The 258,089-nt window shown below is 39.7% G+C and overlaps 3 protein-coding genes across 10 annotated transcripts; all 3 read right to left on the bottom strand.

The window, feature by feature from the left end:
- Positions 1–24,977: 24,977 nt before the first annotated feature.
- GAL (galanin and GMAP prepropeptide) lies at positions 24,978–32,673 on the bottom strand. The gene is made up of 6 exons (XM_054635310.2): positions 32,508–32,673; positions 32,294–32,374; positions 31,604–31,658; positions 30,493–30,579; positions 27,382–27,459; positions 24,978–25,288 (listed from the first exon to the last, which is right to left on the bottom strand). The coding sequence occupies exons 2-6, from the start codon at positions 32,372–32,374 to the stop codon at positions 25,236–25,238; spliced, it is 354 nt and encodes a 117-aa protein (XP_054491285.1). The 5' UTR covers positions 32,508–32,673; the 3' UTR covers positions 24,978–25,235.
- A 25,354-nt stretch (positions 32,674–58,027) lies between these two features.
- Positions 58,028–108,902, bottom strand: PPP6R3 (protein phosphatase 6 regulatory subunit 3). Of its 8 annotated transcripts, none has more exons than XR_013182739.1 (25): positions 108,745–108,901; positions 87,003–87,235; positions 85,822–86,008; positions 84,871–85,008; positions 84,231–84,296; positions 83,262–83,374; positions 82,681–82,794; positions 81,879–82,008; positions 80,653–80,805; positions 78,609–78,758; positions 78,056–78,120; positions 75,473–75,588; positions 74,996–75,081; positions 73,707–73,793; positions 72,018–72,115; positions 70,025–70,079; positions 69,228–69,358; positions 68,476–68,594; positions 66,994–67,147; positions 65,814–65,920; positions 64,737–64,887; positions 61,919–61,936; positions 61,472–61,594; positions 60,289–60,410; positions 58,028–59,500 (listed from the first exon to the last, which is right to left on the bottom strand). XR_013182739.1 is itself a non-coding variant. In XM_077179974.1 (25 exons), exons 3-25 carry the CDS (start codon positions 87,227–87,229, stop codon positions 59,449–59,451), a joined length of 2,640 nt encoding a protein of 879 aa, XP_077036089.1. In that variant the 5' UTR covers positions 87,230–87,235; positions 94,932–95,103; positions 108,745–108,875; the 3' UTR covers positions 58,028–59,448. The 8 variants fall into 8 exon arrangements, 6 of the variants coding, with proteins under 6 accessions (XP_077036089.1, XP_054491689.1, XP_077036091.1 ...); XM_077179974.1 differs by lacking the exon at positions 60,289–60,410 and adding an exon at positions 94,932–95,103 and having other exon boundaries at positions 108,745–108,875; XM_054635714.2 differs by lacking the exon at positions 60,289–60,410.
- A 24,438-nt stretch (positions 108,903–133,340) lies between these two features.
- Positions 133,341–257,483, bottom strand: LRP5 (LDL receptor related protein 5). Its single transcript, XM_054634771.2, has 23 exons — positions 257,327–257,483; positions 226,161–226,557; positions 212,046–212,243; positions 208,335–208,531; positions 206,467–206,598; positions 191,305–191,701; positions 190,648–190,819; positions 159,331–159,547; positions 157,586–157,875; positions 155,372–155,598; positions 154,871–155,055; positions 154,116–154,439; positions 153,109–153,311; positions 152,599–152,810; positions 150,546–150,736; positions 147,438–147,647; positions 145,239–145,364; positions 142,072–142,308; positions 141,418–141,528; positions 138,532–138,768; positions 137,140–137,279; positions 134,171–134,268; positions 133,341–133,661 (listed from the first exon to the last, which is right to left on the bottom strand). The coding sequence occupies exons 1-23, from the start codon at positions 257,415–257,417 to the stop codon at positions 133,400–133,402; spliced, it is 4,854 nt and encodes a 1,617-aa protein (XP_054490746.1). The 5' UTR covers positions 257,418–257,483; the 3' UTR covers positions 133,341–133,399.
- Between the last annotated feature and the right edge of the window lie 606 nt (positions 257,484–258,089).

The following is a 258,089-nucleotide window of genomic DNA, read 5'->3' as shown; positions in this document are numbered from 1 at the left end:
CACAAGAATGTAAAGCTGCAATGACATCAAAATCTTTTATTGATGCTGCAAGGGAGTTCTTGGTTAAAACACTCATCTTTTTATAAAAAAGACATGCATTATTTTATGTACTAGAATTCCCTCAGTGATATCTGTGGTTACCTCACACTTGTGCTTCTGTGTATGATTAAGCAGGCAAGGTTTTACGCTAATTGGAAGAATCTGTCCAACCATTGACTGTCTAAAATGGGCTTTATTCTGAGTGCCAGAGGGAAAGAGGTGCTTTCAAACACTGTCCTATCTGATCTGTTCACCAATGAGAGGCACAGAAAAATGTTGCTCTTAGATTTCCTGCTTTGTGGAGCAAGGCAAAATAGCATCTGGAATTTTTGCCTGTTTCTGGCCCTCAGGGTTCAAGTCTAACTGGCTCCTGCCTTTCCCTTGCACATTCTGATTCCAGTTCAGGACAGTTGGGAAGGGGTTTTCTCCTAAGGCCACCTGAACCCAAACTGCCAAGTGGGACTGCTCCAAATAACCCTGGGCAGCTGATTCATTGGGATTTGAGCTTTTTTCCCATTTTGCAGTCTATGTAAAGGAACAGGGCTGAGGACTCAAATCTGCCTCTATCATCAGCAATCCCTGCCTATGCTGAGATGTTCTTTACAACTAAATTATTCTCTTAAAATTTCTGATCAAATATAAAATTCTTATTCAAATATAAATTCCAAGGTATGTGCAAGACAAGTTACAGAAATTTGGGCTTTTCATGAAAGATGTTTATGGAAGGTGCTGGTATTTAGTAAACAGGATTTTTAAGGTTGTCTGTTCAGGGATCAAAGTGTGTACTGAGAGCAGCAAGGCTTAGCCTAGAAGTGTGACTTTTGGGAAGGTGACACTGTAATTGTAGAACTGTAGAACATGCAGAATTGGAAGGGACCCATCAGGACCATCAAGTTCAACTCCTGGCCCAGCACAGGACACCCCAAGAATCCCACCCTGTGCCTGAGAGCATTGTCCAGACACTTCTTGAGCTCTGTCAGGTTTGGTGCTGTGCCCACTTCCCTGGGCAGCCTGTTCCAGTGCCCAGCCACCTCCAGCTGAAAAATCTTTTTTCTAACATCCAACCTAAGCCTGCTCTAACACAACTGCAGGCCATTCCCTTGGGTCCTGTCTCTGGTCACCAGAGAGAAGAGACCTGTACCTGCCTCTCCTCTTCCCTTCAGGCGAAAATTGCAGACTGCAATGAAGTCTTCCCTCAGTCTCCTCTAGGCTGAACAGACCAAATGACCTCAGCTGCTCCTCACCCAGCATCCCCTCAAGGCCCTTCACCATCCTCATGGCCCTCCTTTGGACCCTCTCTAACAGCTTCATGTCATTTTTATATTGTGGCACCCAAAACTGCCCCCAGCACTCGAGGTGAGGCTGCCCCAGTGCAGAGCAGAGGGGACAATCCTCTCCCTTTCTGGCTGGGGATGCTGTGCCTGATGCCCCCAGGCCAGGGCTGGCCCTCCTGGCTGCTGACTCAGATTTAATTTCCATGAATGAGTTGCTGGATTGGCAAGGTAAGTGAAAGATTGGCTTCCAGTAAGTGCAAGTGGCACCACGCCTGTGATGAATGCCACAGCACACAGTTGTTCATTTTGGAATAATTATTTATGGTACAGCTGAATTTGTAGTCCAGTTTCAGATGACTGTTTCTCACACTAAATCCCACTTATCCTCAATCCATTTATATAGTTCAAGATTAAGTCTTTTTTTACATATTTGCTTGTGACTATTGCCTAACTTCTTCAGGGCCATTTAGAAATTAGAGAATGCTTCTTAGGGTTGAAAACACTGAATGCCATTGTTACTGTGAAGTATGTTACTGTTCATTGTCACTCTTTAGGAATATTTTTACTTGAAATACAAGCAAAAATCATTCTGCCATTGACAATTAAATTGACCATTCACAGTGTTACACTTGAATATAATCCATGCTTTAAAAAACATGACTTATGCAGAAAAATTATAACATTTATTGTGTTTGTTTGAGATTTAAAGTAGGTTTTAAAGCACACCTGTTAAGAATTAAAACTTTATATTCCAGGCTAAAGTAAGAGAAGCAGTCAGTATTGTTACTGAGGCAGCAATTCTTCAGATTACAAATGTTTACAAGTCTGGCTGCAAGTTATTAGCATTGCACAGTGTAGCAGAGGAATCCAGATGTTCAACAGAAATCATTCCAGCCCTGTGGTAATTATATGCTGTAACTGATAGCAAAATTATATGCTAGAGAAAATTGACTAATTTGTACCATGCTAGCATGGAGAGTCACACTTAGTAAGTGCCATATCAAGAATAATAAGGTAGTTCCTTGAACTTGCAATCTAAATTTTATCTAGCTACGCTGCTACATATATACATATAGTGCTATTTATATATATAAAACATTTTACTTTCTATTCAACAGCTGTTTAACAATCAGAAAAACTATGTAAAGATTGATTTATCCAAAGGAAAACTCTTGATTTATCAACCACAACTAAATAAATGAAATTAAGTGTTACAATGGCATGTTAAGGAGCTACAGTTTCAGATCTTAATAGGTGCTTCCAGAAATTAAGGGGAAAAAAGCAAACATGTTAATGCACAATGATCTGTTTGTTTGGCAGATTCCAGTCTGTGATTATGAAGCTTTCTTGGATGGGTGGTACTCTTAGCAAAATCTTTATGTGCTTGGAATTACATCTCATTAGTCTTAAACTAATCATCAGTTCTTCATTCCAGGTTATCCACCAGTTGGAAGTAGGTACTCAAATACAGTTCATATAAAGAGTTGTGGCACACAGAAGCTGAAATTAGTTCATCTAATTCCTGACTATCACGACCAAAGTAATTATCTTCAATCAGGTACAATAAAAACAAAAATTGTCTCTAGATAATTTGATGTTACATAGATACAGATTTCTGTGTTTGTCTAGATAATATACTGTCAGGTAGTATATCATAGATTGTTAATTTGGAACTGCCTGTGTTTGTGTTCTTAAGCAACAACAGGGCAGATGAGCCAAAAGTAATGGAGACACCACCACTTATTATTTTAATTTATTTTTTAACTGAAAAATGTCTAGGCACTCCAGGGATATAAGAGTGATGGATATGTTAAAATTATTGGAAGTTTTAATATAGGTTACTTTCCATAGAAATCACATTTAGCACAAGCCCCTGAATACTTCTGCATTTACCCTCGTTTGCCACCAAGGGACACTGTTTCTCTATAAATGAGAAGCCTTGAGCGCTATGGGATTTTCTTTAGTCTTGGGATTTGGAACGTCTCAGTCATATTTAGATAATTACGTGAACTTGAAATGCCATCAAGTTGTTAAAAAAACCCTGGGTTTTGAGGTCCTAAAGTTAGTGCTATTTAGATGGAGTAGCGCGTTTTCATTTAAGCAGCAGCAGAATTTTTGAGGTTCAGTTTTAACGTATATGTATTTCTTTACCTAAATATAGCTTCCTCAAAATATTTATACATGCTTTATTTCATTTTTTATTATTATAATTTTATGTAGTCTTTTATTTTGGTAGAAGTTGAAACGCAAAGCCTTTTCCCATTAAGCACCATACAAGCACAGATATTGCTCCAACAGCAGCAGGTGCTGAGTGTGGGCATCTCTCAGCAGATGCTCCAGGTGTGGAGCCTGTTTGCTTTTATTTATCAGAAGCCATCAGAAGGGTAAAAAAGACAAGTTAAAGGTCATGTTCCCCTTTAAAATTCAAATTGTCATTTATTTGCTGTAATGGTAGGGAAGAAGAACCTGAGGGGGAGCATGCTGGAATATGTTCTTTAGTTTTTATTTGCTTGGGCTTTTTTCTGTTCTACTCAGCCTCACAGTAAGTACAAGAATTAAGACAAGGAATTGAAAATTTCTTGGGATTATTCTCTTCAGCTTTTGGGTTGTCCTTTGGTGTCCTTTTTTTATTTTCCTCTTTCCTTAGATGGGAAGGAATTAAACACAAGTTCAAGATTCATCTTGTATTCTTACAATGTAAAGTACAGCATATGTTCCTTTTCCTCCTTTTAAAATGGGTTGTTAAGGCTTGGTTTTTAACAATTGTGTGTATTTTCTAGTCCACACAGTAGTTTAGCTGGCATTCTGTTCTTTCTGCTTAAATGGTGTCTGGTTTCAAAATGTGCTAGAAGTAACACCAGAATTAAAAATACAGTTTTCGATGAGAAAAATACATTTATTTCACTTGTGAACCTTTACATTTGATTATATAGATTATGCTGTTTCTGAGAACCCTTTTAAGACTCTTTTGAGGTGAACAAAAGCACATTGACTTTTACCAGAAAAAGGAGAATATTTTCTTCTATTAGGATTTTTTACACATTTTTCCTTTTATTCAGGTTTCTTAATATCAATGCAATTGTGCAGTTCATTTGCCTCAAAAAACATTTCATTATCTTACTTAATTGAGATGTTTCTAAATCTAATTAGCATGTGTCTAGCTCACATTTTTAACACTAATGATTTCCTTTCATATTTAATTGCAGATTCTTTTTAAGTAAGAGGCAGACTTGTTAGGTAGCAGCAATTTAAAAAAAAGATAAAACAGTACTTACATTTCGTTTCAAAACTATAGAATAATTTCCTTGTAGTTGTATATGTTTTTCCTCTTTTTTTTTTCCAACCTGTATAGCTTACCTTTTGTTTTAGGGGCTACAAAGTCCAAGAAACCACATAACTGCACAAAATCTCAGTGCCTTTAAGTGTAAGTAAAAATGTTTCAGCATTTAAGGGTTACTAATTGCAGTGTGTAGATGAAAGGACAAACAAAGGACGTGTGCTTTAAGACAAGCATTATGTTAGTGTTAAAAATTATTCATCTGATACTGAGATAGAAAGATCCACAATTGATGTAGATTTGTGCCACAGAAGCTCAGCAGTTCGTGCAGGGCTGAAGATGACTTCATGCAATCCATAGCTTGAAAAATAACAAGAGAATCTGGAAGCATGTTTGGAAAATCCTATGTAGAATGCAAATGCTGTATACAAAAATGAAATTTCTCTGCCTTGCTGATGCATGCATACATGAATAATATGCACAGAGATGTATACACAATAATTCGATTTGATTCTTTGATGGACTAGGTACATTTTACAAAATGTAAATTTGATAGAGAGAAGCTCAGTGTCTAGATTTGGATGTGATTAAATTGCACAGAAATAAACCTTTTTCTTTAGTAGAAACTGAACATTCTGCTTAAAAGTAGAGCTTAAATTTCAAAACTTAAACCAGTTAAAATATTTTTATGTTATTTTGCATGGTTAATCATAAACACTGTGATTGCTTTCCCAATGGTGATTTTTGCAACAACAGCAACTGCAGTAATTGTTACAGCAACTGAGTTCATGAAACTGAGTGAGTAAAAGCCAGTAAGATAAAAAAAAAGGAAAAAAAAATGTAGAGTACACACTGGTATCAACTTCATGTATAAAAAATACAGTTGTTTTTTTTTTTCCATCAGTTGCAGTACTTAAAAGACATTACTCTTAGCCTAAACAAAGCTGAGCATTACTTCTGTATTATAATTACATAATGAAATGTAGGGATGTCATTCACTCCCTTTACAGAATGTTGGATTAAAACTAGTCATATGTTAACTGAATGATAAATTTTATTCTTTCAAGGAAGCATTCTACCCCAAAATTAATTTTAGAAAGTTTTTTACTTGAATGAAAGTATATTGTATCCCAAAGTCAGTCAATAATTAAAGGACATGAGGCAGGATCTGACTGTTGCATGCAGATGGAGTAAGAGACTTTTTGTTTAACCTTTCCCTGACTGCACCCATTCAGGAGAATTGATATAGCTTGATTATGGAGTAAGAACATAGTCTTCCATATATGATAAATCAGGAAAAACTCAGAAGCAATCTGTTCGAAGTAGAAGCTACTCAGTATAGAACAGAAATCCACTTCCTAAAATTCCCAGTATGATTGAGTTTCAGTAGGATCATTACCACTAAACAAGAAATTAGGGTTAGGACTAGTGACATAAACATGAGTTAAATGTAGAAATGAGGAGCATAAATTAAAAATAAGATTTAAAATTACTGGGAGGAGTAGAAAGAGATAAATACGTTACAAGATGAACTTAGAATTCTTGAAAAGCTGAATTTCGTGTAACATGTTCTCATCATCAGATCCATCTTTATTTGAGACCCCACATCAGGGAACAATGCCAGAATATAAAGTGTCAAGTTACTAAGTTCAAAAGACAGATGAACTCAAATGATGATTTGACCAGTCAAGAGTTAGGAAAATAATATAGAGGAAAAAATCACTGGGAAAATTTAAAAGAGATAATACAGAAAATTAAAACACAATCCACTCCATGAGATATTTATGTAAAAATTGAAAGCTGCTATTAGCTGCCCTTCCTATTATTCATGTTTGAAGTTAGTCCCTGCTTGGTTAGACCAGGTGACATCAAATTTAGTCAACTATACTTAAGAATATTAGGTATTAAATATTTCCTTTTCAATGTAGAGATTATTAAAAAATGTAACACATTCTGACAGGAAACCCCTTTTGACACTACATGGTCCATTTGAAGAGCTGACATATATGGACTGAAGAAGAAAAGGGTAAGTGTGAAAAGGGCCCAGGTTTTAATAAAAAGCAGAATGCAGAGGAACATGAAAGGAAATGGAAATACGAGAGGCACACCTCAGGAAGAGTGTAAGCTGGAATAAAGTAGCAAGATGTAAGAAATAGCTTCTAGTTCTGTATTAGTTTTGTACTGGTTTGAGGCAAGGGGAGACAAAAAGAAATGTGTGAATTAAATGGTGAATCAAAAGGTCACTGTTGGCTACCACTATTTGGTCACATCATACAGCTATGAAAAAGCTTTATACTGTTCTAGGGAATACTGCCAAGTATATATTTTAGTAGAGGAAGGAAGATGTTTGTAGTATTTCATGAAATGCTGGGAAATCTCCATTTGGTTTACGGTGTAGAGTTCTGGTCATCTGTGCTCACGAAAAATAAACTTGATTTGGAACAGATGCAGTCCTCAAAGTCTCCTGGGACAAATGAGAGAATGGAATATGTGTCTTTAATGGAGAGAACAGAGGAGTTTGATCTAGTCTAGGCAAATTAAGTCTGAGAAGATATATGCTTCCTCTTCATAACTGAATTCAGGAAATCGATATTAGAGAAGACTAGAAGTTGTTAAAGGATACATAGCACTTAAATTTGGAAAGGAAAGGAAGTTTTCTTAACTGTTCAAAGAGTAAGGTTCTGAAATGTTCTTCCAGAGACGAGAGTGTGAGCCAGGAACCTAAACTATTTAAAAATGGAACTTCAAAAATTGTGAAACAGATTTCCTGGAGACAATAAATCCATGGTACAAAGTTTTGGCATATTCAGGGGATTCTGAAAGGAAGGACAGTAGATGATGCCATTTTTCCTTGCCTGAATCTCATACTTCAGGACTTTTACTAGTCACCATGGCATCCAAAAAAATCCTTCACCTCATTGATATGTCATTCTTAGAACCACTGAGTACTGAACAGTAACAATGCTGAGGAAAATGCAGGCAGTGTGTATTCTCCTTGATATTGAATAGTCCTGCTTCAATGCTTTAGCTTGAATTGGTCAAACACTCCTTACGATTATGAAAGAATTTTCAATGACAAAAATAGGGGGGTTTTTTTCTTAATTTTTTTTCAATGATTCTCCATGGGAGAATTGAGAACAATGTTCTGCCCATTTGAAGACTTGCTTGATGTTGATGGCCTCTGGCACAGGCAGCTGTGGCCCAGGAGGGGAAGGAGGTTTTGGGGTCTGTTGGTGCCCTGGAGTCCTGAGAGTGGCCAGAACCACGGGTCTGTTGTGCTCTCCAGGTTCTGCTGATGAGGCAGAACCCTGTAAAGCAGGTGCCCCTTTTTCTCCCTATCTAATAAATAGCTCATCCCCATTTTGGACCTTGAATATGCCCTGTTTTGTTAGGTTTTGTATTTAGTTTGGGGTTTGTTTTCCTTTTGTTGCTGTTTGAAGAGTTGGGGGCTGGAGGTTGGTCATTTTAGCCTTTTGTTAGTGACCCCAGTAAATCTTTTCATTCTTCACTCAAAGGGAGTTCAGGATACTCCCTTTCAGTATTTTTAATCTAGACATTTTCTCATTTTGCTGTCATATTAATATAGCCCAACATTGGCCAGCTTCTGTTATCTGCAGAATCTGATTCTTTCTCACAGTCTGTTGTGTTAACCCTGGCCAGGCCTCCTGTATACATACCTTTGTAGTTAATATTGCTGAAAGTGATGAATTTTGTACTGATATAAAATTATTATATTCTTCTCATTCTATTTTGCTGCACTATTAGAGGAAGCAGTCATTTCTTATTGAATGACAAAACCCTACTGTCATGATTTAATCCCCATGTTTAGGTGATTTTAGTTTGTGTTTTTCAGTTGCAGGAATAGTAAAAATAAAAAGGTGGGGGAAAAAGACTTAGCATACCTGTTGTAGTGACAGCTCTGTGTATGTTTGTTACCCTGGGTGTGTTTGTGTTTCTGTTTCTGAAGTAAAGCCATGGTAAGTCAGCTCATTCTGTGGGCTGTCACTTGTGAGCTATTGATCTTTACCCAAATGGTTTTCATTCCAGCTGTTGCAGTGTGGCAACCTGCTGTGGCATTTTTATGGTGTTTATTCACTATGGTGGTTTTTTGCAGTCATAGTCAATAACTAATTAAGCTATGTCTGGCCTTTGGAGATGTGCTAATAAGTTTTAAAATGTACTAGTTTTAGTACATTTGCACACTACAGACAGAAATGATGTGGTGTGTGGCTGGGGAGAAAGGGGGACTTTAAAGATCTGAGTTCACTTTCACACTGTGTCACATGCTTCTGGGCTGGGCTTGAGGTACTCACTGAATTTCCATGGCTTTGTCTCAGGAAAATACTGGAGTGAATGCTGAATAATAAAGGCAGTCGTGTGGTCAAGAGCCTTCTTAAGTCAGGACTCTTGGAAGTGGGATGACAGGCCCCTACCTCCACCTTGTTTTCCTGTAGTCTGTCATCTACGAGTCCATAACTCAGCCAAAGTCTCCCCATTTACCTTTACAAGCTCTGACTTGGGCTTCTAAAGGAATAAGGAATACCAGGTCCTGACCAGGCACCTCACAGCAAGGCACCCAGAGCCCAGCTGGGGTCTCAACTAGAACATAAATTGTATGTTTGGAAAGAGAAGAGGTGTACAGTTAATTTGCAAAACCCAGTAGCTCTCTTGTAACTACATGCCAAAATAATGCTTTCATAAATCTTCATTACAGAGTGGATATTTGCCATTCAGTATTACCCACTTCAGAGACCAAATGTGACTCATTATTAAATTACTTCAATCTGTGCTGATGTAGAAGCACCCCTGACACATCTCTTTGTGAGCCATTTCTTCAGAGTAATTGCATTAGTAATAGCCGATTACACAGCAATCTTATGTTCCTACAAAATTAAGGTAATTACTGGAGCTAAAAACACATCCCTCTGTATTCTGTCCTAGCAAGGAAGCTGGTAAAAGGCAGTGTAATGCTTCAATTCTTTGTAACAAGAGAAACATTAAGGTATAATTACATTATTGATGCGGCGTAGGAGAAGTTTTCATATTTGAAGGGAGCATGGAAACAAAATAAGAGTTTGAAGCTATAAAATCTTAGTCTGGAAAGGGGGGGAAAAAGAAGATCTTTTGCATGTAGATGTCTTAACAAGCATGGAGGAAATGTATTTGAAATACATGAATGAGTTTGTGTTCTGTACTTTGAAAGTGTTTGAAAGATGTCTGTCTTTGAAGTAGATTTTATTATGCAAAAGTGCAATTTTCTTGGTTCCAGATGTTCCAGAGAAAGTCATACGGTTAAATTTTTATACAAAATAAATGGGAATTAATTTTTTAATTTAATGGCAAACCACCTGAATGCTAGGGTCAGATTCTAATTAGACTGTGTGCTATAGAATTTGATTTTTATTTTAATTTTCATCTTTCTTTATGTCTTTGAGGGAAACTTGACATTTGACATTTTCTTTAATACAATATTAGAAGTTTAATATAACAGCTGAGGGAGGGCAGACAGGCCATACCTATAAATGTGGCTAAGTAATAAAAACTTAAATATTCTAGGAGGGCTATTGAAAAATTAATCTCTCCAGAGACATTGTGCAGTGTGAAAATTCACTGACAGAGGGATCCACCAGGTGATGAGAGAGTGGCAGTTGGTGTTTGGCTGGGGGCTGATGAGAGCCTGTTGCATGAGATAAGTGCCCCTTGCAGATTTTGCTTTCTGTAGGATCAATGTGCCATGGTTGAAATGCTGATAGCCCTTGAATAGAGAAGAAAAGTTCAGCTGTGGAATACATCTTGCAATATGTCATATGCAAAACTCATAGGAATAACGTGGTGCTCAAAATTGTTTTGACTACTAAGGTAAATCCTAGCAACTAAATATTGATTTTTCAATTGACACAGCAGAATATGAGAATGTGTCAGGTTCAGCTAAATTCCTTTTATGCAAGTATCTTAGCAACTGTTGTATATAGTTTACATCTGGTAGGAATATTCATGGTGAAAGAAGTGATTCTTTTAAAATGTTTACAAATTAGAAATCTTAGGAGATCAGAGTAACAACTTCAAAAACAATTTTTGCAGGATGACAAATTATGGAAACTAAGACTGTATTTTTCTGTTGCTTACCAACAGCACTGGGGACAGTGGGCAGTAACTACAGAAGGAAACTCTCCAGAGGTACATTTTTAAAGACAATGTGATCCCATGTGGGAACATTTTGTGTTGTAAAAGGCATTTTTCATCTGCTGTGCCAGGTGATCACAAAGACAGAGTTTACATGGAGACACCTCATTCCCTTTTTCAGCCAAGCATGTGAGAGTGACAGGCCCAGGAACAGAGAGAAGATAAATGTAACCATGGAGCAGAATGAATATTGTTGCATTCATGACAGGTTTTGGAAGGAAGCTCTCTGAGGATGGCAAAGACATATTTATATGGTATTTTGAATACTGGTGCTTCCCCCACACAATTTTGGAAATTATTTGGAGAGCTATAAGATTTTCATTTACCGATACTGTCTCATGCATAATGTAAGGAGAAGAAAAGATGAGCCATATTAGTAGGCCTTTAGCTTTCATCACTCTCAGATGTAACTTTAATGAGATAAAATGAAGTTTCATCCCGGAACAAATTGATTTAACACTTTCTGGTCTTTAAAGAAACTTACACTGCAACTTCAGAATAGTTACATTCAGTTGACTTTTTAAATTATTGATTTTCAGCGTGAGGAGAGGTTTGCAGCAAACATCAGGAAAGCTTTGTTTTATTAAAAGCAGCTTATCTGTGTATATTGTACTGTAAATCTTCTTTTGATGCTCAGAACTTTCCTTGGTGTTGAATTCAGGTTTTTTAGTCTAATGCCCAAATCAGAAAAAACCCAACAATGCAAGTATTTCCTGGGCATTCTGCAGAGAGCAGTGCTTGGTATCTATGAATAATTTTCCTAACCTATTACTGCTGCACTGAGAACAAGGAGTTTCCTCTGACATAAGCAGGTGTTTGGTTTGGGTCCTACATCTGCACAGCAGCTGCTGCAGACACACAGCTGTTTATCTACAGGCCTGGGGTATTGTTCTTGCTAAGCCTTGAAAGCATCTATTTATCTAGCTCCAAACCAGGAGATGAATCCCAAATCATTCTTTGATTCTGTGATATTACACTGCTTCACAGCATCCTTGTCTTGTCAGGGCTCTTTCTGTTTGCTGCTGCCACCCTGCTGCTGTTCTTTTGGATGTGGGGAATGCATTAAACTGTTGTCAGCCTTTTCTCTACTTCAGATACACGGAAAAATCACAAAACTTCTAACTTGGTGGGGGTTTTGTTTCCAACAAATAATTGAATTCTTAGAACACCACTGGTTTTGAAGAGAGAGCAGCACAGGGTGGTTAGTGAATTATGCTCTTAGAGAATTCAGATTGGCACTGGCAGCAGATACAGAATAATTCAGACACCTTTGGAAAATCCTGACCTCTCTCTCTTATCCTGTAGATTTCAGTCAGCATAACAAACCAAGGAATGGATTCTCTTTAGTGTGAATAATCCCATGTAGTTAGAACTACTTACACCATCAGAAAAGTATTTTACTTTTCATGAGATAAAAAGCAATGGATATGTAGCTTGTATACTGGTAAATTATGTAGAGATTTTCTTTTAAAATTGCTTTTGAAAAGCAGAAATCCTCCAGAATAAGCTTTTAATATCATCCAACATTATCAGAGGCATATCTTCTGCCATCTAGTAATAATGAGAGCAAGAAACAAACAATTGAGGAAAACTATTCCATCAACACAGCACCCAGTTGAAGGTAACAGGTATTAGACTACCTGCTGTTGGTTTTCTGCCAGCACAGATGATTCAAAAGTGTGGAGAAGATTATCACTTGCTGCAATTCCATAAAGTTTTTCTGACACCTGGGACAACTGTGGAAGAATCATTTACTCCTTATCCTGGCATTCAGTGTCCCAGTGAGAAAGAAGCAGCTGGAATATGGCATTATTGACATCTCAATTTAGCCAAAGGTGATCCTGCTTTGAAAACAATCCTGTGGCTGGTTAAATCCACCTCAGGATTGATGTATATACATCTTCAAAGTATTTTGATGTCAAGTTGAACTGCTCCAAGGTCATTGTAGTAATGTCTCAGTCTAGAATAAAACTTCTTAGGCAAGACTGACTAACTTTTGAAAAACCAGAGGATTTAGAGTATTACGGGGGTGGCTCCTGGATCATCACTCACTCCTTGAAATCATTCCTGAGATATTATACATAAATCTTAAAAGTCAACAGTAGGTCAGATATAATCCACAGTCTCTAGAGCAAATGCCACCTGAATGATATCTGAAGTAGGTGTAGCATTCTCTGTTCTTTAAGTGACTTATTAATTCAAATGTCTTGGTTTCAAAGATATTTGTAGAAGGGCTGCCTACTCAGTGACATTCTGTTGTCAAGCAGCAGCAAACTTCACATTCCACTCAATCATTACTCACAAGCACTTGTCTTTTTTCAGTTAATATAATAATATAAGCATCTTCTTATATGCTCTAATGTAAGAAGAAGGCTGCATACCATTTAGGTTCTTTTAAGTATCTGTAAAAAATAGGCTACCTACTTACTTGGTAGCCTTAGAAGGCCTCAGAACTGGTGTTTTAAACCCTGCAATAAAGTGTATAGTTCTGTTTCCTGGTAAAAGAACAGGTAATTAATTATGTTTGTCTGGTTTTGAAAGCTTGGCTACAAGCAGAAACACAAGAAAAAAGATAGGGTTTAGCTGTGTGCTAATGTTACCATTCTGTGCTATCTGCTGGCACTCCCTTCTGTCATTCAAATACTGCCCAAGCATTTAACCTGCAAAACAGCTGAAGATCATAAAATATCATTTTAAAATATCAGAAGATCATAAAATCTCCGTTCAGGCGGTCTTGGTCCTTCCCAGGTTTTTGTCGCACAGTGTTTGTGTGCAGATGAGTTTGTGAAAATTAGGTGTAAGATACCAAGCTCCTTTTGTGATTGTGTGCCAGGCTCCATTATATTAGAGTGGTTAATGGTAGTTGACCCCAGGAGATCTGGAAATAATCTGTACCTGAAAGAAAAAAATCACAACACAGAAGTTGACCAAATGTCAGGCATTCCCCATGTGTTTGAAGGATGTTGTGTGCTGATGTGCAAGGTGACACTGTGCACTGATAGGACACTTGCAAAGAGTGAAAATGGGATCACTTTCTATGTCTTAACTGCAGCAAATGAAACTCAGCACAGCTGACATTTTTATTTCTCAGTTAGCAGGCCTAGCAACAGAGAAAATACCAAAGGTGAGGGAAATACAGGAATACCTTCTTCCCAAATTTCCCACAGAAGTGTTGTCTAGCTGAAGTTCTGAAAATGAAGAAAAGAACTCTTTTTTTTTCTTTCATGCCTTTTTTTAAGCAAACTGTAGTGATCTGTAGCAACTTGTCCAAACAAGCTCCTATAGGTCATTTCAGTCACAGCTTTGATAATTTATTAAAAATTTAAGCTCATTTAAATCCATCCCACACACTAATGATAACCTAATTATTACACAGAACTGGCAGGTCTTTCCTCAGTATCCACTCATGAACTCCTCTTTAGGTTAATTCTCTTTTAATACCCTTAATGCTGGATTGAAAAGGGGTTGATTATGTTACTGTGATGGATACAGAAGGAACATCAGATGAGTTATGACAAAGGAAGATACAAGTTTTTTAATTGGTTTCTGTGAACTAGCTATTTCACAGCATCTCTATTGAGATGAGCATTTCAGGACAATAAGAACTCTAATAACATGATGTGGCACAATACCAATGTATTCACTGCACAGAAGAAAGATGTGGCATTTACCTATACAGAATATGCTTTTATAAGGAAAGAGCCAAGGGCCCTCTTTAATCTCTGTCAGAAATGTTGCATCCTCAATGAACTCCACAGAGTTCATTTGGTTGATTTAACCTTTTCCAGGTAGCCTAATTTGAATACGTGCAGACACAGTGAGGAATAACATTTGTGTTAAAGGAGAAGCCTCTACCTGAGCAGTTGCACACAGACCTGAGTCCTTTTGCACTTCCTCCTTTTGTGGATTTGACCCTGGGTCCCCAGGAGCAGAATCCCAGGCACTGGATTTATAAGAATAAATAATTTGACAGCATGGTACAGCAGCAGGTCAGCTCAAGTTGGATGCCTCTGCAGAGGGACCCAGAACAAAGAAATAATTAAAGCAATTATACCCTTATAACTCAGGTACCCACCCTTCCTCTGCTCTTCAAGCACTCTGCATTGTCCCTCTTGGTGGAATGGCAGTTTTTGGTCTGGGGTCTTTTAACACCTTGTTGGATTTTTTTGCTCTGTGCTCATGCAGCCAGGTCATACCCTGTTATTGTCTTGTCAAGTTGCAGCTCCTGCTGATGGTTACAGCTCCCTTATCTTCTTGTTTGTCCTTCTGGTGCACCTGCTTGCTGGTAGAGCACGGGAAACTAAAAAAGCCCTGGACTCAAGATAAACATTACTTAGCAACAACCAAAATGTAAGTGTGTTGCCAATTTCCTTCTCATACTAAAACCAAAACACAGCACTGTACCAGATAGTGGGAAAGTTAGTAAGAAAATTTACTCTGTTCCAGCTGAAAACATATCTAGATGTAATATCCTCACACCTAGAGATATCCTCACAGTTTGCAGCCTAAGGTTTGAGCAAATCACAGTGCTCCTGCTGAGCAAGTGAAGTTAAGCAAGGTAACAGTGTTATAAATCTGTGTAGCTCATTCTACTTAAAACTTATTTATACTAAACATTTCTTATTTCTCAGCATGTGGGCAGCTCTGTCTTATTGACAAGCACAGGGATTGTGTAAACTCACTGTTAGTAAAAGCAAAGGACTGAATTTGGTGGGCTGAGGAGTTTTTGGTTTGTACCATCCCTGAGAGTGAATCCGTGCTGTGCAATTCTGCATGCTCACTGCCCAGCGCTGTCTGCCTCTGCCTTGCCCTGCCTAAACGTTGTTTATTCTTGCTGCAGCTGGCACTCCTCAGAATGAGAGGTCCTTGTTCTCAGAACTAGTCATGGAGTTCAAATTCAGGTGTTGGACACCCCACAGGCAGTCTGCTTTCTCCCTGTTTACAGGCTTGAAGGCCATTGTTACCTCTTCTACAGAAAGAGGTATTGTAAACCTTAGAGTGGTTAAAGCCGAGATCTTTGAATGGGTCAGGGAAGTCACAAGAGGGAAAAAAAGGTTTAAAAAATTGTAATTAAAACTTTTTTTAAAAATATGATTGAAGAGAAACAGCTTATGCAAGGTCTTTTTAACAAGGAGGAAAAAAAGAAAACCCCGTTTGATAAAGTAGACTAAATGCTGTCCTGTTATATGCTTAAGTGAGAATCTCTTTGTACCAAGACAAAAGAAAATTTCTCTGGGTCAAGGTAGTGTGATTTACTTTTTTTTCCACTGACTTGCTACCTTTAACAGAGATGACAAGCATAAAAGTCCCATCATTGCAAAGTCTGTTTCTTCAGACGAAATGAACTCCCTCACAAATGGGCAGCAATTTGAGAGTTGAGTCCTTTTTGCTGAAGGGTGCATGAAGAGCAGTCACTGACCATGGATTAGACAGCCCGAGGATGAGTGAACTATTACTCACATGATTCAATAATCTAACATCACAGGCAATTGATGCAGTCCTTCTTCTTCATTTGGTCAAGGATAAAAGGCCTGATTCTAAAATTTTTAGTGGCGGTAGTATCTAATTGTGGGAATAGTGCCTTGACTTGACTTTACTTTATGGGATGCTTTAAAAGTCTGGGCCCAGAAGTGATGGTAAAATTTAAATTCCTAATTTTCCTTTTGTTTCAGCCTGTGTAGAACACTGTGCTGTAAAGTCTGCTATGGCTAGCAGGGTTTAAGTGGAACACAAGAAGAAATACAGATCCCTTGTGAAATTATGTGAAATAAATTTTTGATTGCATTGCAATAATGCCCTTCAAGTATCATCTTAGAGTAAGTAAAACCTTGTAATGAAATTGCTTGCCCACATAATAATTGCTGAGCTGTGTGATTAGAAACTGAAGTGTCACTTTGCATGTGTCACAGTCTTTATTCTGCATGAAAATAGCACACATCCATCATCTGGAAATTTTTTTCCATGCAACTTTAACACCAGGGAGTCCACAGACATAAGCTATGTTTTAGAACAGTGTTCTAAATCAGCAATGTTTCTATAGATTTATGTGAATGATCAGACACTTGGTTTATGCCTTGGACTGATACACTGTCTGTAAGCCCAAATATCCAAATTGATTACTCTCTAGATCAATAGGTTTGGCTTACATAAAACAGATGTATATAAATAAATACATAAATATGTATTTTTTTTGTATATATAGAATTTTTTTCTTGTGCTTTTAATCACTTTTAAGCTCAGCAATAACAAAAACAGCTCTATATTATCAACCCTTGTGTTCAGCAGAAATTCAAAGCACAGCCTCAGCCTCTGGGAAGAAAACTAACTATACCTCAGCTCAAATCAGAAGAAGCTAAAAGCTTACTTCTAATGCAAAACTTATGAGTGCTTTTTCCCTGTTATTTCTCACTAAAACTTTGGCAATTTACCCAGACAGCCACTGCACGACTCGTGTGGAATTTCTCTCCTGATTTACTCCCATGATGTTCTTAATGCTTGTCGTGCTCACACAGGAGCATTTTTAAATCACACTTTACTGGCAGTGGGTATCACTGAGCCAGGGCATTTTCCTCTTGGCCAGCACACGGTGTTCTGCTGGAAGTTTTCACTTCCTCATTTCCAAAGGCTCTTTGCAATTATCATTCTTAGCAAATCAGACATCTCTATAGAGTTAACCCTGCTTGCCTGAGCTTTTCCATGAAGAGCACTATTACCACCTTGTGGCTATTTAAGCCATCTATTGCACTCAGAAGAATAGTGCTGGGGTGCATTGCAGCCTTCTAAATTGTCAACCTTCTCTGCTGTATCTTTTCTTTCACCTGCATGCAAAAAACTAGAGAACCTAAGCATTAAGGACAAGCAACCCTAACATGTTCTACATCATATCTTAAATTGAATAAAGAAAAAAAAAAAAAAGGAGAGCTGTAAACCTTGATCCTTCAAATATCTGAAACTTCTCTTCTGGAAACCCTTACCAAAGTTAAGCAAGTTGTGTTTTTTTACCTTTAGGAAGAAAAGTCCAACAGGGTTGTGAGACAGGGCACAGTAACTCTTCTGAAACCTATTGGTTTAGTAACAGCAAAGGGAAAAATTATTCTCATGTTCATGGTCAACAAAGTCAGTGCTTGGTAGAAAAGGCACAGCTGAACAGAAGGTGAGCCCAGGAACACAGTGTAGCTGTTCCCTCTGCTTGTGATTTTGCTGGCACATGAGAGCTCAGAAGGGAAGTGCCATAACCAAAACCAGAGTTTCCTGGCTTTTTTCAGAACTTAAATGTACATTCAGTGTTCATCTTTTTATTCATACCTTTCCTCTTCTAAAGGAAGGTCCTTCCTGCTGCAGGCTGTAATTTCAGCTTTTTATGTTATTTTAGGATTATTAATCCTAACAGGAATTCAAAGTTCTGCAAAAATTTTCCCAGTCTGGGTAGCACAAGGGTAAGGTTTTCAGAAGGCGGGGCAAGTGCCTAGGACAATTTTAAGCCTTGTGGTGCCAAAGTCCTGTAATATTTCAGAGGAAATTCAGGTGTTGTGTGCCTCACCCAGCCTGCTGTCAGTGTGGGGGCCCAGGCAGAGCCACAGCACAGCCAGCCCTGACTGGCCAGCCCAGAACCTGCAATCACCTTGCTCTGGACTTGCCTTGACACTTTCCTGGCAGGTTTTTGGTGAGTTCATTTTATTTGCTGGATAACATCACATTTTTGCTGGGAAATAGGTAAACCAATAGTAACACAGACAAAACTTTGATAGCATAAGTTATTAGTGTTCTCCATGCTTTCACCTATAGAGGGCATTTAATTTGGCATCCTAAGATTAAGTTGTGTATGAAGTTTGATTTTTAACAGCACATAAGTTCTTGCTTTAATAATGGTTATATTGCATATAACTAATTAAAATTTCAAATCTTGTTGGCAATTCAATACTTGACTTCCTTGAACAGTTTAATAGATCCAATCAAATGTGTTCCTAGATCTTAAAATAACACCTCCAAAAAAAGTTCTCAACTCATTTTTGGAAATAAAGCATTAAAATCCTTTGTTGCTTTAATTCTTCTGAAGAATGTATCTCAAGTCTGTCAACATGTGACTCCACTATGAATTCACAAAAGGTAGTGTGGTAAAAAATATTAGGTTTTTTTCCCCACAAAAGAAAACCTCCTTTTTATCTGGCTGGAGTGGAGAATAATGCCTATGTTTAATAACTACTACAAATGATAGAAGGAAAAAAACCAAGTTACATCATCTTCCCTTTAGCTGGTCAGCAATATCTGGCTTATAAACATTGTCACAAATATTAATTTTTGATAATTACTATATTTTCTGCTAAAACATAGCAGAACAGGGAGAAGAATATAAAAATAATTATTAACATGCAAAATGATTATGCCTAATTAAACAAATGGTTGAGGGCTCTGGTGAACAATAAAATACCCTATATAATGTGCACTGCAAAAGGAATTCAAATAAAAATGAACTAGACAGCAAAGAAAAATGTAAATATTTTGGCGGAAAAAGTGTTATATAGTTTGAATGACATGAAATTAAGTAAAATTTCACAGATATGAAATAAATAATGCACAGATAGAGTATAATTTCTTTAATGGCTAGAATCAGTAGATGGTTCTGATAGCACAAAGTGACAGTAGGAATTAATGAACAACGTGCCTTGCAGCAGGTGGAAAGGAGGAGTATTGTTGATGGAATAAGGGTGACTATAATTTTATTTCTGAAATTTCACCTTTTATGGAAGATCTCAGATTTGTTAAAATTAATTTATTTTAATAGCATTGCTGCACTGGATGAAGTCAAACCTTAGTTAATATAAATAAATGTACTTTCAAGGTCAGCAGTACCACTGCAGTTAGTTTCATAGGTCAGGATTTAGCCCTTGTATGTTGTATTTGATGAGGTTTATTTTTAAACAGTGGCTAAGTGGGTAATCAGCAGGAAAACCAGGCAGGGATAATTTGCAAAACCGTATTTTGAAAAATGGTGCAAAAATGTAACATTTAGCTGTAAAAACATGGTTATTTTTCCTCTCTGCTTCTACTGGATCTCTAAGCCTTAGGGCCTGGGTTCATTCTTCTTGAATTGAAGAAGGAAATCCAAATGCCTCATTTAAAATGTTGCTCTGGATCCAGAGCCAGCACCCACGCTCTGCTAGCAGGGAGCAGATGCAAATTTCATTTTTCAGAACTGCCCTCTTCATTTGCAGAGCCCAGAGTGCCCATGGAGAGCCCTAGCAGCAGTTAATCTAAGTGTCCTCAAACTCTGATTTGCAGGAAAGATGCATCAAATTCTCACAGAAACCTTTGGACAATACTTTAATTAGAATACTTTATTACTTTGCTTTTAATTGCTGCAGAGAACAATAGATATGAAAACCATCAGAAGGCTAATGATTCATAAATTTACTATCTTTTAGATGAGAAGTTAAAGAAGAATCAGGTAACATAATCAAATTGCAGAAAGATCTTAGGGAAGCAGGGTGTAATTCCCCTGTGCTGTCATCTGAATAAATAGTAAGCAAAGAATACTCCTAAAGATATGACATAGGAACTTATATTGATGTAAATAATTGAAGCATCAGTTTTAGATTTAGTCAAGAAATGCTAGCTTTGATATTGATAAATGTAAATAACAGCCATAATGTGCATAAATCTGATCAATTATTTTCCAGTAGAAGGATTTTTAATGGAATAGAATAATTTAAAGGAAATGCAATATCTCGTGAACATGTTGAACAGGAGATTATAGAAGCATTACATTCTGAATTAATTATATTTGTGTTGGTGAGTGATACATAGGCAACATTTATTTCAGAAACTAAAAAAAATCCAATCTGAATGGTAACAGGTATTTTATAATTTCTCCTCAGGCAGACATTCTGTAGGAGACTCATGTCTCCTAGCACTCAGAAAGGCTGTATGATTTATATATACTTAATTAGAAAATAATCTGTGGAGATCAATTAAATTAGAAATGCATAAGGAGAATCTCAAGGGAATTTGATAAACTTTTGGGGAATAAGTTTTTTTATACTGCTTTTGCTCCTTTACAAGCCAGGAGATAAAATAATTCTCATCTTCAGTTCAGCTCTGGCTTTTCCACAGCTCAAGTCTGAGTGTGGCACATGCATTGACAAATGCCCAATGCTCAGAGGTAACAAAAACCTTAACAATTTGCTATTTGTACACCCAGCTCCTGAGTCTGGGTAGTAAAGGGATCAGTGAGGTGTAGTTTTCTATGGTTGGGTCACACTCAGTCCTCATACAATTAGGTATCAGAATTAGCATTTGCATTTATTTTAAAATAAGTAATAAACCACAAAATAGTGACAGAAGTACTGCACCATTAATGTACTCTGTGAATTGGTGAAAAATTGTTCTGCTAAAAACACTTGAGTCCCAACTTTCTTTTAACCCTTTTAAACTTAGAAAACTCCTGAGGTAATCTGCATTCTGGACAAACTGCAAAATACTTCTCTAACTTGCTTCCATTTTGTGTCACATACCCTGAAATAATTTTAAAATACTTTTGCCACTTTTTTGGGGAGTTATTAATGTGTTTCTTCACATGCTATCTCATATCATGTCTTCTCATCTCTTTGGAAATGCAAAAGAGCACTTGAGGATATGTCAGAATCCTTTGTGAATGGACTCACACCCAGCTTCTCTCTGACCTCAGGCAAAAGGAGCTGTGGTTTGAACCCTGGTAACATTAAACCTGGAAGCAGAATTCTGGCAACCCCAATATCAGGTCCCATCAAACATCCTCAGTACTCTGAGTCCTACCTAATTTTTCTATGCTAATGTTGCAGTCTGACCTTTACATGAGCAGACAGGTGGGAAAATACATGGATCTTGTCAGCTCCCTGATGGCTTCCTAATCTGAATAGACTCTTCTGTGCCAGCTGTGCCACCAGAAATTCCCCCTTTTATGATGAACTGATTTGCATTTAAATAAGTTTTAATGAGACTACCTGGCAGGTAGGTGAAACATTGTACAAAATTATAGGGTTTTTTTGTTACAGGTAGAGCTCATAATTCAGTATTTCTCCAGAATTTTTAGCCAAATGTAAGTGATTTCCATGTTTCTCTTGTAAACTGGCATCAAATGCTGTGCAGCTGAAGGAGTCATGTTTAATTAATCCCTGGATCAGGTTCTAAGGGTTGTTTTATAGCTCTGTGCTCTCATGTCCCTAATTTGGTCTGAAAAAATTAAACATTTGGACCTTGAAGGACTTTTCTTCCATGAATATAACTGTTTCAGAACCTATGGCTTCCACAAAGTCCTGTGCCACAATTTCATCAGGAGATGTATGGAAAAGCCTTCTGGGTTTTTCTGGGTGTGGAGTTCAAAAGTGTTACTTGATAATTTTATCATCATTTGCCATTTAATCATTATATCTTGGGTAACTAGAAAAGCACTTTTAGCACAACATTTAAGATTTTCATCTCCCACCTATTTGGTTTCTCTGAGTATGAAAATCATTGTAAAAATATTTGTCACTTTTCCCTGTGGTTTTTCTGGCCTGACAGTGATTTTTTTCTCTGCAGTGAAAAAGTTCTCCAGAACTGCTGTTGGTATCAAAATTGGGAATGGTGTATTTTCATTGTGATTCCTACTATTCCCATTGATTTTCTATCCACTGTTGAGGTTTAAAAGAACGTTTTTAGAGGGCTGTGTCCAATGAGTCTGAGTTATATTTCCAGACATAATTTGGAGCATCAGTATGCGTATGTAAAATTAGAGTTGGTTTTCTCTGCGTACATAATTTGCTTGCATCAGCATTTAATCTCATCTTCCATTTTATTGTCCAGTCATTCAGCATCATGCAAGCCTTCTGTTCATTGTCAGAGTTAAATTTGCATGAAGGGTAATTTCATATCACTGGCAAACATTACAAGAAATGTTTACTCTTTTGGGTTTTTTTATTTGGCTTTTGTCTCTAGTGTAAATATAAGTTTGAGCTAATCCTACACAACAATGGAATAGAAAATATGCAAAGAAGCAAGAAATGACACTATGAGATGGAAAAGGGGATTTTGTAATTCTTATTTTCTACTGAAATGTAGCATTCTTTTATTGTCCATTTGCCCCATTGAAACTTATTGCTTTCAAATTGTGTATTAAAGGACATTGGACATTTTTATCAGGTGTTCATCCAAGAGGTTCATTATGGAGATGTTTTTCCAAATATTTGCAGAAATTATGTTTGAGATGAAGTGATTTAAGACATACTTTAAATAAAATGAGTGTTAATAAAATAATAATGTTACTGAAATTGTGAAATTGATCCAGGAGAATTGACCCAGAACTCCTTACTGTGGTTTCCCCCCTCCATATTTGCAAAGATGAGAGGCATTACAAGGGTGAAAAAAACAAGGTGAAAATTTTACGTGTCTCTATTTCAGAATATTATCAATATGTGTTTGAATGCAGAAATTATTAAATGAAAGTATTTGGACTGCTTTTGGTAATTAGTTTATAATAATCTGGTTTCTATAATATATATATTATAATATATATAATATATATAATATATATAATATATATAATATATATAATATATATAATATATATAATATATATAATATATAACAGTGCAGCACAATGTCAAACCTTGTGAGCCTCCCTGTTTAGACAGTGCTGTAAATCTTCCTGATCCTATGAGTTTTCCACTGTTTCAAATAATCTCAAATGTCAGAATTTTGAATAACCATTCTAACAGTATGACTGCAACTCTAAGGAGCTGAAGGTATACTATTTGGATCAAAGAAATAATTGTTTCTAATTATATCCCATTATTTCTAATTTCTCATCCTTTTTTAAAAGGAAAGAAATTCAATGCTAAAATGAAGTTCCTTTTATTTGATCATAGATTCAGCTGCTTTGCCAGAGATGGATTCCTTCTGAGTTCTTCAAATAGATCCTTCTGAGTTCTTCAAATAGACTGATTTTAGCAATCAATGAGCCAAAGCCCATGGAAGTCAATGAAAAGAAAACCTCTTGATTTTAGTGAGGTTATTTCAAGGTTATGTGAGAAGTGTGGACATTACTAGTGGAAATGAGAGTTTGGACTTGCTGAGCTATACTAATGCACAGGGGTTAAATTTCACTCCGTTCTTTTTTCACATTTTGGGAAGCCCATAAATTTGCCAAATACTGTTGAACTAGCAGTGTGTATATTAGCAATGTATACTTCTTTCATTACTCTGAAAAAGCAAGAAGAAATCCAGTAAAAGATGGTGTGAAGGGTTTGCTCAGAAGCTGACTGGATCTGGTGTGAAGTGTATTTTGACACTTTGGAAAGTGGAAACATCAGACATGAGATCAGAGGCTGAGTGATTATCACAGGAGGAGCACAGCCTGAGTGACAGGGTGGCATGGCTGGCTGGGTACAAAGCACACACTGCTGCCTTGGCTTTTAGAATTCTGCTGTGCTAACAGTGAAAAACAGATTAGATAATAAAGGTCTGCAAAATTTCTGTCAGTCTGTGCACTCCAGTGCACGTCAGCATTTTGAAAGGATGATATTTCATTGCACTGTGCAGAGGCTGAAAGTCATCTGAGTATGAAAAACCTTTCTAAGGTTCTGTAACCTCTCAAACCTTTCCTCAGTCTTGATCTGACATTTATTGTGTGCAGGCCTAGCATCCTGGTCCAGCACATCAAAGCCGTTTTGCATGGATTAAACATGGGCCCAAGTGCTTTGCTGGACTCAGAATAAAGCATCTCATGAAGTATATTTTTAATCTTGCAGCAGCCAGGAGCTTTTCTTCATTAAGATTGCAGCCCCAGGTCTCAATAACATGGAATCCTACACATAGGATTTGTGTAAACCTGCACAGAACACTTAAATCTGCATTGCATCAAGGTATGCTCCAGCCAATGGGCCAGTGGAGTACAGGTGAAAAATACAAAATTTATTTTGAACAGGATTTTATGTCACATCTGTGAAAATAGGAGCATGGAGTAATGTTTCCTTGAAGCACAGATGTATAGACAGATCTGTGACTTAAAATGATCTGGCATGGCAGCACTCTGAAGTTGTTTTTCTGTTATTTAAAGTACCCAATATATAGTGTATATGTTTTATTCTGCTCTAATATTGCAGAGTAGAGATGCAGTGTAATCTTACAATTTACCCCAGACTTTCTGTGCATTGTGTGCTGGTATGTACATAATTTTAAAATGAAACAACTTCATTGCTCTTTATTTTTATTTTATCATTTACCTACAGAAAAATTTTACCAAAGCAAAATTATACACGATGACATTGCAGGAGAGGGATGGAAGGAAAAAAAAAGCAAAAAATAATCCAACAAACTAACCAGAGGGCAGAATGCTGTTTACCATTTATCAAATAAATGCAAACCATACTTCTTAACTTCAGGTCATTTTGGTTTTTTGTTTAGAATTCAGTCTAAATCGACACTACAACAAAATAAAAATGCATTCTTCAAGACTGGTTCATTTCCTCTGGTGTAGGTAGCTTGTCAAGTGCTCCCACCTCTGAAAAACAGGAAAAAAAAGGTAATTAACACGTATGTAAATATGCATATTTATCTTAACAATTAAGTAATGAAATCCAGTTTCAGTAATATAATTTTTTGCAATATTTTTCCCAATTTTAAAAGACAAATCTTTGAAGTAGTCGTATTTTAATTTATAAAATACTGGGGTTTTTTCCTTTTGAATGTCAATAATATCTTCCTGATACAATTTCAACATTTTAGAAACAGCAGTGACAGAACAACAATTATATTAATTTTATTATGTCAATTGATATTGCTGGATCCCAGCATCTCATGAGACTTCATATTATCTAATTACAGCTGCCATTCTACGTGTTGCTCTTTATGAGAAGTGCTTAAAGCTGGAGGGAATAATTTCCAAGAGAAAAAGATGAAGGCCCCTTTTAGTCATTAACAAGGTACTTCTTAGCAGTAAAAATACTGCCTTTTTCTTGCAGATTAAAATGTGTATCTAATCTGAATCACTATTGCCTGAATCTGAATCCCACGAGTGAGGCTTTTCCCCCTTCCCCCACCAAGGAACATCTCTAAACCAAAGTATTTAATGCAGTAAGGTTTCACTGAAGAAAATGTGTTGAAGGATTTCTATCATTAAAAAATATGGTATTCACCTGCTTGATTTACAGTTCTGGATTTGTGTAAGAGTTTGTACTAAGCCTTTCCAATAAATATTGTTAAGAGATAATATGTGACAACATTCTGTGTCTGTTCCAACCTGAGACTACAAGAACTATGTCTGCAAAACCCCGATCTGCAGATTCATTTTTTGTTTTTCATGAGGACATGGTAATAGCACCACCTTTTCTGAATAAAAACAACTGTTTGTCATTACCATCCTAAGAAGGGAGCCTTTTAAGCTCATTTGTTGCAGGGAAGAATTTGTATTTCTGTGAGTTGCTTTTTATTTTGTCTGATTTAGCAGCTTTTAGCCTATGCAGAAGGTGTGTGACTGAGGTTATTTTGCACCCTTTTTGCTGTGTCCAAATATTGATTTTACTTCCTAGGCTCACACAACAGAGTAAAGAAGAGTTTTGGGCTCTTTCTTCACAGTGGTACAACAAACAAACCACTACTTTGTCCACAGTAAATACATATGCTAATAATCTACTTTAAATATGTGCTTGAATTATTTCAGGCCCTTAGGACTAGCTATACAGAGGTTTTGTTTTCAAATGTAAATTCAATTCAATAAACACTGGGTTCACCTTTTCAGTAATGAGAATTATTTTCCTTGGGTGGATACAAGTAATTCAGAAAATAATGCATCTCAGATATGCAGAAAATGAACTGATCTGTTGAAAGTCTCTTTTAATAATGAAATTAAAATACAAATGTACATACAGTTCCACAGCATACACTTGACACAAAGTTGCTTATAATTTGTTGTATACAAAAGTAAGAACATGGAAGTTACTGATTTATTGAATTGTCTACTTTTTGAGACAGAAAAAATCCTCAAACATTTGCAGTAGAATAACCTTTTTCTACCTGTTGGTTTCTTAGCAACTATCTACAATGGTTTAATACATTTTATAGACAGTTTTAGAAGAGCTGAAGAGGTTTTTAAAAGCTGAATATTGTGTTTGTTTAGGTTTTTTTAAAGCAAAACCAATGAAAACTCAGAAGCAGATAAATTTCTTCACTGAATTCCATAGTAAAGTTACCATTCTTACAGAAGCAGCTGTAAGCTCAGCATTACAGCTCTCATCACAACCATGAGGCTGTACAGAGCTTTTCCTTCAGAGTGTTCTGAGCTGTTTGCCAACATTCAGCTTAATGTTGTTGCAATTTTGTCTTGCAACTTTATTGTAGAATACGTGCAAAAAGAGAGATGTGTTCCTTTTGGCACTAACAAGTGATGGGATGGTATCAGAACTCTGCTACAGCTGATCTCCACTGAGCTGCAATTTCTCAGGATCACCTGCACTCTGTGTGTGAGAGTGATGCCATGGGTGCTGTTGCAAGTCCTGCACACTCAAATCTGCAGCAGATGTGTACCTTAGGCATAGTCTTGCCTCCTCAGTAAATTTCCTACCAGAAACTGTGAAAGAATAAAAGGTACTCACTAACCTTTCAGATGCAAGTAGGTCAAAAATTCAATTACTGTGCGCACAATGTTTTCATCAGCCAGGGGTCTCCCAAGGCTCCCTGTGAAACAAGCTGGCTGTTACTCACACTTAACATGGTTCAAACACATCAGATGAGATACTGTGGTTAAGTTAATGAGTACTCTGGGGAGGGGGAAAAAACACCAAAACTATCTGAAATTCCTTTTTCCTTAAAATCCTTGATGGAAAACCTCCTTTCATGGAAGGGCAAAGCCCCTATAAGGCAGGTGGCTACAATTCTCAGAATGAAAATCACCCAGCTTTGTAGCAGCTGCATAGCAGCTGCTTTGACACCTTAGTGGTTGTGGTCTCTAGGCCTTATGAGATCTGTTGCAGAAGAGAATTATCCTCTGTCCCCAGCTCTCTCTCTTGTCTCCACCTGAGCCTGCAGGAATGGGTTAAATTTCAAATTTAGCAAACAAATTCATCAGCCTTACAGAACAGTTAAAAGTTCATTCATGTAGCCTGACAAATTACATAGCAGTGATTTGTGGCCCAAAACCTAGGCCTGGGTGTTTTTCTACAAGTCCAGAAAGCTGTTTTCACATAGGTACCTAATCCAATACACTTGTCTTAGAGCTTGTGAAAATAGCTTTTGGATGCTGTTTTAATGGCCTAATGGGTGCTTCTTATTGCACTTTTGAGAAGATGCACTTTCTGCATCTGTAAATGAGAGAAAAAAATATCAGCCAGGAGTTGGAGGAAGACACCTTGCTATTTTTAGGAGGATGGAGAACTGCTGTCTATTAAGAACAAATGTTAAGTAATTTCCCCAAGATGTTTAACTCTCTGCACACAGATGTGGGTACCAGAACCAACAAACAGTCCATTATTACATCACTGAAAACATTATCAGATGGGTCAGAAGGCAGACTGAGTTCTGCAGTACAAATTTAAAACATTGATGAGAGCTGAAAGGGACACAAAGGTTTCTGGTGAAAGGAGAATAAGCATTTAAGAATGCATTTAATGGACTTGCACCTAAAAATCTTGTCTTCCAGTCTTTGAACTCACACTGTTACTATTTGCATTAATAATACTCTTTTATTTGAATTTTTCCTTAGCTTTTATTCCCACCTAACCTGTTATGAATTTTTGTTATTATTATATTGGTCACATTTTTTCAAGACTTTTTTATCCATGTGAAATTTATTGGATAAATATTTTTCCTCCATGACTTGGAAATATTGTACTTACATATTGCTCTGCTATTTACCTTAACTCTGCATAGTGGATCACTTGCAGATTTCAGTAAACAAACCATTATGATCTTGTAACTTGAAGATTTGACTAATTATGCTCATAGATGGTTGTATTTTTGTTGTGGGCTTTTTTCCTGGACCTAATGTTCAGTCCCTAATACAGCTTACAAATTTTTCTAGGTTATATGGAGAGCTTATGAATTTTGCAGCATTCCTTCAAGGAGAGCACAGTCCTTTGCAGGAACTCTTTCACATTAATAAAATAATATGTGCATATATTGCCATTTAAAGGGTCTTTTACAAATAACCAGGAGAAAGCCTCCATTTTCAATTAAAATAATATACTGATTACCATATGCATTATATAGAGAGAGACATATTTAGATCTCCTTTGGGTAGGAACTCTATAATAAACTTCAGCTTCAAAGAAACATTTGGTGAGGGAAGAGAATGAAGTTCATAGCAGAGGCACCTGTGTAATTTTGAAGTCTCATCCTGACAAGTTTGGTTGGGTTTATCTGCAATTGCTGAGGTTTAACAGTACCCAGGAAGAGAGTTCCATAAACCCATAAGTTCATATTCCTGGAAGGGACCTGGGATATGCACAAATGGCAAAATGTTGCAATGTGATCTCTACTACTGGATTACAAATCCTTTACTTTTACATTGGTTTTGACTAGCCATATATTGTTTTAACCCTGGTATTTGAGGCAGCAGGATTGGATTCTTTCCCTTAAAAAACAACAACAAAAAAACCAACCTAAAGCACAGCACCAAAAAAATACTACACACAAACCCCAAAGCCCCACTGTGTAACTGTGCCAGAACTGAACAGACAGTCCTTCAGAGAGTGTTAACAATTAAGAAATGTATTAATGTTTCTCTTCTCTTTATGAAGTATGCATCTATGAGATTGTAATTAAGCACGTCCTTTATTTATGAACTTATTTAGTGTTAACTACATTTGTACTGGTCTAGGTGTTATTTAAAATAGGCTCCAAAACCTCTGTTTTGCCCCCGTTAGTGCAGTGATAAATGCACTCAGTAAGGACTGTGATCACTTTTATCAGCCTAAGGATGAGATTCATCCCAGCTCACTTGAGATGTTGGCAGCAGGTTTAGTTTCTTCTCAGGAGATAAAACAGGTTTTTCTAGAAATTTCTGCACCTTATCCTGAAATAGGCGTTCAAAATAAAGCCTAAAAATTGTCAGCTTCTCTTCATAAGGGAGTCCAGACATATATTTGCATTTTAGAGGCCCAGCTTTGGATGACAAATCCAGAACAAGGCTGCACCCTTTTCATTGCCATTTACTAAATTCTGACACATGCAACATCTGAGCATTTTGACTTCAGTTGTGACCAGGTTCTCAGTCTTTTAATGAAGATAAGCCATCTTGCTCAATCATAGGAAATACTGAGACTTAGTATTTTCTATAGCCTTCATTACTAAAAGACACCTTTATAGGCTCTCTCCTTTGCCAAAGACCAACTGAATCTGGAGTGGCTAGAGTGGCATTTGAAATACTTACTTTAACATATGAAAAGAGAAAAAAACCAAAGTTTTTTCAAAGCAATATGACCTATTACACATTTAGAGCAACAAAATTATGATACATTTTCCTAATCACTTAGATGTTGTAATCTATAACCATACAATGATTACATTGAGTGGCCAAATGTCATTTTTCTTCCTTTCATATGTTTATTAGGATTTCTGTTGAAATGCAGAAATAGTTTTGTGTCCAAGTAGTCAGTTCAATAGTAAATTATTCAATAAATTCAATAGTAATTTCAGTAGTAAATTCAATAGTAAATAAATTACTTAACATAAAAAACAAATCAAAAATGCTTGTTTCCAGACTTTCATTACCTGCTTTAATATCCTCTTCAGGCAGTGTTTCACGTTTACCAGTGAAACCATGCTTGTCATTAAAAGATCTGTGGTTATCTACTGCATCTGATAAATAAATTAAAAATCAGAGGAGTTAATTGACACAGTAAAAGCTTATCAATATGACCTGCTGCTTATCAAAGTGACCTCAGTAAAAGCTGATGAATATGACCTGCAACAAAGGATGATTCCTATTATCCAGTCTTAGATGTAAAATAGAACTCTTTGACAAGATCATTTCCCCACAGTATTTTTTCCAATTTGCTTAGATCTGCTTTGGGCAAATATACTTCCAGGCATTTACAGAACCAGTTAATATATTTAAGATGCATTAAACTTCTTTTCTTTTTTTTAATGTATCCTTATTGTTAGCTAAGAAGAATGAAAAATGTCAGAGTAAGTATGTGTAGTATTTGTGTGTTACTGAGACTGAAAATATAGAAGCACTGGTGATGAATTTTGCCACATTCACAAGAATTAAGGGTAAAAGGAGAAATATTTGAGACAGCTTAGCTCTGCATTACTTTTCTTACAACCTGAATTTGTTATCACCACCTGTAAACCAGTACTCCTGTATTTTGAACACCTTGTATATTGATTTTACACATAGTGAGCTGCTAATAGTCTTGAGTTTGCAAGTTACTGTTTTAATTTATTTTGCTTTAATTAAAAAAAAATAGTCTTATAAAGTCAAGTAGTGAAAGTTTGTAAAAAGATTTAGAGGTGAAATCTGAAATACATGGAGAGGTACACATTTTGTCATTCTACCCTTGACATCTATGATGCTGTAAGATTTTTTAACTCTTCTGGTGGTGACGTATTTGTCATATGAAAATTATAGTTCAGAAGCACCAAATGTGAGCAGATGTGTTTCTGGACATAAGGCCTTCCATCACACTTCTTTAGAAAAGAACAGCTGTCATCTAAGACAACTCAGTTCTATGGCAGGCATGTAACAAACATCTAAACAAGTGTTTTCCCAAATGAATTTGTTCAGTCTTGCAGGCTTAGACAAAACTGCTATATTCAGAGAAGTGAATAACACAATTTTTGCATTTTGAAATAATGAAAAAAGAAGTGCCTCACTTACGTGGCCCAAGTAGATAACCAGCACTATTCAAAGTCCAACCCCTTTTGTCTTTCGCCTTAAAGGAAAAACCACAAGTATGTTATTGCAGGACCTACACTCAAAAGGACATTCTCTTAGCAGAAAGAGTCTTCTGAAGGCTCAAAATCAAGAAAAAAATATTTTAAAAATAAAGCAAATCATATTGAAGTAAATATTCATGGTGAGCTCTTGCCCCTCCCTAAGTCTATAGTGTTGCTGTTGACATCCTTGTGGTTTGACTGTTTCACACCACATAAGTGATGACTGCAAATCACACTTCGGAGGCAGAAATTTCAACTTTATACTAGTAGTTTATATTGCCACCTGATAGCCACCTTAGCAAACAGCAATGCTTCTTTTTATTGCTTGGGTTTACATGACAGCCTCTTCATAAAAGAAGTCCATATGTACATCATCGTTTCAGAGGCAGGTGGGACACCCACTCCATTTTGGTGTAGCAACTAGACATTCTTAGTTATAGTATTTTTTTACAAGAGTGCTAGTATTCAAAATCTCGAAATTCTTAGCTAAGGGAAAAAAATAAGAGGCAAACTGTTAATAGCCCGAAATGGTTTTGGGTGCTGTATCCTTTACAAACCCTACATCTAAAAACAGTGTTCATCCGTGGGAGGTTCGCGGTGGTTCCTCTCTCGCTGAGACACGGATACTTACTGAGAAAACCAGCCCGAGTGTTTCCGAGAGGGTGGCACAAAGGATTAAAGACAGGAACAGGACTCCGGTGCACCTCTGCATCTGCAAGAAACCGCAGCGGGGTAAACGCGCTGCCCGTCCCGGGGCTGCGCGGGCTGGGCGGGAAGGGGGTGCGGGCGAAGCGGCTCCCAGGGCCGGGCAGCGCAGTTCCCGCTGGGAGAGGGGCCGGGGGTACCTTGAGCTGGGGGGTCTGTCCCTCGCAGAGCTGCCGTGGCGAGGCCGGAGCGGGGCTGGTCCCACGGCGGGCTCTCACTGCATGGCCGCGGCCCCGCCGCGCTCCCGCCGCGCTTTATGGGCAGCGGAGCGGCCGCGCCGGGAGCCGGGAGCCGAGAGCCGCCCACCGCCTCCCCCCGCCTCCCCCGGGCCCTTCCTCCGCCGCTCTAGGAAGGGCAGAAATTACCGCAATCCAATTAGAGACACTTGGGAGCACGACGCGGGGAGCCGGGAGCTGCAGCGAGGGCTGTCAGCCTGCCCTGTGCCCGCGGCCAAGGGGGACAGGGGAGTGCACATCGCTTATCAGAGAGCTAAGGGGGGACAGGGGAGTGCACATCGCTGCTCAGAGAGCCGAGGGGGACAGGGGAGTGCCGGAGAGCCAAGGGGGGACAGGGGAGTGCACATCGCTGCTCAGAGAGCCAAAGGGGGACAGGGGAGTGCACATCGCCTATCAGAGAGCCAAAGGGGGGACAGGGGAGTGCACATCGCCTATCAGAGAGCCGAGGGGGGACAGGGGAGTGCACATCGCTGCTCAGAGAGCCAAGGGGGGACAGGGGAGTGCACATCGCTGCTCAGAGAGCCAAAGGGGGACAGGGAGTGCACATCGCTGCTCAGAGAGCCAAAGGGGGACAGGGGAGTGCACATCGCTTATCAGAGAGCCAAAGGGGGACAGGGGAGTGCACATCGCTGCTCAGAGCCCCAAAGGGGGACAGGGGAGTGCACATCGCTGCTCAGAGAGCCGGGCACGGGAGGGTGCCTGAGAGAAGAAGGTGCCTGAGAGAGCCACTCTGCTCTGCCCTGCTCTGCTGCCGAGCGCTGCCGCTCCCGGGGCTCACCCCCGGCTCCCTGACATCCTTTGAGTGGTGCCGGTGTCCAGCACCGGGAGAGGAGCGCTGGAGTCTGTCCCTCCTGCCGCTCTGTGGCTGGGACGGCATTTCTTTCGGGGTTAAATGTAAAAGCCAGGGATTCAGCTCTCTCCAGCGACTAGACCTGCTCCAGTCCGTGCATTTACAAGCAGTGGAGGTTCACCAGTTCGCTCATCTTAGTTGTGGTTGCAGCTGGCATCGGGATGTGCAAAACTGAATTACAAAGCAGAGATTCCTGTATTGGTTCCATTTTTCCCCCCTGCCAAATTGTACTTTCTCTACAATAAATTAGTTTATTCACTGCAAGTCCCTCAAATTCATTTCTCTTTCAATGAGAAAACATCACACTCAGACGTTGCACAGAACAAATTCTACTTAAAGCTCCTTTTCCAGAAACTGCCAAAGAGCCCCTGCAAACTTTTGAACAACACACTTATCATTCACTAGTTTAAACTTTTTTTTACTTTAACGCAGCATAATGTTTACCACCCAAGCTAGAAGCAGCAGCTGTGTCTTTTATTTCCATTTCCTGCCCTCTTTTGTTGGATGCAGTATGGTTGTAATAGTCTAGCCTTGTCTTTGGGTCTCTGAGCAAAAACTGCTGGGATGAAGTTTATTTTATGCAATTCTTAAATGCTGATGTACATACATGGGAAGCTCAGCTTTGCAGATTTTATTTGGTACTTTTTATCATTTGCTGAAGGTGTTCTCTCAGCTATTGCATGATCCTCACAATTCAAATTAGATAGATATGGGGGGAAAAGCAATATAATTTCTGCAAAGTGATGCTGTCCTTTACCTTATCAAAAGTGCATTTTTGACTGAAATCCCTTAGCTTTCAGATGTTAACTTCCACTAAGTAATTTTTGGAACATGAAGCTTCTTTGTGCACAAAATGTTTTCTTTTTGTTACGTTATTTGAAAAAAACCCACAGAAGTTATATCAAGAGATGTCCAATTTTGCATTCAATAAATGTTACAAAAATATGTTAATTCTGTGAGCTTTGACTAATTTTATTTTTGATGTTCCTGTAAAAGGTATTTGAAATGTTTTTGAACCTGCAGTTTTTATTCTGATTTTTCATCCACAGTACTTGCACTTTCCTGTCAAATTTGAGTGAAATGATCTCTTCATCTCCACTAGAGTCAGATGCAAAAAAAAGCCTTCTTGTATACTGAAAAGCTTAATCCATCACTTGCCCATCTTACTTTTTTGTCTAAATCTATCTTTATGTTAGCATCAATTAAATAATTTTATCAGTCATTCCTACAATTGATGTTCTCATTCCCACAATTTTCTTTCTCAAGAATGCCATTAGTCTTTTTTTATTCCACAGAAATTTTAACTCTCACTGCTCAGAGAAAAAAAAGATGAGCATTAGTCTGAAGCCTGCCTTTCCTAGCTTAGCTTGACTGATGGCCATCTCAGTGACTGCACAGCTTGTTTCCATTGAGGAGACCCTTCAGTGAACCAATTCCTCCAGTGATTTATTTATTGGCTGCCTAATTGTAAAGGCTAAATGCAATTTGCAGTAGCTGTTGGGTTATGCCTAATCCTCACCAGAGGTCCATCATCAGATAAACTCACAATGAAGCTCATCTAAATTCACTCAAGTCAATGGAACAATAAGTATTGATAACAAAACTGTCTCTGGTGTCTCTGAAGTGATACATGACAGACAGGATTGGCTGTCTCACACAGCAAGATGTATATGTAATTTCATAGATGTGATTGTGACTGCATTTCAAAAATAATCCAAAGGAAAACAGGGAAGAATAATGTATGCAGCCAGGGCAAAAAGCTTTGTATTTTTAAGGAAATTATAATACGGATTAAATAAATGACAGCATTGAAACATTGGATTTGGGAAATAAAATTATTGCATTTTTGTCACGGGAGATTTAATTTTGAGAACAAACAGTAAATCCTAAGGATTCTACCATGTCTTTAATGATAAAAATGTCTCTTTTATACCATTGATGAGGTAGGATGGACCATTTAAATTTTAATTAGCAAAAACATAAGCCACCCAGAATTGGCTATCTTGTATAGTAGGAAAAACATTGAATAAAAGTGGATTTTGCATTATATTTTCAAAGGGTCTGGAGTCTGACTCCCTTCACAGTTGAGATTACTGAGAGATAATGAATGAAGCAGGAAAAAGCATGTCTGCTATTTCTGTGTTGAAGTTGTCTAATAGAGTTGTTTTCACCAACTCACCAGTGAATATTAAAATCAAATATTAGAAACCACTGCAGTCACAGTGATGTCCATCTGCACAAAAAATGAGTGAGTTTTTTTCCTACTTCTCAGGCAACATCAAGTGTAAATATATTGTTTAAGACCTTTCACGGGCATGTACACAAAACCTCTAATATTATATGAGCAGTTGTAATGAATTCTAAGCTTGGGAGATAAATTACCAGAAAAAAATGTCTCCCATATATGAGTAATTCAGTGAAACAATGACATTACAGAAAGTAAATGCTTTATTGGAGGAGTGACATCATCCAGCTAACTAGGAATGATTGGTTGCAGAAGTTTCAAGATGCCTAATTTGAATCCTATTCAATATTTACCAGGTGATCACTAAAATGCAGTGACACCAGTAGCTTACATTGCTGTCTTTTCTGCATTGGAAACAATTTCAAATTTTTGAGATCAGTGTTTCCACCCTGAATAGAGAGATTTATTATAACTTAGCAGAGTCTTCTGAAGGCTCAAGATCAAGAAAAAATATTTTAAAAATTAAGCCAAATCATATTAAATACTCATGGTGAGCTCTTGCCTCCTCCCTGTCTAAGGATGGGTCAGAGGCACTGCCTCTCTCAGAAGCAAGCACAGCTTTAAATATCTCAGCTCTGTAAAGGCTGAGCTTGGCACTCAGCTCCTGCTAGAATTAGGGCTCAGCTTCTCTGACTCTCCTGAGTCCAAGTGGGAACCCCTGGCTCAAAGGGCTGATTCAAGATTTATAGCTGCAGAGGCTCCTTTACCAAACTCTGAATTCTGATGCTTGCCTGAAGGAGGCTGGTTCTTGGCTTAGTTTTCCTTTTAATTCCTCTCTCACTGATGACTTCCTCCTCCTTTCATCAGCTTCAGGGGGAAGCTCACACCTACCAAACACGAGGGAATTTCTGCTCCTGCAGGACCTCAAGAGGAATTCCTGCCTACCCAATCCCTATAGGGCTGCATGCTGTTTAACATACCCCTCAATGGTCTGGATGATGGGACTGAAAATCTCAAAACCTTCACCAAATCTGGGGGTGGCACCAAACTGGCTGGTGCATTTAACATGTCAGAAGGGTTACAAGGAGACCCTGTACATTCTCTTACAGGGAGACCTGGCCAGGCTGGAAGAGTGGGATAGAAAGAACAGTATGAAGTTTAACAAAGATAAGTGCAAGGCTGTGCCTCTGGGATGGCATAACCAAAGTTCCCAGGACAGGCTAGAATCCATCTGTCTGAGGAGAAACCTTGCTGAAAGGGACCTGGAAACCCTGGTGGACAAGATAACATGAGCCCAGAGTGGGCTGCTGCTGCAAGGAAGGCAGATTGGATCCTGGGCTGCATCCATGGAGCATAACTGGCAGAGACAGAGCTGTGATCATCCCAGTCTAGTCAGCACTTGTCGGGCCACACCTGCAGCACTGTGCCCAGTCCTGGTATGCACCATTCAAAAAAGACATACAGACATTGGAGAGGGCTCAAAGGAGGACCACAAAGGTGATCAAAGAGCTGGAGAACTGTTCTGTGGACTTAGCTCTTCTCACCCTGGAGAAGAGGAGGCTCAAGAGAATCTCATCATCGTTTTCCAGCTCCCAAAAGGCAGCCACAAAAAGCATGAATGCTCTCTCTTCACAAGGACACACACACAGAGGACAACAAGCAAAGGGCACAAGCTGTACTCAGAGAGGTTTCATTTTGATATAAGAGAGGAATTTTTTACAGTGAAAACAATCAATGTCCCAGGGCCTTAGTGGAGTCCCCATCATGGAGGTTTTAAAGTCAAGTGGTCCGAGTGCTAAACAAGGGATGATGTTTTGAGGTTCATTCCAACCTGAGCTAAATGACAATAAGTGCTTTACCAAATTATGTGTACTAAAATGAGAAGCCACAGGAAAGCAGGTCAGTGCTTTCATGGCTCTTATTTTTTAGCAGAATACCATGCCAGCTGCTTCATTAGCAAGTATGTTGCAACCTTATAATACAAAAAGCCTCACAAGTAGGCATTTCAGACATGAAATGTGTTCACAGTAATTAAAAAAGGAGCTACAGAATGATATTTACATAAAATATTTTCCAAAAGTATTTTTATATTAAGTTAATTGAAGTGTAAAAAAAAAGCCTGGCAGTACGTTATAAGATATTCAGCTACAAAATACACTTTTGTATCTTGTTTGTTACTGTTTTTTATTTGGTTAAAGCACAAAATAGACTTGGCAGGATGATAGTACACAGCCTTCATTATCGTTCTGTAAGTGCACCCAGTAAGTCTTTTTCTGCTATGCTAAAAAATAACCCATTCCATCTTATAAGCTCACTGTGTAATTTGAAAACAGGTTAGAGAAAATGGGGTGGAATACCTTTCTTGTTGTCCTTGACATCCCTATTCCCAATTCCAAGTGGATCTGAGAGTTCCTCATCACATCTTTGCATACTCTGACAACGTTTTTATATTCCTTGCAAACAGTCCGTCCCTTTTTCAGCATTTTGTAAACTTTCTTCTTCCTTTTGGGTTTTACCAGAAGCTCTTTGCTCATCCACGCAGGTCTCTTGCTTTGCTTTGTGTGATTTCTTATTCACAGGGATGCTCCAGTCTTGAGGTTGGAGGAAGTGATGCTTGAGTGTTAACCAGCTCTCTTGGACATCCTTACCTTCTAAATTCCTACCCCATGGGATTCCTCCAGGTAAATCCTTGAGGAGGCCAAAGGTATCTCTCCTGAAGTCAAGGGTTGTGATCCTATTCATTGCCTGGCTTCCTCCATGCTGGATCCTGTAAGTCCATGGCACTGTGGCCAAGGCTGACCCCAACATTGACATGGTTAATGGCTGGACTTGAACCTTGAGGTCATTTCCAACCTTAGTGATTCTATGATTTCATGATTCTGTGATTCCCCAGCCAGTCCTTCCTTGTTTGTCAGTACAAGGTCTAGCAGCACACCTCTCCTCAATGGCTCCTCCACCACCTGTGTCAAAACCTTTCCATCAGTGCTCTGCAGGGCCTCCTGGGCTCCTGCCTGCCCACAAGTTGTTTCTCCAGCAGAGATCAGAGTGGCTGAAGTTCCCCATGAGCACCAGAGCCTGTGACTGTGAGGCTCCTTCCAGCTGACTGGAGAATTCCTCATTGACTTTCCCTTCCTGACAGGGTGGCCTGTAACAAACACCCACTCAAGTGTCACCCATGTTGTCCCTTTCGTGTTGCCTTCTTACCTGCCAGCTCTTGTCTGGTTCCTCACCCAGCCCGAGGCAGAGCTCGATACATCCCAGCTGCTCTCTCACATAAAGAGCAGTTCCAGCACCTCACATTGCTGGCCTGTCTTTCCTAAAAAGATGCAGCCATCCAGGACAGCATTCCAGTCATGTGAGCTATCCCACCATGTCTCTGTAACTGCAGAGAATGTGCACACAGATCTCTGATTCTGCCTGGTTTTTCCCTGTGCTGTGTGTTGGTGTACAGGCATTTCAGAGAGGTAGTTGATACTGTGGCCAAAACACTCCAATAAAAACCACTTTGGAGACTTCTCAGTACACACAAGAAAAGAAAATAAGCTAAAAAAAAGTAACAAGCCCCCACTCAAAGGCCTGGTTTGCAAGACAAACTAAGGAATTTATTTTATTCTACCTATCCTCTCAAAAGACAAAGCACAGGATATCCTAGATGTGGATGGACCTAACACAATATTTGATCAAGGAGAGGCTTCATCTGGCTGCTTGCAGAGCTACTTGGCCTGTATGCTCTGAGTTTTGCATATTTATAAAGTGGAAAGTTTCTGAGTTATTGGAGCAATGTTAGAGCTTTATCCTAGTGAATCAGCACTGCTGTGATATATAAGCATCTTGATTCTAGGCCATTTTCAAAACTATCTATTGCTGCTAGTAGCCACACATGAATTTGCAGGCTTCAAATTGAGTGTTTCCTCCCACTTCCATCCAAGGAAAAGATATGTTTACTATATACAATCTTTTCCAATATTATTTCAAAGGACTTGAACTTCCAGAAGAAGATGACTAATTTGTTTTCAGTGAAAGTTGGAGATTTCTATTAACTACTAGAAAATAGTTGCAAGCTCTTCAAGAAAAAAAAAACAAACCAAAAGCAATCCTTTGGGTTGCCATCTTTGGAAGTACCACACAAGTTTATTATGTATTACCAAGTAAATCCAGATAAAGCCTGCATTTTATTCTTTCTATTGTCCCCATCCACACCCATTTAATTCTTTAATGTCTTTTTTTTATGGATAAAAAGCAATAAATGTGAAACACTTACCAGAGGAACACGTTACCTTATTTCTGGTTCTTGTCTTCATTCTGTGTTTCCTAAGAGTTACTTGAGGATATTTTGTTTCTACATGAGGGAAAGAAATATTTATTTTATTTTTCAAGGACAGAAAATCATTACTTGGTTGAATCATTACTTTAGCAGGATTGTGAAGTTTAGAAGTACTGTTCTATGGGTGTATTGTAAATCAACTTTCACTTCTTTATTAACAGTGTAAGACAGACATCAGAAGGTTTTGGGATTGTTTTTACAGAGTTTGACCCAGCAGTTAATTTTTAATTTCTTTTACTTATACATGTAAACATGTATAAGGCAAAAATATTGAATTTACTACTTACCAAGTCACCCCCACTGGAATACTTTTGTATGTTGCAACTCAGAGCAAAATTATTACCATCTTAGTCAATGATATTATATTAATTTGCAAAAAAAACCCTAAAATAAGAATGCTTCATACCTCTTTTGGGACTACTATTTCAACCTATTTATAGGTTCATGAAGACATTATTGCAGTTCAGGTGTAGAAGTGCCTAAATTAGGGATCAGTGAGGTCTCAAGAAAGGGATTCTGAGTATTTGTTAGCAATTTCTTTCTCTGCTGAGCACATGAGCAGCTAAGAACTTGTATTGAGAGTCTTAGTTAGATTCTAAAGATTGATGATGTAAATGCCTCTTTTTTTTTAAAAAAAAAATAATCACCCTTGCCTATATTACCTAGAAGCCTTTATACAGATTAAAGGTTTGTTCTTCAGAATTTCAGCCACTAATGCCTGACTTTATAAGTTAATCTCCACTGAAAGATTATACTTCTTCCCTTTTTACAAATAGTAGAAATAGTTAATTATTCACCTCAAAATTGAATTCTCTAAATGTACAAATGCTGAGGTAAAAAAAGAGTAGTTTTTCTTTAAATTACTTCTTTGTGTTTATTTTTTCTTTATCTCTTTCCTTCTTTCAGCACAGCAGTTCAATTATTACTGAAAATTTACAGGCCTAATTTTCCCTATATAACTGAATAAAGCAAATTAAATAAAACAGAAAAAAAATCAGAAATATGCCTGTCAGGCAGGTACCTTACTAGTTTTCTTGAATAATTTAATAATATTTACCTAATAAGCTTTGTAGACACTGAAAAAACAAGAAGTATTATGAACTGTGAAAATAGTTTACCTGTTCTTCATTAGAAATCTACAGAAATTTCATAAAGGTTTCTATAATGAACATTTGTACCTATGTAGACTTTCCCAGCATGATAAAACCAGGAATAATTATGCTTATTCTTTTTGCAGTTGGTTTTTCTTTGTGTCCTGGGTATCATTAATGTATCATTGCAAAAAGAATTCATATCAGTAGCTGCAGAGTCTGGCATGACCCACATGTTAACAAATAAATGAAGATGGGTGGTCTAAAGCTTTGTCTCCACTATTGGGCAAGATATGCACACATGCATAAAAAACAGGATTTTGCTTTTCCCTCTGTCTTTGGCTAACCAAAATGACTTTTTCTAGTCTTTGGGAGTTAGTAAATACGCACTCTGGTGAAAGTTATAAAGAAATGTTTCATAATCAAAGCCCTAATATTGAACAACTACACATTTTGACAGACAACTCAGGTGCAAGATGATATTCTGTGGCAAGAGGAGTGTTTTGCCAATAGAAGGTTTTAAAATACTGAGAATTTTAAAGGTTTTATCTGGTATTTTGAATTAGGAACAACAGGTAGTTGAAGAAAGGTGGATTTGGGCTGGGTAAGAAGGGATAAAGTTGTCTTTTTACTTGCGAGTGTCTCTTTAGGCTACAGAAAAAGACATTTAAACAGGAGTAAAATTCATTTTGCCCACCTACCTTTAGTCATCTGTGCTGAGCTGGTCAGGTCCCCTAAAGAGACTGCTTCAACACTGGAACTTAGAGTGCAAATCCATCTCGAGATAACTGTGTGCTTCAGGATGAGATGTATCCTTTTCTGAACTCCACTGCCTTGTTGTCTTTCAAATATGCCACCTTGAATAGCAATTTCTTATGCAAATACCCTGCAGGGTGGACATGGAAATTATTTACTTAGCCAGTGATGAAAACAACATGCCAACTCTAGTTACTTTATGGAAAATGAGAATACCATGCTTGTTTGTAAGGGGAAGACTTTCGTGCTCCACTGACTTTACCTTTGTAGGTGCACTGGTTTGGGCTGGGATAGATTTAATTTTCTTCACAGCAGGTCATATGTTTTAAAGCACACCAGCGTTTCAGCTGTTGCTGAACAGCCTGGACAGCACCAAGGCTTTCTCTGCTTCCCTGGGAGTGTACAAGAAGCCCAGCTGGGACCAGTCCCTCCAATATATTTTCAATATATATCAATATTTTTAGTATATGATTGGTGTGGCAGCCTGTCTACTCTGGGTTCCTCACTGACTTTGTCAGAAAATTTGTTTATGTCATGTAGATGTAGTTCCTTTCAAAACTTTGTGTTGGTAACTGCTATTCTGGGCCCTTGTCAGCAGGATCAGTACAGCAGTCAGCTGTGACAGGAGGTACATTCTGCATGTTTTGTGAGCAGGCATTTATCCTCACACATGAATTCAACACTGAGCTGAAATTGGGCTTCAGCTGAATGTGGAGAAATAAGATGAAGTCATAAATTTGAAAAGAATGTTGTCACAATTTAGCTATAATATTTCAAGTTTTTGTGTTAACATTAAATCGTTATCTAGAGTCCCACAGGCAAACAGCTGGTAAAGAGTTGCTGCTTGTATTTAAGAGCTAAACTTGAAGCATCAGTGGCTGCAAGATTTCTCTGTGTGCTGTGGGGAAACAAAGCAAGTGCTTTCTCTGCCTTATTTAGCAGCAGACATTTTCTGAGTGATTGGAAAACTTCCCTTCACCTTCCCACGGGGGAAAATGAGACACCCCCTCTTCCTTTGCTCCTCTCACATAAACCAAGATGCCTCAGCTTTGAATTAGGTCATTCCAGATTTCCACTGGGAAAAATAAATGCTTTGAGAGGAAGAACAGAATGGAGGAAGGATCACTGTCCCATCTGTTAAATGGCACAGTGTCTTTGATTAGACACCAATCAAAAGGACATGTTTTCCCTATCTTAATTCTTTACCATGCAAGGGAACTGAAAATGCAAAAATAAGCTATACCTTTGCCAAGTGATTCTGAAGAATATCACTTCTGATTAATCCTTTTTCTGTTACAGACTTCAACATGAACAAAACTGGTTTGTTAATAAAATAAACCCCCTAACCATTAAGTTGAAAAATTCATTTTATTTTTTCCATTCATAAATGTGGTTCCAAATTTCAAGCTGTGCTAGTTAAAATGTGCTTTTCCTTTTTCACTTGTAACCCAGGTAAGAAAAAGTCAGTTAATGAAAAAAAATGCTGAAAGATTGTGCATAAAAGAGCACAACACATATTAGAGCTAGTTTCTTCTATTGCAAAGGTCCTATAGATACTGTGTGCATAATACTTTTTAAATGTATTTACCATCATTTTTGAAGACTAAGAAAAAACTTACCCTTTGAAATGGCAGTTCTGGTTTTTTCTCACATGAACCACAGATATTAGAAATAGCTAGATAATTGTCTCTTCTATGATTTCTGTCACCACAGAGATCTTCCTCTTGGTTTCTTTAAAGAGCGTCACATTTTTCTGTCAGTTTTCACTGTGTGGCCTACAGTTAGAAAATGACATTCATGGTTTATATAAATGAAATTTACTCATTCTGTATATATTTATGGTTAGCTTGCTTATTTTATTAGCATTTTATTCCTGCATTAACTCCTATTTGAAAAATATATGTGATATTTAGGGAAATTTTAATGCTTTGAAAGACATTTCCATATTTAGAGGGTCTAGAATATTTTTTATTAGACTTTTGTAAACTAAGACCTTTAAAATGCAATTGGTGTCAACCATGAAGCCTTGTGAGTCATTCTAGGCTATTAAGAAGCAGATTAATCTTTTCTCAAGACAGCATTTTTAAAACAAAGTACTAATTCATAGAATATTCAGAAAATACTAAATAGCAAAATAGCCCTCTCATTTGCAAAATAATCCCACTGTAAGCAATGTGAATTACATTTGTTGTTCTGCACTTCCATGCATCCTGATCACTGTTTTCTGGACACTGCCTTATTGCTCAGTCTGATTCATTGGATACTCTCCATATTGAGTTTTCCTCCTTTGCCTTTTTGTTTCCCTTCTGTTTGTTCTGAAGTTCTCCCTCACCACTCTGCAACCCCACCCTGGCAATGAAACTGCTCTCAAAGCTTCAGGCCTTGGCTGAAGACTGTATTAACACTCCTTGGGGTGCAGAACTCTTGTCCCAGTCATACATCAATCAGTTCTTTTTAAATAAGCCTTACCTTTACAGCAAATGCAGTATGGGGAGGTGTTAACCTCCAAACTTCCTTATTAAGCCATGTTTGAATAGATTAAAAAGAAAAATTCCTAAATTTAAGGTTCTAACTCTGTATTAGGATACCTTAATTTATTATTTGATTACTTGTAAATTCTAATTAGCTCCTTTGCATCCACTTGCATGAAATATGATGTTTTTGTAAATTTGTGATGCATATTCTTTGCAGCTCCACATTTAGTTGAGATGGGACTAAAAAAGTCCAAACTATATCCAACCTTATTTAGGAAGCATCTCTAAGTAGCTTTACCTTATAACACTCATCAAGAATTCATAATTCATGCAATTTAAAACTGCAACAGTCAGATTTAAGAAAAAAACATAAGATTACTGTTCCTCCCCTAAATTTTACTTTGGAATGACATCCATCATAACAATCTCCCATTCATCCTCACTTTCCCCTCCTTAGGAGATTTTTAAGACAAATAAGTCTTTAGTTATTAGCATATATAGGGTCAAGAAAATGAATATGCATTTTCCTGTTTCAGTTACTGTTGGGATCATTCCTGTGGCTTAGTTCCCATTTGCTGCATTGTTTTCAACAGAGCATGACCACAACGCCTCAGTGCCACTCCATCCCCTGTTCCACATCTCCCTTGTCATGGTACACAAAGCTCCCTCTATGTTTCTGCTCCTAAGGTGTGCAGACAGTTTGTCCCTGGTGAACCACAGCCAACATAAAAATGCCCTCTTACTGAACTTTGTTTTTTACCCACAGCTACCCAGGGAAGTAGTAGAAACACGTCTCCTGGAAACATTCAAAAAATATGCGAAGGTGGCACTTGGGGACCTGCTTTAGTGGTGCTGAGTGAACAGCTGGAGCTGATCATCATAGGGGTCTTTTCCAACCCTAAAAATACTGTTAATAAATTGCATTCACTGGTGTTGCTTTTCCAACCATGACATTCACTGTGATGCAGTGCATGAATAAAAGCACATAATTTCATGTACATCTTTGTTAGGCTACCAACAAAGATGTTGGTAGGGGTCATAGGGGTCTTTTCCAACCCTAAAAATACTGTTAATAAATTGCATTCACTGGTGTTGCTTTTCCAACCATGACATTCACTGTGATGCAGTGCATGAATAAAAGCACATAATTTCATGTACATCTTTGTTAGGCTACCAACAACCACATCTGAGTGAAAACAGGAAAATGGGGATGAGCTATAATTACCCAGACTGGCCTTTGAACACAACACAGAAATCTGTGGTGCATCCATGCAATGAGTATTATGAGATGTTGATGAGTGCAGGCACAGAGAACAGCTCATTTGGGAAGCCAGCCACAGGAGCTCCTCCTCTCCCAGTGTGTGCCCAGTGCTGAGCACAGCCCCAGCAGGCAGTCAAGCTGCAGCTTTTTGCCTTGCAGTGGGTGTCAGGTATGAAGCTCTCCAGGTACTTGACTGCAGATGTTGTGCAGCTTATATGGTCTTGACTTCCCTGCAAGCTGTATGGCAGCCTTTCCCTTAAAACTGCCCTTACCCTACACCTTTCATTTTTTTGCTGGATATATTTCCCTTTCTCTAATTTTTCATTTATTCTTTTGCTTGGGGGCTTTTCTATTACCTATATATGTTTTCAAACTTTGTCTGTCTATGTTCTGTCACAGGCATATTCCTGTCATAGAGGTTCATCTTTACTCTGTATTGAATAAGGAAGGATTTAGATTCAGATCCCCTTCAGATTCCCTTCTAAATCTTAGGAAATTAAAATGTTGGTACACATTGAGAAATGCCTTTTTAAATAATATCTTGGGATGTAAAAGTCAACAAACCTTGGCACCAGTACTGAACCCTCTTTCATTTCTACCTGATTTCCTGCACTTTGTAACCCAAAATGGGCTGACATTGATGCAAAAGGAGACAGTGGGTCCCAAGAAGCTCCTTCACACCACTGTAGAATGAGCCTGTAACTCACAGAATGGTTTGGAAAGGACCTTTAATGAGCACCTTGCTCCAACCCCCCTAGTGTGAGCATGGACACCTTCCAATAGATCAGATGGAGCTCAAAGCCCCCTCCAGCCTGACACTTGCACATCTCAGTGCAACCTCTTCCACACAGCACAAGCCCAAGATTTTTTAGTTCCTCTAGCAGTCCTGCTTCTGCAGGACCTGTGGATGAACAGAATGACAGCAGCACAAAAGCCAGCAACTGATAAGGACTCTCTTTAAGACCTCTCTACATTAATTTTTGAACAGTGAATATCTTGTCCAAATCAAGATTTGAGACAGGAGGATTAAAAGAAAGATTGCAAATAGTTATTGTAAAACATGGGGAATATGATACTTGATCCAAGTTCAAATGTTTACAGACATAAAATATAGGAGAGGTACGTTCTATCTGTTGAATCTGTTATTTTTTGAATTAAGAAATATAAATTTGCGAGATATTCTAAAGTTTTAGGAAAAACTACAAAGAAAAAAAAATCTTATTTTGAATTCTTGCTTCCACAACATCATGATTTTCATTTCTGCAATAGTTTTGTGAGCTAGTGGGGTGGTGCCAATGCAGTCAGCTCATAATGCAGCTCTGTTTTATTTGCTACAGCAATTTTGAGAACATAATTGCATAATGACTCTTTGCATTTTCCTGCTGAAATTATGCATCCTCCACCCTCTGAAGACTGTATTCTGATATGCAAATTTTTACCTATGTCACAGATAACAAATGTATCTTCATATGATATGAAAAGGAGAAAATAAGCTTCTTGTGCTGCTTGGAGTCTGGATTGGGGCTTTTCTGTCCAAGATATCTTTAGCCTTATTTTTCCTGTACACTTCTAAAAGATTTTTTTTGCATTGCTACCACCTAATGGTCATAATGTCTTGTCTTAACTCTAATGGTAGTAATTTTGTCTCACTCATGTCCAGCTTTCAGACAGAAATCACACAATAGCTTTTGTCTTTTTATAAAAAGTAGAATAGTAGTAAAATACTAAAATGACTGCCAGACTTTCATCACCTATTTTTTCTGTTTGCATGGAAAAGTCTTTTTCCTCAGTGTTCCTGAAATTCTAATGACAAAGAGGGTTATGATTAATTTGCAGATAGAATAACCCTTTTCTAAATGCATACTGCTCAATAAATGAACAAGCTGCTTACAGTAATTAAAGTAATGTCATGCTGTGCTCAAATTGCTTGTGCTAATAAAGCTAATTGGCAACAGCAAGCATTAACTGTGATTAGTCATATGCATCTAATGTCATCACCAGTGCCTATAATTTTCTACACAGAGGGAATTTCACATCTGTTTTAAATCACTTGTCTGTTGCCTGCATTGGTGTTCTTTCCAATATTAAATCAGAGATTCTTTTACTACAATAGATGACAAAAAAGTTGATTTTCTTTTTTCAAAGAAACAACTATGTAGTAGAGAATAAGATATGAAGCCTTCAGCCTAAAGTAATTTATTCTGAAATAAGTGCTTGATTTCAGTTACATTAGCAAATCTGCATTTTCTTTCTTTTGCATATAGTCTGATACTCCCTTCAACAGAACATAGATTATTTGCAACAGAACATTCATTTTCTCAATTTAGACTGCACACTGTATTTCCGATAAAATGGATGAGTCAAAAGATCCATTTTGTATTTGCTTTGGAAATTAGCAAGCAATCATCATCAAGAAGACAACCTTTTGCACCACACAGTAACTCTTAGCTGTAAATAGAACAATAATTTTTTGCCATGTCTATCCAGAAAGTAAATATTAAATTATCAAGAATCGGGGGGCTGAAAATGGACTTTTAGAGACCAAAATTATCCAAGAATTCATACAAGTGTTTTTCACGAGTTACATTTACTAGACATCTCCAACTTGCATAGCTTTCTAAGTTCTCTGTCCAAATGGGTACATTTTTCTAGAAACACACAGAAGTGTTCTCCAATTCTCTAGCTGAGGTTTTTTTCCTGTGCTGAATAAATATTTCATTTATTCAGCACAGGAATAATAGCATGAATCTGTTTGGTACAGTTCTTAGTTTGCTTTTGTCCAGCTGCTTGGATGTACTGATCTGTGTTTAGTTGATGTTCAATGTTATGGCTCACATGTAAGGATGCAGAGCTCTCCTGTCACCCCAGGATCAGCAAAGGCAAAGCAACCCACCCCAACTTACACAGACAGGCACCTCAAGGAAAGTAAAGAGAACATGTGCTCTATGAACAGCCCTAGTGATCCCTCTTTTTCTTGTTTTTGACAAAAATTTACCTGACTTTTTCCACTTCAGATTTCAGTTCTATGTCCATTATTCAGAATGTTACCTAGCTGATTGCAATTTCTGTTTTTTATCCAATTTCAGAGTATGATCAGCTCATGACTTGTTTCATAATTTTTCATTTTCTAAGACTACATTCCAGAAGTACTCATAAAAATCCTCATAAATTTGGAATTTGACATGATTACACTCATATGCATCACTGTGACCCAGCTCTGTGGTTAATGTGATGATAGGATCAACATTCTTTCATAGAAGAATCTTGTTTTGCAATATAACTTAATTGTAAAAAGGTAAATCTTTATCCATATCAAAACATCCAGTTTTGAATCAGGTTCAATTTCTTGGATTGTTTCTGCTTATGTAAACTAGAAATGGTTTCATTTTGTTGGGTTTTTGAGAGATCCCACAAGAAGCAAGAATACACATCTGAAATCACATCTAGAACTGCAGGTATTAACTTTCATTTTATCAGATGACAACATCAACTTCATTATATCTTTTTAAAATTATTTAAGCAACTTGTTTGTGAGCTCAGAGGACAGTTATCATATGGCTCACTTTTACCTCTGTGAGTGAGCAGCTGCATGGTATTTAGTTGCTAGCTGGGGTTAAGCCATGACAAGTCCAATGACTGCAGTTTTTTTTTTTATTTTTGTCAGCTTGGATAACTTTGCAAGCTCCCAGAGCCTTTGTAACGACAGCAGTACTTGTATTTTAGGAAACAGTAATCCTGTTTGCTTGGGCACACAAAATCAGTAATCTACCTCTGTGAAATATCTATAAAAAACCCCAAGGTTTTACCCATGTATACCCAAGAGTACTCAGCATTTGTTTTTTGAGTTCATCAGCACCACTAAACACCAGTTCACTCTTCCTCACCAATATGGTGAACTCAGTTACTTACAAACACTGTCCAGGGAGCACAGCCAGGACTCCTGGTCTTGTGAGGGACTGGGCACAGGTGAGAATGTTTGATGACTGAAGACTTCAGGACCCAAGTCCAGATGCTCTCTGTTACGGAAGTTTACTAGGATTGAAAAGACAAAGAGAGTGCACATGATCAAATATGATGCAACCACAAAAATAAGTGATGTTGAGACTGATTATGAAGAGGAACTACTTAGTCTGTAAGCAAAGGAGACACTGCAATGACAGGAAAAGGTTTCTCATGTTTGTTTTCAGGGGGTTTGGGTGGATACCCTTCATTGGTTAATCCAGTGATGTATTTGCTGTAATCTGCCTTCAAGAGAGTCAAAACTCCTCTGGCATCAGTACTGCCTGTCAAGGGCAGAATAAAGAGTAACCGGTTTTGGTTGACAAATACTACTTTGTACTAGAGGAGTGGAAAACCATAAAATAGGTCCTATTTTTATGGGGCATTAAGGAGACTAAGCTAATAACTAGTAAGCATAAGTTGTAATAAGGAACAAAATTAGAAAATAAGCAGATAAATGCAATCTTTTTGGCAAACATGGAAAGTTAAAGGGAAGCTGTGCTTCACAAATGTGAGATTCAGTATTAAAAATGGGGTTGTGACCTTCAAAGCTAATCCTAACAATAGAAACAAAACATAGATTTAAATTTTTTTTTTTAATTACTGATCAGAATTCATATGCGTCAGAGGCACTTGCTTTGTCTGGTGCTACTTTGAGGTGTCATGAGATAGTTACTTAATTCCTTTAAATTTTTCTAGTCACTAATTCATCTTGTTACCCTTCTCAGTTTGAAACCTTTAAGGTTCTTTCCCTTACTTTGGATTTCACACTCAACAAAGTTAGCCACCAGCCTAACAGATAAGTAGAGCAGTAAGGGGCAAGTTAACCTACCTGAGAGGGAAATGCAGCACACTGCTTCTTATGTAAGTGCTGCTCAGTGCTAAAGAATATCACTTACATTTTATTTGTACCTAATGTTCTGGTGACTAGGAAGCAGGAAAATTGAAAGTATAATTATGAAGGTCTTTCTCTTGCCTTCCCCAACATGAAATCAATCTATTTGGAGGAATGGGAGTAAAGAACATTCTAGGGAGAGAAAGCTCAAAGTGTTTGAGTTACAGAAAGGACTGTCTGTATCACCCAGTTTTAGTTAATATAATTGCATCATTATACATGACACATACTCCCCTAGGCTTTCCTGATAACCATTGCAGAAACAGGTTCCTCTGGAGGATCACTCAGGATGTACTTCTTGCAGCTCAGGAATGCTGCCTTCTCAAACATAAAAATCAGTGAAGTCACTTCTCTCAGACTAAGTAAATATAACAAGGTATTAACAGATGAATATAGGCAATCCAGGTTTTAGATGTTATCCTCACACTGACTAATAATGTTTGCTGATGCCAGCAACACACCAATCATTCACCAAAAGTTATCCTGGTCACTGTTTAAATGTTTTCTGCAGAAAATTTTTTACCAATACAGAAATGCCCAGTTCTGACCACATCTCAGTTTAATGACTTGTCAGACCTTTTAAATTTCAACATACGGGGAGCATTATAAATTCCCTGGCAGTACTTCAGTACTACAGCCAAGACTGCTGAGTTTTTGTTTTCTTTTAATTATAGAGTTAGTAAGATTATTCTGGTATACTTCATTAAGAATTTTTTTTAAATTATTGTAAGACAAAATTATTAATCTTTTTCTTCCTTATACTTTCACAGCCACAACAGTCAGATTTATATTAGTGATTGCAGTGTGATGTGCAATTGAGGAGTTTTACCATGCTGTTTACTGTGTGTGCTCAAAATTTGAAAAGGGGCCATTTTTTTCCCTGTCCTGGTTTTGGAAGGATGGCTGCATCTTTCAATATCACATTAACAGCTATTGGAGAACATACCACTACTACTGATTATCTCAAGTTGTAAATAGCTCTAAAACTTAATGAAAGTAACAAAAGCTTTGATCTCAGAAACATTTAAGCATTCATATTTTTATTTAACAGTACTAACCTATTACAAATAAGTTTGGATCTTTTAACTAAACAAATGCCTTCCTTTAAAGATACTGACAGTAGTAAAATATATTACAGAAACTGATCTAGAATCTCTTAAATCCTTATAATGTGTGTAGAAATACATCATGGGGAAAAAAATGCCAAGGGTGGGATGAGTGGTCATGTTTTCCCCTCTCATTGTATGGCAACTTGCCTGTGCAGCTCAGGTTTTGAAGAATTGGCTATTACTATCTAAGCAAACTGAACAGTACAAAACCTCACTGAACTTTATGTCATCCCACTCCATTTTATTGATTTCACTTTGCTTCAAAATTTTTTCTTCTTTTTTTAGCATTTGATTTCTTCAATTTCTTCTCCTGTTTGTTTCATATTCTTCCCTGATTTCAGTATCTCAGTAAGTATAATTTTGGTAAGTTTTATTTATTTTCAATCTCCCATAGAGGAAAAATACATCCTATTTGGATTTCTAGCATTTTGTTATTTCTCAAGAAGTTAGTGAGGCAGGAAGGAGAAATAGAGTAAGAATTTAGGCATCAATGATCTTAATTATGCTGTATGAAGTCAACTGAGCTTTCCACAGAGCACGTGACAGACCCAGAGTTCAAGCTGATCTAGAATGAAGTGAAATTTTAGTCTTTGTTACAAAGATTTGTACGAGAGATATTGTAAATTACCCCTTTCAGCTTTTACTTAGCAGCCATCACATCTATTTAACTTGTAAAATCTATGAAGAAAGAACTTTTACTTCATGAACACCTATGTCTCTAGTATGTGATTTTTGCAGTCCTCATAACTGTTCATTCTATCTTCCCACAACCCCAAATAGTTCTGTGAAATCTTCCATGAGACATCAGGCAAAAGAGAATGACAAATGTAATACTGCCAGGATTTTAATGGAAAGTAAGGAAGAGCTTCCTGTAAATAGTTCAAAACCTGCAAACATTTATCTGTCACCCTGTTTGTTATTTTCATCCTTTGACTGTTAAAAAAAAACCCCAAAAAACAAAACAAAACAAAACATTTCTAGCACTGGTTCCTTTTCTTTTATTCCTATAAGAAATTATCCTGATAAAGCATTTGGAGAAAAAGGATACAAACCTCTTCTAGTGAAAAGCATTGGGAAATACTGACATGGCTTCTGCTCCCTCCTTTGCTGCTTAGACTAAGAGCAGTTTGTTTCAAGGTTCAAATATTATTAGTGTAGGATTTCATCCATTCCACCCTCAGCCACCAGTGAAGCTGCTATGGCAGCAGCAGAGAGTGACTCTCAGACACATTCAGTAAACTGAACACCGAATAAATGCCTGTCAGCTTAGCAGCCTCATTACCTTTATTTCTCCTCAACAGAAAAGCTGTAGCTAACAGAAATGCTTATACTTATTTTTGAGTTTCTAAGACATTCTTGGAGGTTTGTGGCACACATCAAGGCCATAGACTGTTTATAAACAAGTAATTTTTGCTCTGAGGTTAAAAAAAGCTTTTTTCTCATAAAAACATAGAATGAAGATTGTCAGAGACAGCAGTATTCAAGCAGCAAAATACTGCTTTGTGTCAAAGCTGGAGCAAATCAAAAGTCCAGAGGCCATACAAAGTCCTACAGTCACCTAAGTGCCTCTGGAATACCTCGATGACACATATGGCTGGACATTACAATAGTCACAAAAATAATCTTAAAAATTAACTAGTTACTCTTTCAAACATGTTATATTATCAGTCATATCTTTTATGAGTAAATGAAGAATAAATTCACAGTTCTCTCAGCAGGTTTAGACAGAGGAATTTTCACAAGACAACCGATGTTAACACAAAACATTCTGATTTTGTCTAGCAGCAGAAATCATTCAAGTTTCCAAATCTTCATATTCCAGAGGGCCAGATGTCACTACACAACACACAGCCACACCATGAGTATCAATTCTGACTTAATTACACAACTTATTCAGAGGATTTCATTAGTGTGTATTTTCTTCTCCCACTGCAACTCACAACTTCAGTCTTTTCCCTTCATAACGTGCCACTGGCATCACTGTCATGAACTATGAAAAAGAATTCTCCCAGGAGCCAAGACCATTTGAGGATTCTTGTTTAGAGCAATCCATTATTCCACAGGCAGACAGCCAGCCAGAAAGATTTCATCTTCTTCTAGCTCACTGAAGCGCTGCAATGACCAAAAAGTGAAACGAGGCCTTGCCTGAGATTAGGGACTTCAAAGAGCCTTCTCCTGCAATCAAAGCTCTTGATACCTGAAAGCAACTACCTACCTTTCCATTTGAGTGTTGCCTACCTGTAGCCTTTTTGCACACTTGTGAACACAAAGACTTCTGGCTCCAAATATATGTTTTAGGCTGACTAGATGATCTGGTTTCTGTACAAGTATCACACTACACCACCATCTCTTTCTTGATTCCTTTTCAGACACTTGGCACAAAAATGTACCCAGAAGTATCATCTACTCCTCTCACTGAAGGAACTGGTTAGTGATTTAACACACAGTCCATACCTTCTCATATGACCAAAAAAGGATACTGGAGAACAGCTCAGATGGAAGAGTACCAAGCATGCACATGTACAAACTCATGTTAACATAACCCTTGCCCTGCACTCAGTTTTACAATCCAAGTCCTTTCCTGAGTTACTCCATTCTAGATTGTCATTGAGATTTTAAGAGACTCCCAGTTGGATATGCCTTACCACAGGCTCAAATATATCAGGTAGCTGGACTAAGAGAGCATCAGAGAAATCATCTGACAAAAGCTGAAGCTTGCCTGACACCAGAGGCACCAGTTCCTCCTCCCATCAAGATACCTTCAGGCTGGCCAGAGACCACTGACAGCGTCTACCCATGCAGACACAAGCCTGAAATGCTTTAGAATGGGCTGGAACCTGTGCACATGTACCTCTTCATTCTTCCTGGGATTCTACAGTTCTGCACGCTCTGGAAATGCACCATGGGCACTGCACCAGCCATGTTAAGAGAATGTGTCCTACATACTGATGTGCATGCACACAGGTGTGAATCTAGAGAGATTTATTTAAATAGTTCAGTTAAAAATTATCTTCAGTGCTTGTACCTAAAAATAAGTATGAATCCCAGGTGAATCGTGTAACTAAAGCTTGAAACAATTTACTTACCAGGAAATTACCCACCACTTTCCAAGTTCAGAGATTTGTCTTGAAGTAGATCAAACTAGACAAGCAAAGTACTAGCATTAAAAAGAAAAGTGGCACATTTTGTCAGCCCTTTTATCTTTTCAAGCTATTTTATTCTGAAGGGACTAAAGAGAAACAATAAGGCCCCACAGTCCCACAAATATCTCACAGTTCCTTGTTGCTACCTTGTCTGTTAATATGGACAGTCCTCCATGGCTCACTCCAAAGCAGAGCCCTTCTCATCTGAAAGCACATCTCAGAATTTTAAGTTTAGCAGTAACTAAAGAAAAACAGCCCAGCTTAAAAAGTAGAGCATTAACAAGTGTTTCATTGAAGACATAGGAGGAAAGGTGCTTTGGAGAATTCCCAGCAACAGAAACAAGGTCACTTGAGTTTTAGCAGTCTTAGCTTATATTAGCAATCTCGTCTGATATGAGAAGCAGTGAAAGACAGTCAACATTTTTTTTCTTTCATTTGAAAAAACAGCTGAGGGATTTCCCAAACATTCAATTGTTTGGAGTAAGGAAAAGCAGGTTTTATTTGCATTATCTGCAGGCCAGGCTTCAGTGCTCTTGCAAAAGAGCCAGGCTAGTACATTACCCAAGGTAAAACTGTGACAACCTTTGACAGGTAATTGGTGTAGATAAGGAGAATAGAAGAACCATTCCCAAGTAAGAAAGACGTAAGTGTGGCACACAGTGGAGTTTAAAAGCAGACCTAACTGATTCCTAACAGGTCCAGATTCCATCAGAAAAAATGATGTCTATTACATCCTTGAGAACCAAACACCCATCTACCTAAATATCATCTACAGATCAAAGTAGTGAGACAACCAGATAAACTTCCCCTGTGCAAATGGGCAAGCATTCTCTCTCATGGGACATGAGCAACAAAATCTACACAACCACAGCTAGGCAAGGTGTAGCCTTCTTACTCTGGATGGCTGTATGGCAAGATCAGTCTTCAGAATCATGATTTAAGACACAGAAAACACAAATCATGGGAAAGCACCCACACCATACACAACTCAATTCCAGAAAAGAGGCCCAAGAATCAGAATTACAGTATTTAAGCTATGGCCAGAAAGCTAAGGGAATCCCCCCTCATTTTGCACGGTACTTAGTGACTTAGAGAAGACAAAAACACAAGGTAAATTTGGGTCTCAGTGCTTTAGCTTGTGGCAACAGAGCAAGAAGTACACAGATTTCCCTTGGATATCACTAGAAGTGTGATTACATCCAAGTCATTAACCAAGACTAAACACAGGGCAAATCACAATTTGAAACAAGTAACAGAATCTGGTCTGAACAAGTCCAAAAAATGTCATGAACTGTCCTACCTAAAGGAGACAGAAAAATGCATCTATCTTTACAGTAAGAATATTTTTTATTTTCATTTTATTAACTTAATCTCCTTTCATGCTGTAACCTTACATACTCAAACAATAATGGAACAGGAAGATGTCAAATCCTTACCTTGCTAGCAAGTAAGATGCAGAAGCTAAAATACAGATGTTAAAACCTTTACCAATAAAGGACATTTTGCTGCCACAATAACAGCCATTTTCCATCCTGGTTTGGAAAACAATACAGACACTTTCATAATGAAACTCAAAGCACTTACACTACACTAGAGAAAGCACTATTTATTCTGAAACAGTCAGAGGTGATTAAGTCTATTAATAGAGCCAGTTATATACAGTAAGTACTTCCTGATATAACTGTATGAGACATATGCCAGAAAACAAAATCTCCAAGGAAATTAATGCTTTAAAATTTAAACAGAAAAGTAAGCTTATAATGAATGACAGTAAGAATCTGATTCATCTTCCTCACAAGTCTCCTCAATGGATTTCACACAAAGAATGAATGTCACTGTAAGTTTCCACAGAAGTATGCAGATGACAACAAAGAAGTCATTGTTTCCAAGAGGTAGATACAAGGTTTAATAGGTGCAAAAATGTAGACTTCACTCAAGAGCATGGTCACACGGGATTCCATGTACAACAACATAATGAGATTGTTTCTACTGTCCTGTTATCTTTTTGGTGAATTAATAGTAATGTTAGTCAAGATGATGACTTATGCTTTTACTTAAATGGAACAATCTTGCTATTAAACTAACTCAGGGCTTACACTTAAAAATAATGGTTTCACTGGTCAAGAAGGCATGATTCATCCAGTCTGCCAGATGGGAAGAGGCAATGAGCTACTACTGATATTACTGGTCTAGCCACTTTTGAAACATACTCTTGCTTGAGTAAAAATCCTTTTCCAGAGAAATCCTAAGGGGTAAATCCACTGCCCATTGACATCGACCAACATCATTATTCCTCAGTTTCAAGTGACTGAGCCTTTAGCCATTTCAAAAAGCACTGTGGAATGTGGCAGTGGACAAGCCTTTCAAAGCAAGCTTATTTCATCCTAGTTGCTGCTAAAAACACTGTAGGAATTCAAACCTGTACAAAGGTATTAGACTTCAGTCCATGCTGCAAATGCATTAAAATACCTTTTCTTCAAGAAGACTCAAATTCCATTGCATGCAAGTCCAATCTGATTAAACAGGCTGGGTAACAGCCATTCAGGATTCTTGCAGTACATTCAAACCCTTTGTAAGGCTATGTGAGCAGCAGATCAGCAGCAGTGTTGATGAAGGATGGCAGAAGAGGTGTGTTTACACCCTCCCACAGACCCTCCCTCCCCATCCCAAACATACCTACAATGCTTTCAAGTTCTGGATTCCTTGTGCAAGTAATAGAGTGAGTGGATAAAACAGACCCTACACGTCCTCAGAACAGTGGACTGATATGACAGCTTGTGAACAGCAGGACAAGTACAAGACTGCTGAAATGAAGGCAACAGGGCCCAGATGCAATTTCCTTTACTGTGTTCTCCAGTTTTCATGGCTACAGAGCTAAATAAATCAACTTTTTAGCAAGGGACAAACAGTTCCACTGGAAAGGACACAAGTTTTTCTCCTTAAAAAGCATCAAACTTATGCAAACCAACTGGCTGTTTGCCTGAATTTGGAACTTGTACTTGACTCCAATTCATGTGTCAAAATGAGCAGTTTTGTTTCCAAAGCTGCTTGTTCAGTGACAGATCAAAGTGACAAGAGGACAGCTGCCAACCTTAAAGCTAATGCACAAAATGGTTTTGGTCAAGCTGATCTGAAAGTAATTCTGAACTGATAAAGAAAACTTAGAAACTGACTGGATTCCATCATTTATAAAGTACAAATAAAAGTTTGTTATAGTTACGAATTCCACTTATGATATTGTGGTTTTACCCCTTCATTTTCACACAACTGATCACTTGGCAAAAACTTCTCAGGACAAGTGTACTGAACCTTGCCAAAAATGCAAAAGAGAAAGCAATAAGGGCAGTGACATACATGTGGGTTTTTTATTTCTGTATGCAATGTAATGTTTAGGCACGTTGTTTGGGACGCCTTCTAAAAGAAATCATTGGCCATTGTTTAGAATATCCTTTTGGCTTTAAATACTGGTCAGGAAAACAAATGATGTAAAAAATAAATGAATATGACTATTACAGAAACAAAAATGGTTTTGCGTCTGAAAGTGCAGGAGTATTTTAACCCTTTCACCAGACAATGTGGCAATATACAGTATATTGCTTCTGTTTGTTTGAGAAGGCTGTTGGAATTTTACACTGACATAGAAAATTATAAATTACACAGAATTAGTTTCCATAATCACTATATATATACACAAACCAGCTGTGAAAAAACTGGTTCAGAACATACAAATGAAAGCCTCACACAGATCAGTACAGTGAAATTACCAATTAACATGCTCTGCTGCCAAAATTTGTATTAAAAACACTATTTACTTTTAAAATGCAGGTACTGTAATTACATTAGCAGCATGAGCATTTCTTTTACTTGACTTGTCTAAAAGGATTATGGCGTTTTAAATACGCAGATTGTTCTGAAATGTTCCATTGTATAATGCTTGGTATTAAACTAAATCTTGGTGAACTGTTTAAAGGCAGGTGAACCACTTAAACACAACAAGCCATGTGCACTCCAAATATTCTAGTGTTTCACCTGGAAGGTATTGTTTCAAGCAAACTAGACTCAACAGAACATATGGCTTTACAGTAACATCAATTTGTCAACTAAGCTGTTGCAATAAATACTTAAAATCTCTACCAATAGACTTACATTTTTTGATCTGTTTAGAACAATACAGAAAACAATTACCAATTAAAAAACCTGTTGTAAAATGTTGAACACCAAAAAATTCTTATTTAAATCACTTTTGTAAGCTAAACCAACCAAAATAACATTTATAGGGCATTTCAGTTTCAGAAAAAACATGAATTTTCTTTTTCTTTTTTACAAGGTGAAAAATGTAAGAAAACTGCTAAATACTTTGGTCACACTAATCGTCAAATAGTTATGTCTCAAATACATTAGATTTTTGTATTCACTTTTTTATAAAACTATTCTTACAGCCATTTTAACTATAGTAACACTACTGTCATCATTACATGGGTAGCAGGATCTTATTTCACAGGCCCCCTGTTATTTAGAACAATACAATATAAACATACGCAAAAATTATTGGTATTTCTCAATGTGCAATATTTTTACACTTATGAATTTCTGTACAATGTCTTAAAATCTAGAATATAAATGTTGCTGGTCCTGATTCCTTGCGAAATTAGTGCAGCAGTGACTGGCTTCAACAGGGTCTAGATGATATCCTCAAGAAATACTCAAACACCTGGACATCAGTTCTTTCTCTTCAGCCAAGGCCGTAGACATCACATATCATACAGGGCCATTAACAGATGCCTCTCCTAAATGGGTGTGTTGATCAGTCCTAAGAGGCCAAAAAAAGAGATGTAAGCATACAAAAAAGGTCAAAGCAAATTCAAGTAGGTGCAATAAAAACCAAGCCAAACACTAAGAACCCTGGATCCTGTGTGGCAAAACCCATGAAGTGAAGGAAGGAAACATGTGCTAATAACATGCTCATCCCAATTATCTTCTGCAGTCCAGCATTTCTGAAGTCCTTATTTCCTAATTAGGCATAGCACTCAATTAACTGAGCACACCACTGAAGAATGTGTGGTCTTCGTTAACTGATCTAATAAGTGATCTCCGGAGATGTGGTATTCAGAATTACTAATAAGGAGCACATTTCTGATACTTATCCAAATCTTATTCTGAGGCAAAATGTGATACCAGGAGTATTTAAGGTTGCACTGGAAAGCCAGCAGCTAAGACACAACAGGAGAAAACAACAGCATCTTAAAAAATTGCTTCAGTTATTAATCTAATCTACAAAGAGCCTTTCACAAATACTTTGAACGTCAATCCATTAGGATGAAATGTTCATGAAGTATGGAGAAAAATGGAAAGCAAATCTACAAGAGTGAAAACAGTAATAGTATATACATTTCTAGATAAAAGTTTAGTGTAAACATGGGCTCAGTTGCTCTGGACTGGCACAAAGAGATCAAACCAATGCATGAGGACATCAAAAATATGCAAGCAACAGAGGCAAAAAAAATCTCAACTTCCATTCAATGCAAGTCTGTGGAATACATCTGAAGATTCTCTATAAGAATGCAAATATTGCTTGAAACTACAGATGAGGAAAGTTACCTGTAACTCCTGTTCTCTGATGGTGGACATCACAGAGAAGCCACTCTGGGGTCCGTGCTCTACATGCACATGACCAGCAGAAGCCCCCTAGCTAAGTCTTTGGCTGCTAAGCTCTAAAAACACTTTTTAAAAAACATATGTAAACATTAGAGAAAAGACAGACAGCACTAGACAAAAGCAAACACTTTTTAGAGAAACTTGGAAGGTAAGAAACAAATGCTGCATGGACAGGAAGTGTGACAGTCTGCACAACCATCACTCACTTATTAACTGTCCAGGAAAAAAGTCTATGACAGAACAGGGCTCCTAGCAGAGATTACTCCTGCTAGCCACCAGCCAGAGACCTACCTAGGGGACTCCTTCCACTAGTCATACATACATGGAGCCCCAAAAGCACCATTAGGCTTATCTTGGTATTAATCCTGTGCTTAGGAGGATCTACTGCAACAGCCACCTTTAGAGAAAGTTCTGAGCTTTGCTGAAGCCAGCAGGATTCAGTGAGAGGAGTTCCTTGAGATTTCACACAACTTAAAGGCTATCTAACAAACTGCTAGCTCTGAGAACCCTCTGCCTGTTCAGACAAGCATCTTTACTCAAAAGATAACCTAGCACCCAAGGACTTTTTCCCTACAATATAATACCTAACAACATTAAAAAAATATTGTTGTCTTGATAAAGACAGCATCTCTAGGAGATGTGAAAGAGTTTTTGGGTCTCCCACTTTAAGTATACAGGGTTGTTTTTTTCTAATTGGAATCCCCTTCTTGATCAAGTTTGAGATTTATGCAGAGCAGGAAGTTAGAAGAAAGGAGCTAGTTAAACACTGGCTCATAAATAAGTCTTAAAAAACAGAATCTAAATTTGTCAAACACATTTACATCTTTTTAATCTATCTAGAGTACAATGAGAACACACAGTAAAGTTCTGCGAATCAATTCACTATTCTAACCTGTTAATATTGTCACAGAACAGAATGGGGATATTTACAACTCCCTGCAAGAAAAATACACCTTTGATGACTCGAGTCTTAGAAACAACTGAAAATCCAACTTGTGAGAATTTAGTAAAATAAAAGCAAACACATTTTTAGACCGAGCTAAATTCAATCTCTTTAAATCAATCCTGTTAGAAAAGCACACAAACTGCTATTTAGAGAATTGAAAGCATCCTTGAATACAGTTACCTCTGTTCTGGACTGCTGTTAGTAGGCTGAAGACCTGAAGGGACCTCTTCTGCAACCTCTGTATTCTCTTCTACTACATATTTACAAGAAGGATCCTGCGAGGTAGTCAATTTTCCTTCCTCACTTAAAAAACAAAACAAAACAAAAGCAAGTTGTTATTTAATCTATTTGACGTTTATTTATAGGGAATTTCAGGCAACAGGAGAAAACTGAGACGGGTCCATATTTCACATGCAAATGGATTTTAAGTTATGATTGCAATATGAAGATCAAGCATATGGCTCTAGACTTCACAAACACCTAAGGATGCACTGGTGCTTACATCCATTAAAACTTGACTGGATAAAAGGGCAGGAAACACAGTGATTGCAAATAAGATCAGAAAGGAAAAAAGGAATGTATGTAATGCCTGAAATGATAACAATCACGAGCCTTTACTATACATACCGATAGGATTTCAACACTCTGAAGCCAGAAGAATGCAAAAATGGAAGAAAGTATAAAAGAAATTCAAGATTCCCTCAGAAACCGGCATTAATAAAGTCTGTCCATGAAACATAGCAGCAAAATCATTAACTCATCACTGTCTTACATAATAAACTCCCTAGTAACTCCACAGTGAATACCATGTATGGTTTATGGGGTAAAAACACTGCAGCCCAATCTACTTCACAAACTTCCTCTTGTAGACAAAAACAAAGTTCAGTGAAAAAGCTCTACACTCACACTATGTAAGACAGTACCATCAGGCAGCCTCAAAAGTCATTAGTGAACAAATCTTCTGGTTTGCCTCTAAACCCAAACTTTTCTGCCTCTCTATTCCACACTCTTCCACCTCAATCACACCATTATGAGCAAACTAAAATACAAATTTGAGCATATATACCTGCAAGAGATAGTTATAAAGAAGCTCTGAAGTAGACAAACATCAATCTTATACCTCTGTAGCAACAAATCTATTTATTCAAGAAGTGCCAATCTCCTCTGCTGGTTTTCTTCCTATTCTCACAGTTCTCTTTTCCATGGATCCTTTAAATTTCAATGAATCCTTCTCTTTTCTCCTTCTATCCTGCAGAGCCTGCAAAAATACTGTCTTTTGCATTGCAATCTCTCATCAAGTTTTCCCCATCTAATCTCCCCATCTCAGTTGCCTTGATACTCTTCGTATTCCTTCCAAATAAAATACTTGTCACCATCACCATTGAAAGTGATGTCCTAGGTTTTTTTATTTTTTAAAGAGGCAGTCTCTGCTGGCATTCTTCCTACTTGTTCTCCACTCTGAACTAAGTTCAGAAATCACATTTTTGTCCTTTGCAGCTTTCCACAAATTAACTATGGCACTTATAAATCCCCTCAATGTTGGCTTCAACACCATCAATTTTCTATTGACAGAAACCTAGATAAAGCTGAAATTTGGAAGCATCCACTTTGAAAGGCAAACAGGCCAGAGTAGGACTTTCCCTCACTACTCTAACTACCCCTTACTTTATATACCTTTTCCCAGCAAGCTGGTTTAAAAAAATACCACTTGAGTATTGACTCACTATGAAGCTGCACATGTCTATCAGAGTAGAACAGTCCTGACATTTAAGGCCTCATCTTTGAGCCCTCTTGTATCTTCCTTTGACATTTCCCTTCCAAATCAAGATCCAAGAAGTTTTCAATATACAATAGGCCAGAGTGCCTGGTAATCTCATCTGGGCTCCGTTTCTCATAAAAGATTGGACCAGATAAACTTTCAAGGTCTCTTCTGACTGGGGCAATTCTATGATACTGCATCCCTTTGCACCTCTAGGTCCTTTTAACTACAGTTCTAGCAGGTAATTCCATGAAGGGAGGCAGGGACTGTCACCAGATGCTGCCTCCTCATGTTAGTTTTTGCACTAGTATCACAAGTCACACAACCTGAAAGTGCATGTGAGCTAAACTAGTTTAAGGAGAAGTTTAAAGACACAATGGATAACTAAACCAAACTTGTGAACATCTAAGAGGGAAGACCATGTAAAAGCATTGTGCAAAAGACAACAAACTGGAGAGCGGACACATCATTTACTACATCAGCAATGCACTATGGATGGCTTCATGTGACATCAATCTGCACAGAGTCCCAACACCTCTCTAAAGTGCTGTGGTTCACTCCTGTATCAGTGCCATTTGATTTAGAAGCACCATGCAGTCACAAATTTCCTCTCCTCTGTGCTGAAAAATCATCAGAAGTTAAGTCACTCAGAAAGCAAAAGGATGGAATAAAGAGTGGTGGAAAGCTGCTTGGTTTTCAAGGTCTGTTCATTTTGGATAGTTCAGGAATTATCTCCTACTACTTCTAATGAAGTAAATTAATTTAAACTACAGGCAGTGCAAAGAGTAACACTGAAAAAGTTTCTTATAATGGTATTGACTTGGGTTGGCTTTTTTAAGCAATTTCCAAGACATACTGACAATTTCTTTTTAGTATTTAAAGCTAGAATAGGAACAGATACTAGAAAGTTGTTCTAGAAGAACGAGAAGAGGGTTGCATGTCAAAATGCTCTAGCAGTGTGTTCCAATTTGTCAACATCAGGGTGGAGCCAGAACGTGTCAGTTTCAATAAAAGCAAAATTTTGGCATGTCATATTGTTTGTAGCCTGTTTCCCTACATAAAGATTAAACAAAAGCACATAATACTAAACAAAAAGCATTTGATCATTAAATCTGAGCTCACAATATCTTATTAGATGGCATGGAGTAGACAACACTGAAATGTACTTTATTCTCATAAAAGGATCACAGTGTTGATATAATATTCAATTTGACCATGTTGCAAGACACTTATTCCTGAATCTTTGTATCAGAAGACAGCAAAATTAAGAAGTTGTTCTCCCAGTTATTCTAGAATTCCATGTGCCACCTGTAGTCCAGAGGAGATTTAACACCATTGTGCATACCACCAACAGTGATCTCCCCAAGTGTCTGATGAGCTACACTCAAAAGCAGCGCCTGACTGGCCTTCAACATCTGCTTCCATCCTCCTGGATGAGAAGAATGGAATTCCAATCCAAATCTAAGAATTCTGTGCAAAATTTTAAAAGCTTAGTTTTGATGTGCAATGTTAGAAGAACTGTACATGAAAAATGCACAATAATGTGCATCAGGGACAAACTGAGTCAGTCTTCTGCTAATAACCTTGCACTGAAACTACGGCTTGATAAGTAAATTATCACTTAAAGTCTCTGATGATACCGTGTTCCATCAACATGGTGGGAAGACAATAAACAGGCATTCTTACCTTTTGAAAACAGCAGTTTCAGTTTTAGCATCTACAGTTAGGCTCAGTGTCTCCTTCATGCTGCCATTCATGACTGTCTCGGTTACCTTGTCTGCATTTTCCACATCATCCTCTCCATCTGAGCTGGCCTCCATAGCAACACTTCCTGGGGCTGCAAGTAGAAATAGAAGCAATTTAGCATATGGCTGGTTATGTTTCTATCTTAAGTGCAAGCACATAAGCCAATATATCAAGAATGGTATTTTTGCAGCTTTGCATATTGAATTCTTCCTTACAGAGCATGTCAACTTTCTGCAAGTGCAGCAGACAGAGCATGAGTATTACTTACAGATGGTTTAAGGAAAAGCCCCAGTCTCTAGCTTTTTTAATTTTGACTGACAGTGGTTACTGCAACAGTTTTGCCTAAACAAGGCCTTAGTAGGATTATGGTGACCAATTATTTTTCTGTACAGTCAAATTCATGACAAGTCTATACAGCACAAATTTGACTTTAAGCTTCTGAGTACTGACAAATCTTTGGGATGTTCAGTGTGTCTGGACTTCTCACCTGCACTTCTTGCTCCCTCTGGTAATAATAGATATAAAAAAGCTCATCAAAATATTTTTGTCCTTTTACCAGTTCATACATGTAGGACAAACAATTAGGGCATGCACAGTGAAGGTGGCTTTAGGAAGGAATGAGCAGGAAGGAGAAATTTGAACACACTGGCCTATTGCCACACAGATCAAGACTGGAAGCTACCATTCTTTTTGGGCATCAGCTCAGCCAAATGCTGACACAAGTGAGAAGATTCTCTAACAGAACAAACTTACAAACTTTGTTTCTTTGTAATGCTTTTCTGTTCATGATGTGCAAACTTTTTAGCGGGATCAGTAACACCGGCTCTTGTTTTAAATTGGAAACTATTTTAAATAGTTTATAAATTCTTTGAAAAGTCACTTTTAATAACCATCAGAACAGCAGCAGAGCCAGAGAGGAGTCTAAACCTAAGATTTGGAAGTCCATGGAGATTTTTCTTATGTGCAACTCCTATGATCAAGCCATTTGCATTTGGAAATGCAGTGCAGCTTACTTACTCTCTAGCTGTGTTGTATGAGTAGTTGCATTTGCACTCAATGGATCACCTGGATCTGTGTTTGTTTCCATTTCCACAGGAGAATTGCTTCTTAAGGAGTCTTTTGAGCTTCAAATAAAATAAAAAAACTTCAGAAACATTTCTGAGTAGCAAAATGAAGTGTTCTTAAAACAGTATTAGTTCTCTATGAAAGCTAGAAGGCCTAGAACTATACTGAAACTGAATTAAGCAAGTTTGTTCTAAGAGTGCTGGAAAGACATGCTAAATAGAAGTTTAGTAATGCAAAATGCACCACAACTGAGCTGAGGGTGTTAGATGGTAATCTCATTTTCACTTGATTTTGTTACATTACAACTAGTGGACATGTCCCTGGTAACTGAGGCATACAGGTAATCACCAGCTCCTTGCAGTGTTTCCAAATATTTTTAACTGGTTTGCTAAATGCATTTTTCCAATTTGATAGTTCCCTGTTGAAACTGCCAGTGCAGTCATGAACCACTACAAAAGTGATTTCACTACTTAATTTTATATACAGTACAGCTATACAAATTTTTCATTTTTAAGGAACTCAGATGACAAGATTTGGCCACTGAAAAAACATGTCATCATTTACAGAATGTATCTTCTATCCAGTAATGTGGCAACTTCAAGTCTTCATTTTCTAGGCCCTTAATTTGATTATCAATTTATCTGCCTCAATCATGAAACAACACAATTTTATGTTGGGAAAAAAAATCATACTTTTATATCTGAGCTGTTTTGATGCCCAGACAGAAAGTCATAAGCCAAATGTATAAAAGCAAAGTCTTCCAATATGAGAAGGAATTAGTTCCTGACTGCCAATATTTGGCAACTCAAAATTTACATCTATGTAATTAGGTACATATGCAAGACTTCAGTAGAGTGTAGAGTTCAATCCAGAAAAAGAACAGCATTATCTTGTGTGTTCTCAAAATCATGCAGAACTACCTGACCTATTTATAACAGCTGCATAACAATATGAAATTTAAAAAACCCAAAACACTAGTACCCACCCAACCCGGGAAGGGAGATCACACAGACACACGCTGCTGGAACACACAACACTCTTCAAACACTTTACATACACCAGCAACACAGGCTTGTGCAGAGAGGGACACAGCAAGAAAACCAAACTCACCCTGAATAACTGACATTCTTACCTCAAAGAGGATGTGAAGTCAGAAAAGGAAGCCCAGCCAGTTTCTTTAGCTGGCACAGGTGCTTCAGTACTCCATACAGCAGAGCCAACAGAATCCAGACTGGCACCATGTGCAGTCTCCATGGGTACATCAAAGTTCGCTGACCAGTTAGGTGCTGAAAAACCATCACCAGGGTCATTAGGAACAAATTTCTTTAAAGAACATGAGTGCACATATGCCTAACACTGATTCCCTCTATGTACATTTCATAAAGAGAAGCAAGATTCATAACTATAGACTTGAAAGCACATGCAGAAAAATCCTGTACATCCTGTTAAAAAATTAATGTATTCCCTAAAAGGAAAATTCTGCTAGTAAGGCAGAATTTTAAGATCAGTAATTCAGAGTACTCTGCTAAAAAAAAAAGTTTATCTGAAAACAAAACTAATAAAACATATTCAATCACAAGTACAATCCTGCTTTATCCTTTAAATTAACCTCAATATTTGTTACCATTTTTCAAACTAATTTCTATAATAATGAAAACCATAAAAGTTTTTATCCCTTTTTCAATTTCTTCAAATAATTTCTCATGCACTAAGACCACTGCTAAATTTCAGAAAAATTTAAGGCTTTTTACAACTTAAAATATTTATTGATATTGTAAATTTGGGAGCAACTGTGAATAGCATCTAATTTAGGATAGGTCAATTCAAAAAACTTCACCTACCCAAGGGAAACATGTTTTTCATTAACACTTACATACAAAAAAACAGGCTGAAAAGGAAGCTCTGACTAGCAATTAGAAATTCCAACCCAGGCAGATATGGGAGGAGACCCACATGGATCAAAACTTGTTTGACACACAGATGCCAACGACACCAATCTGACAAAAGAAAAGAAAACCCTTAACTTTTCCTTCTAATTTAATTCCTTACAGTCTAGATAAACACAGGGCTTTTACCTACAGACATTGCCAGTTTAACAAAAGCCAGTTTAGTCTGACTTGAATGTGAAAACTTTTCAACCTATTACATCAGTTAAGATTCCACATAAGAGTCTCCTGATGTGTATCTTTCACTCACATTTGAAACCAGAACAATGCAAGTTCACTGATCTTCAGAGGGGAAGTCTTTTAAAAGAACATTGTTAGACAAAAAGCTGGTCTGAAAGGCTTCCAGTAAAAATACCATCTTTTGGGTTTGGATAGTAACGTATCAGGTTTTTGTAGGCACTCAATATTAATAACCGTGCATTTAATCCTCCCCTTTCTAACTACTCCTCCTTTTTTAACTCTTGAAGAGTAGAAATATGAATTTTAAAGAGAGTAAGTAATTTAAGACATGTAAGGAATTCAAATTTCTCAATATGTGCATGCTCTGTGGCAAGTGGGAAACACTAAGACAGTTGGAATAAAAGCAGTCAACAAGGAAACTCCTACAAAATCAGGCTGCTAGATCTAACAATTTCCTACAACCCAAAGCACCAGAAAAAACTACATACGTTCACTTAAGTCTACTTCCATTTTGTCCTCTGTATTGGTGTGGGACTCGAACAAGTCTTGTTTAGTTCCATCCTCTTCTTCAGAATCTGTACTTTCTTCACTGTCTGTACTGCCCGAGCTACAAATACAGAGAGAGAGTTTACATTCTGGTTTTAGTGTAACACCCTGGGCACAATGAAATACTGCAGAGTTGCAGGCTAGAGTAAATTACAATTATTTCTGAAAGATTATCTGAGGTATAATTTTTAGCTCTTAGTATTCCCCTCATTCCTCTCTCAAAGAAACAAGGTTTAAGATTTTTCACTTGATCACATGAAGAGGCTTTCAGTAGATATTGAGGGAGGCTTCACAGCCCTGAGTTTTGGGGCCTAGATGCTCCTTCCACTCAATGCATTTTCCTTTGTTCACAGCCATACTGGTACTGTAGTGAGGACAGCAAGGTCTAATAGAGGGGTGGTGCTGGGCTGCCTTGTCCAAAGCAAGGACAGCCAGTTTAAAAGCAGAAGGAAAGAATGAATATACAGCAGGGGAAAAAAACCAAAATCAACAAGTTATGAAAGCCAAAGTGCACCTTCTGCAAATTATGGCTGGAAAACAAATCACTAGGGCGACATGCCCACTCATTTCTCCACAGAATGGAAATATCTAGTTATGCTGGACAGTCTGCACTAACAAACAGACTGAACCAGAGGACAGGTGTATTACTGCAGGCTCACTACACTGCTGTCTGACTGAGAAACACCCTTCTCACCTGGAACGCCTCTGGGACTCCGGTGCAAATGCAATATGTTTTTCTTCCCAAATGTCTTCTTCATCAGAGCCACCATCATCAAACTGCTGTATCCGCTCCTTACAGCATGCCTCAAACAAGGCTATATTGCCCTAAATACAGCCAAAGTATAAAATCCATATTACATTAGTAAACATCTTGAAAATACATGACTATCTTGAAGAGAATCTAAAGCATTTCTCTAAAAGCAGCAGAAAACCAGAATGTCTTAATTTAAAGCTTGTCAAGAAAATATACAGTGCTGCTTGTTTTACTTGGCTAGTAACAAGCTGAGTGGACTAAAGAACACTTAGGAGCTTCCATCATGTTTAAAAATGGGATGTGGCAGTGACCCCAAAGAACTTTCCAGACAACCAGAGCACAAAGTACTCCAGCTTTATTTTCTGTAGTGGGGGGTCATTTTAGCTCAACCAACAAATAATACTGAGGTTCAGAGACTCTTTCCTATCACTACAATCTCACTGAAGATTTAAATAGCTTCTACTCATAAAACACAAGTGCACAATATGCACAAATCAGATCTAAGCCCAATCTTAAACCCAGTTATACAAATTAGAAGCAATTCTGCTTAATACTGATCAGAAAGAACAATAGTGTCTTCCACTTAGCAAATCTCATGATATGAGAATAAAGCAGGGTAATTATTTTCCAGTGATTTCCACATAAAAGGAATAAATATAATCATTGCCAAAACTTTGAGGTCATGCCAAAGCTTAAAAGACAGTAATTTTTCTGATAATACTGGAACACATACTTACACTTTCATTTGTATTGAGGGTAAAGTTGATGTCTGAAACCCGATCAAAAGAAACACTACAAGAAAAAAAGAAATGTACTCAGTAAAACAGGACTTTCTATTGTGACATGAAGACATTTAATTTCTGTTTGGTTTCTTAAATTCAAATAATCCAAAAATAGAAGATAAAAGACAGTCTCCAACACAAAATACTCAAAATTACACACCAAGGAGACCTGGCATTCCTGTGATTTTTTTTTTTTAACTGTTAAACATTTTTAACAAGAACACAGAACATTGCCATCTACAGTTAGGTGTATGCAACAAGTCTAAACAAGCATAACTGATATTATATACCCAAATCTCAAATACTGTATAGCTATGCACTGGAGAAAACCTAGACCTAAAGAATGCCTAACCTGACTATGCTCTACCATGATATACTTCAAAATCCTGCAAATATCTGCATCTGCAGTTCTTATATTTTAACTGAATTCATCCTTCTATGAAAGGATCCTTTCAACAGGAAGGAGTAAAATGAAAAATATTATCAAGTTCTGTTTCCTAACAAAAGAATTCCACAAATATTTTTTTAACCAATCAGTGAAATATTTTCCCAAACATAACACTATATATTAGGCTTGACACATCTTTACATATCAGAAGAGTTCATATGTTCTTCGTCTAGCCATGAGTGCATTCAGCAGAGCACACATGACTCCTCCTCTAATATTCATTGCATTCCCAAGTAAGGAAAAAGATAAGTGGTCTAAAGGAACCTAAGTTGTGAGTGTGACTGTATTACTGCATGATGCTATGCAGGTACCTTAGAGTGTGATTGATTCTTGCACAGAAGGCATAACTTCAAAGTAATTTCACCTCAACTTAATTCAACTCCTACATCATCAGTGTACCTGTCACAAGTCTTGAGACCTCTTTAACTAAGTAGTCATCTTCTTTCTACCAAGAGAACGGACTTCCAAAGGCATGAACTTAAAGGAATTCCAATTCCTATCCTTCCAAAAATCCTCTTACTTCTAACAAAGTTAAGGAGCTTACTTCATCTTACTGTGTTACTTCATCTATCATATCTTAGTCTCTAATCTCAGCAGGTTCTGTGGTGTAAAAAAGCAGCAATGTTTCTTGGATGGAAGACACAAGCTTCAGTCAGACATCACTTACTAAACATGTCTTATAGTAGAGCACTGAGATTATTATAAAAACACCCTTCTAAAAACCATCTTGAAGTAATGCTTTTTATTCCTACCTGCATGTTCTGGCATCCCAAATCATGAAATCTTATAAAAACAACGATAAAATTTACCACCTGCAACAACCCCTATTCTCCCCTTTAATGCATCAATTTACTAACAAAGAAAGATACCAGCTTTTCTGAGGGGTGTTTTCTGTTGTGTGCTGGCTTTTGTTTAGTTTGGGGTTTTTTTAACCTGACCAAGACTGTTCTCATTTCCTCATCTTTCACTAACACTATTTGTAGAAATGAGTCTTAACTGCCTTGACCTTATAAACAAAGGTAGATTTACAATGCCCTTCCTTACTCTCCTCTACAGAAAAAATACACTCAGAGACATGCTGTTCCTGTCATCCTTTCCAGGAAAACTCACAAGTAGAGCTATTCATCGGGTCATCAGTATGGGAAAAAACCCACTTTGAGACAGACAGAAAGTGAAAGTGACCCAAACAATGTTAGGTCAACAGACAGCCATAGCTGTCTGTTAAAAACCAGAGTTATAATTCAGTTTTTTGTTCACAAGCACAGTGTTCTCAACACTGGCACAACCAGAAGATTAGAAAAAGAAGAGAAGCTGCTGCTTCCCTCTCTCCAAGGAGGCTTCTATCAATGCACACAGATGGCACAAAATAGACAGGACTGATTGGCAACTGCTTCACATCAGTAAATGCTTGTACTTATCACCAGGAAAACCACAGCCAAAAGCACAGTCAGAAAGAAAGTCACAAGACTATAGCCAAATTCAGTGTAGTGTTATACTCACTTGCCAATGTCATCTTGATCAGCAAACTTCTCATCGTTGAAGCCAAACTGGTCAATAAAATTGGACGTCATTTGTTGCATCTGATAATCAGAAAAGGCCTGGCAACCCCAGGACCAACGACAGTGATATAATGATTCTACTAATACTCTAAAATCTATTTGCCCATTTTGCTTCAAAGAAATAAAAGTCTATCTAAACTAAACATAAAAGGACAGGAAAAAGATTTGTCTTAACCTCTGAATTTTGAAACATAGCATCAACTACAACCCTACTCACATTTACTGATTTGAAAGCCAATCTAACAGCTTTCAGTAAAGAAGTTACATCTGTTAACATTAACCAGCACCTTTCCAAATGCACCCCAAAGAAACAGAGAAACAACACTATATAAAAGAAAAAGCTGCCTTTGCTCAAAATAACATGAAGTTATTAATAGTAAGAACCAGAAAAATGAACTATATATAGATATTAAAGCATAGTTGCATAGTTATTATGCAGGTATCACTAGCAAAATCAGTCTCAGGCACACACACCAGCAGCATCTATTAAATATTAGAAGAATGAAACCACTGAACATTTTACATTTCAGTGCAGTGTCACTGACACAACTGTGCTGGTTTTTTAAATAAAGATGAGTGTCAACTGCCAGCAGATCAGTATATACACTAAGGTACATGTGGGCATCACCTGTCCCTAACAATAGCTTTTGTCTCTTATTTCCCAGGACTATCATTAAATTATAAATTACTACACATCCTCTAGGGACTTTTAATAATGTTATTTCCATGTGTAAAGTCAGCCAATGCCAAGATATTCTAGGAAATAAAGGTGTCATGTCAACTCTTGGTGTCTTGCCCAGGTAGCTGAGGGGACACAGTATGGTGGTAAAGTCGAACAGTGAATATGGAAAGAAAACAAAAGAACGATCAAAAAACCCCAAGTTTAGATAAAGGCATTATGAAAATTGAAGGAAAAAGAAAATATATATAAAAGGAGGAGGTATACAGCAAGACAAACTTGAAAGAAGCAGCACTGGACCATCTGCATTTCTCCAGATTAACTACCTGGAACTGCTGGGATTGCCTAGGCACAGCAGGTCACTAAGGGGATGCATGAAAAGCACAGAGACATTAGAAGATCTTACTTTCTCACTAAAGCTGCTAAAGATAGCACCCAACTTATCAAGTTTTTGTACAGGTGCACCTTATAGGTACAAAAGCACTTAATCAGATAAAAATGCATCAGATTCTTTAAGATTGAGCCACCACCCACAATTCAAACTTAGACAAGCAATTACTTATTATAAAAACAATAGAAAATGCATAAAACACCAAAGCCAATATTAGATTAGGTAGTTACTACACAGCTGTTAGTGTGATCTGAAAGATTTTGGTTAGTAACCCCGACAAATAATGCATCTAAAGCATCTGATTCCATCTAAGTGATCTATTGGCAATCTTATGCCACAAGGCTCCCACTCTTTCACTACCAGCAAAAGAATTCAAAGAGATGCTTTTGAGTCTGGTAAGACACAGTTGTGTGCATGCACACATGTCTAGGTTTTAATTTAAACTTTCTAGATTTATATTTGCTTGTGAGAGAAAATAAAAGTTCCACTGCTTTTTAAAAAATTACTTAATTTACTTTTACAGAAAGACCAACTTAAGCTGTTAAAAGAATTCAACTCACCTGCTGCAAAGAAGAATCCTGTGAGAACCCAGTTTCTTTAAAGTCTATTTCATCATCACTGGAAGAATGGATGTGGCAGGTAGTAACCTAGATAAATAAATTGGGTCATTGGCAGAGTAGATAATGCACCTGTTTGTTTCAGATAGAAGAAATTGTTTTAATGCTTTGTCTTTCTATCCTGTTGAAAACTGCGGAGTTTGGAGGTAAGTTTTTGATTAAGTTTTACTGTACTTCCAAGTACATCAAGTACCTCCAAGCACATGGTTATGTATCTAAAGAGCCAATTAGTGTCATTTTTCATAAGCCTAAAATTCTTCTTCTTGACATGATCCTTCTTTTGGTCTTGACCAAGACATAGTTTCTACCAAGAGGAAAAATAACATTCATCTGCAAGCCCTACACACTTCTTTGCATTCACAGGCTCAAGAAAAAATGCCTTATGTACATCTTTTAGTCCTGTTCACAAGTTGCACAGTTTCAGATGAATTTCCTATTGCTTCTACTGACACCTGTTAACACCTTGCTCCAGTTAATATTTATGCTGAAACAGCGAATTCAACAATTAATTATAGTCCAAATAACAGAAGACTAGCAGAATTAAAAATGAAGCCACATGCAAAGCACACATTCCTGGAGAAGTCACGTAAAATAAAATTCACAAATTCATCTGATGACATCAGAAACTGCCTCTGCTTATTAAAGTCTCCCAGTGATTGCTCTTAGACTATTTTTAACATGATTACACAAACCTCTGCTACGTGAGTTCAGTGTTTTTCCGAAAGTGTAATCGCTACAACTGCATGCAGAAGAAATGTGGCAGGTGCACAACAGTGAGCAAAGTTACTTAAGCAAGGTCAGTCACACAGGCAGTGGAGTGCAAGTAGCAGTGTTCTGTTAAACTTGTACTGGGTCATTTACATCCTAGAGAAAGCAATCAACACCAGCTCCTGCACTTCTAGTTCATACTCTCAAGCAGACTGGAGTTTTCAAGGACATGACCTTGAAGAGGTAAAGAAATCCTCCTCCTTGCAGATTGCCTGGCATTAGCTACACTAGCTAATGAGCCAGTTAGCTATTACAAGCTGATCGTCTGCATTATGCCTGCACAAATATTAATGATATGGCTTTAGTTGAAAAGTAAACTAAAGAATTATCAGTTCCATAACTCAGCAACTAGAGGGACTCCTTAAAAGTACACTAGATATTGGAAGACTGACAGTGCTGATGACAAAAAGAAACTGTCCAAGTAAAGCAGCAGTAATTTTCATATCTTACCCATCACTACTTACCAGATCCACTGTATTCCTCTTGTTGGTTTCTCCTAAAGAATTTGTGCAGAATGTTTCCCATCGCTCTCTCACCTCCTCTGGAAGTTCTAGCACAGGAAACAAAACACCAAACCAATTAGAAACTATCAACAATGAAGCATCACTTGATTTTCAAGTATTTTTTTCTGCACTACCAAAAACACTGGTAAGAACATATACATCCTCCTAAATCCATAAATGTAACTCCATCTAGCAAACAAGTCCAAATCAAGCAGATCAGTACCTCTCTGCATCTATTTCAGGGAGCTTTAACACTGTTTGAAATGAAAATACTTAAGCATTTGTTTAAGGATGACTGCTTTAAATGCAATACTTCAGAAGTAATCCAGTTCTTTTCTTATTTAATCCAACAGCTGCCTTCTAATTCAAGTTTGGTTAATATCCTCAACATTTGATAATGAAAGCCCTGAAGATAAAGTCAGGACCATGAATGAATACCTTTGATGAGCTGCTGGACTAGTGTGCTGTTTGGCCCCTTATCTGTGCTGTGCACAATGCAGTTTGCTATCCTTGTCAGGTGACCCATGTAGCCATGTCTTCTTCCTCCTTCAGCCCTGCAAGAGACCAAGAGTTCATGTGCTGCGCTCACAGCAACTCCGATATCGTGTGTTGTAGAACACTGCCAGATTCAAGATGGTACACAAGACAATAAACTGGGGTTCTTAAGTTAGACTTGCATCCTAAAACCACAGGTTCACAAAAATATTTAAGAATTTAAGGGATCAACTGGTTTGACTTCACTGAGCCAGTTTAGGAGAGTTAACAAGCACATGAAGTACCAAGAAGCATGTACAAGTGTTTGTACTGCTTTTGTGTGTGTGTGTGTGTGTGTGTGTGTAGAAAGCAAAATGCACACAAAATAATCTAAATGCATTAGCAAAATAATGACAGAATTAGCAGCTGATTCAGAGTTTTTGGGAAATTCCTGTTGCTGAGAGTATTTTGCAAAACCCAAAACCACCAAATATACCCTCAGAGCTTTCAGCCTATGATCAAAAGGGGAAAAGCTAATACTAAAGAATACTAAAGCGGTCTTAAGTATTTCAGGGCTTCTTGGCATACCCATTTAAGTTAGGGTCATTGCTTTCCTGAAATTTAGGAACAACATTTGCATGCCTACCAAAGCTAAAATTACAAAGCCATTTAAATATTTCACACAGAACTGCTCTGCACAAACAGGAATTACCAGATGTTAGAGTAGTGCTCTGAACACCTACTGCCAGTTGGAACCATTCTAAATCTGAACAAATAGCAATCATAAGAGATCCAGCTTGAACTGATTCTCTAGCATTTGGCAGCAAGCCAACCAAACTTTTGCTGCATCAATTTATGATTTTGTGTTTCAAACAAAAACCAAGAAAGACCCCCTCACCCAGCTAGACAAACCTCCCATGACCAAAATCTTTGTAAAGTGACAGCAGCTCATGAAATACCTTATGTTATGCAAACACAGATCACATGATTTTATTTTCCACTATCATCATCTAACATATGAGGTAACTGAAATTATGTTATGTCTATGCAAGATATCACGAATAAAATACTACAGTGTTTACAGCTTGCTTAGGTAACAAGCACATTCAAAATAAGCAGCACATGATAACAGCAAAGATTATAGTTTCTAATATAGGATATTACACAGAGCACTTTTATTTGACAAACTAGACAGACTTGATATTGCCTAGCCAGAAATTCTGGAATACAACTGTATCTTTTGTGAGCAAATGCTTATTCATCCCAGCAAACCAAACCACTTTTACACTGTCAGATTTTTACCAGCAGAAAGCAGTCACCCTTAAGCTTCTAGAGCTGCTTGAAATACCATTAAGTGACAGAATACAAATGGACTAAAAAAATACCCATTTCCTGAAACAGCTAAGCTAAAAGTACCCTCAAAGCTTTATCTTTTACAGCTGGAGCCACACCTCAGCAAAACTGGATAAAGGATGAATTAATTATAAGCTTGTTTCCAGATAAAATCACTACCTTAGGTTTGAAACACTATTTTCTTCATTAGTATTCTCAAACCTGAGACTAAATATTTAATTAAATCATTTATATGGTAAGCACTGGACCACGAACAGTCTTACCTAAGTAAAAATTAAGTTTTGGGTTGGAATTACAGAGAAAACTTTTCATATTTCTCTCCTATGAGAATCTAATTGCCAGTGAAGTTGGCAATTCTCTATAATCTCAGGAGAATTGATATAAAATGGAAGACACTTAGGAGAGCATGTCTTTTACAGTTAAATTTAGCACATTCCTTTTTCTATTATCCCCCTCTTCACCATCCTTATTTCCAGGTCAGTTACATTAGCTATATATTTACTATCTGATTCACTTCAGATATGAATGTTTTCACGAGTGGAACAGTCTCAACACTCCATCAAACCAGCAGCACTACCCCAGTTAGTCAATTCAATATTTTGACAGGTCAGAACTAACATTTACTGTTCAGTACCTCCAGAGCTAAAATTATTCGGCCTTCATGAGAACATTTTACCACCTCAGGTGACAACTGAGGATTTTTTTTTTCCTGCTACAAAACCAGTTTCTAATATACTATATTAGCTACTTGAAGCTTACATCATTTCAAACACATAATTTTAGAAGGTATTCTATTGCTGAGGAATTCACTTTTACTATTTAGGAGTCTGATGCTTCCCAGATGTGATATGCTTTGATGTGTTCACAAGTAATTCCCCACTGCTTACTGGGGGAAAGTACCTCCTGTCCCCTCAACACTTAGAGTATGTTTATTTTTTTACTCAAACATGGGTAAACTTTAGAGATCATAGTAATATCTTATACATGGCAAGAATGACAACTCTTGTGCTCCCAAATGGCCACAGGAAAAATAATTACAATGCTACCAAAACGTACAAGAGAAAGGTTTAACTCAAATATTAACATACAAATGATTTTAGACTAGCTAGATCACTTCTGAATTGGTTATATGTTCATTTCACAACTCCAGTTTTATTTAGACAATTGCAGGAAATTAGGAAACTAATTACTCACTGTTTCTTCTCATTCATCTCCCATGCTTCAAGTATTCTTTCTATTAATTGGCACTTAAGGAAGAGCTGTCAAAAAAAGCAAAATATGCTTAGTAGCAGTAAAATGTAACACTATGCATTTTACAGTTGATACTGAAGTCTGCAACACTATTAATTTCACATTCAGGATATATACTTTCATTAAAGGGTTGAAACTCCAGCAGTCAGATCACAACCAGAAACCTAAAAGATAAACCCCTATTAATTCTACTCGTCTAAGTGCTGAGTTGTTGTAATAGCATAAAGCTACTGAAATAGCGATTTTAAGCCTTAAAAATAGGAAGAACTTCAGGGAAAATGAATACTTGCAGCTCTTCACCATGGTCACTTTAGGGCAACAAAAAAAAAAATCTTCTCTATGGGCAGTTTCAGGTTTAATACCCTGAACTAACATTTTAAGTAAAATTAGAAAGACTTTTGTTCATTCTATACATTAAGTAGAAAGGGATGTATTTTATGTAAAATTAACTGCATGAAAACAGGAAAATTCAGGAGACTTGCAAAACACAACTTACATGCTTCAGTAAGAGATTGTCCCCACTGGAATCCTGATCTGTAATTGTGCCATTTTCCGTGTTTTCAAGAGGACTTGCAAGAATCAATGCAATACAGATTTCTACTTGAGTATGCAAAAAGTTATTCCATGTATACTTAAAAAACATGTCCTGAAAAACAAATTCACCAAGGTTTACACAAACCAAGACCTTTTCATTAAAGATAACCAACAGTCTCACCCACCTAATCACTTGAATGTCTACATTGGAAGAAATCTTTTAAGTTTTACACTAAGTATTATTGTACAAGAAAAGGTTTGTGACCCACAAAACCAGTAACTTTTGTGCTTGCCATTTTTTGAATGCAAAGAATACTATACTGGATCAGAACAAGAATGCAACTAACTGGATTTATGGCAGGGGTCACAAGTAATACACTTTCAGACTATGAAGACAGGGAGAAATAATGCTCCCTACTTACATTCCTTCTGCCAGCTGCAGCCCAGAAGTGTTATTTATGACCTTAGAAGTCCTTGATTTTTTTGAGTTCACTTAACTTCCTAGTACCTACAATACCCTTTTATAAATGTGCCCCTCACTTCAGTGAGATTCCTTATGAAATTGCATCTACCTGTTTCAAACCCATCATCATCCACCACCTCATCTAGAAACAGTTTAAGATTATTAGCAAAGTACAAGACACATACTAAGGTTGAAATGCAAAAACCAGCATCCATTTAGTCAAGTTCTGGCTCCTCCACATTTTTTTCTCTTAAACACAAGTAAGATTTTCGCCAAGCCTAGCTATTTTAGGCTACTCACGGCAAAATTCAAATGATTGGTGTCACTGGTAAAATGTAGTGAGTTCTGGAAATATGTGCAGTGATTGGAACAGTATTGAACAATTTTAGTCTCATTCAAAGTGCAGCTAAAGGTCTTCAATCTCTCTTCAGTCCTAATGACATTCACCCATAACTTTTCTTAAGTCAAGTCTGCCCAGTAAAACGTGCTGTTTCAGCAAACAGCATGAAGCACTGAGGTTTCCATGGCTACAATTACTTTTTTCCTTCTGTAAAACCTGCAACAGGAAAGTGTGTTCAAACCTCACTCAATACAATTCACAAAATAATCTATTTACAAGAACATGCAAGCATTCATAGTGTGTATGCTCCCTTAGACAATGGATCTAGGAAAAACTGCAGCTACAGTGAAGTCGGCTATTTGTGTAAAAGTTAGTACCTGTCCACAAACCCAATTGTGAAGAAAATTGGAGATGAAAACATTTGAATCACACTGTAATAATCAGTCACAGGAAAAAGGGGTTTTGGACTAAAATCAGGGAAGAGAAGGTATTTACACTTTAGGCTTGCAACTTCCAACTTACACGTTTACATATTGGTATTCAGTAACTAGCTTAAGTTCTGCATTATTTAAGTTATTTTTAAATCAACCAACATCTGGGTGAACTGAAACACAAAACACAAAGAATACATCTGCTATAGTGGAAGTATGAGGTAGGAAGTACTCAAAAGTACACGTTCACATCAGCAAAAAGCAATGAGTTAGGTAACTGAGTTTGGTAACTGAGTTTGGTGTACAGCACCTTGCTTTGACGTCTGAAGGAGTACAAGCTACCAAGCAGAACTGTTCCTTTACAGGACTGCTGAGATACCATTTTGTAGGCCATATATAAAGTGAGAAAAAGAGGCCTTGAGGGAACAACTTAGGGAAAAAATGAAAATAGCAATGAAGCCTTGAACATGGCTGAAAACTCAAGAACATCCAGTTGAAAATAAACTTATTAAGAAAACCACTTCATGTATTTATGAAGGTGCAGCAAGTAAGAACCATTCAAGTGGTCAGAAGGAAATACTTCCCTCAGACAGATTAACAGTAAAATCCAGTATTAAAACTTCTTAAACCAAGCAACAGACATCACAATACAAAGGTGCTGAAAAGTTAGGCTGGAAAATAAGTTAGACTGGAAAATTATCTACAGAGTCAGAAAAAGCAGACAAGATCTTAACAGCAATCCATAAAAATGAAGACAGCATAAAGTTCTTACCAGTATGACTCCTATGCTGTTAAGTTCTATAAGCTCCTGATTCACACTGCTTGTATTTGTCTGTAAAAGGCTAGATATTAATCTAATCACATTTAAACGTGTGTTTCCTACAGGTGGATCCAGTACACCCCAGGTTGTCTTCATGACGCTTTTCTGAAAAAGAAAAAAGTTTAATACATAAATCCCTTCAAATACCTTTTAGAAATTCAGCTTATCATTTCTACATACAATAGCTGAGCAGTGCTTAAAAATAGATGCATTTAGTCCTTAAGCAACTGTCTTACTTTCATCTTGCAAAAACCTCCTATTTTTAATTCCAAATACTGTAGCTTATTTTAATTCCACAGACAGGAAACACATGAAACCAGTCACAGGAAAGCTACAACTCAGTAAAAAAATGATTGCTAACTACAGACAGGTTCTCAACGTAGATGAAGTCTACTCAACCTTGACAGGAATTACAAGATAGCTCCTCAGAAATAATTCTCACTCAGTCTAGCTAAATTCTACATTACTACAATGTACACAGAACAGCTAGGTGGACAGTATAAATACATTATAATGCCTCAGCAACCCTAGCTTCATATATTTAAAAACAATTTCACGTTCATTTCCCTGTTAAAATCTGCAGCACCCAGTTCAGGGCGCAGTGCTCCAACTGAAATTCTGCTAGTGAAAATGTGAGTGGAAAATACAAATGGATCACAGGTAAACCCCCTATTTATACATTCTTTTTATCTTTGGCAAGAGCATGACAGAGTTAAATTGCTTAAATCAGTTAAAAAGCCCAAGGAATTTAACATGCCTAGGGTGCAGAGATATGACATGGACCTAATCTACTTGGGTCCTGGGTAAGTCAAGAGAATTGCATGAGCCTAATGTGGGCCATTCCAAAGTTCCAAACAACTGCAGCATCTATAGTCCATATTTCCTATCCAGACTGCATTTTCAAGTACAAAATATACAGCAAATCTCTTTTTGCTGCTTTTAGGAAGAAGTAACTGCTCCAAGGTTACTTTGCTAATTAAACCAAGTTTGTGCTGGAAAAGCACAAAGCATTGCTGTTCATTATTACTGCTGGCCTGAGCCAAAGCTCACAACAGGCTAGGAAGTAGCCTGGGTGCTTGCCTGAAAGTTGTCAGGGTTTTGTTTATTATAATCTGCCTAAAACAGACACATGGTTAAGTTTTGCTTCAATTAATTTGTTAACACAAGATTTCACTTACTTTTGGAGGCTCAAGTAGGAGCTCATGGAAGGATGAAAGTCGTGCTTTTATGGCTTCTAAAACACTTTTGTTGACAGAATATGTGGAATTGCTCATGCCTGGAGGACAGATCTCTATATGACCTTCAAATCTAAAATGCACATAAACAAAATTTGATAATTAGTACCAAAACTAGGTGTAAAACATCTCTGAGGTATGTAACAGTTCTGAAAGGATGTGAAAATAACAAAGAGGTAAAAAATGTAAAAACCTAGGGTTACACACACATAAAAATTAAGTGTGACATAATGGTTGAACAAGAGATTTTCTCAAACACTAGCCCTGGTATTTCTAGGTTTATTGTGCTTGAAATCCCCAAAATAGTTTTGAGATTAAAAATTATATTTTAATTTGTTTTATTGAAGCAGATAAAGAGTTTCATTTGTCTATCTGAAACAATGTAAGTTGAATGTACCACAGAGATCTGTTCAGCAGTTTTCTCCAAATTAAGCTGCAATAAATACTACAAGTAACTTTTGAAAACTCAATATTCAGTCACTGCACTATACCTATTTACTCGATTTCCTGTATCCAGAAACCAAGTGATGAAATGTATTTAATCTGATCTGCCTATTGGTACTCACACTAGAAAAAGCTGCAGAAAGACCAGTCATTTGGTGAAAGTGTAGTAATGCCAACCACAATCACCTGATTTGCATTTTTACTCCTTCAGCTACAACAGGTCACAGAAGTGGTTTAGTCACAAGCACAAGGAAGGCATTTGCTACTGCAGGCATAAACCAAGTGAAATAATAACACTTACGTCTGTCGTCTTGTCTCAAGTAAGGTCAATAGGATTTGGATTGCACTGACAATTGCAGATTCGTTTTTTTCTTTATGAAAAATATTAGACAGAAGCTGCTCTATGATTTCTTGTCTGAAAAGAAAAGCATTGGTAACAGATGAAAGCACTTCAGGATACAGCTCTTAGCAGAAATAACTCCCATTTGCCCACATAAAAAAAGGGAAAATTAAATACAGGAGAATCTTTTCTGGCAGAAACATACAGTTAGATTAACTTAAAGCAAGCAACAGAACAAAGCTGAAGTTCCCCATATTTAGTCTGCACAGTATCAAGCTGACCTCCACACATAAGATACCATTCAATTGGGCAGCACAGAAATAACTTAATTAGACAACTTCTCTTCTACACTCCCCACTAGAAAATCCTCCAGGTGTCCTCTGCTTACTTGCCAAGTTATTTTTCATTAGACAAACAAAAGACAGGTAGTCAAGAAAATTAACCTGAAATGAGCTTGCCATTTCTGAAGGCTTTCGAGGTCAAAAGTTAAAAACTAGTTTCTTACAAAGTGAGAATAAAATCAAAAATTCAAACCAACTTACTTCTCTAAACTTGCAAGCAGTGGATCTGGTTCTGAACTGTTCTGTACTTGTAGCATCTGGTCTCTGCTTAGACGAATAATTTCACAGAGTGACTGTGATGCATTTGAATGCCTCTGAAACAGAAAACAGCACTTTGAACTACAAGAGTAACAACATGCTGGACTCTAATTCTTCAGTTTAAAAAGGTGAAAATTTCAACATGAACAAGAGCTCTCCTACCCACAAAACATTCAGGCAGTTAGCTTTATGTCCTAATTGACCCTTAACATAACAAAAACAAAATCTTGAAGCATAAGGCAAGAATCTATTTCCAACATTAAGGTGGCAAAACATGAGAGCTCAATCTTCCAACAACTTCAAGTATGCCTAAGGCCTTGATATGGATCTCAAAAAGGAGGCAGGGAGGTGGACAAAACCACATAACCTTCCTCAAATAACCACACTTAATACAGAAATCAGCTTACTAAAAAGGAAACAGAAAACAGTAAAACTAAAAGTTCTAACAGTATGTTGTACAGCTGAACAGATAGACCCAGGGGGTGCCAGTGATGCCTTAAGTTTTAGCTTTTATATTTTTCAGATCCTGTACTGCACTAATGTATAACTGAACTTCATGTAGAGTGTTAGTAAGCTCTCTTCACAGTATGGTCAGACAAAATCCTTCCAGGCCTGAGAACCAAGGTCACCATCACAGCCTCAGGCATGAAAAGTATAAACAAAAATGAACTGGGGGGAGAAGAAAACCAGGGCAATGTGATTTCATTACCTGAAGCTGTAATTGGACAATTAACCTCTGATATGCAAATAGACCAAACTTAGATCTGTCTGAGAAAACTCCTGTCCATCTTGGGTGTACCCTCTGCAAGGCTCCTGCACTGCCCAAGCTGTATCTGTGAAAGGCCTTTAATAAACACCCACTTTATTCTCTAACTCTATCTAGCCTCTGTCCAAGGCAGCAGCAGCACTTACATCTTCATCTTGAGATGGGTGTACGATCTCCACAAGCCGCTGGATAATCCTCTCCTCATTCAGCCACTGTAAAAATGTTTGTGGATGTTAATAAGAATTTCTCCCAAGTGAATTAATTAAATGAACTCATGAAAGTGAAAGTAGCCTTTTGACAACTGCCACAAGTCATAATGTCAATACTTCTAAATAAGGACTAACAGTAATTCAGAAAAAAGAAAAAGTAAAATCAGCATTTCTTAGCCACAGTAAAAAAGAAAATCTTAGGTTAATGTCAACAAACTTTGATGCCAAAGTGTGTTTGGTAAGGTTCAAAACAATTTAAAAATTGCATCTGTCAGATGTAAGTTAGAAACCAAAGACTGGGGAACAGACCAGCCACTCAGGTTCTAAGTTGTCCCCTGCAGCAGTGGGATTTTACTGGAAAAATATTGGCAGCTCAAAAAAAAAAAAAAAACCCCAAAAACAAAAACAAAACAACAACAACAAAAAAAACCCAACCAAAACCAAGAACAAACAAACAAAACCCCACACATCATCTAATTTCAGCACATTCAAGAAATAAACTTAGCAAAGCCAGGAGAAGTTAAGCCAGCTTCGAGTTCACACATGTCAGACAAAAGTTCTGCGATATTTTACTCACATTTAGCACTTCTTGCCGGGGCTGTGGAGGTTCTATGCAAGTCAGTAGCCTGAGCAACAAGTCCATGATAGCAGAGGTCCCTATGTGCTTAATAATGAGGTCTACAAAATCATGCTTCCTCTTTAAAAAATCTACAATCTGGAAATGAAAAAGCAAGCTTATATTTGCTTCATATATTTTACATGATAAATTACACCAATCACTTTTCATTTCACTCTCCTATCAAACTGACAAAATAGATGAGAACTTCTTCAACACCTCTGCCACTTAAAGTCTGCAGTACAAGACAAGATAAAATAAAACCCAGGCACAGGGCAGATCCATACTACACGCAGCATGTCCTGGGTCTCCTCTCAAACCCAACTTGCTGACCATAACCTACTTATAATCCAAAGCAGAGTCAGGTTTTCTTTTTGATATGAATCAGTCTCACCTCTGCTTAATGGGCAAAGCTCAACAGAGCAAAACTCTTAATACAAACAGTACCTCAGGTTTGAGAGTCAAGTCATTGCAGATGTTTGCAGTATTGAACCACATACACTGAGTACAAGAGCATTTCTCAACGAGGAGTCCAAATGTTTCTCTCCTTGTTCTAAAAAATTCTTCACACCAAGTCAGAATCACTATCACAGATTCAAGTCATTTAGTTTTGCTTTTAACAGCAATAAATGCAAATATGATCATATAAAACACTGATCTAAGCCAAAAGGTAGGCACTCACACACTGATTGCATAAATAGCTCAGGCAAATCTGAATCAAATACATCCTACTCATCCAAGTGTATTTTTTAATCATGTGCATCATGAAAAAGTGTATTCAGCTAGGGTGGAACCTGAATGCCCTCTTTTGACTCTGCTGCTATCCCTCAATTGTGTATCTTAAAGCAGAATTGCTGAGTACCACAGCTTTATCAGAGCACTTGTAAAACTGGTGAGTTTGCAAATAGTTACCTGTTCTGGTTTTCTGCTGATAAGAATACTTAACACCTTGCTGAAGAAACTGGCCAGTAGAGGGTTTAGAGGAGATTCATTTAAGAGGAAGCTGTACAGTTTCAGGAGTAAGGATTCTTCTTCTCCCAACCTATCATTAATCTGTGAGACATCTGATGTAAGCAGCTCACATGATATGTTTGGGTATCTGGAGAAAAGAAAAAAATTATCCATCACTCATACTTCGGAACTCTCATACCTGCAGCTCTGCATTCAGAACCTGGTAATGCATCTGACTAAATTTTCAAGCAGGCTTGGTCTATACTAAAGTAGCAAACTAACACAAACTAATAGAACTGCACATTCAGCCTATAAGATCTGTTTTCATTTAAGAAGGGCACTACTTCAATCTTCAGTAGCAATAGAACACCAGTAGGGAAGCTGAAAAAGCAAAGAGCAAGCTTTCATTTCAAGATCTATTGTTAAATCCATCTCTTCAAGTACTGACTTCTTATTGCTTCAATTTCCAACTCTACTAGAAACATTTACAGGAGACTTGGTTTTTCAGAAATGGTGAAGTTCTGCAACTAACAGTGTAATTTATTTCACATTATTTTAACACACTATTTTAAGAAAAAAAGCACCTTTCTCTACAGACACTAAAATAGGCCAAAAGCAGTAGAAGGGTTTTTCTACAAATTGTTAGATGGATTTTGAGCTTGAACCTTCTCAGCAAGCCAGAAGTCATGGCCATACTCTGGAAAGGAAAACATCAGCATTGGGACCCTAAGGACATTGTTCCAAGGATTATCAGAAATCTTCTAAGAGGCATCTTCAAAACATCTTACAGATAAACAAAACAAAGCTAACCATACAGTTATACTACCCAAAAAGGGTTTTTCATTCAACTATTTTCTTAAACACAACTACAGGAAACTTAATGTGAGTCCTGGTTGGACCTTTTTTTAGCAACTCCTTCGGACATGAACCAGTTTTGGAAGCATTTGTGAGTAAGAGGCATCCATTTGAAAACTATGCATATATTAGAATGATTTACTTAGAAGTTCTGTGAAGCCTCTTGAAAACATACTTAATACTGTACTATACACCAGCACACAGGGATTCACACTATCAAATTAACTAGTTTTATTTAGTCCTCTTTCTACTTTCCAAATCTCCCCCAGCCCCAAAAGTTTTCCTACTTATATCGAATTTTTTCATCCATGTCTTGAGGTGGCTCTTCAATAATAAATGAAACTAAGTCTTCCAAACATTCTGACTTCAGCAGAAACTCTATAAGTTTGCGATTCTGAGCCTTGCACTCCTGTAGAACATCCTCTTCATCCATCAGTTCCTTCAGTGTTACATCTTCTCTCTCTAGAAGTGTATCTATGTGCGATGACGAATGGAGATCAAATTTCCAAAACATGCTGGTCTGTGTAAGAAGAACAGCAGAATATCAGCAGTAGCCATTATTCTAATATCCAAAGATAAGAGTTAGGCAGGGTTTTACTTACATGAAAGGAACATGCCAATTTGCATTAAAGAAAAAGGTATGAAATTTGCTTTTCCTTGTTTTTAATCTATGCATTGAGTCAGAGATTCAGAACTATTAGCTCAGCAATTAATCAAGCTGGGTGAAGATGAAAAAGACAGAGAAAAACTGCACTGAAATACCACCCCCACCACTGAAGAAGACATCTGTAAAGCTAGAGGAATTAGAAGAATTTTAGCTTTCAGGGAGCACAATTCAGAGTGCAGGAGCTAATTTCAACACTACACTAATTGTCCCTGTCTCCACAAACTTGACAGAGGAGGAATATCAAAGGTCAAGGTGTGTTACACAAACATGTCAAGGGCAGTGGCCCCAGCCACTGAAACACTCTTAAGAGGCTGTAACAGTGCTATAAGAATGAACAACTTCACTTTTTCCTATAAAATCCTTTGGCACCTCTATATTAATTCTGTTTCTCCACGACACCTTTTGAACAGTTGCCACTGAGACAACTGTGCTATCAGAGAATAGTATTTCAGTCTACAATATATCCACTAAATTCTTGCTTTCACCTCTCATTAAGCTTCATACAAACACTTCATTTCCCTTCAGCCCTGAAAACAGGGCTTTTACATGACATTTGACCTCTGACACAGTACTAACTGGGCTTATATGAATGCAGGTTTTATTTGGACTGAAAAGAGATACTAGAACACAGAAGGAAAGACTTTCCTTTCCTTACAATTGAAAGCAGCAGTTTTGAGCAGCACACTTAAAGAAAGAGACTCCTTTTGCTCCTTTAGTAAATATTTTCCAAATGTGAAAGATTAAATCAATATACTAGTTACTCCTGTGCATTAGCAATATCAGCTGTGAGGACATGTAGTTAAGGCAGGGAATTTCAGTGAACAGTATTATTTTGGCAAGGACACTTCTGTAAACTGTAGGCTGTATACAGGAGCAAGCTTAAAGGCAATAATCCAACTATCCTGTTGTCATACACTCAAAACACCACATAAATATAGAATAGAAATACCCAATTCTTTTGCAACAAAGAGACAGCAGTTAAGTACCTACTTCCAAGTTGAAATTGATTCAGCATGCACACTACAGCTACTTAGAACAGCATTGTGTCAAACTTAGTAATTGAGCAGTTTGGAAACAGAAACAACCTCAAGGATCTAGCAAAACCTTTGTGTGTACAACTTTCCACTAGCAAGACTTCCAGTATCCAGTCTAAATATTATAAAGCTTGGTATATTCACAATGGAGACATTTTAATTGCTTTGAGGGTTTTAACTGTTGCTTTAACCTCTACATACCAATTACTTTAGTCTGCTTGACCTTTTTTCAGAAGTTGCAACATTTGTAACTGGCCCTAGATAACACAGCTTTCTGTTTATAAAGACACGGGGTTGAAACAAAACCAATCAGGCAATGTACAGATTTATCTGACTGCAGTACTGGTACTAATCTAACATCCCATGCAAGTATTAAATGATTAGGAAGCAGAAAAACCCTATTTTGTACTAGAAGTATTAGTAAACTTTCAAGCAGGTTTTAACATACCTGATCTTACAAATTAGTTTAAATCAACTTATACAGTTGTGAAAAACACTAGCTTGTGGGTAATGCAAGCTACATACAAACTTACTGTAAGGAAGTGAAAACAGTGCGTTATTAAAGCCAGAGGGTACTTTTTGATTGGGATTTTTAAACCACTAGAAAGTAGATCAAATCCCTCCTATTGCCCCAATTAGTGAAAGCACCATGCTCATAAGTACCCACTATCAATGCTAATTTGAGGTGTGAATACCTCTGTGGTGATTAACACTCATTTCAGTAGCTTCAGTGTATTTCTCAGTCAGTTATTTCAAGAGAAATTCAACAATGGAAAAGAGCAATAACAAAAAAAGAGGCATACTACTGCAAACATGTTACTGCGTTATTTCACAAACTGTTTCCCAGGCAAGCTCCTTTAGGGGCTGCTCCCTCAATATGTCAGGTGCCGGCCACAGATTATTCCATCACTTCTCAACAGGAGCCCAGGTCCTTTGAAATAAGGAAAAATAAACAACATAAACTGTGCCAAAGGAAAGTCAAGGAACCCTGAAGAGAAGAGAATTTTCTCAGGCATTATTACTGACAGTAATCTAGAATCAGCCTAGCATAGTTTTGATTGGAAGTTTTAAAATCAAAACATGTGATTGCTATTTTTCTCAAAGCCTACTGTTCTACCCTCCCTCCCAAAATCTACTAATTCTGAATCATGACCACGCTTTTTCAAATTTCAGCACCATTAACAGAGTTGGCATTAGGCCTTCTGTCCAAAACTCACAACTGTGCTCCTTCCAAAACTTCACTACCTGCAAATTTATAAAAAACTCAATGGATCAAATGGCTTGTATTACTCCCAATGTTACTTCACTTTCAGCCAGAGCAGAAAAAGACATTCAGACTTAATGCAAAATACAAAAGACTTCCAAATACGAGACATGCTCAAGATTAGAAGCTGCAAGAAGCAAAATAATCCAAGATGACATTAAAAACTCACACATAGAAAGACAAAATGTGTTGGCAAAGATGCTGAATGTATTTGACTGTCTTTTGTAACATGTTAGTTTTCTATAATCTCTGAAAGCTTCCAGTAAGCAAGACTGACATCCAGTTCATTAAACAGTAGTTATAAAAGTTTACATGAACTTGATCAGCAAGTTCAATTTACAACAATTCAAGATTCTGAGTAACATCTAATATCCATAAAAATATTGCTTTGTTTTCTTAATTAATATTGTTAACAGATTCTTCTCTGAATGAATGCCAAATAGCATTCCACGTAATAAAGACTTGACTTAAATCTGAAAAGAAAAAAAGTTCAATGAAGCAAAGAAAGCCTGCTTTCAACTGCTGGCATACAGGTCACTGAAATTCTCACTTTTATTATGTGCTAAATGGAAGAAATAATGCTTAGAAATAATCCTTTCAGACCAAGAAGTAAAATTAAATCTTCTGTCTGTTACAGGGAAAGAAAACCACACAAGTATTTTTAACAGTAACTGATCAGTGGCTCATTTTGAAAGTTAAGTGCTTAAGTGGCATTTCTATCAAAAAAAGTTGGTAACAGTTGTATCACAAAGTCTCTCTGCAGCTTCAAGTGATGGCAGCTGTCACACACCTTTCCTGAGCAGACACATTGGTATTTTCAAGCTACCAGACTAAGATGTGAATTCCAGTCAGAGAAGCATACAGTTTAATTTTGGACAACGTCTCCTATACTGAACCTTTTACAAAACAGCCTAACAAGTCTTGAAGGCATCCAGAAGTCTTTTCAGTAAATAAGAAAACTGAAGTAAGCTGTTCCTTTGAGTTGAACTTTTAAGCATCATACCTAGGTTAAACATACATGAGAAGAGTGTTTTACACCGAGTTCCTTCCAACTGAGTACCTCAGATTTCCATATAAAAGTGAGTATTGGCAGCTCCAAGCAGACATGGGCATCTAGACTAGTGCAGAAGGACAACTAGAAGGATTTCAGTAGCCAGCTGAATGCTCTTTTCCTGATAACTACATAGATGTCAAAGGCAGGTACACAGAGCATCAGGTAGGAATTCCACACTGCAATGACCAGTTTCATTTTTCAAGCAAGAGAAACTTTCAGTGTCAAGCTGAAGATCCTGTAGTATGTGAAATTCTAAGAAATGCTACATGTAGAGTTGTAAAAATTACTGCATTATAAAAAACCTCAGAATCTGTCACTTCTCTTTGTGCACTACTGTATTTTCTTACTATAGAGTTCAAGTACACAGATGGAAAATTAGTTACTTTTGCACTAACAAACATTTCCACAACTGAAACACATCTTAAGTGATGCAGCCTACTTCAGCAAAACAGAATTTATAATTTCTGTGCAGCAACTAGCAAAAGCCAACCTAGTTGTTGGATGCAAGGAGAGCAACCATCAAAGGAGTCCTTGATTTTAGGATGGTCTTGCACTTCCTAATGATAAAAGCATTTCCAATGCAAAGAATCCCTTGATCCTAAAAACCAAATAGGTAGGTAAGTTTAAGGAAGGATAAAGCACTAATGAAGATAATTTATTAAGCTTTTATCATGAAAAATTTTGGTAGATTATCTTCTAAGACCTTTAAACACATTAAGAAATTTATTTCAAATGCCAAGCATGCCCCTCTGCCAGTTCCACATAACCTCACCTAGTTACTATCTGGCATTTTTAGTGAGATTCCAGTTTAGGGCAGGGGGTCCCTTTCTCCAGTCAATGGACAGTAATAAGACACTGTCCTAGCCTTTATAAAGTGCTTATTTTGACACTGAAAGTGAACCATCTGTTCAAAACAAAACTAAGCATGAATGCACCTCTGAAAAAAATTTAGAGCTGAAGAGAATTACCAGTGAACAAAAATGACAGAAGACACTCTACATCCGACTTTTTAAACTGCCTGTTGTGCTCAGCAGAGCAGCACCCATCGTAAACTTGCTGTCTACAACTGCCTGCCCTAACCTATTTGGAATAAATTTCTTTTCAATCAGAGCAGTGAGCTTTACTGAGTACTATTAGCTAGAAAGATGTAAGCTGGTGTTCAAAATCCCTCGATTTAATTACAGTACTTTACAATTACACCCAGCAATCACAAAAAAAAAAAATAAAAGCAGTAATAAACTTTCATGGTACAATTGCTACATTTCTTAAACAAAATGCAAGATCAATTTGACAGAGAATACAAGTTTCAAGTGAATACAAAATAACACACAGCTGTTTCTTCAGTGTCAGAACAGCCTATTTGTGTCACAAACCTGAGACCTAGTGGAAAAGAAATACTTCATTACTTATAAGCTAGTAAAGTTTCAAAGAAACTCTGTGGAGAAAGGATTTGAAATAAATAGGATTTGAAATAAAGGGTTTGAAATTAATAGGAATTAAACAGAAGAGAAAATAGAAACACCTCTATCTCAACAGTTTAATACATATTTCTTATACCCTGCACACTCCTTCCTAGTCCATGGGTGTAACAAAGTAGAAGAGATACTAAAAAGGAAACAAAACCAACCAACAATTCCTTCATGGAAGGCTGGGAGACTCGTGCAGGCTGGCTGCATTTCATTCCTTACAGCAAGATTTCTGGATGCTTCACCCTCTTCTCAGCCACTGCTGGGCATAGGGGATGCACTGTGGGAGGTTACCAAGGACCTCTGACCTTGCTGCTGCCCCTGTCTCATGCAGGGGAGCCCAGACACAGGACAAAGAGCAGGCTGAAGCTTGGGCACAAGAGGGGAGGCCGAGGGCAGTCCCTGTGCCCAAGGAGCAGCAGGAACAGGGGAGTGATCCCTGAAAAGGGGACCTCAGTCTACCTAAGCCTCCTCCTCCCACATGAGCACATCTCTCAGGCCACAGCCTCCCCAGCTCCCAGGACAGCCACAGCTGGCCACATACACTGCTGCCACAGTGGCCTCCTGATGTTGTGACAGGATTCCTCCCAGACAGTACACTCATTCACAGCAGGTATGCTCCTCTGCTAACCACTACTGTACCTTCCCTTCACCTTCAGGGTGACTACATCCTCTTGAGAGAAATGCAGGACATGGGATGTGGCAGTATTTCCCTGACTGTGAGAAAAACATGCCAGAAAACCAAATGAAGAGAGTTATCTCCTAACATGCTCTTGAACAATGTGCCACCTCCTACTGAGGCAAGTTATTAAGCAGGGATTTCCATTCCCCCATCAGACATGAGAAGGAGGAGCCTACTATTGCTACAGAACAGTTAAGAAGTGAAGTGAAATCACTTTTACCCTTCTTTATCAATCCCAGCTGCACACCTATCTAGATGAGAACTATAAAAACACGTGTGTGGATGAGTCAGCAGTGTACCCTTGAGGCCAGGAGGGACAATGGTATCCCGGGGTGCATCAGGAAGTGCGGCCAGCAGGTGGAGGGAGCTGATCCCGCCCCTCTAGTCAGCCCTAGGGAGGCCACAACTGGAGAGGAGTGCTATGGCCAATCCAGTCTCCACGGTTCAAGAAAAGGAGCTACTGGAGAGGGGTCCAGCAGAGGCCACAGTGATGGACTTGAGGTCTGGTGCATCACTTATGAGGAGAGACTGTGAGAGCTGGGCCTCTTCAGTCCACAGAAGACAAGACTGAGAGGGCATCTCATTCTTGCATACAAATATCTAAGCTGGGTGCCCAGATGATGGTGCTGGACTCTTTTCCATGGTGCCCAGCAACAGGATAAGGAGCAATGGCCACACACTAAATGACAAGAAATTCCACCTCAACACAAGGAAGAACTTTACACTGAGGGTGACAGAGCACTGGAACAGGCTGCCCAGGGAGGTCTGGAGACAACCAAACCCCACCTGATTATGCTCCTGTGTCACCTGCTCTAGGTGACCCTGCCTTGGCAGGAGGGTGAACTAGATGATCTCCAGAGGTTCCTTCCAACCCTAACTACTTTGTCATCCTATCATTTTTTATATAATTCATTATATATATATATATATATATATATATATACACAGAGATGTGCATATACACCCCCCCTTATGACTGAACGCCCCAATAATCTATAGCTTTGATATGAAGTGTGTAAATAAATCCAAACTACTTCAAGTTTACTCTAAGACACCAATCCCCCAAAACTGAAGAGGTCATAACTGTTCAACAGAAGTACAAAAATCAGGTGAAATCTACAGTCTGCAATGAATTTACAAGAGCAATTTCATACCAAGCAACAACTATATCCTCATCGATTCCTACACTATCTCAAACCACATGTAACTAAGTGTTAATAAATAAAGATCTTAATTACCTGCAATAATTACAAATTAAGACACTAATCTCTCCTGCCCAAGCAGAGAAGATGAATAATTTTCTAGTAATTTCACATCAACTGACAACTACAAATTTAAAATATCCATTGGTCACAGAATTCAATTAGATTTTTCCTATTCCAAATTCTTCCAATTAGCGTCAAAATGAAAATAAAGATATTACTGCACTAAGAAATGCACATGATTCCATAAAATATAAAGTGCAAGCTCAACAATGCATAGCTACCCAGAAGACATTTCTGCACCGAAACATGAAGGTTAGTACCAAAAAATTCAGCTGCAGAAGACAGTATTACTTCAGTATAATAATCTATAAGCATCACTCATATCTACTGTATGTCAGTTCATGAACACATTTGCTTTGAACCTCTTTCAAAAAGGTTGGGCAGCAGACACACTTCCTGGCACAAAAGCAAAACACGGTAAAACAAACAGAATATCCACAACTGTGTATCTGGAACACCCCTGATTGATTTCTCCCCCAAAGCAGGGTGAAAAAAGATAGTGCAAGAGCAGGGTAGGTAAAAAGACAAAGTTAGAATCAACCAGCTAGAAAGAAGTCAGAAAAAAGCTGCAAGAAATGGGAAGGCAGGGCCACAAAGTCTGAACCGAAGAAGGAACTGCAGCTTAGAAAGTGATAAATGTGAACCTATAAAATCAGGTGATTTTAGGGGACATCAAGGACAGGAAAACCTTAAATTTTAAGTGGTTTCAGAATGCTTTAGCATAAGGCTTTAGAGATGCAGAAGCTAAATCTACTGCTGTATGTGAAGTTTAATAGTTTCTTACCTGTTAAAACACAAAAGTTTTTAAAAGTTAAAAAATCAGAATGTTTTGTATTCTCTCAGGCTTCTTGCCCATTACAGGGTATCCTGGCAACAGCAAAAAAATCTTTCAATCTACAGTACTAGCAGATTAGCAGGACTGAATTAGCATTGAATTAGATGAAGCAGATTTCTTCCTACAACGACAAAAAAAAAAATTGTATAATTTAATATTGTTAATAGGTTCTATTCAAGAGCTTGACAACTGCATAAATACTAAGGACTGTTTTGCAACAAATATAATACATGAACAGAGGAAAGAAACAACTTGCTAGGAAGAAAAGTGTCAGTTCAGCAGAACATACACTGAAAATAAAATGAAAAGCAGCATGTCTTCTGAAATACCTATTTACTTTTAAACCAGTTTTAACATTTCCCTCCATTTTTGGGAGTCAAAGGAAGAAACTTCTTTCTCTCACTGAAATGAAGCTGCAATTCACTGAAATCTAACATAAATCCAAACTAAAAAAAAACTATTAGCATTTTCCCATAAAGTAACATCTTCAGATCTGGAAGATCTCAAATACCCATTAGTGGAGCTTTCTGCAGTAAATTTTTCCTATCTTCATAACTATTCCCTTATATTAATGTCATTTATCCACAAACCTGCACAGAAACAACCTAAGAAGCATTAAGAATGCCTGTTATGTTGGCACAAGTCTATAAAGAATTCAGCTAGTTTCAATTTGAAAACAGGCCAACTTCAAAAAAAACCAACACAGACCACATTCAGGCTTCCAAAGTAACAAGCTGAATTAAGACAGCATTCAGTCATCATTATGAAAATCTCTACTTTTGATAGTTTAATATTACTTTGCTTTACACTGGAAGAATTAACAAGCTCTAATAGGTATCCTTAACTGGCCTCAGACTGACACTTACCTGTCTGTGCTCTAGTCAACACCACACAGGCAAGAAAAAGCACCCTACAAATTTATTTGTCTTTCCAATTAGCTGTTTGTAGTAGTTGCAGGAAGAATTTCTAAAACAAAAATTCACCCTCCAGAACTTTGAGGGGCTTTTTGATTTTGCTTTTTAACACAGGTTTCAAGGAACGCAATACTTTGGTTTCTTTTGGGAACATGGGTAATACTGTTTATGGAAAATAAAGTACTAGCAACTAAGAAGGGTAGCAAAATTAATGGCATGTTTAACTCATGTCAGTGACTTCCCAGTATTTGGCATCTTCAGCTAAAAAACCCAAACTATTCACCTCAATAGCATTTCAAGTATTCTGCCAAAGAGAAGAAGGATTTCATTTTACACCTTCCATGTTAAAGTTAAGGAGCTGTGTCTCCAAAGCTGGCTTTTCATCTTTGCAGCTGATTTTACAGATGGTCTGTGTCAACCTAAAGATCATAGATTCAAAGAATACCTTGGGTTGGAAAGTACCTTAAAATTATTTCTCAGGTTATTTTAGCAAGCAACATACACATGAACTGAAGTTCAGTGTAATACACTGACCATAATTCTCTTATAGGTCTTTTAAATGTGTTTTTTCACCTGCAGACCTTCAGGTCTCCATGCCTGACAGACCTGCCAATACCCTGTGAGTCAAGTGATGAACTAGAGCAGAAAAAGTAAACAAATGTTCTGGACTCAGTTCACTTCACTGAAGTTTTCTAGGTTATTGTTTCTGCATTTTAAAAGTGTACCTATGTTCCAAAGCAGAGCTCCAAAACGGGAGAGAACATCACTTCTTCAGTTATGTGGAAACAAAGTAAGAAGCCTGCTTAGCTTAATGCACTTTCAGAAGAGTTTACACATTCTTAAGATCCACAGATTTCAATTGCTAGTGGAACTATCCAAATGGAAACCACTAGTATTACTCCCCTTACAAGGATACCTTTGTTATTTCTCTACTCTGCTTTCTGTTTGAAGACTTCAGTGTCTAAATACCCTTGGCTTTTGAATTCAATACAGTAGGATTACATAGTAAATTAGAGACACCAGTGTGATCAAAATTAGCAAGATACTTGGAGTGTGTGTATTATAGCATACCCTGTAAAGAGTGTGCCACCAGAACCCTGCTCTGGTCAATCAGGACTTTTTCAGTCCACCTCAGAATCTACAAGAGTGTAGAGGTTGGTCTAAAGACTGACTTACACTTACTGGTACATATGGTTTATTAACTCTGACTGTTCCTCTCTGCAAGACAGATTAGATACTGCATTATGAAAAAAGGGACAAACTCCCACCCCCAAAAACCCACAGGAGTTCTTTCATAAAACAATTTTAAAAACAATCACTTGACTGGATGAGGTTCAAGTTTATTTAAATCTGACTTTCCTACATCCAGATGGCTTACATTCAGCAATAGTTCAGCCAAGTTAATACAGCTCTGTCATGAAGAAGTATCCAATGATGGAAGGTTAAAACCTTAGACCTGAGGTAACATGCAAAGGCAGGATGGAGGTATTGGCATGTATACAGATGGATTACATTCAAATACAGAACTATGAGGACTCATCACAACCAGGACCACACCCATGTTCATGTTTTATGTGATATACCCAGAAAATAAAGCAAGGCACAACTACCCAGGGTAGGATCCATCTTCACATGAAATGCAGTAGCATGGCAAAATCTGTTTTAAGTACTGCCTAACTTTATTCACACATTTTTAGATAAGAGAAGTTAACCACTATGTGACCAGTTGCCATGAAGATGACCAAACTAATTTTATTAATGCTGCATGAACTGGGCCACGTCTGTTTGTAAAACTATTCCCATGCATCTCTATTGGCCCAAAGACTGAAATGAAACAAGTGCCTCTGCTAACAGAAACCAATGTAACATTTGTGCATCCTGGTAAAAAAGCACAAGAACTGCAAGCTCCTGAATAGTGCTGCTCTTACAGTAATTCTCTGCATGCATTAACTTATATAACTTCATATATTTGAAATGAAGTTGTTACATAACCTTGACAAAACCACTAGCAGAACACCAGCACCTCTTCCCAAATGTAAGGGCCTGGACTACAATTAATAAAGGGAAGCACAGGACATGGGATGGTTTAGTTCTATCACCTCTCTAGGCCAAAAAATGTCCAAGAACTTTTATGCAACACATGTGAAAAGCAGCTGAAGCACAAAACAGTAGAATCTTTTCCCTTCTTCCACTGGCTTACCGACCCAGAAAGATCCCTCAGTGAAATTACAGGCTAGCAACACAAAACTGTTTAATGTAACATTTCAGCAGAGCGCTGTGAAATTGTAATTGAAGACTCAGCATTGCCCCCTATCACACCTCTCCAAATGTCAGGTGAGAAAAATCAAAGTAATGTGCACTCCTCCTTAGAACACTCATGTGTTACCACACAATCTGGAACATCTCTTCCCAAAAACTTTTAAGTAACCCCTTGGACACATGGTTCTCAAAGAAACTTGACCTGAAAGTGTTGTCCACAACCATCAATTTGGTAGTGGTGAGAGCTGAAGGGCCAAGACATAGGTGCATCTGAACTAGTCTCATCTATGAACTAATTAAGTTTATAGAAAAATCTTCATGACAACTAGGGCAATTTTTAAACATTACTAAGCATCTCACTTAGGTCAGGGCTTAAAATTTGAATGCTTTGGCTATCAGTTCCTAAGAGCTTGCTTAGAGGATACATTTCTATGCTGAAATGTCACCATCCACACTCAGAATGAGGATAAGGACTGAAATTCCTCATGGTGTCTCAAAGGAGTGCTTCAGGATGCTAAAAGAGCTTATGCAAAGCAGCTTTGTTCTACCCCTTGCTGTGCAGTCACCCTCTGTTGGCTCTCCAACAGTGATGAAAACACTGCCAAGACATTTCCAAATGAAAAAACCTACTCCAAAAGTGGCCAATGCAGGAAGAAGTAGGGAGAAGAGTTTTTCTGCCATGTCCATGGGATGGAACAACTCAAAATGTCTATCAATCACCAGTGCCAGTGCAGCCAAGGAAGAGGGAACACACCACTAGGGAGAGTGCAAACAGGATCTGACTCTTCCATCTTTGCCCTATATTGTATCACCTCAAGTCTGCTCAGGGTGACAGAGTAAAAGTTCTCCTGAATCCAATAAATAAGATGGGTGATGCTGAATTTGGAGAACTCAGCATCAGTTCTACTGTTGTCTCAACCAGCTGATAATTTGCAAGCATAAATGAGTCCTGAATTCCTGTACTGCTACTCTGGAAATGCAAAAAAACCCAGTAACACTGACTCACCGCTTTAGAGTAAACTTAACTTTTTTGTTTGAACATTTTAGAAACAACTACTGTAACTTAAAGACACAGCCTTAAGTTGCAAGGCATGAATTTTACCAGAGGTTTCTTTTACAAGCATGTGTTTTATTTTATTCACTGTATTAGTTCAAAGACAGCATGAGTTTGGATTTTTTTTTTCAAGTTCATCCTCCTATTCCCCTTGTGGATTAGACCTTGAAAGTTGGACATAAATCAGATTTTGAGGCACATGAAAAATACATGGAGGTAAAAGAAAGCTACTTCAGCAACTTCTAACCAGGACGCCAGTGTACTTTCTGTATAAACAGTGCATTCACGTCTATTATTTGCTTTATTTTTTTCATGCAAAATCCCAGTCCTGTTAAAAAGAATACTTAAAGACCGTTTGCAGTCCAGAAATGGAAGTCAGCAGCTTCTAGGAGCACACCAATGTTTTATCCCCTGAAGCTCCAGTCAGCTACAGCTGCTGCCACAACTGGAGCGAACTCTCACATGAAGACAGCAACTTCAAAATTAAATCCAAAGCATTTTTTAACTTCTTGCTTAATTCTTCACTTTCATTCAAGATTTCTGGGACCTGCTGTTCAGGTAACCTGAATTTTCATTGTAAGTTACATGAACTGCACTAGTTAAAGGCTGTGGACAAGAGAACCTCCCTGGTTTTCCTCATACTAAGCATTATACACAGTCATTAAAGTAAGTTTTGACAGCTGCAAGTTCACAAGTTCTTTTAATTAGGATATCAAGAAATGCTACCATATCCTGAAAAAACTGACAGAACTATTCAACCCACCCTAAATGCACACAGAAGCTAAATATTCCCTTAATGACAGTATCATAAGCATGTTTTGCTTTTCAGAATGAAAGTCAGAATCCCTAACACTCTTCAAATCCAACACCATGAACAGAAAAGCTGAAGATATTTCTTCTTTTAATCTTTAATTTAAGCAAGTTAAAACATCTTTTATTTTGATTCGCTCATGGGCAAAGACTACTAAATTGACTTGATTTCCCAAAGAGTTTAAGCCCCATCTATACTTTTTTCTACAACAGCAGCATTTTCAAGTTTAACAATACAATCCCTGGGATTGTAGAAAAGTTCTTCCAAGTAGAACTTTTCTAGTAGAAAGTTCTTCCAATGAAGAAACTTTTCTAGTAGAAAAATTCTTCCAATGCCAAGCAAGAGAAATAAAACACAGAAGCAGCATCTAAATACAAGGGGAGTGATGCTACTTTAGCATATTCACTTCTCTAAATTTTGGTATCTGCATTCACCAAAATGCTTTAGTGCCACCTGGAATCTCCCCCAGCCTGGTGCCAATCTTACAGCTTTATTTGATCCTTTAACCAAACAAGAACACTACTTTCCTTCACAGAACATCCTCTATATATTCAGGGAAAGCAGCCTACACAAGACCTCTGCAGATATCCTGAGGATGAAGGTAAGTACTCAGAAAAGAAAAATATTCTAACACATATGAAATGTCAATTAACTACTTGATGCTGAACAGTCAGATTATCTTATCACTCAAAGACTAAGACAGCTGAATAGTGACTCAAAATCCTCCTTCTGTAATACAGAGTGCTAGAAAGACAACTGTCCAGTAACTGTTGTCACTTAAACAACAAGCTTTAAAAAAGCATGACCAGCTTGACTTTTCTGAGACTCATATTAGAAAACTAAGAAAATAATCCTTTGAATGGGAAGATTTCACCAATTCTCACCTACGTAAGTTTAATAAATGACCGTCATTTTTATTTAGGTACATGCAAAAATATGTTTCAGAAAAGAAATTAGAAACCCACCAAAGTCATGAAACTTCAGTGCAAAAAGCCTTCCCAGTGAAGCTTGAAGTGGCTATTAAGCTAATGCCATCTTTCTTTCCCATTTCCCACTCCCACAGGCAATTTATATTTTGGAGACTCCAGAAGCTGAGTTTTGCTACACTGTCCTTTTACAAATCACACACACACAGAGCAATCACACATTTTTTAGGCACAGGTATCTCTGGTGTCTCAACTGAACAGAAGCAATGCCTTCCCCATGGAACTCTTCTGTTTTGTTAGACAACAGTACAAAAATCAAGACTGCCTAACAGAATAAGACACCTTCTTGCAAGTGCAACACTCACCCTAGTTTAATGAAAAAAAAAAGCTCAACTTCCATTAAAAAAAAAATCCAAACCGACTATTTTCTCTGTGATTTTCAAAATAATATTTTTTAAATTCTATTTCAATGCTTCTTGAATTAAGACTCAAACACATGAGAGGAGCAGATTTGAGTGCCTTTCAGAACTCTATTGCAGTTGCAAGTGGCAACTATGGGGCAAGTCTGTCTCAAAGATTTAGCAGCAGTTGTTAATAATACTGTTTCCAAAGGGTGACTAGTCTAAATTTTTACACTGAAGTGATCATCAGCTGAGCAATGCCATAAGGGCACTAGTATGTACTTGCAAACAGAGTTTAAAACACCCATTCAAGCAATATGTCACAGTTAAGGGACACAGTGTCCTTCTGAAATGACCCTTCCTTCAACTGCTGCTTTCTCTTTCATTTTCTTTGTGCCCTTTCAAGAGAGGGCCAACACACAGTAACTCACCACAGTACTTGCAGCATCCATTCCTTCCTACAAGTTTTCTCTTAATCACCAATCTATCTGCCAACAGTTTTCTCCTGCTGCAAGAAGTGCCTCAACTCTCACCAAGTGTTACTTTGCTAAGAATTACTGAACACACACTGTTAAAACTAATCCCAGAGCAAGACTGAAAACAGCACTGATAGGTTATAGTTACACAAAACTACAGTGATACTTCTCTGCCCTACGCCTACTCAAGGGATTTAAAGCATAAAGTTTCAAAGAAACCAAGCTATTTAAAATGCAAGCTCAGAATTTAAAATGGTATTTATTACAGCATTACATGATAAAGCCCTTAAGAAAAATACCTTGCTGAGCCAAAGACTTAGAAATCAATTTACTTAAGACCTGAATGTAAGTCTTCTATTCTTTTCAGTAACATTTAGGGTTCCACACCGACTTTTGTCAAGACAGTCTTATTACCATTCCAAAAAGTAAAGTTACTGCTACACCAAGTGGCACAGAAATTAACTTAGTTTGAAATGCCTTGAAGTCTGTAACAAGACCTCTTAGGTGGTTTCACTCAATGTTCACTACCTACAATATTTTTTTTTTTAATTACACATTTGGATAACCTATAAAGCCTTCTTCTAATGAGGATGAGACCAGCACCACATCACAAATTTTTATTGTCTCTGTAAATAATTTCATTCCTGGCTGCATGGGGCTACAACTTCAATAAGGGAGGGAGAAAACCCCAACCCCACTGCATTCTAATCTCCAGCCTTACAGCTAGGAGTACAAGTTAAACTTCAGAATTCCCAAATCTAGAAGAGGGGAAGACTGGACCAGTGCATTTTAAAGAACAAAAATCTTGTACAAGTATCAGCATCATTGCTTTCTGTTATGCCCTAAAAGGCATCCAGTTTCCCATAGTGAAAAACATCTGCAGCTGTTTCCTATTTAAAAAAAAAAAAGATATAAATAAGTAAATACATAAATCCCATGGGTTTTTCAGACTCAATCTTTTTTCCACAGACACTTTCATACATAAAAGATTCTGAATTATTCTTGTCTATCTTCAATATCCTATCTCTCCAATTCCAATCTGGGAAACTAAATTCCCTAGTCAGTAACCAAGGCATTAGGGATTAATTTATAGTTATAACTTGCATTTCTGCAAATTATAAATTTGCATTTTTGAAGCAGAGCATCAAAGCCAAGTGTAGCTGGTACTCAGTTAAGCTATGCTAAAGTTCTTTGGTTTTTGTTCTCAAAATAAGTTATATTTAAGTACAGCAGGAGGGCATGCTGGATAAGGCAGACACAGGGGAAAAAAGTAGGTGCCAATCTATGACTGAAGTCATACTAAGACAACTGCACCTGGCACAACTACTAAGTAACTAAAGTAATCAAGCATTAATGGGTTGAGAAGTTCAGTCTTCAATCACATATTACTCGTATCAGAAAAATGTATAAACTTTCATATTGTGACTCTAAAAGAGAGCATCAGCCCCTAGAGTACAGGCAAGCAGTCTGAAAAGACACATTTAGTTTTTTATGTTGATCATTAAGACATGCAGATCTCTCATTAATGTTACCTTTACCATCTCTTTTATCAAACAGATTTCACTAAACAGAGTTCAGCGAACAATTTTCTGCTATTTGGATTTGGATTAAAGCTGTAACAAAGAGCCCACCATCAAGTACACACAGAGAAGGATCCTTTGATGGATGTTTGGTTGTCACAGCCAAAAGGAAGAACTGATACTTCATGGCCAGCTCACTGTACCTTCTACAGCTGTCCCTCACCGACAGGAAAAGACTCCTACATGTCATCACCCCTCAGAGCTGCCACCAGCAGTGACAAACTCCTCCTTTGTAAGAGCCAGGAAGAACAGAAAAAGACAAATATGGCCAATGGGAGCAAAAACCTTGAGCTGCTGCAACTTCTAGGCGCACTTCCATCTAGACCAACACTGACATGGACCTTAAATTCCTGGTAGGAACCCTCTTACTAAAAAAGTGGGTCTGTTCCTGCCACCACCACAGCTTTGTTTTAGCTGTCTCTAAACTTTCCATCCTTTTCCAAGAAGTTTGGTGACAACAGCTGAAGTTGTCAAATGTAACCTACTACCTATTATTTTCTAGAAGACTTAGCTTTCAGTTACATGGACATCCAGCAAGTCTGTAAAGACAGTAGCAGAAGAAATAATCTGAATTCAAATTCTGCAGTTCAAACCAGACTTTACTCTAAACTGTAAACTTTAGAGTTTACAGCTGAACTCTTAAGATTGATAACTGGGCCGAGCAGTAGGTACATGGTAAGCAAGAACAGAATATGGAGAGCTCTACCTCTGCAAATCACAGAAAGAATGAGTTTTTTCACCAATACCTAACCTATGATTTTTGCCTTAATGAAACTTAAGAGTAATTGGAAAAAAAGTAAAACAAAACAAAAAAACCCCCAAAACCACATACCAAAAAAAACCCCACACAAAACCCTTTTTCCCCCCCCTATACTATACTAAGTATATTGGAAACACAAGACTTGGTTTCCACTACACTTATAAAAAAAGCAAATAGCATTTTATTTTCACCATTTCTATAAGAATCACTAGTTGTATAAGCACTCTGCTACAAAGATGCAGAAATCCACCCTGCGGAGGCAGTGGCTTACACTCCTTTCATAATGCAAACAGAACACAAATAATATCAACTTGTAGCAAGGCAAGCCTTGAGAGTCCTCGTTTTCTGCTCTAACAAAGGCTCAAACAATACACTGGAAAATGCAATCACACCTGCACTAGCATTGCCTACAGCCACTGCATAAAGCACTATTTGAAGCTTTTAATCTATCAATTAGGTTACTCCCACAAGAGAGAAATGTGCAACACAACTGAGGATTAGTCTTGGGCTTTGCCCTTCTAAAGGAGCATCATGTACATTTACAGAATAGTTTAGGAAATAATGGGATTCCCTTCAAACACCCACAGCAGAAGTTAAATTTGTACAACAAAATCTTATTTTATATACTGGTATCCAGTTAGAAATCCTGTCAATGGTCACTCAAGAAGGAAACTCTCCCACTGTGTAACAGGGGTGGGAAGCCTGTGATTCACTTCTGTAATTAATCAGAATGCTTTGAGTACTGAAATAGCTATTCTAGAACATACTTAACTCAGAAACTATTTTTTACTAAAAAATTTGAAGTTTTCATCCTCCATCCCAACTGTGCTTTATTACCAAACTGGAAATCACATGGCCATCTCTTAAGCCTCACCTAGGACAGGCCTGGGCATCCTAAAAGGGCTTTAGAGATTTCTCCATGTTTAAAAGCATCTTTTGGCACAGGTAACAAGAGTTGGCCTATGGTGTTCCTGTGCTCATTTTCAAGAAGGGCCAGTGGACACAGGGAAGAGACCACCAGGCCATGTACTCCACCTCCTCACAGACACACAACTTAAACTGCATAAATGTTTGGAGCCATCTCTATCAAAATGAAATCGGATAAAATTTTAAGAACCTTTCAAGGAAACTAATCCACCCTCAAATCTCACCACTGGGCAATTTCTGTTTGTGCACACATACATTTTTTTAATCTCCTTTTTTACTCTCCTTCCCTTCGTTAATCAAATCCCCACTTTGCATTTCCCAGGCACTCTTCTCTGCCATTCTGCCTCCAGGCCTAACAACATAAATCTCCCCTCCAGTGGAGTGTTACAGCTTCACTGGTCCCTAAGGTTGTATGCTAAGGTGCTTTTGCTACTCTTTTCCACAGCTGGCATGCAACATATCCCACAGATTTGACACTGAGCATTTCAAGTTTAGGAGGAAAAGATACATCCATTTAATAGAATTAAGGGATGACTGTATGAACAACAAGAAGAAAAAAAAAAAGTCAAAGGGTGAGGCAGGAACTTTTTCACCTATTCCAAATCACCATATACCATTTCAAACATGCTTCTTGGCATGTTATGTAAGCTATTGAATAATCAAGGGTCACAAAAAGTCTTGTACTTCATACCAACAAAATTTTTGCCAATATTATGTGAAGAGCTATTCCATAAACAGGCAAGCTTAAACCACATGTCCTCCAAATCTTTTCAAGTCAGTCTATTCCACTTCCTGAGAAGTGTCCCAAACTAGCTATAAAGCTACATATAATATCCAAGAGTAGAAAAATATTTTACTTCAGTTGCTTAGTAGCATATGGTTTCTAAAACACATGCTGGCATCCTGACATGTTACAGAAACAATTAAACATGCTATGCAGAGCTTTCAGCATGATGTTCATGTTCTCTGTGCATCTTCTCCTTGATCTTTCAGACTTGCTTCCCACCCCAAAAATACCAGGATCACTAGTTTCTCAAGTTCTTTGCTCTCTTCCTCCAATTTACCAAAATAAGAAGACATAAGCAACATCTTATTTCCCATTTACTCATACTTTTTTTATTATTGTGAAAAGTTTTGCCAAAAACAATGGCTCTACATCTTGCTTTTAGGACAACCCAACCAGACATGTGGTCTTCTAGAATCTGGGTGTGAGATCCTAACCTGAGCTAACACAGTATTCCTAAACCTGGCATATGAGACAGTGGAGGACACAGCAAGCTTAGGGACCACAGGTGAAGGTGCTACTACAAAAGACCAATCCAGAGGGCACACAAGGTGCTGAAGCCATCCTACCCTACCACAGAAAGAGATCCCTATGCTCATACCAGCACCTCTTCTGGCCAAGCACAAAAGCCATGCTTTCCACCATAGTTTCCAAGGCCATAAATTACCTCAGTTACCCTAGAAAAGTGAATACAAAAGTCTCCCACCTACAGAGATGCTGTGTACTATGCTGAAACACTCTCTTTGCAACCATATTGCAGTAACCCATTTTTTAGCTTCCATCTTTAACTGTGGAGTTAAGTACATACTTCAAGGCTTTTTAAGCACTTGGACAAAACAGGACATTAATGGACAGAAAGGAGAGGGGACCAGACACTATTCCAACACACTTCTCCTTCTGACTGTCCCAACGTCCTGACTGGTTGGTTTTGAGCCAGCTCTTTAGCATTTCACAGTACATGCATGTCAAGCTTAAGCTGAGTAAATAAGCAAAGATGTTGAGCCATAACAACAGAGTTCACTCTCTAAACATCTGTCAATACTAAAGCTACATAGACAAATTTCTGCTCTAATACTGCTAAATTCAGGTTCCATCTACTAATTCACTTGAATTCCACTCTTGGAACACTATCCAATTCTCTGAGTGGTACACAGGCTATAGCATCACCTCCCTTAAGAGCAAGACAGAAGCATTCCAAAGGAAAAAGTCACTTTTACTCACTTCAGCAACTCAGCAGAAGCGAGCAGTTTGCAGGCAGTATTGTGAAGAGACACATGAAGTACTCAGTATCTTTAATTCCATGAGGGAATAGCAGCTACTTGAACTGTATTTTTTAAAAATCCAAAGCTGTGACATATAAATCTAACTGGCTTGTAAAGAAGCTGTAATGCACTACCCTATTTAAAGTTATTCCTGTTAAACAGGTTGCTTTTCTGGAATTTCTAAACTACACCTTTCACTCCACTCAATGTTTTCCTTGGTCACTGTAAACGGACCTCATCAACAGTTCTTCTGGCCAAAACAGTATTTCCAAGTAGTTTTAGAAAATTAATTCCTTTAGTAACTCCAGACAGTACAGGATTCAATGCCTATACATTCTGCATTTCAAACAGAAAGCAAATAAGAAGAATCCCTAATGTTCAAATAATATCATAGATGGACAAAACAAGTAATTTAAGTGAACCTAAACATGTACTTCAGAATACAAACTGTCAAGAAAAACATGTAAACTGGATATCACTTTTGCATGGTGTCTCATTAACAACTTACATACTGAAAGGTAATTCTGCAGTGTTATTTTCTACTTGTATAATAAACTCTTGCAAGCTTCAGTTAATCCATGTCTTGCTACGGAAAACATAAATAACACAGAACTAAGTAATCAGAGTCTTATTTGAATGTCTGTTGCACTGGAAATAGACCATTCAAATTCAAATAACTTTAGCAATCTTTCTGGAACACTGAGAGACTTCCCATCTTTCAGCATCCCAGAAAAAAAACAAACATACAGGTATTTGTGCAATCCAAAAACGCACTGCACTGTTAAGAGTACACTTAGACTCATTCCACTGAAGGACATTCAAAACCTAAGTAACAGCACCACCACTAAGTAACACAATCTTTCAATTTTAAGTTGTCAACATCTCAAAAGATTCCTTTCAAAAGCTATCCACCTACTCCTAAGTTCTCTCCACTCAGAACACTTTTTTAAAATAGCAACACACCCATTCAAAGTATCCCACTGTTCTGACTTAAACAACAATTTATGCTGACAGAAATGATCTTTAGCCTCAATTGCACTTATGTCATACAAGACAGTCTCGTATGACACTAAGTAGACTAAAACACTTAATTCCCTCTTACACTTTGTAGAGTTCTTAGCAACCAACAAATAACAAAACCAGAAAAACTGGCAGGTTCTAAGCGAGATTTTGCCAAACGCATTTAACAGCAGTTAAATCTCACCCAAACACTGCTACGTTCCCAAACCATTACAGTTCCGAGAAGCCGCCTTGCTGAGCAGCCCCAGAGCAGCCCCAGCGAGAGCCCCGCGCGGCAGCCCGGAGCACAAGCGGGGCAGGCAGGGAGGGCTCCGCCGCACCGCCCGGCCTCCCCGCCGCGCCCCGGCCCCCGCGCCCCGCCCGCCCCGGGCCCCGCGCCCCGCCCGCCCCGGGCCCCGCGCTGCGGCTGCGGGAGGCCGCGCACCGCCGTCCCCGGCGGCCCCGGCCCGGAGCCGCCCGAGCAGCGCCCGGAGCCCCCGCACGGCCGTGAGCGGCCGCCAGGCCCGCGCCGCCGCGGAGAAGCCGCCGCCGGAGCGCTGCTCTCGTGGAAGCGGCGGGGCGGAGATCACGGCGCCGTCCCGGCCGTACCTCGGCAGCGCGTCCCCCGCCACAGGCCCCGGGTGCCTCCGCTCAGGCGGGAAAACCTCCGCTCGCCACCATCACCGACGCTTCAAGATGGCGGACATGGCAGCTCCGGCGAGCCCTCCTCTGCCTCCGCCCACCTGCCAATCACCCCGTCCCGGCACTGCCCTTCTCCCCGGATCGTCCCTTCCTATTGGGCGCTGTGCGGAGCTCGGCCTCTCATTGGTCATCTGGCCAATGTCAGTCGCCCGGCTGCGCGACTGCGACAGGGTGGGACGCGGATGGCGGCGGGCTATCGGCTTCCGGTTGGCCAATCAGCGCATGGGGCGGGTGCGCCTCGATTCCCACCTTCCCAGCCTAGCAACAAGGCAACGTCACGCTGACAGGCGTCTCCTTAGGCCAATAGAGAAAGCAGATTCCTTTTAAAAATAAACCCTTTCTGTCCAATCCGGAGCCGAAGTGCTCGGAGGCCGCAGCGAGGGGGGGCGGGAGCCAGCGGTGGCGTCCGTCCCGCAGCTTCACCCGCCGCGCCTCGCCATTGGCCAGCGCGCGGGGCCACGCCCCCGGGGCGCGCGCGGGCGCCAAACTGCCTGACAACAGGGCGGCGGCGCGCGAGGGGCCGCGGGGGGGCCCGGGGCCTCCCTCGGTGTCGGAACGCCCGCCTGCCGCACCAGCGGGACTCGCCTGTTTCTGCAGGTGCCCGTGGCCGTCAGGCCTCCAACGCCGCCTAAGATGCGGCAGAGTGTGTTTTATAAAACCATAGGATCGTTAAGGTTAGAAGTGACCTACTTTAAGGTGATCAAGTCCAGGCGTCAACCAGCAACACCGCCTTGCTTATCACTAAACCATGTCCCTAGATTCCACCTGCCTTTTGAATACTTTCAGGGATGTTGATTGTACCGCTTCTTGGGAAGCCTGTTCTTAATTCATGACAATTTCTAAAGTGAAGACATTTTTCCTAGTATCCAATCTAAAACTCCTCTGGTGCAACTTCAGGCCATTCCCTCCTATCCTGCTTGCTGGCTGGGAGAAGAGGCCAACCCCCACCTGGCTCCAGCCTCCTCTCAGGCAGTTGTAGAGAGTGATAAGGTCACCCCTGAGCCTCCTTTTCCCCAGGCTGAATAGCCCCAGCTCCCTCAGCTGCTCCTCACAGGAGTTGTGCTCCAGACCCTTCTCCATTGCCCTTCTCTGGATTCACTCCAGCACCTCAGTGTCTTTCCTGCATTGAGGGGTCCAGAACTGGACACAGCACTCAAGGTGTGGCCTCACCAGTGCCCAGTTCAGGGGGACAATTACTGCCCTGGTCCTATGGCCACACAATTCCTGATACAGCCCAAAGCGCTCCGGAGTGAACGTGTGTGAGATCCAGGGCGGCTGCTGTGCCTCAGCCTTGGCAAACCTCCCTGTCTGCCACCTGTGGCTGCTGCTCTGCAGGCCTGCTCGGCTGAGCACGGCGGGCAAGGGCCCCTGCTGGAAAGCTCAGGTGGCACACACGTGAATAGGCAGGCACCTTGTGCCCCACAAGTGGCACAGGACACCCACGGTGCATGTTGTGCACCCTGTGTCTTAAAGGCATGAGCAAAGTCTGGCTGGCCAGGATGCTTTTGGCCTTCCCTCACAAAGCCTCCCGAATCACATCTGCCCAAAAAGGTGGTGACCCCTCTGGCTCGAGCCCCTCAGTCCCTCAGGGCAGCCTCCCTGGTTTCAGAATGTCACTGTCAGGATGACATTCCTGTCCCTGTTGGACACCACCCCGCTGTGGCCAGCAGCACATTGCCTGTGGGCAGCAGGTCACCATCAGGTACCTGCCTTGCCTGGTGTCCACAGGTTTTGTCTGGTTTTGGTGGGCTTTTACTTGGTTTTGATGGGGTTTTGTCAAGTTTCAGTGTGGTTTTGACTGGTTTCTTGTTAAGAGGGCATGGGCTACTTAAGGCAAGGACTCACTAATTTATTTAGTTACACTGGAGAAAGAAACAACAGAACTCAAATGATAGTTTAGCAGTAGGGTAGTTCTTAAAGGCCTCTCATGTAGAGGACATGAAAACTGAAGGGTAGCACTGTGTTGATTTCATGTACCAAAGGGAGAGGAAAACAAGATATTTCTTTAAATCAGCAGTCTAGGATAAAGCAACTCCACTGTGAATAATGTATCTTCACATCTCTCACATGCTCATCTGACAAAGTTAAGCTCAGTACAGCTGTACTTCCATCCTACTGGAAAACAATCAGCAGGTCTGCTCCCATTAAGACAAAGCTAGTGATGTTACAAAAAGACAAATATTGAGGGTGCTGCTGCAGAAAGCAGCACCTTTTTCAGTGAGCCAAGCTAGAAATGGGCTCAAACAAGAATAAGGTGCTAATGGGAGCGTGTCTCTACATCAAACATCTTGGGGTTTGGACAAAGGGACAGTATAATAGCAGTGTAAATGATTTACAGCATTTGCTTACCTTTCTGCGTGTGTCCTTGTCAGATGAGAGGGACTCCACATCTTCTCCTTCACAATTCTGTTCAAGAATTTCAGAACAGGATATAGGCTGCTTGGGGTTTCTCTAAATACAGAAAGATAGGTTAAGACACTTGCTTCTAAGGAAAAGGTAGCTACCGGATTTACAATAGCTGCAAACAGGCTAGTGTGGCCTGGCCTTTGTGCTTTGTCCAGGAAACTCTTGCCAGCTGCTCAGGTGCTTGGTTTCATAATGCTTATTGCACAAAAAGCTGGCCACAATGTCAGCTTTCTTTGTGTTTCTGTGTCTTTCCTACCAGTTGACCAAGCTTTGGCTCCTGTCCTCTCTGCAGGCATTACTGCTTCTCCCAAAGACTGAGTTGCAGCGTGCATTTATCCTACTAAGGGCTGTGCTTGTGCTTGCCCCTCTTTAGTATATCAGTATATTACTGCTCAGTAAAACATCCCTGTTTTACACAAGCCCTGTGAATAGAAGCCCTCCCCAAGCTGTGAGCCTGGTGGGTTGTTTCTGTTAATAGGATATTGTTGGCTGCCAGCACAGACACATGATCGTCTCATTCTGCCTGAATAAGTCAGTGGAGCTGCAGCAGTTATGGATACATGTGATCTTAATGTGTCACAGACACATGGTAAAAACTCAGCAGCATGAAATGTATTTGCTGATATCTACTGCACAGTGTTACACAGTTAGATCTCTGAGTGTACAGCCTGGTTTTTGCTTTCTTGTTCATGCAAGCACATTTATTTAGTAAAGTGTACAAAAAAAAAAAAAGGAAAAAAAGGATTATCCTCAAAACAATCATCATGAAATAGGACATTCTTTCTTTATTCATCATTTCAGCTGATGGTCAGTCCAGAAAGCTCTCTAGACTGTATTTGTTCCACATGTATTTTGGCTGTCTTCTTTTTGTTTTCTTTCCTTTCACTGTGTCTGGTTTTTTTGTGGGGTGGTTTTGTTTATGTCATGCCACTTGGATGTTCCAGCAGAGAGTACCACCAGTACCTACAACAAATGGAGATTTCACAATTTAAAGTGTGTAGAGGCAGTTCTACTTGTGCTGTCAATGACAGTGTGTAGGAAAGACGCAGGAAATTGTGAGGAGAGACTTAACAGGAAAGAATGGGTCTAAACGATGGATGGATGAGTGTACCATGTTAAATAGCATCCCCAGGAAAAGCAGGTGAGTTGTTAAAAGGACAATAAGATTATTAAAAAATATATATACACATATGGTGTAGAACAGCTACAACAGTAAATAGTTAGGTACCTAGTACAGTTCCTGTAAATATTAAGCATGTTCTCACAGATAACTAAGTGTTAAACTGTGCTGCTGTGGGCACATCCTATATTGTGAGCAAATGTGCCCTGGCAAATAGGGATGCATCTCAACTCAGAAGAAGCAGGATAATATTTGCACTGGCACATATCTGATTTTCAAGGGTCCTATAACCACCATCACAATTCCAGAAAAGTTTGGAACTTCATAGGCCCTGTTTTTATCTTAGAGATTTCCTATCAATATATTTCTAAATCTTGATTTTGTGTAATTATTTTTTGAAACTACAACTGTCCAGGTGGAACTGCCATTACCCATATAAGTTGCTAATGCTAGGGCACTAGTACCTCAAGGTAGAAACACTTAATGTCTACAAAGAGAATCTCAAAACACTACTGAACAGCTGGGGAAGTGGGGAGTTATGAGGCTTGCCCAACATCACACAGTAAGCTGAACCAGAGGCAAAAGAGTGAAAGCCCAGTCCTTGATCCCCGGGAGTTATGTGCAAATCTGATGATCTCCACACCATTCCTGTGCCTGTGATTACAGGCAAATCACAAACAAAAACCTAACCTGCTTCAGGTGACTCTAGTATTTTATTGCTGACAGGGGAACTCTAACTTTTAGGCAATGGACCTGAAGCTTGATGGTGTTTTACTAAATCACTAGGCTAGGGTTTCAAGTGTCAGTATCTTAACTTGGTGATGGCTGCTGCCCGTGGCGCTTTGAGAGACAGCACTTCTGATTAATTCCTCTACTCCCTCGAGGAAGCCACTTCCTCAGCATAAAGTGATAGGCAAATAAAAAAATTACAAATAATCAGCCTGCTCAGTCACTGTCACCCCATCAAAGGATGCTGAATGTGTGTTCCTCAGTGTCCACCTTTAAACCCTCAGCCATAGCTGTGCTCCCTCCAGGAGCTGGTGGGCTCTGGTGAGCTCCCCGCAGGTGCCAGGGAAAGCATTTCTTAGGGCTTGCTGTCATTCGGCAGCTCTGCCACACCTTGGAGAACAAACTTGTCTTCCCAGGAGTGGCATAGCCTGCCAAGCCAGCTTGTCCTGTGGCTCTGCAATTGCTGGATGTGACAGCAGAGGAGGGCAGGCAGGACTGAAGACTTTCAGCAGCATTTCACCATTAGCTTCTGCTGCTCTTACCATAATGTCAGACCATGAGCACGTGAGGTGTGTTTCTGCTTCAGCTCTGCCAAGACAACCATAGTCCTGTCCCTACCAACATGTTGTCTTCCCTTTGTCCCCCCAGGGCAGCTGAGGGACCCTATGAGGGCTTTTTTGTTTCCAGTTTACCCAGCTTACAGACTTGGGTTTCCCACAGGCACAGGGAAGCACCAGTGCCTGCAAGGCAGTGGGAACACCTGCGCACAGTTCTGGAGCTGAACCTCCCCAGTGGTGATATCTGGCTGTTCAGTCAGCTCAGGCATAAAATGAAGTCATAACTTAACCTCTTTTAATCTGGTTGAGGTTCACTCTTCTGACCACCGATAAGTTACATGTAGGAAACAGACACAGAAAAAGAGGGACAATTGGGCACCTTGCACAAGAGTCCCCATCTCTGTTAACACTGAAAGAATATTTGTAGAGTAAGGTCAGCCAAACCAGAAACTCCTCTGGTTTAAACATAGCCCTTACAAAATCCATTGTTCATCCTCTAGTTCAGGAGAGAATAAAGCCTATTAAAGAATTTTAATGATTTAATGTTTAGCTCAACATCTTATTAAAATTGCGAAAACTAAGTAGCTTTAAGAAGAGAGAAGGGGCATTTCTGAACAATAACTTCATGGTTATGCTCCTGAGGGTGAACATGGATGTTTGGCTGCACCAGACTCACAAGTTGATCCATTTAGTTGAAACAAAATGTTCAAGTTCAGTTTTCTAATCTCATTTCAAGCATTGATCCTATTAGTGTTTCTAAGGCAAAGCTGCTGGGCTGTAGGGCTGGACCTACACACTATGCCTGTGGCCCTGCTGGAAAGAACATAGGCATGGAGGGAGGTTTTGGCACCAACCCATTTTGTTTTCACTTGAGAGCTTTGGCCATCCCCCTTCCATCTCCATGAGACGTCATATGTCAGTGTTGGTCATCCTCTTCTCCCACCTGCCCAGCACTAACAATCAATGGCATATCACCTGGGAGCAAAAAGCAGACAGAACCTGTTAACTTTGCTGACCTGCCAGCAAAGTGCACAGTGTGGGCCCAGCATGCAGGAATGGGAGCCTGCTGGGTGGCTGCACAGGAAAGCTGTCCTGAATAACCAACCATCCCTCTTGGCATGGAGCCTCTCTTTTACTAGGAGGATGCTGAAGGCTGGCAACGTGTGCCAGCAGTATGGGCAAAGCATCGATTTCTTCCCATCCATTTTCTAAAAGAGCAGAGGAAACAGTGATTGGTGAGGGCATGGTCAAAAGGCAATTTGACATAATTTGTTGGAAACTCCATAAACCTTATTACATGGGAAAATGGGTGAAGAAATGGAAGCCTAATGATCAAACCTAAACATTAGGTCCTGGTTCTACCACTGTCCCCACATATATGCAGGATGCTTTCCCTTGAGCCTTTTGGTTATTTTGTCCAGATAAAAGGATTGGAGGTTATCTCCCATTGAAACGTAACACTTAGGAATCATGGGGAAGAGGGGAAGACCTGGGTACCTCAGTTATTAACATCAGAACCAAATTATGGCCTAGTAATAAAACAGAGTATGTACTGTAAGCAGAATAAGTAATGTATAGTTTCCAACAAGCATCTGAGGCTGAAACCCAAGTCTAGGCATAAAGGTGAGCAGAATTTAATTTAATATCCATTAAACAACATACACATGCAGCACCCAGTGCAGGTGCAGAGAAATTGTCTTGGATGACTTGGTGTACAGCACTGCTCATCCTTCTCTGCTCCTAACTGACCTGACAGGAGCCTGGCAGCACCTTCCCACCCCAGGAGAGTTTGTAATCTGGTGATTATGGGTACATTTGGGAGGTGCAGGTTGAAATTGCCATGGCAAAGGGAGCTATATCACAGTCTCATTAACACTGTTGTATAAAAGGAGCACCCATCTCCATTTCTTTTCCCTCTAGCTGTGCTTCAAAAGAAAACATACCTAAGGACTCTTGAACTGTAAAGAGTCCAGTATCCTGGAAGTAGGGCTAGGATTTGGGATGCTGACCATCCTGTCCAAACTGAACTCCTGGGGACTCAGGCCAAATGATCCAGAGCTTCTGCACCACGATTCAGATGTCACCTGTCTGACCCTCTCAGGGTGCTCCCAGAGATTTTTTGATACCTTAAAGCTTACAGTGCAGCTAGGCAGGAGGATTGCAGGGCTGCAATTTTAGACTGCAGTGTCTTAATCCCTTTTCAAGCACTTAAATGCTTTTGATAGAGATACTAATATGACAGAGGAGAAAAGAGAGAAGAAAGCTGCTAGACAAGTACTTGAAATACAGATCCCAGGAGAAAGAGTGTTCCTTTTTCTCTTGCTTCATTAGATGTGCACTAGGTACTGCTTTTATTATGTAGTTACCTATTAAAAAAATGTCACACTGTTCAGCAACAGCACTAATTACCAGCATAACCACATGACCACTCTGGTCTAATGATAGTCCTAAGCCCATGTTATCTTTTAATAGCTAAGCTGATTAAACTAGCACAGAGGAAAAACAAGTTAGAGAAATTACCTTCATGGTACTTCTCCTAGGGAAATTAAGGTGCTTTTCAAACGTGCAAAGTGCATATATTGTGTCATTTCCCAACCAGCCATGATACAGCTGCCTAGTAACTGCTGAGTTTCTGTGAAATAGTAGCAGGGGGAGCAAAGGAGATGATAGAAACAGGCTGGATTGATTACCCAGGCAAACTTGTGAACACAGTCATCTAATCAGGTGCGTGTCATAAGCAGCAGTTGCAGGCTATTTTTGCTTTAAGCTTTTCCTTTCTCTTTTCTTTCTTCCCCTTCAACTCCACCATGAAAAAGGGTGTACCATTCCCCCAAACTGGTCAAGATGAAAACTTGTACATAGTTTAAGTACTGCAACCTTGAAATACAGAGCCAAACTAGTTTTAACCCATTGTTCCATTGGGTAGGAAGCAACAAAGGAAGATGTTTCCCTGTCTCAGTGCTGGGAAGGACCACTATGATCAGCTGACCCATCTTTTGAGAACTACAATGACTAAATGAGCAAAAAAAAAAAAAAACAAGGTGGAAAAATAACCTTCACAGTACTTCAAGGAAAATTAAGATGCTTTCTTTATCTCAGCCCCATTCTCTTTGTATCTGTCCTGACCTGCTGCCCTCTTGGTGTGGAATATGTATGCAAAGATGAAGAGTGCCTGTCAAAGGGATTAGGCTCCTAAAAAGTCAGAGTAAGTGCAATTACCTCTGCAGGTAGTTCCCATCTCTAAGATAGGAAATGCCTTTCAGAGACCTCATGACCCACTTGACAATCTTTTTTAAACCTTTTTAAATTAGGAACGTGGCACAGGCACACTACGGATGCCATATCCAGGCTGAACAGAGCTTGAACTAGCCTTAGGATGGGTCAAGACAGATGCCAGAATGCAAAGGTAGTTCTTCAGCCCCTGTTTGAGAAGAAATATCTTCAAACTCAATTGGTCTCACCAAGGACTTGGCTAGCAAATGTGTAACACTCCCTGAGTCCCCCTCCAAGTCTGGATTTTAGATAGCTGATTTAATCCATTTTGTTTGAGGATTCCATCTGACAGCTTCTTTCCAAAAAGTTATTTCACTGTTGGTGTGAAAGAAATAGGACATCAGTGAATAAGAGTTTTTAAACTATGCTTAGACTATCCCACACCAGAGAGCTCTGAAGAGTGCCTGGTAGCTGTGATACCCCAAACAGATAAGCCCCCACCCATATGTTTTCTGCAGCATTTAAAGTATTTCAGAAGTTTCCCATTAAGGCATTTAAAAATCTATAAAAGTTCAGAAATATTCTGTTTTCTGAACAAATTATATAAAATAATAAGAGTCCATTGGTTTTTTACTACCTGAAAGATCTTTTGTGTTTCAGTGAGTCCAATAGCTTTTATCCTTGGTGTCAGGAGTGATCATTATGTGCTAGGGCTGATTTTATGTCCATCAGATTATTTTTTTTTTCTAAATTAGAGAATATAAATACTTAATGACTCTACCCTGACCTGACTGGAGAAACCCACCTAATTTCTTGTATCTCATCTCCTTCTCATCCCATCTGTCCTGACCTTTTTGCCCTCACAGCATGGGATTAGGTTCCTGAAAAGTGTGGGTGATTGCAATTAACTGTTCCTGTAATTTCAACATCTGAGGAAGGGAGGGCCTTGCAGAGACCACCTGACCTGCTTCAGTTATGCCGTGGAAACTTTTCATGCTAAGAGAGACACAGGCACACAGAGGACCACAAGCTCAGAAGTGTTTGCAAGTGTCTGTCTTACAAGGACTCACAAAGGCATCAATCAGAGCTAGTACTTAGCCTTGAGAGTCTAGGCCTAAATAATGTGCATAAGGCTGCTAAGAAAAACCTGGAACATCTGTCCAAGCCCTGCACATGGATAATAAGATAAATTCTGCTTTTATTTGGTTTTTCATTCAATTTTTTTCATTAGTCCCTCCTCTTGTGTGATTGTATATACGTTTATGTGTGTAAAAATATATTTTTAAAATTAGTCTCAATTGATAGCTCTGTATGGTGTGTTAGAAGAGCTGTGTGTGTATGTACTTGGAGGATTTCTGTCAGGCTTCTAAGGCTCATTCCTTGCTGTATTACTCGGCTTTGTTTGTGCATTGATGTAGTGTCGATTTTCAATCACCCCCCCGAGGCAGAAATAGGTGACCTACTTTTCAGCCCTGGACATCTGCTAATGTAGCCGTCCCTCCCTCTGTCCTTTAACCCCTTCTTCCCTCCCTCCCTCTCTGCAGAGCATATGGTCCCTTTCAGGACCTGTGGCTGTCCTGCAGACTCCTTTAGGACCGTGGGGACCGCTCTGCAGCAACAGGCAGACAATTGAGGAGGCAGTGCTGGGGCAGAACTGCATACACAACATCAAAGAGGGCTGCAGTTCTGCCTCTGTGCTACAGAAAGTCAACTCAACAGCATCCCAAAAGCATCCAGGCCCAGGTACCAGCTGAAAAGTCTCAGGACACCTCATCTCCTTCTCACAGCCATCCAACCACTTCAGGGCTGACCAAAAGTTAAAGCACGTTATGGTGTCTCCACTGGGAATTTTCCCTTTCACAGAGGCAGTGGTTCCTCCCAGGGCCCTCCTCTGTTATCACTGCTCTTATGAAGCAGATATTGGGTGTTGCCCTGTAATCTGCTTCAACAGCAGTTTTGCTGTCCTGGCTAGACCCTTCCTTCCTTGCCCTGTGTTAGGAAGTTTCAGCTGGAGGCAGCAGGGGTGTTTGCTTGCACTGTGGCTTTTTTAGGCAGGGCCAATTGTGTGCTTTGGCTCTGGATGGAAGGCAGTAATCTGCAAGGTTGTCCAGGCTCTGGCCTTGCTGGCCCACAGCATTTGCAGATTTGCAGATCAACAGTGACAAAGGATGTGGAAAAGGCTGTGCCACTTAATGCCTCCCTTGCCTCAGTCTTTAATAACAAGATCAGTTGTTCTCCAGGTACCCAGCTCCCTAAGCTGGAAGGCAGAGATGGGGAGCAGAATGAAGCCCTCATAATTCAGGAGAACAGCTCAGTGACCTGCTACACATCTAGACATACACAAGGCTATAGGCCCTGATAGGATCCACCCAAGGGCACTGAGGGAGCTGCTGGAAGAGTTTGCCAAGCCACTTCCAACCATTTGTCAGCTGTCCTGGTGAGCTGGGGGCTCCCAGCTGACTGCAGTCAACAACTGGAATGCCCATCTAGAGAAAGGTTGGAAGGAGGATCTGGGGAACTACATGAGCCAGCAGTGCCCAGGTGGCCAAGAAGGCCAATGGCATCCTTGGCCATCAGAAACAGTGTGGTTAGCAGGACTAGGGAAAGGATCTGTACTCGACACTGGTGAGGTCACACTTGGAATCCTGAGTTCAGTTTTGGGCCCCTCACTGCAAGAAAGACATTGAGGCACTGGAGTGAGTCCAGAGAAGGGTGACAAAGCTGGAGAAGGGTCTGGAACAAAAATCTTCTGAGGAGCACTGAGGGGGATGGGGATGATCAGCCTGGAGAAAGGAGGCTCAGGAGGATCTTACCAGTCTAGAGAGGTTGTCACAAGGTGGGAGTTGATGTCTTGTCAAGTAACAAGTGACAGAACAAGAGGAAACTGCTTCAAGTTGCAACAGGGAAGGTTTAGACTGAATGTTGGGAAAAATATCTTCACTGAAAGAGTTGTCAGGCATTGGAACAAGCTGCCCAGGCAAGGGCTGGAATCACCATCCCTGGAAGAGGTCTAGAAGGCATGTGGATGCAGCAATTTGGGATAAGGTTTAGTGGTGAACACAGTAGTCCTATGCTAATGGTTAAAGTCTATCACTTGTAGATCATTTTCAACCTTAATGATTCTATGATTCTAAGAGTGCAGGGTTGCCAGGTGGTTTTTGTATGGTGGCCAAGATCAGGCTCTAACCTGTGGCACCCAGGACTTTTGACTGGTTTTGCAATGCAAATACATTTCCAGTTTGGCAGTTTATGCATTGGCTTTATTGACTATACATGTCTCCCTTCTGACAAACAGCAGGTGGCATGTTTTGATCAAGAATATAATTGCTCTGTCAGACTCTGGCAGGGCAGGGGAAGATGCACAGTGATTGGGGAAAAAATAATGCAGTGGAGATGCCCTTTCACTAATTTTTTCATCTTAACTTCAAGCTGTCAGAAAACAGATCCATTCTCCTGGGGCAGTCCCACTTCTTCTTGCTAGTGGTGGTCCTAGAGGAGGGGAAGTGAGTGCTTCCCCTTGCAGACCAGATGAAGGTGCTCAGGCACCTCAGCCTGTGGCAGGGACTGATAATATAACATGCCCATGCTGACACACTGCTGCAGCATTTTAGACATTTGGTGAAGTTCAGTGGTGCAAGCCCACACAATGTACAGAAGGAATTCACAGCAGGGGCCAGGAGTAGACACTGAGTTCTAACTACTCACATGTTCTCATTTAGGTCATCAGCTGCTGCAATCCCATATGCCTCATGTACAGGGTGTGAGTCCACAGACATTTCAAACTTCTGATCTCCATGCAAGGAGGAGGAAGTCTTCAGGTATTTCATCAACTACAGAGAGAAAGGCCACCCAAAGTCAATCTCTGCCCTCTGGACAGGAAAAGCAAAGCAGTTCTAGAAGTTTGATCTCATTCTTGTTGAATTAAACTCTGGACTTCTGCCACTGATCAATAGCACAGTTTGGAGCAGGCTTTGCTTGGACACCTTATTTGCAAGCACCTAGCCCTGAGTCTGGCTCTTTCCAGCTCTGCCAGCCCCTGCAGCAGCCTTGGGACCCTAGGGAATCATTCTTGTGTCCCTGAGGTTTGATCTGCCCCATGAACAAAGGCTTCACCAAGGACAGGAGGCTCAGCACAGCCATTTAAGGCTGTGGCATGGAGCAAAGTTCAAAGAAGGGACAGTACAGAAGTGATGAACAGGGGAATAAATGTACATTTTCTACATGAGTATCTGGCTTGGCATATATACAGGGCTTGATTTCAATTCAACAGAGTCAAGGATAGTTAATTCCTCAGGGTTCCCAAGCACTCATATCTAAGCATATGTAGAAATTGTAAATATCTATCTAGATAGAGATATAACACACATAGCAATTTTATATACATAACCTCCAAAGAGGGACAGTACAGAAGTGAGGGACAGGGAAGAAAATGTGTGTATATATGTGTATAGACAAATAACTATTTTCAACAACACCAAAAGGATCAGTTGTCAGAACTTTTTAACACCAAGCAGAGATGCATCATTGCTGGGTGTCTTTCCTTTCAGAAGTAAACAGCAAAAGACTGGCTCTTCCAGCCCAAAGGACCAGGATGTCTGTGCACAGGTATGTATTTTTTATTAGAGACAAGTTATTTCTTGTTCTCTCCCAAACTTGCCCTAAACCAGGACAAAGACAAAACAATCTACATGAGAGAAATTATTTCCACCTACTGTCAAGCAACACTCAGTCAGCAAACAGAAGTAGCTCCAAGTGTCTGCACTTACCCCATGGCAGACAAGATGAAAAAATTACAGATATGCTGATGATTCCCTTTACTGCTCTGCTTTTTCCTGGTTTTGCTAAATCTTTGCTATGCCCTTGAAAAATGCAGCTGTTTCTGCAAACAAGTGCTATAAGGACGTTATTTTCTTTTTTTTCTCCCCCAAAAGGGAAGCTCTGGAGCCGCGTTAACTTTGGGAAATTAAGTTTGGTGAGCAACTGTTCAGAGCAGATGACTGTGCCACCTTGTGGCTTTGCTCAGTACTAAGATCTGAAGTATTAATGTATATTTTAACATGGATGTCTCCCCATAAATGTCAGATGTGGCCAGGAGGATTAGGGCAGTGATTGTCCCCCTGTATTGGGCACTGGGGAGGCTGCATATAATTTGACAGGTTCCAAAAACCAGAAGTGGTTGATATAAAAATGTGAGGGTGGAACATCCCACTCCAATTAAAATAAATAAATAAATTTGAAAACACTAATCCACCTTCAACATATACTGTAATTTAAAGTGCTTTAAACAACCTCAAATGACACAGAACATATGAAGGAAGTGAAAATTCCTTTAAAAATGACTGTCAATTACTTTTCTCTAGCCAGAAAAAAAAAAACAAACCAACTCTTAGCAAAATTCAACCTTAAATGCACTCATGGCAATAAAATCCAATCCTCTGTTGTAAGACTGAGAAGATTTTGTCCCTACACCTGCTACTGTCTTTACAAAGCCTAACCTTTGAGAAGTTCTTCTCAAACAAGACTGAAGATGGGATTCCAGATGATTCCTTGTTGGCTGCATCTCTAGAAATCCAGCAGGATCTGGAAATAAACTAGACTCTTCAAGTGCTCAGTTCAAAAACCTACCCTCAGTTCTAGATGGAAACAAGATACCAACTTATAAAATGAGACAAAACAAAGTGCCTCTCACAGGGCCCAATTTAGGACAGGATGCACATATTCCTCAATCTCATTCATCACCAATTCCTGATTTTTCAGCTCTGATCCTCCAAAGAAGTTTACAAGTAAAGACAAGTGTGTTCTCATTCAGCTTTCAATTGAAGTGTGCTGCTTCATCCTGTACATATACAGCAGTCAGCTTTCTATGTTTTAGATTCTTAAACTTGGAACTTCCCTGAACCCTGTTTAATTCTTCCTGAGTTTGTTCACACACAGCATTCATCCCCCAGGTAACATCGTTCCCCAGGAACCCGGTGTAACAAACAGGTGCTCTCACCACTTGCTTACCTTGCCTCTAACTTTAGACTTCAGTGTTTCGTGGACAGAGCAGCCAAAACTGCAGAGGAAAGAGGTAAGAATGAGGACTAAAATCCATTAAATACTCACATACATGCCTACCTACTTATTAACCTTCCTGTAAGGGCTAAGCTTAATATTCACGCTGAGAAATGTAAAACACCTGGGCTCCAGTTTATTGGCTCCTGTAGCATATCAGGCACTAACAAGAAGGAATGGGAACTGAATGGGAAGGGAACCTTTTTCCCTTTTTTCTGTTTTTCCCTTACTTCTGAGAAGAAAGGGTTTCTTTTCCAGTTAGGGAAAAGTGTGGCAGGCAGAGGGAAGCCTTCCACCATCATAGGCGAGCATTGTGCATGTAAATCACCCCCTCTTTGTTCGCTTTTTTACACTTTTGTTACACTATTGTTGCTGTCTTGGTGGGGGCACTGACTTGGAGAGTACCATTCCTAAATCAGGACAGCACTCAGCTCATGAGCTCCCCCCGACCTGAGCATTTCTGTCTAGTCTGGATCCAGGGAATCCAGCTACTGAACACTTGCCACTCTGTTGTTCCCAGCACCTGGCTTTTGGTACAACCACCTACAACAGGAAAAAGAAGCTAAGGATATCGACCCTTCCAAATGCTGCAGGCTATTGAATGCATAGCATTGGAATTGACAAACCTTAGAAGCCTGATGCCCAAATTCTGTTCTCATTTTTAGTGACTGCCTGTGTACAATGACAACAGTAAAATGAGCATAAGCACTAAATCTGTATCCTTACAACCTAGAAGGATTCAGATAGCTATGAGAGAAATTGCCTAAGAATTAAGTCCTAATTAAACCTGTAACAATAGCCTGGTAATCCAAATTAAAATACAATGGAAAGCATTGTCCCTGTTCTCACGAATCTTTCTTATACCCCTCTAGGCCATGCAAAGTTCAGTAACAAACATTGCTCCCCAAGTAATAGATTGTCAAAATTGTTGCTAGCCCTTAAATCAGATTTATTGCCAAAGTAGCTTTGCCTTTGGGAAACTGTAACAGAAGGCATTAACCCCAATTAGGGCAAGCCCAGATCCTGTCTTTGCAGACTGTCTAGAATATATGTAAACTGTTGACATTTTTCTATTCCAAAAGCCACTCCAGCTTCAAGCCTATTTACTATTCATGTTAATTACAGACAAGAGACTAGTCTCTAATTGCACGAGGAAATTCAAGACCTTATCCTGCCCTTGCTATGCCTCTTCCAGCTGTTGTGTTCTGTGAAGAATCCATCAAAACATAAACTGGGCAGACTCAAGTAAATTCCTTGTCCTAATCTTCACTGAAGCTGTGATCTTAACCAGCTGATCTGGCAATACCTCTTGCAGTTACAATCCTCCCTTCATTTCTTCAATATACTCAGAGTCCAGCAATTAGCCTGGCTCATCAAGCCTCCATTTCTCAGATGCTACCTTTGTCTCCAGTCTTAATTATAGACAAGTGCCTTTTTTTGATGCCTTAAACCATGACAGCATTGGCTCCTGTGCACACCAACCCTCTTTCTATCTGTGCCTTCTGAGCAGATTCCAGCCACCACCTGCCCTCCTCAGAGGAAGGTTGTGTGCTGTCAGCAGGGATGTGGGCAGCAGTGCTGCTGCAGTGCTGCTCCTGCAGAAACCACGCAGCATGCACTGCCTTCCCTGCTCTCTGCAGCACCACCCACGGCCTCAAAGGCTGCCCCACCATTCCCCAGCCTTTCACTCAAAGGGCACCCTGCATTAAGCCCCTTAGAGCACAGGTGGGTGAAAAGCATCTAAAGCTTTTTAGGACATATCACATGAACTCCTCCCCATAAGTCTATGTGGGTTTTTGGCAGCGTGTGGGCACAGCTGGCTCACTGTGTTGGGTCTGCCTGGCATGGAGCTCATGCTCCCAGGCCAGCTCTCATGGTGCTGTGCTTTCAATTGCTGGTAACACTCTGGTGTTTTGGCTGCTCCTGAGCAGTGCTCCCACAGCACCAGTGCTGTCTCCAGCAGTAACTCCTCACCACTAGGCTGGGTGGTGGCCAGGATCTTGGGAGGGGACATCCCCCACACTGACCAAAGGGATATATTCCATTTGACACAATTGCAGCTCAGCAATAAAAGCTTGGAGAAAGGAGGAGAAAGGAAGGGAATTAGTTACTTATGATGTTTGTCTTTTGGAGCAACCACCATGTGTATGGAAGCTTTGAGGCTGGCATAAAGCATGGAAGGAGACCCATGGAGCTGAATAGGTCAGGACCAGGCTGTTCTTGAGTGCAGCTGTGAGCCACCCATGCTGTGGCAGAATGTATTTCAACCACTTTAGCCACTTCCTGGCACATCCAGACACAGTTATTCAGTTCAGTCCTCAATGATGCTGCACAAAATCAGCCAAACACTTTGCTCTGCCCCACCACAGACAGTAACAGCTGGGGTAATTTCGTAAAAGTTTAGGTGGATTTGGAATTAGGCACTCTTCCCTGTGACCATAGGTACAGCCCTGGGAATGTATTCAGATTCTGTTCAGATACATTCTGAATGTATTCAGATTCTGCTCTGATACAAATGATGTATCAGGGCTTTATTTCTCAATTACAACATTAAGAAATCTGTAAGGTGTGGGAGTGTAAGGTGGGAATATAAGCTCACCATCCAGACAGGTGAGCAAGCTTTTCTGGAGCAAAAAGAAAATACTGTGTCCTCTGGTTTCAAGAAACATCTGGGATTAAGGCATGGGAGGAGTCTGTATGCTGTGCAGAAATCTGTATTATTGTGTGTATCAGACACCTCCCTGCAACCAGCCAGTGTCAGACAGAGTCCACTCCAAGAGGACCTTGTGCATCTTACAGGAGAGAAAGCCTAGCTCCAGCCAGGAGTTCCAGAAAGAAGAGTGGGGCTGTTGTTCTTCATGCCATATGAAACCCTAAAAATCTTTCTGTACTTCTGGGTAATTTGGTCCAACTTTTCTGACACAAAAGGATGATGGAAGGCCTGTTCCAGGCTGAGCAGAGCACCAGAAGTTCAGAATTGTCATTTTCCTTCAAGCTACAAATCCATCCCAATCAGTGATGGTATAAATCACTAGGTGTAGGCTGTCATCATATGGCTGCTCCAGGCTCCATTTCTATTAAGCATTATTAGCAATGATAATGTGACTAAGAGGAAAAATCTTTCGACATTTTCTGGTTCAGTATAATGCAAAACCTGGAAGAAATTTGTAGGAAACAAGCAGGTCTCTGAAAGTGTATGCTCTATTTTTTTCTCTAGCCTGGAAAAATCAGAAGGAACAGAATTGGACTTCACCATGACTGCTGATGACTGCTCAGGCACACTTCAGTCTGAGTCCCATCTGAGCATGCAGAGGAAGGGGTATCTCCACTAAAAATCATTTTGACTTCTAGTTTAAATCTCAAAATCTGAGACCACCAATATTGACTGTACAAATCAAGACATAGTTTTCAAGTATGTTCCCCATAAAAAAAAAAAAAGAAGTCACTATTTAAAATTTTACTTTGACATCCTATAGCATCCATTTAACAGATATATTAAAATTAAAAAAGAAACACAGATCAGATCTGGCCTAGTCAGAACAATTGAGATTGTTCCTACATAGTGTAACAATTTTTGTAACATCATGTTGCTGACAAACTTGTGGTAAGTTCTGTAGCTAACAACTCTAATTCTAAAGGTGATTTGCTTTCCAGCTCTCACTGTTGTTGCACATTTTAAAATTAAAATCAAGGAGACAGCACTGTCCTTATCTTAAATAGTCTCTAAAACAGTTGTGATACTGACTGGTTGTCTCTACTGTAGGTGCTGAAACAGCTTTGCTCATAAAATGGCTGCTAAGCATTTCTTTTTAAAGCATTTATTATAAAACAAAATCCACATAATCGATAGTACAAAAGCGGAGTCTGTTATCTGTACAAATATTTATACAAAATACCAGTTACTTCAAACAAGCCTTTGGTTTTGTTAACATAAAGAAACATTGCAATTTCATGACCAGAAAATTGTTAATGTACAATGGTCTGAAGTGATGACAGCCTCAAAGATTTTTTCACAACAGTATTACCAAGTCATTTGTGTGTTAGAAGGCCATGCTTGGAAAAATAATTGATAAAGACTTTTCATAACACAAGAAAGATTTTATGGCACCAACGAAAATTGTGACATGCTGAAAACAGCATTAATTTAATCCCCAAACATGTAAATATCAGTTACTGGCATTTAAAAAAAAAATGCTATGTATTTTTGACAGGTATTGGGATGTCTGTTGAAATAGATATTAATATATAAATCAAAGTTAACTTTAACTTGAAAGAATGCATTTGAGAGAAACTCCAATGTATTACAAATTCAAAACATGCATGCTCGAAAAAAACTTCCAAAATGGTAAGCTTTCAGTTAGTCCCACTTGTGACTGTATGTATTTTAACTGAAGAGAACCCTAACAGTAATACAAAGGTTTGTTAAAACCAGCAGAGTACAATCTACATTTTTCCCCCCAGTTTATATGTTAATCTGTTTAAAATACACAAGGCACTGAAGTATTGGGTTTGGTTGTCTTTTGAGGTAAGAAATGCTACAAAATGATACACATATAAAGCTGTAATTATTAGGCTGTTTGCAGAATACACAATTTAATATAAATATAAAAAGATTATGTGTGGGTTATATAAAAATTCTTGGTACTCTTTGTATATTCCTGTACATTTACAATAGCAGCAATTGCCATACAAGTAGGTGAGTAGGAAAGCAGTCTGGGTTAGAGTTGTGTTTATGATACCCCCAAATTTCTACAGCTGTCCTCCTGCTTTCAACACTTGTTTTTACCTCCACAGGCCGATGAATTCCATGTACAACTATTTACAGGCTGCAGGATCTCTGTACAAATCAAACGGGAATGTGACTCCCTTTGTCAAGCAGCCAGCCCAGGAATGCTGTCACCAGAGCGGCCCCATTCTTATTTACAGAAAGGTGCATCAGTGGCAGCACTCGCTTTTCAGAGGTGTCAATGGCGCTGAATTAGTCTGTCACCGGAGCTGTCAAACTTGCTTTTCTCCTCTGACAAGTCCTTCTAAGCACATTCTCTGCATGCATTTTGTCGATATAAACCGACTCGTTTAGGAACTGTCATTGGGATCTTCTCTCCACCAGGGTTCTGTGTTGGCTGGTGAGGACCTAGCCCTGGCTCCAGAGGTGGGCTGCACAAGGACTGTGGTTCATGCTGGGAACAGCCAGGATGTTGCAGCTTGTCACAGGTGGTTGGGAGCACTGTCAGCATGTCAGGACACGGCATTTTGAAGGATTTTGTTGTGGAATGCAGAAGACATATCAGACTGGTTTCCATAATTCCTATCAGCAGGCTTAACATTGACTTAAAATAAATTTTTCCTTTGTTTTATTTCCTTACAGGCAGTATGATTTTATGTGAAAAAGCCCACAGCATAGCTGGCCAACCTCAAAATAAACAAATGAAAGAAAATCACCCTTTAGAAAATCTAGAGTAAGGTTCTCAGGAAGGAGAGGCAGAAGACCTAACAGAATTGAAAATATCTATGCTGATGAAATATTTCTTTTAATGTGTAGTAAATGCCTTAAGCTGCTTAGCTAAACTTACAGCTTCTGCAGAAATGGATTTTTATATACAGTGATGAACAGAAAGTGTTGCAGTACCTAAGGGAACAGCAGCAGAAACAGCAGACCCCTCTCTGAGTGTAGGATTCAGCCTTCCATGAATCTCTTACAGACAAGGCAAACTGACAAGGAGGATTCTATTTATAATTCATAATTGAGTCCCAACACACAACAACCACCAAATGACTGAGCTGGAAACAGTTACCTTTGACTGTGGCTTGTCTAAGGCTCTATCCAAGCATGGACCTTTATAAAATCTCCTTCAGCACTGTAACAGCAAATATGCTGCTTCAAGTTCAGGGCTCTGTGCCAGGCATGGTACTAATTATTTGGAACATGCTTGCCTTCTGTTTTCATTTCCCAACATTAATGGATATAATTTCTAGTACAATTGTAAGCTCAGTTAGACTGACTCAACATAAACCCCAACAAAATTACAGAAGAGATCTGCTTCCAAAAATGCCTGAGGCCAACGGGACACAACTTTTGTGATGTTTAACTGAGCACACTTGTGAAGTAGCACAACATGCTGGAGAGGCTCTGAGGAAGGGCAGCACAAGAGCCCTCCCCAGCAAAGTGATCTGACCCTGCAGGCCACCAAGGAGTGACATCAGCCCACAGTTACCAGCTCTTACTTGAGTGCTCCTGCTTCCAAATCCTTTTCCACTGCTGTGCACACAGCATCAGAATGGCAAAAGCCCCAGAATCCAAAGGCACCAGTTGTCATAAAAACAGAGAGAACATCATGAGCCCTGGACCTTGCACATGACGTTCTAGATACCAGGTGGAAAACAGATCTAGGGTAAACAAGCCTGGAGATTTCCAGAAAGCCCATCCTAGGTCTGTAAAACAGGTATTGAGGGAACAGGGAATTTTGTTGTTACTTTGAAAAGAATCAGAACTTTTAGGAAAGTGCCTGTACCTTTGCAAACCACAGAAATGAAGGCTTATTACTGAAAATCAATTCACTTTTTCCAAAAGAATTTTGTTTCCCACTCATTTCTGCCTTCCTCTTTAGAATATGCTTTAGAATATATGCTTTAGAATATGCTAATGGCATAATCTCATTTTTAGACACAGAGCATTTTGTACTACAATACTATCCTGAAGAAATTATTATTTATCATACATATGGATTTAGCCTAATCTTAGCCTAAGTGCACTCTAGTGATCTGTCCAGACAGAAGAAATCTGAGTAAGAAATCTAAGTAAGGCAGCTGGGATAGTACTCATGAAGTTTCCTCAGACTCATCCAGAACAAATTCACTATCTCTAGTTATTAAAATTTAAAGGTGCAGTGGCTATAGACCAGTATAGCTCAAGTCAAGCTATAATTTCAAAAACTGTTCCTTGAAATGAAGGAATCCTTGACTGTCAAAGATTATTACTTGTCAGTTTACCTTACAGCCTCACACTGCTGCTACACCTGCCCTGCAGATGGGACAAATTCTACAGGAGGGAAGACCCAAGTGGCTGCTGTCATGGCAGCACTGCAGGACAGGTAAGGTGCTCTCTGCTGGGCCATCTGTCCTTTACATCTAACACAGAATCAGCCATATCATCTGCCCATTACTGCCTGCTCTCCAGACACCATTCCTTATTACATCCTGAGTTGTTTCAAGTGCTAATATGCAGTCACAATGGGCTTGGAAAGTAGTGGTTGAAAACACTGATTCAAGTACTCACAAGCTCACACAGGTAGCTGAACCACATGCACCCCTCTGCAGGTTCCTAGGGTAGAACTCTTAAAATACTTCAGTCAGCTTTCTCACAGAAAACTTATGAGTTATTAAAACCATGCTTAAGCCTCATCAAAAGGCAACTTTCCCCTCCATATTTCCTATTCAACCCTGAACTGCCAGAATTTCTCATATGCACTCTCTAATTCCCTGCATCCTCCTCCCATCCTTATCTAGAAGAAAATAGCCCCTATTTTCTATGTTTTAGCCTGAAAGTTCACAGGATGGAAACTACTAAGAACACAGTGGGGATATTCTGGAAAAAAGTAGATCCTATTGCTCAGATTTTCTTCCTGGTCTTTTCTAACACCTGGAGTGCAGTATTCCTTTTAAAGTATATAGTCCACAGGAATCAAAAATAGTATTTAGTATTTAAATGCTAAGATGCTAAATTTGTATACAAATTTTTTTTTTTGAAAAGGCTTTTAGTGTCAGTAATATGCAGCAGTGTATTGATTTTCATCACCAAAATTCAAGTGCCTCAGAGAAGGCAACTCCTCAGCAAATATCAACAGCAAGTGGCTATGAATGTTCAACTAAAATAAAAATGTACACTTAATTCACCCAATCCAGCAAATGCTTCCTTCCTTTTTAAGACCTAAGCTCGAAAAGAATCTGACTTTTAGATAGTTCAGCTCTCAGTAAAAATGCTAATTTTCTTGGACTCAATTCCAATGTTTCTAATAGGATACAAATCTTCAGATGAAGTGGTTGGGATTCTTATAGTTATGGCTCTTAAAAAAGATCAGTGGTTTAATGAAAAAAAATTGAGTAATTCTGCATCCATTCCTCTGTAATCACAGGAATAGAGGAAAATTAATGTGGTATATCTCTAAGCTAGAACTATGACATGAAACAACTAATGAATTCATTATAAATAGTGAATAGTTATCAAGCAGAAAATTATGTATGATATGAAATTGGACTACCAACTGCTGTAATGCAGAACAAATACTCTTTTATACAACTCATGTGGCACATAAAATATCCTGGGGATGTATATTCCTAATTTAGTTAGTTGAAACATGATCACATGAGAATTGCTTGCTTTCACCAAACCATCAGTTCAGAGATTGGCTAAGTCAGACCAAGAGTAACAAACTATGACCTTGCCCATCACAGCATAGTACAGAATTGCTAATGCTGATAGGGGATGAGGAAAGAACTCATTCTTCAACTCCATTTCTGTACTCTTCTCTATGAAAAATCATTCTCTTTGTGCTTAATCTCTCAAGCAAAAATTTAGACACAAAGGTAGTAAAAGCTACTTTAGGAGTTTTAGTAACACACCAGTGACAGCACAAATCCTATTCTTAAACTATGCAGACAGGAAGAACAGATCTGGACTAATAAATCTGAAAGTATGAAGTGGATCAGAACACTGTGGTCCCAGCCCTTCCACCACCACAACAAAGACCTCTCTCCTGGAGCTGTAGGGTTCCTCTGATGTACTCTCAAATAACTTGCTAAAAAGACCCAAAGCCAAGTACAATTTTAGTTCAAACAAGAAAAAACTGTCCATTGTTGCCATCAATATTGAAGCTGTTGAAGGCCCAACACATCTGTTACTGAGCAGCTGCAGAAACAGGTGCAAGTTTGCATATTCAGGACTTCCCTCAGATGTCCCAAGCAGGCACTCACATTATCATCACCAGTGCTGAATTTATAAAGTGCCATAAAATACCCAATCCCTTTTGCTACAGAGAAAGAGCAATTAAAACAAAAATTTGTCTTCTGAATTTGAAAGAGGCTAATTCTAGCTCCCCCATTCTCTAATTTTTTTGTAGGAATGGAAACAAGCACTTTGTTGATCTTGATGTCCTGAGCAGTTTGTACAAGTTAATCATTTTTATATCAACATGAATAGAAAAGAAATATTTGTCTTTTCTCCTTCTTCTGTTCTTTTTTCTACCTATTTCTAAATCTGAATAATGTGGCAAATTTTTATGAGATGGCTAAACTGATTTTTGATTTGAGCTATGCAGATACCATTTTTCTACAAACACCAGTTGAAACCCAAACAACTTTCCTCATTTGAATACAAGTGACCATTTTGTTCCACTTTGGAAAATGAATATTAAGAGATGAAGCAATTCTCTGATCAAGTCAACACGGGTGAATACCTCAGAAACCTGGCACAGTGATTACAGGACTTTTGAGAAAAAGAAAACTTGCACTGTGTTTTAAGAAGCAGCTGACCATTACAACTTCTTCCCAGACAGTCACCAAAGCTTCATAGGGAAGGATGAAGGAGCTTGGTTGCATCCCTATTAAAATGGCGAGTCTGAGCAAATCTGCAGTTTGTTGGGCCTTTCTCTTAGCTTAAATACCACTTCAAACTTGACCCTTGCTGTCACCCACAGGTCAGTACAACTGCTTCTGCTACCATTCACCCAGTCTGGCAGGGAACTTGTTGGGCCTAAACCAAGTTTTTTTGGACTGTTGTTATTTAGCCTGAATCAGTTACAGAATTGGCCATGTGCAGAGGGCCACTGCCATGAGGTAGGACGTGATGCTTGTGGGTTTAGTTAACCTGGAAGGTTTGGCCAAGAGAAGTGTTCTTTCAGTTCAATGCTAAGCAGATGGAGAGGGAGGTTTGAAATTCAGGTCTTGGCACTCAAGTTCTTCTGGGAAGCATTAAGCTCCCTTGCAAACAGGAGCATCTAAGGGTTGTGATTCTCCACGTTTTCTTCCAGTGGTGGGGCAGGGATGATACGAACAATTGTATTTAAATGGGTTTTTTTCTCTAGGAATAAGCCTGCATCTTTCTTTAAATGACCTCCCTCGCACAAGCCACTTAGTTTTCTTGTCTCACATTAACAAAAGAACTACATACACTTTTTGCATGTAAAAAGGTGGCTTAAAAATGCAGAAAGTTTCAACATTCCCTCCCCAAATCCTTTGGAGACTGAGTCATTTACATGACTTCAAAAAGGCAAATATGGCACAAAAGAATGGAAATTAAGTTAAAAAAATCAATTTTATAAATATTCTTCCTCTGTACAATTTTTCACAGCCCCACCCCTCCCACCCATTTTTATTCACATTTAGTTTTGTTTAATTCCCACCCAGATTTATTTTTAAATCATAAAATATATATTTTAAATCTGTTCATATTTTAAAATATTTACAGGAAAAGTTCCTTCTGTTGAGGTCATGAAGAGTCTGTACAAGGAGAGGGTGGAGGGGGGTAGAGGTGAAAATAGCTTCGTTCCGTGGCAGGAGATGGAGGGCAACTTTCTTCTGCCGACATGTACTGACTGCGAGGTGTGGGAGGAGGGGGGTAAGGATCTGAGTCTGAATTTAAATCTATGTAGTATTTGTTGGCCTTCCATCGACTTGTGGTATAGTCACTGTCACAGACATCTGTGCTGCACGGGGTTGTGGGTGGAGCTATCCCTCGTATCAGGTACGGTCTGCAGGAAACCAAAGAAGAAAAAAGCACACGCATTAGTAGCAATCTGGGGAGAAAAGAAGGAAGAAATAAAGAGATTGAACAGCTCTGTGTGTTCAGTCAAGATGCCTGCTCATTAATACTATGTGAGCCATAATTCAGACTCTTAGAGAAATCCAACAAGAAGTACCTGAACTTCTTGTTTTTCAGTTGTTCTTCAATTTTGAATGACACAACTACCCCCAGCCAGCAGCACATTCTTCCAGCCCCTAACCTACCAGAAGAGACCACTATGACCACTTAACCCAGTCACTAACAAATAAATTTACTCATGAATGAGTTTTAAGATAAGAGAATGAGCAGAAAACACCAACAGGGATGCTCAGGGACTGTTACATAGCAATATAATGTAAATAATTTGAATGGTCATTTATTAAGAGAGGAAAAGATTTTTAAATGAAGTCTGAAAAAGATTCAGAACTAAAAGCAGATAAACAGAACATTTAGCAAACCTTTTTATCTGAACTGTACCTGTAAGATCTTGTGTTTGAAGGAATGTTTGAGGAATAAAACATCTCTGCATTGTATAAGGAGCGATCGGTAGCTGGGGAAGGTGGAGGGTTCAAAATCTAGAAACAACAGGAAAAAGAAGTGTGAAATTTTGGGTTAATTATACAGTTTTATTTAGATTGAAAATAGTATTGATGCCTTCACCCTGTCATTCATCCTTATTCTAGTTTGCTCTCCTAGCTGCTTGGATGGGTTAATGCATTTTTAAAGATCACAGATGTTCATTACAAGACTTTGGACTTAGGTACTGTGCAGGCCTTCAAAGTTCTCAGTACAGGGTATTTTCTTCCTTGCCACATCTGTTATTATGCTGGAAGGCTGGAATAAAGCTACAAATGAGACCCAGTTTGGCTGAATCTGAGTTCACTTCCTTGGACATAAGGACCGATAGCATCCTCAGCAGATGCTATTGGAAATAAAATATGTTCCACTCCCAGACCCTAAAATGTCCCCAGTCAATAGTAGGGTCAGGAAGCCAAGTTCCTCTACTATAACTAATAAAACTCCATCCCTCCCTGAACACTTCATTTACACTCTTGTTCTGTAAACATATCATTTTGGCAGAGTTCACAATGCAAAAAGCCTATGACCTAAAAAATATTTATAGTCTGTCTATGTGTGCATATAGACAGCATACACACACATATGGCTCAGCTATGAGTGCTCACACTCTCATAGGTTACTGGTAGCCTTCACACAAGAAAAAGTTTAGCAGGCTTCAAAATTATTTAGGATTCTTCCACCATCAGGAAGTTGAACCTCTGACACAGCCATTAGGGCATTGGCCTAAACCTAAGAAGAGCACTTTATCTTTTCCAGTGTGGAAAATTACATCATTGCTGTTGATTGAGCCTTGCTACTGATGTGCACATCTTGTACACTGCCTGTCCTGGGCATTTGGCCAACTCATGGCCTGCCCCATTGACCATCCTTCCTCTGCTTCTGCTCCTCTCCCACAAAAACACTCTAAAATCACTGAGTGGAGATCATTGTTTGAGTCTTCACTGTGCAGCATCCAGCAAAGTGATTTCTGAGCTTTGAGCTGAGCTCACTGTCACTTACACTGACAAGCCCTGCCCCCAGATTCATGTGAAGGGAGACAAGCTTTGCCAGCTGGGGTGTGATGAGTAACTACCCTAAGGCCATCTTTCAGAAATCTTCCTCCTTGGAGGAACACTGCATGCTACTTGTGGATTCACTCCTATTGACACCCTGAGCTGCATCAGTAGCACTTCATGTTGAGACTAAATACAGCGAACAGTGTCAGCCAGGACGCCTGTAGCCAGGTTCTCAGGTATGTAAACTGGCATAACTTCATTGACACTGATTCTTTCCCAGTCTCTATTCACTGGAGCACCTCTCAGTACCACTAAGATGTGTTAAACAAACCAAAAAAGCCAAGAAAATTAAGATGCTCAGATCTGTCCTTTTGATTATTATATCATAAAGCTGGGTAATTAGCTACCATGCAGAACTCACCAAAACACTTGGATTAAGCAGTACCTCAATGTAACAAAGCCCTTGCAATAGCTTCCTTCTAAGAACCCAGCATGCCTTTCATGAAGGAAATGGTGGTATCATCCCTGCAGGCCCTGGCTGACACAGCAAAGTGTGGAAAAAGATTCCCAGCAACAGTCAGATTAACTTCGGCCAGAAGTCAAACGGGAGAGTTGATCTTTTGGCCAACACAGATCCCATAGAATCACACAGGCAGATCAGCTCTTGGGCTTCTTTTCTCTTTCAAGCTTTACTTAAGTAAGTGTTTTTTCAGTTCATCCTTTTTAGCATGGTACTGACACATCAATCAGGTCTAGCATGAAATTGTTCAGCACATTACAGAGACACTGGCGATGCATGAGACAAGCTAAATTAAGAGGGCTGCTGAGTTCCTGACTTCTCTCTGCTTCTTGATGGCTTCACAATGCAAGAAGTATGTACCCAATTTTACCTTACCAACATATAAGCTCACAAGCCTCTCTTTTTCATTTTGCCCTTCTTAAAGGGAGAGAAAGTACCTTTGGAACTGGCCAAAATGCCATCAATAAAATGCCCACACAGAGCATAACAGCTTACGTCTACACATAAATGCAGGTATACCCACACAGTGTGTGGGCTCTTGATTTAATACTACACAAAAATCCCCTCCACAGCTGGCAGATCAACTCTGGCAGCTTCTTGTGTGTACCTAAAATCCAATGGATGTATTTCTCAGAAGCACAATGGAAAAAAACTCATGACGAAATATGCTGGCAAACAGGAACCTTTGTATGTCTCTCTTACATATTCAGAGAGGACTCTTTCCATTCAGAATATACATGTCGGAATTTGTGAAACTGTGATATGAGGACAAAAATTCTGTCACTTCTAACACTCAAAAGTCAGAAATGGAGCTAAATTATACCTGAAAAAATGAAAAGTAACCTCTGCCTCACCTTGCTGTACCAGTGTTTTCCCCCAGTGCATGCACTTGGTTTTCTGAATCAACAATCAACACTTGATCTAAACAGCAAGTCAAGTTTATTTCATACATGTTTGTATTCCAGTCCTCTTTCATTTTTGCTTGCCTTATTATTCCATGCGTGCCTGCAGTATTAGGCAGTGCAAAATGTCATTGGGCCATGGCCACCAGAGTTAACAAAGGAGGTGGCATCTCCAAGGGAAAAACAGAAGTATCCAGGGACAAATCAGCTGAGTACCACTCTGATAACAAAACATTTTGGATATCACAGAGCACTATATAATCCTGATGGACTACAAAAAAGCCCTTTTGTGAAGTTCAGTGAGTGTCAAAATGGGCCTGCATATCATAAACAGTAACACCCAAGAGTTGTTAACAGTTATTAACATCTACTTAGTAAGCACAAAATTTCACCTTTCCTTTCTTCAGAAGCAGAAGATACCCAACTCACTGGTGTATTTCCCAGACATACCTGTGGATAGAAAGTGGCTTTAGTGCTGGATGAGCTGCTTGAAGATGCTCCAGTAACATGGTTTCTGTCGTACAATGGGGCACCACTGCTTCCTCCCATGAGACTCATGGAGCTAATCATGGACTTTCCACAAGAGATGCCTGCATTGAAACAGAGAGGAAGACAAGGTTAGATAAACCACAGTGTTATCTGTCAATGCCAAACAGAAACCAAATCCCTAGCTTTGCAAACCCATGCAATGATAATGGTTGTCACACCTTGGGAAGAGTGCTTTATGTAAAAACTTCAGGATTACAAGGAACAGACACTTTTTGTAAAGAAAACATTTCACCCTCACATCTACTGCCTCACTGCAGCACTGAACTCACAACCTACTATCACACTGCTGAGAAAGGAATCTTCAGAACAGCTCATCCAAACTGCTCACCCAAATTAAAGAAGAAATTTTCCAATTAAACAAACTTAGGTAGTTGCAAAACAAACCCCATTATACAAGGCCCCCAAAAAAAACAAGCTTGAGACCTCCAAAGTTTCCATTTCCATTGCAAAAAATTCAATTGCAAGTAAATGAAAAACTGCAAAACTCAAATATTTTTGTTAAAAATAATCACAGCGAAATTTGAAAATCAGCAGAGACAAAAGGAAGGAAACCTGAGTTAGAGGAAAATGGAAGACGTCATTCTCCAATCTGTTTTACTTCAATATACTCTTAACTCAGACAATTTTCAGCTTCTTCCTGTCAGACTATTCAGTGCTAATGTAAGAGTTAAGTCTGGGAAGTTTTCAGAAATTTTTTTTCAAATGCAGGAAATATTTATTACAAGCAGAGTAAGTATTTGTAATCATCATTCATGATTATATATCCTTCTTGGAAATGCCATGGTATTAGAAACCTGTCTTTTCTTTAGAATTAGCATAAATAATAAGATTTTCAGCTGTTGTAATTTGTCACAATAATATGGATTAGAAAAAGCTAACAAATATGGATGAGAATCAGAATGACAGCTTGGTTTAGCACCTACAGAAGTACAGATGAAAACCACTACTTGCTTTAATTAGAAAAGCTTTAGTGTGAAGTCCAATTTAAAACATCCCTGCAAAGATTTCACCTGAAATTATTTCATCCTCTAATTTTATCTCCTACCACAAAACCCTCTTGATAACCATGGTAACATAATTTAAGCAGGAATAGCTGACCATAGCCATTAAAGTGCAAGAAAAGCTAATAGATTTTACATATTTGATTCAAATGACAGATTCATCCCAAAACCACCGAGCAGACCAACATCTAATTTCTGCTCTTTGAAAACTCCACACCCAGCAGCCTTTATCACATGTAAAACTCAAAACCCAGACAATGGAATGGTGCTGATTGGATGCAAGCACCCTTACCAGTGAAAGTGCCATGTTGAGAACTTCCTGGAGCGATGAAATTGAGAGGGACGTGGGGGGTCCCGCTGACATACTCGTGCGGGAAGGGGCTGTTGGGCCCGGCGTAGCGCTGGCACACCACCCGCTGGCACACAAAGTACATTCCCCCCATGACAAACAGGGACAGGATTATCCCAATGACAGGGCCAATGGCACTGCTGTGTGGCTGCGACTCGTCCGAGGCTGGCTTCGATTTTTCTGGAAAGAGACGAGAAGGAAATGAAACGTGGTCATTAAACATGGAGCAGGGTACGTGCTGCTGTCCTGGAGCTCATGCAGCAAATCAGGCAGCACGCAGCCTTTAAAAGCATCTGCATCACACTCAGGCATCCATGACTCCAGATACTCTGATTCAGTACACAAGACTTCATGCTTCCTCTTCCCCTCCATAAAGCAGTAGGAGCAAAGTACTCTTCTTTTTGTTGAGCAATTTATCTTGTAACAGGATTACTTATCACGATAGAACAAAGGTAGAGAAAGTTCCCTTTTCTTCCCTGCCCTCCAAAGTCAATGGGTCAAAGATGGAGGATACTCATAAATATTAAGTCCTTAATCAGAGAGCATTGCCCTCTCAAAAGCCATTTGGGCTAGCAATAACATGAAAAATCAAGAAAATTTACCTGTAGGGAAGGTACCATATATACTAAGCAGTGGATGTCTTCCTAGCCAATACAGCTCTTAAAACAGAATACTTTTCCTTCCTAAAATATTACTTGCTTTCAAAGAAACCCTACCTTATAAATTGGAAGGAAAACACAATCCAAAGTATCTCAAATACTTTCTATTCATTATTTTTTCCCCTTATGTAGCTGAATGCTAAATAATAAAAGGTGCTGCAGTATTTGAGATGATCTACACCTCACATCTCTCCCTGATTATGGGTAACACATTCAAAATTCTTGCCAGATAAACCTGACACCTCCCTGTTTTTCACATATGCAATGGTCTTCAGGAAAAGCAATTTTTTCCATGTGACTCACACATTTATAATTTTATTCTTTAACAGACACTAATAGATATATTCAAAAAGTCAAGAAATCAAAATAAACTTGTCCAAACTTTACATGCTCTGTTCTACTATAGACCCCTTCCCCCTTGTTGAAGTTTTAAGTGAAAGGGTTCATATAAGATTCAGGCCTTCACTTCATAAAATTTTTCTCCAGTGGTTCTGGTTTCCATCTCAGTGGAAGGGAATGAAAAACAACTGAAAACTGGAGAAGGAAGATAAGGAAATACAAAGATCTAGGAATACACTCTTAACAGCTCAGCATCCAGAACTTATTTCTGTCTTAAACTCTTTATCTTTTTTCACGCTTACTAGTGCATGACAACTTTAATGTCAGCTAAGATCCTAATTTTCAAATAGTCAGATTAGTTCAGCCATGATACCAAAAAAAAAAAGCAAAGCCAAAATTAAAACATGTTCCCAAATTAGCTATTTTAAAACACATAATTCTCATTTTGGTTAAACCTAGCTTCTTTTGAATGCAAGATCCTTATCTAAAAGGTAGCAATCATTTTTATTCCCTACTTGAGTTCTTTCCCTCAGTCAAGTGGGAAACCACAGAATGCTCTGTTCCACAAAGAGGTCCAGAGGAGACAATCCTATGTCTACATAAAGACACATTTAAACCAGTTAAGACCTAATTGCAGGACTGGACCCAAAGTGCAAACAGGAAACAGCTGCATTAACTTGGCAGCAAGAAAGTTTGCCAAGCACATAAAGAAACTGAAGGACAAAAAAAAAAAAAAAAGAAGAAGAAGAAGTGGCCTTATATTATCCAGGAAGCTGGAGGAACTGGATGAAAGCTAAAGACATAAACAGAAGATGTGGGAGAAGCATGTTCAGTCTGAAATTTCCAACAATTTCTGTCTCCATTCTTTTAGCCTTTTTTTCTATTCACAACTAGGGCTCCTTTCACCATTCTTACTCATGAATAAACTTTTCCTTGCAGTATCCACCATGAAGATGGAAGGAAGAAACAAGGCTACCTTGGACCAAAACTGGTGAACCCTCCTCTCATCCCAGCAGTGGCACAGCTTCTGACAACTGGTGCTTCAAAACATGACAAATCTAAGATATTAAAAACTTCACAATCCACTAAGGCTGGTCCTATAGGCAATGTAAGTGCAGCATTACTCTACACAAACCCAGTGCAAGCTGTTTGTTCAGAATGAGCTACAGACAGAGCAGCACATCTATTTGCTTTTATTCTAAAATGCTTTGTTTCAACTATTTTACTAAACCACTTGTGTGATTCTAAACGCTCCTTCCATCTGCCCCATTGCCTGAATATTTCATGCTCTAGTCACCCCAACAACAAAACAACAGAAATTGCAAGAAGAGCAAAAGTAAGTCAATTGTACTGTTCACTTTGGACTGCAAAGTAACAGACTCTCTAAGGACTAACACAACAGCTGCCATCAGCATGTCTGTAACTTCCATATACCTACTGCCATGAGAATTCAGTTCTATTTTTTCCAGAAAAATCAACATCTCTCCATATATTTTTTTTCACACCTGCACTGTAAGAGACCAGTTTGTGGTCTCTTGAGGACACTTGCTCATTGCATGTTAGCTCCTCCACATAATTAGCCTCCAGCTTGGCCCTGTTATTGCAGTGGATAGGGCTGCACATTTTTAAAAGCCACTCTGGGTTTAGCAGCAGCTCTGCAAGTTCCAAGGTACTGAGCACAGTCAAATCAGGTTTCCCTAAGGATAGTTCTGAAGGCCCTTCTGCACTGTTCTTCCCTGAAAGAATATTGCTCTGCAAAGCCCAGGGCTCTGCCCAGGGGTGCAGAACCTGCCCAAACACAGCAGCTGCATGTCAAGAAAAGCCATCTCACCACACATGAGCTCGTCAGAGCCATCGATGCAGTCGGGAAAGGAGTCGCACTGCTGCTTCAGGAGGATGCACTGCCCGCTCGCACAGCGGAACTGGTTGGGCAGACAAATTGCTGCATGGAAAGAAAGGGAAAATCAGGTACTGACAGCACAGGAGCATTTGAGCCTCTTGAGAAAACTGAAACAAGTGAGTTCCATATTATGATCATGTAGGTGCCAGAACAGTGCTGCAGGTAAACTGCAAGCCTGTGCATCTCTGGTTCTCCCCGCTTGCTGTTACACCTCTTACTCAGTGGAGCTAAAATAAAATTCTGGCCCCAGTAACTCCCAATCCTTTGTCAAATCAGTCCTGCTGGGGCAAAACTAAGATCAAATCAGCAAGAATCTCTTACATTACCTAATAAAGTGTGGTTGATCACCTAACATGTTAGCAAAATATAGTAATGTGTAGTTATGTACTCCATACCTATATTATGTTTACATAATAGACCTATTATGTAGAATATATCCTTGCTAAGTACCTGCTATATTTCTTATCTGTATTCAGGAACTTCTGACTTAACAAAAAGGACTTGTATCTATACATTTCAAGAACAGCTAGAATCCCAAAAGGGTAGCTTGTGTTGGAACCACGAGTTCAGGAAAACTGATCTTACTATCACAATCTGCTTCATCAGATTTATCTTGACAGTCGATTTCTCCATTACACCGCAAGTGTGCATCAATGCACTGTCCCTTCTCACACTGGAACTGGGATGCAGAGCATATGGGGCAGCTGTCTTCATCACTCTGGTCATCACACTCAGGAAACCCATCACACCTCCATGCCATCGGGATACAGTCAATCTCTCCAGTTGCACAGGTAAACTGGTCTGGGGAGCAAGTTGGAGGTTCTGGAGAAAGAGAAAACAGATCAGATTTGTATACTCAACCTTATCCCTTTCACCAGAGTAAAAGCATGATAGAGTTTATCAAGAAAAGAACTTATTCTTTCCCTAGAGTTCTTCTGTGCCTACATTAAGATTCCAGCTTAGAGGAAAACATGATTCTGCATAAGGAATGAAATTTTACCAATTTTACCTCATAACAAAAATTGGATGCATGCTAATAGAAGAAGTTTGCTTTAGCAGTCAAGCACTGAACTAAGGACAGGAGCTACAAATACTTACTCTACAAATACTTGCTTTGTCTCTAACAGTTGCCTTTTGGAAGACACTGTCATATACATAAATACAAAAGAATACTCAATTTCTGATTGCAAACCAGATTCTAAACAATTCTAATCCCTGCAATTATATTAGGCTGGACCAATTCTTCATTAAAAAACCTGACACATCGAGTTAATTGGCAATGAATACATCTAAAACATACAACATGTAACTTCTACAGTATCTGTTTCATTATTTTTCCAGGGTTTTTTCAAAAAAATTTCTGAGTCAGTTATGAATTGAAAAATATGAATGGAGAAAAAAAATATCTTTATAGGACTAGTAAACATTAGGCTAAGATCTGTTGCTTGAAAGTCTCCAGGCTGCAGGTCAGTGAAGGTTCAGAGAGCAGTGTAAGAAGCACTGCAGACCTGCCCTCATCTTATATTCTCTCAATACAGACACAGACCACTTTAACTTGTGCTGGGACTTCCTTCAAGTTTGACTTTTCATGGACCCCAAGACTCTGGTATGACTCCTTTTCACATCCATACTGTTGTTCAAGTTGCAGTGAGGCACTGACAGCATTAGACAGCAGCTACAACCCCATATAGAGATGCAACAATTACACTCTTATAAGGCATCCACAGCTGCTTTCCTCAGAATGTCAGGAGACAAACACAATCCAGGTCAAGGATCTATTGCAAAAAATGCTCCAAATTCTTACATAGAACAAGTTAGCACACAATTTTCCACTACTGTTATCAATGAAAATCCACTCAGTTGTTGTCAGTAGCAATTAGTTACAGTCAAAAAGTGGGGCCATCTCAAAACAGCCCTGCAGCAATCACATACATTTCCACAAATTTGAAAAGTTGCTGGATCAAACCCCTGTGACATAATGACATCATTTAGCAGAGGCAGCCACTCCTCCCCACAGCTGCTGTTGCCCAGTAATGCTCTGAGTAGATATTCACCACTTGGATTAAGAGAGAACCACATCATACCCTACACCTATAACAACAATATGACCAAGCTAGAGGTGTGCTCTGGCACTGAGGGTAACACTCCTCTGGAAGCCCAGTGGGCTTTTCTTAAGATTCAGGCTCAGGAACTTCACAAAGAGCCCAGCATAAGGAAAGTTTCTTAGCTGTATGAGTATTTTTTTCTCCTGAGGGTGGTGCTAAAAATTCTAGAATTACATGCAGTTTTTAAAGTGCTGCTGTCCTTTCTTCATTAGGGAGAAAAAATTCACGAATGAGACAAAAGCAAAATCAAGAGCTTGAAAAACAAAATGCAAACAAAAATCAAAATGTGCTTAGGTTTTGAAAAACTTATTATTTTTTTAAAGTTCCTCATTTTTGATTATTTGGAGGAGGAATATGAGAATTACAAATGTAGCCAGTGACCTGACAGCTGTAGATAAGATAAAGATGCCAGACACACACATTAAGGTGAATTATATTTTGATGCAAGTGTGCTGTTTATATAAGTCAACAGACAGATCACTACTTCTGCATTTAAAGGCACATTTAATGTTGCACTGTGGTTTCACTTGGCAAGAACAAGCTTGCATTAAAAAACTTGACAAAAGCATTCGTAAGGAGGTCCAGAACATGGACAAATGCTCTCCAGCCAACTAAGCTATTTTGAAACACTGGGTAGTGGCTGTTACTAGGCCAGACAAGATGGGTTAAAAACTGTTGCAGGCTTAGTGAAAGATTAGAATAAAAAAAAAAAAAAAAAAAGACACTGAAATGGAGGCCCCTGAATTTTTAGATTTATAGTTGAAGCCCCAAAGGAGTGGAATGCGAGACTCACTCACTGCCCATGTTGTGCAACAACACTACAGCAAGAAGTATAATTAGATTGATCCACCCTGCCCTCCCCATGTAACCACCACTACTCTAAAGCCACATAACTTGTTGTGGTCATGGGAAAGAAAACAGTTTATCATGGAAATGACTGTCCCATGGGAGTTCAGAGTTCAGCCAGAAAATGAAATCCACAGCAAAATAAATACATGAGAAGTCAAAAGGACCAACAGAACCAAACAAGTTAAGATATAATGCCTCCCAAAAAGAAACAATGTTTTCTTTTGAATCTCTTCTGCAAGTGTAATGCTTTAAAAAAGCATCCTAGTTTAAAAAAAAACTAGGATGGCAAAAAGGAAGGCTAAAGGAAAAGTCTACCATGTGGAAAGAGGAGACCTACCTTAATTAAAAAGAATCTCAATAGAGCCTACATTTGATAAGTAGCCAGTAGAGTGTTTCACATTATAAGGCCAAATTATTTTCAAAGACTGGAGTCTCGTACTCTGGGAAACATAGGCATGATTTCTGCTGCTAGGCCATCACAGGTTGATGCACTGTAACATCATCTTATAAACACTTGTTAAAAGCACAAACCTGTCACATCATACAATTATAAAAATCTCAGTAGAAGATGCAAGTCTTTTAAGGTCAAATAAAAATATTCTGCTCAGAATGAGAAGTCACATGTGCCCAAAACCTCAAGCAGAAAACATCTGGTAGAACTACCAAAGACTAATTTAACACATGATGCAGCACAAGATATACAGAAAAACTGTAAATCCACATTTTGGATTGGAATGCAACATCAGCCACCACATTTTTGATACAAATTGATTAGCAGTGCTGTTAAACATAACTCACCTCCACATGTTAAGAGATTCTGCAGAAGCACAAGGTGCTCAGGGCATGAACATCTTGGAGTTCCATCCCCTTTGGCAATGCAGATGTGTGAACACCCACCATTGTCACGGGAGCATGGATGCACAGCTGGTGAAACACACAAAATAATATTATTTAGCATAAAAGAAATTATAACTATTCCTCAATAGGGCAAAATCAAAAACTACTCACAAACCACTTCTGTCTGAGTAACCAAGATTTCACTACAAATTATTAGGAAGATACATGCAGGATTTTTCAGTTCAATGCTTGAAAGCTGATTTAATACTTCATAAGGACAAAATTTCTCCCAGTCATAGTAACAGAGCAACCTGATTAAGTTGAAGATGTCCCAGCCCCTTGCAGGGAGTCAGAACTGGATGACCTTCAAAAGGTCTCTTCCAATCCAAACCATTCTATGATTCTATCATATGGAGACTTTTCAAGAACTTTTAAAAAGAATTTGGGAGCTGAGGTGAAGAGAATTGAAAAGGCAGATTTGGGAAGGCTGCATTTACATCTTACCTAGATCCCCCCCTGCATTTCTAGGGTAGGCATCAAGAAACAATATATGTCTTTGTTTAAAGACAGGAAAGTATGCGTTTGTGTTCCTCATCAATTACCCTGAGAGGTCCTAAAAGAACAATTTTCTAATGAACATTAGGTGGATAAGAAACAGGCACCGAGATGGGAGATCACTATGTGATGACCCCAGCCCAAAGGAGTCAGAAGAGAGACAGTCTCTTGCCTGCTTATTCAGGCTGATAGCTGAGCATCTGCTGCAGCAATCTGTGGGGCTACAGCTTCTGTTATTTGTGATGCTGCTGAACAGTGCATTCTTTCCTACTGCTCAGCACCAAGAATTTAGATGGGGAAGAAATTGTATAGATATCATAATTTCTCTACCAAAGTTGTTTTTCAACTGTCCAGGCTTCTCAGCAACCTGCTTTCTACCTTTAAGAAATTAATTCGTTTATACAGTGTTTCAGGCATGAGTTGCTCACAGAGGTGCATGCATTATATACCTGCATGTGCCTATGTATATTTACTCCCCTGTTGTAACAGAAATCACCTATGTAGAAAATTTTTCAGCTGCAAAAGAGGATTCCTTTTCCCTATTTTAAATAAACACATGGGGAAAAAGCAAACCTCTTTTTTAACACTGTTGAGAATTAAAGAAATCTTTTTGCTTCAGTCAGTACTACCTTTGAAATATACCAATATATGTGAAATGTGTGAAGTGGCGCAGAAGAAGAGCTGGGTATTGTGAAAGAAAGAAAGAACCTCTAGGTCATGACTAGCCCATAGCTTATACTACAGTCTAAATGCTTATGTTACCTGATTTGTTACAACTTACCCACATACACAAGTTCAAAAACACTTCCAGCCATCCCAGACACTAATGTATGTGACACATAGAGTGTTTGTTATGAGTTTAATAATTTCTCCTGAGAATTAAAGCAATGTATCCTCCCTATATAAGACCACTCATCACAGGCAACAGAGACCTCTGTCTCCCACATTTTGTTTGTGATTTTGTATTCTCTTTTACAATCCTGTTAAGCAGGAGGAGCTGTAGGTTGTAATTTTGAGGAGTGACTGCTTGAAAAGGTTTCTGCACTCTCCACCAAACCATCGTAATTTGGACCACTACTCCAGAAAAAGAACATCCTGCATGCATGACCCCTTTCAGATGTGAGCACCTAAAATGCTCCACCTCTGTTGGGAGACAAATTCCACATCCACAGTACAACTCACTGTAGGAGCTTCCTCCCCATTTTGCCTCCCTCACTGCAAGATTTTACATCATCCACTGTGCTGAGCAAAATCAGACATACCTTTACATGGGAGTCTGAAGCACCTAGAGACAAGGCAAGTACAACCCTTTTGGTTCTTGTCAGAGTTTTTTCCAATACCTATAACTTGAGTGTACTTAGAAAATTAACAACCAGCTTGCACAAGCAGGTAACTCAGTGCCATGATACCACATTTTCTAGCTGGGCAGCAATAGTCCCCTCCACAAGAAGGAGAAATTTGTTTCTCCTCCTCTCCTGCAACCCTGACTGGTCAAGTTGAAAGCATCCACGGCTTATTTGAAGCCCATGGGCAACATTATTACAACATCCAGCCAGATGAGGACTTTGAGATACAATGACCAAGACATCAGATACTGAAACTCACAGAATTCTTCCATATCCAGCTCTTCCACAGCATGAATGCCTGTCAGGTGAGCAATCCTGCCTTGAATTCTAGTCCTTTTGTAGCCATTCACTTTCTCCACTCTCTCAATCATCTGCTGCTGACGATCAATCCAATACAGGTGATTCCCCAGCACAGTGAGTCCCATGGGCTGAAGAATGTTGGAGTCCTCCAGGGTCACACGGTTGGCACCTGAGACCAACAAAAACAAACAATAATTTTACACCAGTCAACTTCTAAGTTATTCCTTAAAAAAACATCACAAAGCAACGTCCCAGCTAAAACCAAACCAAACCTCGGAGACAGTGAGCTACAAGGTCATTGACTTCATCTGTTTCTGCCTGTTCAGTGTCATCTCAGATAGAAGCTACCCGTTCCACATCTGGAGGGCAAGCAGAAACCCAGCTCATCCCTGCACAGCCTGGCTGGTCAGCCAGCCATGCTCAGCCCCACACTGACATCTCTGTAGTGTGCAGCTCTGAGCACTCCCATAAGCTGATACAGACTCAGCCCTTGGGCCTAAGGTTTTACAGTGCACTCACACATGGAGCTGTACACTTTTTCTGGAATATATAAGCGAGAGCGAAATACAACCACTTCAGTTTCACTGCTGTTACTCAAATAGAACATTTTCATCATGCAAAGCAAGAGGCAAGTACCAAACCTTGTCCGAAACCTTGTCCCAGCCTAACCACAGATATATGATCAAAAAAGAAAAGCTCTTTAAAAAAACCAACTTTTTAATTTAGTAACCCACCAGAAAACCCAAACTTTAAATGACTCAATATGCTCCTAAACAGGAACACTGTCAAATGGTCAGGCTCTATGCTTTATAAAAATGTGTGAAAATCTGCTTTAAGCCAGTGAGTAAAAAAGAGGTCAAGTAAAAATGCATTTATTATCAGTTTTCACTTTAATTACTTGCATCTTCTTACGCAGTCTTCTACTCCATACTGCTCTACACTTGGAGTCATTTAGTTATTGCTTTTATTATTCTTTTCTAGGGTGAAGACATCCCAAATTATTCTATTAATTCACTGAAACCATTCTGACCCTGTGTATGCCTGTGTAACTGGATATACTTGATTTAAAAAATTAAAATTTAAAACAAAATCATAACTTGGTGCTGCTTCTGCTCTCATAATTAATTTTGGAACTATGACCTTATGTCTGCTTGTATATAAAAAATGTAAGTTTTTAGTATCTACAAAAAAGAGATTATAGAATCCACATAATAAAAGTGCAATGAGAACTGAATTCAACTGATTTGCTGCATAAATTATGCAGAGCTCAGCCAAGCATGAGCAGGTTCTATTAGTTTTGCTGCTAGAACAGCTCCAGAGGAGAGCATGAAGATGACCAGAGGGCTGAAGCACCTCTCCTATGTGAACAGGCTGAGAGGGCTGAGGTTGTTCAGCCTGGAGAAGAGAAAGTTCTGGCGAGATCTCAAAGGAACCTTCCATGACACTGAAAGGGAGCTTCTAAAAAAGAGGGAGCCCGACTTTTTGTACGGGCAGATAGTGACAGGACAAGGGGAATGATCTAACTTTTGGTCTAACTCCAAATTAGAAAAATTCAAGAACCTTGTAAAGAAAACTGTTAGATGGGTTTATAGTTCTTTCAGCCCTCTCTGAAAGTTAAGCACTGGACATCTGAGGCTATTCCCTGATTTAGCAGGATGCTGTTTTAATCAGGGTACAGCGCAAACTTCAGGAATCTCCATAACCATGTCACCTCTACAAGTCTATAATGGAATAAGGGTATCTAGACCAGTTTAACTGGCATGAATGATGCTATACACAATTTTGGTCCCATTTATTCAGCAGCCTTAGTTTATGCTAAAAACCTTTTCCTAACATATGCCCATTTTGCTCAGAAAACTATTTTCTCAAAAATATTTTTTCAAAAGTATTTTGCTCATTTTCTTCTCAAATGTGGTTTGTTTCATAGGTCAAAGTCTTCTCTTCCTCTTATCTTCTTTTCTCCTACAAATTTTTGTAGGTTCTCTGATGCCTATCCTGGACTGAGCATTTTGTGGCTGCTCAGGCAGTTTGACAATACTCCCCCGTATTCAGCCTGGTAACTGATGAAAGACATGGGCTGCTCTACCTTCCCATCTGCAGCTTCATTGCTTTCCTCTCCACTTTGGAAGAGTCTGACCTTGAGTCAGTTTTAGGTGCTCAAAAGCAAACAATCCTTGTAAAAAGGTGAGCAACCTTCTGCTGTTTTAGTTCATTGCTTCACTGCAACACAAGGGAAGGATGTGACCACACAGCAAGAAGAGTCACCAAAATTGGAGACTCAATTCTCCATGGCATGTACCAATCACTACAACAGCCCAGCTGCTATTCCTTCACACTTGTTCCCTTCTCTCTGCACTTCCTTTATGGGCTTCACTTCTTGATACATGGATGATGATGAGAGAACAAGTCATGAGTCAGAAAGTCGGGCCACTACATCCTCTGTTCTATACTGCTCACCAGAGCAAATTTCTCCACTTCTTCAGCACTATCAAGGGCTTCTAAAAATGTCAATGATGAACTGTGCTCTCCAAGATCCATGAGGTGTTATTGCTTTGTATATGGAGTAATGCTTTATATTACTAATATGGGGAAACTGTGATGAATTGGCATCTCTCCACTGTGTTGCAACATTGTTGTTTCAGATGAGCTGTCTTATCACCCAGATTAGAAAAAAAACAACATTGCCCTTTCCTCTGTTTTTTCAAGCTACCTTGATTTATTAAGCTGTAAGCTCCAGAGAAAGAAAAATTGAAAAGTATGCCAACCTTTCAAACCACTAAGAAAAAAAAAAAGGGGCACAGAGGAGGTTATTTAGGGGTTCCATGACTAACAACGCTTTCAGAATACATCAAAAGTCAAATGGCCATCTTGGAGGGTGTCAATCATTACACTCACATCTATTCTAATTAGATCAAAGACGGGAGCCCACCAGCAATTGTTGTCTGTGACTGCCTACACAGAACTGGCAGTGGTGGAGATGAAAGTCACCAGGCTCAGCATCAAAGAGGGAATGATGTCCTGGACATGCTACCAGTGTGCTGCAAATGTTTCACTTCAGAGCACATACCTGACAGGTCACAGCTCTCAATGCGCTTCAGATCTGCATCCACCCAGAAAAGCTTTCCAAGCTTGTTGTCAACCACCAGGGCGACAGGTCGGATCAGGCCAGTTGTGAAAAGCACTTCTCTCTCTGTGCCATCCAGGGCTGCACGCTCAATCTTGGGGGCTCTTTCCTGCATGTTGGTGAAGTACATGTACCTGAGAACAGAGACAGCACCACTCAGTGTGAGCTCCAGGGACAGGCAATTCCCCTCTGCACACAGGGTCTTGTAACCCACCTTGTAAGTGGGAATGGTTTCACAGGCATGGCGGTGGTGGCTGCTCCCAGGTGCAAAGATCCAGAACCTAACATCTGATAACTGACACACTCAGCCTGAAATTAGTAGGATTTAACTCCATGCCATAAAGTGCCTCAGCACTGCTGCACCAGCAGCACTGCTCCTGCATGGAGTTCAGGGTTGTAAGAGACCCACACAGACCTTCTGCAACTCTCCCTGGGTAAAGCTGTCCCCACTTACAAATCAAAGTCCAGAAGTTCTTTCTGACAAAAAATCCCATTAACCACCACCTCCTCTCCTTCTAGGTTACCTTTCCTTCTCAGCAAGTAAAATTTCCTACTTAACTTGAGAAAAGATTACAGATGTTCCTGACATCTTAGTTCCATGAATTCTTTATATCTGTCTAAGCCAGTTCAGTTGCAAACAAAAGCAGTCTCTGTCGTCCTCATGGATAGAGAAAAAAGGGTTTGTGCACCCCCACGATGAACTGAGACCTCTTTAAAGGAAGAGTCCATTATTTTTTCAGTGGTGAGTAACATGGGCAAACTCTCCAACAGCATGGGCTGCATTGTTGCACAGCCTTTCCTTATGGAACAAGGAGGGGAGGCAGCAATCAGAACATGCACCCAAGGGAGAGGTGGAGGAAGGAATTTCTGTAATCATGGCAGAAGCCGTTGCAGATCACTCAGTCAGCTCTCCCAGACAGTCACAGTGTTTAACACACTGTCTTCCTCATTTTTCCTCCTTTAATTCAGAAACGGATTTAGTGTTAAATCACTTGAAAACCTGACCAGAAAAGTTGAGAGTTTTAGAGATCAACAAACCCAAACTCCCATTTTAATGGGGCAAGCAGATAAGCTTTTATAAATACAAACTATATCCAAGTGACTTAGTCCCAATAAGATTAGAATCTTTCCTCTAATCCCCCTCTCACCACAACAACTTTTGAACAGTGCAGAGTACAGTGGTATAAAACACCAGTCCTATAAACACTCCAGACAGTCTCTGGATACTACTGTATCCACACATTTTTGAAATATTGTCATTCAACATCTGTCAAGCACAGATGTTGAATGACAATATTTAAACGGTAATTTAATGGTAAACCATTTAGCAGTAAACTGGGATTTAAGCATCTCACTTATTCAAGAGAACAGTGAAGCACCATCTACCTTTGACATCTAAGAAGGAAGCTACTAACTACCAGAAGCAGAGAGAGTGTCTCTTGAATCTAACCAAAGCTGCTTTGCAGCAAAACAACCTATTTTCCTCCTGTGGGAAATCATTCTAGTGCATCCCACCTGCTTCAATTCATTTCAGAGGTTTTTAAGATACACATTACATCAGAACTAAGTTAAGAATGTATAGAACATACGGGGTTCAAGTTTATACTGCTACATTAGCAGGAATAGTTGTATAAAATTCGAGGCTCCTTTCTTTACCCCTGGAAGAATTTGTTTTATGATGACTAAACATTTATGACCCAGATTCTGAGGTGATACAGACTCTCTTGTTTTTGCTATCAGGTGGCAGGGCTGTGCATCCACAGAGAGAACAGTACAAGGTGGTTTTACTTTGCTGTCACCCCCTGGGTTAGTGCCTCACCCATGGCTCTGAGAACAGAGGCAAAGGAGAGAACAGGAAGAGAAAGCTGGATATCTTTAGAGCCCAGAACCGGATAAGCAGTCACCTACACCCCGAGCAAAATTCGAAACTTTCTTTGCAGAAACAGACAGATGCAGCACAAGGTTCCCAGGCACAGAGGGGCAGGAGGGAGCTCACCCCCGCTCCGCGTTCACCACGATGGCCCTGGGCCTGTCGTGCTCGCCCCGCAGCACCATCCCAATGGATTCGCCACTCAGCCGGTGCACGTTGACGGAATTCGTGGCCTCGCAGGTCCAGTACAAGGTGTGGCTGTAGATATCAATGCTGAGGTCGTGGGGCTGCTTCTCCGGGTTCTGGCTTTGGTTTGGGGTACTCATTACAGTGAAAGGCTGCAAGACAACACATGGACAATGATTTCCAGCCATCGCTCTGATGATTGACTGAAGAACACTGATTGCACAGAAAGCATGGTTTACCCGCCTGATGGTTTAGAAACCCCTAAAACCACAACCCTAAAAACCATCTCATATATAATTCTCATATATAAAGAGAATATCCATGAGTAAGTGCTGACAAGAGCAGTTGACAGTGATGATCCCTTGGTATGGTAGATAGAAGAGGAGGGTCAAGCATAAGGTAAAGCACACAAAAAGACTGAAACAAACTATATACAAGATGTACACTTGCCTGTGTACCATCATCTTTGGCTCTTTTTATAATATTCTGGCGTCCATCCACCCAGTAGATCAATTTATCTAAGGGATCGTAATCAATAGCCTTGACATTCCTCAGTCCATGCATAGGTAGGATGATATCTGGGCTCTGCTGATCATCAGGTATCATCCTGCTGATGGCAGACTTCTGGCTAAATAGCAGGAAACTGGCAGGGGCTGAAACAAGCCAAAACAGAATGCATGAGAAAGCACAATTCCCAAAAATATATCTCCACAGAAGAAACAGAATATTTAGAATGAAGTCACAAAGAGACACTAATATTAACAATGAAAATTAAATAACCCATAACTGGAGATTTTTGCTGTAAAGTTGAAATGTTTCTTTCTATAGTTATAGAAGGAGATCAGGTTAAATCTGCAAGACCTGCCTTTCAAAAATTCACCCTTTCATTCAGTTAAAAATGCCTTATATGCTACTATGCACCCATTTTCTATTCATGTGCCATTTCTACTGGAAATGTAAGTTCCTATTGGACAACCAGTCAACTGGCAGGCTCGTAATATCACATGCAGGGAGAAAACAAACTTATATGTATTTTAAGTGCACTGCAAGTTGGGCAGACTACTTAGGAGTTAGACTGCTTTACTGAGTGTTATTTTAGCTGACTTTATCAAGCACGTAAGAGAAAAAGACATTTTGTCTTGATAATTTCTTTTCCACCACCTACACACTTAGGTAAGGAGTGGGAAGGCTTCACTCACACAGCTGAATCACCTAGAAAGCACTTCTGGTAAAACAAGAAAGACCAGACTTGACAGCACTGTCATTTCTAAGACTTGAAATACAAATCTCCATAACTAGCACATGTCACAAAAATGGATATAAAATTCCATACTCTGTCCTCCTATTCAAAGGTCGCTTTTAAAACCAGAACCTTTGAAACACACTTGGGACCCCTTTCCTTTAGCACCTGGGAGCCATAAGCACTGAAGAACACAATAGCAAACAAAAAGGCTTACAACTGCAGTTCCTGCTGTTGGGATCCAAGGTGTAATGAGCAGCACAGCCACACCTAAATCCATTTGGGATGGCAAGGCACAAGTGACCACAATGGCCATTATTCTGCACACAATCATTCAAGCCGTCCTGACGAGAAGAATGGAAGACCAATATATCCATCACAAAATCCAGATGGCCCTGAATAAGGGTCCTGTTCTTCCCACTGGTCTTGTCTGCTCTTTCTATGCTGTGAAGATTCCAGTCTGTCCAGTAGATGTAGTCACTGTACTGGGTTAATCCAAATGGATGAGGTAGATCATCTGCTATGATTTCTCGTTCTTGTCCTGCAAAAACAAGGATAACCCACTAAAGGAAAATTCCCATGGCATAAAATGAAAAGTGTGACTGGCATGCAGAAAAAGATTCTTCTTCTTTTTAAAATAAAACCTGATTTTCCAAATCAGCATCATGGGATTCTTTATTAAGTAGTATCTGCTCAAGAGGTAACACTTTGAGAACTCAGAGGCCATCTCTGCTTTGGTACAACACAGACAGTGTCACACCAACAGAGAGAAATGACATCTCACTACCATTATAAATCATGATATGGTTATTAATTTATGAAGGTTTTTTAAAATTTCTCTAACACTTAACTCTCCATTTCCTCACAGAGATTTACTATTAGTTACATTGCTCAAATTTCCTATTATTCAATTACTTTACTATGACCAGTGCATATTTCTGTACTGTCTGGTGTAATTTAACATTAGATTACCCAGCATATTTGATGACTCAATCATGCTTGTGTCTAAGTCAGTCCAGTAGAGCCTTTGGTCCACATAATCAATAGTGAGGTCATTGGCACGCCCCACTTTGTCCACCAAAGTGATGCTGTTTGTCCCATCCATGTAGGCTCGGACGATCCTGGGCTTGCCTCCCCACTCAGTCCAGTACATGTATCTGCAAGGAGAAGTGCAACAAAAACAGGACATCAGCCAGGTATAGCTGCATGCTTTGCCTTTCTAAATTTCTTTGCAGCGCTTGAAAAAAAAAACCAAAAAACCCCACATGGTTATGTGCAGCATCACAATACTCCTTTTTTTAACATGATGGCAGAATAGCATTTTTGACAATTATTACTTTTTCATTGTAACCCATAGGATGGTGGAAGGTTTACTGCCTTTTCAAAGACTCTGAAGAAACAGAGCTGTGCCAAATAACTTGCTACATACAAGAACACCCACACAAAGCTTTGAAAAACAACAGAGTCCCTTACCCTTTGGTGGGATCAAGAGCCAGAGACCTTGGGTTGTCCAGGTCCTTCCACACAAGCACCTGCCTGTACTGCCCGTCCAGGCGGGCGACTTCGATGCGATTGGTTCCAGTATCTGCCCAGTAGAGGTTCTTGCCCATCCAGTCCACAGCCATTCCCTCAGGATAATCTAGCCCAAACTCAATCACATGCTCAACAGAGCTCCCATTCATGAAAGCTCGGCTTATGGTCTGGAAAACAATGGTGTAAAAATGTTACAGTGCTTATGGATACCCCAGTGAAATAAAAAGGAATAATGATCATGAAGTTTGGTGTACAAAAAGAAATTAGTACAAAAAACCCCAGACATTGTTACTTTTTAAACAACTAATTTCTGTTGTCAAAAAAGACATAGAAATTCTCAGGAGAAAAACACCTGAATTTTCAGAAAGCTAGTGGTTTCTGATGGCCAGACCAAGACATCTGAAAAGGACATGATTTCCAGAAAGAAGTATGTCGCTGCAGATTCTTCCTTGACACCTCTCCCTCTCTTCTATTTGCACACAAGAAGCTGCTTTTAAAAAATTATTTAATTCCCTGTAATGTTTTAAGTCTCAGAAACACATCTCAGTGGCATCTAAATTAAATTGTTTCTCATAATCAGTCACCTGGAGCATGTCTACATCAGAGCACATCTACTGATCCCATCTACATTTTAGTTATGCACACTCATCAGAATAAGTCATAGGGCAAGGACTGCACACATATAAATAAGTCACTGCTAACAGCACAGAAACAATCCCCAGGGAAATAGTAACTTCCAGGACCAAATACCCACACCCTTGCTTATCAACACTGAGCAATGAGTCTACATGCCTGCCAATATTTCGGCTATTGATTTCTTAATAATTTGGTACATGGATGTGTAAGGGTCAGAGACATTTTACACTTTTAAAGGTAAATGTCAAACCCTGAAATCCCATAGGGTAGTCTTTGAAAATGTGTCCTCCTATAACCAGAGGCATGCAGGGACCAGGGAAGTGGTGGGGACCGAGCTCACAGAGATCACCGTGAGCTCTGAAGTTACAATACCTACTCCTGAGCAGCTAGATGTGGGGGACAAGGGGAATGACAACCCAGAGGTGCTGGAAGATACCTGGTATGTATATGCAAATAGAGTAGCTGGAAAATTTGGGAGGCAACAAACAAGTAAAATGTTTTCCAGTTCTGCACAGACTGAGATCTACTCTCTGATGCAGCTGAAGTGATGTGCTTTCCAGTGCAAGTGGTTAAGTGTCCATAACTCCTGCTCTCCACGTGCTTGTGTGAGATTTATTTAGTAACTGTGTCTACACTGCACTAATTTATTACACTGGCACTCTTCCTGAAGGAACGCTATCCACAGCACAGGCAGCACTGCTAACTCTGAAGCACAGCCCTCATTAGTCCTCACAGAGAGGCTAAGGAAACTGCCCAAGCCCTGCAGGCTCCAAAAGTGAGCTTTGGGCACAATGGCAAGGAAACTCTGATTGCTCTTGGAAAACCTATTAAGAGTCTAAATAGAATAATTAAGTTCCAGTGAAGTGAATCTGTTATTTTCTACCAAATACTTAGTTCACTTCAAAAGTAACACTGATGAAGAGCAGAACCCTGAGTTTAGCACGCACCTGGATGTGAACCAAACATCACAGGAAATGTGTTCTGGGGAACACATTGAGATAGAACTGGGGGCAGGTGGGCCCTTAGCACAGTGTGGAGGAGACTGGACAAGTTCCCTGGCTTTTTCTGTGCCAAGCTGAAGCCACAGACTAACAGCAAAGAATCCAAAGTTCACTTTCAAATGTTAATACTGAATACAATTGTCTTCCAAGTCAAAACTGGAAGAGGATAAAAAACGCAGGGGGCTGCTGAGCTCAATGTTTAAATTACTCTACTCTGACATAAAGTCAGCTTTTCTACAGCAGATATATATATATGGATGCAACACATCCAGCATCCAAGATTGAGGCATTTGGTACGAGCAGACACCACTCTGGATTTTTATTTGAAGCAGGAAGATGCCTGTCACCCTACTGTGCATTCAGCAACGCAACTGTCTTCATCTCCAAGGGTCTCCCTTGGATGCAATTCAATGACAACACTGGCAACTGCAGGACAGATCATGTAACAGAGACCTTTGTTAGATCAAAGTAATTGCTCTGTGGCTTTATATTCAAGGAATTCACATGTCAGTAATACCTTCAAACTAACATCAGTCCAATAGATTCTGTTGTCAGAGACATCAAAATCCAGAGCAGATGCTTCCTTGACTCCAGTAAGAGGAATAGCAACATCATTATTATTGGTTTCAAGGGAAATCCTATGAATTGCTGCTCTGCTTGTGAAAACTAAGAAGGCTTCAGGAATGATGCAAGTCTTCATGTCACTCAACAGCTCAAGGCCGATGGGACAGGCACACCTGGCCTCCTGGGGTGTAAAGAAACACAGATGGCTGCAGCCTCCATTGTTCTCTGCGCATGAATTAGTTCCTTTGAAAAAATAAATAAACAAAACAACAAACCAGAACAGGTATTAGTGCATTGAATTAGTTCCTTAAGAAAACCAAAAAACCCCAACAACTAAAACAAAACACATTTTAGTGCATTGTGAAGGTAAAAGGGAAAGGGGAGCACAGGAGGTTGAGCAAAAACACGGTATAATTTTCCAAAATAGGTTAACACTATGAGTTATCAGCAGGGAATTCTTAAAAAAAAAAAAAAAAAAAAAGGCACTCCAAGCGGATCCTTCCGGTCTACCCAGGATTACAAAGCTGGACCTATCCCTCCTATTGTACAAATACCAAACAGATCTTTCTTGCCTCCCAAAGTTTAAATTCGTTCACTGAAGACAGATAATTAATTAGCTACTTTTCACCAAGTACTCCCTCTTTGTATCTCTTTGAAACCACCAGCTTTTAGAAATGTTCAGTGATACAAAAGGGCGAGAAAAGAGCCGGATATTCGCAGTTCTTTCCCACCTATTTAATTAAAAGCTGAGAAGAGCCATTAGCAGAAGCAGTTCCAACAAGATCACCACCATCTCACACTTATTTTTTCATGTGATGGGGATGGAATGTGTAGGGGAAAGTAAGGACCAACACATACATGAGTGCCTCTCTCCATCTGCTGGAACCAAGGATTTAGGTATTTTAAGTATGTCACCACGCACACAAAAGAAATTCTCAAAGATCAGTCTCAACCAGGGCTCTTTTCATTTTCCCTATTTTAGGGCATACGTTTTTCAGACTGATGCCATTTCTCCATTGTGACTCTTCTCAGTAATTTTAACAGCTGACTAATGAATCTGTTTATTGCTATGCCCAAATTCCAGCGTTCCTGGTAGCTGGAAAATCTGTGGTGCACTGAAGCCAGGAGGTCCTGTGACACTTGCTGCACAGTTTCAGCAGAGGACCTCAAACACTGGCTGCACCTTTCAGAGATGCAATGGAAGGACATGGAGATCCAGCTGCTGATACTTTGCTACGGGCAAGTTTTAGTTGTTAAGATTTAGGTACAACTGAGATGTTAGGAGTTAATATTTAAGTGCCACATGCTTTGGGGCAGTGTTGTAATGGTGACTGGCTGTGCCTATACCACCCAACAGTGAAAAGCATTGTGCTAACATCATGGGACTTTACTCTGGAAGGAAAGACCAGCAGGAAACAGAGCATTTCTCTGAGAATGATTCCTGTAGCACAGAGCAATAAAATCCTCATAAAAATTGAAAGAGTGTAGTGAAAGCTCTGGAAGATTTATGTCACTAAAAACTGGAAGCAACTTCTTTTTCAACACTGTATTTCCCCAACTTTAGAAACAATAGGTGTCATTTTCCTTTCAAACCCATCAGATCACAGTTATTCTCATTACAAGTGATCAACAGCTGCTTAATGAAAGCAAGGCCATATTAAGACTCCTACAGACCCATGCTATGTTGCCCGTGCTTACCAAAGGCCTTGGTGACACTCGTTGCCTTAAGGCCCATTAAATCTGGCAGCTGATCAATAATGATGTCTCTGCTGGCCTTTATCTTGTGAACTCTTTCAATGCTTCTTCTCTGCCAGTCAGTCCAGTAGATGTAGTCTCCCAGCAGTGTGAACCCAAATATGTGTGGAAGCTTGTCTTCTAAGAGGGTTTTCCTCATTGTTCCGTCAACGTTTATGACCTGTGGGATACCCATAAAAAAAAGGAAAAAATAATATTCTCTAATGTGGATACAATTAAAACAGCAATATCAATTGTGTTTTGAACAGCTACTGCTATGCAAGTAGCTCTTGATATTCCCAGCATGTCCTTTCCATGATCTGTGATTGAGATTTTAAATAATCTCCTCTTTGCTGTTATTTGGAAATTGTTTATTAAGACTCATATTAAAGCTGTACCTTGTAGGTGATTATGCTCCCTTCTCCATGCAGTGCTTCTATTTTCTTGTGATTTAAGGATCTAACTTTTAAATTTCTGTTTGAGCAATAATTATTTTTTGTTACAAATACGTGTAACTCTATTGTAGTGTAATATGAAATCATTAAATGCCTAAATTCTGGCAGTCAAAATCAACCATCACTTTTAGCACAATTTTACTAGAGTTGTAAGGCTCTGTTCATATACAATAAACAGCAGAAGCATCTAAAATTAATTTTTTTAACATGACCAATGACAATTATCACATCTTTCTAAACTAGCATGTGGATTTCAGTACGTTCATGCATGCATTTCAGTAAGTTTATTTTAAATTCAAATACATTTAAGAACAAAATCTCCACTTTAAAACCTTACAATACTCTACACATTTGTGAAAACAGTATGCATTTTGATTTGGTTGGCCATAAATGAAAGTAATTTCCCCAAGCTGAGCCTGTTTTGCCTATCACAAATAACTGCCTTTAACTGCTGAGTGATCTCTCCCTGTCCTTATCTTGATCCACAAGCCTTTCCTTGCATTTTCTCTCCCCTGTCCTGCTGGGGAGTGGAGTGCCAGAGCTGCTTTGGTGGGCACCCAGCATCCAGCCAAGGCCAACCCACACAAGGGACATGCACTGGATTTTCCAGCTGCCACCAGCCAAACAGCAGAGGTGAACAGTCAGCCACTGATATGACTGTACCCACCTGTGCCCTGCACAAAAATCATCCCTTTAACAGCGGTGAATTTGAACAGAGGCTACAATGTACACCCCTGGACTCCTTCCAGACAAAAAGCCTCCTGCTGGAGACAGTTAAAAATAACACTGGCATTCCTGCAAACGAAGTTTCAAGGCAGCTTTGTATCTGCCCATCAACTTACTTGATGGAGTAGCAGAGACTGAAGATTAGTCTCTTTTTATTCTGTTAAGCTAAATAGAGTACATTAAAAAGAAAAAAAAAAAAAAAACTAAAAAACTGTATCGGTGGTTAAAAGGCAAATGGTTCTGCAATTATGTCATTACATCATGTCCAGGCAAACCCCAAAAGCTCACTTATTTAGAACACTATCAGTCCCACAGGCAATACTGCAGGTTCAAAAGTTCGTCACACATACTCAGGTGCTGGAGCCAAACTGATGCCACACTTAGGACAGCATTTCCCTTACAACAGTGCAGCAGCAGGCAGGATGAGGATGAAGCTTCCACATTTCCATCTACCTTTACAGAAATGGACAGCAGAAGTATAATTCAAACACTACAGCTGCTGACTGAAATGTACAAGGGAAGACTGAATCCAAGGATGCAGACACATGTATTGAAACCCATGCACATCTGTGGATGTTGCAGACAATACCAAGCTGCAGAACTTCAGGAACCTCATGAGGTTCAACCAGGCCAAGTGCAAGATGCTGCACCTGGGTCAGAGCAAACCCTGGTATTGACACAGGCTGGGATATGATGGGATTGAAAGCAGCCCTGCTGAAGATGTGGGTGTAAAACATCTCCATAGGCCAGCCATGTGTGCTCCTGGCCTGGAAAGTCACTCATATCCTGGGCTGGATCCAAAGCAGGGTGGCCAGAAGTGGAGAGAGGTGATTGTCCTCCTCTACTCCGCTCTGGGGACGCCCCACCTGGAGTGCTGTAGCCAGCTCTGGGGTCCCAGTACGAGAGAGACTGAGAGCCAGTTCAGAGGAGGGCCACAAAAATCACCAGGAGGCTGCAAGACTTCTGCTGTGAAGAAAGGCTGAGGGAGTTCGTGTTGCTCAGCCTGGGGAACAGAAGAGAGACCTTACTGGTGAGAGACCTTACTGGTGAGACCTTACTGCAACACTCCCAAATTACACACTGTTCAACATATTTGGGAAAGGAGGTCCAAAATGTGGAATCAGACAGCAATAAAATGTTTAATAGCTTGTATTTTGGTTAAGAAAATGATGGACTAAATGTTTGCTGTCTCCCTCTTCCAAACATTCCTCCCCAATACTACAGACAGAACACCAACAAAGGCAAGCAGGCTTCCCTTGGACGCAGAAAGGGCAGCTCTGACTTGGAGGATTTTTCTGTGCTGAGAGCAATTGTGCCCTCTAAGTGGTAGTTAGTTTATGGCAAAAAGCAGGAAATGCCCTCTCCCTGAGATGGTATCATAGTAGGAGCCAGGGCAAAGCTTGAACAGGGAGGTGTCACATGCAGGTCAATACAGGTACATGTATACAGCCTTTACTTCAAATTTTGCTGCCATCCACCTTCCCAGAGATCCAGCTCCACTCTAGCATATCAAATGAAATCACGAGAATTCAAAGTAAAAATCTACAAACAGGCCTCATAATATGGCGAAAAGCACAACTCCTGTTATTAAATCAGCACTTCCCATTTCTTCAAAGGGACTAGAATAATCCTGTAAGATCTTTACCCTCTCCTTTCCAAATTCAAATATCTTCTCAACTCAACAGACCACTAGAAGCCTGTGGAAATAGCACATCATGTAAATATTTACCATGTTGTTCTTCTGCTGGTGATATTGGGACTGCAAGAACCTTTACAATGTACATGTACAACATGGAGGAAAGACAAGAAAAGATAATAAAATACCATATTAACTGATCTTTTAATATCTGACAACTAAGATCTGCTGACTGCAGACAAAAGGGAAGACTTTAAGGTGCAATCCTTATAATTTAGCACAAATTGACTAGAATAGGCTTTACTCTACTCAGGGTTTTCTTTCCCTCTCTGTAAGTGATAAATGGATCTCAAAGGATAAATGAAACACTAAATGTGTTGTGCTTTACACATGAAACACTGAAAGCTCCCCTTGAACAGCGTCACACACTGAAAGCCCCTGATTAGTCTCAAGACTTCAATGACAAATGTCCTAATGAGGCCTTGCCAAGCTCAGCTAAAATCTGTTGTGGGCAAAGTGAAATCAACATCAAACGCCTTAATGAACTGAATTACACAAAAAACACAAGAAGGTGGTAAGGTGTGATTTTTTTTTTAGATGCTGCTGCAATGTATGCAAAATGATTTTACAAATATTTCTAAATATAACACTCAAAAGCTCTTGGCTCTTTGAAGAAGATTAAAGTAAAACAATGCAATTAAATTCTACACATCAGCATGGATTCATGTAGTCAAGCTGTATTTCAGGTGAATCTATGAAAAAACCAGCTATTCAGCATAGACACAGGACATCTTTTGACAGAAAAACAAAGAGACCTCTAAGACCATACCCCTCTATTTCAGTCACTAAGATAAAACAAAACTTATTTGATTGCTAAAGACAAAGATGCAGTCAAATGGAAATCAGTTCTTGGGCTGAGCTAAATCACTGTGTGAGCAGACACAGCAGCTTGGCAACAGTAAAGTGACATGACTGGCATATTCAGGAGACTCATGTGGTGGGCTTGTAGCTCTGTGAGTCTTGCACATCTTGTGGAAAGCTGCACTTTTGCTGTGAGGGTGCCTGAGAACTGGAACAGGTTACTCAAGGAGACTGTGGAATCTCCACCACTGGAGCAATTCCCAAGTGATCTGGTCATGGCCCCAAGCAGCCACCTCCAGGTGACCCTGCCTGAGCAGGGCTTGGGCCAGCTGAGCTCCAGGTCCCTTCCAACCTCCACCCTTCTCTGAATGGCTTCTAAGGCTTTCACCAGCAGACTCTGGAGTGGCACCTCCAGTGAATATACCCAGCCTTCTCTAGCTCAAGAAAGAACTTGTGAGACAGATCAGGAAGGTAGCATAGAAAGGAAAACAGGAAAGTCAGCAGGGAAAGAAAAAGACAAAGAAAAATGGAACGACACAGAAAACTCCTATGGGTAAAGAAGCCTGCCCCAAAAAGAGAAGAGTGAAGCAGCTGTGAGCAGTCTATACCACAGTCTATATTCAGCTGAGTGTAAGCCATTCATTAATATTTCCAACAGCTGAAACACAGCCACCTTTCATCAATGCTTTGGGATAAAAAAGTGACTTGTTAATAACCCACAAACCAACCCAACCACCTACAAAGATGACAAATGGAACAGAATATAAATCTACAGAATAAAAAGTGGTACTTTATAGTGACCTCCCCTTTTCTCTGGGAATAATATAAACAAAACATATTGTTATCCTTGTGCTTATATTACCACTATGTGAAGCAGTTATTTATTTGCAGTGGTGATCTGTTCATATTTTTCCATAAGAAATCACCATCACACCTAGTGTTCCCTTAGGACTTCACAACATTTTTTAGCTCCAGAGAGCGTTGCATTTTCAGACAGACTTTCCAAAATACGAGCACATGAAATAGGCTCTAGCAGACACTGATAGATGGATGATCTTCTTGTTGGAAAGGCTGTGTTAGTTAATAAGACTGTGATTTTGAACCTGCTTATGTTTTATAAGCCTCTTCTAAGAGTAGCTAATGTTCTCCATGAATTACATCAGCCTGACATTTCCAGAACTTTTTTCTGCTTAGAGGATAGCAGAGGATTAAGGGTGCAGCTGGTCAATTCTGTAACTCACCTCTCATAGGCAGGAACACAATTGCATACTTAAAAACTACTTAAAAGGGGAAAAAGTTAAACACAAAAATAATTTATGGCAACTGGTGGCTAGCCCCTAAAGCACGCAAAAACTACTGAATTAGTATTCCAGTTTTATTTTTAGGTAGCTGCTTATTTAACACACCTGAGGGAAATTTTACCTTCAGTAAATAGTTTTTCATTCTCGAATTCTGACCACTGTGAGCTTAAAGGGGCATGCAACAACTCTGAAATTTAGCTAACACCCATTATGAAAACAATATGCCTTTCCACCTTCTAGATAACCAGTCTGGGAAAGGTGAAGAAGAATTTAAACTTTTCACAGGAGTATTTTTAAAACTCATGTATCTTAATTTTTCTCTCCTGATTTCTCATTTCTTCAAGGGACTAGAATAATCCAGTAACATTATCTTTCCATATTCAAACATTTTCTCAACTCAATAGACCACTATAAGTCTGTGGAAATAGCACATCATGTAAATATGTTCAAGCTTTTCCCTGGCTCCTACCATGTTGTTTTTCTGATGGTGATTTTGGGACTGCAAGGACATCTATAATGTACATGTACAACATGGAGGAAAGGCATGAAAAGAAACACAATGAGCTTGATATGAAAAAAGAGTTGTGGTAAACTTTTGAGTCCAAAAAACCAATCAGCAATTTCAGCAGCCAACTTGAATTTCTTAAAAAGTCAAAAGGATGCCAAAAATAGCAGAAACAATAGATCTTGACACAGAAAGTGGCACCAATACTGGTCAATCTTTCCAAAGAAAAACCTGTCTCCTGTCCAATGATACCATGCTTAACATTAACTTGCAACGAAATACAAAGATAAATGTAGTATGTACTACTGCTATTTTAATTCTTTTTGTTTCCTTACCCCAAAATAGGTGGATTTTAGTGGTTTTTTCAAAAATAATCTTTTGTGTCACAGCCAATGAGAGGTTCCTGCACAACTGATTGAGAAACACTGGTCCAGTCATGCCCCCCTCCCGAGGCCTTACAATGCAGGGTTCTCTTGCAGTCAGCCTCTGTCCACAGCAAACTGAGATTCAGCTGCTGGTGTTTTGTCCAGCACAGTGGGACCTCTTGCTCAGAACTCAACTTCTTAGCACTGCCCTGGAGAATCATAACATATTCTTTTTCTCAGCCTCACCACAGTGCAATTATCTGAAGTCACTTGTAGCTCTTCACACCGTGCTAGCACCTACAGTGCTTCAAAGAGCACAGGAATGATCCCTTATGCCCTAAGTGACCACAAGGAAGGCAAAGGTTAAACAATAGACCCTAGATTAGCTGGTATGTCCATCTATGGCACTACACCTGGAAGAATGGAAGCTTTTATCCTCATTTAACAACTTATCAGCAGAAAACCAGGATTCAGTTTTAAAGAGGTGGGGATGGGAAATCTGCATTTAAAAAAGAATTAATTAATGGCAGTACTTCCCTCTCTGAAGGGCAGCACAACTGAAAACCTGCTACTACAGGAGACTGAACTTACAAGAGAGGGACAATGAAACACCAGTAACTGAAAACTGTAACATTTTCACTGTTTTGGATTGTTTTTTCAAGGATGTTTATTTCTAAATGAGTTCTTTCTGTAGCAGACAAGCAGCTGCTCCCGTGGCAGCTCAGGCTAGAGCAAGAATGATGGAGTATAAAATATATTTTATAAATAAAGCATTTCATGTGAGCCACAAACACACTCCTCCAACAGTGTATTTTAATAAAGGGCAAAGGCAGAAATGCAGGCGACTCAACTCGTATCTCCCAAGCACCCAAACTATATGGATCAATTGTTGCCCTGCCACGTCAAGGGAAAGCCCCCGAGCTTAAAAATAATTGAAATACGAGAGAGCTATTCAGGTAAATAGCATATGCACACCCAGCTTCTCTTCTTCTGCAGATACCTGGTTTGGGTCACTGTTGGAGTTAGAAACTAGGACCAGATGGACTTTGGAGTCAGCACACATGCCCTTTTAAAGTTCTAACTCAGTAATTCAATAGGAAGTCCTGAAAGGAGCTAGAAGCAAAGCTCACTTAGAAAGAAAGGCTAGAAATGATCATCTGAGGAAAGTATTTCCTATCTTCTGATACTAATCAGGAGGAGAAGAATCTCCAGATTGGAATCCTCAAGGCCCCTGGGGTCAAATATGATTTTAGCAGTACTCAGGCTCTTAAAGGAAAGAGAGGGATCACAGGAGATCACCAGCTACACCCACTGCTCCTTGCCAGGGTCTTACAAACATCTCCTCAAACAATACAACTCTCAAGTGTAAGAGGAGAGAAAGCTTGAAATTATTCATGCCAACCCAAAACTCACATTAACAGCAGACAGAGTTTGCTTCTAGACTGGACATGACATTTCTGGTTCATAATACTTTCAAGAGATAGAGAAATAAGAGGTGAAAAGGCCAAGCCAATGCTGTCCAATACTCCAGTCTTTGAAGGAACTCCACCAAATATGAAATCCATATGCAGCTCTGAGCACAACAGCATCCAGCCTGCATGGAACTTCCATCTGTTAAAGCAACTCAAAACCATAGAATGCTGAGGGTTGGAACAAAAAGACATCACCCTACGATGCACTTGTTCATGTCATTATCTTTATCTATGGCATAACACTGCTGATTTTTTTTTTAAAGCTGTATAAAATCACGTATACAAAATTAAACAAAACTATTTGCAGTCGTGTTATCAGTCTACTTGCCAATACTTATACAGAAAGTTTTCAATTAATCAGAAACACATACTCAAGCTTTATTTAAAACTGATGGACCTTCTGACAACAAAAAAGCTTTAAGGAATCACTGGTAAGCTGCCTATAAGAACACACACAAAAAAATAAAATTCTGCATGAAATTCCTGAAATTCTGAACTAAGGTTTAAACAAAACAAAACAAACAAACAAAAAAAAGCAGTTCATCTCAGTAACACAGAAGGAAGGCAATGCAAACTTTTTTCTCATTTCTTAAGGAACTAGAGACAAGTCTATTCTCAGCTTAGAAGAAGTCAATGGCAGAAATGAAAGATGTTGCAAGGGTATTCACAGAAGTCTCCTCAGGAGCCAGATACCCAATATTAGAAATCATATTCTACTGGAAAATTAGTTTAAAGCTGTTTCTGTGAAAACAGTTACCTAATCAAAGAATATTTCCTGAAAATACTTTTGTGTAAAAAGAAAAAGGAATCTTGGGATTTTTTCAGCCAAGAAAAACTGAAGCATGGTAATTCGAACAGTATTATTTCTTCTCAAGTTAGTACCTCTAGAAATGCATATGAAGACTTCCAGCTCTCTTTACTTGCTTCTCGAGGGTTATGTGAATACAAGAAACTGTTTCTCCTGGATCTCATTGCTACCAGTGCAACACTATTTGATATGCCTAGGAAAAAGCTCTTAAATTTGATTCTCCTCTTGCTTTGGATTAAAAGCTACAAAAGTCAGTGTTGTTCCACAGGTATCTAAAAAAAGTATTAAATCTTCTTTTCCCCAGGTGAATGCTTGGCTCCACTTGAGAAAACTGAAGCCAGCAGGAAAGTTTTAAAATGTTCATTTGCCTCTCTTAACACAGCTGAGATTATAAATTTATTACACAATAGCCCAGCAACTTCATGATCATTTTCAGCCACTGGAAGAGACAGTTCAAGAACCTCTCCTACACATCAAACTTTGCAGCTTGCTCTCATTTCCTCCTCTGCCAGCACATGACTTTCTGTGGCTTGTACAGCCAGACAGACTAAGAATCTGAACTAAAACCTGAAACTTGTCCTGTCCTCTCTCAGCTATAGTCCTGTGTGAATAAAGTCCAGGTGAAGCAAAGCAACCTAAGACTGAGCCACTCTGAGACACAAGAACAGCACATTCTTCTCCTGCATTCCAGCTTCAGACTTCCAAAACAATTGAAAGGTGTAAACTGCTTAAAATGACAGAAATATGGTAAAGAACTACATCTATTGGTCATTCATTCATTTATTTTTGTGGGTGTAATGCACACTACATTTTATGAATGCAGGTAGCTTGATTACCCTTGGACACAGCATTCATGCAGAGCCTGACCCACAGAACACTACTTTTTCATTTAGCCTTTTCTGTGGCAAGGTCAATGACAATCTCCACAGCCTGTACCACAGCCTGCAGTACTGTGTCCAGTTCCATGCTCCTGAGCACAAAAATATGGGGATGTGCTGGTGTGAGTACAGCAAAAGGCTACAAAGGTGATTAACATCTTTCTTATGAAAAAAAAAAGCTGAAGGAGATGTGTCTGTTTAGCCTGGGGAAGGCTCAGGGGGAAATCTCATGAATGCATGTAAATACCTGCAGGGAAGGAGTCAAAAATGCAGAGCCACACCACTTGTCAGTAGTACCCAGTGACAGCACCAGCAGCAACAAACTCAGACTCAAACCCAGGTGATACCCTCTGAACATTAGGAAATACTTTTTCACTGTGAGACTGACCAAGCCACAGCACAGGCTGGCCAGGAAGGCTGTGGAGTCTCCATCCTTGGAGATACTCACAAGTTACCTGCTCTGGGCAACCGGTTCTAGGTGCCCCTGCTTGAGTGTGGGGGCTGGACATGACCTCCAGAGATCCCCTCCTGCATCAACCATGCTGGGACTCTGTGTGACTGCTGTTTAATAAAGCCCTTTTAAACTAAGAAACAAGGAGATGAGGGCTTCCCACCTCCACCAGTTGCACTCCAACTTGTACTCTGTAAATCCCTTCACGTTGTGGACTCCAGCACATATGGAATCCATTGTGAGCAGACAATCTGCCAGCTCTGAAAACAGCAACGCTGTTATAAAACAAGAAACTTCAACCCTGGTTTTGGCACAATTATGTTAGTAAGTCTCAAACATAACCATAAGAGGGAAAAAAAAGGCCTTTTTTTTTTTTCGGTTAAGATTGATATAATTAGATTATGGAAAAAAAGCTGCACCGTAGCAAATTACAGAACTTCTAATTTCTTTTCCAGGTTAAACTTCACAACTTAGACTTACAGGGTAAACTTAGATTTCAGATATAGTTCCAAGTGTTGTTTAAAGCTTATGAATAGTTAACAATGTAAAATTTCTGTCTGGTTTTGCTATCTAGAGGTAATTACTACTCCACAGGAGTAAAGTCTCCCACATGTAGCCTAAAGCTGCATCTTTCTAGATAGTCTTTGTAAGCATATTCTGAAGTAAAAATAGGTGACAACACACTCTGAAATTTTGTTTCTCTTCATAGCCCCACACCTTTCCATACACTTGACAAAATATTTAATAGTGGAAGAGGAAAAGCATCTGCAGTATCATCACAGATTACAGAAGACATTTTGTCATATCTATGTGGTTTCATTCAATTAAAAAACCTCACTGTTAACACATTAGAAAAATCGGAGGAATTGTAGTTGGGCAAACCTGCATGCCACATGTCAGACTAGCACGGAACTTCACACCAAGAATGTCCTGCATCTAAAAGTCATTTTGACACAGTAATGAAAAAAACTACTTGACAACAACAAACTGTTAACAAAGAGAAAAATAAATATATTTCTCTCACTCAGTACTACATGGGTTCAGGAAACTCTTGTGATCACAGTTTGAGACATGGGTATCAGACCCAGCTTTTGAAATATCAGGAGAAGAGACTACTAGTTAACAAATATTCCTCAGATACATTATTACCCTCCTCTTATTTTATATTAATTTTAGGAAAGCACTTGCATACTTTAAATTTGTTCTTCCTAGAGCTTGTGGTTAATGAAAGCAAATGACTTAGCTGCCTTGTCATTTGAATTCTTGAAAAAGCACACGACTGGGGGGCAGGGGAGCCCTCCCTAACCAAAGCCATGGTTTCAGTGGCTCCCAGTGCCCTGTCCATGGCACTCCTTGTTTCCCCCACTGTCTGCAGGCTCACACACCTCCTCTACGAGTACACACATGGGCAATGCAGAAGTTCTGCTCCTCTAAGAGGTCCTTTTCTGCAATGGAACAAACAACAAAAAAAAGGAAGTGCAACATCTGATTTTGGTATTTTGGTGTTGCAGTCACTGTCTTCTCTTCGCAAACTGTTGTAAGTATTTGAGCACACTTTTTCAGTGGTGTGGTCAAGATGCAGTCTACCTCAACATACCACAGCTAATATTCCACTCACTCCTACAGCCAACTTTAAAACAAAGCAGCTCATAAAAAGGCTAGACAGCCTATTTTAGCTACCTTCTGCCTTTTCATTTAAGAAGTCTGCTGCAAGAGCACAGCAGATACTCAGAATGAGACACTGTGCTGCATTCATAGTTCATGAGTATAAACCATTCCCTCCAGCCTCTTACTCAAGGGTCAAGTCAAGCTCCAGAGAACAACGGCAGAGGTCCAGGTCTTGAAAACGTGGCACCTGCAGGGGTCTAGGTATTAAGCTCCCAGTACCAGCTAAAACATGATTGGGTTGTGGAGAAACCCCCTCTACCCTTTACCACAGCCCTCTGCCAACCCTGCATTGTATTTAAGTAATTTCTCATTTAGCAACCTCAGTAATTGCCAATGGTTTTTATTTTCATTATAAATGCCACCAAGTTTACAGGCTTGCAAATGGACACAAATATTCAACTTCTTTTCTGAAGTTAGGTTTAGACTTTGGTTCAAATGGCAGAACCCCACACTTGTGAAGCATTCTAGTCCTGTTCCAAAAAGGGCTCAGCATTCCTGCTTTAGCTCCAGGTATCCTTTTAATCTTACACCTTGCACAGCACTCCTGGCTTTATGGAAAGCACAGAATGAAAGGGTCTGTTTCAGGGATGAGACTTGTCTCATCAAAAACCTGGTCCTTGGATGTCCACCTGCACATCTGTTTTTCAGTCTGCTCATGTTTTATTTTTATATATTTATAACATGGTGAAAATAATTAATTTCTACATACCAATTCATCAGTTTCCCTTGTGCAGTATCTCCCACTGAGGCACTCCCAGTACCTTCACCATTGCTGACAGACCAATGTCAATGGGGAGCTGCAAACCAAAAACCACCTAACAGACTTCTACTCTGACACAGACTGAAAAACCAGCACTCTTTCAACTCTGAGAGTTAATTCCAATCACCTGACTTTTGGAAAGAGGAAACAGACTTGTATGCTCAGAAACAAATGTTCTGTGGACAGGCACAGGGCAATGGCAACCAGAGATTTAGTTCCAGAAAAGAGAAAATACCTTGCACTGGAGCTGCTCTGTGTCCTTCCCCACCAAGCAGAGAATTCTCCAAGCAGCTGTGAAGCATCAACAACCCCTGGGTAGTTCAATGCCACTGTCAGCAGTGGAGATGAACATTTTTTCTTTGTGCAGATCTGGACTTCAACATAAAGTTTTGCTGGTTTTAGACTCTATTTGAACATGGCACATGTGTTCACTGCTCAAAAATAGCTCAGGATGGGCCCTGGAGGGTTTGCAGTGTCTGAGAGGGACCAGCAGTTATGTGCTGCTTGTTTTGGGGAGAAAGGATGATCTTTTTGCCAGGTGACTCCACACAGCACCCAGTCAGAACTGTGGGATCTGACTGTGCTCACCTTGACTGCTGAGGGTCACAGGATCTTTCTCCTCTTCATCAAGTCACTGCTGATATGACCACAACCCACATTACAACCTCAACCAGAGGAGAAGATGAGTTAGGTAGGGAGCTTTTGTCACAGCAGAGCTCAAGGGAAAGGATCAAAGCAGAACCAGGGTGGACAGATGCAAAAGTGGCCAACAAAAATCAGCCTACTAGTCTGGCTGGGGCAGAGCAGAATGCAGCTGGAACACAGCCAACATTAAATATTTATTAAAAAATAAGCAATCAAGAGTCAAATCACTAATTGCACCTGCAGTGTTAACACTCATTTTCTCCAAATGCCATCCTTCCTGATTCTACAAACTTCTGGAGACTCATAAACCTTCTGTTTTACTCTGTGAGGAAGAAGTAGGATGACTTCTTCCTTTGTTCCTGCTACTGGCCACCTGCAAGACTGAACTAGTCTCTTCATTTCAGTGCTTGTCTCTTCCTCTCCTCTTTTGTTTTGTCTATTTAGCTATTTAGCTTTGGGGCTTTGTGGGTGGCTGCTTGTGTATTGTGCTAGGCTTGAGGGGTATTTAAAAAATTGCCATTTAAAAAATTGCCATTTAAAAAATTTTTGGTGGTGGTGGGGGATGTGTTGTCATTTTTATTTGGCACTTAACTTGTATCTTCAGCTCTTGGGAGACACTGACTGGGACAGAAACTTGGCCTAAATTGAAATATAAATGTTTTAAGTTACTCTGGGTTTCAGAGAAATTCCAAAAATGTAACACAAATCCCTGAAAGGCTTCAACGATAAGGCAAAAAACAAGCTACAAAAAGCCATTTTAAGTCCCCATTTTTAAGTAGATTTTTAGGAAGAAGATCTGTTACATGCATGAGAGCTGCACTGCCTGGGGCAATGGGACAAACCCCAGGTCTGGGTATAGTAACACTGGAACACCTACACACTGTGCTTTCAGGCTGGGACTGGCATCAGCAATACAAATTAAAAAAAAAAAAAAAAAAAGAAAAAAAAAAAAAAAGAAAAAAATCTTCAATTTCTCCCTATCAGGAACTGTCTCATGAAAACATACCTTGGGTAAGGGCTGAGAAGTTTCAGGATCTGGCTCTATGTCTGTGCCTATGTATCCACACGGATATACATACAGTACATACAGATATATATATATATATATGTATATATTTCTCTGTGTGTGCATGTATGTGCATGTGCGTGTTTCTAAGATGTTCTCAGAAATCCTGTTTCCTGTTGGAAGATTCAAAGACACAAATAACCCACCCATGGACAAATCAGTTTCATATTCTTTACTTCTCAAGCCAAATTTTCCTGGTGATATATAATGAGATTTTACATTCTTTGTGCTCCATTGACTAATTAGATCAATGCAGGCTACTCCCCCTGTCCCTCCCTTTTTGTAGTAGGGACTTTCATCGCCCGTAGCTACACAAGTGCGGTTGCTTTTGCCAAATACTTGGAGATACTGCTAATGGCTTCATTTGAACTCTGCATTGCTGCATATTAGTATGGAGGAGGGTGGGTTGTGTATTTTAATCCATACTGTGATTGCTTTGATGTTGTTTGTAATGAGGAATATGGGTTTATTTATACATATCAGAGCTGTTATAGGAATTTGTGCTTCCCAAAGGATTAGATTTCCACTATCAAACAAAACACAGTGTATACTTAGAAGAAGGGGGAGGCTAACTAGAGGTCAATTTTCCACTCACAAACTACAGTGCTTAGCCTCTCTCTCAGTTCTTTCCATCCACGGATCCAAACACTTTGTACAGAAAGCTATCAGTTATCCCCACGCTGGCATGCAAGAAAACGTTCAGGACAGCACCACACACTGCTCTAGCTCACATGGAGCTGTGGTTAATGCAGCATTAGTGAAGTCACAGGAGCCACTGCTGCCTCCAGATTGACACTGCCACGCACACATTTTTAAAAAACCACACAGGAACTACCAAAAATAAGGATGTAAGTTTTACATCCTTGACAGACGGTGGATAAGAGGGTAGAAAGGATAAAGTTAAAGGGAAAGGTCGGCTGAACATGTTTTTAAAAGGAGTACAAAATATTTAACCAAGGGACTATGTATGGCTCCTGTTACTCCTTATTCTGAATGCTGAGACCACAAAACTGCAGCACTACTATTTCCTCCCTTCAGAAGCTCAAAATCAACGTACAAATTATTGCAATTATTTAATCTTGAAATTAGGCATTTATGCCAGAGGCAAAAATGAAACTGCATCTCCACAGTATAGAAAAATGATAGCTCAGTGCAAGTCACCAGGGTCAATTACTTAGTACCCAAAATAGAGATAACTGTTCTGGAAAATAAAAACAAACTCACCACTAAATGAAGTTTCTGACACAGCTTATTGCCATGTAAATTTAAGCATAACTGTGTACCAGGTCTCACTGTACAAAAGCCTGGAAAATAAATCTGTCTTGCTAAACTGAGTTTTGCTTCCCAGCTGCAGGGGCTTTTATCATTTCAGCTTCACTAATTCCTCTTAGTGTCATTTAACCATTTACTTTTGACATGAGAATCTTTTAAAATTACACCATTTACAAGGGGAGAAGACCTTTTCAGAATACTTTGTGGACTCTCTAGAACTTCCTTTTCAGAGCAGATCTGCTTGGGGTATAGCTTTATCTCTTCATATTTATTCAATACTAAGTTTTTACCAGTTTAGTTACTTAAAATATTCTGGTGGAAAGAAGTTATGAGGGTGAAAGTAGAGGGGAGAGAGAGCAATGGTGTGACAACACTCCAGATCTGGTAGAAAAGGCACTTTTACAACCTCTCAGCACCCACAGTCAGATACACTGCAGAACTATGGGAGGAAGAGGCTCATGGACAACACATGGAGAACCTGGATGCCCCTGGGTGCCAGAACTGTGCCCTGCTCTCATGGGTGTGTGAGAAAGCCTTTTCCTCTGCCCAGTGAGCAGCACATTCTAATCACTCACTGAGAAAGCTCCTGCAATTGCTCCTTTATTTAGGGACTGCAAACACCACCTGAACAAAACCTCAGAGCACTGGGTTGGGTGTCACCTGTTGGGTGACAGGATTCATGTGAATCATTCTCCCACCACCCAAGTGACCGTGGTGAAGTGGCACAGCGCCTCTCTGGAGCACAGGGTAAGGACAGACAGACACCCCCAGACCTGTGTGCCTGGCACTGCTTCAGCTGAACACAGAAAACACATTTTACCTGCTACAGAAAATGGCTCAAGGCCATGTCTGAGCCTGAGTCCCCAGCTCACTAGTAGCAAGGATGGTAAGCCAGGTCACAGGGATGCACAGAGAACCCTGTGTGTCAGTAGAGGTACAGACTCATGGAGAACCTCTTCCCCTGGTTTTATTAAACATGGCTGAAAGCAAGACAGAGCATCAAAACAGACCAAAATTATGAAATTTTTACCCCTAGATACCAAGTTGACTTAAAAGAACAGCATTTTTAACAAGCATTCCACACATCTATTGGAAATGTTTGGGAGTTTTGAGCACGAGGACATGGGAGGAGGCAGCCACTGTGACTACAAAAATATCAGTTTCCTGTTTAAATCTGGGACTGTATTTAGACTTGATGGCTTATCGTCTGAGAAGTTTCTCTGGATATAGGGAAGGTTGGTTTGTTTGTTTATATTAAGGATAACACAGTTTCCTGACTTGGATCACAGTATTTATATTTGCCAATTTCATGTCAATTTTGAGTAAAAAATCAACTAATTTACTCAAAGACTACCTGCGGTGAATTTGTTCAGTACATCCAACCCCAATTCTTTTTATAAAAGAATTGGCCATTTCCACACAAAAAATATTTCAAGTTTTGGAAATGCTTGGACTATGCAGCTGTTATGTAGTAGACTATTAGATATTTAGAGAAAATTCCTCTCAAAAAGGAAGCTGAAAGCTGGTTTGATCATAGATAGGAGACTTCCCATGACCTTCCACTGCCTGTATCTTAATGCCTGAGTTGGAGTTCCAACTCCATATTCAACACATGAGACTCTTTTTTACCCCCTGACTGTGAACAGCTGGCACTGCCTACTCCATTGCTTCTCTAAGGAGCTGTCAAAAGGAGCTGCAACATGGACACAAAAGTAATTGCAAAAAGCTAGGGTGAAAACTTTAACCCACTTATTTGGAAAGATACCAGGGTGAGAAGTTGACAAGCGAGATGCTTCTGGCTTGTCTAGTGCTCACCTCTCCAAAGCAGAAGATATCTGAGAACTTATTGAAATGAATTTCATTTCACTCTTTGCTGGGGTCTCTAATGGAAAAGCTCGAGTCAATTTACTTTAATTCACCAAGGCTGAAAAAGACAGTGGTTCTCAAGTTGATTCACCAATGGATTTGTGACTCAAGAACTCAAAGATGAGCAAGGACCCAGATGTTACTGGAACAAACTGTTGGAGTCTCATGTGCTGACACAAACCTGTCAGATGCCAACAGTGTACAGATGCAAAGGGCCTCCTCATCTTCTTGTAAAAAGGCTTGTTTTGGCACAGAAAAATGTGCATTTGTACCAAGTTTAATCTGGAGAAAAAGAAATTAACTCATAGCACAAGTATCCCACTCCACTTTGGAGATAAGACATGTTTAAGAAGTCTGTCTGCTGCTCCATCACTAAATGATTTGTGTTTTATTATCAATCTATAGCAGCAAATTAGCTTTGACCTCAGCCATCTTCCCCTTCCCAAAACTCACTGGCAATCTTTCATTCTTTTCAGAATAATTTGTTATGTGTTTTCAACTCCTTTGTCAAGATGGGATATCCACCAACAAAACCAACTTGAATTTTGCACTGACAAAGCTGTCCTGTGCTACTGGGTGCTTTATTGCAGTCACAAATCCAAACTTTCAAAAGCCAGGAAATAGATAATGAAGGCACAGACTGATATGACCTTTACTGTCTTCTTAAAAATGGTGACAGCCAGCACTGATTTTCATACATTGTAGCAAAATCAACAGGTAACTGATAACCATGAAAATGAAGGGAAGAAAAAAAAGGACAGCTGTCTTGTAGATCTCAGAAGTAGAAGACAACAAAAACCATGGATGAGAAGCTCTTGACCACACAGGGATGACATCAGGTGCACTGGTTCTGTGGAACACATGGGATTCCCCCTCCCTGTGAACTGTCTCCACACTGGGAGCAAACAGGTGACAGACAGGGCAGAACTGTCCCAAGGGTGTTAGGTTCACACCAAAACGAAACCCTGCTCATGCATAAGCATCATACAAAGCCCACAGAGCCACATTCCATAATGGCATGACTGCACAATGTCAAAGACAAGGAGAACACAATGCTGCTTTTCTTGCCTGTAGGGCCATGCAAGAAGCAAAAGGCAAATGCTTCTACTGAGAAGAATTTTGACATTTGGTCTGCTGCTGGATCCTCTAAGGTGGATTCACAAGATCAGAACATTAAAAACATAAGTCAAACCATACAGAAGAAAGAGTAGAGCCCAAAGGAGAGGCTGTGGCACTCTGCAAAGACGCCTTAAATCTCATCTGCTGGCAACAGCAAGTTTGCATTTCTGTAGCATTTCATAAACCTTAAATTAGTAAGGCTTTAACAAGCTGGAAAACACTAACCTTCTTCCACTGCAGGGGCACAAGATGCTGAAACACTCAGCCAAAGGTCTTGCAGCAAGTCAGTACAAGTACCACCTACTTTTGTCCCCTGGGGATCTACTTTATGCTGGAAGATTTCCCCAGCGCAGCTCTGCCAGAAACACCCACCAGCAGAGGAACATCTCACACTGAAGGAAGGAGGAGTGATGGTGCTCTCAGGATAACACAAGTGCTCTGAGCAAATGCCCTTCCTGGCCCTTGCACGGGCTGAGGGACACAACTTCTTCCACACTCCTAACCTGCCCCGAGACCCAAATCTGACCATCTCCCAGCAGTTCACTTAATGTCTCAATTTAATCTGTGACGTCAAGCAGGGAACATCACCGCCCTTCACAAGAACTCTTCTGCTTTGTAGAACTGGGTGGTGAGAACTTTAGTCCTTCTCTAAATGGGAAGTACTTATGTTTCACTGCCTCACAAGATGCTCTACAAAGTTGCTGCAAAATACAGTCCCTTCCTAGGGGAACAAATCCAAGCCTGGACCTTATTAAACCTCTACTAAACACAACCAGCCTGTAAGAAAAAAAAAACAACAAAACCAAACCCCAAACCCAGGAGTCTTGCAATTACTCCTCTGGGAGAATCTTCAGTAAGTTCTGTTTCTGACCTCTGTCACCTCCAAGATTCCCCAGGGAATCTGGCATTAATTGCTCATTCTTCTGTGCTCAACATTTCTGAATCACTAAGGTAATGTCACACCTTAGGCTGGTCTTTCCATTTTTAAGTAGTAATTCTGCAGGACAATGTACATTTCTTGTACTTTTTTTCTAGTTTGGACTAGCAGACATTTCCAAAGCACAGCACAGCATTTGAGAGTAACTTCCAATCTAACCATAAATTCACAGGCACGAGATTTCCCAGCTGCAGTGGTTTCTACACAAGCTGTCCAGGCAGTGACAAGCTGGGTGTTGAAAATTTGCTTAAGTTGACGTTATTTTTGCGGTAGCTGTGCAAACAAACCCAAACAATTCTCTTTTTAATGCTCATGACAAACATTTCACTTGCATTTTATCAAATACACATTTTTGTGCTTTCAGTCCAGGTCCTGGTTCATGTTGCTACATGCAGGGAGTACTGGCTCTACATTCAGCTGCTGGTTGCAGCTTCTCTTTAAAGCATTTTTACTGATTTGATTTAATAATATGCCATCCATTAATATTCTGGTCTGACAACAGAGTTGGGTAGTTCTATTATTGCCAGTGAGGATGAACCTGCACCAGAAACTCAAGTGTTCAGAAAGGGTTATAACAGAAAGTTAGAACAAGGTATATGTAGATTATCCTATGCTGCCTCATGACAAGACCATTTATCAGTGCAAACCACAGAACTGCTTTTCAAAAAAGAAACACAACTGCTTTCCCTTCCAGCAAAAAAACCTGACACCTGCCAAATCACCAATTCATCCAATGGTTCACAGATGTCCATCTCAAAACCATTTAAGAACATGGGGTCCAGATAAATTCATCCACTGCTCCACACTGAGGTCCCTCTAGTGGCACTACATGCCACAGGTAAAGTGATGACACCTACACTGCCACACAGAGGCACAGCTCCCACTTCTACACCGTGCTAGCAGGAACAGGACCATGCATCAGGCAGGACAGCAAATTACAGGGAATATTCCTTCCTAACCCCAGATCCTTCTGAGTCTGCATACACATACAAGGCACATCAAACATCCCTTAAGAAAGGATTTTCTGTATCACCTCAGACAACAGTGTCCTGCCTCCAGATGTGGCCAGGGTGAATAGGTCTTCTTGGTTACACAAAAGACACAGAAACCTTCTGACTCCTAAAGGACACAGCTGGAGCCATGAGAGATAACAATACTGCTACCTTCAGACTGAAGAAAAGTAAAGCAAAGACAAAACCAAAGGAACACAAATGGATTCAGTAAAAACACTGTTAAAATAAAAGAAACATTTTTATGTATATCTTACCTCACGGGAAAAGGCAATTACATCACTTTTATTGTTCACAGGTAGCAGAGAATTTGGTTGAGACAAACAGCCATGGTTTCTGGGTTAAGAAACATTCACATATGAGAGCAGAGAGGACCAGAAGGTGAATTAGAGGACTGACCATCCACATGGTTGGAGCACAATTTGTAAAACCCTTCTAACTGCTAAGGGAAGCGAGACCTGAAACCAAACCAGATCTTTCATCACAAACACTGGTGAAATTGAGGCTTCTGATTATCTGATAAAACAAAGATCCATTCTGAGATGTTCTCAAGAGGCATGGGGTTTGAGTGGGGATTTTGCCCATGCAGAACTGTGTTAACTGCTGGGGCCTTTAACAGATGGACAGGCTACAGGAATGGAAGGTGGCAGCAGGGTAGCTGGGCCCACAGCCACATTGCTTGAACCAGCCTGGTAGGGAGGAGGAACAAAAGCCACTTCTGCTTTCCTAGAGACAGATCTCACCTGATTTCTCTCCAAGGACACAGCTTTTGTGACTAGGGCCTCTCCAGTGCTTCACCTGCTAGGTGACAGCATTGGGGTTTTCAAAATAAGACTAAAATATTAATATATTTGACAAAAAGGTGGCCAGTTTTACATTAGAAGTGACTACCTAGGTTCTAATGATGTCCTTCCTGGAAAGTTTCTTCTTGCCTTAAATTTGTCAAAAAAGTTCAAGATTTTAACAAGGAAGAAAACTAGATCCATAACTAGGAGAAAAATGCACTCTGTTCCTGCCACCCATTTTACAAATCATGATGCTTTACTTTTTAACACATAAAATAATCTTACCAATAAATTTAAAAACACATGATCCAAAATTTCATATAACCATGAACTAGTGGGCAACATAATTAAAAATAAAACAGTGTAATATCTGATCTAGGAAAAAATGCATGTCTTTTTTATCTGGAAAGTAACTTTAAGTCAAGTGAAGAACTCAAAGGCAACTTAGATGAATAACTGGCAAAATAAAACCTGACCAATCACTTGTCTTTCTAAACTAAGAGCTCTGCTCAAGGGGATTTATAAAGGTAAAATGACTATAATGAAATGCCAAGGATCAAGATGTCCTAATAGCTGGAATCAAGAGAAGGAATATACCAACTTGACTGTATTTCTCTGCAAAGTTTGTTATTCATTTGTCCAGCTATGAAAAAAATCAATTGACATTGACCATCTGTTTCAAGCTAAGAAATTTACACTTTAGAAAACTTCAAAGAAATTAAATATGATAGAATCTCTTATCTCCTCAGTCTGATTGGCAACTGCTTAAAAACTGCTTTCCTGGTCTTGCTGAAGAGCACATTTCTTTTTCTGTTTTTCCTCTCTTCTACCAGAAATGTGAACAGCACTGACATACTGCTCCCCTTATTTCCTGTCTGCTGTTCCTCTCATTTTTACATTAGCACTAATGCAAAAACCACTGGAAACCATGCACAGGCTGGGCTTTAAAAAAACAAGGTATTTGTCAACCTTTTAATTCCTCTGTTAAACAAAGGAAGAGAAAAACCACTCACACAGCTAGGTTTCCATAAGTAATGGAAAGAGCAATGCAAAGAATCTATAGGCCCATTCTTTAAAAACTATGAACAGGGAAAAGAAGACTATGAAAAAGGCTGCCCTTGCTAGTTTTTCAAAGTAGAAAAAAATGTGAAACAAAAGGTCTGAGGAGAAAATAAGAAGCAGCTTTCAAAATAACACCACACAAAACACCACTGTGTTAGGAGAAAAAAAAAAAGGGGAAAGGGTGGAAGAAAAAAGGAGAGGAGAAAAAGAAAAAAAAAAGAGGGGGGGAAAAAGGGGTGAAAAAGAGAAAAAAAGCCAATCCAACAGCTTGAGCGCTAGGATCTTTAACACTGCCAACTCACAAACCTGTCAAACATTTTCCTGCCATCTACTATGTGTCTTTCTTCAATACTACAGTCCTTCTGAAAAGGGGAGGCAGAAGAAAAATGATTGCACTACATTTACATAACTGCACAACACGGGAGATTTATCAGCATTTTTGAACAGCCAAATCAGCCAAACAAATTGTCTGCAGAACTGCAACAGTAACCCATTGGAGCTCTTACCATCGGCAACATCACAAGTGTGTGGGGAGAATCAAATCTTTTATTATAAAAATCAATCACAATTCCCATTCTGTTCCTCGATCCCTTAAAAAAAAAAAAGCCACAAAAACCTGAGTGCTGCTAATTTAGCCTTCTCACTAAAGAATGAATACCAGATAAAAAGGGAGCCGACAGCTGGCCCAGAGCCAAAAAGAAGGCTTTCAGGCACAAAAATTGCCCAGAACAATGTTCTGCACTCAGAATTTTTTTACATGCAACTCTGTACAGACATGACAGGCATATCTGGCAACATGGCTAAGAATATACATTTATGATGGAGTACACTGCCTTTTAAAAGGAGAAATAAATTAGAGATTAACGCCTTTTATGCAAGCTGCAAGGAGAAGAATTCCTGGAGCAATTCAATTCAGCTCAAGGAACAAGGCTTCTTTCAAAAAGTCACCCTTTAACTGGGAAGGGCGCTTCTTTGCAGGGAGTCTGAACTGAGAAATATGCAGCTCCTTGCTTTCTATTTATAGTCATTCAGGCAGTGAATAGCCTCATTCCAAATGCCACAAGGCATACTCACAACCTTTTATTCCAGAGACCTGATTTGTGTTTCATTTCAAAAAGTCCAGCCTGATGAGGAAAAAAAAAAAAACAAAAAACAACAAACCCACAGGGGAAAAAAAAAAAGGAGGGAGGGAGAAAAACGGTACACGTCTTGCAACAGAAACATTTTTTTCTCCCAACTCTTCCTTTATGAAGGTGGTGCTGGAGAATGTAGAAAAGAGGGTGGGTTTTTATTTAGAAACTTCCCTATGGGAAAGGAAAGAAGGTGGGAGCTTTGGAAGTGGATGCATTTTTACTCATTTAACACTGAATGCCAGTTGCCCTGCAATTTAAGCAAGTCTGGGGGAAGGAGAAAAAGGAGTGAGGGGTGAAAGCATTTCAATTACTTGGCTTTGAAGGACCCTTCTGAATGAGAAAGAGACAGAAAACACTTGTCAAATGCAAGTTCAAGTGAAAGCCACTTCTGCCAATGAAGTGTGCAGATGGCTGTGGGGGTTCCGCTGAACCCTAACTGGGCCTCTATTATGTCTTCATTGCTCACAAAAAGGCCAGGGTCACCTCCAGTTTAGAATAAGTTAGCATCCTTTCCCACAGAATGACTCTGGTCAATCAAGCCAAGCAAAGGAAGTCTTCCTTTGAGTGACTGCTATCCCATCAGTGCACTGAAGAATTTTTAGAAAGGATAAATAGACACAAAAACCTTTGGTCTCATCCACACTACCGACATTTATCAGAAAAATTTCCCACCACTGCAGACAACCTTGGGAGAACCAGGGTAGGCTGCTGGTGGCTGTCATGTGTGTCTGTTAGATTTCTCTCTCGTTAGCCCTGGATGATATGAGTCTAAAAACGGCACTGACAGCTTTCAAAATTTCACTAATAAGATGTGGCATGAAAAGCAAGTTCCACACCTTTATTTGTAGTGGGAGCTCCTCAGCAGCATGGGAACCTCACCAGGCCAGCCCAGCACGCCAAGTTTCCTGTTTTTTACAGCATCCACATTTCATGTGTTTCACAAGCAAAAACTGCAGAAATTTGTGCTGACAGGCACCTGTGGTACCATCACCTGCCCTCCCAGCGTTGCTCAAGACAATCCACGTGGAACATTCCAATATGATGTTCTGTGGTGTTGTGAAATAGCATCACTAATGCAGATGGCCTTAAAAAAAGGACCCAACAAAGCTGAAATAGGAGGCTGGAATTTGTGTTTGCGGCAAAAATATTTCTGTACTCTTCATTTAGGAAGTTTACACCTAAGGTTGCTAAACACCAAGAAAGGGCTCAAACTAGAGCAGGGGAAAGAATTTTTTCCCAGTGAAAAGTTAATTCCCAAACTATGGCATTTTGGCACAACTATCTCCAAAACATCAGAGAAACAAGTCTCTTCCAACACTGGTATAAGACATTATTCATGAGATCACAACTCCTGGGCAGCAAAAACCACCTTCCCTCTAGGTTAGAGGTAAGCTCTATGGCAAATTCAGCATTTTTCTTGGGAAAATACAGAAGAATGTAGGAAAATGAAACCATAAAAGGTAGCAGTATTTAAAGGAACTCACTAATAGCTATTGGCAATATAGCCAGAAACTTCAAGAAGGTTACCAAGTTAAAACCTCTCTCAACTACCCTACCTGCTAGTCTGACAAACTCAAAGTTACTCCAACTCCCATAGAAGCCAACTTTTTCTCAGCAACTGGAAAAACACATACTTGTTCTGTGCTAGAATATACATCAGGCTCTTTCAAAGGGGGGCTCATTTCCACACTTCATAGGTACAGAAGCCTTTGTACCGCTACACACAAAATCCCTCTTTTAAATACAGGAAGCTGATCCCAGCAGTGGAAGTAAAGCAGAATTCTCTCCCTAGCAAGAGGAAAAGGGTGATTTGGAATCAGATAGCCTAAAATAATTCTTCAGGGAGAAAGGAGAGCCCCAAACATGTACAACTCAAATAATTCTTCAACTTTGTAGTTTAATACATCCTCAGGATTTCCTCTTGATAAATATGGCAAAAGCTGCACATACAGAAGTAATTTCTGAGCACTCCACAAAGACCAAATTTAGAAGCTGCCTGTCAGTTGCTTCTTTTTTAAGTTGTCCCTTTAAAAGAATAGTACAAAACAAAAGGGTTCCTGGACAATTACATAAGATTTAGAGGGTTTTATGGCAATAAAACAGTAGCTCTAATAAATCACAAATTGTTATAGATTAATGTAAGTTCATACTGGTAGAAATTTGAGTGTGGAAAGACTCCAAGGGGCATTTAAACTGTATATTTTTTTCACTTTGAAGCTATTTGATACAGTATCAAGCGGGGCATATAAAAGTTTAAGAGAATGTCTGATCAAAACCATCCTATGGAGGGATCTCATTCAACCCAAACATTATTTAAGAGTTTTCTACTAGTGCATTAAGTGACATGACTAACACAGGCCACATTATCTCCTGTATCATCTAGGTGGGACAAGTCCCTGCTGCAACTGCTTCTACACAATGGGGTTTTGCTGCAAGGCTGGTTTTGCTCTATTTCTTTACAGATGAGAATTTCTGGTTATTTATGATGCTGAAGGCAAGGTCAACTAATATGAACCTTGTGCTTGGAACACAGAAACAGAACTCCTTGATGTTTTTCAGTTCCTGAAAATTGGGGAAGGGGGAAAGAGAGAAGGCTAATCCAGCATCTCAGCACAACCTCTAAGAAAAATTCTCTTTACTACAGAAAAGATTTGCCTTTATCATGGAAAACCCATTTATGCTCAACAGTAGCCCAGACAACAGTCTTCACTTCAGACACGTAGCTGCCTTTTCCATATGTATGGCCTAGGCTGTGAAGAAAAGAACTGGCATCTTGAATTTGATTTGTAGTTAGTTATCTGGGAAATGTCAGCTTAAAGAATTAAGAATGTGCTCATGGCACCTCATGCTGCCAAGGAGACATGGTACATACCTTGAGGACTGAAGCCCCCACACCCTGTCTACTGGGCTGCTGCATTTCAGCCAAAAGGTGATAAAGACCAGACTAATTGAGTCCAGGCCATCATCAGAAGAGGGGAGCTGGAAGGCTCTGTGCTCCTGAAGAGGATATGTGCATTGTTTGTTGGCAGATAGAGGCTGGCTTTACTTCTGTGCTCCAGAAAGAGGCCGTATCACATTAGGAAATCCTGAAGCACAGTTCAGGGTTTAGAAACATGTAACAGACTCAGAAGAGTTTCAATTCACTAAAAGCCATTAAGATCTGAAGTCACTCACCAGTCTGACCTGCTGAGCATTACAGATCATTGTGTGTCATCTCAACACTCTGTTCCACACTACAGACTGGTGTCTATAAGGCTGGACAAACTCCAACATCATTTCTATGAAAGCAAATTAGTCAAGATCATTCCAAATGCACATGAGCAGAAAATTCTTCATTGCAGAGGAAGTTGAGACATCCCTGGGAGTCAGAACTGAGGTGCTTACTCCTGACCCCAAATCTGAGTCTGGTGTTGCAAGCAGAACACAGCCAACAGACAGATGAGAGAGTGGGTATTCTTAAACAAGAGAGAATAAAGATCCTCTTCCCATGGCTGCCAGGTTTCCTTCTTCTTCCTACAAGTGCACACCCCGGTGAGGCTGTACATAATTTTGTAGAAATAGAATTTGTTTTAATCAAAGATACAGCTCTCTTCCCTCCCTGAAAGTCTGTGTTCCATCCAAGCATAGTCCCTCTGGGAAAAGCAAACATAACTGATCATCAGTGTTATCAAACTGTCACAGAATTCATAGAATCACTAGGTTGGAAAAGACCTTCAACATCATAGAGTCCATCCCATGCCCTAACACCTCAGCTAACCCATGGCATCAAGTGCCACATCCAGTCTTTTTTTAAACACATCCAGAGATGGTGACTCTACCACCTCCTCGGGCAGACAATTCCAGTACTTTATCACTCTTTCAGTAAAAAAAGAACCCTGTAACAACATTTTAAGGTAGTCCTCCCTCCAAATGACTCCTCCTATCCCTTCTACAATGGCTATGTGGCTCCTGGTCTAAATCTGGTGTCAAGCTCACCAGTACAGACTATACCCCTCCAGAAGCTTAAAAGATAGTTGGTTATACAGCAGGTATTTGGACACTGCTACAAACAGAGCTCTCATGTGACTCAGAAGTTTGCTGAGCAGCTCCCTTCAGGCAAAACAAAAAAATTCCCATCCAGCTACAGCAGCATTCATGCTTGCTGGTTCCTCAAACTAAAGGCAGAGCAATACAGAGGCCTGACAGCTACTTCAGATTAATAAAAACACAGAGGTATATAATGCTAACAAACCACACAGACAATCCCCAACAAAAAAAACATACCCAACAGCCACACACGTGCACACATGTCACTCCTCCAACAGCAGAGCTTAATGCCAGTCAGAAGAGCAGTGCACTGCAAACAGAAAAACCAGAAGTGGCAGCATCCAAAGGAGCTGCAGGAATACAGAGCTGAACAGAGCTCTGTGAACTGCAGGGATGAGCACGAGGTTTGCCAGCCCAATTCTGACATGTGTAATTCAACATTAACACATTGTATGTCGTCAACATCATGTGCTGCAGATCACTTCACATATGTAGCACTTGCAGCTGGAAAGCATGTAATTTACCAATTTATCAGAAGTAAAAAATACAGGATGTAGTAAAAAGTATAGGAGATATATATCTCATTCATCTAAGGACCACAGCGTAATAGTTTTTCAATTTAAAACTTTGCCACAGTTTTAAATTGAAATTAATGTCTCTGAAAAGTTTCAAAAACCCCACTGAAATTAAGGCTCCCTCACCATTATAAATCAAAATAATTGTATTAATCCACCTGCCTATTCAGACTGATCTAAGATTGTAGCTCTCTTCTTTCAATTGAGGGGATTCTGCATTCCTTATTTCTAGATCTACTTAACTTTTCTGTTCTCATATATTAATAGAATTATGCAGTGTGGGAATTATTTACATTAATATAAGTATAAACTAGGTCTTCTGAAATGCATTTATATTTATAGAAAAACAATGCTTTGAGATTTTTACAGCTAATTAGCATGTGGCAATAAGTTTAAATTAGTTGTTCTCCCTGTAAGATTTGCCTGTTTCCGTAAACCGGTACAGAATATCTTCCAAGTAGTTTATTACACTGCATAGTTTTTTTTAAATCCTTTGCTGAAAAATGAATCAGTTATGAGAAAATGTTTCATGGATAAACTAAATACTGCATCTTTTAGGTCAAATAACTGGAAAATTAAGTGTAATATGTGAAGTATACTTGGACTTGTTTAGAAAAAGCAACTTTAAGTTAGTTTAATTATTATTTTTTCTCCCAGTACAACTGACTTCTACAAATCCCACTCCTATATTTAAGTTGCAAATTGTTCCAAATAGCCTTTTACATTATTTATGCAGAATGTGATCAACAACACACTAATTATAAAGCTTGTTTCCTGAAAACTCAAGGGCAGCCCACACAACTGCACCTGGGAAAGAAATTCCAGTGAGCTCCATGATCATCATCTAGTGCTGACTTACACTTAAAGCACCCTATAAACTTGTACAGCCTTAGTGTATGTGATATGTTATTGGGTATGTCATAGTTATGTGATTATGGATCTCCCACCAAAAAAAAGCAAACGAAGGACATTTGTCAACAGAGGGGAAAGGGAAGAGGGTAACGAGGGGAAGCTGCCAGAAGGGACAGTCTGCTGAATGCTTATTCCAAGAATATTGCACAAGCTCAACTAAAATGCATGCATAATGACAGGCAGCTGAAAATTTCATAATTGCTCATTATGCAACTATACCTTAGGCACTTTAAGCAAATACTGAAGAAATAATACATGGGAAAACCTGGCTTGCCTTAAATTTTTTAAAAGAAGAATTAGGAAACTATACACGTGGGCCTTTGCTTCTCTCTCTGCTGGAATCCTGTAATCCTTATTAATCTGCTGTTTGTTCCTGGAAAGTAACTTTTCTCTCTCAGTAAAATCCAAAGTTCAGTTGGATTAATCCATGCCCTTCACTTGTAGCTGAAGCTGTGTGGACGAACACATGATCTTGACAGACACCACTCAAAATTTGCTATCTATTTTCTATTTGCCATACTCTTTGTCAAATTAATTTAAAAAAATAAAACCTGGGAACAGTGTTACCACAGGGTGCCAAATTTGCAGCGAAAGCCCTGTAGGCTCCTGTCACACAAAATTTTGATAAGCCTTGCCAAGTGGTTTCTCCAGGATGCAAACTGCTTGCAAAGTGACTGGGCCCTTTGTGTGGCAGTTGAATGCTGCAGATGGGAAGGTTAGCAAAGGGCTTTGACAGGAAAGGGTAACTGCTGTTTTCACCCTGTGAGGTTCTCCATGCACAAATAAAACACAGTCTCCTGGTACTGGGTGATGCTTGGTGTACCCTCAACAGCTCTGCAGAGATTATTTTCTAACTGAGGGAGAGTGCACCCAAAAGTAATGTCACAGTGTGTTACCAGAACTGAACAAAACCACCCCTAAAACCAACCCACCCACCCAGGGACATTCACAGGGCATTTCAGACCTGAGATCCAGGAAAAACAGGACAGATGCCTCCAGCCTATCAAATTGCCAAGCTGTACAAAGTTCATTCACTGTTTAAGAACTCTACATTCAAACAGGCCTTCCCAGTGAGAGTAAGATGACTCCCTGCAGATCTAGAATACCAGAAGCCAGAGCAGAATGCCAAGCAGAGACACACACTAATATGCACAAGCTATATTCACTCTCTTGTTTTGCTCTATGTAGAAAGCAGTTGAAGGCATGCCATGTGATGAAAGCAATTCTCAATTACCATCTAACAGCAATTTGGGATCCCATCTTCAGCACGGACAAGGCAGCACCTTCTTTGCTTTCTGCAGTACAATGCAGATACAGAGTGCAACTTTCTGAACTGTGTAGGGGCAAAATATTGGGTTGAAGACTTCCTTCTTCAGGAGCACTCAGCATTAATCTGAACATCATTTAAGATGAAGCAAGAACTCGCTCCCTGAAGTGTAGCAAGAGTAAAGCACCCAAAACATCATAAGCTTTTTTTTTTCTTTTGCTACCTAATGAGCTACAAAATAGTTAGAGCTTACTATCTACCATCCCATTTATGCTGGTGTTAGGTGATAACAGAAACCAAATTTATCCAGTAACATGCTTCAAGTTAGTTTTAGGTATCTATTGGGAAAAAAGAGAAATCCCAATAACCAGCTGGGTCAACTACAGTATAAAATATAAATATGTATCCTTGACTTGAAGTCAGCTGATTTTTGTTTCTGACATGCTGTGGATGCAAGATACATATATACAGAACAAATCACTGTTTGCAGCAGCAAACAAGCCAGCTTAAACAGTAATCAGTGAAACCAATATAAAGTTTGAGCAGTAAATAAATTAAATAGTAGCAGTGGCTGCTACTAAAATGGCACGTTCTTGGCAACAAAACACAATCAAGGGAAAATGAGTTTTTGCTGAATGACTGCAGCAGCAAGCGAAACTGGAAATGCCCCACCTCAAATGACATACAGTGAGGTTTCATGTGTATTAGGGCCAGTAGAGTAGCATGAAAGAAAAACAGAGTGAATAAAAAGCCCTTACATTGGTTTCTCTGGTTTTCCTAGACTTTGATGTCAAACCAAACAGGATTGCTGCATTTGCTGCCTGACAGTGAAGTAAGACAGGCTGAACAGATTGCTTAACCCCATGAAACACAAGGCAGCCCCAGCTATGAAAGGTGGCATCTGGAGTGTTCCCTGTCCTGCAAGCTGAAAGGTAAGGGGAGACAGGATCTCTCTGGTAGTCATCAAACCCAGTATTAGCTACTGCCAAACAGTGAGTTAAATTTCTGGAGCTAGCAGACAGTCTAGTTTCCTCTCTTCCTGTTGGAAAAATCTTTAGAAAGCAGTCATTCCTCAAAGTCTATTTATCTAAATTGTTTATCAAAAAATGGTGCATATGCTACTACCCCAAACAACATTAAAACTCAGTTGATTTCACAGGTTATGACCAAGGTAGAAATTGCCCTCCTCAAATTCAGGCACAGACTGCCTATATTGTTTTCAAAGCAGTAGGTACATTAAAATTTACCTCTTGTCCACAAATCTGGACATCACATAATCATTAAAATCCTGAAATATGGCTTTCCAGGGCCTCCATACCCACTGGCTCCTGTACACAAACCTTGCACTGTCTTTTGCATCCAGCAATTTTAGATAGCAGTTCCAAGCACCATAGACAAGCCAAAACATCTTTTAAACAAATTTTACCTGAGTGTCTCAATTTGTTGCAAAAGCCTCAGGTAAAACCTGAGATTTCAAGCAATTAAATTACACTTGGAGCAATGTAGGCATAACAAACATACCATTTCTTGCAGAAATTTTCTCAACCACATGAATGTACTTCCTTTCTTCTCAAATATGTGTTGTCATGCTAAGTACAATTTTAATATTAATGAAACAGCAGACTCCTCCAAAAATGGGTAAATGTACCCAAGACAAAGCTGCGTATGAGAACTGCACTTGTTTTCTACAAATGCACCCAAGTATGGCTCTGTTACTCACCTCAATTTTATCTGTTTTTGCATCTCCCCAATAAAGCTTGTTTTTCTCAAGGTCCAGTGCCAAGCCATTAGGCCACCCAAGAGAAGTATTCACCAGAACTCGCCTTTCTGAGCCATCCAAATAAGCACATTCTATCTTTGGACTTTCACCCCAGTCTGTCCAATACATGTAGCTGTAAATAAATTAAAAAAAAAAAAGAAAAAAAAGGAAACAATTAATGCGTGCAACAGCAAGACAAGAGTTAAGGTCTGTGTCGCTTTTGAAAGAATTTGCTTTTTGCTTCCCCAGCAGCAGCAGACAATCCAGCTTAAACAGTAATCAGTGAAGACAATCTAAAGTTTGAGCAGTAAATAAATTAAACTACTGAGACTATGCAGTGGCCCAATTCCTTCATAGTTAGGATATCACTGAAGGTGCAGAGAACAGAAAATTCAACCAAACATCCAATGTATAGGTTCATTGAGGAACACTATATTTAGAAGCCACCTTTTAAGTACACAGTTATTAAAGGGATGAATCAAGGGAAAACCAGTCATTTCCTGAATATCTGACAAGCGGCACAGTCATCATCCTGCAATCTGCACGTTTTCACTTTCAGGAGACTGTGAGCTGGATCCCAAGACCAACCACAGGGCTCTCACTAAACACCAGACTTACCCCATTACAGGATTGAGCACTATGGCTCGAGGCTCATCCAGGTTTTCTGAGATAAGAATCTTCCTGGATGTCCCATTCAGCCGCGTCACCTCGATGCGGTCTGTGCCAGTATCAGTCCAGTACAGGTTCCTGGCCACCCAGTCCACAGCAATCCCATCTGGATGGTTGATCTCCGTGGTCACCAGAGTCTGGGCTCCAGTGCCATCGAGGTAGGCCCGACGAATTGCCCGGACATCATCATCAGTCCAGTAGATGTAGCCTTCCACAGGGTCATAGTCAATGGCAATTGCATGTCTGATGTTGTCTATCTGCAGAATAATGTCCGTGAAATCCGGCATGTCCAGGGAAATCCTCCTCAAGTCAGTTCTTCTGGCGAGCAGCAAGACTTCCTCAGCACCTGAGGAGAAAAGCATTCATGGCATCATTTGCATAGCTACTGATGTGAAGATTTCACTGGAGCACAGCAGGCTCTGAACTGCTACTGTCGCTGCAACAAGAAGAGATTTCCTTAAATAAGGACATCAAGCTTTCATGAAAATATAGACTTGCTTGTATTTTACATGGCAATTTCTCCCAGCCTTCTAAACTAATACAGACCATAGCAATCTGTCTCTAGAATCTAAAAAAAATAGAATTTGGTGGCTGCAGGTCCAAATATTTCATCACATTATAGAGACTTGCTCAGCCAAATGTCTCACTAGCTCTATCAGTGCACTAGACAAGTTTTCACACATGCCCTACACAGTAAATGACAGGGGCTAACAGAAGACTGGAGTATTTTGTAAACAAATTCCATTAATGATTTACTCCAGACAGTCCAACAAGAAAACAAGTCACAACCACAGCAAGTATTTATCATTTGGCCACAGATGACGCAAAACAATTCTAAGGCAATAGGGTTGTTGCTCTTTTCTCTCCCCCATTCTTTCTCCCCACTGAAAAGTTCTCCTGCTTGTGGAAAGGGTGCCAAACAACAACTTGGAGTACATTTCAAGGACAAATGGCATCTTCTTTTATTATAATAAAAGAAGTGGCAGCTTCTTTTATTAATGCAAAAAAGGAGACAGACAGCAAATGTGCAGTTGCTTAATAAAGTTTCCCCACATACACCCATGCATGCTTCAGTACAAAAAGAGAAGTATGTGAGGTTTTTCCTGCTTTGTTAGCAAGTTTATGCTGGGTATTTTGAAAACTGACATGGAAATTTTATTGTTTAGCAATACTCCAAAACTGGAAACCTAAATAAAAATCATTTGTTGTATTTCATCCAGACCAGCAAACACCACTAGGAGGTGGCAATTTCCAGTTTCCCCCAACAGCTGAGGTTGAATGAAAATGGCCATCATGGGGACAATATCTAAGAATAAAAGAAATTCAAATGCTCATGAGAACATTCTTCTGAAATACTTCACACCTAGACATGCTTATGTAGTTCTGAAGACACAGAAGTTGAATCTAACGTACAACACAACCAAATTTACATTCACTATGGGTGCTGGATTTGAGTTTGGAAATCAGAGTTTAGCCTCCACATATCATCTCAGAAGCTCTGAAAAGAAATAGTGCTCAGGGCACAAGTGTATAATGACAGAAAGGATCTAAAAGAGCAGTATTTTAATATCATTTAAGCACCTCAAACTACCTCAAGCCATCATAACTCTTGGATGAAGCAGTGCTGCTCTCCTCCTTGGCACGGGCTGCTTGTTCTCACTTCTGTATCACCCAGTCTCACATGCAAGCACAGCATGGCCTTGTACCATGGCTGTGTGCTGCAAACCACGCCAAAGAGCTGGTCCAAACAAAAACTAACTCAGTAGAAATGAAGCCATCAGCCCGAGTTAACAACCAGACCTGCAGAGCTCCACAAACACCTGTGCTGGCACAGTGAGGGGCTCCAGCAAGAATGCTTCTCCCAGTCAGCATCAGCTGACAGGGTCTGGTAAGGACAGCATCACTTTGAGGGAAGGCTTAGGCAGAAGAGAGAAACAACAACTCAAAGCTGAAAAACCCCCTGGAGAAAAGGGAGGAATGAAAGCCCATGCATTCATGACAGCAAAGCAAGAGAAACACAGCAACCACAGCAGAACCAAATACCTCATGCAACAAAGTTTTATGTCTAGCTTCTAGACTTCTGAAATATTTCATTATGGGAGTCAAAAAAAACCAAACTGTTTAGTGCAAGTTAAGTAAAAATTCATGCCTCAGAACTCAACATGAAAAGGGTGATGTATCTAAGTGTTGTACAGACACAGGTCATCTAAGTGTTCTACAGACACAGAAGGGTTTTCAATTATACATTTAAAAAACAGTTGAGATGTTGGAGTTGCTCTTTATTTAAGAGAACACCTGGAACATATGGCCCTCTGTCTCGGGGAGGATGATGAGCGAGTCAAGAATTTCTGGGTTAGGATTAAAGAGCAGAGCAGGCAGGGTGACGCTGCTGGGGGTGTTTGTTACAGGACACCAGATCAGGGGGAGCAAGTGGATGAAGTCTTTTACAGACAACTGGCAGGAGCCTCACAGTCACACACCCTGGTTCTTATGGGTTAGGGTTAGGGTTAGGGAATGGCTCCAGCCATTCCCATCTCTGCTGAGTGAGCTGAGCACACACAGAGCACGAGGCTCCTGCAGAGCACTGATGTCAACTTTCCAACACAGGTGGTGGAGAGGCCAGTGAGGAAAGATGTGCTGCTGGACCTTGTACTAACTAACAACAAAGAACTGGCTGGGATGTGAATGTGGGGGGCAGCCTTGGCGGCAGTGACCATGACATGGTGCAGCACAGGATCTTGCAAAGAAACGGGGTCCTGAGTAAGGTCCCAAAGAGATAACTGATCTCTTCAGGCATCTCCTTGAAACAATCTCGTGGGAACATGCCCTAGAGGGAAGAGGGGTCCAAGAGAGGTGGCTAATACTCAAGGAACAGCATGGCAGCTGTTCATACACTCAAGTTTATATTCACCTTAACCTCTGAATTTCTACTATATCAATGTGTCTGCAATCATAACCTTAATACTGAAGTTACAAGTACTGTGAAGCAGAGGACCATCAAATACATGCCTAGCAAGTGATAACACAGCAATTACCAATATTACATGTATTTCTAGGATAACCAACATTACAAGCCTCATTGCATGGGAACAAACAGATAAGAATCAAATGCATATGTTTTGCCTCTTCACACAAGGGATTGCAGGGTCACCTTGGTTCACTGTAAACAAGTTCAGAGGAAGCAACCATCAGTCTAAGGCACAGATTGTGTCTAGAAATGCTGACTAGACAACAGGCTGAAAGACACAGTTAACACCCCCTAAAACTCACAAGTGGTACCAAAACAGCCTTCACTTCCTCACAGCAGCAATAATTAGACTCAGATTTATCTCCAGCTCTGTGATAGGTTCACCTCTGCAAAAGACCATGTACTTATTTGCACTCAAAGTATTATTTTGACCAGGAACAGGACAGCCCAGCCACCTTGAATCAACTACATGACTAGAATCTTCTTGCAAATCAAGAGAAACAATTTGTTTCGGACATGTCCAGCTGCTGTGACTTTCTCTCCAAGCAAACACTACTGCAGATACAGTCCCAACCTCAGTTCTGTCCCATGGACATATACGGCTAAAAATAAACAGGAAGAAGAAAACTTCTCCGTACTGATCTAGCGAACAAAAAGAAAATCTTCAGCTGACAACCGAGACATTTTGTTGGTAGTTGAATGAGATATCTCTTGGTAATTTCTTCTATTTGCTAACATACCTTTAACTGAGGCTTGTGGGGGAAAAGAAATAATAAGGGGAATGAACTACCTGGTTAACTCTGTAGGGATGCGTAAAATGAAGTGAAATATTACACAAAAAGACTCTTGACAGACATGCACCTACATCCTTGAACAATAAAATACACAAGAACAGAGAAAATGTTACCACAGCATGTATCACGAAGTTACACCCCCACTTGAAAGCCTGTAATAGATTGTTATCAGAGGTAATTTTTGATAGGTGCAAAAAATCCTGTCTTTTATTACAACACAGTTTAAAATTACAGTTGGTTATAACTGTATTTGACTCCATTAACAAATTTCTGCTAGAGAGAAAGAGTTGGCAGCAGGCTCTGAGCACAACACCAAGAGGTGAGAACTTGACACTGGTTCTCTCTAAAAACCTGGACAAACACGCTTGTCTGGCTCATTAGTTTTATCTGTATCATGGAGGTATTTTGATTATTGATGTTGGTAGGAATGTTTTCAAGGCTGCAGAAGTGTTGTGCTGTGACTTGCCCAGTGTTATCCCAGATACCCTAGAATCTGCTTAACACATTACAGCCAGCTATTTACCTAGTGCTAAAGTGCTGTAACATACATTTAATTAACTTCATCTTCAAAACCTCTCTCACTGCAGTCACTTCTCTAACCACACGATCAAGAGATTCCCAACAGAACTGCTAACTGTTACAACATGATCATTTATAACACCACAGAATGAACAAAAGCCTTTTTGGAGGGGGAAATGCAAATTATTCCAACATCACAATTGCAGCAACCAAACACTTCAGCAGAAGTTTATGAGAAGTTCTCTATGCAAACCATAAAGAGAAAACCAGGAGGAACTAGATCAATCTAAATCTTCCATTCAGAAAACATTTTAAAATACCCATACTCGAATTGTTTTACTTTTTCAACTGGTTTAAATTTTGAACTGCTTATTTTTCTCTATTCAGCTCAAGCTTTCTGCAGACCTTCAAGAGAAATGTTTAGCAGATCTAACTACCATAAGAGCTGATGAGCTGTTCTGGTTGACATACAATCACAGAAAGGTTTGGGTTGGAAGGGACCTTGAAGATCATCTACCTCCAACCCCTCTGTCAGAGGCAGGGATGCCACCCACTAGGATCAGGTTGCTCAGAATCCCACCCAACCTGGCCTTGAACTCTTCCAGGGATGGGGCATCAGAACAACATCTGAGTTTACAAAAAAAACCCCAAAAAACAAATAAGAAGACTCTAAACTCTATTTGCAATTAATAAACCCTACAGAAACAGGTTAGGAGACATTATTTTTTGGCACTTACACAAGGTGCTTTCCTCCCATACACAGAAATCTGTATTTTGAATATCTATGCTAGGATATCACTCTTGCTTTGATTTAGTTGGTTTGTGCTCTTGTTATTAAAAATTCATGCTTCACTGCTGGAAATGGCAACTGTATTCTATTTGCAAAACTAACTGCAATCAGAGCTGACAGCAGCAAAACAGGCCATCTCACCAGCTTGACAAGACCCTTTTTTATTCTTCCCTTGGCCCACTTCACGTTTGACAAGTAACAAGACATCTATAACACAGTAACAAATGCTCCAATTTATTCACCCAACCTAAACATGTGGACTGCAGTGGCTGCCTCTGTTAATCTTTGCCAGAAAAGGCCACGCTATTCCTTTCCCATTTGTCTGTCTGCTAATTAGGCTAGAACAATGACCTATTGTAGGACTCATCCCCCAGTTTTATGTATATGCATGAGCATGCACCTGCATGTACAGACTCAGTCTCATTACAAACAACTCTGGAAATCTCTAGACTTGTGGGGAGAAAAATCAGATACACTCTAAAAACAGGAAAGGTTTTAGCTCTGCTCCAAAGAACAAAATGCTAAGTGCTTTCTGAAAAGAGTGTGTTAGAAGTACTTTGACTGCAGGCAACTCCCTTACAAGCTGATTGAGCACAGCTACCTCAGCACTCTTGAAAAACAAAATAGATTTATCAAAACAGCAAGGGATTTTGTTGGTTGCTGCAATACAGTGAACTATCTAGCAAACTTCCAGTGTATGGCAAAAGGGGGCCAGAGTATGGTTTTGGGAGAAAACATGGAGCATATGAATACTGGTAACACTGCCATGATGTTTAATAATCTTTTCAATATTCAAAACAACTACGACACCTTGCACAAGGGTTTAACACTAGCCACTCTTCACACCAAAAGAAAAATGATGTAATGAAACTGACTGGATATAAATCAACAAAACTCTGTAAAATCCCCTTCTTGCTCCTCAACCTCCTCAGAAAACAGTAATATTTAAGGAGTTGAAAGAAACTTTAGCAATACCTAGAAATAAATGGAAAATCTTTTTATACCTTCTCCGTGGTTACCTTACTAGAGCCAGTTGCAACATGAACAGCACTGTGCATTCCAGTCCAGGCTTTTATTTATCTTTCATTCTGAGAGGAAGACAGGACTGCTTCTTCTTACTGTGTGACAGGGGTGGGCTGGGAAAGGCTGCCCAGGTCCTCTCCAACTGGACATTGCACATGCAATTTAAAACCAAGGACTGCATGCAGTGGGAGTGTGCAACCAGCAAAATAGAAACAGGAAAGGTTTCTTTGAAAGAATGTTTTGAGTGGCCACATTCAGACAGGACTTGATTTAATTGAAAGGTAAGTAAGCATAAGGAAAACTAACAATTGTGACAAAGAACGGAAATACCAGAGCACTTACGTAACTCATAAATTACATCATTTCTGTCTGCATGGTACAGGGAAAAGCTATTGTCTCCTGTTTCTTCCACTATCATAGCAGCAGACTTCTAACTTTGCCTGAACCAGGAAAAACACCTACAAATCAGAGTTTTGACACATTCACACAGCCACCAAAATGAAATCCCACAAATGGAATATTAGTTAAACTGCACAGCTGATAAGATCATTAGCACAAAGCAGCTGACTAGGACAAAAGTAATGTTCCTTCCAGGAAAAGCTGTTGCAAGACAGAAATCACAGTTACCCTGTTCTAGTTTAGAATGGAGTTTCTGTGACACACATTCAGTTTTACATGCCCAGTACTATACTTGTGAGCACAAAGGTTTGAGAAGTTACTGACAGAGGAGTAGACAACTCTTAGGAAGATTTACTCAAAACAGCATTAATATAAGTCATAAATGCATTGGTATTAGCCCCAGAATCAAAGGTCAGCACAGCCATCTGGCTACTGCTGTACCAAGCAAAGAAGCTGCCATTACACTCAGCTTTCATCCAAAGAACTCAAAGCACTTAAACAACTAAGTCTTACTCTGCCCTGGGGTCTGTATATTCTCTGTGTGCTTTAAAAATAGAGAAGAGAAAGTTGGAAATGTTAAGTGGTAAATCTGTTACCTTATGGATATCACACTCCCAGCTTCTACTCTTTATTAACAAAAGAAAAATTAACATCCCTGGGCACAGAGTTCTTAATAACAGCTCACTGCAAGCCATAGGAAGAAGGACGGGCCAAGAAAAAGTCTGCCAAAAATCCCTACTGCTAGAAAAAGGGTAGGCTCTGGATTGTGGTGTTTCCTCACAAAGCAAGGTTTTAAAGTTTATGTGTACCTGCTCTCTGCTGGAGATACACAATTCCACTGGCTCAGAGCAGGGAATCACTGACTTTGGAACTGACATCCATTTTACCACCTAGTTTCTGTTGAACAGAGCTTTGGCAGAAACACCTCAAATGCACAGAGACAAGAATCAAAAATTCATTACAACCCAACAATATACATAATTAATATATTTTAAAAATGAACAAAAATACAGTAGGTTTTCTACAATCCCACTTCTATTGACTTCTAATTGCAGATGTTTCCCGTTCAGCAAGAGACTTTGAACAGATTGTCTTTGCACTGTTGTCATCCTTTACACAAACAGAAATAAATATTTACACCCCACGAGCCCTCTCTGAGACTGAAAACTGTGCAATGCTTTGAAATTTAAACATTATTTACTATGTGCCAAGGCTGATGGAGGCCCAGAAAATTCAATTCTAAACTGACACAATCAAGGAAAAAGCAAAACAGCAAAACAAAACAGACAAAAAAGATACAAACAGCTGCAAATTAGGGTTTGCAAATCTAGGGAGAGTCTCAATCTCACATTGATGCAGTAAAACAGAGACAGCCACCCAGTGCTGGAAGAAGCAGTCAAGCCACAGCAGCTTAGGCAGTTATCACTGGGTCTTGGTGACTTTGCCTGTGTATGTTCCCAGCACAAAGAGAATGCAAGATAACAAAGTTTACATATAAACCCTTTCAGTGCAGACCCAGGGTGTGGTTCTTTTGCAGCATAAAACCAGATTCAATCCAGAGACTCAACAGAGCTGAAAAGGGAGAGCTTCGCTATTTCCTTTATAGGCACACACCAAAAAGAAAAAAAAAATCAAAAAAAACAAAACCAAAACAAAAAATCCCCTAACCACAAAAATAAGCTCTAACTAGACAGTGTTTCAGAGTCCTGGAGAGTAGTCATCAATTTGAAACATGCACCAGCAAAGCTTGAAAAGAAAGTTTCATTCACCATAGCCCAGGAAAACCACCAACAACAGAACTAGAAGATGATGTGGCAGACCTTCAAGAATGCTCCTCACTCTCTCCAGGTTTGTTCCTTATGACATGTTTCTAATGGCCTTTATCCAGTGAAATTATAAAAAAGGCCATTTCCATATGAGGCTATTTCATTTTGTCGCTACACAAAGTGGTCCCCATTCAGAAACATAAAAGTTGCTATGAATAGAAAAGAACGTAATCTTTTCATATAAATCAAATAAATTCATCAACATAACACACTAAATAAAGCAAGGGGAGGGAAAACAGACTCAAAACAAAGATCTACACATGAATGAAAGGGAAAAATCTCACTCACTAAATGGAGTGGAATGAGAAGAGGTAGATTTCCCTCTATATTTCCCAAACTCTCAGGAACCCATTACTGAACAGTTTTTAATTACAAACTTGCAATTTCAACAATTCCTGGATAAGCACAGGAATTACAATACACCTTTGGGAGCGCAATAGGGAGAGAAGGAGTGAAGAAAAAGTCATCCATCTTCTGGATAATGTTTCCCTACAGTAGTCAAACACCAGGCACAGGGCAGAAGACACCTAAGAAATCAAAGCACCTTCAACCAAAAGCCAATGGTTTTCCACAGCTGCATTTCAATCACAGAGTTGTCAACAGGGAGAGACAGATAACCAGTCTAGGCAATAAGGTAAAATACAGTTTTCTTTTTGCCTTTGTATCTCATGACAAAAAAATTAGGACATGAGTGCTGCTTCCCAATACAGCTCCAAACCAATGATAGAATGCAATCAAAATTTATCTACTGATACAGAGGTTTCTCTTCCAGCATCTTTTAAGTGCTAGAATACTCCAGACAGTTACTCACACAATGTCAGCAGGAGTTTTATCAGGTATTTGAAAGAACTGATTCTACAGCAGTTATCCTAAATACCTCCCCGACCCTTCTCTTTCTTAAAAAAGGCTGTTTCTCTCAAATTAATGGTAGATCTACTTCATCAGAAAGTCTGAATTAATCCATAGTGTTCCTCTTATTAATCAAGAAGACATGCTGGCAAAGAAACCTTCTCTGGTGGTTAAATGGCATGAAGTAAGTACTTCATCATGAAGGTATTTGTCTGCCAGCTTGTCTTGCTTGGAGGCTTAGTTGCTGTAATAAATTCCTGATTGCTCACCAAGGAACCGCAGACAAAACTTTTAAAACATATGATGTGCACCAGAAATGCACAGGAGATGAGAAGAAAGTGCCTTAGCATTTCTTCCTTCAATATTCTTCTGTCTCCTGCATATTAAAAAACCACTGTACATATTATGCAGTATTAGCCAGCAGGTTCCAAAAACAGTTTTCTATTTCACAACGTGCAGAATGGCAAAGAGAAATAAGACACTGGGAATGGCAGCCAACCCTGATCAACTGCCTCAACAACAGGATCCAGGATAGAAAAGGGTAGCTGACTTCAAACACCTGAAGCAAGTATTTTCTTTTCCAGTTATCAAACTGGAAAAGAAAATACTGTGGGGGCCTTTTTGATTTGACTCACATTATGCTTAAAGCTCAATATACAGCAGCAGTTCTCATGCTGGCTTTAAGGAATGCTCATGCTGATGCATAGCAAGAGTTTAATTTCCACATCTCAAGCAGTGCAAACCCCTTTTTCTATAAGGGTAGATTTGCTGTGGTAAAGAAGCCACTAAGATAATTGTGAATTCAGGTACCTGTCTCACTGTGAAACCTGCCAACTACCTCAGCATTAAGGCAAGCCACTAGCAAGAACTGATGCAATTGTGGGTATTTATCCCTAATATATTTTTTGTACAGCCTTTAGGAAAGGCCCCTTAAAGGAGCAATTCATTACCAAGCATTGGTAGTATCAGCTCACAAATCTGTGCCCCAGCACATGGACATTCACTTTTTCTGAGTTCAGTAATAACATCAGTGTGAACAGAAGCTGAAGTACCATTTGGATATGGTTGCTTTTGCAGCCAAATTCTTTGTCTTCAGCTATGGCAGAGGATCATTTATGCTTTTATAGCCCTTCCTGGAGACAGTTTTGCTTGGTCTACTTAGAATCACAGAATATCTCAAGTTGTATTACTTAACTATTGAGTCCAACTCCTTGCTCTCTGCAGGACCACCTAAAATTAAACCCTGTGATCAAGAACATCATCCAGACATGCCCTGGCTTAGATCTATACTGAGCCAATGCCCAGTGTACTAAAGGAACATACTTTACTTTGCATTGCCCTTTCTTCCAGGCATCGCCTCTTTGTGCAAAATTCTTTGTGCAAATACCAAAAGCATTCCTCCAAAACTGTGGCAAACTTGGATGTTGCATTTGTCATTTACTCTTTGCATGGCATGCAGATACATCTACACCTCAACCCTCCTTATGCCTTCTTACCAAGAGGCCTCTCACATTGCTTTCAAACACAAGAAAGGCAACAGAATTGTGACCTTTCCCAACACAAATGGAAAAGCAATAAATCAGAGTAAAATTAAATCTCCAAGAAAGAGATTCCAGTGTCACAGAAAGGCTTGACTTGTTTTGGTTTGTGTTTTTATGTGGAAGCAAGTAAAAAAGGATTCCTCTTAATAGAGATTTAAATTTGGTTAGAGAGGAATTTAAATATGTAAAATGGATCAAGAATTAATGATATTCAGGCCATGTGAAATTGCTGCAATGAATTTGGATAATGAGTAAAGTAAAATCCTGTAGCATTTACTGAAGTATTTTATCTATATACTGCAGCAAGCATTACATATTTAATGAGAAATAAAACAAAATCCTGAAAAATATTTTTTTTAAAACTAGGGGTCCAGAAGCTTCCAGAAGCTGCATGAATCTGGACTAATTCTGACATTGTGTAGCTCTGAGTGTCCTTGATGAAGTTAAAAAAATAGAATAAAAAAGAACATTAGCTGAAGTCCCAGTTTATCCTACCTATACAGCTTCATAGCCAGAGAGCCAAGCTAGTAAAGACTTTTGAGAGTGAGGTGTGGAATATTGAAAATATTTTGCAGGTATCAGCCCTGGATAATAGGTTTTAAAATGCTATCCAACTACTTCTAGTTCACATACTTTGACTAACTTGGTACTATGATATCAGAAAATTATGAGCAATGAGAATAAGAACCTTTGGGAATGCAACTCTGACAGGCAGAGGAAATTCAGGAAGTCAAGTGACTGCTTACAGGAAATATATCCACTTAGAAAAAAGATGAGGGTTTTGGCATTCCTTTAGAAGGCCTGCAGTGATAGCTGTATGCCAGTGATACTGAACACAGCAGAAAGAAATTATATATTTTCCAGAAACATAAGAGAAACATGCTGCTGAATGCTGTTTACAAAAACCAGCTCAGTCTTGGAAGGATGCAGACACATAGCTGCTGTACAGGAGACTGGGATCAGGGTTTAATCACAGCTGGCAAGATACACAAAAAACATCTGAACTTCCCTGAATGTGACTGACCTGAACCACATGGTCAAGCCACAGAAGGAAGGAAAAAGCAGAGGGAAAAAATCCAATATCCTGAGACTGCAGCTTTGCCCAGCAAAGGAAAACAAACCTGCTCCACAAAGGCAGAATAGGGTGCAAAGATCCAGCTCCATTTTATCTGGAAGCATTCACTTCAAGTGGTACAAGTTACACCAAAGGTGCACCAGAGCTGGAGTGATAAACAGATAAATTCATGTCATTCCCTGTGCACAATGAGAAGCATGAGGAAAGTCTATCTGCTCAAAAGAGGTGGCAGGTATCACCTGAAGTATCTTCCAGGTAAAAATGGAGCAAATAATTTAGTGCTGGAGACAAGACAGCCATCAATACATCTGTCTTTCTCACAACACTACAAACTACCACTGACCCACAGAACTCACTAAATCCTAGGAAGGGAACCCCAGGAGAGGAGAAAGAACAGCTTATTGAAAGGAGACATTGCACGCAAACAGAAGACTCATCAATCAAAATAATTCTGTTCATAAAGAAAATAAATGTGATCCTTAAGCAATGAAAGCAAGAAAAAATTCAGGATGGTCCTAAATCAGCAAAATTACTAAAAGAAGGTCCCCAGGCTTGTGAAACTTCCCGTCTTTTGCTCTGCTTTTAACTGGCCTATTTGCTGGTAGAATTACACAACCCTTCTAAATGCCTGCAACCAAATTTTGGTTCCTTTCTCAAATATTCAGGCAACTGCTCAAGTTAGCTTAGGAAAGGCTTTCAAACAAATTAACAAAACAAACAAACAACCAAACAAAACACAGATCAAGACATATACCTAGTCTGAGAACTGAAGCTCCATTTGGAGACATGAAATTTCACTAGTCTGTTATTCTTGGAAGTTACAAGGTGTTACCAGCTCCTACTGACTAGGCCACTCTCCACAAGCACAACCAGAACCATCAGACTCTGACAGCCTTTACAAACTGTGACTTCATTACCTTCTATGCCAGCAAGATTAGGTTCAGACACCCATCAAAAACCATGTATTTGACACATCCAACAAGACCATGGTGGTCCAACACAACCTCCTAAGTAATTTCAAAGACCAGAGCTTGAATGTTCACTTTGCTAGGAGTATGTGGTCAGGAGCATCTGATTTACTTTCCAAAGTTATAACTCCCTTGTTTGTTGATATGGGAACTCCAAGGTAGTGCAGAACATTTTCAAGCCAACAGAGGAAAACAGACCTAGCACCACAGGTCTGCAAAACAATAAATTTACCTATTTACCTCCACAAAAGACATACACGTTCCCAGAGGAGAATGTACACTCAATGCCAGTTGCTATGTATCTATCATCCATTATTAGTGATGGATATTTACTGTAAAGGCAATTTTTAAAAATTTATTCAGAGCAACTCTTTAGAACCAGAGAGAAAGCAAGAACGAACACCAAAAGTATAAAACAACAGGAAAATGAACTATATTTCAACACAGGCACAATACTTAAGGTCCCAGCATATCAATGATTAGTTTAGTCAAAGCATAAAAATCCAGTTTCAGAGTTGCATTATATACAGATGTAACTCAACAAGACAAATACTGGCACAGCCTGTCCTTGAATTCATACTTTTTGTTAATTACCTAGGCCCTTTACCATTTGTAAAGAGCTACAGAGTGCTCTCATCTGAACATTACCAATGTACGTTTACTTCAATATTCAAGAGAGCTAAAATCACCTAAGAACCCCAGGGCTTTTCTGCTCAAGAATTCTTTCTGACAGATATATACAGAAATAACATTCTATAGTTACATTTGCACCAGTAAACTCCTCATGTGGACAGGGATTTTGAGAACAGAACGCTTTTCCCTTCTGCAGATAAACCCCCAGCAGCTTTTGTGAGATCCACTTAGCAGCCTGAAATCAAAGCAGCTCATATGCCCAAGTGACTCTGCACTTTTGCACCTCTGCCCAAGCCAAGAGGAACAAAGTGAAGATGTGGTCAACACCCGTGGGTCTGCAGCTCCTGCTACAACACCACTACAAAGGGCTCGTGTGGAGAACAAAAAGTCAGCTCCTTGCAACCAAGGAGTTAATTAGCAAGATGGGAAAGAGAAGCACATGGATGTTGGCATAAGGCAGACAGGGCAACAAAAGATGTGGAGCTTGGGAAAGAAATAATCCATAAAACTGAACGAAAAAGCTACATTCTTATGCAAAACCAGATTTCCTGTTCTCATCCCACTTTTTTGCCCTCCTTTGACAGAAAACCCTTGGCAGACTGTCTGGCCTGACAACGGAAAGGTGAAAGCACAGTATAAGCAGTTGGTCCTGCTTGTGCTATCTGCCAAAATGCCAAAAGCAGGCTGACCTTCATTCCCACTGCCAGAAACATGAGGTCAATATGAACGTCTAAAAGGTTGTCCTGAGCTTTCAGTGAGGGGTTTTTAAAAGCTGTGAAAGGGAAACTTTCCAAAGCTGGAAGGAGTAAAGGGAAAAGTCTCTTAGCAGCTGCAAAACTACCTTATAAGCCTTTCAATTAGAGTAGGATGAGCTAATAAAACCGGCCCTTAAACCCTGGAGATTCAGTGTTTAAACTGTGCTTCTGGTTCACAAAAGAAAGGCATCTTATGCATGCTCTAGTACACAGAGGAATCAAGCCACATCAGAAAATGATTATATTATTTGACTAGACTCAAAAGCACACTGGAGACAGGCAGCAGAGTCAGCAGAACACTCTCCAAAACCTTCCCTCCTAGTGTTCTATCACCGTATCAGTGTTAGTTGCCTGCTTTTCTAAGATGCATCTTTAAAAAAGACTTATCAATCAGTGAAAAAACCAAGATTTTCAAAGTATACCACAAGGCTCATTCAACCTGTGGATACAAAATATGCATCTAGTTACACTGTCTAATTAAAAGGTATACTCCAGCTGTTATTCTCTAAACAACTTTCATTGGTGATACACAACCCTCTCCTACTTCTCAGGGCCATCACCTAGAACAGTATTTTCTCAGTTAACAACTCAGCCACCACTGCTTTATCACAGACCTGTTCTGGAGGATGAATGGGAGGGAGCAGAAGTTTCTCCACTGTCCAAATGGAAAGATCTCCTACATTAACTTACTTCTAATAAAATCCTTCAGCAATGGGTTCCACATACTACTTCATTCCTACAGAGAACTGTCAACCCTAAACACAGGCAAAATCCTCTGATTTATACTACAAGGGATTACTTTAGTTCATAAAAACCACTGTCTTTGGTATCTTAGTGGGAGGTCTGTATGCAAAATGACATTTCAGTTTATCAGGCAGCTCCTCTCAACTCAATTCTTCAAGGATCAGCTCTGAAGCAGTGAAACCAAAGCACACCAATACTGTGACTGTAGAAAAAAGCCAAGTTCCTACCTGCTTTGCACGTCCTGCCATCATCTTCCAGCTGCACACCAGTGGGACAGGCACAGCTGTAGAAGGGGTCCCTTGGAGACAGCAGGCACAGATGGGAGCAACCACCGTTGTTTTCTTCACATGGAGTGTGAACTTCAAGAAACAAAGCAGATTTAGTCTAAGTTTTCTAGAAGCCCATAAGCTCTGTTTTCTCCTTGAGGAAGAAATTACAGATCCCAAATGACTGGCATAAGCTTTAGTGCTAAAAAACAGAGCAATCACAATATGAAATGCTTGATTTCCCCCCCTCCCCAGCATCTTAACTCTAGGAGCACCTAAATTGAGATGTATGCAACTGATGGGACAATCAGTTCCATGAAAGAAAACAAGAATTGTACAATTCCTACATTACAAATTCCTACTGTTGCATGTACAGGACAAGGATGGACATATGACAACTGACCACTCCGTCCTCCTTTAATGGGGAAAAAATGGCAGCAAGACATGAAACCTATTAATATAAATAGGTAATTAACCTATTAATTTAATAGGTTAATTACCTATTTATATTAATAGGTAATTATGGATAAATATTGCCCCTTGTAAAAAATACTTGCAACTTTTTCAAGATTTCTGCAAAACTGTAGTTTCAATCACCATCTGATTGAATCTAATATAAAAGCACAAAATGTCTGGCTAATTTGACTTTTGTTACTTCCACTGACACTCACAGAGCAAAAAAAAAAAAAAGGCACGGAAGGAATCCAAGCCTGATCTTAATGAAGTCAATCAATGGCATCTGAGCTATTTTCAGCATATGCTCTTTCTCTGCGTGCTCTATTTTCTTTGTGACTGACTCAAATACTATGACCCAAGGCTGGGACATTCCTGGAGCTAAAAGCAATGACAAGAATTCAGCACGGACAAACTCTTATCTGGAGCTGTGAGATAGACCAGGGTGCTGTGCATACCCAGCAACCTCAAGGAAAACTTGCACATGTTCCATCCCCAGGATGATCTCCAAACTCCTTTTGCTTACTTTCAGGCCTGTTTACTCACATCCTATTAACTTGATTGGAATAACAAATATTATCTTGAGGGAAGCAGATTTTACAGCTGGCATACAGAAAGAAGCCAGTCCAAATGGCAAGAGTATTTCCTCTGGACAAGACTTGATTCTTCCCAGAGCTACTCAATTCTATACATTTCACAACACTGATTTTAAGTCCCATTCTCACAATCCTAAAAAAACTCAAAACCTCCAAAACCAGCTGCCACATGGAATCACGTGAACATACAAAATACATGCAGCTCTACTCAATTTTCAATACTCTACTTCCTTTGAAGTAGCACCAGAGAATGTATAGAAAAATAGAGGCACATGTGTGTCTACATGAAAGCTCAAAACTAAAACCCTTCCATGCTAAGATGTGCACAAACTATTTGATATGTACTGAAGATAACCATGATCAAGTTTGGACTGCAAAAATGGCACTTATAAGTACAACATGAACATTATATAATTTGTGGCAATTTTACTTATTAAAAAAGGTAATAATAAGCATTTCTTACAGATGTCTTTAAAGCAATGGCATTAAAAAAATGTCAGGTAAGTTGGTATCATCCTTGTTCAAATATTCCAAACCAAAACAAGTCACTGAATACTGCACTGGATTTTGCTACCAACTGGGGCAGCGAGTGAGTTCACACCAATTCGGGTCGGAATACTCAAAGCAAGGCACAGGATTCAAGCACTTCTACCTATAGCAACCAACCCCTTGCCAAGCGTGCAGAACTTTGAAACTCCACACTGACCACTTTGCTGATTGACATTTTCCCTGCCAGAGAAGCAGCAGCCAAGCAGGGGTTTGGGGGCAAGCAGGACGTACAGTAGGGCTGTCGGTCGGGGCTCAGGACCTGGATGTCCATGGGTGAGTAGAGGGCAGACAGGATCTCCCTCCTCTTCTCTCCCGTCCGTTTGTTGCAGGCGTGGATGGAGCGCGTCTGCCAGTCCGTCCAGTACAGAGTGTCCCCAGACAGCGTCAGGGCAAAGGGGTGAGTGAGGCTACCCTCAACAACTTTTTGCCTTTTTGGGAGAAAGAGTAAGGATTAAAAAATGGATTGCTTCCACTTGTTACCACACACACATGAAAAAATTTGGCTCTGTAGAAATTCACATAGGAACTGTCGTCTTTCAACAAGAGATTCACCTGGTGATAAAAGTGACAAGCAGTCTGAAAAATGTCAAATAAAGTTTTATCCCTTCATAGCAATAAGGACACAAATATATTGGGTTTCAGAACATCAAAGTATCTGATCCAGGCTCTACACTGACCCCTTAAGTTCCTTAACTTCAGGAGCTGTGCAAACACCCAAACACAAGTGACTTTCCAAGGAAACTTATGTCCAAAGAGTGCTCCTCTGATTATAGCAGTATATGACATCTTTGCCCAGAACTTCAGTTTGCACTCAGTCTTTTCTTCTAGGAAAAAAAGGCAGAAATGACCTATGAGTCTCATTAAATGACCCCCCTCTTAAATTTGCAGCAGAAGGAAGTATTTTTCAGATTAATTTTTAATGTAGAGCAAAGGTCAGTTATATTTTTCCTAAAACTAAATATTTATAATTAATACAAATCTGAAACATTTGAGGTGGTTTTTCAATGACATACAGCCACACCTCCAAGAATTAGCTGAACTGGAAGCCACAAAACACATGACATTTCTAACATGTTTTCACAGGATCCCAAAATTTATACCAGTCGCAATAAATTTAGATATAGTAGTTTTGAAGATATTTATTAAGTCAGAGAAAAGATGCTTGACAATTCCTCGGTCAAACCTCTCAGGTACTCAGTTTTAACAAACCATTTTATGTATACACAAAGGTATGCACACACCTTTCAAACCAGTGTTGTGACACAGCAAAGCATTATTCAAAATTTTTCATCATATGACTTTGAGAAAGCTGAAGTCTCAGTGTCATTCTGAAGGAAAATAAGGAACTTAATTTTCTTATACCTCTATTAAATCTGCATTCTTTTTTTTTCCACTGAAGATGTTTAAAGATAAACAAAAACCAGCTAACATTTGGCAGGGAAAGGACTCTGTTTCATTTTCAGCAGCACAGGTAATTATCTGCATTTTCCAGGGTAGAAGGGAATAAAAAACCCCAAAAATTCTTGATATATATTCAGACATGGACAAGTTTAAAACAGACTGAGACGTGGACAAAAGTACCAGCATATACATGAGAAAACAAAATTATTAATAATATTTCTCTTCTTGAGATAAAATTGAAACTACTCTAAAAATTCTCTCTAATTACCACTACTTCTTACCATAAAACACAACAGAATAAATACAAATACTAATTTCACTTTCTCTTTCCAGTCTCACCACTGCTCTTTCCTCTTCACTAGTAACAGCAGTGGCTGTATCCTAATATCATAACAGCTGCTTTCCGCTATGTATTGCCCCTATTTCCATCATTCTTAGATATCAAGTCTCCCTTTCTCCTGTAATTACATCCCTTGAAATAGTTCCAGAAAATGTGGATGCAAATTGAAGCTTGCTAGGAGGCAGATTGCTCCAGTAACATTAATCCACCACATGGAATGCAAATTTCCTTTTTATTTAGATTTTGAGGTAATCCTGAATGGATTCTGGGATGGGAGGGGTGGAAGCATTTGAAACATCACAGATTTCTTTACTGTCATGGATGAGTGAAAGTTGCCCCATGTTTAAGGAACAGAAACAACTTCAGAAGTTACCATCTAGTTTGAGCCCTTACTGAAATGCACCTTAACACCAGAATCCAAGAGTCCCAGCTTCACAGACATCTGTTTCAGCACTGATCAGTGGAAAAGAAAAGGGAATAAATAAAAATTTCATTTAAAAGGAGTTATGATTAAGATCAATCTTCATGGCATTTTATCAATATCCATAACACTTTCAGAGTTATTATGCTGGACAATACCTAACAGTTCACATGCAGTCAGACATCAGGAACCTCCAGAATGCACCCTGTACAGGGTTATTCTGACCTCAAGTGTGCATTTACATGCTCTAGCACCTGAGTAAAATATGAAAGAGAGCCAATTTTTTCTTAATGCAAAATACATTATTATTTCCTAAAACACTATTTGATTTATGGTCCAACAGAAATCTGTTTGGGAGGTGGGGCATTGATCTATCACAAAGTAATTTGGATAGATTGCTGGAATTAGTACATTCAAAGTCTTGCTCCCTTTCAGGTGGCTTTTCTCTACCTTAAAATGAGCAGAATAGATTTTACTTGCCAATTACAACTTCAACATTTACACACACATGCAAGTAAAGTCTGTACAATTTGTATGTGCATGAAAATCTCAGAAACAGCCTGGAAACCTCAAACTCTGCCACTTGCCCCCAGATCAGAGAAACATACTTATGCTAAATCATATGAAAATCTTTCCTCCTGTCTAGGAACCTGCAGCCAGAGTTGGAGCTACCCCTGCCTTCCACAAAGGGCTTTTCCCTGTCTCCACTCTGGACTGTCAGTCAATACTTGTCACTTACTACAATGCCACCATTATCCAGCTCTTACACAGTGCTCTCAAAGGAACTTGAGAGTGTTTTATAAAGGATGTCAATATTGCTATTGCTCTTTTATGACTGTGAAAATCAGGCATAGAATGCAACTCAGTAAAAAAAAATGAAAAACACCATGGAAAATTTTTGTGGGGAAGGCATATTATTCTGTTACACAGAAATGCGTAAAATAGAGCTCCTCCAACTTTTCACCAAGGCAAAACAATTTTATTGACACAGGCATTTAAAATGTTATGAAATCATGAAAATGTCATTTAAAACTACCTGAAGACCAAAGCCAGATGACAGTGCAGAGATTACTCTGGCAGGACATTTTACTGCATGTGACACTCACCCTTCAGAACCAACATACCCTGCCCACTGAGCACTGCACAGAATTGAAGATGCAATCTCAAATGCCTAAGTCTGCCCTGCCTGAAGTGTCATTTCTCCATGTCTACAGAAGCCAAAACTTAACAGCACACTTGGACAGAAGCCATCAAAAAAATTCCACCCTGTGCTTTCCAGCAAACTTTAGGAAATCTGCTTCCTAACTGCTTGTTGTTTGAAACAATGCAAAAATTGCTTAATTAATAGCCATGACATAAAGGACATCTCTGGATGGGGCCATGGACCAGCACGTCTCAATGTGTATTTCTTGTTGGTAAAAAAAAACCAAAACAATACTGTAAAATCCCAGTCACAATGTAAATGTTATATTGTCTAGGGTCAAGAATAAGCATCTCCAACTATTTTCAAGACAAGTAAGAGCCTAAAAAAGAAGAATCCTGCTGTACAAGAAGGCTGTGAACAGTCTATAGTGAAATACTGATACAAACACTCTTACTCTTAAAACCAGTTTAATAGTATGTGAGGTTATTTTTTGCAAGGCTATTAAGAACTGCATTTTAAAAAAATAGGTAGGTATTTGCATTATTCGAGATTACTGGGGAAAAAAAGTCTCATTTCAAAATGAACACAGAAAGTGAGAAATTACTGACACCTTATTATAGACCAGAGGGAGCTTACCTAAAGGAACCATCCAGATTTGCCCTATGAATGAAACTCAGTTTTGCATCAGCCCAGTAAAGTTTCTGCTCGTCGAGATCTATCGTGAGTCCGTTTGGCCAGTAAATGTCGGAATCAACAATGATCTTGCGCATGCTGCTGTCCATTCCCGCCCGCTCTATTCGGGGCGTCTCACCCCAGTCAGTCCAGTACATGTATCTGAAAGAGACACACACAGTGAGGCCACAGGACGTGCAGGGACAGCAGCTCTTTGCAAAGCCTGTAATGGTACAATGGTACATTTCGTACAGCAGGGTATAGACACCAGTGTTTACTCCCAAAACTTTTACACACTTATTAAAGCAAATCAAACCCCAGGCCCACAGGGCACAAAGTAAGTCCTTCATGAAACCATCTCACAAGTTTTGCCTCTGTGTATTTACCATAGTCTCCCAATGCTCAGCATTACCTGATTGTTATAAGCATTTACAACTGAGTATCATCCTTGTGTGGTCAGTTACTACAAGTTAATATCCTATATTGCAATGACCACAGCTTCATCTCCTTTTGCAAATCCATATAGAAAAAAAAAGAATAAAATCAAGTGTCCTGAAATTTGTTTCTGTCAAAAAATAAATCACAAATCCATAAAGACTTAGAAAGACATTAAATTTTTGGAGGTTTTTTTTCCCCATTCCCATCCATGTCCCAGTTTCCCTATCACTCCACCTATGGGTAATGTAAGTAGCCTGAATAGACTCACAATAGATTAACAGCACATAACAATTGGAAAGGACCAGATCAAAGTATGGCAAATCACACAACATCTGCATAAAAAGCTGAGATTGTACAGTTACAAGAGAAATGGTCTGGTGAGAAGAGGACAGCCAGTTCACAGCTGGTAAACATTACCCAGCACCACATATGCAGCCTGCAAGTTCCACATGCAAACACAACACAGCTGCCTCAGGGGGCTCAGAGAAACACACTGCCTTCCCAATGCCATGACAGCCTTTTGGGCCATGGGTCTGTGTGAGGAAGCCTTTGCCCTGAGGGAGCTCTCAAACATAACCAAGGGATCTGTGCACTGGACCCATCACCTCCCCAGGTTCCCTGCACAGTATTAGATCAACAGGAGCTCCAGATGGGCACCAGCTGGGCAAGAGCCCTGAGCTGCATCTCAGCTAAGTCCTCCTAACACTGGAGCTCCAGAAAAGCATGGTAAAGAGACATCTATTCAGTCCTGCACAATGCTTGGCCAGATGTTTCATAACCTGGCTTATCTCAGACGCTTAGCTCTCCTGAGAAGACAGCACTCACTGTGCAATCACAGTAGGAGCCACTAAGGAGGTAAATGAATGTGGATTGTGAAAACACTTTATGCTTTATTTTATGAGAGAGAATCCTGTCCACACTTCAGGGATGATTACATTTGTAATTGCTGTCATGTTCCTCTGCAGGGGGATCTTGCTCTCCCCCCTGCAAACTGCAGAGGCTCTAGAGCTGCTTTACCTGCAGCTGGGCCATCCATTCAGCAAAGGAGGAACAGGCAGTTCTATCACCAGCAAATGTCCCTCACAACACACTTAACCTTAAAATGCTCTGATCTCCATGTCCATCCTCCACCCCAATTTAGGCAGATCTCCAGTTCCAGGGCAGTCACAGCACCTACACAGCAGCATATATAATAATGAGCAGTTTACCCCACTAAAGAGGGGAATATAATAATATAATAACCATGCAGAAATAGACAGACAGATGGACATTGATCACTTGTATCACAATACACATACACCTGAGTGTGAGGTCAAACAAGTTTTCTAGGTGAAATAAAAGACTTCCACGGAGGTGACTCCACAGGTCTCTGAGATAGCTCACATTAGAGTGGCCGAGGCACAGTCATGTCCCCAGATGCCTTCCCAAAGCTTCCTCAGCTTCAGCAACCAGGACAGACTGACAGCTCCTGAAAAAGCAGCAGCAGTAGCTGAGAGCTGCCCCAGTTCAGAGGACAACCTATGCATGTAAATTGCCACTCATTTTGGTTTTCCTTAACAAGTCAGGCTGTAATTTGTGGCAACTCAGACTGTGTGGGGAAGCTGCTATTGACAAACAACTAAAGACAGAGAAAAGCAGACTTAAAAAACCTGTCTGCACAACCAGCTGCTGAATCACATTGTGAAACTGATATGGCCAAATACTCATTTTTGGTCAGGTCAAATCAGTTGTCTGATCCACCTCATCTGATCCTGCTCAGCTTGCACCACCTGCATCCAACTCTACAGGAATAAAGACAGACAAAAGATAGACTGTTGAATGAAGAAAAATGTGGCTATTAGAAGTGATTTTGGGCCATATCACGTGGCTATTGAAATGTGTAAGCGCAGACTAAAACGGAGCTTAGACCAAAATGAAAAATCCCATGAAAGTTACCTAAAAGAAAAAACTAAAGGAGACAAAACTAGTAAAGTCCTATTAAACCCTCAAAGCAGGTTAAAAGAATGAAAACAGATCCCCTAAATTATCATGGAACAAAATTCCTGTCCTCAGGCCTTGCATTAAAATTTCAGCCTGCACTCTCAATGCATTCAGATGAAGGAAAAAAAAAATCTGTAAACCAAAGGGCCCTCATGGCTTTTCTATGATATTAAAGGAGCTCCAACTCAAGAGCCTCTTCCCAAAAAATAGTGTCATTTAATTTGATAGGTGATGTGTGTTTACCTGTGGCCTCACAGAGACCGCTGTACAAAACTAGTACTTTCAAATTCACACACAAACTTGTCACAGGAAAATTGCATCTCTACATTTCAGCTCACTAGCAGGCACCAAGCTCAATGTTACTCAAAGGTTTAATACTGTGTGGTATTAGCAAAGTAGCTGCACCACAAAGGAAGGGTCAGCAGGATGAAGATGCACTTGGACAACATGGAGAACAATCTGGAATGCAGGCAGCCTTCCTTCAAAGCACTTCTCTCTCAGGTGGACTTTTCTAAAGCAACACACCCTGTCACCACCTTGTCCTGACAACAGGCTGTCTCTGCAACCCCTCAAAAGTTCACTGATCTTCTCAGTGAACTTTTCAGAGTATACTGAACACCTAAAGAGGTAAAGGTTTCCTTCCCTCTATGTGCTCCACAGAATCCCATGGTCCATCACAGGAGCACACACCAAGCCATGGTAAGGCAAATACAATTTTTGCATCCTTTTCAAAGAGGTTTCCATCCTTTCATCAGGCAGCAGGTGCTGAATTGCCATGAATTCTAGGAAATTTGCTCTGGTTTGGGGATCTCTCAGCACAATCAATGTAAGAAGCTGTTCCTACAGCAGGACTGATCTTCTGTGGTCTAAGTGGACCCCTTTAAAACCATACCACTGCCAAATGAAGCACTTCTTCCCTGGTGCCCACCCCTGGTGTTGACATTAGCATTCTACAAGGAAAAAAATGAGAAAATTCAAAACCTTTCAGTTACCTTAGCAAATAATCAATCTTACCAATGTTTCTGCAGCAGTGGTGCTTAAACAGAAGGAGCAAAGAACGGCAGCAACCAGCCAGTGAAGCTTGCCCAGAGCAAGAGGCATTTCTCATCACCTCCCCATGGCAAGTTACTCTCCTTTGAGTCTGCAATTAGCTAGGGCAGCCCTTTCCATCCCTCCTCTTCCACCTTTCTCTAGCCTAACATCTAGGCTCTTTTGACTTTTTTTTTGGCAGCACAAGGCACAACACAGCACTGGACATGAGACTATAACAAGCCATAAATGTCATGTTCTAACTGCATGCCTGTAAGGGATTTTCAAGAATGCACAAAATGTCAAGTTTTCCTTTTTTTGCCCTCCTCTATTTCGAGTGACAAAGCTAGTTCAAACGAAGGTAAAAATACAGTGTTCTGGCTGGAACACAGAGTAACCTGAAGACAGAATTTTTTTTGCACAAGTTATAAATCCTAAAGAAAAGAAACATCCATGGTTATTATGGAAAGAATGACACAAGCTTAGCTAAACCAGCAAACTTAACTAGAACAGTAATAAGAGAAATTTTTGGGGTGGGGGAAAGCTTCCTGGGTATGATTTGTGATGAAGAAAAAGACAAAGGCTAAGTATCCTTGAAATAACCCATGGATCTGATTAAAAGTATTAGTCTCCTGTCAAAAGCATTGAAATCTGCTTGCAATAGCTGGTTCATCAGAGAAAGAGGAATACAGGAAAAACAGCGGGGAAATTAAAGATTTTAGTAATGTCCTGAATAATAATTAGGCCTTACAGCTTCCATCTTCCAAATGCCTCCAGTCTACAGGATCAATTCTTACACAAAAGCAGACACTTTTGGTTGGAGCTTTATGGGCAGGGGAAGAATATGCCAAAAAGCTCCAAGTGGCTTCTCAGAGAAGGGATCAATCTGCATGCTTTGACAGTTTATATGTAGGAACTGATTTTGATTCATCCTGATTTAAATTAACCTTAATTCAGGAGCCTGGAGTAATAACTAACACATTATTTCTGGGGGAAAGCTTTCCTGAATTTATTTGTTAAAGAATGCTCAAGAGTCCACATCTCTTATTGACCTCAATAAAAAACAATCACCTTCAAACAGTCAAGACATCATCAATGTTTCTGGGACAAATGATGGTTCAGGACTGGGGTTTTTTGCTTCTCAAATAGAATCTATTTTCCAGGTGTCCAGTATATTAACAATCTCTATCATTCTCATTTCACCATTTAAAAAAGAAACCCAGTATTTACCCCAAATAACATTTCAGAAAAATAAGTAGACTAAGCAAAGGATCTCAGCCTGGCACTACCTGTGCTATTACGCCTCCCAGTTTTTGAAGCCAGCTGAAAAGATGCACACTGAATAACAATGAAGAGCCTAAGGCAAGCATTTGGGTAGTTTTTTGGTTTTTTTGGGTTTTTTTGTTTGTTTGGTTGATTTTCTTGGTGGTGGTGGTGTTTTCAAATGTAAATTCCAGAGTTTTAAATACCCCTGGGCCAGGGCACGCCATAACAGTTGTAAGAAACTAAAAATATCAAATCCAGTATCTTTGTACACATTAGATCGATCACATTTTAGGACTGGCATCTGAGGAGTTTTATATCCTCCTTGCATGGCAACAGGTCAACAAAAGTCTAACAGCACTGAGGCTGTCAAAGAAAATGAAAACATGAATTCCTAAAGAGCTAATGAGAGAAAAAAAAGCCCTTGTGAGCAAAATTCACTGCTAAGCAGCTATTGCAAATCAATACCCTTTTAAAAAAAGTAACCAAGCTGCACTACAGAAGCTGCTAAACAAAAAGCAGACCTTGGACAGACTTATGAGTTACTTTATTTACTTCTTCAGAGATGATTAAGTTTCTCCCCCCCCCTCACTGGCTTTAAACCTTAACTCCAGACTTCCAAGGCAGAAAGGAAGGAGAGGCAGGGCGAAAAGAGACTAACATCAAATGATAATTTCACAGCACTTGCACCAATTCTGTCCCTAAACTGATCTGCTGCACCACTTTGCTACACCAAAGAAAGGAGCTGGAACAAAGCAGAGCAGAAGCCAAAGCTCCATCAAAACCATGGTGTAAATGTACAGTTTCTTATGAACACACAGCCACCAAGAGTCCATCCAGTCCAGTAGAGAGAAGCACCAGACCCAAGAGAGTACATAAAATTCAGTTACTGCTCTATGTAAGCACATACATGTAACATGTTACATATATTACAAATATGTAAGCTCTATATGTAAGCTTCAAGCTTCACAACCAAGCTTTCTAGTCAGAACTTAATTAAATGCAATTCAACTGCAGCCAAAAAGGCCCTGGGTTTTGGCATATAAACTGCCACATTGAATTCAGGGCTTAAATGGTGCTTCCCTCCTATCAGAAGAATGGGACTGAAAACCACCCTGCAAAAACAAACAGATTTTGAAGTTGGCAAACTGCACCCCAGTGGGGTTTTTTGTTGGCTTTGTTTTTGGGTGATTTTTTTGTTTGGTTGGTTGGTTTGTTTTCTTTCCCCTGCTTAACTCATTTTAAAATTCCAGGTGCAGGAGAAAAACCAGAATGAAGACCATATTTCCCCTCAGTCTTAAAGCTGCAGGTTATTTCTTATTTCCCAGTGCTTCATGTCTCCTGTCATCATTTTTACAAAGATTAGAAATCAGGGCTGTGCCCTCCAAGAGCAGCCAATCAGCCATCTGAGCTGGAAGGTATCACAGACATAATAAAAAGCAGCCAACGTTGCCCAAACACTTTTTCCATCTCCCAAAATGCAGTACAGCTGCCAAACCTTACATAACCTGCTTACACAAAAGGGGCTAGTTGCACAAATGATATAAATCAGTACAAACTTCTCCAATTTCAACAATGCTCTTGAACTTATACAAGCCCATGGCATAAAACAGGAGTTTACAGGAAATTGCTATGAAGTTTAGATTCCTGCACATTTAAAACTTACTTCCCCCATCCCACCTTTAAAGCTACAAAAACTCCACTGTGAAATTAAATATCCCCAACTGTTTACAGCAGAAAAGAATGTCTACCTCACATAGCATTAAGCTGCAAATTACTTTATTTTTTTTTTGAAATTACCTTTTTGTTTTCTTTTCTTTTTTTCAAGCACTGAATTTTGAGACCTGGATGTCCTCGACAAAATCATTACATCAAACCCAAAAATATGCCATAGCAGGTAATCATTACAACTAATCACATTATATTCAAAAAATGTGTACAAAGCAAACAAAACCCTTGAGAACCAGCCTTCCCCACTACAGTTTTCCTACAATGTCTTTTATTCTGATTTATTCTTTGAAAACACACACTGGCAAGGTGTTCTTCATGATCTCTGGGGCGCTCTGATCAGCTCACAGCAGCGTGTCCATGTCTCTCTCCTGCTGAGGAGCCAGAACTGGGCACAGCACCTCAAGGGTCCTTTCACCAGCCCTGAGTAGAGAGGGAGGTTCCTGATCTGATGGCAGAACTCCTGATGAAGCCCAGGAGTGCTCTTGGCTTTCTTGACAGCAAGGGCTGTCTCACAGGCAGTCCACTGAGCCCAGGTCCCCTTCTTTCACAAAATGTGATTTACTTTAGGAATGGGAAAAATAGTCCAAATCTCAATACATTCAACCCATTTTAAGACACATTGCAGACACTCAAAATTCAGTATCCTCACATGAAAAAGTGCAGAATGAACTGCTGAACTCTCCATCAGCTTGTGAGCTAGACCCAGTCATTACTCAACTACACGTACCTGAAATTAAACCTAAATTTCTTTCTCTCTTCATAAGGAAACACTGAATTAAAACCTATTAGGACAGTAAAAAAAAATTTGTATCTACACATTAGACTGACTTAATGGAAGATGGGTTGCAGCAAATCTACTGAACCACAGTAATCCAACTGTGTAAGTCAGGTGCTAGTGGCTCTCTAACCCACCCATCTCACAACTGCTCAAATGTTCAGCTCAAACCAAGGCATTTTATGTTTCTCTGTGCTGATACACTTTAACTCAATGTTTAGGGAAAGATACACACCAACTAAAGACAGGAATTTGTCAAGGCACAGAACTTAAGCATGTTCATTTGCATCCTTGTAATTTCAAACACAGTAATAAATAAACCCTGAGAACACCCTCAGCTGATTGAGTGGAAAAATTCTTATTTCAGCTCATACCAATGCTTAATTTTACATGAAAAAAGAAAATTAGAAACATGTTTTGAGTTAAACCAAAGCAACTCATTCATGACAGAATAGTGCCAGTCCATCCAGACCAACATGTTTTATATGCCATGATCTCCACATTATGCAGCTATAAAATGCACCCAATGACATCATCTCATCAAAGAGCTTCCATCACCTCTCTGGTGCCAGGGCATTCCTGACTTCACCCAAGAAACCACTGCAACACACCCTGGCACTGTGACAACTACAGCCATCCCGTTGTTCCTTCTGTTCCCTCAAGAAATGGTGTAGAAATTTAGAAGAGAAGAATACAATTCCCAAACGTAATAAGACTAAATGTGTACAGGGCAAAGAAGTATCAGTGTCCAGGACTCAGGATAGGAAGAGTCACAGAAACTGCAGCAAAAGAGGGCAAATAGGGGAGTTCAATGGGGTTTTTAAGGAAGTCTACACATTTCCACCTCTTTCCCATGCAATTCTGGGGAGTAGGAGAGAAGTAAATTACTTTTTTTCCATCATCTCTGAACAGGCAGGTCTGCTCTCAAATGAAGCAAAAGGTCTTTGAACAATAGTCATATCCATGAGCAGGAAAAGAGAGAAATAAGCAGAAGAGACTAATGAACAATTTAAAGCAAGGCTGTCACCATCAAGGACAATCATCTGAATATTAGAGTAAATAACAATTCCCACAAAAACCTCAAGTTTCTTATGCATGAGACTATTTGCAGCTATTTGGAGACACATATCAAAAGCTTTCCAAGTCCCAGAAATAACTGCCATACCAAGATACTGGATATGACTGTGAACCAATTTTACAGCTGAGTACTTTTCTTTCATTTTAAGATAACAATCATGCTACTCATATATTACAGAGTTTCAAAAAACTAACCAAAAGCTTCAAAATAATTTTATACTTGCAATTAATTACTAACTAGAAGCACACAGGATATAAAGTAATCTCTAGCTTTCAGGCAGCAATAAGCACGTTTCACTCAAAACCTGGGCATCTTCTGCATTTTAACCAAGCAACCACAAGTTAGGGTTTCTAAAAAGCACAGCTTTCTTTACTCAGAGGATGTTGATGCTTTTCTTCTCCACCACTTGCAACAGTCACAAGTTTTTCTTCAGTATTCCCTCTCCTCTCAACTATTCCAAAGGAGATTAAGACCAGAAGATACACTGCTTAAAAGATGTCATCATTCATCCTTATTTGTATCAGAAGCCTCAGTTGACTGCAGCTCATACAGATCCCAATAATTCCAACCCAGCAGGCCAACATGCTTAACCTTTAGTACCTGCCATGCTGCTGTGTGGGACCAAGGTCCTGCTGAACCATCAGCAAACACCAGTGCAGTTTGAAGTGCTGACATAAACACAGTTGTGAGTTAGAACAGCTCCAGGTCTTGTTCCTGGACTTGCTGTGACACTGAGCAAATACTGGATTAACAACTAGGCATGTCTGAGGCTTTTAGTTTTAGACTCTGAACTGAAAGCTTTCTAATGGTGATAGCTGTTCCTTCTATATCCATTTTTTAGTATCCCATTTGGTGCATTTACCATCTAATCCTTTCTTTGGTGCCAAATATACTTTAGGTCAATGACAGCCACTGCTTGCAGATTTTGGCTAATTTGCCATAAGCAACCTGAGGCAATGGCTAAGCCAGGCTATGGCATACAATCCCTTAATGCCGTTCAGACATGATTAGGCTTGTTTTAATCTCTGAACTAATAGCCATTCTGCAGAATGCCAAAAGAGATGATTTATTTTTAGTACTCAGTAATTTTTTTCTTATTGCTGCATTCTAATTTGTATCTTATTTCCTTCCCCCGAAGCTTTGCTCTTCCAAAAGGAGAAGATTGCTCCATAAATGAAGGCAGCTTCAGGCATAGTCCACTGGCACCAGCACTGACTCTGCCCAACAGCCTCACACCATGCCATGGAAGACTTTTTAAGAATTAAAATGAGGGAGGAAATGTAGACAGCAGTTTGCAGCTTTTCTTCAGTCAAACCAGTTCAAAGGTCCCTATTCTCCTCTTTCACAAGCACCATTCCTACAGATCCCACCAGGGTCAGCAGGCCAGCTCAGGTATGGCAAATTCAACAACCCCAGTGACTACACCAAGTGATGACTGTGGTTATACCCACACCAAAAAACCCACAAGACAGCACACCTTTTCTTGAGGCAAGCAATTTTTATCTTTCCCTAAAATAATGATTTCACAAACATTTCACAGATGTCTCATTTAATTCTTTTTGCTTTCAGCAAACAGTGGGGGCAGAAATTTCTTAAGCATTACTGTCTGCTGAGCAAGGCAAGCTACAGAAAATACAGCCTGGACCTGGACAGTAAGCTCACTCCAAAGGCAATTCAGAAGTCATCACACAAGTAATAACAAATTCAAGATTTATATTAACCAAAGTAAATAGCTCTAGCACATTGTAGACTTTCATAATGTGAACGAACTTCTTCATTAAGCACTTAGTAAAAATCAGATATGAGGATTATGGATATGCCTCAGACCCTCAGATTCAGAGCCCTGTGTAAAATGGAAAAGGTAGCAAACACTGAGATTTTTATGTCATAGATTTAATGACCCTTGTCAACACACATTCTAGGGTGTTCTGATCTAAGACCTTCACTACAGGACTGAGAATTAATTAATTTGTTTTGGCTACTCATTCATGCACGCTTTTGAAGACTTCTTTTCAGGAAAGTGAAGTTTGCTTGCCACGACACATGATAAAAATTTGTTTTTCAAATACATTCCTCCTTCTTCAGACAATGTTCATGACACTTAAGTTTTTTGCATGGCATTGCAGGGAATTTGAGCTACCTCTTTTAGCTGGGCTTGAGTAAAATCTTTACATACAATAAATTCAGATTTGTTAGAAGCTGTTATCCTGAAAACATGTACATACTTATGCAGCAGCATCAAACTCAAAGTTAATAACACCAACACTACTGAATCCCCCACCAGTGGTCTACCTATCAAGAATTTACATAAATGCTAATGTTCTACAAACAATACCAAGAATTTAACCTAATGTCCTCCATTATATAAATTCAGGTTAACACACCCTACAGCAGGACTGGGATCTAAATGTTCAAAACAAAGCATCAGCAAATTTATAGAAAAATGTTTTGTATTGTCCTCTGCCTTCTTAGTTTATCCTTCATGTCAGGGAAGAGTAACAGGATTGCCACATAGTCTGCTTCCTTTAATTCCTAGAATATACAGTGAGTTCAGCAAGAAAATTTCAATGTGTATGGGAAAGAATGACATTACATATTAAGCCAACTCTTGTGAATTATTATACTCTTTCAGAGTATCAGAAGACCCTGTACAATGAATGATTTTCACTAGCTCTGGGAAGAAGAGAGACCCACAGATAAGATTTAAGTGTCCCACAGATTGCCTTAAAAATGAAATTTTAGGAATGCACTGAATGATTGTTAGGGGAGAGGAATCTCTCTTTCTCAGTAAAACCATGATCTCATTGCCTTTAAATCACTGTCTTTAAAAAAGGAAGATAGGCTGAATGTGCAAAAGATGCAGCTCTCTTTAAAAATCACCACAACATCTGACTTACTACTTCGGAGGCCCATCAGAACATCTGAAAAATCATACTCCTGAATGTCAATTGGAAATCACAGAAAAACAGGTTTCAAAAGGAAACTCCAGAAGTCAACTTAGCCCCTCTCCCATCCCTCTCCTAAGGCTTGGCCATTACACTTCTGGTGTTCCTGAGAGATGATGGCTGTATTTTCAATATGTTCTTCTCTATTCTCTCAAACTAGTCTATGTCTTGAAGAATCACACTCAAAATGGAATAAAATCTACTTATTAGGCAAACACCACTCTGGGCTAACACCCCACTGCAAACACCCCAACACACAGTCCTCCATCCACCTCTGCACAACAGCCTTACTAAGGCTAAAAGACAAGAGAAGATGTCACCATTCTGCCCAACAAAATGTTATTATCTCAAGAGAGATTAGATTTGTTTGACTTGGAGCATTCTAGACAAACCCATGTTTGGGTACTAATAGTATCAGCTAAGCATTTGCAAACTGCTGATTTGTCCCATTTTGCCTCTGGAAACCAAAGTTGACTAATGAAGTTTTCTTCCTCATTTTCTAAGCTTCCCACCCCACTTCTCAAGTAGAAACTGCTAAAAGGATAAAATCACATCTACAGAATGGAAATTCTTCCAAAATGAAAGCAAATGACTAACCACTGACAGATTGCTTCAACCAGTTTTAACAACCCTGCATCACATGTCATGATCCAGGAAAAAACCCCACAAACTTACTCAGGTGCTCTGATCTAATACTGTTCTGACAGTTGTAGGAACAGTATTAGCCACCTGATTTTGAGAACTTTTTGTTAAAAGACAAATAAAAACTCTAACAAATAAAATACTAAATGGTTCTTTTCTCCTACTGTCACCCACTTGTCTTCCCCAGAGAATACCTGGAAAATGGAACACATGTGAGCTCAACCCCAGAGCCTGCTGTGCCAAAATCAAATGTCATGATCACTATTTCACAGATGCACCTAGGAAATATTTCAGAGCTACCAGGTGAAATGAAGTGGTTGTAAAAGCAAACCTGCATGTTTTATTCCACAAATATATATGATGCCTGATTTTTTAAATTTTCTTTTAAGTTCAATATACTAGTTTTTCAGGCAAACCTGTCTTTGATTCAACACTTAAAGAATCAGTCCAAAGGCAAGGAACTGCATCCACTTAGGAGAAGTAAACTTGGCACTGGCATTTCATGCAAAGTGCCATACCACTCTCTGTAATCCACCTCACCATGAAATACTCAATTTAACATCATATCCTCTCTTTAAATACACTACTGAACTCAATATCTAATTTATCAATCTTAATTAATTCTGCATAGATTACTTGCTGTAAGGGTACAAGAGGACTCCTGTTAATTTATTTAAAACCCCTCTATACAACAATTTGCTGTGGGGAGAATTCCTTTCACCTAAAGGCATCTGTAAGGAAGGCAGGATTAGGAGGATAGGGGCCCCTCTGGAAAAGTCCTTTGGCCCAACAAAGTCACTCCACTTCCCCTTCCACTGGTAATGGCTGTACCTTTCCAGCCATTATCTGAAGGATACAGGCAGCTCCAGCATTTGACGTGTCAACAAAACTGAGGATTTTGTTTCTTTGGGTACACACAGTTTCATTTAGCCTTTGTATGCCCTTTATGTATTAATCATAAATGTACCTGTAACACCTCACATTCATCTGGAAAATCTTACGCAGGAAACACGGCAAAAACAACCACAGTTCCAGTGTGTGGCATGGAAGGTGCTGACCTGTGATCTTCAGCTGCCCTCTGATGCCTAGTTTCCATCTTCACTGCTCACACACTTGAAGCTGGTAGTTTCTCAAGAAACTGTCCATCTTCCAGAGCAGGATAAACCACCAAATACTTTATTTTTATGGTTTATACTAAGCCCTTGCATTAACTCAGCATCATTGTCTGAGGACAGACTCAGTGAAAATATCAGTTAATACCAGATTTTCCTACAGATGAGAAACCTACCTATATAGACCCTAGAGGAAGATAAAGTGGTCTCTGAAAAAGTATTGTGAAAATGGCAGCAGATCAGTGGCAAACCAGCCCACTTGTGTGGATCCCTGCACACAAGAGAAATGCACTTGAGTTCTCTTTCCTCATTTTATGAGGGTCCCTCTAGCACAGCAAATCTTCAGTCATCACTGCAATAAATGCCAGGCCCAAAGGACACCAGCACTGCTTGTGCACAGGGAGAGCAAACAGCACATGTGAAACCCTGGGGAAGACTGAAGAGGGAGGAACCATGCACGTACACAAGTATTTTTAAGAAGTATTTTTAAGAACTGAGACATGCAGCCTGCACTCTTACTACTTCTCAACACGGTCTTCTTCACAGCATTGAGAATCCACAGTTTCACCTGGATTCTTTCCCTTGCTGGCACAAACATTATTATTTAACATCATCACTTAAAAATATCCTGATTTTCTTTACCAGAGCACAGCAAGTGAGAATTCCTGTTTCAATGCATGCAGACTTGCACATGTTGCTGTCTACATTAAATAGACATCACATATAAAATCAAAGTTAACTTACTAAACAAGATCACTGAGAAAATAATAACAATAAAATGCTTGGAAAATTAATTACTTTTCCAAAGTGCAATGGGATAAGCCAGGTAATTATACTGGTTGAATATTTGGCTTGGCACCTAAAAACCAGCTGTATTTTTCTTTTTGGCTCAAGGTCTGGGCTGCCATCTCCTGCCACAAAATATTTAAGCTCAAACATATGTTCAGTTACAGATCTTGAGAAAAATACCTCAGGAAAAAGTTAAGTGAAACAAAAGGCTATGTGTTCCTTTTCTTTTCAGAAGTAAAAACTCAACATAAATCACCACAGTATCCATTTAAGCATTTAAGCCAAATTGATATTTACCCATGAGCCGGATCCAAAGCTATTGCCCTGGGCTGATCAAGGTCTTGCCAGAAGAGGACTTTTCTAGATGTTCCATTGAGATTAGCTACTTCTATCCTATTGGTCTCTGAATCCGTCCAATAAAGTTTTTTCCCAATCCAATCACACGCCAGGCCGTCCGGAGAAACCAGACCAGAAATGATGACATTCTGCACCACATTCCCAGTTTGGTTAATGTAAGTTTGCTTGATGGCTTCTTCACTCACATCTGTCCAGAAAACGATGCCTTGTGAATACTGGAAGTCGACGGCAGCAGCATCCTCTAGGCCGCTGACCACCACGGTGGACTCCAGCTTCGTGCCCCCGGCATCCACCAGCCGGACATCCCGCCGGTTGGCAAACAGCAGAAAGGGAGACGCTACAGAGGGAAAACATGGAAACACGTTAGCATTGCAGGCACCTACAGATGTTTGAGAGCTGGCTATGGATGTGGCGCTGGAGGATTTCTTCTCCCAGACCGGCAGGGCAGGGAGTACGGAAGTGCCACCGTATCTAAAAACCTCCTCCTTCCCTATGTCAGACAGGGGTGTCAAAGAGAGATGGAAGAACAGGTCCAATTCTTTATCTAGGGGATGTGAGAAGCATCTTCCACATAGTTAGGAGTTCACATCAAGACCTTTCAACGATACCTTCAACAACATCTTCTGTCTGTTGTTCTAACAACAGACAAATTAGAACAAATTAAGTGTTCATGGTTTAAAAGCTTGGTTCAACCAGTTGAATTAGTAACAACACACAGAAAGCAAGCTCTGAGGCCTCTAGCAGCAGGCTGAAAGCCAACAGCACTAAACACAACACCATGAAACGCTCCTACCAAGCGCCCTCCCAAACAGCAAAAACTGTGACAGAGTTTCAGAACTCCTGTCTTCTCTCCTGCACCACAGCAAGAGAAATTGAAGACAGCGTTTGAAGGCAGACAATGGCATGGCTTGGGGGTGTTTGTGAAGACTGCTGTTAGAAAGAAGCAGCAAGAGCAAAAGGACAAAGGTTTCCCAGCTTCCCCAATCTCACCCCAATTTTTCTAACTCAAGCAGTGGCTGCTGGAGCCCTACACCAGTTACCTGCTGCCTCCCAGCTTCACAGGCAACCCCTGCATCCAACATGCTGCCTCCAATGCACAGTCAGCACAGGTTCAATCACTTGCTACTCAAGTAACAACACACAGAATAGAGCAGCATATATTATATCTCCTGTGGTTCAGGCCTGTCATATAAATACCTTCAGTTTTAAATTCATGTTACTGTATGTAATGTGTTAGAGTTACTTCTTGATATTCTCTTTCAGATTCAATTTCTCCTGCACTTTTTAAAAAGATGACAGTGTCTGAATTGCAGGTCTGCAATGCTGGCAGCCCTGTCAGATGCTATTGCCAGTCTCATGAATTCTGGCTCTGGCTACATGAGTGTGTGCCTCTGCACATCCTGACAACAGCTAACGTATTTATGTGCAGGCCAAGGACTGCAGTCAGAATATACAACTCAACTTCAGATAAACTCAAAAACATGCATAAAAATTCAGAGTTTTTATTATTATTCTCAATGGTCTTTTTTTTCCCTCCTAAGCCAGGAAAGTGATTGTTTTATTTTCCTTTTGAAAGAAGAGTATGCTGATTTAATTTGCATCACCTGGTGGTTCCAGTGAGCATCTTGGACAGCAAGGAGAGCCAATTGTTATCATTAATGTTTTACTGAAGATATAGTATCTTTTTTCTCTACAATATTTAACTCAAGAAAGTTTATACAGCTTGAGAAGAATTACTTGTTAAGAAATGATGTCTCAGTATTCCTCCTATTTAATTTTGCTGGCTTGCCAAGTCGTTCTCCCAATCATCTTTAAAAACACTAGGAATAGTATCAGGAAAATCCAACGGGTTAGTTATTACAAACAGACAAGAAAAGTCTGAAGTACCAAGTGCTTGTTTTCTTCTCTGCAGCTCATTGGTTCCCCATAGCCACATCTGTTTTAAGTGCATCAAACCATTTGAGCACTTGGGGAGTTTCATGTTAGAGGCACTAAGTCACAAATTCTTTGGGGCAGACACCTTCTCAAGTTATGCACACTGCCTCACAAAACCAGCCCCACATCCAGTCAAATATCAAAGCTGTAGAAAGCCTATGTAGAATTTTTTTTTTTAAATATTGTCCCAAAAACATTTTTAGAGGAATCTGAATAGATGGATTTTCATCCAGACATTTCCATGCTAAAGGCATTATTAATGTTACTACAAAGGAAAAACGAACCTGAAATATCAAGTCCAATCAACAGCAGAGGAACTCAACAGCTTCTTAACTAAAGATCAGACATGAAAAATGTCTAATCCAATCAGTATCAACATTATCCCAGCTCCCCATCCCTTTCAACAGATTTCTTCCCCGCTGATGTACTCAGTGGGGCAGCAGCAGGCAGATAAGGCATTAACTGCTGTGTTCTCTGTCACTTCTGTCCTTCAGAGATGTCCTGATTGAGGTGCAGCCACATTGTGTTGGCCATGAGCACCCAGCAGGGAAATCACACTGCCCTGCTTGCAACTGTCTCAGAATTTCACTGCACTATACACTCCTGTAAACTGACTGATTATTGAAAATGGCCAGGCTTGAGCCCCTTAAAGAACAAGTAAGTAGCCCACTTCCTTTGGGAAAGACAAAAAGAGAAGGCAGAACTCTGATTCTGAAAACTATATTCACTTCCCTGCTCCTCCCCACTAGCCTATTTTAATAAATTTTATTAAATATATTATTATTTAAATTTTTATTATATTTAATATTATTTAAATTCATTTTATTTTTTAAATGGTTACAGAGCCCTTTCAGAGCAATACTGGTTGGGAAAATAAACAAACAAGCAAACAAACAAACAAAAAGACAAAAACTCCAACAAAAACTAGTGATTTGTTTCTCTACAGTAATTCTTGCCTGACATGCTGCTGAAGAAAGCCATTGTCTCTCATATAAATAAAAAAAAATAAAGCAAAAGCCAGAAAAGTACTTAAATGCTCTGCTTTCACTGTCTTGTATTTATCACTTCAGGTCAGAATGTGATGGCTCATGAGCAGGCAAAGTTAGTTCTAGTAATTCTGCAGCTTCTAGTAACTTTGCAGCTTGGAAATACAATTTCCAAGATGTCCCAAGAAAAGTTCACAGAACTTTTCAAGTTCTCAACTTTCCCAGTTCATAAGCAGTAAATCTGAAAGAGGCAGCTAAGACATCAAATGTGTTTCTAGAAAGACAGACACATAGCATTTCATTTCATAAAATTACTAAACTCAACAATTTAGCAATTCAAAAGATATATTCATACTCTACAAAATGACAACCAGCAGAGTTTTTAAGGCATGACAATGAGAAACAAAGCTCAAGAAGCATAAAACAATGGCATTGACAAAACACTTGATTTGCTGTGCCATCAATAAACCATGCTAGAGATTCAAGATCATCCCACCCATAGATGGTACAAGTTTATTTTGAATCCCACATGAAGGGAGAATCAAAACTTCATTTCAAGAATATGGAGACCAATCTCCTTCTAAATCATGCTGCCTTCTCAGTCCTGAACTAGGCTTGATGGTCCACAGAACACCCTTACCCTTGATGCATTTAATTCTTTACTGCACAACTCTTGACAAGGCAAAGCAAACTGGAAAGCAAGTTAACAGGAGTTTCTGAGGGATGGGGGAGACCCAAAAAAAGCAGCAGTAACTGACTACCATTAACCTTCTAATGAGCTTATTTGTTTCACAGGAGGAATTATCCCTTCCTTGAGAAGGTACTCCATGTTTAGAAGGTTAAGAGACTCAAAGGAATACTGAGTGTTACGCTCTATTTTGATCAGCAATACTCTTGACAACTGCAAATTGCTTGAAAAGGGAAACACCATTTCTCTTCTGCAAAAATAGAAGAATAAACAGTGAAAGGATGTATGCTGAATGTGGAGGATAAACTGTTTATATCCAGTCTATTACCACCCAATTGAAACGACATTTTAATGTAGTCACAAAAAAAGTATTCTTTTTCAGTAAAATTAGAACAGTTCATATTTTTTTCCATAATAGGAAATATTTAAAATGTCTGTACATAGCTGCAGTTCACAGTCTTTGGACAAAACAAAAAAAACCCTGAAATATAACAATTTTTCAAATAAACTCTAAAGAGATAAGAGCCTGAACTACACAAAGTTACAGAATTTCTTCTTGCAGCAATTCTACAATCTTACTTGGATCGTGCAGTACTTGATCAAAACCACTTCATTCTAGAAAGACATATTATTTCTGTGCAAAAACCCACCAATTTTCCTGTGGTTTTCTGCTAAGTAGAAAACACCCTTGACTTGACAATGCAGTGAGCTATCTACACAGAAGCCTATTGTACAACTGTGTGAAAACAGAGCTTCTCATCAGTCCATTAACTGCAGAAAAGGAAACACTCCTCATCAGGCAGGGTAGGAATCAAGCAAGGGTTCAATTTCCAGCTTTGCCTTTGATCCTTCAAATGCTCATTCCTTGTCTGTGGCCATTTACTAAATTTTAACTGTTTCACCTGCATCAGGAAAGTTGTTTTGTGCAGACATAACTTAAGGCTGGAGGATTTGTACGCTTTTGTATAATTTATTTCGTTCACCACCACAAACAGTATCAGTTTCTGAATTCAGTCATCAACTTCCATTGTTTTAATTGTGCCCTTTTAGAGCATTTGAATTTTACTAAGTGCTTCAGGGGTACCTGTTAGCATCAGTAAACTGATATGGAACAAACAACTAAAAAATGCACTACGTGGTCTTTACTATTAGTTTCAGTAATAGCTTTCTAAAAACCAGTTTGACAGGGCTCAACATACATATTAAGACTAAGATGATCATGAATGATAATCAACAGTGTATTTGTCATCAGTTGTTGGTTTTTTGCAAAGCTGCAACACTTCCAAGAGAAGTTGAGCAACAGCTTTAAAAAGTTTATTTATACTACTGCTTCATACTTGTTGACATGCCCACATTTTGTCCCCTTCCCCTTAAAGCCAAAATAGGAAGACATGAGAATACTGAGGCACATGCGTGATTTCTACCCTTGAAAGCACCAGAAGCACAGAACAAACACAAATCCTATGTATAGCACAGGAGAAAAGCCTAACTTACCAGCTCTTAAACTGGTTAACTAGGCTGAAGTTCATGGAAAGGTTTAACTGTGATTTTAAGAAAAGCAACTGAGGATCTTGGGAACCTGGCACACAACACAAAACAAGGGTCTCATTTTAATAAGCATACAAGCGAAAATAGCCATCCAAAATTACAGCATGTGCACCAACTTATATTTTAAATATTATTTCAAACCTTAACAGGACAATTGCAATGGAGATCTCTGTGGTTAAGCCATCTGTATGGCTGGACAGAGAGAATAACATAATTCTTGCAGCAGTCAATGTCCCAAACCACAAAAACATTTATTACCAAAGAGCAAAAAAACCCCACACACCCCTACCACAGGCATGCAAGATGGTAGAAAACAAACATGTCAAAACTTTTGCACCCAAGGCTGCACCACGTTATGGAAACTCTTAGGCAGGATATGGAATTAGCGTGCATCAGCTCTCTACACTTAAAAATAGCTGCTGTGCAGAAACAAGATTGTGTAAGTAGGGTCCTAAGCCATAAATTAATTGGAGAAACCACTTCTACAACAGAAAGTGATCCCTCTTGTCCAGCTCTAACTCTCTGGAGCATATGGAGGCTTAGACCTTGGATGCCATAGAACCACAGAATGGTCTGGGTTGGAAGGGACCTTAAAGATCAGCTATTTTCAACTCCCCCTGCCATGGGCAGGGTGACCTTTGAATAGGTCTCTCAAAGCCTCATCCAGCCTGGCCTTGAACACTGACAGGGATGGGGCACCCACAGCTTCTCTGGGCAACCTGCTCCAGGTCTCACCACCCTCACAGTAAAGAAATTCCTGCTTAATATCCAATCTAAGCCCACTCTCTTTCAGTTTGAAGCCATTCCTCTTTATTCCATCACCACACGTTCTCACAAAAAGTCTCTCTCCATCCTGCTTGTAGGCCCCTTCAGGTACAGCTAAGTCAACTCAATACCTTCTTTTCTCCATGTTGAACAACCCCAATTCTCACTGCCTGTCCTTGTAGGAGTGGTCCTCCATCCCTCTAATCATCTTGGTGCCCTCCTCTGGACTCTGCAGCAGGTCAATGTCCTTCCTGTGCTGGGAAATCATCAACATCAGAAGATAAGACTGAGTGTTGATCTTCCTGTCCTAACTGCACATACTCAACCCAAGTTTCAGCTTGCCAGGTAGAGTCCTCTGAAGAACACAGGGCTATGGCTGTCATCCTCAAAACACATTATTGAAAATAAAGTGAATTCCCAGTGTAGTAACTAAATTAAAGAATATTCTTGTTCTAACACAGAGGTAGGTGGTAGCAGTTTTAGGGCACAAGACTAAAAAAAACTCTTTGGTTTCACTCCCACACATTTCTTCCCCTTTAGCAAAGAACTTGAACAGGAATTTCAGCCCAACAATTTGTAAAACTCATTCCTTCTGCTACAAACATACCCTTCCTTCTGCTATTAATTATCTCAAAGGGCTGCAGTGAAGCCACTCATGCTAAAGTAAGGCACTTGAAGATATTCCAACAAAAGGCTCAGTGATGCACTCAGCTTTTCATTCCTGAATGACTAAGACTTCTCTCTGTGAGCTGATCCTCTCAGTGATGGCTGCTTTATAGCACTACTTGAAGATGAAAATACACTCCCTCTCCAAATTACATCCCATTCTTCTAACCCTTCCTGTTCAATCCATTTGACAGGAATTTTGCTTTCCAAGCCATGAGGTGTTCTGGTTATCAAGTAATGAGGATTCATTTCCATTTTATCTGATTTTACTCAGGATCATGGTCTGAAACTCAGGATGAGACCACTAAGAACATCATACATTTACACACATTGTGTACAACCAGTAATTTTTGTAAACTTTCCTCTTTACCAGCCTGTATTTTAAATTATTCACATGGTCACACCAGGCATACAACAGTGCGCAGTAATCCAGTCCATGCTAATATTCCATATTATAAAACATATTTGGTACAAGTTTTGTTTATATATGCCAAGTATTATCTTGAATACCACAAGACAGACAGGATCTCAGTGCTCATCTGTTTGCTATCAGGCTAAGGCAGAAGCAGGGCTGTTCATTCACTAATGTACCTACAAGAAGTTACATGGCTTTAGTCACAAACATATTTGGAAGTGGGTTATGTAAATAAATTACGCAAGTTTAAAGGACATGTGGTTTAGCAGCAGCAAGCTGGAAAGGGTCCACAGAAAGTATATAAAAAAGGTTTAAGTGGGTTTAGAAAACATATGAAGCTTGTTCTCATCAAGAAGAGGAGCTGGGAAAGCTGTGAGATAAAAATATAGTAAAACAGACCAACAGCAAACACTTTTACAATAGGCTGAAGTTCAGTTTTTTTCAGCCAGTGGAGAAAGGACACACTGAAGGAACTAAATCAGGTTAGGCTTTTGTGGCTTTCATTGATGGGGAAGAGAATGCAGACACAATGCAGAGAGGAACATGCTCTGAAGATACTGGAGCACACTACAGAAGCCACAAAATTGCTTGCAAAAGGTGAATTTTAACAGCAGTTGGATAACCATTCCTTAGGTATTGTTTTTGTACAGTTAATTCCTGCCTCAAGAAAGCAGTTTCTTTTATGTGTCTTTAAATCAAAAACTAATTTAAAAAAAATTTTTTAAATAAAATTAAAAGTAGCTCAGTGGACTGCACTCCCTATACTGCTTCCCCGAAAATCTTTATTAAGGGGGTCTGGGATTGATTGTGTTTATGCCAGGTTTTACACAAAATAGTTCTGAACTTCCTAGTAACTCACATTACTCTTTCTGTTGCCCTCCCAAAAGAGATGAATTTAGTAGCTTTATCAAATAGTAATGTTAAAATATTGTTAAATAAACTTTGAGCTACTTTTGTTTTATTTTTTAAATAAACAAGCAGCAAGTCTTTGAAGATCTTGTTATATTTTTCACATTGCATAGGGTTCCCACACACACAATAATGACAGGGTTTTAGGAGGATGAGAGTTACTTCAGACCACTGGTTTTGTTTGGCAGCCTAATTTTTAAATAATAATGTTAGCAGTAACAACAAAATATAGCACTGATTATATACCATTTCATTTCCACTGGCCGAAATTAGTTCATTTCCCTTGGTCAAGAGATGCCAAAGTATGTCCCTGAAGGGCATGCTCTGAAGAAGTCCATCAAAGGTGTTCTACACAAATTATGAAATTTAGGATTTGTTCTTCTTAGCTGGGTGGCAATTAAATATTTTTTAAATATCCAACAACATGCTCTGAAATTCATTATTCTTCTGTCCTATTATATCACCTACTTCAAGTAAAAAAAATTCACATGTTAAAAAAGCCAAGTTAGTGGATTCAGTGTGCACAATTCAGTGCACTTGCATCTCTGCAGATCCTGGAAGCAAGCTACATGTGTTCAAGACCACTTTTATGATGTGGACACATCATTTTGAAGGAGGGTTTCTCAAACTCTCTCTCTTTTCCCAAGACCACCCATTGAGCACACCACACAAATGCCTCTCCTGGTGCACCAGGCAATGGCTCTCTTAGTCTGCCCTTAGTACTGCTGTAGCAAATACTGATATTGGTTACATAGGACAGCATATTTCATCTTCTAGCACAGCTTTAGCAGCTGGAAAGGACGACAGCCAAGCCCATGTGAGCTGACAACACTACAAGGACCACCAAGCAGCATACAGAACATATTTAAAGATCCACTGAAAAACTAAACAAAACCTAAAATATCAGCTGTGATTTGGGGACACATCAACTTACAATGAGATACTCATCAGATAAGACTTGCAAGCACTTTAAACATTTAGAGAAGAATATGATTCACTAGATCATAAAGCAATTTTTATTTGGTCTGTATTGTTAGAGGAAATTTCTAAACATTATTACAAAACGGGTTCTTGGCAATCTCTCTCTGTGCAATGCACAACTGGTGTTCAGCCAAACAGTTTTGAGGATTGCAGCCTCATGCAATCCCGACTAGCTAATGTTAAGCAGATAAAATCTCTGCAGTCAGAACCCCCACATCTTCCTGACCTCAGGAAAGTTCTCACCTGAGCTTTTAACAGAGGTTAAAATATACATGAGATTTTCCCAAAAGCAGCATGCTGTTCACAACCACTTGTTTGTTCTTCTGAGGCTTCTGCTGCAATTTGCTATTCAAGAACCACAACGCACATGACAGCTTAAATACAAATATACCATCTACTGGGGATTAGGGAATTGGCTTCAGACAGATACCGCCAACGAGCCCTGGAAACTGGTACTTTGAAAATGGCTGCTAAACTGAGCCTTCTCCAATCTTACAAGTCAGCTTCTGAGTTTGGTGCTGGCTGGAGATTGGAACCTGCACTGAACTCCAAGGGAGCTTAAACTGACAATTTCCATCAAACTTCAATGATGACGGTCAAAGGGCCCAAGGTACACCGAAAATCCCACTCTAAATGAAGACAGTAAACTCTACAGGAAAGGTGAAACTTCCCTTCTCTAAGAACAGGTAGGCAGCAGCACTTCACAGGTTTGCATTGGGATGTTTGAGTCCAACATGGTGTCGAAACAGAGGAAGGGGGAAGCAGAAACCCATCGCACACACACAGGTGATCCACTGGCACCACAGCCAGCCTCCAGTCCTCCTCAGGGTTAAATTAAGAACAGTGTGACACAAGGAAGGCTGTCACAGTTCCCACACACCACCTGCTATTTCAAGATGTACCAAGCAACGTCTGCAGAGCCATCACAGACTACTGCCCTGGATGTTCACTCCTCCAGCTGTACAAAGCTATGCTCTGTGTGCTGAGGCCCCTAAGAGTGGAAGATGCTGTAAGCATTTACAGTTTATAACCCTGGGCCAAGAAAACTAATGGTATGGGTAACCATACCAATTTAATGACAAATTACTCGCACTTAAGGAAGAGAAGTATTGCTTTATACTGTTTCTCATGAAAAAGCCCACAGTGCCTCTACCTCTGCCAGAAGCTCAGTTCAGAAGTCTGACAACCACGGTTCTGAGGCAAATCACTCAGCAGATCACTGACAAGATATCACCATAGAAAGAGAGATTCTTATCACAGGCACATTCACTTCAACAGCAGGGTCATTGTTCTGTCAGTGAGGTTTCACATTTTGATTAAGGATTCTTTAAAGTACAAACCTGCATTTTGCCTAATACCATTAGCTTCACCAACAATAGCTCCCAATTCCATAACAATGTTCACCATATTCCACACAGGACTCACAACAGTTTTCTGTGTGAGAATTGATATGGCACTCTGCTTGTACCCACAAAAGTGGGATACAGCCTGTCCATTGAGATTTCTGGTATTTTCTGATTTTAGAATAAGCAGAAGTGGCACTGAAGTAGTCTCTTACACGATACTGCTGTTGGGCTTTGCCAAAATGGGTAAGTGCCGAAGGCAGTGCTTAAAAATAGGGTTGGGGGATGTGACAGGAAAAAAATATACTCGGATGTTTCACATTCTGTGATGCAGAGTACATGGCAACAATTTTCCTGTTGTTATTCTAAATGCAATAGGCTTGGATTTCCCCCCACCCCCATGATATGCTCCACAATTTTAAAACTGCAGAGGAAACTGAAGATTTGTCCTCCTTCTGCATAAACTGGTTTAGAAGAATGCAGACAAGAGGGTGACTTCCTTGAACATCTAAACATGACTTTTTCTGGGAACAACAGTTCAGGTCAATCCATGAATGGAAAAAAACCCTGCAGTGTCCCCTTTTTAGATTCTGGATGTCAATGGGAGCAAGGTCCTTTTCTGTTGTTTTTTCTTTTTCGGTATTCCTCCTTGGTTTGGCAGACAGCTGTCTGGCCAATAATAGTAGATTACACAGTGATGAGGGTTCCAAACTTTTAATGGATAAAATAGTGGTTCTACATAATTTGGAAAATTTGGCTTGCAAATTTTATCCAGGACTTAAACAAATACAGGCTTGACAAAGGTATGCTTGTTTCTGATCTGAATTGTTTCCAATTTTTAGTTCCAGTTCCAGATGTTGTGTTAACTCCAAAAAACACAAATCTTTAGAAAGCTGAAAAAAAAGATATTTTATTTCTATTTCCACCAAAGGTACAATATGTACTGTATTTGCAAATTGCAGAAAAAGAGACTCAGAAATAGCATGTGCTGGATTCAGCTGCTGACAAATGTTACTCATTGGAACAAAAATGCAGTAAAGTCTCAAATGTAGGTTCCACAATTTGTCATGGTTTTCTTCTAACAGTTAAGAATATTCCCAAATAAAACCACCTTGTTATATGGAACCTGCTACATGATACTGAGCTTTAGAGGGTGTAAAGTTAAGAGAAGTTTTTAGTGCCAAGTTGTAGACACAACTTCTGTTTTTTGTGCAGACTACGTTCCAGTTAAATATTCAAGATTTAGGCTTTGTAAGAGCTTGTTAGGAAGGAGGAAAAAAAGAGGATGAGGTGGAAAAGGTTATTTCAGACAATGAAATCTGTAACCTTGTGCTTGTACTTATATCACTGGTAATACCTAATTGACCACCTCAAAGGCAGCAAATAAACAGAACAACCTGTTCCAAGCTTTGCAGATCACTCCTTGCAGAAGATGACTCTGCTTTAGCCAAGAACATTGATGCAACCAAATCAATTCCTTATGGCTCCTTTTATCTTTTTAAGGTCAGCATTTGTCATGCAAGCTTTGTGAAGTGTCTGTACCGATGGAACTACAAAAAAAAAAGATCTTCTGGTAGCTTAGCTGAAGAAACATAAAATAATCATCTATGTTATTTGTCTCTCCACAGTGTAGAATTTAAGGACATTTCCAGAAAATACAGTTGTCAGCTCAAATCCTCCAGAATAAAAGAGTCTCCACATTTGGAGAAGTGTTGATAATATTCAAAAGAAAACAGATTGCATTAGTTCTGTACCTAAATTTATAGACTCGTCGTTTGTATGAGCAAGACAGGAAACACGTTTTAGAGTTCAGCTCCAGGATGCTTCATTTGGATTTTGGAAAAGGTTTTGAGTCTAGATAATTATTTAAAAGTTAAGAAAACCTGAGAGGCAATGGAAATTTGGGGCTTTAAAAGGTAAGTTACACAAGAGCTGTTTAACATTTTTGTTTTGTTGTTTTTACATCTAAGTACTGCTCTGTATCATCTTAAGGTTATTAACTGGTCACTCTCCTTGATGTCTGCAGAATTGTGTGACATGCACCTATTGATACTGTGGTGTATAATCAAGGATGAAGAAGCCAAAAAAGAGACTAAAAACAATATTAAAGAAGTGCTGGCATGGTGCACAAAGAGAAAGCTGTAAAACTGCAAAAATGCAGAAACTGTGCAAATCAAACTGCAGCTACACTGTGTTAGGAGGGATCTTGATTTAAATACACCCTTTGCATTGGGCTGGGTCAGAAGGGTTTTGTTCTGCTGTCTGATGGAATTGGCCATCCATTCCTGCCCCTCTCCAGTGGCATGTTACTCCCCATCCCCAGGCTCCCACCTCACCACAGATGTTTTGGTGCCCTGAAATCTGCCCATTTGACTGCACACACAGTTGCTTTCCTTGAGCTGATCCGGTCAAAAGGATCTCGGTTTCAAAAGGCATATAGATTTTTATAAAAAGCAATAAGGCAACTTCTTTGCCCAGCTCAGCTGCAGACAGAATCTAGCAGACAGACCTGCAGAGCACCTTCTCTTGTGCTGCTGTGTCTTGTCCATACAGTGCTCAGGGGAAGGAGCTTTAGAAGAGGTTTTGTGCTTATAAAAAAAGAATACATTGGTATGCACACGTCTGCTATGCTTTAGGCATAAACCTAGCCATGAACAACCTCCCAAGCTAAAGATTTTTAAATATTTCCATGTAGAGCTACAACAAATTATAACCTATTTTTGAAGTTAGCCTTATTTGTCTCTTGAAATTTTCATGCGAGTCTCAATAACATCTTAGTGGCATAAGAAATTAACTGTCTGCACTGCATAGGCAAGGGAAGCTGCCACAATGTTGTTGAATGGTCTCATATTACAGAAACACAAAGTAGGAGAGGTACTAGAAAAGCATGGTGGTGCACCTCAGCTTTGACAGCAGGTTAACTGCAAAAGAGCTAAGAAATAAAAAGGAAAAAAAAATCACTGTTTTCCAGGTCATTTCAAGACTTAATTCTTCCTTTTCCTTCTACATGATTTCCCCACCTGTATAAACAGCCCAGCCCAATTATTGTTTTAACCCAACACATATCTGCCTTCCCCAAACAAGAAAGGAAATGAATGTCTAATAAAACCTGAAATTCATTATAAAGGGGGGAAAGGGGGGATCAGAAGAAAGTAAAATTTGTCCCTGCAGAGAAACAAGGTTGGGGAAAAAAGGCAGTAACAAATTTTACACAACATGAACTGTGGTCATTCATACTAGGGAGACACCTACAAGCCAGAATTGTTATTTGCACCCTGAAGGACTCCATGTGGACACACTGGGAAGGACTGTCACAGCTGACAAACCTGCTGTCTAGAAACACAAGGCAAAGAATGAAAAGAAACCCAGAGAGGACCAGGATTAAGGGTCATGCAGTCCACAGCAGATCCAAGGCAAGAGCCCAGTGTGATCAGGACCACAGTAGAACTATAGCCCATGGTTTTCTTCCAGGCAGAGTAACTTATATTTTCTCATACCTCAAGCTACCTTGCAATCCTTTTTGTAAAAAAGGCATAGATTTTACTACGATGAATGGTTTAGGAATTATTTCAGCCACCCCAAATCTCCAATTCCTTTGCAGCTAGACAAGGTGTACTGCAAATAAGAAACAGGATTTCTGATAAACAGCAACAGGATTTCTGCAGAAGGAAGGGCAGAAGCCTGTTAGCATTACACAAGGAAGCAGTATCATGGAGGGCAGAACAAAATGCATTTGTTTATTCTATAACAAAACTAACTCCAGCAATGTATGGCCATGAGTGATCTGACCATTCTGTTTCATGCACCATATTGCCTTTCTCCACCCTTCATTTGCACTGCTTGGCTGTGCCTTCATTGCTAAAGAGGAAGATGCAAATTTTCCATTGAGATAGCTATTTTAATGTAAAGGTGCCTGAGGAGAACTGGAAATTTTACATCAAGTAGAAAGTCAGCAGCATTATCTCACTCCTCACCCAAGATTTCATAAGCTGCACAGAATTGCACTGACTCTATCAGGAATTTCCCATCAAGATTGCAGTATCAGTGTAGTAACAACACCTGTTTCAGCAGTGAAGACATGACCCAGGACTTTCACAGCAGGAACGTTTCTCTCTTGAAAACATCCAGGGCATTTCAGAGAATGGTATTCCAAACAACTATTTCAACCACACACAACAGTTGAGAAAAACTAGCAAATACTGCAGTCCTTCAGACAGCAGACTGGGAGGCAGAGCACAAGTAACACACTCACCACTGCAATGCTCTGCCCAGCACTGAACACACTCACAGCTGGACTAAGGAGCAGTGCCATTTGTCCTCTGTCTGATGAAAGCCTTTTAGCACAGTAAGCTTATTACAACCAGTTTTGCATCTCTTCTATGCCCAGCTGTTGCAGACTGTTTTGGAGTTAAAATGTCTTGGATCCCATCCTCCCTATTAGACAAGTGCATATCCTTTTACTTATTAAAAACATCACAAAATATAACTATTAATACAAAAAGCTATCTGTGACCCACAGCCTAAAATCATGTTTCCAATCCAGAAATGTCAGGCACCAGCACACTGTCAAGTACCAACTGCATTTTAACTTTTTATAACCAAGACTGCACAGCAGACTGTTTGTTAACAAACATGAAATGTATGCAAGAAATGAGCATTTGCATTTAAGTAACTCCCTCCAGGTATGAATGACAATGACTAAATACAAAACAAACATCTGCCCTCTTATAATACAATAGGGGCTTATAACCAAATTTAACCCACAGATTTACATGCAAAGGGAAGGGCTTTTTTTCCTACATACTGATGAAGATGGAACATTTGTTTGAAAATATATTATGCCCCAAATGTAAGACTTATGTGAATAGTTTCAAAAGCAAACAGAAGACACCTTAAATTTCATTTGTAAAATGCAAGAAAGGTGAATGCAGACAACATATTCAATTAACCTTTGATGAACTGTCTGAAAGAGAAGGCTGAACAGCCAGAGTATTGTTAAACTAGAGGAAAAACTTACCTTCTCTAAAAACTAGATGTAAACTAGACCACAAAAGCATTCACTTGTTATGAAAAACTGCTTTCTCCTCAAAAAAAGCACCTACCAACAACAACACCACCCCAAGCCACACCAAACAAACACTAACTCGAAGCACAGTTGACAAAAGCCCTTTGGTTCTATACTAAACTTAGGCAGCTCCTGTAACTAAATGATTGCTCAGAGTTAAGGCAGCCATCACCTTGTCCTTACAGAAAATACTGTAATATTACAACAATAGTAGCACCAAGTGGAAATAGGAAAGTCTTTTATCAAGCTTATCAGGTACAGAGATGAACTAAGATGCAAATGAAAATTAAAACTTTTTCTCCTTTAAAAAGGGGAGCTAAAATCCAGAACTCTCTACTTATGTCAGTCTTCTATTAATTATCATGGGTCACACTTGATATCAACAGACTTCACGTGGGTGAAGGAAGTAACTCACTTTTGAGGACAATTCAGAAGTTTGTGTCTCCTTTGCTGTGATCAGTACTTGCAATGTAGAGCAGTACTGGGCAATACATGTTATCATCTCTGCAGCAAGGAGATTCAAAACCACCAACTTACTTTATAAAAGCCACCCAGGGGCCAGTAACTACAAGTCATTATCACCAATTCACTGTTGTGCATCAAGAAGCTCTGTAATGAGATGATGCATTATTTCCCCAATGTTATTATCAACATGTGAGAAACATCAGCTTTCTTAAGTTTTACTTGGAGGAAGTTAGGGCATCTAAAACCCCTCAAGAATGTTTTCCACTGATTATAGCATTAAGTTGTTTCCTTTATAAAACCTCACAGTGCAGAGGACATTTTTATATAGATATACACACACATACACACACACACACACACATATATATATGCTAATGCGATAATAAGACTTGACATCAAATGACACCAAACATTTCTAAAGGCTACTTGAGCCGAAATTTTCAAACCAAAAATTTCAGCTCATGCATTAATTGTCCAAGGACACCACAACATCAAAGGAGAAAACATCTATCTACTCCAGAGAACAGTTAATCCATACAATTAACCCTCCTTCACATCACATCACACTATAAATGCGAACACATGCTCCGTTTCTTTATTGCTCAGAAGATTTTCCAATATGCTATTCTTGTCACTAATGAGGTGCAGCACAAACAATTAAAGACTTGCAAAAATAACACACAGAGCTTAGATTTTTTTTTTTATTTAGAAAAGAACCCCCAACACCCCCAACGTCACAGGCTGTGCAACATATGAATTGCATAGAAACATGTGGCATCATCCTTCCTTTAAAGTTGGATATGTTAGACCCATCAAATCCTTGATCTTTCAGTATCACAGTTTTATTAGACTAGAGAAAATTTAAGTCCCATTTTAGCCTATGTCATTGGTCAGTCTCCCTCTTTCTCCTCTCTGATGCAGGGATTTATTAATAATGTGTTTGACGGAGGGGGGAGACTGGTGTCGGAAGAACAGAAGGAAGTTAAAACAGTAAAATGATAATTAAAACAATGAGTAAGAATAAGGTATCCCACAAAACAGGAGATAACCAAGCAGGTTACTTTCAGGCCTCGTTTACTACATGGCCACACATTTTTGTGCTGTCACTAGAAGGAGCACAGAACTGAAGCAGAATGCTGCTTCAACTGAAACCACTGGGCAAAACACTCCATTTGAAACACAGCCTTGTCCTAATCTACACCAGTGTTGCCAAAAAGCTTATTCTGGCTTTGTGTAACATCATCAGTTACCAAAAGTTCCCAGTAGGCTCTAAAATATATAAAATTGGTAACTTCACTGAACGGCATTCCATTGTTGCAACTTCACTTGCATGATCTGTGCCATATATTGTATTAGAGGGGGAAAAAACCCCACACAACCATTCTCCAGGATTTAGAAGCAGTAAGGGAATCAGTTGTTGAGTTCTGTGTCAAATAAGCCTCTGGGAAAGAGTAAAACAATTAAGTAAAACCTAAAGAATAAACTGCAAATAAATCAAATTCAGGCCTTTTCTGGTAGTGCCAATCTGACAAAGATATAGAGAGATGTGCTTTGAAGTAGCCAATAGGAATTTATTTTTTTTTTTTTTTTTTTTACATGAACTTGCAGCTGTCAAAACTAGGAAGTTTTGTGCCATTTCAGACACTGGGAAGAATTTTGAAACCATTACTGCTTGGCCAGTGCAACAGGTGGAGATGAAGTTGGGAGATCTGTAGGATCCAGCAGAGTCTGACCATCCACTCGGCACATGCTCAGCCAAACGTGGGAGAAAGCATTCTCTGCCTGCCTATCTGCTGTACACTCATCTATTTGTCAGTGTTTTGGGATCATCCCAGCAAAAATTCTCCTCTCAGGATTAAGCAATGTTTATGACAAGGCTTTGAATAAATTAACATTCCATGTTTCAAAGTCTTTCTGAATAAAGATAATAAAACACAGACACTTCTGGCCACATACACAAGAGAGATCTTACAACTGACATTGTACACATCGATAACTGCAAAAAAAATCCCCCCCAAAAAACCCAAACAAAAAAAACCAACCAAGCAAAAAAACCCCACACTGATTTTTCTTCCCAGTCATCTTACCTTCCTGGTGAAGGCCAAACTTTTGGAATTGAATTTGAATAGCTTAAAAGCTAAACTTTCATTAAAAGAAATGTTGCCAAGCACACTGAACAAACACAAGTTACTCAAATACTCACAGTAATCTGTTCCCAGTGTCCTGCTGAAGATTAAATACGAAAATAACCCTGTGAAGTCCATTCCCTTTTATAAACAGCCAACATTAATTCAGACTTTAGAATAACAAACTGGTGCTAAAATTTCTTTTTGCAGTTTTAAGTGTGTGCATGTAACATTTAAACGTTTCCCACTGTGCTTGACTGCTCTATTCTTGCATATAAAACACTTCGAATTAAGAAGAAAAAAAAAAAAAATCAGTATTAGTTCCTGGAGAAAATCAGAGGTTTTTGTAGAATTTGGTGTACTGCTTCTGCCTCACAATATAGCAGAAGACAAGTTGCACAGGAGAAAGCACTGCATGCAGCTGTAATTCAGAGCACAGCAGCTGACAAGTTATATTTTTATCCCTGCAACCTCCTCACAATCTCCAGTTGATGCCCAAGACTTGAGAAAACAATCAAAAGCTTTTCATTAGCAATGGAACATCGTCCCTCAATGCTGTGAATCTTTACTGACCCACTCATCACTTCCTGCCAACACAGTGGTTTGCAACAGCAATGGCACTTGTGCATCAGAAGAGAGACACCTGAAGTCATTTTAGTTTCCAACAGGTTTTATTCATAAAATTTAAATGAGTAAAAACAAAAACAAAACAAAAACAAAAAAAAACCACACCCAACCCAAAAATAAACCCCAAAAACCACCAACCCACACAACAAAAAACTAAACAAACCTGCTGCTACAGATTCAAAATAAGCAGGAAAGAATATGTAAAGCAGCTTCCTCACAACTAATGGTCAGGGATTTAAACACCTGGAGAATTTAACAGTAATTAAAAAACAGAACAGCAGAATTTACAAGTAACCAAACAAATTCCTACCCCATACTAGTACACGCAAGTTGAGTGTACCTGTCCTACACCATGGCTTCCCAAGCAAATGAACATTTTTCCTCTTGTCCATTCAAACAAGTCCTCCCACCCACCTCTGCCTCATTGCCAATCAAGGGCCAAATGTGTCTGAAGGACACTCCTGCCATGTGACCCAGTGCTCCCACAGATTCTTGGAAGGCTTCCCCCATCACAAACCACCATTTGTGGACAAAAGGGTCCTAAGAGGCTATCAACACGTGAATGGAAATGTGACATGTTATAAACAACCATGATAATGAAACAGTTCCCATCAAGATGTGACCAGCAGATGCTGAGATTCAGTAACACGAGCCTGTAACACACTCTCAATCCACACAGTGTGAAATGAGTTCCAAGACCAAGACGAATATAAGACCATAATAAAGTATTCCAGAACTAATCTTGGAGGGGAAACCATTCCAAAATACAAGCACCCCAGGGGAAGTAATTGTGGAATAGCTGTTAGATTTTGAAGTCATATTCTACCTCAAACAAAGTGTTACCCTACAAAAGCCTTATAATCTGTACAAGGAAGGAGATTCTAACAGGCCCCAAGTAAGTTCCTCAAAGTTGAACACTTGAGTACATCTCCTTTAGAAAGAAAACGTTCTGCTATGGCCCTGCAACACTGACTGCACAGAATCCCAGGAGTCAGAGAGCACAAAAGACAGGACCCCTGTACCTGTCTCTACCAAGTGTTTTCTACAGTGGTAGAAGCAGGCATTTTGCATATATAAGAGCACCATTGTCAAGAAGCAAAGACTGCTTGGAGGACCAAGTCAGCTGTATCAAGACCTTACAGCACTCCACATCCTCCCTCATTGCACACAGACTTCCTGAGGAAAAAAAAAAAGCAACAAAACCAAAACACCCAACAGGCAAGAGGCCAACACTCACAAAGATCCCATAGCCATTGTTCAGAGAAAACAAGTCACTTGCATCATTCCCCACATGCAATAAGCTCTGGGCTGGCTGTGTTCTGCCTCTGAGGACCAGCACCAGATGTGCTCCATCTCCACATGCCAGGAGTTCCACAACCTGGGAATCAGCAACCAGAGTTCTTTTCCATGAACTAATTACTGTCACAGGATGGTAAAGGACCAGATGTGTCAAGGTGATTAACACCCAAGTAAAATGAATCCTAGATCACTTACATCTTTTGCAGGTAACAATGAAAACCTTAATTTGGACCATGCAAGTTGAGATATAACATCAATGGAGGTCACAAGCAAAGTATTTCCACATGCTCATCTTCTCTCCATTGTGCCCTAGACTGAGTGAAAAGCAGCAATCCTCAAACACACACTCAGCTGCAGCTTCTCCAGTTTTACCAATTCTGTCATGGGCAGACGGTGTTAGTGGAGCCACATGCTAAAGGGAGAGCAGGCAGCTTTTCCAAACTGCCAGAAATAGAAGGGTGGTTTGGGGCTGCTTTTTTGTTTTGCTTAGGGTTTGGTTTTCTGCCTTTCATTCAATGATACTGCCTCATCATCCTACTTAGGGAAGTAACCTAACAAGTTCCCAAGAGCTCTCCTGACCACTGGATAATAAAGATTACCCACCTACAGGTATTTCAGCCTTAAGCAGCCTTGGTTCTTCACACAGTTGGGGGAGAGGGGGGAACAACATAAAGAAAGCAGGTGAAAGTTTTAAAAGCAATATACAAGGTCTCTGCCTAGAAGAGCTTTCAAGTTAAGAAGAAATACTACCAATATAGGAAAGTGATACTGCATACAGAAATTGTAAATACTGCAAAAGGGAAGGAAAGTGGTTATGCAAGGTCAAATATTTAGGTGCAGAACACTGATCAGGCATAAAATTTTGATTAATAAATACTCATTGCCCTGCCTTTTAAGGAATACCTTACCTATCATCCTGTTAGTTTGAGGCTTCATTCAGTTCTAATGGAACAACAGCCATTAAGAGAACAATGCAATGGAGTCAAACAAAGCAGGTTCACTCCTAGATGGTTATTTAAAAACCAAATGCACAGGAGAAGATGGCTCTGAGGTGCTTCTTGTGTAAACCACTCCAAGATGGACTCAGAGAATATTTCTGTATCACTGTCACCTGTTCTCAAAATGCTGAGAGTTCAGAGACTTCAAGGCATGCTTTGGTAACACCACCAAAACTGAATTCCAGTCCCATACTTGCCAACTGTGAAACTCTCCTCTGTAAAATTCTGTATCAACAGCTAATATCAGGCATTCAAGTTTACACAAAAAGTATGGTTGTGGTTTTCTGACTTATGGAGATTTTTTTTCAGAAACAGGAGGTTATTCAATAACACAGCCATTAGAATGAAAGGGGAAAAAACAAAGCAGGAGAAACTGGTTAACCAGATGTGTAAGCATGTGAGAACATAGATACTTATTGCATACATGCTCACACATAGAGGAAAACCTCCCTAGCACCACCACCCTGTCCCCCCAGAGTCTCACACCCTTCCCTGTGTAAACAATTCACCATAAACTAGCCAGGACCTCGCAGAAGATTACTTCTGCTTAGGTCAGCATTTTTCTGAACTAGGAGCAACTCTGTCTCTGCTCCAGGAGAACTGAATGGTCTGGTAGCTACACACAAGCTACAGAGCTCACTTGAGCTGTCTGTGACTCTCACTGAACACCTGCAGATCATGGTTTATTCACTGCAAGTATATCCAACACTCACATTTCTGCTGGTCTCTGTGCATTTCTCCAAATTTCACCATTAGCTACAATGTTCACAGAAACTAAGTTAGGAGAACCCTTAAGAATTCAGTTACTCCATTCAAAAAGCCTCAAGGAATATTTCCTCACTCTTTGGAGGATGGTTCCTTCTGTTAGTAGCCATAAGGAGACTAACAGAAGGAACAAAAAGGTGCTTTTGCCATTGAAAAATGCACCTTTTCAACAGCATCACAGAAAACCTTCTCCTCCTGTGCAGGTTCCAAAGCCACAGCTGACACTGAGTCGAGGGTTTTGTGGCTCAGGATGGGAGGGCTGTTGAAGATAGGTCAGATGAGATGAAAATCCAAATTCATTTTTAGGGGCTGGGAAGGACTGCAAGTGATTCGATTCCAATATATTGAGGCTTCACAATAATTGTGCCTGCATTAGCCACACGCTCCCTACTCTCACTATGTAGCTCGCCTAAGTAAGTCCAGATGTGTAACTGTTTCTGAGTATGCCCTTTCTATCACTGAACACCTGCAAACTGGAGATTTAGAACATAAGTAATAGTCTACCACATTCAGACAGTAAAAAACACACTGTTAAAACCCAGACAGAACAAAATTCCCCCTGACTACCTATTTCTTTTATTCAGCTTTTGAAGATGCAGATAATGTATAGATTTTTTTTTAATCATCCACAGCTGGGCAGACTTTCTAAATGGAAAATGCCACCCATGTGCATTTTCATCCTCTTAGCTCTCACTTGGGAGCATAAATAACTCAGCAGTTTAATTTGCTTTTATATCTTTTGAGATAGACACATCCAGGTAAGTCAGCAATACAGATTTCTGAGGTTAAAACATTTTCCCTTTGGAAAAAAACCCAGATGCTTTAACACCTCATACTTCAGGTTGCTGAATTTTAAGCAGGGGAAGCAATCAGGGAAAAAATCTAAAGCAAAAGTAAAACTATTTGTATCATTTATATATATTTTTAATGTCGAAATTCATTCCTATAAGGCAGACAACTCTTCTCTGAGCTTCTTCTAAAACCAGAAAGTTTTCAACAACTGAAAACAAAAGCAAAAGAAAATAGGAAGAGAAAATAGGAAACTTGGTGGCCATGAGTAAAATTCCTTAAAAGGGACACAATACGTCAGTGACCCTTTATTTGAAATAACTAGTTACACAAAGCCTCCAAAGCTCTTGGAACAATATGCACAATGTAAGTAGGGACCAATACACACCTAACACTGGGTAATTTATGATTCAGTGTCCCAAGGTGACACCTTCTATAAAACAAAGGATTAGGGGTTTGGTTTTTAAGTTCTGCTGCTTTGAGAAGTTCAAGAAACAGCATACTGACTTTTGTAGTAGCTTCAAGTGCTAAGAAAGAATACCAAGTATGTTATATAGACATTGCCTAGTTATACTACAGAGAATAAATCTCATAACCTCCCATTCCTTTTCTTCTTTGGGTCATTCACTGTCATCACCAGAGACAGCTTGTTATCCAAGAGGCAAACTCTCTCAACTCTCTCTTTTTCTCTTCCTCTATAATGAAATGTAACACAGATAAAAAGATAGCTCTGTTTCAGAATATATTTTCCTGGCATCAGCAAGACTCTGGTCTAAGTGACTGAGCCTGTATTGGGTTGGTGTGGCAATGTTTTGGTGATAGAAGGGGCTACAGGGGTGGTTTCTGTGAGAAGCTGCTGGAAGTTTGCCCCATGTCCCATGGAGCCAATGCCAGGCAGCTCCAGCATGGACCCACTGCTGGCCAAGGTCCATGGGTGATGGTGGGAGTGTCCCCAGGGAAATCAACAAGGAAAAACAAGTTATTGTGTAGATAACAACATGTGGTGAACTGACTGCAGCCCCTTCCCCTGTCCCCCTGCACTGCTGGCAGGGAGGAGGGAGAAAATCCGGAATAAAATTAAATAAGCCAGGGAGGAAAGGAGGAGTGGGGGATAGGTATTTTTAAGATTTTGTTTTACTTCTCATTATCCTACTCTGATTTGATGGGCAATAAATTGAACTAATTTCCCCAAGCTGAGTTTGTTTTGCCCATGACAGTAATTGGTGAGTGATCTCTGCCTGTCTTTACCTCCACCCGTGAGCCTTTTGTTAAACTTTCTCTCCCCTGTCCAGTCAAAAAGGGGAGAGACAGAGCAGCATTGGTGAACACCTGGCATCCAGACAAGGTCAAACCACCACAGAACTAAAAACAGTATTGTGAAAACAAATATGCAGCAGAAACATTTCCAAATACCATGGCTTTGCAATTGTCCTTCTAAAGCAATCACTTTTTGCCCCAAAAATCTTATTTTTGTATCTGCACAAAAAACTTGTAGAAACTGTCCCTTATTAGTTATTTGAAAATAAACCTTGAACAATAGTAATTACAGTAAAGACATAAGACCTTTCACATTGCCTTGAGTATCATTTCTGCTCCACTTCTGGAACTAAAACTAGAGAAATCAGCTTAGAAGACTTTCTTAAACTTGACACACAGATTTCAACACTCAACAGCCTCTGCAGACAAAGTCTGGTTACACAGGAACATGCCACAGCTTTCACAACACCCTAGAAATGATGGGCTGAAGGAAAACAACATGACAAAGTCCCCAAGCAGCCCACTGGGTGCAAGGAACAGCAAAACCTCAGAACAATAAGGCAGCTGGCAGACCACTCACTCAATGTCACAAAAAATACCCTTCAGTCTTACCTGAAGGAACAGATTTAAAGGATGTGTTATTTAGGAAGTCTGAGAAACAAGGAAAAAAATCCCAACTACAAGAAATCAAGGTACAGGTGGCATAAGCCAGAAAGTCCCCAGAGATGTGTCATGGTGGGATCCCTATGAAATCTTCACCCAGCCCATGCACAACCCAGCTGTTTGCTTCAGGAGCACATACTGTGGACAAACAAGGTAATTCTCATCAGTTTCTGATCATAGAAAGTCCACTAAAAAAAAATTTCATCTCCTACAGCAAGGCCAAAAGGAAGCAACTTGACTTTCTTGATAGCCATACTCTACAGCATGATGTTGTGTAATAACAAAGAAAAAAAAATCAACCAAATCACACCATTTAATTAGATTTCTTGTGTTCTAAATATTTTTCCCCTTCTTAAGCCCAGCTAGCACAAGTTCAATCTGGAAGAACAGAAAATAATGTCTTTGTACAAAATTAACGAAAAATAGTACAAGGACTGGAAAAAGCATCCGTGAAACTGAAATCACAATTTCCACAGAAGGCATGCTGAAGTTATTGACCAGAATTTAAGTGTATTACTGCTGGTAAGCATAATCTGTGCCTAATTCAAGTCCTGGAGTATATGGCTTAAGCCATAAATACATACAGAATTCCAGAGAAGTTCTCAAATGATGTATCAACAACTGATAGATTATAGCAGCACTGTACACTTTCATCGTCTGAGTCTTCCCAGATTCTCTACTCCTTTTTTTTTTAAATTTAGTTAAAACCAGCCCTGAACAGCAGAAAAGAAAAAGAACATCTGCAAAATCACATTATAGTAACAGTATTTGATTCCCAAAGCCCAAAGTTCACTAGGCAGGTTCATTCAATCCACTGCTACTCCTCATCTGCCCAGAGGTGCAGAAACACAAAGCAGACAACACTCACTCACACTCTCTGGCCTTGCTTTACTCTTGAAAACACCACAGAAAGGGGGGTCAGGCTTCTGTCTCTACTGACTGCCCTCTCCTACCTCCAGTCTAATTCTTGAAGGCTGAGGATCAAGAATCCCCCAGGGTTAATTTATCATCTTAGCAATAATGTGCAACAAGTCACTTCCAAAAACCTGTATTGAAAAATGTATAAAGCATCACATTTAATGCAACATGGTGATACAAACAAAGTGTACAGTCATGGCATTTAAAGAAAGGGCAAGAGAGAACCTCTGGAATCACCATTACAAAATGTTATCAAATTCTAAGCCACTTAAAGAGATGTCAAGATAAATAACTCAGTCATTTCTCTCCCTCTCAGACAAAACTCAAGCCAACAGGTCCCTGTAAGGACAGAACTACCAAATTAAAAACACTGCACTTTCACAGAACACCACAGGCCCTTCAACAAGAATTCATGAGAAAAACTTGAAAATCAGGACCTTTGTGTAACCAAATAAAAATCAGAAATACACTTCCCATCTTTCTACTTTCCATAATAGAGGGGAGAGTTACACCCTAACACACGTACAACTTCATTTCTCCAGTTGCATCACCTTTCATGACAGCTCAGGAACACCACACTTGATTTATTGAACAATTACCTGGTTCACATCTATAGTCACAACAGGAAGACCAGAGTTCAAAAATTCTGCCTGCCACAAAGACAACTTTTGTTACTGTTTAAAGTAAGTGAACTTTAAGTGGGGAAGCTCAGTTTCCTTATGTATAATGATAAATAACAGATGCCATCCCCGCAGATCATTCAGAATTAGCCAAAAATACATACAGCATTTCAAAAAGTAAAAGTGCCAAACAGAATTCAACAATTATTTTATTATTGACCAGGCCCATTTTAAACACACATGCCAACATTTGAGCTTCTCAGACCACTGACAATCCCACCAAGAACTTACTACTTCATCTGCTGTCAGTGCTGTTTATTGCAATAGCAAAAAGCCTTCATACTGTGAAATGAAGACAATTCTGTAGCTGATTTACAGTCAAGAAAGCTCTTTTCCCAGTAGGCTATTTCCATTAAGTTAATCTAACACACCACAAATTATTTATTGGTTTGAAAGCAGTTTCAATTGCTTTAACACTTTTATCATCTAGAGCAAATACACCAATTTAAATCAAGCATGTGTCAATTTATTGGCATCCTTGCAAAAGTTACCCATGGATTTAACATCAATACAAAATGACACCTTACATCTGTCTGTGCTGGCAGCCGAAGTGTGAGTCAAGCAAGAATAAAGGAAAGAAGAGCAAAATTAAAAATCTTGTTTATTACATAGACCCTCAACATCCTTACCAGCCCATCACCCATTCCTTACACTCTTGGGAGCTTCTCAGTCAAATTGGGTGGCTTAACAGATAGTTTCAATCTTTAGTAAACAGAAACCACAAAGATGAGACACTGCTAAGTTCCACATTCCAATTTTTCTGAGAGAGAAGAAACCAGAAGAATTGTTGGCCCATAAGCTCCAAACAAACAACTGTACTGAACAATACTTTGTGGGACATAGTTCCCATTTTCTTTCCTGTTCTCACCACAACTGTTTTACCACACAAAATCTCAAGAATTGCTAAAAATATCCTTTGACTCTATCATGAGCTTTTCCATAGCCTAACTTAAGGAGCAGGACTCACCAGAACTGCTTTTTCCAGTTTAGAAGTCCCAGATGTGAGCTATGAGGAGATGGCACATCTTTGCCTCCTTCAGAAAGACTTCAGTGTCCAAACAGCACATGGGTTTGCCTAGCCAGCATGCCTAGCCATCATCTTAATTCTTTGCTCCTGTCCTAAGTGAGCTTGCAGTGCTGTTAGACATGTCCTGTCAGAAAGAATACCAAAACAAAAGAACAATCCACATGCCTCAAAATCTAAGGAAAATGCTGTTTTCCACTGCACACACTAGAGCTGCATTGTTGCTGGCCCGTGCCACACAAACTTGTGGGGATAACTGTTCTACTGTCATTCCTCCCCTGAAGCTCAGGTTGGTACTTATTTGAGCTGTCCATAGAGGTCTTGAGCAGAAAATAACATCCATGTCTTTCAAGGGTTCTCAGTGCTGTGGGGTTTTTTCCAGCCAACTCCCAAGAGAACTTCTGAACTTATAAAAGCCAAACATTTTGACTGTTTAATAGCCCTTAGGTTACACACATAAGGAAAAAAAAATAGGATTTCTTAGAAAGATGGTATTGTAGGTAGCTTTATTTCTCTTCAGTCTAAGAAGGAATTTAAACCTAATTATTGTCCTTAGTCTCAAGATGTCAGGCTGCTTTCATACAATGCAGTAAGCTCACAAGAAATACTGATATAACATGAAACTAAACCTTGTTATTATAGCTGTTTCTGAGCACCACCAATTGAAATTCACCAAGTGCAATTTATTTCTATTTTGACAAAAAAGAGAGAGAAATGCTTTGAAATGTACAGGGCTGGTTAATTTTTAACTAGAAGCAGAGTTACAGTAGACAGTCTTATATAGTAAGTCAGGTGTGTCTATATTCCAGGAGAGGTTTTGTAACCTTTATTTCTTGTTACGCTGCCAAATCCTACCCGAACACTAAAGGATAACAAGTTCCCAGAAACAATCTCTGTTTGCTAAAAAGTTACCTTGGCTTGCCTTATTCCAGAAACATGCAGGACTGAGAAAATTTACAGCTGGAACAAAACCCATAGCCTGTTTTACCAACAACTACATTATAAACAACTAAAATAAAAATTCTTACGCTAAAGCAGCAAGAGGGAAGGGTGGAACTTACACTGGGGTATTGATGAAATACATTCATGCTCTTCTAAGTACTGACTTTGTGTGTTGTGCTGATCTACCTATTTCAGGCATCTATAGTAGGAGTGATTTTAAAGCATCTCTGTGTGCTTTAAAATAAATCTAAATAATTTAATTTAAAATGAAACAGTAACAAAGTAGTTCACATACCATACCTAAAGACAGTTAAACCTATTTAACTTTCCCTGGAGAAAGAAGACTCAGTGCTTTGAAAGCATGAACCTGAACTTCACAGTCAGCCTGAACTTTCATTATTTCCTCACTATTTCAAGAGGATTTATGACCATAATTTGTGACAGACCCTCACATCACGCTAGCAATAGTTATTAGGAAAATAGTAACTAGCCCCCTAAATCAATGACAGACTGACTGAAATGGCACTGAAATGCACTTGAGGACTCCTACACAGCACATTTCCCTGTCATAAAATTAGTAAGTGATTTTTCCTGCTACCTTCTACATTTAACCACAGCAACAGGTTTCACTAGCTATAGGTTATGTCATGTAAACAGTATGGATTAAAGCCATTTTAGGGTTGGTTGTGCTCAAATGCATTTTTTATTTTGTCCTGCATCCCTAGTTTCAAGTATTTGTAACCATCACACTTCCCTGTGTCACACTTCTCTCCTCACCTTTCTGTATCCTGTGTTTGTCGGTATCAGGCAAATAGTTGTTACATTAAAGAAAACTAAGATACAATCTCACTATTTGGGGAAATTCATGTGCATGACAAGACACACTTAAGCAAGCATTTTTGAGTTTAAGTAAAAATAATTTTGGCTTGAGATAGCTCTTAAGCAAGAATTAGCTGAACTTACTTGGACATTTTAAGACCCCCACATGAAATACCCACTGTGCAATAGTAAAAATCCATAACTTACGGTATTTTCACAAAAATGAAAAATCATTAAATACTTTGCATGAGCAAGAAATTCTTCCCTTCAAGGAAGGACCAAATGCAACGATCATTTTGTCTTTTCACAGTGAAATGAGTCAAGTACAAGCCATATCTGAAACAGGTTTATCATTATTTCAAGCCACATAAATAAAACCACTCCTGACACCACCACATACAGAGCAAGAACTCAGACCTCTAGAACAAAATTATTTCACAGCCAAAGTATTCAAGATCTATTACAACATGCCAAACTTCAGTGAAGCTGTGGCGCTGCAGAAGCTCCCAGCAGATCCCCAATCATGCAGAGATGCATTTACATATTTGTAAGATAAGCACATCAAAATACTTTTAATAGCTAAAAGTCAGGCATCTCCTTACAGAGTAGGGATTCTCAGAGAGGGAATTAAATCCATGGAGAGCCTCTCATAGTACATCCATGCTCCTTCTAAAAGGACAGATGAACTGTCCTTAAAAGTACTGTCCGGATCAACACAACAAAACCTTCCTAATAAGTAGGCAGAACAAAGGCAATGTCATTAAGATCTGTAACTAAGACTCCTTGACTAATTATTAAAAACTGTGCATTTGTAGCCCAGTTCTTCCATGCATGTTAAGGAAGATGACTGCTCATATCAAACATACTCTATATTAAATTAATCAGTCTCTCAAACGAGGTGAAAGAAAACCAAACTCCAAGTTAGAACTTATTCCTTAGTTTTGTCATGAACTCTTACTTTCTTAAGAATTCCAAATGCAAAGTTATCTCTTTTTTAAAAAGAGATTTTTCTATTAGAGCCTGTTAAGTAAATGTAAGGAAATCCTTTAAGGAGCCTTCATGTAAGAACCCTAGAAGTCAGTTTCCACCCTCCACCCCCCAAAAGCTACATTAGCTTCAATCAGTCAAACAGGAAAGTGAACATCTATACACAAACGTAAGTGTTCAGAAAGGAACAAATCACATTTCAGGTTTTCAGAAACATTTTCAAAAGACTGTGGCAGCGTGTATGGAGAAGGTGGACGCTGCAATATGAAGGGTATCTTTTTGATATAATCCAGACAGAATAAGCAATACATAATACACACCCACACAGAGCTCCAATTAAAAATACAGAATGATAATGCCAGCAGAATATGGTCTGCTCTCTTGCTCTAAATGACAGTTCTAATAATTACAGGAGGTTTGAAAAGGTGGGTGGCCTAATAAAAAGAGGCCCTGAGGTGATGTTCTGACAGCCTTGGCCACACTGCCGAGTTTTCTAAACTACCAGGAAATCGCAACAACCAAGCTTCGGCTTGCTCAAGCACCGGGGTGATGTATCCAGGCAGACCACATGCAGCAGCAAAAACTCAGAAGTCTTGCATAGGCAGCCCGAACTCCCCGTCTCGGGCGAGACAAAGTCGGGAGCGAAGCCGCACGCAGGAGGAACGGACACCGTCCCGCTCCCCACGGATGCTGCAGACACTGCACCCCCTCTGTCTATTTGTGATTTAGAAGGATCGGCACACTCACTTAGAAACGGGACGGCCACGGGAAAGCGGAGGGCAGGCTCCGTGCCCGGGACGGGGCATCCGGACAGCAGCTCCGGCATCGCCCGCGGGGCCGGGCCGGGCCGGGCCGGACCCTCGCCCGCCCGCAGCCTCACACCGGGAGGAGCCGGGGCGAGGGGGGAAACACAGGGCACGCACAGCAAACTCGCCTTCCCCCCACCCCCTTCCCGGCCCGGCCAAGAGTTTGAGCGACACCCGACACCGACCCCTCCAAACTCCACAGAAATCCCTGCCCGGGACCGCGGAAGGACGGGAGTGGGGGGGGCGAGGGGGGTGGGCGACTTTTGTCTCTCTTTTTGCAACTGTGCGCGTTTACCTGAGCCACCCCTGAGGGAAAACCGCCTCGCCCCCAAGCGGGATATGTCCCGAGGGAACAGAGAGGAGAGGCCTCCTTTTCCTGCGCACCCTTTCTGCAGGAAAGCGAGGCGAGGAGCAAGAGTTTTGGGGGGGAGCCGGCGCAGGCAGCCTCCCGTCCTCCTCCCGGCCCGTCTCGTCCATGTGCGCGTCCTGCGCCTCCGCGGGAGCCTGGCCCCGCTCCCGCCCCTCCCCGCCGCACTCCCGGCGGAGCGCGGGGGAAAGTTTGCCCAAGTCCGACAACAAAAGGGACAGCGGCGCTCGCCTCCCCGCCCGCCCGGGCCCCGCGACGCCCCGAGGAGCTTACCCCCGGCCGAGCCCGGCTCGCAGCGCAGCACCGAGGCGGCGAGGAGCCGCAGCAGCAGCAGCGGGAGCGGCGCGGCCGCCGCCGCCTCCATGTTGTGCCGCCGCAGCAGCTGCCGGAGCGCACGGAGCGTCTCAGGCAGGCTCCATGCTCGGGGCGCTGCGCTCGGCGAGGAGGGAGGCGGGGAAGGGGGGAGGCGCTGGAGCCGACCCTCCTCCTCCTCCTCCTCCTCCTCCTCAGGCCGGCGGCAGGGAGGGGGCTGGGATGGAGGATCCCGGCTCGCACCGCATCCCGGGAGCGGGCGGGGGCGCACCGTCCCGCCGCGGCGCGTCCCACGCGTGGGAACACCTGGCCGCGCCGGGAGGAGGTGCGGCTCCGGGGCTTGCTGCTTTATCTTGTTAACTCCTTCCTGCGGCAGCAATCACTCCAGAGCCAGCCGGGAAGGCTGGAGAAGATGGCTCGCTGCGTGTGCAAAAAGCAACCTTTCGCTGGTGGATTTGGAAGTTAACAGCGGGGACGCCCGCCCCTTTTTCTGTCTCCAGGAAAAAGAGTGGTTGTTTTCTTCCCGAATGGAGGTTCGTTCTTGCCTTTCTCCTCCCACCAAAACAAACATTTTATTAAGTCACAAAACACTAGTTTTCAAAGAAAAACGCATTCTACAATAGTCTTTTGTTGCCTTTCCCCCTCTCCCTGTTAAGCGTGCCACCTGCTCCTATAAACACATTACCACCAGGAAAGAGGCAGAAACTGCACTGTGACATGGGGC

The sequence above is a fragment of the Agelaius phoeniceus genome, chromosome 6 (genome assembly GCF_051311805.1).
Source record: "Agelaius phoeniceus isolate bAgePho1 chromosome 6, bAgePho1.hap1, whole genome shotgun sequence".
Classification (NCBI taxonomy): Eukaryota; Metazoa; Chordata; class Aves; order Passeriformes; family Icteridae; genus Agelaius; species Agelaius phoeniceus.
Note: the sequence above shows the minus strand (reverse complement) of the source record. Positions and strands in the feature narration are given on the sequence as shown.

Coding starts and splice junctions, on each gene's coding strand:
- GAL (XM_054635310.2), bottom strand. CDS start 32,374: ATGCAGAGGTGCACCGGAGTCCTGTTCCTGTCTTTAATCCTTTGTGCC. Junction 30,580..31,603: donor TGGTTATCTACTTGGGCCAC/GTAAGTGAGGCA, acceptor TTTATTTATCAG/ATGCAGTAGATAACCACAGA. Junction 25,289..27,381: donor GACCTACTTGCATCTGAAAG/GTTAGTGAGTAC, acceptor CCTGTTTTTCAG/AGGTGGGAGCACTTGACAAG.
- PPP6R3 (XM_054635714.2), bottom strand. CDS start 87,229: ATGTTTTGGAAATTTGATCTCCATTCGTCATCGCACATAGATACACTT. Junction 83,375..84,230: donor ACCCATCTCAAGATGAAGAT/GTAAGTGCTGCT, acceptor TTTCTGTTTCAG/AGGCATTCAAATGCATCACA. Junction 80,806..81,878: donor TCCTACTTGAGCCTCCAAAA/GTAAGTGAAATC, acceptor TTTCTTTTTCAG/AAAAGCGTCATGAAGACAAC.
- LRP5 (XM_054634771.2), bottom strand. CDS start 257,417: ATGGAGGCGGCGGCGGCCGCGCCGCTCCCGCTGCTGCTGCTGCGGCTC. Junction 152,811..153,108: donor CCAAAGATGATGGTACACAG/GCAAGTGTACAT, acceptor GTTGTCTTGCAG/CCTTTCACTGTAATGAGTAC. Junction 133,662..134,170: donor TCAAACACAAGATCTTACAG/GTACAGTTCAGA, acceptor GGTTTCCTGCAG/ACCGTACCTGATACGAGGGA.